Source organism: Podarcis raffonei, chromosome 3, assembly GCF_027172205.1.
Source record: "Podarcis raffonei isolate rPodRaf1 chromosome 3, rPodRaf1.pri, whole genome shotgun sequence".
Lineage (NCBI taxonomy): Eukaryota > Metazoa > Chordata > Lepidosauria > Squamata > Lacertidae > Podarcis > Podarcis raffonei.
In genome coordinates this window covers 96,283,572-96,571,929 of record NC_070604.1, presented here as the reverse complement: position 1 = coordinate 96,571,929, position 288,358 = coordinate 96,283,572, and the positions used below count along the sequence as shown (strand labels likewise).

At 40.4% G+C, this 288,358-nt stretch overlaps 2 protein-coding genes and 3 long non-coding RNA genes across 12 annotated transcripts in view; 3 read left to right on the top strand and 2 right to left on the bottom strand.

The window, feature by feature from the left end:
* Window positions 1-6,458, top strand: part of LOC128411133 (uncharacterized) — a 12,717-nt gene extending 6,259 nt beyond the window's left edge. Inside the window, exons 2-3 of the long non-coding RNA XR_008329703.1 lie at window positions 2,921-2,994; window positions 5,551-6,458. This is a non-coding gene — a long non-coding RNA (uncharacterized LOC128411133). The remainder of the gene's footprint in view (window positions 1-2,920; window positions 2,995-5,550) is intronic.
* Window positions 6,459-53,113: 46,655 nt separating this feature from the next.
* On the top strand, window positions 53,114-130,812 carry LOC128411130 (uncharacterized). Its single transcript, XR_008329699.1, has 4 exons — window positions 53,114-53,492; window positions 100,711-100,840; window positions 102,455-102,526; window positions 130,517-130,812. It is a non-coding gene; the product is annotated as an uncharacterized LOC128411130 (long non-coding RNA).
* Window positions 60,623-86,023, bottom strand: LOC128411131 (uncharacterized). Of its 2 annotated transcripts, none has more exons than XR_008329700.1 (5): window positions 85,290-86,023; window positions 82,126-82,195; window positions 74,290-74,463; window positions 63,483-63,642; window positions 60,623-61,557 (listed from the first exon to the last, which is right to left on the bottom strand). It is a non-coding gene; the product is annotated as an uncharacterized LOC128411131 (long non-coding RNA). The 2 variants fall into 2 exon arrangements; XR_008329701.1 differs by lacking the exon at window positions 60,623-61,557 and adding an exon at window positions 62,810-62,987.
* GPATCH2 (G-patch domain containing 2) lies at window positions 98,298-207,140 on the bottom strand. 6 transcript variants are annotated; one of them, XM_053383163.1, is made up of 11 exons: window positions 206,807-206,870; window positions 205,825-205,942; window positions 199,848-200,564; window positions 195,697-195,758; window positions 190,141-190,323; window positions 189,330-189,409; window positions 147,074-147,141; window positions 145,065-145,104; window positions 140,711-140,781; window positions 114,046-114,128; window positions 98,298-99,709 (listed from the first exon to the last, which is right to left on the bottom strand). In XM_053383163.1, the coding sequence occupies exons 3-11, from the start codon at window positions 200,546-200,548 to the stop codon at window positions 99,540-99,542; spliced, it is 1,458 nt and encodes a 485-aa protein (XP_053239138.1). In that variant the 5' UTR covers window positions 200,549-200,564; window positions 205,825-205,942; window positions 206,807-206,870; the 3' UTR covers window positions 98,298-99,539. The 6 variants fall into 6 exon arrangements, 5 of the variants coding, with proteins under 5 accessions (XP_053239138.1, XP_053239136.1, XP_053239137.1 ...); XM_053383161.1 differs by lacking the exon at window positions 205,825-205,942 and having other exon boundaries at window positions 206,807-207,131; XM_053383162.1 differs by lacking the exons at window positions 205,825-205,942; window positions 206,807-206,870 and adding an exon at window positions 205,243-205,350.
* An 84-nt stretch (window positions 207,141-207,224) lies between these two features.
* Window positions 207,225-281,411, top strand: SPATA17 (spermatogenesis associated 17). Of its 2 annotated transcripts, XM_053383182.1 has the most exons (10): window positions 207,228-207,366; window positions 209,243-209,332; window positions 211,772-211,853; window positions 213,850-213,900; window positions 218,950-219,053; window positions 235,336-235,459; window positions 246,208-246,405; window positions 251,153-251,301; window positions 257,892-258,024; window positions 280,925-281,411. In XM_053383182.1, the coding sequence occupies exons 1-10, from the start codon at window positions 207,299-207,301 to the stop codon at window positions 281,003-281,005; spliced, it is 1,080 nt and encodes a 359-aa protein (XP_053239157.1). In that variant the 5' UTR covers window positions 207,228-207,298; the 3' UTR covers window positions 281,006-281,411. The 2 variants fall into 2 exon arrangements, with proteins under 2 accessions (XP_053239156.1, XP_053239157.1); XM_053383181.1 differs by lacking the exon at window positions 280,925-281,411 and having other exon boundaries at window positions 207,225-207,366; window positions 257,892-258,144.
* Window positions 281,412-288,358: the final 6,947 nt, after the last annotated feature.

The following is a 288,358-nucleotide window of genomic DNA, read 5'->3' as shown; positions in this document are numbered from 1 at the left end:
CTCCATCACTTTCATTGGACTATACATCTGCTACCCCAATATGCATGTTTGCACACACCCCTTGCTCTTCCATCAAAATCTAAAACAAATAAATAAAAAGAAAGATAGAGGCCTGTCTTGGCGGGGAGAGGGAAGTAGGTAACAAAAAGTGTAGTTTATAAAGGAGCTGCATGGATTTTTCATCTGGCAATTTCTGAAAGTAATATTGGGGAGCACAGTTGCAAGCCTTCCTCCTGCAGAGGAAGAATGAGAGTATTTTGCATGGCAAAAACTGACATGGTGATAGCTTCTCATCATCTGACAATCAAAAAAGGATGTTGCAGGAAGTCAAAATATGCTCAAAACCAAAGTCATAGAGTTCAGAAAAAGATTAGAGTGACACACAGCTGGAACTTTTGATACTGAATTGAAAGCTGCTGTTAGCCATGGCTCTGTTGATATGTTATATTTACAAGATAAGAAGGCCATAAGTACACATTATGTCCCCCCCGCCCCATGAAGCAAATTAGTAAAAAGAAAAGAAAGAAGAGGTTTAATCATGCTAGTTCTATTCCCCCATTTGGGTGGAAAGATTCTACTGTAGATGCACAGCAGGCCAAAATGGCATATGGTGATGTTCCCCACTTCAACTTGCAAATGGATTCTATGTTTTAGTGTTCCACTGCTGAAACAAATTTTCTGCAGGTGGAAAACTAGCATGTCAGGGAAAGATCTAGGCTAGGATACTATTATCATTATTAATTAGATATATTAGTCACTTTTTACCAAGATCTCAGAGCAACTTATATTTAAAATCATAAACTTAAATGCAGTATACCACGAACAATTTATATAAAACATTAACATTCTCATACAACACCTACAATTCATTCTCTCTCTCTCTCTCTCTCTCTCTCTCTCTCTCTCTCTCACACACACACACACACACACACACACACAAGCAACAACAGCCAAAGGAAGCTTCGGCATCACACTAACAGCAGAACAAAATCAGCTCCATCCATGAAAACCATGAGAGGGGACTGTAAGTCTATACCTTGACTTGAAAGCATGTCAGTGAAAGGGCCAGGTGGACCTTACCGGGAAGAGAATTCCACAGATGGGGAGCCACAAATGAAAGGGCTAGTGACTGGTTAGTGAGAATGCTTCCACAGATCATTTCAAGCAGTCCAAAGTAAAAGAGTTTAGAATACTTGAACTGGTCAAGTTATGCAATGTTGATTTAATAAGAATTACGTATACGTAGTAAATAAGCCCTGTTATCTTAAACTCGGTTAGGTTTAGGCATAGATATCACAGATAATTATGTAGCTTGTTTCTTCCCAATACACTCATCAAACGTGTTTTTCTTACTCAAACCATGTTTTCTTACTCAAACATCTGATTATCTCAATATTTTTTAATGACACTGGATCATTCACAGAAGTATATTAAATAGTGATGGTGTTAGGATAATGTATTAGTGTTACATACCTGTCCTTAATCTGTGTGAGGTTCTTGATGATATACAAAATTGCTGCAAAGGAACCAAGTCAATGAATTATTTATTCATTTCATTTATTGATTGTTCTTCATTGAAGTTTCTAGCATAGTTTACACAAGAAAACAATAATATACATCAGAAGCTGATCCTGCTGAGAGTTGAGTATTACCTCTACAGTGGCAAAGGGACACCTGCCACCAAACCTGAGGGCAACAGGCTAACTTAGAGTGTACAGACAAAGCACATCTCTTGTTCCCCAACACCTCACAATCACTGCTTGCTCCCTAGGATCTGCCTCCTCAGTTGGCTGCTCCATTTGCCTAATGCTAGTGCTGGCCCTCATCTTGAGATATATCAAAAACTGGAAAAACACATATTTACTTCAGCCGAAGGTACATCAGGGTCATTCATCACTTCTGCAAGGCCAAACGTAGCCCAGGACCTCCATACACATTGCCCAGGCTTGCGCTTCGGGGAGATCACTTTGGTGTTGCGGTTTGACCTCAGCCCCAGAGGCGCACTCCACGGTCTCTCGAGACAGACGGATGCCAACAAAGACCACTTTAAAGATCATGCTAATTCTGATTTAAAAAGCAGTTTGGGATTGGGTGTGAGAGCTCTTTGAGGAAAGACATAGCTTATAATATGTGGTGGCAGCTGTTTCCTTCTGGATCATGGCCTAACTCGCTTGTGGTGACATGACTTTTTGTAGGGAACAGCCTAGCTCTTTTGGGCACCTCACCCCAAACATTTTTTTCACAGCTACACAGGGTCGGTATACAGTTGTGAAATTACTCTTCAAACTTTAAAGATCTCTTAAAATCTCAGTTAATGCCCGTCATATGAAACATGCAAATTGATAATAAACTAACTAATCTGATACAGTTTTACTGCATTTGTAAATCCTAGAACATTTTGGGGTTTTTTTTATTAAAAGTTGAATACGTAACGAGGTCCCTCACTACAAAAGAACAGAAAAGACTTTTATTCTCATTTCCCAAAAGTCCTTAATGTGACATCTGTCCCTGTACTGTCACCTGTTTTAAAGCTAACAAACGCATGCCATATAATACAAGATTTATAAAATTAAAAACCCACCCCTTTTAAGTAATATTCTTTAAATCTTACTTTCTGACAGTCCTACTATTTGCTCAGTAACTGTAATAGGCGTATTTTTCAGAAAATACTGAATAAAAACTGACAAGCTATCAGGGGAATCTGAATGCATAATTGATAGGGGCATAAATTAATATGATTAGGCCTTTATTGGGTGCCACTGCTGCCAAACCTACAAAAGGGGCATGGAATAAAACATGGCTATGTTCTCAGTGCTGATAGGCATCAATATGTAATGCATATTATCTCTAGCCTTCTCATGTAGTCTGCTTATGACAGCACTCAACCTAATTGAAATTTTTATCTTTCTGTTGCATACAGACAGTTCTGACTAGCTTCTTGCATGGTAGCAGAGAGAAAATCCAAATGACCCAAATGAAGGTTTCTCTGTGGAGGTTTGCATCCTTTCTGCAAATTACTTTGAAAAAATGCTTTTCAGTTTTCTGTGTGTTTTTTATTTTAAAGAAGGCATCTACACAAAGCTGCATTTCAGAGCATTTGGTTTGCCTTATCCTGTTAAAAGTGAGCTCAACAATACTTTCCCCATGGAAGACAGGCCCAAGGAAGAAATAAGATTTATCCATAAAGCTGTGTATATCCTATATTCCTGATTATAGTCTTGTCACCTTAACTCCAGTTGCATTGTCTTTGTGCTTATGGAGTGCTGTTATGGTGGACTAGGGATGGGGGACAAATTTGACTTGGTTTGCATTTAAAGGTGAACTTATCTAATTTACATTTTCCAAAACATGTAAAATGAAACACAGGAATATTTTAACATTTCCCCCTATCTGAATTTTGCAATGCAATTCTGCAGCCCTGTGTACATTGATGTGTACACAAACATGGGTAAAGTGTGCATATAAATGCATATATTAGGGGAAATAACATAGAAAATACATCATATATGGGGAAATTGCTTTGTAAAAATGTGTCTATTGGGGTGTGGGGGGTGTGGGAATCACACAAAAATGCTGATAAATTATCATGAGGACCTAAAAATATTTTAGCAAACTGATGCGGAAATGTGAAGAACTGATCTTAATATTGGAAAAGTGTGAAACTGAAAAACGAGAAATTTAATAAATAAGTAAATAGCTTTAGTTAAAGAGATAGCGCCATTGTTACAATTAATTAGTTCACTCTGGAAACTTTTACTATAAAACTGGCTGAGGTTTTAGATACCTATGATTAGAAATGAAAAATACATATTAAAGTATAAAAATACACAATATAAAGAGCTTACACTGGGATTGTTTGCACCAGCCTAAATAATCTTTTATCAGTTTCTATACAAGTCGAAACTCAGCAGCTGACAGCACGAGCGAATAATTAGTATGTTCCATCTAAAATTAATTCCGAAGTAGACCTCCCTATTACATGGAAGATAAATCCTTTACTGCCTCGCTTACCGTTTCTAAATGCTAACATTTGTTTTTTAAAGTCTAGTTATCTCTTTTGCTGAAGAAACATAAAATCATTTTTACAAACCCTTCAAATTCTTACCTCGTATAACAGGAACAGGAAACCTCAGGCAAGTGGGGGGGAGGGCAAATGCGGCCCTCCAAGCCTGTCTGTTTGGCCCTCGGGACTCTATCCCAGGTTGCATCACCTTGGCCACCTCACCTACTACTAACCCTGCTTCACACCTTCACTGACTGCCTTTGCCTGACTGAATGCTTCTTTGAACACTGACAAGGCCTCTTGCTTCTCTGGGTGGAAGACAGGATTAACTAGCTGACTATACAAAGGTAAAATGTACAATAGTTGTTTCACCTCTGGCCCCTCCCACCACTGGCATGTGGCCCCTGGAAGGTTGCCCAGAAGGGGAGGTGGCCCTTGTGCTGAAAAGGGTTCCCGACCCCTGCTTTGGAATAAAACTCATTTATGCATTTGTTGTGCTTGCAGGTTATTTCCTTTCTGCTAATTTACCACTTCCCAATATTCTAAGGAGCAATCCCATAATAACAAACTATAGGTTATCCATAAATATTATAAGTCCGCCTTTGTTTTCAAAATTGCTCAGAGAACAGGGGTATCTGCACCTGTAATTTTCCAGCAATTTGTATAGCTCATAATATATAAAATACTTGCATTTTACACCTGCCCTTGGCAGTTATAAAGTTAAAATATACGATAAAACACAATGGTATTTCTTTTGTGTCATAACCAAAAAGGTCAGGGCATTTTATTGTGTCTTAAACAACACGAGTGTTGATATTTTGGAGCAAGACCATGAAAACTAATGGTTCATAGAGCTTTCACTGTAACCCCTTGAAGAACTTTAAAGTTCTTTAGAGCTTTGGTGGTAAAAATATTTTTAAAAATTCAATTAAAAGCCCATGACAACCAAAATCAGTTGCCTGAGGTGGCTGCATCACTCTGCCTAATGGTAGGTCAGCCCAGTTGCTGAAGATCCATCATATATACATATACAAGGTTGTATCTAATGTAGGTAAGTTAAAGTCACTTAGCAGAATACTTGTTCTGCGGGCAAAATGATTTGCACCAGTGGAACATTGTTGTGTTACAAGCAGTTTGCTTATAATTTCATTGCACAACAGATTGTGTGGTCTGTTTCGCATTGCATTTCCATTAGTGCAACTGCTGCATTGGATCTCCTGTTGCACAACATTAAGACTCACCCATCTGCGAGTGCAAGAGTCCTTGAACTAGTAGACAAGAGAACACTGGATACAGCCCATAGTTTTTAAGGACAGTAAAGCCACAGATAGGGGGAAGTATCTGTGAGATAAAGACACATAGACAAATCTATGGACCTCACCCAGAGCTCAAGAAGATTGCCCTTTCTGCCTTGTGCCACATAATACAACCAAAGTTACCCTCCTTTGGTTAATAAACTTAAATGAGTCAAAATCTGCAACTTAAGTGCATGTCATGAAATTTTGTTCGAAAATCTCATTCTCAGTGTTAATATTTTCTCTCCATAGGGCCTGCTGGGAAATTTCAACATTGTGACAAATCCATAATATCAAAGTGAAAGATTTTACATGTTAGTAAAATACTCTGCAAGAAGCCATCCTTTTGCAAAGACCATTTATCATTTATGGAAAGTTGCTGAGTAAATCCTTTTGACTTTGCACCATCACATTCATCCTTGTTCCAACTAATGTAATTCAAACATAGTATTGATATTTCTCCCCAGCTTTTTAGACTGTGGGGGAAGGGTCCATCTAAAGCTGGTGTCACACTGTGTTTGATGCAAGTAAGTTTCATATTTGTCTCTTTATAGAAGTATGCAGAAGATGTACTTAGCCATATTGATCTTTGAGGAAATGTGGACAAGGTAGATAATGTGAAACTTTTATTGCCATTACTGACTGTTGCACAGGCTCTGGAAATTTTTCCCGTTATTTAACTAGATTTGTTGCAGTACTTTTTTGCTGTGATACTAAAAAAAAAAAAAAAGCAGCAAAGCTTCTGCAGCCATGACACCACTTCCTCTAGAGTAGCACACTGTAGTCAGTGGAATTGCTTCAAAACTAAATTAGATATTTTAGGCTGCTCTTTTTAATATCTCCGTTGGATTAATTTAACAAGAATATGGGGGTGCAATTGTGCCCTCACAATTCACTTATTTAAAATTATTTATATCCTAGCTTTGCTATCCTGCCTGGGGAGATAAGAGTGGTGTGTAATAAAGCACAATAAAATACAAACAAAGAATATAAAACAGGAAAGCGTAAAAGAAAGGTACATTTCTAAACACAAGCAGTGAAGGAGCCATGTGGCTCTCCCAGAGGAGGAATGCCACCGCCGCTTAAATGCTCACTGACCTGGAGGAATGGAGAAAAGCTGCTTTTTCTGGAAAATTCCTTTCCATAATTATTTTGGCTCCCCTTATTGATCCCAGCCGAGTCCAGTTCCTCCTGTTCACTATTCCCCTATTTTGGGGCATCCCATTGGCTTCTGCCAGAGATCTTGCTAGCAGCGCTTTCATCTGCCTGCTTGTGTGGGAGTGGGGAAGGTCAAACATTCCTCCTCGTGTCAACCAGTTCTCCCCAGCAAGTCCCCACCTTGAGCCTTGCATTAGCATTGCAAGTGTAGCACTGGATGTGGAAATTATAAGTGTTCTTCAGTCTCTTCACGCATGCCAGCCTGAGCAACCAGCTACACTCTTCAGTTGTTGACCGTCACTGTTCTCGTTCTCCCTCACAGTATGAAAGATGATGTTTTTTAATAAAAAATATATGGATAAACAGCTCTTGAACAGCTCCTACAATGTATTAAGTGTGAACAGGTTTTTCTTCAGCATGTGTTCATGTTCTATGTTCTTCACATTTATTTATTGTCAACAACCATATTTATAGTGACTATTAAAGGGCAGGGGGAACCTTCCTCCCTATAAATGTTTGGCTTCCCCTCTGTCCTTTTTATGATATTTCAGGAAAGTGATGGAGTGATCTTGTTCAATGCAGTTGTCTTGTTTTTATTTATTTTCTTCCACAGGACAGCTCGCTCCAGGGTGCTTTCAGATATCATATTGCATTTTTCAAGTGTAATGAAACTGGGCTAATTCTGGTGATCTTGATGTTTGGCTTTGATTTGCTGCTTGTTACCTGCAGAGCTGCTCTGGGTAGTCCTTCAAAGTAACAGCAATCTTTCCTCTTACTTTTTGAGAAAGGAGTCAGTGGTCATCAAGCCCAAATGGGTTCTTTCATTAGAAGCATTTAAGGAACAATAACATAAAAAGAAAGGGACGCGGATGGCGCTGTGGGTTAAACCACAGAGCCTAGGACTTGGCGATCAGAAGGTTGGCAGTTTGAATCCCTGCGACGGGGTGAGCTCCCGTTGCTCGGTCCCTGCTCCTGCCAACCTAGCAGTTCGAAAGCACGTCAAAGTGCAAGTAGATAAATAGGCGGGAAGGTGAACGGTGTTTCTGTGCACTGCTCTGGTTCCCCGGAAGCGGCTTAGTCATACTGGCCACATGACCGGGAAGCTGTACGCTGCCTCCCTCGGCCATTAAAGAGAGATGAGCGCCGCAACCCCAGAGTCAGTCACAACTGGACCTAATGGTCAGGGGTCCCTTTACCTTTAACATAAAAAGAGCTTGTTCATTAGGGCAATGGTCCATCTAGTCTAGCATCCTGCTCTCATTATGGCCAACCAGATGCCTATTGGAAGCCTGAAAGCAGAACCTGAGGACAACATTTCTCTGCCAATTTGTGATTCACAGTAACTGGCAAATCTTTGTTTCCCTTGGTTTCTATTTTTTTTTAATCTCCCCCCACCCTTTTTCTTTCTTATTCATTCATACATACATTTGTTGTTTAGTTGTTTAGCTGTTTAGTCGTGTCCGACTCTTTGTAACCCCATGCACCAGAGCATGCCAGGCACTCCTGTCTGTCTGTCTGTCTGTCTGTCTGTCTGTACGTACATACTGTGGATCCGGAACTGGCCTCCACAGTCACTTACGGGCTCATTGTTAAAACCATGTTTATGGAAGACAATCTTACTCGGCTACAAGTGATCACCAAAGAGAAGAGAAAGAGATACACACATACTTTACTGAAAGTTTAAAAGTACATAATTATATGTGCACTAAGCATGGTGAGACGTAAATAAAAGAGAGAGAAAACAAAACAGAAACAGCACCCTTGTAAAAGGGAAAGTAAAGGGGGGAGGGGGGGAAACCCCCAAACTGTATACTTTACAAAGTTGTTATTGTACCTCACCAGATCTCATCCTATTACAGTATTTGAAAGAACGGATTCCAAATATCATTGAATTTGTCCATGACAAGTCTGCATTTATATGCAAGTTGTTCATATGTTGTAAGTTTGCATAAATCTTCAATCCAATCATAGAAGGGAGCTGCATTTTTATTTTTCCAGTTCATCAGTATAAGTCTTTTGCTGTGGTAAGGGCATGGAAAGTCCACTCATATTGTCCTTTTGGAAGGTTCCATGTGCTGGGCATATAATTCAAAAGGATAATTTGCTCTGTAAATGTAAGGTTGTTCCGTATAGTTCTGTTGATAGCTTCGGTTACTTTCTGCCAAAAATCTTTCAATATAGAACAATGAAAAAACATATGTTCTAGAGAAGCATTATCCCTATTGCACCTCCAACAGTTAGATGCATTAGCTAGCTCTTTTTTAAACAAACATAATGGGGTCCAGTATATTCTAAATATTATTTTTTGTTGTATGAATCTCAATTTAAGGTCCAGAGACACCCTTGTTACAGCACTTAAAACAGTTCCCACTGTGTGGTTGAAATTGAGACCTCTAATTCTTTATTCCATTTCTCCCTCAATATCTGTATATCAAATTGGTTTGCTAGTAACCAAGATTTATATATGTTGATGGCCAGTTTTTTTGTTAATAATAATAATAATAATAATAATAATAATAATAATAATAAATTTTATTTATATCCCGCCCTCCCCAGCCAAAGCCAGGCTCAGGGCGGCTAACAACAATAAAACAATACAAAAGTACAACACAAACAACACTCTAAAATCATTCATTATAAAATGAATGTTGTTGCGTAAGAATTAATCTTTTTCCAATCTTAAATACACTTCTCCAAATTTCCACATCATTTGGCATTTTTAAAAAATGTCCTGATGAAAATTCACCAGCATTTTAATGAGAATTTATCCTAATAAGACTTGTTTTTGCGTACAATTTTGCCTAATACTGTATAGACATTTTTGCAAAGCGATTTCCCTGAATACAATGGATTCTTAACAGTTATTTTCGCTAATATATGCCTTTGTATGCTCACTTTACCCTAGTATATGCATTTTTGCACACTTTACTCAGCAATCCTCTGGTGAATGGAAGATGTGTTCTGCTGGCTAAAGGGCAACTTTGGATTCAACCCATAATATTTTCTACAGTCAGCACCACCCAGCTTACTTCTAAAGCTATCAATATTACAAGAGACAAGCATGACCTGGGATGAAAATGTATCGACCATTCAGGCTTCGCATATCATGAAAAAGTTCCTGTGAAAATAAATCCATTTTTGATGTTAAGTTCATCCCTCACTCCTTTGATTTCATAATCATGTTTCCTCTTAGGACCATGGGTGAACAAGGTTAGAATTCTCCCATTAGGGTCCCGCTCCAGCTGAAGGCTATGTATATCCACATGCACAGTCATTTCCCTTCTATATTATTCAGCTATTTATATACAGCTTAATTACCAATGATTCTGTGCTATGGTTTTCCTTGGTGAAGACCAATGGGTCTTCATGAGCCAAAAACCTCCATTTCCTGCCTTCCTAGCTTCTTCCTCTGTCCTCAAGTAAGGAGATATCCAAGTAGAAGGCGTTCTAGGATCCCTGATTCAGACAGGCAGCCTTCGGATCTTCAAACACAGGACTCAGTACAAAATTCAACTACACACCTCTCATAATATTTGCACGGATAATTTTGACTCAAACCTTTTATAACTTTTGGGGAAAGGTATTAAGAAGGTTATCACTTCAGTTATAAGACAGGTGGTGATTTATGGACCTATCTCCTATAGGGAAACTAAAGATTAAAACTGTAGCTGATTTGTGATTAGTGGTTTCCAGAAACAACAATTCTGAGGAAAATAGACTGAAGAAAAGCTGAAGGTGTTCATAGAATTTACCTGTTGCCAAAATGGGTGAAGGGTAGAAAGACAGTAGGCTGCTTTATGCTGTCTCAGACCACTGGCCCATCTAACTCAGTGCTGTCTTCACTGACTAGCAGCTGCTCCCTGGGAGAAGCCAAGGACTGAACCCGGGACCTTCTTCATGCAAGGCAGATGCTGTATCACTGAACTACAGTCCCCAGCCAGCATGGTGTGGTGGTTAAGAGTGGTGGACTCATAATCTGGTGAACCGGGTTCACTTCCCCGCTCCTCCACCTGCAGCTGCTGGGTGACCTTGGGCTAGTCACACTTCTCTGAAGTCTCTCAGCCCCACTCACCTCACAGAGTGTTTGTTGTGGGGGAGGAAGGGAAAGGAGAATGTTAGCTGCTTTGAGACTCCTTAGAGTAGTGATAAGCGGGATATCAAATCCAAACTCTTCTTCTTCCTCCTCCAGCAGAGACAAGCTACTGGGTCTATCACAAAAGTTCTGATTTTTATATTGTTAATGAGGAAACTGAAAATCCCAGAGCTGAGGTTTCTTTCAAAGTTGTAACTAGCTATGCAGTTAACAGATCTGCAGCCAAAGAGCCTCACAACTAGTTCAGTCTGGCCAATGAAGTATTGAGTTTGTGGTTCTCAATCAGCAGCTTCCAGTGTTGCATGAGAAACCTCTTTTGAAACTTAATGGAGTTTCAAAAGCAGCCTGTGGATATGAGTAAAGTCCAGCTGGCATGCCCAAGCCCTTGGATGTGCCTAAAATAGCTCAAAGCATAATTTGGACTAGTGTGATTGGCCATTCGGAAGAAAGATTCAAAAACTTGATCATAAGACTATTTACCTGGATATAGTTCCATCAAAATCAAGGAAACTTTCTTCCCAGTAAAGTCTTTTTTTTTTTTTAATGGTAGGAGTATAAAAGTCACATTTTATTCCAATGACCTATAAATGGGAAGTAGTTTCTAATAAATGCCTGTGCATCCCATTACATTTTACTACTTCTCACCTCTTCTGTGTCTTATGGACTAAGGGTATAAATGGCTTTAGCAAAATGTGATGGGGTACAAAGTTGTACATCAGTAACTGGCACACCTATTCCATGGAAGGCAATTTTCTGGGCCACAAAATTTGCAGGCATCAGTCAATAATTAGTATTCTTGGGTCATGGAAATGAGGAACATGTGAATGACAGCAAAATCTGCCATTGTATGCAGACATCTTGAATTATTAGCAGTGATCCTAAAGACATTTGAATCAAGTGAATGGCTGCAAAATATGATAGCAAGTGATGGCAAATTGCTTTGAGGGATGCTGAGGCCATCTTGCCTGATTTTCTTAGTTAATGGTCAATATTCTTGCCCAAGCTCATCTATTTTCTGCTTAACCTGACCTCTCCTTTCTCATTCTGCAGCTACTGGAGGATGTTGTCCAGGTCCAAGGTAGAGTGAGAGACGGACGGAGTGAGAAGGGTGGAGACAAGGCTACAATCAACTGTGAAATTGGTCTACATTTTTCTGGAAGGATTGCCTACATGCAGTTGAACAGTTATGTCCTTGATTTTATTTATTAATTTATGATCCACCTTCTCAAGAAAACCTCTTGAAGTGGCTTGCAAGATAGAAAAAACACAAGTCGCCAATCACAATTGCACACACACACACCAGCAATTCAAATGCTTACATAAAAAGTAGTGACAAGAAGTTGAGTTTCTCAATAGATGATGACCAATTGGTCTATTGCTAACAGCTAAAATGCTGAAGCCACAATAAAATTTACTCAGTGACTGCTTATCTGTTGTTATTTTATGTCTGAATGAAGGTGGACACATAGTTATGAGGGAGAAGGAAAAGGGGAGTGATAAAACATGCTCGGGAAAAGTACCGTGGGTTGTGGTCCAAGAAAGTTGGGTGTACCTCCTTCGACAAAATCTTTATTGACTATGAAAAAGAGGCTGCTACTTTGTGATAATTATAGTTGTAGGTAACAATGCAAAGATGTAGTTCAAAAGTTATCCAATGAAATCCAATGCACACAGTTGTATTGCTCTGCATCTGTCACATTTTGTATGGAATAATATATTTATTCAAATCCTTTTTAAAAAGTGGCAGAAAACAAAAACTGTTAATATGCAGAATTTCAACAAAAGACAGAATTTAGATAGCTGGGGTTACCAAACTGTAGTCCGTGAACCACCAGTGGTTTGTGACCTTCATCCAAGTGGTCCATGGCATGTCTCTGTGAAGATCAGTGGGAGCAACAACTATGAATGGCAGGTGCCGTGGCTGCTTCATCATTCTTGGAACCCAGTGGGTACAACCAGAAGGTGAGCAGGACAGAGTGGAAGTGACAGGGGGAGGAGGCACTTAAAATAAGTGAAGTGGATTAGCAACGAAGTTAAGTGGAGGCTAGAATGAAGAAGTTTAATCTTGATTCAATTAATAATCATACAACTTGCACCACAGTGTGTTACAACTGATAAAACATGCAGAAAAATCACGTAAGAGGTCTGAGAAGATTCTCAGCGATTTTCAAGTGGTCTGTGGGCAAAACATTTTGTGAACCATTGGATTAGAGCACTTGCAAATATTTCGGGCACGTAGCAGAGGAAATGCAGCCGAAATATAAGGTTACCATTTTTTTCAATGTATCTGGGGACACTTCAATGGATTTTGTCAGGGGACTGATTTGTAAATCCGGGGACTGTCCCCAGGAAACGGGGACGTCTGGTAACCTTACTAAAAGAGGCAAGTCAGAATACCACAAAGTAGGTACACAAGACTCAATGCTTCATTGAAATGCAGAAGATAGTCAGCAAAACACACTAACTGACTGACAGACAAGTGGAAAGTGATGTGGATTGTTATGCCTCCCAATGGCAAACTCACACAATAAGAATAATCTAATTTCCTTATATGAGAGTGGGCAGAAGGTTGATCTGAATATACTGGTAGATTTCTATGTGATCTCCATTAGACTGACAAGAATTTCTGACTCCCGATTGTTTTTACAACAGCAACAAAAACATAGACACCTCTTCCTCCCAAATTACACTGCTAAAATTAAGGAAGCTTGGGGTAACCAGGAATGGATTTTTGTGTAGAAAGACTGCTTGCTCCATTCTGTTCTGATATTCAAAAACAAATTAATGGGCTCAGAATTCTTAATAGCAGAGTCCAGTTGGTGGATCTCAAGGTTTTCAATAAAAGGCAAAGTAGATCTTGCAAGCCTGAAGTCTGCCTACCTTTGCCTTAGATAATTATGACATCATAACATTTACAAAATAAAACTACATTACCTACTTCTTTCCGGTTTAAAATGCAGTATTTATATAGCCTGGAATTCAAGATAGCTATTTCACTTGCCAAATGAAACAACTTTATTGAAGTGGAAATCTCACCCTCCAGCTATTTATTAATATAGTTTTAAAGGAATTCTCAGATTTTTGTTGGTAACTGCTCACTTAGGTTAAAATGCGATGCACTTGTTGGCTGTGCTGCCCCAGAGGGACTGCAGTAAGACAGACTTACTCAAGCTTCACTTGAACACAGAAATGAAAATCAATAAACAATTTGAACTTCTCAGAAGAGAATTTTTCTCCTCTAATGAATATACAAGCTTGGTTACAGCTTAATTTAAAGATTGAATTTAGTGTGTGTTTTTCCCTGCACTATAAGCATGACAAACACAAGCTCCAAGTGACATGTCCCAGAGGGGGACTTATTGTTAAAAAACAACAATAACTCGACAAACAAACAACCAATAAACAGAAACCCACCATAGCAGGGAAACTTAACAGCACAAAATGCATCTGTACTAGCAAAAAAAATGGTGTGGTCTGTGAGCAAAGCCCAAACTGATGAACATCTTCATTTCAATCCTCTTTCTCAGCCTCTCTGGGTGAACAAAGACTTCTGAAGTTGTATCTGTATTGAGGCATTAGTCTCGTTCACCATGTTTACCCAACCTCATCCTTTCCTTGGCCATTGTATGCTCCTTTTGCCATTTTATAATGCCATAAACCGCAAACGTAGATCTGTATCTGTAAATTTGTATCATCACATGCAGATCCAGTCCTTAGTAGGACTGAATCTCTCACAGAGAAATTATTTTAGAGCCTTTTTATTGATATAAATAATTTCACTTGTTATAGTTGATCACACAACTGGGCTTTATGTTTTGGTTTTTTTGCCAAGTACAGTATTTTTCGCTCTATAGGACGCACCGGAACTGGACCATAGGAGGGGGAGAACAGGAAAAAAAAAAATCTCCCCCTCTCTGCTCAGCGCCCCTTCAGCGAAGTGGCAGGAGAAACAGAGCCCCTTCCATTTCTCCTCCCGCTTCGCTGAAGGGGTGCTGCGCAGAGAGGGAAAACTGTGCAGCGTCTCTCCAGCGAAGCGAAGCCTGGAGAGCAAGAGGGATCACTCTCCAGGCTTCAGGCGGCTATCCGCAAGACTTCGGAGTACAGCGGGAACTCCTGCTGCGCTCCAAAGGCTTGCGGATAGCTGCCTGAAGCCCTTGGAGCGCAGCGGGAGTACTCGCTGCGCTCCGGGGGCTTCAGGCGGCTTCAGCGAAAGCAACGCGAAGCTTCCGGAGCGTGGGGGGAGCTCCCCCTCTGCGCTTCGGAGGCTTCGCGTTGCTATCGCTGAAGCCAAGGAGCCTGCATTTGCTCCATAAGACGCACACACATTTCCCCTTAATTTTTGAAGGGGGAAAAGTGTACCTTATAGAGCGAAAAATACGGTATTTCTTCTAGAAAAAATATTTCTCTATTTATCTTTGTGCTAATTAGGACCACGGTGACAAAAGTTCACAGCTAGTGATGGGGTAATAGCTCAGAATCTCATTTCTTATTCAAAAAATATTGGGATAAAGGAGTCTGTCATATCCTGAGTCAGATGATCTGCTCATGTAACTCTGTCTTTTCCACTGTGACTGGCAGTGGCTCTCAGGGGTTCTTAGAAGGGTCTTTCCCAGCCCTACTTGGAGATGCGCAGGATTGAGTCTTGGTCCATTTGCATGCAAGTCAGCAGCTCAAGCTACTGGGCATATGGAAAGTTTACAACTTATTCTGTGACCGTTAGGTTGGCCAAATAAAATATATAGTCCTAATGAGGAGTTCTTCCTTCTCCTCATGCAGAGCCTCTTTTTCTGCAGGAACTGTGCACGTGGCCCATAGACCCCTCTCCCTTCCCATCTACAGGTCCCCAGCTTCCATATAGTAGCCTGTGTGAAAGGCTGTGCAAGAGGCACTGCTGTGTCTGCAACCACAGAAGAAAGTGTGTGAAGACTTTTTTATTTTATTTAAAATATTTATATACTTTTTATTTAAAATATCTAAAGCAGTGTACAATGTAAAATTGTAAAGCACTAGATGGATAATAACTCTAATGTTGTCTTTGTCCATGGAGTTTTCTTGGCAAGGATACTGGAGTGGCTTGCCGGTTCCTCCTCCAGGTGGATCACGTTTGGTCAAAACTCTCCACTATGACCTGTTCATCTTGTGTGCCCTGCTCGGCGTAGTTCATAGCTTCTCTGAGTTCTTCAAGCCCCTTCGCCACGGCAAGGCAGTGATCCATGAAGGGGAATAACTCTAATAAATCTGTGTAAAACCATAAATCAGTATCAAACTGCAATACATGTGCAATCCAGTCTGATAGTTCTATGGTCCACCTAGTCCAGTATCCTTTCTCACTGTGGCCAATTAGATAATAATAATAATAATAATAATAATAATAATAATAATAATAATACAGTGGTACCTCGGGTTACATACGTTTCAGGTTACATATGCTTCAGGTTACAGACTCCGCTAACCCAGAAACATTACCTCAGGTTAAGAACGTTGCTTCAGGATGAGAACAGAAATCGTGCAGCGGCGGTGCAGTGGCAGCAGGAGGTCCCATTAGCTAAAGTGGTGCTTCAGGTTAAGAACAGTTTCAGGTTAAGAACAGACCTCCAGAATGAATTAAGTTCTTAACCCGAGGTACCACTGTAATAATTTATTATTTGTACCCTGCCCATCTGGCTGGGTTTCCCCAATCACTCTGGGCGGCTTCCAACAAAGATTAAAAATACATTAAAATGTCGAGTTCAGTTACTGAACTCGAAGCATGGGTACCCCCAACAAAAGTTTAAAATTTGGCTAATTATTTGGAGTGTATTAAGTATTGGTATAATTTGGTATAACTAATGTGATAAGATTGGTTTGTTAATTGGAAACTTAATAAAAATTATTTTTTAAAAAATACATTAAAATGTCACACATTTAAAAACTTCCCTTCTCATAGATGCCTATGAGAAGCACACAAACAGGACCTTAGACCAACACCACTCTCCCCTGCTGTTTTCAGCAACTTCAGAAACATATTGTCTCCAACAATGGAGGCAGAACACAGCAATTACGGTTAGAAGCCACTGAAAGCCTTGTTCTCCACAAATTTGTCTAATCCTCTTTTAAAGTTTTACAAGTTGGTGGTCACCACTGCCTCTTGTGAGAGCAAATTCCATAGTTTAACTTTTTTACTGTGTGAAAAAGCATGCCATCCGGACCAAGTGATTAATAGCAACAGCTGTCCAACAGCAACAGGGAGCATTCCTCAGTAAAAGCAAAAATATACAAGGTGGCCAAACCACACTCACTCTCATTTCACGTAAATCACATGGAAGGCACTTGCACCTTTTGCCCCATAGCTTTTTTTCTAGGAGGGCTAGAGACTTGCCTTAAAAAAAGAAAGAAAGCTTAAATCCGGGAACACCAATGAAAGCCTTCGTGGGCCCCTGGCTGGTGATTTCTGATATGATTTGAAGCAGTGCTTTTCTTCTAGGAAAAAAAGGTGCTGGTACTGCACACCCTTGAGTACCTCCAGAAAAAGCACTTGTTTCAAGAAATGTTACCTGTATATCTCCCAGCTCTATTTGGAGATGTTGGGAGAATGAACCTGCTTCTTGGACCTGGTACCTTGAGTCCAACCACCTAGGAATGCCAAACTGTGCACTCGTTATTCCACTCACACTTAGCTTTCCTTGTGTAAAGTATTTTCAAGTTCTCTGAAAACCTCTGGTTAAAGTGATAGCACAAATCACTCTTAGACAACGTACATGATAAGAGAGGACTCATTGTGCAGCCCAAGGTACTGGAACAGCGTCATTTTATAGCAGCCTTTTGTACTGGTAATGGAGATGATTCATTTGTGGAAGCCTATTCCCACAGACTGGCTTCTTTAGATCTAGAAACAGTGTATTTTTGCCAAATTGGCACTTTAGAGAAAAATTAGAGGTAAGTATAATTGGAACTAGGGCAATATTGCTCCAAAGATATCTAAAACAACCAGGAACACATCTCTGATTGCAATAAAAACTCCTAAATGCTTCTATCTAGTGCATGGGTCTCCCCCCCCCCCCCAGTTATAATCTCAACCTCACTCAAAGTGATTTCAAAAGCTTTTCATTTAAACTACTATTATTCTTTTGTCTACTGGGAGCCCAGTGCAAAGATGATGTCCTGTGTGCAAAAGGCAAGCAGGCTGAATAATAATTAATCAACCCTACTTAATATTCTGAAGAAGAGGAGCAACAATCAGTTGTGAACCTCTATGTATTAACCGGCAGATCATTGTTATTCCAGGAGGCATCATAAGGCCAAATGCAGGTTACAACTGGTTTAGAAAATCTCTTTAATTAAGATACATGAAAGTTTAAGTCTCCCATTATAAATATCTTATTGTGAATATAAAAGACATAATTAAATGGCATGGTGGTATGGCACTTTCATGTACTAAAAGGTGATGAAGCGAACTTGGGAACCATTCATCTATTTGGAAGGTGAATCCAGCAATGGAAATATTGTTTTAAAAGCATCTGCCACCTTGATAAAATAAAAATGTAGTTTAATAGGCCATTTGGTGGGCTACTTAGTTAATGCTATTCGCCAAGAAGTAGCTAAGAAACAAACACAATAAAAATATTTTATGCATGCATAGGTAAGGCCTTAGGAAAAAAGGTTTAACCAATAATAATGATGCCACCTCTCTAATTTTCTATAAATCCCTCTCAAATCCTGCCTCTTTAATGAAGTCTCTTACACCACCTATGCCCTATGATCTCTATGCCCAATAGTAGGGTGGGGAACATTTTTTGGTCTGAAGGCTACATTCCTATTTATCCAAACCTCTGGTGGCTGCATGTTAGTGACCAAGACAAAAGTGGCATGCCCAAAGTGGGTGTGGCTACCACACACACACACACACACACACACACACACACACACACACTACAGTAAACACATACATGTACGCCTCACACACATGCACACTCACATTCACAGACACCCACTCTCCCCCACTCCAGGTAATTGCCAGAAGGGCTGATTTTCCTGGAGAATGCAGTTAAGGTTCTCTCCCCAGCTGCAATCTCAAGAAAGTCGCCCCTCCATCTACCCACTGCCACAACAATTAGACTTGGAAAAAGCCTTCTGTCTGAGATAATAGGTCCCATGCAGCAACCTAATTGCAATAAGGGAGGGGTGGAGGAGAAGGAGGCACTGAGCGTCAAATACAGCCCATTCTGGTGGCTTCCCACTCCTGCATTTATGTGTAACTGGAAGAAATGCATAGGGTTGGAGCCGCAAAAATCTGTGACTTAGCTCTTTTCACAAGCCCTCGTGCTAATGGAAAAATTATATCTCCTTCCATTGGAGCCTCCAAATGTCCCTATTTTCCGGGGATGTCTGATTCAGAGAAACCGTCCCAGTTTCTGATTTGATCCTAGAATGTCCCACTTTTCCTTAGGATTTCCCTATTTTGACTGGAGAAATGTTGGAGGATCTGACCCCCGAGCCGTCTGAGGGCAATCCTGTATAGGGAAGCTTTTTAAATGTGTAATGTTTTATTTTGCTTTTATATATGTTGGAAGCTGCCCAGAGTGGCTGGGGCAACTCAGGAAGATGTGTGGGGTATAAATAGTAAAACTATCATTATGGAATGGAACTTTAGGTTGAATCTTCTTAGGGCTGAGAATTGTGAGAATACTACCAATGCATTCTGGTAGTATATAACAATAATAGCAGAAGCAGTAATACTAAATTTAGTTATTTCTCCCAATTCATATCACATAATTCATATATCACTTACTCGACAGAATGCCTGTAATGCTATTTACATTGCAATTCAAGGCATGTCTACGCAGAGGTAGACCAACAAAGCCTCCCATTGAATTCATTAGGACTTGCTCCTGAGTACTGTAAATGTGTATAGGATTGTAACATCAATAGCTATGGACAAAACAAATATTTTGGTCCCCTTAGAAATCAAACTGGAATCATTCATACAGTGCTTTAGAGGGTCACTTTCCTTAGGAGCAGAGAACACTGGACACACATTTTCTTTATATGCTTGTTTACAGCTAGTAAATAAAGAGATAAAAGAAAGAAGAGGATAATGGCTTTCAAAATTAGCAAGGGGACCAAGGGGAAAAAAGCCAAATTCTTGCACTAATTTCCATGAGGCAATCTTACTCTTTTATTACCTTGCAAATTAATTTTAAATAAAATCTTTTCTGTGCACAATCACAACAATGTACCAACACCTAATAACTCCTGAATCTTTATATATATATATATATATATATATATATATATATATATGCAGAAATTAGGCATAATGTGTAAAGAGAAATTTCAAGATGCATTTAGGCTTTTCTTTTTCAATAACGCATACCACAAAGGGAATAAAGAAATTCTTTACCCAAATTAATGGCGAATTATTTTGTCATGAGAATAGGAGTTTATATTCATTTAAATGAAAGCACACAAATTGTTCTTGACAAGAAAAACAAAGCTAGCCTAGGGCAGTATTTTCATGATAGAGAAAGGCACATGCCCATGAATATCTAGTATAATATTAACAAAAACTGTTCAATTAGCTATTCATGCACCATTGTAATGAATATTTATTTGCATTGCAACTAAGTAACACTGATACCTTTTGTTCAGGACTTCCAGAGATTCAAAATGAAATGAACAAAGCTCTGCTAGACTGTGTAGAGCTCATACCTAAGAAATGGGCAGAAGACTGTCTACTCCTTTGATCTAAGCTTCTCAGAGGAACTGATCAAACCATTGACTTTTGAGATCTCCTTCACTGCTACTCCTTTTCTTACCGAAAGCTTCTTGAGAAAAGTGGAGGGTTTCTTTTTTTGTTTTTAAATCCTACAGATTCTGATTCTTTCAGACTCAAGAAATTAAATATACATAATAGGTAACCTAAATTATATCACCTCACACAGATAACGTGCCCGTTTCCAGTATGTGTTTGGAAGGCATCAATGTTTCACAGAGTGAATTGTGCAGCAGAACCAATGTACTATACTTTAGTATAGATAAGAGCTTGGGCAGGGAAAGAATGATCCGATTAACACACTTGGTGGCCTTAGGCAGGCTGTTACCTATCTGCCATAGCTGGCTAATGATACTGATCTACCAAACGAAAAGGATTACTGAGACAATGACTGTGTTTGAGCGATCATATCTCGGCTTAAGGAGCATCCGCAAATCTTTGTCTTGCATACACCTTTGCTTCCTCACTCTCTGCAAGTGAGCAAATAATCAAACCAACCAATCAGGAAGTCTTCCAGTAAGATAGCCTAAACCTTGAAACTATGGTTGGTAGCTTAGGAACAATACAGGAGATTCAACTATGGTTTGAAGCTGGCTTTAAAAGCTGATTGGTTCCAAAGCAGAAAAAGGAAACCATAGTTAATGGTAGACTTCAGGCTTTGTTTGCCTCCTGCCACAACTGGAAGACTGAAAGGATCCCGTGCACAGCCAAATGGTTCATTAATATCTAGGCTCACTAAGGAAATATGTGTGAAATGTTTTGAGCAATTAGGAAAAGAAGTGTCTATCTGTAGGGATATTTCTGCTTTCCTAAACATTGCACGCAGTAGCTTATCATACCTTTGGGATACTTTTGTTCACACATTTATTCCCTCTGGCATCCCACCGATGAAAATAGGGTCACTATAGTTATAATATCCCTAGTCTCACACTAGAAAAGGAACACTGCCTGAGGGGGCCCCCTTCCATTATAACACATTGCTGAAGGCCATGTGCTGCCTTCAATTACTGTGCAGAAACTTGTTCTGCACTAGCTTCTGAAGTTAGGGTGTGTTAGTAAATTGACCATAATAGCTTCCTTTTGATAAAATGGAAGAGTGTTGAACAGAATGCTTAATTTCCACATTGGAACTGTCTGCATTTCAAATGAAATAACTGCAATTAAAAGCCTTCTGCAACCCTGAAGGGGGGCAGTGATGGGGAAACTAGTGCACATGTGTATATGCTAAGAAATATTCTTAAAATGGTATCCTCAAAATATTGCCAGAAAGCAAAAATAGGGGCAGTGATTCATCAGAAAATGTGCATTTGCATAAACAGGCACAGGTAAAAGTAAAGGACCCCTGGGCGGTTAAGTCCAGTCAAAGGTGGCTATGGGAGTTGGTGCTCATCTCTCTTTAGGCCGAGGGAGCCGGCATTTGTCCACAGACAGCTTTCTGGGTCTTTTGGTGCAATGGAACACCATGATGGAAGCCAGAGTGCACGGAAATGCCATTTACCCGCCTACCGCAGTGGTACCTATTTATCTACTTGCACTGGTGTGCTTTTGAATTGCTAGGCTGGCAGAAGCTGGGGAGAGCAACAGGAACTCACCCCGTCACACGGATTCAAACCGCCAACCTTCCAATCTGCAAGCCCAAGAGGGTCAGTGATTTAGTCCACAGCGCCACCCATGTCTCTAAATAGGCACAATGCATGTTTGAGAACATGCGTGCTTTGATGATATATCAGTGGTACCTTGAAATTTCCAGATTGTTTTGCATCACTTTCACACATTGCAAGCACAAGCACCCCACTCCCAGCAATTCACTAGGCTCATAAATAGTGATGTGCTTTGCTGTTAGGGCCAGTGAGTATATGCACCTTATTCAGGCCCAGCATCAAGGGGTAGCATGATCCAGCATCTGCTGAGGATCAACTCTTCAGCAGGGCTCTCTGGACCTGTCTCTCCTCTTCAGCACTGCATTGCAGTTGCTTCTTCACCTGCCTCTCCCTCTTACCCAAACAGTGGTGGGAGTAGTAGATGCCACTGCCTGCTTGCTCATTGGCCCCCTGGTTGGCAAGCAAGCAAGTGGTAGCAATGCTGAGGAAGGGAAGCAGCATATAGAAAAACATTAAACCTTTAAAAGCTTCCCTATACAGGGTTGCCTTCAGATGTCTCCTAAAAGTATATATAATTACTCATGTCCTTGACATCTGATGGGAGGGCATCCCACAGGATGGGCGCCACTACTGAGAAGGCCCTCTGCCTGGATGCATCAGCCACCATATATTTTTATAACTCTACCAACAAACAAGAATACGTATTACTTTAATGCTTCAGTTACGTAGATAGTCTTTCCAAGCAAACTGACAGTCAATCTGCAGGCTTGCATTGACCCAAAATCTGTATTCTGCCCAGTTAACTATTTCACTCCTGTTTCCTTCTCGCATTGTATTATGGTATTTTATTGGCCTGTTCTTGGCTATTTAACGGTTTTCACGTATAATGTTATGATTTATCACAGCTGTTAACCACCTTGAAAGGCAGTATAAAATGGCTTTTATTAATAAATAACTATTTAAGCCAATGAGTAGCGGCACTCGCCTAACCTGCTTTCTGGGAGGGTAGAGTGGAAAGGAGGGGGCGACGGCAAGGTTGGCATTGTGTAAACAGGAGCAACGTGGGTGATGGGAGGTTAGGTGAGTGATGCTGTCCCACCCTGCTGTCCACTGCTGAAGCCAATTTGGTTATGATCAAAGCTCTAGTTCTCATTGTTGTTTTGAAATATTAGTCTGTATAGGTTAGAAGCTCTAAGAAAACACTGCTTAATAAAATTATATGTACCAAAATAATGGCGGCTGTGTGTCCTGCTTTACAGAGAACAGTCCTCTATTTGAAGCAGTTCTCCGTTTGAATCACTGTTGAATTTTAAGCTTATAGCAGTAGCCCATCAGCACTGAACAGGAATACATGTTTCCTGGTCATAGTCCTCCCCACTATGGTGAAATGCCTTGTATGTATGTATTCTTTCTAAATGTGCATCTACACATATAAATCAGCATATGGACATTTTATGCAAATCTATATAATCTTTTCTCCTTTTTGTGTCGATGTGTTTTGGCAGTGCACAAGTGCCACCCTAGCCAAAACTATTTCCCAGGAAACAGACAGTGAATTATAATTTGTATTTGAATGGCCCCAGGATGCTCACACGGCATTGATGCTGTGGCTTGCCATTAAGTGTGAACTGGCCCCTAGAGCTACCAGTCAATAAAAATCCTATATAATTTTTAATACAAGTTTAAAAGGTCTGAGAGTTTCGTTGCATATATGTGTGGAGATAGTTTTGAATTCCAGGGTGTTTGTCGCTGTTGTTCAGACCTTGTGATGTATTGTGAGAATTTTCTCATCAATCCTGCTGCAAGCATGGATAGCCACCAGAGCAGCGTGGAGCTCCGAAAGAAGCAGCATGTGAAATCCCAGAGCCTGGCATAAGCGTGGGCACAGAGTCGAGCAGCACCCAGTTGTAAAGGAAAAGACTGCAGCTTGACAGAAAGACTAAGTATACTAATTCAGCTGCTTCAAAGGCTGAGCTCAACTGAAAGAAAACATAAATTCTAATACTTCTTTGCAGGCAATAGAGGGGGAGGGAAAGACTGGACTGAAAAAGAAAAGTTTAGAAAGGTAAGTGAGTTTTCCCATTTTGCATGTCAGATGCAGGCATGGCATGGAATGATAAAGATTTAGATGTGTGTGTTTTTGGAAAAGTCTTCTCTTAGCAATTTCTCTAAAGTTAGAGCTCCAGCTCTGAACATGCCTAAATAAGAACAATGTGATTTTCTTAAGCATTTGAGTTGTTTCTTCATTTCTGCTTAAGTATGGAGGCCACAGAGAAGAAATGTAAAGAACCCAACTTGATTTTATTTCTGGATGGTGAATTCTAGAAAGCCATTCAGGACCTCTGGATGACGGAGAGCATCTGGACCATTGAATTGGCCTATGTGATGCACCATTTTGGGTCGTTCCACAGAGAACAGGAGCATGCTCAGTCTATCCATAAGGTAAAGGTAAAGGTACCCCTGCCTGTACGGGCCAGTCGTGTCCGACTCTAGGGTTGTGCGCTCATCTCACTTAAGAGGCCGGGAGCCAGCGCTGTCCGAAGACACTTCCGGGTCACGTGGCCAGCGTGACGAAGCTGCTCTGGCGAGCCAGCACCAGCACAGCACACTGAAACGCCGTTTACCTTCCCGCTATAAAGCGGTACCTATTTATCTACTTGCCCTTAGGGGTGCTTTCGAACTGCTAGGTGGGCAGGAGCTGGGACCGAAAGATGGGAGCTCACCCTGCCGCGGGGATTCGAACCGCCGACCATACGATCGGCAAGTCCTAGGCACTGAGGATTTACCCACAGTGCCATCTGCGTCCCTCAGTCTATCCATAGCTCATGGCTATTCTGCCTATGGGCCAGCAGGTGGCAACAAAGATGAAATATTCAGAACATTACAATTTTCTACTTCATGAATTTTTCTTCAGGAATTTTCATACCCTTTTGCTGGGTATGTGCTTTAGTATCAAGTATTATAATACAAAAATACCCCAAATATCGCTGAGAATTTGGTGCTGCTAGCTGTTGTGTGAGAGACTTGTAGGGACATTAAACAGGTCTCTTCAACTACCTAATTGGAAAAGGACTTGCAATATGACTTGTGTGCAACAATTAGTAAAGCATATAGTAATGCATGCAATTATCACTTTCCAGATATGTTAATGGTCAAAAGCAACATTTGAACTTCCAAAGCAAAGATGCTGCAGTTGCTCTTCAAAATCCCTTCAAAAGATACAATGGGGGTCACTTAATCAACACAACTTTGCTGCTGACAAATGGCTTCATTATCCCTGAGAGTGGGGGAGTGAGAAACTGTGATACCAAACCATAGCTACAAATCAGGGCATTGAATTAAAATCCCACCATCTCATTGCAGCAAATGATTGAATCCAGATCAGGGCTAGCAGGAGCTCCAGGGCTCTGACCAGAAACTCAGGATGTGGCTGGTCCTGGGACCTAAGTTAGTAAACTACCAAAAATGGTGCAACCTCAGACCTTGGAACTACTGGAGGCAGAAGGGTACAGGGGTGGGCAACACCAGTCCTTATGATTGTCAGTGCACACGAGCTCTATTGATTTGCCAGGCCTGGTAAAGAAAAGGATCCCTTTATCTACTCAACAAAGCAGTGCCTTCTGCATTCTGTACTCCAGGTTTCAGATTCAGCCCCTGACCTCAGTGATCCTGACTTAGAGGACAACAGAGGACTCAGTTAGCACCCAGGAAACAGTGATCCTTCCTGTTCCTAAACTCTAAGACCTTTTAGCAATGCTGCTGCACCAGAGGGAGAAGTAGTTTCTTTACAAGTCTGTTGGAGTAAGATGAAGTGGTTTGGGGAGACAGCTGGGGGTGGGTTCCACATTACTTGTGGGCTGTTGGTTCACGGCCCCCTGCTGTCAATAGAGTGTTTAACCTAACAGCAAAGAGACCTAAAAAATCTTAACAGTTCTTTGTCCTCTCTGGACAGACTGGAACTGCAATTGTGTTCTATTACCAAAATAGAAAGAGAAATCAGGTCCAAAGATGCAGAAACTACAGGAAGTAAGTGATGCAGAAACATCATCATCTGAATGCTTGGTAAAAAGTGATTGAACAAAAGATGACAAATCTAGATAAAAAGGCCACCATGAAAACAGCCCTGAATTCACTTTAGCCTCTGATGTTTCAACACATTCAAGGGTGATATCAGAAATTTGGTCTGTAATTCTATATACTCTCACTTTATTCAGTTGCTTTTTCTTCAGAGTAACTATGCACAGGACTGCATACTGTAAAGGGAGCACAGTCAACGATCCCTGTCAAGAAATGTGGCTCTTATCCCACCCCCTTCATTTCATCCTGGCACAGGTAGCCATGCAAAAGAAGAGCAGGATTGAGTAATCAGGTTCAGAGAGCAATTTGGTGTTATGAAAATGACCCAAGACAATCAATAAAAGTTCTGAAACTCCATGGAGCTCCTTGTTTGTGGAGACGTGGACTGTTCCATCTCACTATGAAAACCTTGAGGTAACTAACATTGAATCCTGATAATGTGAGTTCCCTGTGCTCCTCTTCACAAGTTTAAGTCCTCCTCAAATAGGAATTGTACATCCTGCTTTCGAGGGAACAGCATGGTACCAGTTTCTATAGATGGTTAATGGGAGCTGGGTGGCACTGATAAATAGCTGTTTTGGCACATAGCGTGCAAAAATACTTGAAGAAACTAATTCAGTTGTCCCTGAAGAAGAGGAATCTGACTCAAAATGCATTAGACCTTAATAAACCGTTTCAAGTGCATTTCTTGACATTCCTCTTCTCTTCTTTCTGCTTTTGACTTCTCACTGAAGCTCTGCTTCCTCCCACTACATTTAGCTGCAGAACAACATTGTGTTAAAAGGCTGAATTGTTGTTTTTCCAGTAGATTTCTTTTTACCCTAAGAACCTGAATGTTCAGATGCTTCAAGCATTCAAAACAATGTAAGATAAAACCCTTAAACTGAGCCATTTTAGCTGGGCTCACCTGAAACTATTCCAGCTCTTTGAGCCTTTCATCTATTGTTTATTTATTTGGTTCTTCTCAGTAAATTGCCAGTTCATTGCAAATCTTCAAAAGTTTCCCAATCTCTTGCCAGTGCAAAAAAAAATGGAAATATATTTGCATCCTATTTGAGGGTCCAGACCTGCAGCCCATTTTATACCCTTGGAGTAGCCTGGATTATGCATCAGACACATGGGAAGGCCCGACAGGCACAGCAAGAGCCCAAAAAGCAGGACGAAAGCCAAGAGGTGATGTAGGAAGCACAAACCAATCACCCAGGCAATGGAGCAGAGATCGGGATATCCTAGAGAAAGGGAGGAGCCTCCCCTTACTGTGCTGCTTGGGAGAATATGGGAAGCTGATGGAGAAGCAGCTCTCACCTTTGATCCATCACTGGCAGGAACATAGGAAACTGTCTTGTACCAAGTAAGGCATGTGACTTGGCTGCAGGGTCCCCCAAATTCTATCCCCAACACATCCAGGCAGGGCTGGGAGAGATTCCTACTTGAAACGTCAGAGAGCCACTTCCAATCAGAGCAGACAATACTGTAGGCATGGGAGGGAAGGAGTTTTATTAAAGCAGAGTACAAAAAAGGGATGCGGGTGGCGCTGTGGGTTAAACCACAGAGCCTAGGACTTGCCGATCAGAAGGTCGGCGGTTCGAATCCCCGCGACGGGGTGAGCTCCTGTTGCTTGGTCCCTGCTCCTGCCAACCTAGCAGTTCAAAAGCATGTCAAAGTGCAAGTAGATTAACAGATACCGCTCTGGCGGGAAGGTAAACGGCGTTTCCGTGCCCTGCTCTGGTTCGCCAGAAGCGGCTTAGTCATGCTGGCCACATGCAAGATGGAGGAGCCAGGCCAGAAGCCAGGCCAGAATTCCAAAGTCCAAGATCAGGGCACACATTTCAAAACAGTACGAGAGCAGCAAAGCTATTCCAACTAGTTTTTATACCCACCCAGCAAGCTTTATAGCCAAGACAGGGCATATGCCTTACACATTAGAATTAGCCACGTGAGAATCTCTAGCCTGTGTGTGTGTGCTCTGCTGGGCAGGGTGCATCTGTTCTCATTCGCAGAGGTGTCACATAACCCTGGGAGACAACACCAGACCCGCCTTCTCCTCTGAATCCTGCTCAGTCACCCCAAGCTGTGGCTCTGAGCTCTCCCTAGCCTGTGGCAGTGCTCCGTCCTCCAAAGCTTTCCTCAGACAGGCTTTGGTGTCTCAGTCTTCCATCTCCATTGCTCCTCATCTGCCTCTTCACCTTCCTCCAGAGTCTGCCAGCCCAGGTCTTCACCTGAAGGCACTCATGGCAGGTCTAACTCAGTATAAGGCATCTCCCTAAGTTCCTGTTGACAAGGAGTGGCAGCAGCTCTGAGGGATTTCAGGCCGTCGTATTCTCCAGCCCTGTGTGGAGCCACCACAAACTGAACCTGGGACCTTTTGCAAGGAAAGCAAGTACAGTGGTGCCTCGCAAGACAAAAAGAATCCGTTCTGCGAGTCTCTTCGTCTAGCGGTTTTTTCGTCTTGCGAAGCAAGCCCATTGACGGATTAGCGGATTAGCGCTATTAGCGGCTTTTAGCGGCTTATCGGATAAGCGGATAAGTGGCTTAGCGGCTTAGAAAAAGGGGGGGAAAGGGGGAAAAACCCGCAGGAACTCGCAAGACATTTTCGTCTTGTGAAGCAAGCCCATAGGAAATTCGTTTTGCGAAGCACCTCCAAAACGGAAAACTCTTTCGTCTAGCGAGTTTTCCGTCTTGCGAGGCATTCATCTTGCGGGGCACCACTGTACTTTATCACTGAACTAATTGTTGCCCTTCCCCAAAGTGCAAGAGTGGAACTTGACCCTCTCTTTTCTCTCCACATCTGAGACCATGGGGTGAGGAGATTGGATCACAGAAGATGTTCTAACCTCATGGCTAGGGAAGGACACCACAGCAAGGTCAAGTATGCAGAGCACTGGGGTAAGGACCACACCTTCATTCTTCCATAGGGCCAGCGGAACAAACATTTGGACAACCACCATGGTCAATATTAATAAACATGAAAGTGCAACAAGCTAGTGTTATTCTACAGAAATGAATGAATGAATGAATGAATACACCATAAGCACTTTATTCTTCTCACATAATTTCTTCTCAGTGACATTATTGAACAGGCTGTTGAAAACAAACATCGTTAAATGAGAAAAGAAGACCAGGTGCCTGCTTAATTCCCCACTGCAAGGTTTTCCCAGTGACGAATGCTCCCTAAATGGATTTAGCTTTTTGAAAAGAAGTCAGAGAGAAATTTGATGTGGCCCTCTGACCCCTGGTAAGCACATGTATCTTCACCTGTCACATAGCACACTGGCACTTGCTTACTTTTCTGCAAAGACTATTGATTTTGCTTATTGGCTGCAGGCTAGTCCATAAAGAACAAATTACAAAGTCAGAGGTCTACAGTTAGCAATTGCTTGCATGATAACAGGGAACTCAGCACTATTTGTGCCATATGGTATTCACATCCTTACAAATGCAGACAGACCAAAAGCACAAGCTACCAGTGTCATGGTTTCTGTTTTATCAAAGGAGTAAATAAACTAAGTACATTGTGTTTTTGTTCTCACCCCAAGTGAGTTAGATAGATTTAGGCTTTGTATATGGCCATAGTTCAAAATGCGCTCTTTTGAATAGGGAAGATGATTGTAGAGCGCTGTTTAGACAGTTTAGTTACAAATAACATTTGTCTTCAGTGAATATAATTTTTTTTACTACTGCCGCTGTACTCACCGTTGTGTTCAGGTGTACAATACCCAGTAAATTTTATGCATTTGCTTTCAGTCAACATATGTGTAATGGGTGGCTTGCGATAATTATGTCCTTGCGCTTTAATTAGGGGTCGCCAAACTTAGTGAGCAGACTCTCATGTAACACTAAACCATGGATTAACACAATGTGCATGAAACACAGTGAGCTTGAGCAAAGGCCGAGGTTCATATGCTATCCCCACACTCTTCCTTTTGTGAGGCCTTGGAAACTTTTTTGACTTTACTTTTTGTTTCAAGGAATCTCAGATTAGTGATATGCGCAAAACAGGAACCCTTGTTTACAACGAACAATGGTTTGAACCCAGAGCTTTAAAGCATGGATGTGTGCCTGGAAAGAGCAATGCAAAATGAAGTAAGGATGAGCCCATTGGCCAGTAAACGCTATGAACCACAAGCGTGGAAGCAGATATCTACAGTTTACAGATATGTGACACCTTTAAGGGATATGTAAATAAATATATAAATCATCCTTATAGCCCCCATATTATAATTTTGAAGACAGATGTTAAAAGCATCACACATACTCTGTCTCTCCCTGTGACCCTGTTCATCAAGACAAGAAATGTTTTGAACTGCCCATTTGAAAGCAGCATTTACTGTATGCTGATTCCACTTGCAAAAGTTACTCAGACAGAGTTTGTACTTATAAGAAAGCCGTATCAATAAAGTATCAATTGATTTGTACTGGAGTTAGAATGCTTTCAGATATGTAATTCGACAACAGCAACAGAAGCATTCCATATCCTGTTTCTGAATAAGTCTCCTCATTTGTAGACACTTTAGAAATTCAAAAGAATATTCCTTTAAAAACAACAACATAAAGAACATTAATCTCTGAAGTGACATAAATGGCACTGTTACAAATCTTCTAATTGCAAAACCAGACTTTTAAAGAGTTGTCATGACCTACCTCTACAGTGGTCCTTACCCCACCCCCAGTTCCTCACAAAAATGCTGTTTGTGGAAACGCTGTTCATTAAACCTTGCAAATCCATTTCAGAGCATATCAAACAGCTTTTCTGCATTGGATTCTACCTACAACATTTCTGGAAATGCTACTTAAATGTGCAAATTGCACGTTTATGTGGACCAGGTTTTTTTACTGTGCCGGCAGAGATTAAGTCATCCTATATTTGCCAAAAAGACAGAATCCTTCTGAGCGCTGATATAGAGAAGGCAGAGGGTTGGCGAGAGATTGACTGGATGTGCCTCACAGAGCCTGCTGACTGTCTTACATGCCAGCTGGGAAAAGTCTCCGTTACTGAAGCCACTTCATTCCCCCGGTGAGTCGTTCCGCCCCCCTCCTCACTTCGCATCCAGCATGCTCCAACACGTGGCCTTTTTGTGGTGTCAAGTGGATGGAACAAGTTTGTCATCCCCCAGTACGAGGAGCAGCCACAAGCTGGAACATCTTCCACAATGATTACTGTTACTAATTCTGCTGTGAAATATGCAAAGCATCTGCATGGGGAATTCAGTGAAGTGTGGCCAAAATAGAACTTGCCTTTATGCCCAAGCTCTTGGTGTCCGGGTAAAACAGCACAAGGCAGATCATATGACCTAAGCCAATGGAAGAGATCATCACTTTTCACGGGAGAACAGCAAAGCGCTGACGCCCGAAGGTTTGTGCTAAGGGAAGACAGATAAAAATCTGCAAGCGTAACTTTAAAAACAGCATAACATCAAACAGACAGATCTAATATTTTAACAGACAGACAATTTGAAGGCCAAGATCACGCAAACATACATACAATTGCACACACACACACTGCGTATATATAATGATCAAATGTTTCTTAGCTATGCTCACATTATTGTAAAAGGTTACTCTATTGCTTAATGCAGAATAATAAAAAAGTGAGGTCTGTGAGAAATGCAGGACACACTAGTAAAAAAACGACAGAGGAGTGCAAAACCCCATATTTTCCTCCTCAGGAGAAACTGGAAGCTTTGAGTTATACATCCAGTCCTGTCTATCTTATCCTTTAGAAGATTTAACTAGCCTTTCATGAAAATAGATTGGTAACCCCGATCAATTTATGTGCATGTGATATAACTACAATCACTTTTCTCTGAAAGGCCTAGAGAAAAAACAAAACATCAAGATAATAAGAAGTTTAGATAAACATAATGATTATATTCAGATGAGGCTACTTTGGGAACGCTCAATAACTTCATGTGATAGGGCTTTAAAATAATTTAGATTTATGCAACAGGCTTTTTACCTTTATATGCTCAAAGTGTGGCTAGGTGGGCCATTAAGTTGCTGTATTTTCTCTTCCACAGAGGCAGACAAGCTTGCACTTGCAGCAGGTGTAGCTTTGCACGTTCTCAGGCAGGAAGAGAAAATGGCACAGGTGTTGCAGATCACTGGAGCAGCTTCCTCGCCAACCATGTCTCTTGGTCCTACACATACCGTGAGGCAGCACTCCAGGCCTCTGCCTCAAACTCCCCCGCTAAGCTCCCTCACAAACGCCCCTGTTTACAAGTCTTGGGTCACAAGCTCCCAGAAGCTGCAACAGAATTGCTGCTGGCTGCTAATTTGTCCCGTAGTGTAATGGAGGGGGATGCAATTGAATTCAGTTCCAGGACTTTTTTCTCAGAGCAGGAGCAATGGTGTCAACTACCAGAGTGCCTGAGAACTGGGTGGAATACATGGATATTGGGCACCTCACTCTATCCTCACAACAGTAACAACAACCTTGTGAGGTAGGTTCAGACAGTGACTGGCCAAAGGTCACCCGGTGATCTTCTATTGCTAACCAAGAATGTGAACTCAATTGTCCCAAGCCAGAGTCCATGCTAACTGCTACACCACCCGTTGCCACCTTTATTCTATGTCAGGTGATCCTTATGAATTTGGCATTATGCCATGTACATCCTTGGCGGGAGGGGGCAATGGAGTCTCTTTGAGGGCATGGCTATGAGACTGGCATGACAAGTTCCGGTACAGTTTGGAAGCCGCCTCTTCTCATGCCATCAAATATTACAAAACGCCACACGTCTCCTGTGATCTATTCACAAAAGGAATAAAAATCCTGTTAAAGTGCTGCCCATGAAACTCCACATTGCTCAGGGAAGTGGAATGTGTGTGTGTGAGAGAGAAGCTTGATTGTGTTTCTTTGGAGAGAAACTGTGAGCTGGTGTGACTGAGCCAGAATGGAGGAATGAGCAGCAGTAGTTTGAGACCAGATGGAGCTGCTGTTCCAGCAGCTTAAAAACAATCTGGAGGCTTTCTTTTCCTTAGCTTGGGAAAGAAACTACATGCGTGGTTTGAGAAATGAGATAGAAAAGGTGATATATTTTCTTTATCTTTTGCATTTGTAGATCACCCTGAAAACCCATTTTCCTGTACAAAATCCCCTAAATGTTAACAATAAAATCAATAAAACCAATTATAAACAACAGCAGAATAAAAATATAAAAATAAGCATAGACACGGCAGCTAAAGGCAATTTAAAACCAGCAGTGGAATATCTTGCTGCAGGAATATAAAAGCACCAGAAGACAATACCCTTTAAAAGGCCTGGCAGCCAAAAGACTATAGTGTGTGTGCCAGACAAGTATCTCTAGGAGCAGTATACAGTAAGCAACTTGTGCCTAAAGAGCTCCCTCCCTGGAAACTACCCCCCTAACTTCATTAGGCAGGTGAATGCTGTGAAGGGCCTCCAATGAGAATCTCAAAGACCACGCCAGTGGATGTATATGTGCCTATCTCTGTTTGTGTGTGTTTAAATGTTAAAGCCAGCACTTTGAATTGGGCCTGGAACAGAGTTGAAGGCATTGCAAACTGTGAAGCGCTGGCACGATAGGTTAATATTTACCATTCTCCACCAGGAACCTGATCACCCCTTTTTGGTCCAAATGAAGTTCCCAGAATGTTTTTGAAGGCAGATGAACACATTGCAGAATTCCAGCTGGGAGGTTACCAGAGTGTAGGTAACTGTAGCTTCAAGTAATAAAGTCACTCATTGCCCACATCATGGGTCCCCCCCCCTCCATGTGCTATTCAGAACCAACATACAGCAAGTGTCCTCATTTTTCAGGAACAGTCCCAGACTTACAGAAGCTGCCCCAGTTTCTGATTTGATCTTGGAATGTCCCGCTTTCCCTTAAGATGTTCTTATTTTCACAAGAGAAATGTTGGAGGGTATGGAGTTATGTGACCCCCGAGCCAAGGAGATAAGTTACTATGCAACCTTTGGAAGACATCTGAAGGCAGCCCTGTCTAGGGAAGTTTTTAAATGTTTAACGTTTTACTCTGTTTTTATATATGTTGAAAGCCGTCCAGAGTGGCTGGGGCAACCCAGTCAGATGGGCCGGGTATTATAATAATAATAATAATAATAATAATAATAATAATAATAATAATAATAGAATGTCTCTATTTTTATTGGAGAAATGTTGGAAGATATGATACAGCCACATGCAACAGAGCTCAAACAGTTCTTTTTTGCATTGCAAAGTATACATGGAAAGGAGCTGAGGTGTACTACTGTATACTGTTTACAACAACAAGCCTTCCATCACAAAAATAACATTCTTTCCCATGAAAGATGACCAAATACATTGTAGCATAATCCTTGCTGGACCAAAGCACAAAGAGGCCATCTCACCACCTCTGATTCGGAGCAGGCTGAAAAGTTCCCCTTATGTCCTTTGTAACTAAGTTTTGGAAAACTAATCTTTAAATAGCCATGTACACAAAGAAGTCTTGGGTTAGTGGTCATTAATAACTAGAGTGGAATTTCGTTTTATTGATCATCACTATAATGATAAAAAATTACTTTCTAAAACCAATTATCCTGTTGTTTCAGTGGGTGTTTATTTTCAACCTGGTATAGAATAATTCGTTTGATATGAAAGATTTTCATATTATTTTAGTTAAGGATTGGTGGCTGGTAGGAACTCCCACATCTTAGAAGCCAGTTAATCAGCCATGGCTCTGAAATGTCTGGCTTGAAGTCAGTCTGCCCTAGCAACATTTGTCTTCTTTATATGTTTTAGATTTGAGAAGTGCATTTGCTGTAGGAGACTGTATATGATCTTTATTAAAAGCTAATAAAATAACAGAGACAGGCACTGATTCTTGTACAATTCAATGGGAGAAGGTGCAAAATAGGAATTCTGTTTTAAGCCAAAAGCAATTCATAAATGTTGAGACATTTCTACATTTTATTCCTCTTGGGAGAAGAAAGCTTGTCCTTCCATGCATAGCCAGGTGTAAGCTATAACTTATGTTCTGGCTGAAATGCAGGTTATATAGAACATGTAATTTTGGATTTGATGTCTCTCATACTGCATTTGTGAACACTGTTTAATATCCATGGAAATGTTTTAAAATTCACATTGTCTGTGTCATATACCCTTCACACACACACACACACACACACACACACACACACACACACGACTATTTGAAACCATTTCTAATCTGTAGCAATCTGGTTGTTTGTTGATAACAGAGGAAGGTATTCAGTACTGTAAACACTTTTGTTGAAAGATAGAGTTTCACAACTAACATTAAAGCTTTACTTCCTCTAACCTTTATTTACGTCAAAAAGCTCTACACAAATATTCACCCTCCCTAATTTTCTGAGAAACATAACTGCACTTGAGGATATTATATTTTTACAGTGCAAAATTTATGTCACAGGGTGATGAACAGGGGTTTCTGATATTAGTTCTTTATAAATGTAGTGTTAACATAGGAACCACAACCCTATGCGTGTTTGCTTCAAAGTAAATTCTACTGTGTTCAATGGTGCTTTGGTATGTATTGTTTAGGACTGAAACTTTAGGCTGCAATCTTGTGCACACTTAGCTAGGGAGAACGTCCCATTAAACTCAGTGAGTCTTACTTCTGAGTAAACATGTATAGGATTGTAATTTTGGTCAGAATTAGGCCTCAATACCTCAACAGTAAAGAGCAGAAGGCTGGTTCACAGCTGCATAGTTATTTCTTGAAAACTGCAATTTTAACTTGCCTCTGGTTAAATGTCATCATTAAAATCTGGATGAAGGTGGTATATAAATTTAATAAATAAATAAAACAATAAATAAATAAATCTTGCACACAGAAAATTATCATTCAGCTCTCGTTACAATTTGCAGCAAACAGAATTCCTGTTTTGCATTTTTTTCTCCGTCTGTTACATTAAAGTGCATAAGGAACACATTCAGCCAAGATAGTTTCCCTTGTATCATCTCACAGGTTTGCCACATTCTCTTCCTCCCTAAATGGCTGCATGACACACTTGATGAATGAGAATGACCTTTTTGGAGAGGTGAGGGTCACAGGGCAGATGTTTGGTGGCCAGGACTGTCCCTGTCTTAGCCTCGATTGTTAATTTGCTTCCTGATGTACTCTGTGCATACATAAGAGGCTGCAAAACACAGGCAGATTTTGGAAGGCAACCATATTGCATTTAATAAGTCATTTGTACTTCCACTGTGGACATCTTACCCAAATAGAAATTAAAATATTACAGCTGCATTTGAGCTGCTTTCTCTTGTTTAAGGAGAATGAAATCAATGGTATTGAAACTACAGCAGATTACACTTCATTATTTTTGTTCATTACATTACTTTCCGTGGAGATGATATTTAAAGAGAAAAAAAATACTGATGATCATTTAACACAGCCAGAATTCACTTAAATGAGCTGCCAGAAGAATAGAACTCTTAAAATAATTGATTCCCCCCCACATCATATGAAAAATGTATAATACTGTACAATGAAGTCCTTTTAAACAAAAGTCATTTTGTGTCCATTAAAGGAAACATAAAACACATTGTGGTGCTTAATTAACATACTCCTGAAAGAAATGATTTCCAGTTCATAAATTTACAAAATACTGAAAAAATATGGCAAAGGGGGCTTTTTATGAAAGCTAACCTTTGTTTGAGTTTGTTACTCATTGGAACAGCACAACAATCAAACTTGATATCTGGATCTTTTAATGATAAATTAGCTACGCTTGCTCCTTCTGTAGTTTGGCGCCCATAGTGCTGCTGCATTAAATCTGCTGGATGTATGGAGTGATTTGAAAATGACAACTATCTCATGACAGGCAATAGCAGACCGACAGCCTTTGGGGGGAAAATCTATACTGACCTCACCTCCATCCAACTCCTATTGACAGTTGTCATTCAAACTGTGATATCACATAAACACTTTCCGATCTGCAGCTTAAGTTTTCATAGTAGGGCAAAATCCTGTTAACTTCTGACCCACCTCTCAGACACCAGTCTGATGCATTTATGTTTGCAAACCATTGACATATCTTCCAAGCAAAAATCTATGGCTGCTGATATACCCTCGCTCACTCAGATACTTTTAAATTCTAGGCAAACATTTATTTGTTAAAATTTAAACAAATGTAATTTCATTGTTTACAGAGAGTGCACAAAACCTCAGCTGCACATTAGAAACTAGGAAAAAACCTTGCAAAAGTTCATTTATTTCATTTATCTTTCCCACCTGGTCCCAAATCTCCTAGGTGGATTAGAATGTATTCTTCTCATTTTATGGATTAGATTGACAGAAAGCACACAACTACACATTACTATAGACATGGAACTTCCATTGAAAACATCACCTTTGTGTTGAATTCTTCTGCGCCGCTTCATCACGTGCGGTAAAACTCACCTGTGGCATGACTCCATCATACTACGTACTTCATCTACTTTCCTGCACTTTATTAGCTCCCACTAGCAAGGCAACACATAGAGTGGTGAAGTCAATTTACAGGAAAGTTATACTACTCATTATGGAGGAAGAAAATTCAATATGGAGTAGCCATTTTCAACAGGAGACCCAGGTTCATCATCGCAGTTAGCTCCACCTTAAGTGCCTTTTCCAATGCCTGAAGTCCTATGATTTTCTATTTCCTTTGCAACTTCCACCTCCTTTGCCCCTAGTATTGGAATTAAAAAGGAGTCCCAAGCCTGTGTTCTACCTATATAGAGATTTTGGGTCAATATACTGTATTGTGATGTCCTTCAAGGATCTCAAAGAGGCACCCTCCTTATGGAACGCCCTCTTCAGATATCAAGGAAATAAACAACTATCTGGCTTTTAGAATACATCTGAAGGCAGCCCTGTTTAGGGAAGTTTTTTAGGATTGTTGTTTTTATGATGTTTTTAGATAAGTTGTAAGCTACCCAGAGTGGCTGGGGAAACCCTGAAAGTTGGGTGGGGTATAATAATAATAATAATAATAATAATAATAATAATAATAATAGCATGCATGATCAGTTCTTCCTCTCCATTTTTACAACATCTCTGTGGGATAATTAGATTGAAAAACACTGACTGGTCCAAGGTCACTCGGGGAACGTTGTGTCCAAGAAGGCTTTGAACCTGGCTCTTTCTGGTCCAAAGTCCAATACTCTAGCAATTACACTACATTATCCTGGCTCTACTTTGGGTTGCTGGCCAGTCTGTTTAAAAATGGTTATTACTACGCATCCAACTGGCCCAATTACATTATGGCAGTTTGGGGGGCTGAAAATTCAGCACAGTTCAGGCTTGGCTTGGCAAAGTTTTGTTTGTTTGTTGAAAATATTTTTATGCTGCTTTCAGGGCAGGGTGGGTGGCGGGGGAGGGGACTGCACAGGCAGCCTATCCTTAAAATACAGTGCAGTACTACAACAATACAATCATTTAAAAAGCATCTGCTATTTACTGACCTATCAGATTCCACCAGTGACTTCTTATGACCTGCCAGATTCTAGATGTTGGAAGACATAGGAAGCTGCCCTATGCTGAGTCCGAGCACTGGACCATTTCACTCAGTGCTGTCCATGCTGACTGGCAGCCACTCTCCATGGTTTCAAGTGGAGGTCTCTCCTTGTGCTATCTGAAGATGGCATGGGTTGAGCCTGGGGCCTTTTGTATTCAAAGCACATGCTCCACCACTAAGCTACTGCCCTTCCCCATGTCAAAAGCCATGTCTTTTCATGAGAGTGCCAGAGAAGCTAAATTAGTAGCCACCAGATTGTTCTTCATACCTTCTGTCGCTAAAACATTTTAGTCAAACAATATGCTTATTATATTTACCCATAAGTAGGAAATAGGTCATAATGCCATAGTTTCCTCTATTCTAACCATTTTATCCTCCTCTTCCTTTTGTTGTTGTTGTTGATCATATTGGCTGTGCAAAGTGACACCACTTATCTCATTGCCACCCAATAATATAGATTGCCCAGTGAATAGCGTGAGCGACTTGTTTATTTGTCCTCTGCCCCTAAAATCTATCTCTATGGAAAGAGTTCAATAATATATTTATGGCAAGAGGCAAACAAACAGGATTCAAGGAGGGGGAAACCTAATGTAACTGTGGCACTAAAGCATAAAATAAAAGCACAGGGTTTAATTTAAGAAAGACAACCCTGGAAAAAGTGACGAAGATTGCAACCGTAATTTCATGATGGAGTTTTTGTTAGTGCCTCTAATTCACAGGAGCTGAACAAATAAGATCTGGTCTTCATGGATGTTTGGCAAATATGAACGTAGAATGAAAGGCTGTCCTTTAAAATTAGAGATAGTTTGGAGATATGGATTTATTCTTAAGGATATTTTCCTTCCTGGGTGTCAGGTGCCATTTGTCACACCCCATGTTTTGCTGTCCATCAAGATGGGGGGGGTGGTGAGGGAGAAAAAGAAGTGCTTTATATAACGCAAGAAGTTTATGCCAACAAACGTTTTACGCAGAAAGAGGCAGTCATGCACCTTTTACTAAAATAATCGTAGAAGAGGAATTAATTATTGTGGACATGCTACAATAGGGTTCAAGCAGGGCCCACTGGCAGCAGGCAGCTACAAACTATGGTTTTTAATATCCCACAATGCCCCAGGGCATCATAGGAGAGGGCCTGCTTTGCAGAAGGTCCCAGCATACTTGGAGCTAGTCTTGCTTATAGCAGATATAGCCATCCCAGAGGTTCCATAATGCTTCACAGTTGCATGGGCCACTGTTACACACTGCTTCTGTTCTCTTCTATACCTGAATAGAACTCTGAAATCCGAGCACATACAGTCCTAGTTTCACTAGGTTATACCTGGCTCAAGCCCTGGGCTCTCCAGCAATCCCAGCCTCTGCATCCTGTATTGTCCATTCTTTCTGGGCATTTGACATTAAGGCAGCTCTGAACACTAGATTTGGCTCCTATGAGATACTTACAGTTCCCCTCTGCTCAAACCTATGCATAACACACAAATAACAGAGCACAGCTTTCTAATCCACAGTTACATTCTGTGCCAATCCTGGATCTCTTTGAAGGACTGGAGAAGACTGAAGAAAAACTGGTGTTAGGTGGAAAAGGCAGCAGCAGAAATGAAGAATCCACAGACTACTGAACACGTATTCTACTTTGTCAGATCTGATCTTTGCAGTGGCACTAAAGAGATAAGCATGAAGTGACATGAAGTGTTTATTACCCAGGTAACAAGGAGACAACAGTGAAAGGATCAAGGCCCCTTCAAGAAGGATACAGCTGTCCTCAAAGCACTTAATCCCAGCCAATGGGCTTTGGCAGAAAAACAGGTTGCTTAGATAGCTTTGTTTCACTGTGCATAATTGCTTAAATCCAGGCTTAAAGGAGTTAAGCGCTCCCTTTTGGCTACTGATGGCACTTCAGTTTGATGGAGCCTTGGCAGAAGGATGGGGGAGGGCACGAAAACAAAGAGAAAACCTTATTTCACCCCTATCCAATTTCGACAATCCATTCTCCATAAGCTTTCCCAAGCTTCATGTGCTTCCACCACATGGCGTTCTCTTGTTGAAAAGAACAAACACTGTTTGCCTGAAATAATGTAATTAACTCAGGATCAGGAATAAAACACAGATAAGTTACATGATATGCCCTTTGTGTGGGTGGGTGGGGTTCGTAAATGAAACCATGATACAAATGGCAAAGACCAGCATTCCCAGTGGCTGCTAGTGACTCTGGAGTTTGTGAGAATGGGGTGGTTGTTTCTACCTAGAGAGGAAAAAGCAGATAAGAAATTCTGGTTCTGCCTAAGTGAAGAAGAATGATGTAGAATGTAGGCAGCAGCAGAAAGAGTTACCAGGATTGACTTACCCATTCTGTGGTGAGGTTACAGTGGACACTCATACATCAACCCCCCCGAAAAGGAAATGCATCACCAGAAAAGAAGCCAAAAGATCATATAGACTTGCATAGAAGTTGCACCTGCTGCTTTATATATATTAAGATGTGAATCTAGAAATAATTGCTGTAATTTAAATAGAAATTCAATGCATCTCACCATAGTGGAGAACACTTTGACCGTATGACCCATGCCCCTGCTCATTTTACACATTTCCAAAATAAAGAAAAAGGATAAAAGGAGGAATACATTCACACATAGATGTATAGATGTAAATTAACACATAACGAAGATATACATCTCACTGTAGCGAGGAAGACTGTGGCTTAGGTGACCAGTGTGGCTACTCAGTCTGTTGACCGGGTGCTGTTCATGGGCAACTTCAAGGCCTCTGCTCTTCTGTCCTCCAAAAAGTTACATCCAACTAATTCATAATCAGAATACACTCCTTAGTTATATCCTTAGTTAGTTATATCAATATACTTGTGTGGGTCTACTCCAAGTATGCAACCCTTTATCTTTAGCCAGGCTTGGACTGGACAGCTTTTGAAATGGAGAACTGTCCTCTGCAAAGCAGAACTCATGGCCACCCTAGGTGAGGTGGATCACGAAGTACCAAAGGAGTGGCAGCCTCAGAGAAAAAGAAAGAAGGAGCAGGCAGCAGGGCTGGACTCATTTCATCTAGCCCATCTTTCCTATGAGATGGGAAACTAACCTACCTTCCAAGGCTAGGCTGGTGGCTCTATCCCAGCCTTTCTCAACCTTGGGTCCCAGATGCTGTTGGACTACAAATCCCATTATCCCTCACCACTGACCATGCCGGCTAGGAATGATGAGAGCCAGTGTGGTGTAGTGGTTAAGAGCGGTAGACTCGTAATCTGGGGAACCGGGTTCGCGTCTCCGCTCCTCCACATGCAGCTGCTGGGTGACCTTGGGCTAGTCACACTTCTTTGAAGTCTCTCAGCCCCACTCACCTCACAGAGTGTTTGTTGTGGGGGAGGAAGGGAAAGGAGAATGTTAGCTGCTTTGAGACTCCTTTGGGTAGTGATAAAGCGGGATATCAAATCCAAACTCCTCCTCCTCTTCTTCTTCTTCTTCTTCTTGTAGTCCAACAACAGCTCGGAACCCAAGGTTGAGAAAGGCTGCATCCTATCCAACTAGGTTAACGTGAGAAGCTCTTCCCCATGTCAGTGTTACATATAATATAACTGTTGCTACTTAATGTGTGTCTGTGGGGGTCTGGAATCCAGCTGTGGGCCCGACTGAGCTGGTAGGCTCCTGGCAGCTTTCCAATGGAGCCAGGTGCTGATGCTCTGAACACCAGACATGGGGCTGAAACAACAGGGGAAGCCTGCTCACAGTTCCTGTTTTCTCATACCTGTTCCTGGTAAAGCGTTCCAAATTTGAGTGTGCACGTGCGCAATACAGGCTTCAGTGTGCAATACAGGCTTCAGTGCCCTCCTTCAGGTCTCTAAAAATAACATCTCAAGAAAGAGGGGTGCATCATGATTCTAGCACATGTGTGTAAATGCATATAGACAGACACAAAATGCCCACGAACTGTTGCTTTCAGTTCCCTCACAGCCGCAAAACCAGTGTCTGACTTGCAGTTTATTCTACGTATGTCATTCATTCATTCATTTTTTATTTAAAACATCACTAGCCCTCTGTTCATTACAAAAAAATGAAAACCCCAAATTACAATTGCGACGCATTAAAAACCTTATGCATAAGAACCGACAAAACCAAAACTGGCACTGTGGTAAACTGGCACATCAAGGAGAAATATTTAGCACAGGCTGCTCCTTGATTAGCTAGTTTACTGCAGAGAAACAATCTTAAAGGGAAAAACCCCCGGGGGAACATTGTAGATCATCTGAAATGGTGTTCTCTTATCTCAGTGCAGAGCACCTTTCAGTGGGAAAGTAGTGAGAAGAAGATTCTCACCTCTTTACTCCACAGAACACCCCTCCATCCCAAATGCAACTGGTGTGAATGGGTAGACTAGGAACCTGCACTGGTTCATTAAGTTTTTGCTATTCCAGCCTTTATGGCTGTGGCCTCAATGCTATCTGGATAGCTACCTTGTTCCTTTTCTTTCTCTCATGTATATATGCAGGGTTTGTATAGGAAGTGGAAGCCTGGAGTTGGGCCTTTTTCAGGAACATTTGTTAAAACTATATCTTCCAAGAAATGCATTTTTCTTTCCTGTAACACAGCAGCAGCAGCGGCAGATCAGACAGAATACACTGTGGCCTAGTGCACACAATGGGTAGTTGTAAGATAATGTCAAAATGCCAACCTAGTTGCAGGTGGTGTGCTGTCCGGTGAACTGACTGGCATGAAAAGCAATGACCCTGTTGACGTACTCTTTGTTCTACTGGGCAGTGATAGTGACATCAAGTGGATATATTAGTGAATTATATAGCTGAGCTGCTGTGATAAAAAGGAACTGCTCATGTCAACAAAAGGCTTGATTGTAACGCGGGCTGCTAAAATGGCCTGCTTCCTCGACTTCATTTTCAAGCTTTGCAAATTCAGAGAAACTTGTTGCTTTTTGTAGAAGTCATAGCTTACACCAGAGGTAGTTAACCTGTGGCCCTCCAGATGTTGTTGGATTGCATCTCCCATTCCCTGACCATTGACCATCCTGGCTAGGCTAGGATGGATGTGAGGTGGAATCCAGCAGCATCTAGAGGGCTTTATGTTAGTCACCCTTAACATTCTGTGCGCTCTGGCTTCCATCATGGTGTTCCATTGCACCAGAAGCAGTGTAGTCATGCTGGCCATATGACTCAGAAAGCTGTCTGAGGACAAACACTGCACTGGCACCCTCGGCCTGAAATGAGATGAGCGCTGCTCCCCATAATCGCCTTTGACTGGACTCAACCATCCAGGGGTCCTTTACATTTTACCTTTCTATGATTCTATAGAAGTAGTATAATAATATAATATAGTTATTAGGCAGGTGCTTTTACTGTACTGCTATTGGTGAATGCTAAAAACATATCAAAATGTTTTCTCACACCAGTGTCTCCTTGTATGTGGGGAGCTAGCATCTCTACAAAGACAAAGGCACTGTATAGCCAAGGATTTTTAGTGAGGGTGGGTAAATTCAAATAAAGGTTCCCCCCCATGTGTACCATATATTATGTCACTACTTTCTGCCACTCCCAAATGCTTAAATTAGCTCCCAGACTTGAAAGCCTAAATTTCTGGGTCTGCCTGTCTTCCCCCCATTCCGAATAAACATATCTGCACTTGCTGAGCTGTTGTACTGATACACCATATTGGGTTTTTTGTTTCATTTTTCCTTTAATCTGGGACAACTCCCTTTGACTCCCTGTCTTTTCTCCAAGGCAGATAATAGACTCAGAGTTGGAAGGGAGCCTGAGGATCATCTAGTTCAACCCCCTGCAATGCAGGAATACGCAGCTGGATCGAACCTGCGACTTTGGCGTTATCAGCACCACGCTCTAACCAACTGAGCTATCCAGTCTGTCATAAGATCAGGCTGTCAAAAACTGGGGAGATGAGAGCTCTCAGGCAGAACATATCAAAGTTACAACAACCCCAGGTTTCTACTTGCTTCTGCTTCCAGGATAGGCAGTACTAACCCAGATGGACCAATGGCCTAATCCAGCATGGCAGCTTCTTCCTATGTCATTTTTAGGAGAGGGAGTTTCAAATGTGAAGCATAAAACAACTTTCCCTCAAATTAGCTGTAATCCAAATTTTAAGCCTCCGTTGTTGAAAATGTGCATACAGGTTTCTTCCACATTAGCAACATTGACAAAACTATGGTACAAGCAGCATAAGAGAGGCCTTGTGTGAAATATTGCTCTTTTTAACCTCCTTTAAGGGCTACTGACAAAATGATCTAAGATTTGTCTAGCCTTTACATTATGCATAAAGCGAGCATGGCTGCCTGTGAGTTTTTAATTCTGGCTTTTCTTTAATCTGCATTCACCATGATCCTATTTTAAAATCCCAAGTTTCCTACCGCAGACGTGTTAGCGTTAGGACAATACAACACACACACCAGAAAAGAGCAAGCGAGAAGGAATATGTCACATACTGACTACAGGGAAACAGTGCAAAACATCTAATCACAGCAGTGCCAGCAAACTTGAACCTGTCCGAAAGGATCCCAAGCTCTCAATGTTTAATTGCTGTTGATGGCTCTTGGTCAGTCATGCATGGCAATGCGTGTGTCACGCTGCTTCCTGCCTGTGTTCATTCCTGTCAGCCTTCACTCCAGGTGATGGAGCTTTGCTTCTCTGACCATGTTCAGAAATGGGGCGGGGGAAACAGAGCTCTTGCAGACATAGAGCAATGTGGATTCACATAGCCAAAAGCAGGGCGGGGGGGGGGGGGAGGATCAGCACCAAAATCTGGACAGCCAGGGCTGGTTTTCCTGCAACTTTTTCCTTACACGAATGCTTAAAAAATAAAAGTCAAACTATGGAGTGTCTGTGACCTCCAGCATTCCAATTGGCAAGCTTCGATTCTTCTGTTGAATGCAAGCTAGAGGCTGCATGGAGCAATTTGAATTACAATTGAGGTGCAATGAACATTAGCATTTTTGGTGAACTGGAGCTTTAAAACTGCTGATTTAAACAGCTAACAAGAAAGAAAGCTAGGCAGGAGAGGAGGAGGAGGAGGAGGGAAAACAGAGATGCAACTTAAATCATCTCGAAGCTGCATAATAGCATCCTGCCTCTTTTCTGAAAGTGATTGTTTAATGGTTTATAATACGCCAGGCCTAGATTTTGCCAAGCACTTAAATATGTGGCATGCATTAGCTATGTGTGTGTGATCTCATCCCAAACAAGCAAAGCTTATGTTACATTCTTAAATTTAAGCATCCTAGATACTAATCCTGAATGCTGCCATTCCACAACTCCACTTTCATATTGCTGCAGTTTGTGATATTTCATTGGTAGTGACCTCCCAAGACATTTCAGTGCTTCAAAAATGCAACTAGCATGCCACATGTTAAAAATGTAATTGACAATTTGCTGTTTTTTTTAATGGTTCAACAAAATCTAATGCCTGAGGTGGGTTGCATCACTTTGCCTGGCTCTATAAATTGGTGGAGCAATAGATGTACAAGGCAACTATTTACCTAGTAAATACTTATCTAAACCTATGCGTAAGCTCATTACTTTGACCACTCATGACAAGAGGGAGATCTGGACAGAAAAGAACCGGTGATGCAACACACTCCTTTTACTACCTGCACTGTATGGACATGACACACCAAAACTGGATCACGTGCTATCACACTTTTCCTTAGTGCAGCACTAGTTGTGGTGGAAAAGAGCAACTGGGGGAGGTGATGCAACAATGCGAGTTTGCAGTGCTGCTCTCTAAACCTTGTTTTCACTTGTATTGTCATCACCAGGAATGTTTTTTTTTGCTTTGCCTAAAAAGTCCTGTAAGTGAAACCATTGCTGCTGTCATGACCAGACAAGTTGAGATGTCGGTCTAGTTCTTGCATCTTAATGCTTCTGGGGCTATTAACAATCTCGAATTAAAATCACCAACATATCAAATATTAGCTATTTGAACCTGAATCAAAGTTTGTATTTATGATTTAATTATTTATTCATGTACTGAGTAATGAGCTATGTGCTGTTTTATGTTCTGCATCTGTGGAAGATAGGTACCTGCCCTTATACTGGCTCAGGTCACTGGTAAGTCTAACTCAGTTATATCTGCATTTCTTATCCCAGAAATTGAACCTGGGACCTTTTGTGTGCAAAGCATGTGTTTACAAGAAAACCACATCCCTTTCCAAAATCTGTAGACTCAATTTGTCTCGCCTTCCCAAAGAAAAATGCCACCCAGACTCAAAAAAGCAGCTGGCATATAATGATGATATGAAATACCGTAGCCCCCATGAGCCTATGATCTCTCTTTCACTTTGTAACTCTTAGGATGCAGTCCCAACCACATCAGGGAGTAAGTCCTGTTGAATTCGGTGAGACTTTTGAGTAGATATACAAAGGACTGAGCAGTTGGACCTATAAAACATTGATCCCATGGTGATGACATATTCAATTTTGGGGGGATTATTATTATAGTGATCAAGTTTAATATTTGGTGAAATATGACTACAGATTCATCTTCAAACTAGTTTCTCCAATCAATTACTTTTGAGCATGATATCCTTTCTTTCTCGACATTTACTATTTTAAAAAATTAGTACAAAACTCTGCTTGTAGTGGCAAAAGAGCAATTTCATAATCAATCAGTAAGGGGTTCCATACAACCAACTAATCATTTCCATTTCCTTGGCAATTTAGAGAAAACATTGTTCATAGTACTGGAATTAAAAGCACAAGTTCACTTCCGCCAGCCGTCTAGAATAGATGTTGATGTTAATTCTTTCGGTCCTTTTTTCTTTTCTTTTTTTCTTTTTTGGTCATGGAAATAAAATGAAAGATCTCAACAAAATGATCTGGGAAAAACACAAATCTATCCAGAAGCTAAGAACGGCAGAGGCAGGCAAAATGCTACCTTCCTCCCACTGCCCTGTCATTGTAACTGCAACCTGACATGTCAGCCTTGGGGGTGTGGTTAAAAAGGACCTGCCCTCCAGGGTATGAAAGGAAACTTCAGCATCCTTGCTCATTCGGGTCTGGTATAAAAACTGACAGATGTGTCAAAGGTATGATGGGGCGGTGAATAAGTAATAGGGCTTGACAAGCTGGACCTCATCATTCCATTCAGCCCAAGGTGAGGCAACAGTCAGGGCAATTAAAAAAAAACATGCAACATTCTAGATGGGCGATTATGATATAGTTCATGTTTTTCATCTATGCTCCCTTATGTCAAAGGAAATAGATACGTATTATGAGAACACATCTAGGACCCCAGCCTATACCCTGGTATAATAATGGTTTTCACTATAGTTTAAATGTCAGCTCCTTATGTTTGTTTTTACATAAAGAGTGCCGGACTTTCAACATGGATTGCGGAAAGAGCAGGTTTAAGCAGTACACGTTTAATAATAAGGACAATGATTATCTGAATGATCATCGGGCGTTTTAGTCAATGGTGGTGTTACAGCATGGATCTCAGAGGTGAAGAGGCAATTATTTGTCTGCTGAACCACCCTAATCCCTAGACATCCATAGGTCAACTTCCAGCGAAGGATCCAATTCAGATATCTTTGCTTGCAAAACATACACGCTCAAATTCCTTCTCAAAGTATCCGCTTTATATATGACACATGGATGGCAAAGTGCTGCCTAACTACGAAAAAATACACTTTCTTTAAAGAAGAGAGAGAGAGAACCAACAAAACGCTCTATTTTTCTAGGTATCTTCTAAAGACAAAAGCCCCCAACTGTACACATTTATTTTATGTGTTTAATATCATTTTTCCAGAGCAACCTTACAAAACACCCACCAGCAGAACTGAATCCCCCTCCCTTTGATGTCTTTTTGGGGCCAGCTGACAACCTTTTTAGAAATGCCCATGCCTTCTAATTTAACCTTTTGATTTGTTTTTATGATAGATTTTTTTATCTGCTTCATTGAAATTGCATTGACAAATTATTATTAGTTAAGCTTTTAGCCCCCCTTTACTCTGTAAACTGCTCGAAAAGTTTCCAGACTGAAGAGTGGGATATAAATATTTGGGATACATATACAAATAAAGACTGCAATGACAAGGGCATGGCTAACTGTGAGTATCCAAACACAGGAGGGATGCCAAAAGGATTTATGGGCTTGGCATACAATACATTGGACGTTTTCCTCCAGTTGCAAAAGAGGACAGAAATATGAATGAAATTTGCCTTCGCCTTGTGCCACATGCAAATTTGTATCCTCTTTTGCAGCTGGAGTAAAGAGTTCAATATATAGGGTCACACACAAGTAATAAGATGTCTGACAGACAGAATGTCAACAATTGAAGTTTTCTCCATAAATGTATTTCCATTTAGCCTTCCCCTGTTGTATTTCTGCCAGCCACACAACTCTTGTTTTCCCTCAATAACAACTCTTAATCATGCAAAGAACTGAAGTGTCTTGAGTTGTAAATAAGGATGAATTTGTTCAGTTTGTAATCTAATGCAAACTTACCAGTTTCACATTTCCTGTACCAACACAAAAATCAAAATAGCTCTCTGCTCTTCCCCACAGCATTTGCAATGCAGCTCTCCAACCAAAGAATGCATACAAAAACATGTATAGTGAAAAGCGTCTTCATTCTTACCATAATCAGTAAAAACTATAAAAAATGAATTATATTAGGGGGGAATTGCTTGCAAAAATGCATATGCTAGGTAAAATTCCATATAAAAATTAATGTATAGTGGTACCTCAGGTTACAGACGCTTCAGGTTACAGACTCCGCTAACCCAGAAATAGTACCTCAGGTTAAGAACTTTGCTTCAGGATGAGAAGAGAAATCGTGTGGTGGCAGTGCAGCGGCAGCTGGAGGCCCTATTAGCTAAAGTGGTACCTCAGGTTAAGAACAGTTTCAGGTTAAGAACGGACCTCCAGAATGAATTAAGTTCTTAACCCGAGGTACCACTGTATTAGGAGCAAATACAAATTTTCACATGGATTTTTGTTTTGTTTTTAATCATAAATGTATGCAGAAATAGGGCAACCCAAACTTAAGCTTGGAAAATGAAAAACTGAGAGAAACTTACATTAAAAGATTTGTCCATTCCTAGCTGTAAGCCTAGTAGCTGTAAATTTAAATTTTTGAAAGGGTCAAGATTACAGGGGTTAGGACTACTATCAATTTATCTTTGGTTCTCAGTATGACATTCACTGCAAGACCAAGCGTGGTATTTCAGATGGCGGGGGGCTGGGGTAAAAGACATTTAAGATTTACAACGATTTAGGTTCAGATGCCCATGGTTGGATAAATTCAAGTTTGAATTGCTTAAAATCCAGCTGTGTAACAAGCAGGCAGGAGTCAAACCCTTCTCTCTCCCCCCCCAAAAAGCATTTGAGTCTTAGATATGTATATACTCACTTCAATGTTTATACCAAAAGCAATAACCCACCTCCAAGAATCATCCTATCTTTCTCTCAGGGGTGAAGCTGCTTTCCTAAAGATCAGTCACTGCCTTGATCTCATGCCTTGTCTAAAAACGCTAACGCTACACCTGGTTACACATTGTGGGAGCCCAGGTTCAGACATAATGTTAAGCCAAAGCATGCCTCAGCTTTGGGCAGTGTGGCGGCAGCAGGACTGGGGAGGAACAAAATGCCCATGATTTTAGCCCCATGCACCAGTGTGTTCACCTTTAAACCATAGCTAAGCTTAATGCGAAGGGATGTGGGTGGCGCTGTGGGTTAAACCACAGAGCCTAGGACTTGCCGATCAGAAGGTTAATGGTTCGAATCCCCGCGACGGAGTGAGCTCCCGTTGCTCAGTCCCAGATCCTGCCAACCTAGCAGTTCGAAAGCATGTCAAAGTGCAAGTAGATAAATAGGTACCGCTCTGGCAGTAAGGTAAACGGTGTTTCCATGCGCTGCTCTGGTTCGCCAGAAGCAGCTTAGTCATGCTGGCCACATGACCCGGAAGCTGTACGCCGGCTCCCTCAGTCAATAAAGCGAGATGAGCGCCGCAACCCCAGAGTCAGCCACGACGGGACCTAATGGTCAGGGATCCCTTTACCTTCACCTTTAAGCTTAATGCTGGTTGAAAGTAATGTGTGAACCAGGCCAGAGTATAAGACAGGTCCCTGAAATAGGGTTGTTTCAGTTGCATGAGCTTAGGCTTGGTATGGGGATTAGAGGGCTGTGCCAAAGGCTTGAAGGTAATCAAAATAATCACTGTTTGAATTGCAGGTGCCAGAGCATTTTACTTAAAGTGAAATTCAAGGTCAATTTGGAAGGTCTGAAGGATGTTGAAATGTTATTTCTCAGGAGGGTTTTGCACATCTCCATTAGAGACTGAATCCAGGTCAAAGTAGTCAACAGATTAGCATATTTCTAAGACTGCCTCTGTCACCCTAGTACTTTTTTAAAAAAGCAGAATTTTTCAGTTAGGAAAGTGACAGGAATGAACAAATGATTAACAGGAAGACTTGTAAACAACTCACAAGGAAATAGCAGAATGGTTGCATATTGTCACATAACCATCATGTAAACAGATCAAAGTGAATGCTCAAAAAGGTATTACCATGTATTTTTAAATTAGCTATATCTTTTAATTGGTTTTATACTTTAGCCTTTTTATTTTGCTATGGGCTTTTACTTATATGTGAACTGCCTTGACATTTCTTCTTGAAATGAAAGGTGGTATATAAATTATTTTAATCTTATAAAAATAATAATAAAGACACACATATAGCCAAACCACCAGATAAGCTTTTCACAAAAAAATCAGGCTATGTGCTGAATAAAAAGGTTGTCTGGAGAAGCCCCACTGTTCACATTCCTTCTTTCTTTTACGCTTTCTTTCTTCTGACATTTCCTTTCCTGGCTTGATTCTGCTCTTAGCAAGCTTTGTGTTTTAAGAGAGTGCCAGGCATGCACACTTTTAATACTTCCACCCTGATGCTGTCATCCTTGTCAAATATCTGGAAGCTTCTTTGCCAGAGTGCTGCTGACATAAACTCTGGCAGAGTCCAGGGAAAAACTGTGCTTTCCCTACAGGGCTAGAAGAAGGAACTGAGAAGCTGATTGCCACCCATCAAAGTGTCTGCAAGGAATCCTTAGGAATGACCCACATGTCACTTTCCAACTTGCAGTCTGCTAAGATATGTTGGAAAAGTGCCCCAAACATGCTTGAAAAGTGTAATAATATGGCTATGGCCAGAGTAAACTTAAGCTTGTGTACTCAAAAGTAAGTCCTATTGAGTTCAATGAGACTTATTCCAGCATTAGCATGCATAGGATTACAGCCTATAAATTGTGTGTGGCAAAGATCATCCTCTACTAGGGCCTCAGACTTTTTACTGTACATGCTCTTTCTGGCTTTACAGAGGCATGTGGCTGCAAGTGTTTTTAGCTTCTTCCACACATGAGATTTTGAATACAAGAAGGAAAAAAGCAAAGAGAGAGGGAGAGAAATACTGCAAGCAGGTGCCAGCGATTTTAATTTTATCCATTTATTTTGCTTTCTCAAGGCCTATTCATAACACCACATTGACACAACAACAGAGTAGGCCATGAGTCAGATCTAGTTCAGGGGAAGTGGATAATGTGACTTCCTGATCACAAACAAAACTCAACTTGTATTTAGCTGGAATACAAACAGGGCACATTTATGCTTCTTGGGCAGCTGTTTCATTTCTCCATTATCACTTTAAACAAAGCACACCCAGGGACAGACATACCTTGTATGTGTGTTCAGGCAATTAGTGACCTACATGATGGCGGCTGGAGAAGGAGGAGAGGACAGAGGGTGAAGAAAGAGCTGTGAGTGGAGGGTGGCTCTTTCCCCATCCTTTGGACCCCCTGGAGAACTCCACAAACCTGGATCAGGGTGTGGAGAGTACAGCTGAATGGGGCACAGCTGTGTGCAGCCTGAGGAAGTACCATTCACCTTGGGCCTGCCCATAAAAAAGCAAGTCTATACAGTGAGATATTAGGGTGATGCCTGCTGTTTTCCAGGAACTCCTCTTGTGAGACATTTGTGGGTGAGTTGAGAGTTTGTTTGGACCCTGGGTGAGAAGCCGCAGGCTGAGAGGGAGGGAGTACCAGAAGGAAAATGAATTAATACTGATTTGCATATATTAGTAACTTTGCATTAATATAACATTTTTATATGTAGCTGTGTATCTTTGTAATATTTCATTTAAGTTGTCTGTTGGCGCTTCCGTTTTTTTGTATACCACTTAGAGGTGTTTAAAAAATATTAAGCAGTATAGAAATTCATAAATCATCAATCAATCACTATATGGGGCTCTTCCGATGGCAGCAAATACTGTACTTGCCTACCCCCCCCCCGGGTGGAAAGAAGTGTGTCTTGACACTCTGTGTAGCTGCCCCCTGTTTCTGGGACCAATGTTGATTTACTTCAGAACATGTTAAGAAAGAATTGCATTCCTTTGAGTTTAGCCAGAGGGGAGAGTCAATTGCTGTGATGGGCCTGAAGATGAGGAAGTGGAAAATAAATGAAGGTTTAGGGAGGATGGGTTATTTTTAAAAAACAACAACAGGAAAGACAATTTGGATTTGGGAACCACATTTGTATCACATCCTACCTGATCTCAGGGTCCAGGTAACTTCATATGGAGAGAGGTGGTCCTTGAGGTATTGTGGTCAACTCTGAACTTGGTGCCAGAAAGAGGGTGAGATGTTGTTCAGCTCCAGCGTTTTGGGAGGCAGTAGTTGAGAATCCCTGAATGGGTACGCTGTAACTCTTACATCTTCCTAGAGATATGAACTTCTGAAGTAGCTAAAAACTACAAACAAATGTTCCCACTGCCCATTTTCCTGCCCTCTCCCTGTAGGCCCAAGGTGTCCAGAAACAAGTGCAAGAGGTGTGAAGGAAGCAGCTTAGTCTCTAAGGCTCAGAGAAGGCAGCAAGGAAGAGCAGCAGTAGGCCTCAAAGGTTTGAGAGTAGGCCCCTTGCAGGAAAGTGGGGCTCACCAGAAATGCCTACCCTTGACGGCCCTGAAATTTTGAGGGCAGCCAAATGAGGACGCAGTAAAAACTGCCAGTGCCAGAAGTCTAATGTGTGGTGAGTTTTTGACCATATCTTAAGCAGACCTGCCAGGCTATGTCCACTTCCCCTCACCTTGGGAAGAACTAGGTAATGGAGCCTATTGTTCCAACCCGCAGTCTATATGTGAATTTCTGTGTGTGAGGAGCTCTGAGGTGCACCATCTAACCTCTCTTCGGTTCCTATACCAACAATCTAGGAACTTTTACCACTTTATAACTAACCTAAGTTTTATTGCCTGTGCAACTTCTGTGAAGCACTTGAACCTGACCTTTGAAGGGTTTGTAAGCAAACCATTTTTTTAACTTAACCAAAAGTGTGTTCTTGTGCTGGGGGAAAAGGGAAACTTTGGGGGGAAACCTTTTTAAGGGGACACTTTTGAACTTAATTAAAGGGACTTATTTTAAAGGTCTAATGGTCTGTATCTCCATGCTTTCCTTTGCTGTATATTTTATGAATTTAAATCTCTGCTGGGTTTCTCTCACCAAGGAGTACTTGCCCCAAGCTTTGATCTTGGCATCCAGGAATTCTCCTTTATATATTTTTTCCTGCACCAACAACACTAGCCATCGATTTGGAAGGCATATCTCACACAATATGGAATTTAAGAATTTGTGAAGTTCTTCAACTGGGGTTCCCAATATGACATCCTTCTAGGTGCTACAAAAGTTCCCTTAGAGGGATGTCATATTGGGGACCCCCTAAAAGTGCCTGTTTATTATGGGGCATGGGGAGGGTGTCTCCTTTTTTGCCTGGTTATTTTTTGTCATTTCATTTATTACGGCCATAGGCCCATACGGGTAAAAAACAACACATAAGTGACAGCTTGTGCCGTAGGGGAAAAAAAAAACAATCGCTAAAACACCACTATAACAATAAAATACTATAAGATGGAAAGGCATACTACGCCTTAATTAGCTTGTAGTGCTCCTTGGCGTCGCTTTTGAGAAAGGACAGCGACCAGGAACCTAGCCACCTTCAGGGTCGTGTGGGTATCCTTGTCCTGCAAGATTTGGGCAAGGTGGAATTTTGGTGGGGTACCCTCTAATTTCTGAATGATTGATCCCAACAAATTTGCCCGTGGCACATTGAACAAGGGGCAAATGAACATAATGTGCTGGAGCGACTCCGGCGTCACCTTATCACATTCGCACACGGCGGGGGCTTGGCCCTTTGAGAATCTATGTCTCAGGACATTGGAGGGAAAAACGTTAAACCTCGCTTTGGTGAAGGCCAGTCTGTGGGCAATAGTCGAAAGGGAGGAGAGGTATGATGGAACGCAGTAAGTTAAAGTGATACCAATGTTCTGGGGCGAGCAAACACCTCCCCCCAGCGTATAATTTCGCTGTAAGTCGATGTCATCCAGTCTTTGGCGGATCAATCTTTGAGCAGTGATTTGGTCTAGTTTTAGGGAATCTGAGGGAGAGATTCCATAACTCAGGAGTTTGGCATGAATTCTACTAGTCCAAAGGCTAGAGAATTCATCTCGCCATAAGCATTGAACAAGGTAATGGTTTGGTAATCTATGCCACAATGATAACCAGTAATTGAAGACTTGCTTCCACAGACAAGTTTCTAAGGATGCGATCTTCAATTCTAGTCGCATGGCTGCATTGCTTACGCACAGGGGGAGCATTAGGAGCCGACGTAGGAATTGGCTTTGCAGAGTCCCAAGGGGAGCAAGATCTGTCATCACGGCCCAGAGCGGGGCAGCATACGCAAGCACGGCAACCACTTTTGCCTTGAACACCTTTAGGGCCGAGGGAACATGCAAAGCTCCGTCTGAAAAGAAGAATCGGAGGAGCGCATATGACAAGGTTTTGGCCTTGTTAAGTAGGTGTTGAATTTGAGCTTTCCACCCCAAATTGTATTGAAAAATAACTCCTAGGTATTGAAATTTTAGGACTTGCTCTATTTTTGCTCCACCAAGCTTCCATTTGTATAATCTCCGGCTTCTGGAGAAAATCAGAATCTTTGCCTGGTTATTTGTTTTGGAGAGGTATTTTGCATGGGGTGTTGGCATGGGGTGTTCTGAGCATTGCCATTTCTAACTTTGTGGAAAGCGTATTTTGTGATTTCTATTAGCATTTCTTATATTTCCAAATGTGCTCTTTCACGTTGCTGTAAGTAAAGTTACTTCATGAAAGTAACATCTTCAAATGAGAACTATTGGTAGGAGCAGAGGGCAGGAAAGAAGCTATTTTTTATTCTGTTTTGCATGTGATATAGAAACCTGTATTGGGGGCGGGGGAATCCAAAACATCTCATTTCTGTAGTACAGAAAAGCATCCCATTATCCAAGTGCACTGGAGCTCTTTTTAAACACCTGGCTCAGGGCTCTTCTTTTAATAAAAGAAAAAATTGCTTTGAGCAAATACTGTAGAATTTTTTTTGAAAGTGAGAAATAATGTTAATGTGGAGAAGCTACCAACATAAGCCTGAATATGATAAACCAATTCATTCATCTTTAAGGAACAGTTTTATTTAACACAATTAATGCTGAAACAAATATTTAGAGTGAACTTTGGATTTGATCAGTTCTGTGTATTTACATGATATGAATTTGATTTGGGGTGTTTATCCAAGTGACACAAGTCCAACTATAGTTATCTAAGCAGCTTGGGCAACGTGCAAAATGCTCAGATAATGTGAGGACTGCTGATATGCTGATCTATGGCTCCATGGATGTCACACAGGACACATAATGAGCCTATGAGTAATGAGAATATCCTATCTGCAAAGATTAAAAGAGAGATATTAATGATCACAGTCTGTGGGCTGGTGGAAATATTATTCACCCTATGTGCAGGGCACAGAAATGTCCTTACAGTGGTGATAAACACAGGGGAAATAATGTTTTGAATTCACAGTATTAGGATAGATTGAAGCTGCATAGCAGCAGCACTGCTGCTTGAGGTATGCAACACAGAATAACAGCACATCTTAAGAAGGGCCGGCCCAACCATTGGGAAGTGTGAGGTGGCTGATTTTGGATGTCAGGAAAGGGCAAGTTTGTTGATTAATTAACCTTGTTATTGCAGTAGGCACCAGTAAGCACCTATGTGATTTTTCTGTGGGGTATTCTGCACCCTGATTTGGGGGCAGGGGTGACATTTCCTATTCTGTCTCTGGCAGAAAAATGTCTTTGACTGCTTCTGATCATAAGAGTCACATAAATGTGATTCTTCCCAGGTTTTCTGAGATGGAGAGGGAAAAACTATGTATGCTATCCTAACCTCTTGAAGGAAGTGTCTGACTAAAATACATTTTAAGATGCTAACCAACCAGTTATGCTTATACAGCTGATCAAGATGGAGTGTGGCCTGAAACTTGCCGTTATTTTACAAATGTAATATGTTCTGATTTTCCAGTGTGGATCACTTTCCATACCCAAGACAAATTGATCCACTGTTTTAGTTGCTTCTTTTATAATCTAGGTGATTTCCTTTTGTATCTCCTTTTTCCCTTGAACCTCTGCCTGTTTGTCCAATATATCAGGCAAACAGATTCTGCTTGATCCGCCCCTTTTGTCAGACACAATACCATCAAAGGCAGTGATTTGTGAGCTTGAGAGAGCAGAGACAATGTGTGCCTGGGTCACTGGTAATTAAGGAATGTCAGTGGTCAAGAAGGGCGAAAATCAGTTCAAGCCAAACTGAAGCATTTAGGTATTTTAGTGCTGCATCCTTTTAGGTCTCTCTCAGCTTATAAATATTAATTTAAAGACTACCAACAAGGACAGTAAACGGATTTAGGCATAAAACTTCCTGTCAGGAGTGATTTATGCCCAATAAAAGGAGAGCTGGATAGAGAAAGCCTGCTTCGCTAAGTTTATGATAGACAGTGAAACAGTGCCATCAAAATAAAAAGGATTCCACCATGTAGCTTGCTGTATGGGGTGCCTCCGTTCTTAATCAGCATCATGCGGGTGATGTTTTCTTATTTATTGTATTGTTTTCTTTCATAAAGACATCTGATGTGATATGGTTAAAGGTCTGGGGCAGTGTAAAGAATATAAGTGAGCTCTTATTTTTGTGTTCTTATTACCACAAACAGGGCAATGCTAACTTATCCATTTTGCTGTTTTCTTTTCTTCCTAGCTGAGTGTTTACATTGAATGTGAGCACGTCAGCATAATTTTTGGAGAAGTGCTTTGTCATAAAGTCAGCACCACCCAAAAAGGTGTCACTTAGGAACATAGGAAACCACATAGCAAGTCAGGCCACTGCTCCATCTCTAGCTCAATATTGTCAATATTGGCAACAGATCTCCAGGGTTTCAGAGAGAGGATGTTCACAGCCCTACCTGGAGGTGCTGTAGATTGAACCTGAGGCCTTTTTGCAGGCAAAGCAGATGCTCTACCACTGAGCTTGAGACTCCCTACCAAATACCATTTGCAAAAGCACAAAGATAGACAGGTCAGGTAGATATGAAAAATTACTTTTATTATAAGTTATCAGGTGAGTAGAGACACGGGGCTGATTATTTTGCATGACTGCATCGCTCTCAAGTGTGACTGCTTTGCTGTTAGAGGGAATGGTTTTAAGGCCTGGTTTATAAGTGTCAGGAGCCACCCTGCTATGGTAGCTATTTGTGCTATGGATGATGGGGCCAATAAAAACGTAATTATTGCCCTGCTGGATCAGACCAATGACTTGTCTAGCCTAGTATCTTGTTCCCCTTTATAGCCAACCTGATGTCCACAAACCAAACATGAGAGCAGGAATCCTCCCACAGCTACTCTGAAACAATGAATACAGTGGTACCTCAGGTTAAGAACTTAATTCGTTCCGGAGGTCCTTTCTTAACCTGAAACTGTTCTTAACCTAAGGTACCACTTTAGCTAATGGGGCCGCCCGCTGCTGCCGCACCACCGCTGCGCGATTTCTGTTCTCATCCTGAAGCAAAGTTCTTAACCCAAGGTATTATTTCTGGGTTAGCAGAGTCTGTAACCTGAAGTGTCTGGAACCCGAGGTACCACTGTATTTAGAGGCATAGTGCCATAGGTCTTGGAGGTAGCATATACAGTAGCTACCATGACTAGTACCAATGAATAGGCCTATCCAGTCTTGGTTCAATCTCCTTTTAAAGCTGGTGACCATCGCTACATCTTGTGGCAGTGAATTCCATAGGTTAACTATGGCCCCATGTTGTTTGACAGATTAAGTGTGTTTTAAACTGTTGGCTGCTTTGATAACATTTTTTGGTAGGGGAAAAAGTGGTATATGATGCAAATAAAAAAATAAAAGGCTAACACTCTGCTTTTCCATAGTTTGTCTTGCTGAGACTTGAAATTCTCAGGACTCCTCCCAAAGATCTGCTTATCAGCATTCTTGTTCCCAGTTGCCACCCACTATGCAGCTAGACATATGAATCAAGCCTAACCCTTCTTTCTTTTTTTGCGGAATGTATGTTGAATCAAGAGGGACAAAATTTACAAGTGTTTCTGCAATGCAACTTTCACATTCATTCCAATAAGGCTTTTTACAAGTGGCACAAATAAGCTTTGCCAAAATGAATGAAAACTGTGTAGCAGCAGAGTTTTCACCCTAAATCAGGGCTGCAGCATTATTCTTGGCCTCTGACTGCAGAACGATTTCTGGGCTTATTGTGCCGCAGAATTTATTAACCTTGATAATCAAATTCACTCCCCTGGGGTGTTGCTTTGTTGAATGAAGTCACTTGTTCTTGCGTTATGGGAACAACAGTGAAGTCAATGAAATCTGACCACAAACCGACTTATTATGAAATTTCCTGACAACTGATTTAATGGCTTGGTCAGAAAGCAAAGTTATATGGCCCTAATTCCCTTGAAAAAGTAATTTTGTTTACAGCAGGTTCACCAAGGCTGTTTATTTTTAGAAGACATGTGGGACTGGCAACAAAACATTGCAGTGTATTCTTGCTGCCAGCCAGTCAATGGCCCAGCCTTCCTCTAAGGTGCCCCATTCTATCCATCCTCCTTCTAGTGTTCCAGTTTTCTTTTCCAAGTGATTCTCAATGTTCTGTGGCTACCAAGCATGTTCAGTCTTCCTTTGGCTGTGTGTAGGCTTGCAGGGGTGGGGGTAGTTCCCTTAAGACTACTACTACTACTACTACTACTACTACTACTACTATTATTATTATTATTATTATTATTATTAATTTATTTTGTTGTTGTTTTAAATAATTTTTATTGATTTTCTTTCTTGCAACAAATATCCATCATCATTACTAAACTTTCATTTTCCAATTTCTCCTCTTCCTGTTGACTTCCCTCAACCTCCATTTCTGCTTTGTTACATCAAATGGTACAATCTACTGTTTATATAAGATACTATGTTTTCCCATTGTTATATTTCTTTGTTCTCTGTAAATAAAATTGTAAATGTTTATTTAAATCCTGCCAGTGAGTCCATTTTTTTTGTTTGTTTCTGCAAATATGTTGTAAAGGGTTCCCATTCTTTTTCAAAGACACTATTGTCCTTTTCACGCAACTTGTCCGTTAATTTTGCTAACTCTGCATAGTTCAACTTTTCTTGCCACTGTTCTTTGGATGCTACTTCTCCGGTCTTCCAGTTTTGTGCTATTAACATTCTTGCTGCTGTTGTAGCATACATAAATAATGTCAGTTTTTATTTTGGCAGCTCTTGTCCCAAAATACCCAACAGAAAACTTCTGGTTTTTAAACAAATGTTATTTTAAACATTTTTCTCAATTCATTGTATACCATTTCCCTTTTTAAAAAAATAATAATCTTGCAATCCCACCACATATGGTAAAATGTACCTTCCCCTTCTTTATATCTCCAACAGTTCTTTTGTTCTGTTTTATACATTTTTGCCAATTTTACTGGTGTGGTATACCACCTATACATCATTTTCACACACTTCTCTTTCAACAATATGCAATCTGTGAATTTCAAATTCACTCTCCACAACCTTACGCAATCCTCAAATTGTATATTATGACCTATGTCCTGTGCCCACTTAATCATTACAGATTTAACTTCTTCATCTTTAATTTCCCATTCTAACAGTATATTATACGCCTTCTTTAATAGTTTAGAATTGTCGTCTATAATATCTTTTGGAATTTGGAAACTGTGTAAGTAAATCCTCTCTTGATGTTCATCTTGTTTCTCAACAGCCCCACGTTGGCTCCAATACTGTTGGCACTCAGTACCTGCATTTGCTATTAGAAGGAGTGGTGACAGATATTAAAATTGTAGCTTAGGACCAGTTTGCACTGGAAACTCATTTGAACCAGTTCCTTGGTGTAGGGTAGCCTTCAGCCAGCTGTTACTACTTATTACAGCCAGCTGAAGTATTCTGTGTCTTTGCTACAGTGCTCTTGTTTCTCTTCTCTGCTGCTTGAAGCCCCATACTTAAGAGGTTGAGATTGTGCCACCCTCCTTAGATGATGGGTGTTGGCAAGGGCAGTGCTATTGAGAGGCTTAGTATGGGGCCTTCTGGCTAGCTGTAGCGCCTATTGGTAGCTGTAATAGTCAGTTGGAGACTTTTGTACATGCAGAGGCAGGTTCACAAACTTCCTTGCAAACCAGCTGTTAGGATGTATAAAATTGGCACAAGGAAAGGATGAGACTTGAGTGGGATCAATACAAATAACCCCGAAAACTATCCTCCATTTCTAGCATTGAACTGGACGAATAGACCCCTGTTAGAACATTCTGTTGGTGTGTCATAGTCGTGTGAAATCAGAAAGATCCCCCATCAAATGCCCTATGTGTCGCTTGTGGAAATGTCCTGCAACTACTTCAAATCTGTGTTTTTGTGCATGTGTTTGCTAAAACAGCGTTTCTTACTCCACTGAAAAATACAGGAACTGATATAATTGCAGGTATTACACTGCTGAAATATCAGCCTTTATGACTTTATTGCATGCTAGAATTCACTGCTATAAAATGGGTCTTCATAAAAGCTATATGAAGGGAGGAGGAGCAGGAGAATATATAGAGAAAGGAGAATGGAGTCATATATTTGGGGATATACCTTTTTTTGGCAGGGGGAAGCCCCACACTATATCAGAGATACGCTTTGTGGTCGGAATAAATGTGAAGCCAAGGTCCTTAGAGAGGATCGCTCTGAAAAGAAATGAAAAATGCATAAAACTTTGTTTAATTTATGGAATTTATATGCTGCTGACCAGTAAGTATAAAGTTCTGTTCCCTTGGTCCTCACTATCACTCATGTATTACTTGTCAGTAAATGTGGTGCACTCAGAACTTAACAGCTACGGCAATATTTCTGTTCCCACTGCAGCTTTACTACACCCATGAAACCCTGTAATCTTTAAATTCCCTCACTGTTAACATCTGCTGAAACATTATTGGTCCCAGCATAGCCAAGCTGCTCTGAAATTACATTTAGCAAAGTAGTTAATGCTAACAGTATAATTTTAGAAGCAACCATGTTTAAAAAAGGCTTTATAACTGGTGTGGCAACTGCATTTCCTTCAGATTGTATGCCTTTTTCCTGCTTCTGGTTTACACCATTATCTCATTTGTATGCCACTAGCCTTGCTTACAGAAGAATTTTCTGGTATTTATTTATTTTTAGATCAATATAGTCTCATTCTTTCCCTTTTCTTTGCATGTGTGTCTGTCTGCTCCAAATCCTCTGGACTATTTAAAATACCTGCCCCATTTGTGTGTGTGTGTGTGTGTGTGTGTGTGTGTGTACCAAAAAGATTTCCGCCACAGGATCAGATTATGTAAGTTTTTAGAAGGTTGAGGTTGGAAATTAATCAGGTTTTAATAAGATGAATATATTTTGTCATCCAGCCAGGGTGTCTTGCATGTTTGAAATTCAAATTGTCTTGCATATGAACAAAATAAGCAGGTTACCGCACTGTCACTCTTAACAAGGGTACATTTGTGTGCCATTATAAAGGAATGGCTGCACAGAGAACATTCAGCCTAAACTATCCAAGTGCTAACTATTATAAAGCACAACAAGGAAAGCATTCTTTAGATTTCCCTGTGTTGCTCTAAAACTACAACCTAAATGCACTGTGGTTTAATATGCCTCATTATCCATCAAGTACTGTCTGGCCTTGGCTGGATTTGGATGTAACACTAAAACATATTTTAATACTATGAGAATGAGCCTTGGGCTTATGCGCTTCCCACTTCCTTCTGCTGTGAGGAAATTGGAAGTATTCATTTAAATTTTCAGCTAACCACAGTTTATTGTGGCATCCAAAGTGGGACAAACATGGGATAGATTTATTTTTTTTAAGGCCAGTAACAACTGTGGTTTCTGACACTATGCATAAAACATTGCAATTCCCAGTTTGGACAAAACAACAAAGTGCAGTTAATTGAAAATAGAAGTGAGTATCTGTGCTTTCATTCTACAAATAATTTCAACCATGGTTTGCATTCCATAGCCCTCACAGATCCCACAGTTTGGTTTAAACCCAGGGAAGACAGGGTCCTCTAGTATAGCTGAAGTTCAGAGGGTATAGACATGGAAGATGCCTCAGAGTCCTCCATAAGCAACTTGTAGTTCTCTGAAGAACAGGATATAAGTACAAGAAAGAAACAAATACAGTCAAGCCCATGACTACCAGATTTAATCTCTTCATAATTATTCAGCCCAGACACTGAGGTCCAGCGCCCTCCCTGTGGAACACCCTCCCACTAGATGTCAAAGAGAAAAACAATTACCAGACTTTTAGAAGACATCTGAAGACAGCTCTGTTTAGGGAAGCTTTTAATGTTTGACAGACTATTGTATTCTAATATTTTGTTGGAAGCCCCCAGAGCATCTGGGGAAACCCAGCCAGATGGGCGGGGTATAAATAAATTATTATTATTATTATTATTATTATTATTATTATTATTATTATTATTTCAATAATATAACTTACTAGGGTTTGAACCTATAGTAAAAAGAAAGACCAGCCATGTAATTCAACCACTATAACACCTTAAGAATGTTTATCTTTATTACTTATCTTTTCTTAAGAATATATGCCAAGTTAACTATCTCAAATAAATCTTACCAATGCTTGAATCATGAACAGCAGTAAATGACATCTGTGCCAGATGGCAGTCAGCATTCATGCTTGTTTCCACTTTGGCTTGTATCTCTTTCCACATCTTGCTTTAGTCTTTGTTAATTTCCATTGCAAAAATGGCAGTGCCTGTGTAGGTTGTAGCCACCTGAAAGGATCGTTAGGTTAGTTAACCATTGTTACAAAGCAGCCCATGTTAGCTTATAACCCATGATTACTCAAAGTTCTCCATCCTGCCTGCCTCTGCTGTCTTGTAGAGAAACGTGACTTTAATGGGAATGCAGGAATGTCGTTCTTTTCTTATTGTTGATAATCCCTGTCTTATGGGCCTTGCTCTAACTGGTACAATAAAATGTTATAGATGAGAATTACTAAAGCTGATGTATTGCCACATATAAATTATTAGTTTCAGTAGTACAAAGCCATGCCCACCAAAGACTCAAGAAATGTAATATATCTGCACACACAAAAAGACAGACAGACACAAATAGATGGATCAAATTTCTAGCTCAGTAAATCTGATAACCAAAACTAGGATTATTGTTGTTGTTAACTCAATGTATTGCTCTCTCTTCAATATTAGGTCCCAGGGCAGGTTACAACAATTTAAAACTTAATATTAAAAATAGTTAAAGCAAATTAGTCATAGTCAGGTGAGCCGTGAAAACACATATCTTAGGTGTTGAAAGCAAGGGTACAGAGGTTTGGTTAGTTATAGTACAACAGAAAATATATAATGAAGGTGACAGATATATCTTTTTTGGGGAGGTAATTCTGCAGCCTAGGAGCTGCTGCAGAGAACGCCCTCTCTCGGACTGCTTCCCCCAACTTCTGAGGGTGGTGAAATTACCAAGAGGGTCATCTCTGCTGTTTTTAACACTTGAGAGGGTTTGTAAGGAAGGCGGTTGTCTGTCAGATTATGGTAGGTGAGGGCTATAGTCCTATATATAGGTATATGGAGTAAGCACCATTGAATGCAGAACTTTTTCTGAATAGATTGCACTGCTATAGTTTGCTGGTGCTAATGTTTTTTATTTGGAGGACTGGAACTCCAAAATGTAGTGAGGGGATATGAAAAATCTGTGTGGAAGTATATCCTAGTGATATTTACTCAAATCTAGATGGAAATGTGATAGAAGGAATGAACAGGGGTCAAAAAATGTTGAACAAAGGGTGTACAAAGTAGCAGTTGGCAAGGTGGGACAGGAGAGGGGTACTTCTTTGACCTCCCATCCCCACAATCGTGGTTTACTAGGGGGTGGGGACGCAGCAGTGAGACTGGGCAATGAAAACACACCTGTATTCAAAATCAATGGAGAAACAAACCTGCTTTCCCAAAAGACTGGACTTTTTGTGATAATGAAAGCAATGGGAAAATGCAGTGGGAAGTGTGGGGTAACACTTGCTTTGATACATGTTGTCTTGCTTCCCCGCAAACAAATTGGAGTGGCTGCTCATTAAATTACCTGTGTAAATGTTCAGTAAACAGGTTGTCTGGAAGTAGCCAGGAAATACCAGTTGTTGGAGAGAGCAGGCTTTTGCCTTCAAGTCCTGCTTAGTGGCTTTTTGAAACTTTCAGGTTGGCTACTGGGGAAACCAGGATGTTGAATAGATGGACTCTGGGCCAGGCCAGTCCTACCATTTGGTAGAGTGAGGCGTCTGCCTCAGCCAGCAGCTTTGGGGTGTCACAAAATGGCAGCAAACAGTTATTTAATTTGTTCTTATTGTATTTTTACTGCCAGAGAGGAGAAGAGGTGCTTATGTGATTTTTCTGTCTCAGGTGTCAAACTAATTTGGCTCACTTTGGGATATTATGCACCTTGGCTCAGTGAGGGGATGGACTCTCATTTACTGCTGCTCTGCCTTGGGTAGAGAGCAAAATGCCTTCGGCAGGTGGCTCTGCTGCTGATCTGCAGAGCTTTCCTTGTTTTAGCAACATCATCCAAAACTGGTTTCAAGAGAAGTTTGAGAATATGAGGAATATAGCAAGGAAAATAAGAAGGGGGAAAGAGAATGAGGTGGTGAGGCAATGTGGGAACAAGGAGGGGATGCGATACTTAACAGAAACAGAACAAAGATATTAATCAATTTGTGCGAGTCCGCGGGTTTTTGTAGTTTTCCAAACCAACAGTCCTGATTAGCAGATTCTAGCAGATGCCAGCAGGGGAATTATCCTCCTCCCCCATCGCAAAACATGAGCCGTTTACAGTAGTACACTTTTTTCCTTAAGTTCTTAAAAAAAAACAAAAAACCAAACAATGCAATCATTTTCTGAAATAGCTTTAGAGATAATTAGAGCTTGCTGACAGATGTCATACCCATATTTATCATTAATACTAAAAATAATGCTTAGCTCTATAAAGTACTTTAGCACATCATCCCCATCCCCCCCCGCAATGTGTTGAATAAACATTTGCGAATGATTCCATTAGTTCCTGATTATTATAATTATGGGTGGACAGTAATGGCCAATATATGCCCAATCCTTTATTTTCCTCCATCCCTGCCCCATCATTCTCTCATTCATTATATATATAAACACACTCCCACAGTTAGGCTTTTTGCAATCAAGCGGTGTATAAATTTTATGAAATAAACTCTGACTTTCACAGTTGCTTTTTTTAGACAGATAGCAGAACTCCTCCTCCTTTCAAAAGATTTCATCCCTTGGCCACGGGCTTTAACATACCACTAAGAGATCCACTGCCTATCTCATTGCTTAATTATAACGTGGCCATGGACCACAAGAAAGAGCTCTTGGCTCTCATAAGTCACACTGGAGTGCTCTGTGTTAAGAAGGTTTAAATGGAACTACTGAAGATTTTCTCCTGGTGCAGGAAATCCACCAAAAGCTTAAAGCCAGTATTACTGCCTTTATAGAGTTTTTGTTCTCCTTTCATACAAAGAAAAGATAGCATATAAACCTCAGGGCAGCCAAGGGCAGAGTTTCGGTTGTCCCAAACCATTGTCTGATTTGTTGGTTAGATTTACTTAATAATTCTTTACAAGCATTACGATAAGCTTTAGTTATTGACTGTGCCATAAATAAAGCCCCACTGGATAATGTGCTGTAATAAAAAGTGGCGAAACAATGGTGGCTCACAGAACAGGGGTGTGTGTGTGTGTGTGTGTGTGTGTGTGTGTGTGTGTCAGAATACAGTCTTGCTGCTGAATGCAGTCTGAGGGGGAAAGGGGCACAGCATCCTTACAGGTGAACATTCCTAGAAATTATTGGAAGCCCCAAAAAAGGGAGCGAGCACTACGGCTGCACTGTTCAGCCACATAACTATTGAAAGGTCAGCAGTACTCAGCACAGTTGTTGACATCATCTGCCTGTGGCGCACTGGACACCACTGGCCATTCAACAATCACATGCCCTGATGGTGCTGATGTAGCTAATCCTCAGCTACCACTCCACAGGAGTAGCCAGTCACCATGTCATGACGCCCCACAAGCCACCACTATACTGTAAAACCATATACTGTTGTTTTAGCATTAAGCTGGCCACTTGATTTGTTACTTCATGGCTATTGTACTCTTTTTCTCACTTTTCTGACTGCATCCATGTGAAACTACTTTGCAGCATCCCGTTTTATCAGAGTGTACTGTTCCCCAGCCTGATCCAGGAACGGGGATGACCATTTGTAACCCTGAAAACTAACTAGCATCTGTGCAAATCAGTTGTTCAGGATGGAGACTTGGATGAGTGCCCCCTCCCTGTGAAATAGTTGACTGGTCTGATGGCAAGTTAGAGCTATGCATACACAAGTGTGTATCACGTTCTTGAAACAAATACATGTTTCTGGTTGCATGTATCCTACAAATGTGTATCCTACAGATGAAGCCATAGTATCAGCCATAGTTGAGGATCTCTGCTGCATGTATGCATTTTGGGCAGTGCACATGCATTGGTCAACAACACATAGAACCTAATGTGGCCTTAAGTCTCAAAAAGTCACATGGTTCCAGTAGCTTATATTTTAAAGAAGTGTATTTCACGAGTGTTGTGAAAAACCTTTGAGACTAGGCAAATCTAATTGGGGGGAAAAGCACATTCAGAATAGTGTGTTAAGCGTCTGAAACCTCTGGTTTATTGTCATTCATTGCTGTTGAACGAAATGAAACAAGGAAGAGAAACCAAGGGTTCTGCAAAGTTTTTTTTCCTTAGAAAAAATACACACACACACACACACACACAAAAATTGAATTTAAAATTGCAGAGACATATTGTAACAGCTTTAAGACACTCCTGGGCATGTTTTAATGGTCCATTAATATACACCTCAGGCGGCTGAATGTGTGCGGCTGCACATCCACGACGGGTATTAATGAACCACTAAAACATGCCCCGCCGTGTGCTGGTGCTGTATGGCAATGCTGCATTATCAGTAAGGAATAAAAAGTAAGTTAAAAAGACCCTTCGAAACGCCACTGATTTTAAAGAAATCCTGATGAATTGCCTTTATGTCTCTGTGCATACGCATGCGAGTGAAGTGGATTGCTCAGATATTGAAATAAGTCCTCTCTCTTTAATAAAGAAATAAGCCAATGGCAGGAAACTATTATTCTGTCTGTTATGCCCAGGCATGCTGCAAACTATTCCACCCCAAAGGAGTTCAAGCCTTGTTGAGGGTTTCTGTCAATGCACTATTGACAGATAGGCAAAATGTCGGAAAAACCGAGAGGAAGAGAAATGAGTGGAAGTCAGGCAGGAGAAAAAGGAGGCGAGATTCTTATTCTAGATCAGACTAGACCCAGGGTGAAGTAGCTACTTCCCAGCCTCTGTTACTCCCATCTGTAAAATGGCAGTAATAAGAACATGAACATGCCAAACATGCCAAACTAAATAAGATATATAAAAACTTTATAAATAATAAAAAGGTGTGTTTTTGTTTTAACCACTCTGATAAATAAAAAAAGTTACAGGAAACAGAAACAGCAGACATCTAGAAGGAAAGAACCACCCTAGCTATTTGACTCTAACTTACAAAAGAGACCTTTATCTCAGGTCTTGGAAGACTAGGTCTGTGCTGTGACCCACTGTCTCATTCACAAGTAAAAATTTCCCTTATATTAGGGAATGCCCTCCCATCTGCCATACGTGAAGCAGCAACCACTAAGTTGCTTCAGACAACTGTTTTGCCCAGCCTTACACGTAACCCATTAGATAGGACCATGTTTTATGTATTTGATTCCACCAAATTCTGTTTTTTAAAAAAATCTGTTTTTATATTTCTGGGGGTTTGGCTTTAGGCTGTACTTTTGATTTAATAATATTGTTGGTTTTTACATTGTACGCTACTTAGAGATTTTAAAAAATGTTAAGTGATTTATAAATGCTTTAAAACAAATAAATAGAACTTGGTTTAATTTTTTATGCATTTTATCTTGCTCACAAAATTGCAAAGCTAGCTTTCATAATGCCATCGTTAGGAAAATGCAACTAGTAACTAATTGCTCTTGCGCCTTTGAGAGAGGCCACTGCTTTTGACTAGCCCCCTCCAGGCCAGTCCATCAAAGTGTGTGTGCAATTGCATCCAGCTACAGAAGACAAGGATTGTTTACGTGCAGGTGATTCCATAGAAAAGGGGAGACCTGAGGTACATTTGGCCACTTGTCTGTAGGCATTGTGTGTATTGATTAGAGAATGAAAATTGTAAGCTGGCCAATATTGCCCAATGGACAAATCTCCAATTTTGCTCTCTGGGGCCAGTCCTACTGTTATGCAGAGGAAACAACTGATTTGAGGTATCATGAAAAGGCAACAAATCGATAGTTACTTAATTTATTACTGCATTTCATGTTTTAATTGTTGTCAGAAGGGAGAAGAGTTGCTTGTGGGATTTTCTGCCTCAGGTGTCAAAATACATTGTCTGGCTTTGGGCACTAAGAACTTTGACTTGTTGTGGGTGGTGATAACATTATTTGCAGCTCAACCTCAGGCAGCAAACTGCCTTGAACTGGCATGGGTGTCTCTGCTGCTGAGCAAAGTCAGTGATTAATGAACAGCTACTGGAATGAAAACGCTGCTCTATCATGAACTAGCGGACAGCTCCCCCCCCCCCCCCCGGATTTGAAGAAGGGACAGGAAAGGGAGGAGTGATGCAATGAGAAAACTGTAATAATAATAGAGGGAGAGAGAGGGTGATATAAACTCCATTTGGCCAAACCTCCCTCACTTAATGCTTCTCTAGTGGAGTAATAAGATACCTTCAGCGTTATAAATAGTAGCACAGATGTTGACAGAAAAATGCTCCCTTAATTACCATACAACTGCTTTACTTGAGTGAACCGTTTAAAGCGGCCTCCAAAGGAAGCTCACTCAAGCAATTCCGCAGATTACAGCTAATGAACAATATTTCCTCGCTCCTATTTACTGCTCATTAAAATGTAAAAGTCTTTCATTTTCAACAGGCACACAATAAATAATTTCTCCCCCTTCTCTCTAGTCTGAGGAACAAGGCTAAAGGAAGGAGGGAAAGAGGTTACGAAGTGGGATTGGGAGCTGAGGGGCCAGATATGTGCACTGGAAAGCAGTGATCCATTAATTGAGGACTCCTCCCCACCCTTAATGTTGTTGCAGTGCTGGAGATGTGGCCTGTCTGAGATTCAAGTGTGCAGGCAGTTCACAAAGCATGACTGGATAGTTAAGAGCAGGGGTCAGCAAACTTTTTCAGCAAGGGCTGGTCCACTGTCCCTTAGACCTTGTGGGGGGCTGGACTATATTTTTTTTTGGGGGGTGATGCTAGAGCACCACAAGCCCAGGTGGCTGCTTACCTGTGTCTTGCAAGCGGCAGGGGCTACAGGCGGCGGTGGAGGGATGATGAGCGGCGTGCGAAAGGGCTCTGGATACAGGCTGCTTAAAATGCAGCTGCTCGAGCGCTGCTGCTGCTGGCACACCAACAAAGCCCAGCCCCCTTCCTCCTCTAGGCAGGGCAGGGACAAGCCAGGAAGAGGGAGGGAGGAGGTGCTGCTGCCGCCGCCGCGTGAGGGAGAGGGAAAGAATGCGTACGCTGGCGATCCATGCGGCGATTCCCGGACCGTCTGCAGGCCGGATCTAGAAGGCAATTGGGCCTGATCCGGCCCGCAGACCTTAGTTTGCCTACCCATGGTTTAGAGGGCTATTCCATGTCCAGTGACTGGGGTTGCCATGTCGTCTTTTTCTGGGGTAAAATTTCTGTCCAGGTGGATTTTTTAAATTTGCCAAAATGTCTCTGGCTATACTATCAGGATGAGACATAGGCATAACTGGTGGTTGAATATTTGCTTTCCTCCTCTCCTCTGACGTCCCCTCAGCAATATAGCACAGCTTCTATAGCCTACATATAGGAGGGGTATTTAAAATGAGAGTCGTCATAGCGCCCTGAAGACTATATTCAAGGCTGTTCCCATCCACCCTCTTCACATAATTCTTAAAACAATTCTGTGAGGCAGAGGTTAGGCAGAGAAAACATGGCTGGTTCAAGACCCTCCTGCAAACATGGTGGCCAAGTAGCAATTTGAATCTACTCCTCCAAGTTCCAGCCCATCAACCCCTCACCCTTAAACGACATTCACTCTGTAATCTACTACATATTTTGGAAAGTTGTTTGTTTTATGAATGAATCTGGACTCTGCTTACAGTAGCCAAATTTCCCTCCCCTCAGTGCCTTGTACTTGCACATCTCAATTGGAATACTGCAGGGAAGCCACAATTTCAATGCATGGTGTAATTGGTTTGAGCAAGGGAAATGACTATATGATATTTGTAGGTCTACCACCCTAAAATCCATTTTTAGATGAAGGTGTTGTTTATATTTTTAGGAATAAGTAAATAAATAATGCAAGGAAAAAGATTTGCAGAGAGATATATAATCTTTACATTTGAATGTTAGCATTGCCAGCTTTCCAGCTGGTCTCTGTAGTGTCGGTTCACTTGTGCTGGTTATTAGTGAGTGATCATGCTTCTTTCTATCCTGTGGAAAAGTCACCTGCTGATCACTGCTTTTAAGGCACAGGAACAGGTCATGCCTGTTTGTTTTAACTAGGTTGACCCTAGTTAACATTGTGGTGATTGATTAACCATTTTAACTACTTTAAAAAAAATTAAGTTGCAATCATATGCTCATTTACTTCAGAGTAAATCCAACTAAACTCACTGGAGCTTATTTCCAATTAAAGACGCATAGGATCAGATAGCAGATATGTAACGCTGAATATGTGTTCACTATTTAAGTAGACCCTGAAAGAATTGGCAAGGGAAAATGCTTGAAACAAGTGCGGGGAGCTACAAACAGGTTCACCGACTGATCAGGAACTAATAGATTGGCCTGCTCTTATGCAGCCTGATAAGCAGATGTTAGGAAGTGAAGATTTTCAGAGCATGGAGGCAAACATGTCGAGAGCTTCATATCAAACTGCTCTTAAAAGAAGAGCTAGGATGACTGGATGAAAAGTTGGCAACCCTTATTGCAAAAAAATAATAATTATGGATGCTCCCAACCCTCTATTTTATTTTATTTTTATATTCCCCCTCACTTTGTGCCTTTCCCAGCTGCTTTTCCCTGCCTTTAGCCATTTTCTCACATTGTAAGAAAAATAAACGCCAGCACTGAATCTATATTGCTTATTATTACATTGACATCTCACCTTTTCTCCAAGGTGCTCAAAGTGGCGTGCACCCAACTCCCGCTTTCCATTTCACCCTCACAGCAACCCTGCAAGGTAGGGTAGACTGAAATAGTGACTGGCCCAGGGTCGCCCAATAAGTTTCGTGACTGAGTAGGAGTTTGAACCTGGACCTGGTCTCCCAGGTCCTAGTCCGGCACTCCAACCACTATACCAAACTGGCTAAAGAGCTGCACACTTTTGCTTCATAGGCCAGTTCTATAACATTCCCCTTCGCTGAAGCGTTTTCAGTGTGTGGGGGGTTTGTTTTTAGTTCCCTCTAATTCCTTCCTTGTTTAAGCAAGGCAAATCTGGTAATGCTTACTTGCTGTGCGGCATTACAGTACTGGTGTTTTCACCAGGCTGTACTTGGCTTTTAACTAAGGTCATTTGGAAATGGTCTTCAACACCCAGCTCCTTTGCTTTTTAATGCTTGCCAATTTAGCGTTGTATTCAAAGTGATTAATTAGTTTGTGGTGAAGGTTTATTAGGTAATCTTTCTGTCAATCAACATTCAGTGTGATCTCAGTGCTGAGCAGAGAACATCAAGTGATTTTATGAAGATGGGGGAAATGATGTTTTCATTGCATAGAAAAACGGAGACACATGCAGCGGTGGAGGGCGGTGGGCGAAATCACATGAAAGGCTCAGAAAGGATTTTCCTCCTTTAGAATCATGAGAAAAGGAACATTTGTTTTCTGTTTGTATTAATTTGACCTTCCACAAGATTTCATCCATCTGATTTTCAATTGGTTTATACCTACTTTGTACATGAACAGACAAATTCTAACTATAGAAAGCCAGAGTAATTTAGGCCAACATAATTTACTCCAGTGGAAGGTACCCCTATTCCAGACTTCATTCAGGACCCTCTGGGAGGGGCTGCTGCTGGCTGAGCTGGTGGGAGAGTGAGGGCCTAGGTTTTGAGGATTGGGCCCTAGGTAACATGACCAGGGGACGCGGGTGGCACTATGGGTTAAACCACAGAGCCTAGGACTTGCCGATCAGAAGGTCGGCAGTTCGAATCCCCACGACGGGGTGAGCTCCCGTTGTTCGGTCCCTGCTCCTGCCAACCTAGCAGTTCAAAAGCACATCAAAGTGCAAGTAGATAAATAGGTACCGCTCCAGCTGGAAGGTAAACGGTGTTTCCGTGTGCTGTTCTGGTTCGCCAGAAGTGGCGTAGTCATGCTGGCCACATGACCCGGAAGCTGTACTCCGTGTCAGTATATGGAAACATCACCGCTGCAGACAGCCAGATTGTTGACACCACATGATGCGCTTATCTGTGGGAAAGAATTTCCCAGGACGTTCACAGGCTGGATAAGTCTTTGTGAAGAGTGTAACTTGAAACCTTCTGTGTGCGCATGTTCAGGAAGTTTGTCAGACTTGCTGGAAGAACTGAACTGAAAGGACGTGTTTTTCTCTAGTGCTGTAATGTCAGAAATAAACATCATGTAAATAGATTTCTGACTTATTTTCTTTCCCCTGCGGAAGCAGGAGGAGGGGTTGTGCATTTTACCCACGCTTGGGAAAATGTCGCCTATCAAAATCTCCCTGGTCTGTCCGAGATATCAGCCAGAGGAGGTTACCAGTAAGCAAGCTCCGAGGACAGTGAGACGGGCTAGCCTCTATGGAGGGGGCTTGCAATCCAACACTCCGGCTCCCTTGGCCAATAAAGCGAGATGAGCGCCACAACCCCAGAGTCGGCCATGACTGGACCTAATGGTCAGGGGTCCCTTTACCTTTAACATGACCAAGGTGTACATAAGTCTCTCTCTTTCCACCCCCACCCTGCCTCCAGAACACCCCTTTGGGGGACTTAATCCCCTGTAAATTACACAAAGCTAAGTTCCACTGGCTCAGCCGAGATGAGAGACTTATGTCAGTGAATCCCCCTGCTCAAAAAAACAACAAAACTTATTTCATGTGAGACTTTTCACTTTTGAATTTTCTTCTAAGCCAGATTGACTAGTGATACTAGGAAATAATAATGATAATGATAATAATGAATAAATTTATTATTTATATGGTGCCCATCTGACTGGGTTACTGTGAGCAGTTTCCAACAAATTGAAACACAGTGATACACCAAACATTAAAAACTTCCCTACACAGGGCTGCCTTCAGTTATCTTCTAAAAGTCAGATACCTTCTGCTGTGACTCTGCTTGTTTGTTGTTTGATAATCTGGAGCTATCGATTTGTAGGCACCAGTAGTGCATCTGTGCTCCTACTGTGCTGCACTCTGGTCTAAAGGAGAAAAGTGGGGAGGGATGGTCCTATCTTTGGACATCCTTGGATGTTCTTCTAGGCAAGCAAAATCTCTGCATGAAGCAAAGAGGTGTGTCATTAGAGAAGGGCTCTTGCTTAGCCATTTTCTGACATTCTACTTTTTTCTATGTGGTGAGTTCTGAATACACACCAACACAAGAGCATTCAGTCAAGCAGCCTCCCGCCTACAGGATGGCCCAGACTCCATGTAAGCCCCAGACTGTAGACTCATAGGGTGTGTGTAAAGGACAAAACAGAAAAGGGCAGGGAACAGAAATCATGAGATCAAAATGTGTGAGAGTATTCCATAAATACTGCCCCTATATTCATGCTTATTCATGTAAAACAAGCTCCAATGCCCGGTGATACGGGTTGTAATGTTTTCTGTTTTTATTGGAACAATGAATAGATACCAACTGCAAACAAATATTAGGCAAGCATGGCAGTTCAAAGTGTTCAGCTTTTGGCTGTTTACTAAATACAATTAAAACACACAGGCTATATTAGACCACATCAGAGATTTTCTGTTGCATATCACTCTATGCAAATTGCATAGGAAAATTTCCCAAATATTTTCCAATACACATTTTTTCAGGAAAATCACTTCACTGCCAGTGCATTTAAATGCATATATAGCAGAAATTAAGTGGTGATTGTTTTCATCTTCATTCTTGCTAAATTTCTGTCTGCCATGCATAGCAGCCTTGCCAAGAGGGGAAAAAATCAGCAGTTCTAGGTATTTACAGTTAGATGACTATTACATTTATCTTTACAAAAGCTTTGCAATAAAAGAAGTGAGTTAATCCAGTGAGACACACATGCAGCTTCTAACATTGAATGGGCATATTACCAGAGCAGGAAAAAGCAGGGAAAATATAGAACTAACAGTCTTATTGCTCATATGTATTAAGACCAGGACTGATAAAAGCAAATACATTTTCCTTTTTGGATTCCTTCATAAAGATGTACCACAGACAGCATGTTGTCCCTGGGTAGGCAGGAGATGTTGCTACTCCTTGCATGCCTGTAGTAGATAGATGGTATGTATGGCAATCTAACTGCAACATCCTGCCTGAATATGAACAACAGATTTGTCAGTGTGTGACAGGCTGACAGCCCAGCTCCCAGCTGCTTGTCCACTGTTGTTAAATCAGTACCTTGTCTAAGTGTTCACCAAAGAGGCAATCTGCTTCTTCCATTCGTACAGGCAGGTTGCCAGTTAAAAACAAGTAATGGCTTTAGGCTGCAGTGCCATAATGCATTGAAAAGATGCAATCTAAACCTTTGTGTGCTCCTTAGGCAACACATAGCAGCACTGGAAGTTCAAACTTTTTTTTTCAAAACAACAAAGACAAGTCTAAATGGAATCAATGAAAGGCAACCATGAGAATTTAAAATCAGTGATTTAACTAATCGAGGAGAGAAAGTACAGTTTGATTTGGAATCAGGAAAAGAGCCATATCTAATGTCAGTAAAGGATGAATTGCATTCTTTGTGAAATGATCATTGTGTATAAAAATTAGTTCTAGTCTGGAATGTGGCATGCTAAGCTTAAACTGGGAAAAAAATGTAAAATACAAAGTGGATCATGCAGTTACATTAAATTTGGGTTGACACAAAATTACTTGCTGTTTTCTGCGAACATTTTTTTTGCAATGATATAAAGCACTTATTTTTTCTGGTGCCTTTTGGCAATCCTTGCATAAATGTTCGCTCATTTCTTGAAATTGCTTTCACTTTCAGTGTTGCTCATTTGCCTTCAGTGATGCCAGTTTGAAGCCAAATCTGATTGGCCATGATCATATTTCCCAATGCTCAGTGATGTCATTATGACATAGCAATATAACATTCTTTTGTTCTCTGATTAGGTGGGATCATTCCTGTGCTGAATCTAGGGAAATGAATGGGTGTGGACACGGGGGCGGACTTTGGTATTTCAAATTTCAGCAGAGCTCTGAGGCCAAAATTTGGCACCCAAGCACTTCTCATCTGCTCAATTCACTATTTCATAGCTGCGACGCCCTGCAGCGCCCCCTAGGCTTAGTGCCCACTGCAGCAGAATCCGTTGTGCTGCCCTAAATCAGCTTCTGGTAGGCAAGCAGCAGCTAGTGGAGAAAGCAATACAGATGAAGCAATACTCAAAGGGAACAAAAATGGAATGATCATGCAAAGTTTTACAGGAAATTCAGTACTTTCACAATTAAAGTGGGATTTCTATTCCATGCTTTAACAAGTTTTGATCCAAAAATATCCAGTGCAGCTTTTTTAAAAATGTCCTCTCTCTTTGGCCTCAAATGCCTTTAAAATTCAGAATGGAAGCATTGCTGAAACTATGCTCATGATAAATTGGGAAAATATAAGTATACAAACCAGTCTCAAAATGTGAGATGCTACTAAAATTTGTTAGACAAGACCCATTGTGACAGAACTCCATAAGTGGCTGTAGCACGTCAGTCAAAGGCAGCCACAAAGCAGCCCTTGACATAATGATCAATTATTGGAGAACCAAGAAGGATTTACACCATAGATTGCAACATCTCATTCTTAGCAGTTATGGTCCGTTGAGTCATAAATAAGATATATTTAAGAGTCGCTAAGTACACATTTTTACAACAGACCCTGTTGGCTCAGGAGGAGCCACTAAAAGCTATTGAACCAATAATCACCACAGTCTTCATTCAGGTTCACTGTAGATTGTAGGATTTACCATGGCGTTAACAGGTATCCTGGTATTAGCTCCATGTTCAGTTAGATGGGCATGGCTTAGCTTTCAGATTTGCATCTCCATCATCATTGGAACACTACAAAATACTCTCTTGTGCTACAAGAGATTTTTGATAGTCTTCAATGTAGCATCGGACAAAGGATTTTATTGCTGAATGGTAAAGATGGCCCCCTCTTTTTTAATAAATTTTCAGCTGCTATTAATAATAACTATAAAGTCTGAACTTAAGTAACTCTCACTCTTCCTTGCCCAAGATAGTACAACAATACATTCAGTATTTAAAGTTTTCTTCAAAGCTCTGGTTGTTAACAAAGTGATTTAGATGTAAACTCAAATGAAATTCATAAGGCTTCTATGCAATATTTTGCAATATAAAAAAAACTCTTGAAGTTTTCCACAGAAAGAGAACAACTAAAATGAGCATGAGGATGGAGATGCAGCATCTCTTTACTTACGTTTCGATGTAGGGAATAATTTGGCCATTCACTGTAATTAGGTGTTTGCCTTAGAATCAATGTGAATTAAAATTGATTTTGTGTTGTACTTAATTTGTACAATTTAGACCTCCAAATTGTTTCTTTTTAGCCTTTTCTTTCTCTCCACCACCACTCTGGAAATTCCTGACTTCTGTCCTCCTTCAGCATTTTGATGTAAAGTTCTGAACAGCTGGCTCCTTTTCTTGTTGCTTGGAAGTTTTATCTACTGAGCTGCTACAGCTGTCTCTGAGTCTACAGCTTGCCACTGAGTTATCCCTGTATTTGCTGTGTAAGGCAGGCATATGTGGAACAGCCTATAGTGTAGCGGAAGAGAAACACAAGAAAACACACTTCTGGCACTTTTCCCAGGGCTTTTCTAGTGTTCTTGCTAGCATGTAGAATGGGCAGCTTTCTGTTTTAAAAATTCCAGCCTTCTAGGTAGGAGAGGCACTGAGGCAGAAAAAGAAGAAAAATCTGGAGGGTCCAAGCACAGGGTTCAAAAGGTTACTGGGTTTTCATACATCAACACTGGCAGACCCGACAGAGCAGTGCTCATGACAATTCTCATGACGGGTCAAGAATAGGGGTAGGGAACCTGCGGCCTTTCAGATGCTGTTGGATCCAGCTCCCATCAGCCCCAGTCATCATGGCCAATAGTTACGGATGATGGGAGCTGAGCCTGGCAACTTATGGAAGGCCACAGGTTCCCCACTTTAGGTCAAGAAGATCCTAATAGGCTTCAGTTATGGGTGTACATGTGGCAGCGCATCAGTGTGCAAATGCTACTCTTCTTGCATAGCAGTTTCCAAATGGTTGGGCAACTCTGCACATAGAAAGCAATTTTACGTGTGGAGCTTTCCCTCCATTGAAATGATTATGGGAGCTCGTGTTACCAGAGAGATATTGGTGTGTGGTGGACTAGAACAGCCCTCCCCGACCTGATGCATTCAAAACATTGTTGGACCACAACTTCCATTATTCCTGACCATTGGCCATGCTGGTTGGGATTTTTGGGAAATGGAACTCAGAACATCTGGAGGGTACGAGGTGGGGAAAGCATGCGTATTAAAATCCCCCCCTCCAAAAAAAAAAAGTAAGTTCAGAATTCTTATCCATTTTAGTAGATTGCAATCTACAACTGTGTAACCACTTGGAAACAAGCCCCATTGAACCCAATGAAATTTCTAAGTAGATATATATATAGGATTGTACTCTTAGTTACTGAATGGTTTCACGGCACTGTAGTGGAGAAGGCACAAATATAATATTAAAAGCAAAAAATTGTTCCTGAAATGGTATTTATACCAGATGAAACTCTGATTCACTAAATAACAACTTGCTGGACAGATAATAGTATAATAAGAAATAGGAATATTTTTTCTTCTGTTTTTCTTCTCAGAAATCCTTTTTATTTTTAAGCAGATAATTTTACTTATAGCTTTACAGCAACCCAGATTTAGAGATAATTTCCTGTGAGCTTGATATTATGAATCCTATTTAAGTATGCTTAAGATCTCTCACTTAGAGTTAAGTGGCAGAAGAAAAGGCAAAATTGTCTTTGCAGATGTTGAGAAGAAATTCATTGCAGGCAATCATCATTTAATATCCAGTGCTGACTTTTTGAACAAGTGCTTTCGCTAAATGATAAATCAAATGAGTTGGCACTAACAATAATCTCTTAGAATATGAATGAGAAAAGCAAGAATATTAAAACAATAGAAACATTAACACACAAAACCCAGCCATTAGGAAAGGAATGGCATTGGGAAAATTAGCTGTTTCTTTTAGTGCATCTTTCTGCAACAATGCCTGGAGCACACACATTCTTAGTGGGATTCTTAGCATGCGCATTCATGCATGTAAATGAGTGATGTCTGTACAACTCCCCAACTGGCCAACCCAATCCAATAGGTGGGGCTATGTGCACTGCTTGGAGGGGTGGTGGTTCATTTTTTAAGCAAATTAGTATCTACTAATTAAGTTAGCCAGGATTGGATTCAGTCCTTGCCCCTGCCCCCAGTTCTCCTTCCTTACTAAGCAAATGATCGGTGGGGTTTCAGCATTGCTGTTGTTTTTCATAAAAAACAACAACACACATTTGTTTTCTAGCCCATATCCAAAAACCTAGTAGCACTCATTTTGAGAATCCCGCTCTTTAAGAGCAACTTGCAGAAAAATCACGTTTCCCCCGATGCAAGAGACAGCAATGTGTGTCCCCAAATGGAGGTTGGGATTGTTGGGTGTCCAACGGGGATTAGTGCACATTTCTCTGAGCTGGAATGTGCATAGACTTGCACATATGTGGGCCCCTAGTTAGATTTATGTTATATGTTGGATCCAGAACTCTCCATGTTAGGTCTGGCTGGGGCTGATGGGAGTTGTAGTCCTAAACATCTGGAGAGCACCATGTTGACTATGGTGGGCAGTGGCCCAACAAGGTTTCAAGCACGGGTGTCTCCTAGCCGCATCTGAAAATGCCAGGGTTTGAACCTGCAACCTTCTGCATAAGAAGCATATGCTGTGTCACTGAACTATGGCGTTTCCCCATGGCAGGGGTTGTGCAGCAGTTGTGCACACACTGGCATGGGTATTGGCAGGATGTGTGTGTGTGTGTGTGTGTGTGTGTGTGCGCGCAGGAGGAAAATAAAAAACTGAAGTGGGGAGCAGGCTAACTTCTCAAAAATGAGAACAGTGCCTGGACATTATGTCTCAAATCTCAGGTTTTACAAATGCTAGAAATTAATTTTTTGTTAAAGAAAGCAAGCTGGGAATCGGGGGATTATGGTTCATCTGAGGAAGGATTACCTCTTCCATTAGGTTGCCCATGCACACTGCATTGGCTTCTCAATCAGGCTTTCAGCTCCATATAAAGCACTCCCTCTCTTTCTTTCTCAATGGAAGAGCCCTGCTGAATCATCTCAAGGATCCCTCTAGTACCCCATTTGCTGTACTGGCCAGCCTGTGGTTTGTAACCTACCATCTGGCATACAATGAGATAGATGTCCTTCTGTTGGGTTGGGTGGATTGGCTAAGGTGTGAACAAAACTAGCCTCCCAAAATCTTCTCTCCAAATTGCAGGAGGTGAAATTTGGGTGGTTAGGTAGATTCACCAGATATTCTCTGGTGGGATGTGGGCAGAGTTCTCCAAAAGTTTTTAGATGGTTGAAAAACAAAACTCACAGGAAATTTCTCAGAGAATTCCTTTCCAATGTATTTTGATTAGTTGTGCCAAACATTCTTCCACTTAGTGAAACAGTTTGTGTGTGTGTTCACTAAATATTTTCTCTGTCTCTCTCTGTGTTTGTGCATGTGTGTGTGTAATCGAACACTTGGAAAAGAGTCTGAAAAAGAAAAGAAAAAAACCCCCAGATTTGTCACGTAATGTTCAAATCTTTTATTTAAAAGCCCCCAAAACACCTTGCCCTGAGAAGGGCTTATCCTCTTCTTCTTCCTCCTCCTCCTCCTCCTTAAATTTATTTACACTCTGCCTTTCCGCCTGGGCCCTTTCTCAGTGCCTAGGCAAGCTAGCAGGGAAGTGGAGGTAGGCAACTAAACGGATAGGAACTGAGCTTATTCCAAGCTGTCTCCATACACCATCACCCAGCCACCAGGGCCTCCAGCTAATGCCGGTTGAAATAGTCATCTACCAATCCCGTCAGCTTCGGTACATGGTATTGGATGACTGTATCACTTTGTCCTTAATCTCTGGCAGCAAGCTTTTTGGGACCAGCCCTGCTTTCACTGAATAATAATGCAAAATAATCTACTTGCCACCATGTGGTAGTTTTCCCCAGAAAGAGGAAATGAGCCTAGACAACAGCATGGAGGTGTTAAACTCACTGCACTGTTTCCTGTATGTGACAGTATAGTCTAGGCCAGGCCTCAAGAAAAGCCATGTATTGATTTGGTTGTCCAATTCAGGAGGGGGAGCAAGGTTACCTCATTAGCCACACACCGCTTTGGATAAAAGATTTAAAATGATACCAGTCATTTATAATATTCACCTGCATCAACCTCAGGCTTATTATAACTATAATCTAACCTGTAATACCTGACCTAAAACTGTAAATCTTTAAGTGATTACATGGTCAGGGAAGTTCAGGCAGATATAATTTAATCATTTCAGAGCAGATTTAGCTGTAGGCTGGTTGCTTAGGCTGCTGGCACCTAGTCATATTTATGACACATTTAAATAAGAATAGCCAAAAAATGAATCAGACTTGACTTTGATGCAGGTAAGCATTTAGCAACTGCCTAATTGTATTTATCCGTGACAGAATCACAATAGAATGTCTTTATTAGATCTCAGTTCCAGAACATGGTGTACTTCTGCATCTCTCCTGGACCCTGAGCAGACCTGCAGGAATGCTGATGAATTTTGTTGCCACTAGAGTTTAGAATAATAATAAAACATACTTAATCTGGTGTGGATTTTGCTGAACATGCTCTAAAATAAACCAAATGGGTGGCCATGCTTAATTCAGATGGTCTAAAAATAATAATGCAGGAAGTACCTTGACCCTGTCCTCTGGTTCCACATTTCACGAAAATGACTTTTCTCATTGCAGTTGCTGTCCTGGGTTTCTTTGAGAGGAAGGGTGGGTTGTAAATTTAATAATAAATAAAAAAGGAATATTTTACTTTATTTTATTTAAGATTCTTATATTTGTTAAGATTTATTCTATTTTATACGTTAAGATTCTAATGTGTTCCATTAAAAATGACTCCAAAGCAGTTTCTGTACAATAATTCAAAAAATATATATAGCAAAATATAAGATACAGTTAAAACATCAACAATAGGCCAACAACAAAAGTTAAAAGGATACAGTTAATATGATGCAGATAGAGACTAATTCGGACAATCCAAAATATTGATAAATCAGGAAAGGCAAGATCCTATCAATGTTGTGCCATTTTGTGCCCTTTAAGCACAGGATAGGGAGCTCCACATCTGGGGTGCCACTACAGATAAGGCCCTACAGGTCTCTCCACATGTTGGTGAGACAATGAGCAGAGTCCCTCTCCCAGCCACAGAGCATGGCCTGGCTGATGTGGAGAAATGTAGTGCAGATTCTGCTGGACAGGTGTTACCTGTCAATGCATGGAAGTGACAATCCTCTTGTGGCTGCATTCTGTACTAGCGTTTCCAGACCGTCTTCAAGGGCAGCTCAATGTAGAGTGGCTTACAGTAGTCTAAATGGAAAGTGGTAGTTTAGAGATCCCTAGGCTAATATAGCTCAGGTGGTAAAGTATGGGACTCTTAATCCCAGGGTCGTGGGTTTGAACCCCACACTGGGCAAAATATTATTGCATTTCATGGGTTTGGACTAGATGACTTTCATGGTTCCTTCCAACTCTCAGTGAAGTATACTGTGTGAGGTGTTCATTTGTTTTTTTAAAAGTGTGGTGACATTTTTGCTGGTGCGATCTATCGCCACTCCCCCTCCTTCCGTTAACAGAGTGCTCCTCTGTGAGCTTCTAGTGGGGCTGGGCACCACAAAAACACACACATGTAAACCTGCCGTTTTGTGAGAGTCTGTTATGCCAGAAAACATGTATCTCAAAAACACTAGCCATGTTGGCTGTGCTTTATCTTCACAGCTGGAGGCAGCCAGGTTGCCAAATACCAGGTGCTGGAACACAGGAGGAGAGACTGCTATGGTTGGCCTGACTGCACTGGCTGCCAATTAGTTTCCATTGTCTGAAACACTTCTTCGTGTGCCCTCTCAGAGGGTGGCAACTCGAGAACTCAAGGCCTATTCCGTGGTGGCTCCCAGTTTGCGGAATGCTCTCCCCAGGGAGGCTAATCTGGCACCTTCATTACATATCTTTAAGTGCCAGGCAAAAACTTTTCTCTATATAATTAGGCCTTTGGCTGATCAAACATTCTATGGCCTTTTACATGAGTTTGTGGGTGAGAGGTTATTGGGTTTTGTTTTGTTTTTACTATGTATTTTCATTTTGTATGCTTTTGTTGTGACCCGCCCTGTGATCTTCAGATGAAGAGCGATATTGTACAAATGTAATAAATAAAAAATTAAATCATAATAATAACAATAGAGGAAAAAGCCACCGTCTCCAGCATGGATGCTTTCTGGGAGCAATAGGTGCTGTTGTCCCAGGACAGACCATGAAGACTATCTAGTGCATGACAAATCAACTAAGAGCCAGCATGGAATTATTTTGAATCCCATTGTGGTGACCCCTTATTTTATATTATTTCACTCTCACACTATATTTGTGAGACATCCATCATCCAGTAAGCTTCGTGATAAAGCAGAAACTTAAACGTGGGTCTAGTCGCAACTCTAAAGAAATAGAACTATTAACACTGGGTCTCTGGAGGATAGATTCTACGTTTGTAAAGTGATGCTTGTCAGTTAAGAAAATACTTATTTGAAAAGGCTTGTGAGTAACGTTAGTGCCGATGTGTATTATTTAACCACATGCAATGGTCACCATCCACTGGAGATTCGTTTCAGCAACTGCATGCCCAACTATTTATATTCCTTTAAAGCGGGCATGTGCAGATGTTCCTGGTGGATGGTGCTCCTTATTTATCACCAACAGAAGAGACAGCCCAATATTTCATCTGATGAGCTATTATGGCTTTAGTGAACCATCTCTTAACCAGAAGCCTTTAACACTGTCTGGGGTTGTCTTTAATGCTTTTCACACATTTTCTGAGTTTTAGCATCTGACTTAAGTCTTCTGTTCAAAAGACTGGGCATAAAAACTGGTATAATGGAACCACTATTTTTTTTTATCACCACCGCCTTTGTTATTGGAGATCTAATGACAACAGCTCTGTCTGCATCTCAAGTGCCCGACTTGCGGAGGGGACAGAGGCTCTTTCTGTGAGCCTTTAATGTCAAATGTTGAGCTGCTTCCAGAAATAATGCACTTTTAGCAATGGTAAGCCCGGTATTTTTAAGAGGGCCACAGGAACATTATTGCTTAAAACATTATTTTAGGAGACTGGGAGAGGGTGGGTGGAATCCCTACTCCCCCCCCCAATCCCCTTTGTTTTAAATACCTTCCTTGTTACAAATTTGCTAGTTATGAAAAAGAGTGAGGAAAAATGCTATTTGCTTTTGGTAATCGGATTCAGTGGCATCTAATCCTATATCGTATTTATGGCTGTGCTAGCTATTCAAAATTAAAATGAACCTTTCATCCATGTGTATCATAAATGGGCATTTATCAGGATTATATGATTTTGCAATCCATCTGAATATGTAACCGGAATTTGTTTTCTTTCCGTTTCACTATGTAATTACCATGCGACAATAACAAAAGTGACATGTTTGAAGAACAGATAAAATGCTGTAAATTGGCCAGTAATGGTGATATTTCCTCATCTTCTGAAAAACCCATTTATTCTCTCTCTCGACAAATCAAGGCATTGTCAGCCCGCACTCATCTTGTGGCCGGAGGGGCCCTACCAATTTCTAGATGTAAGTGAATACTGGAATGCAGATGAGGCCTACTAACTAAGGCTTTCAACTCAGGCAGCTGGTCTTAGCTTGCCTCAATTTCTAAATCATCCATAATGGGGCCAGGACCTCCGAAGCACTAAAAAGAGCGAGCTGACATGCTGGACAAACTGTTAATTTTTTTTCCTGAAGAAGCTGCTATATTGCACATCTGTCACTGCTATGCAGACAATTACTCACAGAGTGGAAAAAAATCTGCTGCTTGTTTCTAGTGTAGTTGTTAACTGACATAATGGCGAAATACAATGGTTTAGGAGAGGCATAGAGAGGGTTTCCCTCCTCCCTTTTAAAAAATTCTCCTCAGTTGTTTTTTTCCCCATTTTGAATGCTTCTGTATTCTGGAACATTCCACATATGTAAAAGCCCAACACCAAGGCTATGAAACAATAGTCACAGAGCTGGTTAGAAACATTTGGGGTTATCAACCTCAGCTTTCCCTCTCTCCTCTAAACATTCACATCATGCATTAGTCATTATTGGCGGTTTTTAAAATAACTGTATAGTTTATAAAAGGCATTTCCACATACAAAGCTTTGAAATTCCAATTGACAGAGGGTATTTACTGTAAAAGACATCTTTTGTCAATAATCTCCTTAATTTGAGATAATTGCTAAATCTTTATTACATAAGTGGATATTTTTATTGTACTTAAAAATAGGTTAGTATTAAAAAAATTGAACAGGGTAATAAATAATCTAGCCATGTTATTCCTCCACCCCACCCACATAGCTAATGGGGAGAGATTAGGGTTTGAATAGTCCTGTACACATGGGAGAGATGAACTTATAGGAGATAATATGGCAATTTGAATGTGAGATAACTGGGGGATCTTCCATTCAGTTGTTCACTGCTTTCAACAAGAAGGAAGGTGGGGAAGAACTGATGGTGCCAAGAGATGGGGAGAAAGCCTTTCCTCCTCCCAGGAGGGGAGGGGTTGTGAGCGGGAGATGATTCCCGCGTCATGCAGGGGGCACTCCGCCCCCTGCTTCAACTCCAGGGATGGTGCCACGCCCCTCCCCAGTTGGGCACCCAATAGGGAAGCTCAGCGGGGGCGTGGCTTGCTGCTCAAACGCAGCCTCGCCAGCCATTCCCACCATTGCACACACATTTTCTTCGAGTCACCCACCCTCCACTCCCTTTAGATTAGCTGTTCCTGAGACTTTGCTAAGGACCTCTGGTTGGTCGCCCTGTTTAGCCAGGGGGCCTGGTAGGAGTTTTTTCAAATTGGCTAAATTGGCCCGGCCTCTTGGTTTTTCCCGCCTACCTCATAGCAACCGTCACAACTTTTGTGGTATTTGGCGGTTAGGCATTGGAGTGTGTTGTTGGTGTTTCGGGGGGCAAGGTGTAGCCATCGCCTTCCCCAACAATTTTGGGTATTCCACTAAAGGAATCCGGCGGTCGTGGATCCTGTCCGATGCCCGTGTGGCGGAGGTCCATGGCACGACCCTCGGTGACATCAGGAAGAGAGCCTATAGTTGTATTAGCATCAACAGGCTTCCCCTACTGGTGGTTAACCCCTCCTCAGACTCACCCCTCTACGAGTGGGTGGAGTCTAATGTTCCGTGGTCCAATGCCTAAGCCAATACCTTCTCACATGCTGTGATCAATAAAGTTGCGGCCTTTACCTTACCCATTAACCTTACATTCTGTGTCCACGTGTCTTTATTCCCCAAGCGGGGATCGGGTCCTCAAATCACAATCCCCTGTTCCTGTTCCTGATCTGTCCCTGAAGTTAATCACAAGGAAATGGGCTAAAAGGCCAGAAACACTGGAAAGATGTGCTATATTCATTGGTAGGGAAACGAGTCAAAACATTCCAATTGCAAGCCAAAGCATAGCACTTTAAAGAAATCATGCACACTCTGAGTTTCATTGAAGCTTTTATTATAAGCATCCTGACTGGGACACCCAAGTTAAAATAACCACTCAGCCCTAATGCCTGCCCCGCCCCCGCCCCGAAAAAAGCCTACTTCACAGGATTATGGTGAGTCAGGGATAACTTTGTATGTTTCTCTGAGCTCTCAGTGGAGGAAGGGAAGATAAAAATGTAATGGTGTATAACATCTATGTGTGATGTCTGCACGTTCGTTTTGCAATTAAAAATTAGAACATTGTGCAGCTGGAAGCAAAGCCCTGCCTGACAAAAGCCAGCACAGCTGTAAAGGTCTTGCTCCATTTGGACTGAAATCAGAATTTCACTCTGGTTCTCATTCTGAGTTAAGTGGGAAGTTAAAGTGCCTAATGCCGCCGCCGATGTGTTATCAGTTAGGTACAGTGCGGGTATTTCACAGATATGGGGAAACTGTTCCCCCCAGTGTTGTCGGACTGCATCTCCCATTGGCCCATCCCTAATGACTGGCCACTCTGGCTGGAACTGAGAGGAAATGGATTCAAGCGAAAACTGGAGGGCTACAGGTTACCCAACCCTGCTTTTAAGGGGTGTTGGGCAAAGGTGGGCAGCCAGATGTTGTTGGAGTAGAATGACCACCATCCTTGACCAATGACCATGTTAGCTTGAGGCTTGTGGGAGTTGCAGTCTGACAACAACTGGAGGGCACCACATTGGCTACTCCTGGTGTAAGGGGATGGAACATATGGCTCCACAGACTACTACCAAGCAACTCATGGTTAACCATGGCAATCCATAGTAAAGCAATCAGCCTTTGGCATCAGCCCAGCTCTTGTCAAACTTATAAAGAACTGAAGGCTATTCTTGTAAGCTACCCTGTGTACTATTGCAGCACTGCCTATCTGTCGAGTCAGAGCTCAGCTTGGGAAGTCACATGATTAATAATAGAAAGTTAACCAAGCCAAACAAGTTCAACCAAGATAGGAATGATAGAGAAATATCCCCTAGTACAGGCATCCCCAACCTTCGGCCCTCCAGATGTTTTGGACTACAATTCCCATCATCCCTGATCACTGGTCCTTTTAGCTAGGGATCATGGGAGTTGTAGACCAAAACATCTGGAGAGCTGCAGGTTGGGGGTGCCTGCCTTAGTTAATAACCAGAATGTAATAGGGGGAATCAGTGCTTTTTTTCTTAAAAAAATGTTTAGGGGTACTCTCATTTTCCTACTCATATTGAAATACTGCCCCTCAATGAGGCCAAACTTAGATTCACAAAATGTTTAGGGGTATGTGTACCCCTGCGTCCCCCCCAGAAAAAAAAGCACTGGGGAGAATGTTGGTGTATTGGTTCTGTGTTACCTTTGCCCTATAAGCCAACTGTAGCACTCATTAAGAATTACTCAGAATTACTCATTAAGAATTACTTATGCTTTCAGAGATCCTGCCAGTTTTCATTTACTATGTATTAATGTGGCTCATGATTAGCCTCTTGGTGAGTTGCTGCTCTTACGACATAGCCTAAGATGAGAAACAGGAAAACAGTTTAGAAATGGCTCACCTGTTGATTTAGGCAAGGGTTGAATGTAGGAGGGAAGAGATCAGTGTGATTCCTTCTTATATCCACAGCTACAGTTTTCTAACCAGAATGCACAGGCAAAAATGCACCTACGTTTGTTCCAACTACAACGAAACACAAACATTTCCCTGAAAAAGTTGACAAGGAATCGAGTCTCATTGTTCCGCTGCAAATGCAGCGATGTCTGAATCAGGGGGATGATTTATGCTGTCTGACAATTCAAAGACAGGAGACAACTCTAATGTACAGATAAAACCAAAAGTGGCAATAGTAGATCATCACACTGACAGTTAATGGGACTGACTCGCTGGAGAGAAATCTGGATCTACTTAAAATGTCAGGTGTGTAAAGTAATGAGTCTGTGCTTAGTAGGAGACCTCCAGAAGGAGCCTTCATGGTCCACTCGTCAGTTGAATATATATTACGGCAAACCTGTTAAATCAATGAGTATTTAATACCTAATGACTTGGGGTTTTTTTCTTTGAAAAAGACTCATTCTTACCCCTAAGGCAACTTGTGTGATTCTAACAGATCAAAAATTTCTTAGAATGCAATCAATGTTATTGGAAGGATTAATATAACAACAAAAACTATAGTCAGATTTCATCTATTTGAAATAAGTCAGTGGATAAAGAAATGAATGACCAATTGCCAAATGCTGCAACCTTTTTCAAATTGTATTTTTTTAAAAAAAATATTTATTGAAATTTTACAGACAAAAGAGAATTACAGAATAAGAAAAGAAAAAGAAAAAGAAAAAAGATACAAAAATGCAAAGAAAAATACAAAATACATGAATAAAAAACAATTAAAAAAACAAATCAATCTTTTCGTATCTTATATTTCAATTACTTGTTTCCTGACCTCCTCACACCTCCCTTTTTTGTATTCCAATTCACATAGTTAATTCAGCAAATCCTTTCCCTCTTTGTATTTATCTTAATTCTATATCTTAACATATTATAACTTTATATTTTCATCTAATTATCAGTCCATTTTTACATATTCATTTTAACCTTATTGCTAAAGCCACTTCATTTCAATCCAACATCATTTTAGCATTCATTAATTTTACAATGTTTCTGCAAGTAGTCTTTAAACTTCTTCCAATCTTCTTCCACCAACTCTTCTCCCTGGTCTCGGATTCTGCCAGTCATTTCCGCCAATTCCATATAGTCTATCACTTTCATCTGCCATTCTTCCAAGGTGGGTAGATCTTGTGTCTTCCAATACTTTGTGATGAGAATTCTTGCTGCTGTTGTTGCATACATAAAGAAAGTTCTGTCCTTCTTTGGCACCAATTGGCTGACCATGCCCAGGAGAAAGGCCTCTGGTTTCTTCAGAAAGGTATATTTAAATACCTTTTTCATTTCATTATAGATCATCTCCCAGAAAGCCTTAATCCTTGGGCACGTCCACCAAAGGTGAAAGAATGTACCTTCATTTTCTTTACATTTCCAACACTTATTATCAGGCAAATGATATATTTTTGCAAGCTTGACTGGTGTCATGTACCACCTATATATCATTTTCATAATATTCTCTCTTAAGGCATTACATGCCGTAAATTTCATACCGGTGGTCCACAACTGTTCCCAGTCAGCAAACATAATGTTATGACCAATATCTTGTGCCCATTTAATCATTGCAGATTTAACCGTTTCATCTTGCGTGTTCCATTTTAACAGCAAGTTATACATTCTTGAAAGTATCTTAGTTTTGGGATCTAACAGTTCTGTTTCCAATTTTGATTTTTCCACCTGGAAGCCAATTTTTTTGTCCAAATTATAGGCCTCTCTTATTTGATAATAATGAAGCCAGTCTCGCACTTTATCTTTTAATTTCTCAAAACTCTGCAATTTCAATTTCTCTCCTTCTTGTTCCAATATTTCCCAATATTTCGGCCATTTGGCCTCCATATTGAGCTTTTTCTGAGCCTTCGCTTCCATTGGTGACAACCACCTTGGGGTTTTATTTTCCAATAAGTCTTTGTATCTTATCCAGACATTGAACAATGCTTTCCTGACAATATGGTTTTTAAATGCTTTATGTGCTTTATTTAACCTTGTCGTACCACAAATATGCATGCCAACCAAAAACATTATGAAAACCTTCCAAATCCAAAATGTCTGTGTTCTCAAGAAGCAGCCAGTCTTTCAACCAGCAGAATGCTGCTGATTCATAGTAAAGTTTAAGGTCTGGCAGGGCAAATCCGCCTCTTTCCTTTGCATCAGTTAATATTTTAAATTTTATTCTGGGCTTCTTGGCCTGCCAGACAAATCTAGAAATGTCTCTCTGCCACTTCTTGAAACAGTCCATCTTGTCCAAAATTTGCAATGATTGAAACAGAAATAACATTTTTGGCAATACATTCATCTTTATAGCTGCAATTCGACCCAACAAGGAAAGCTTCAAATTTGACCATATTTCTAAATCTTTTTTCACTTCTGTCCAACATTTCTCATAGTTATCTTTAAATAAATTTAAGTTCTTAGCAGTCATATTAACCCCCAGATATTTTACTTTCTTAACTAATGTTAAACCTGTCTCCTTCTGAAACCTCTTTCTCAATCGGTGTTAAATTTTTCTCAAGAACTTTAGTTTTTGACTTGTTCAGCTTAAATCCTGCCACATGACCAAATTCTTGAATCAGTTCTAATACTCTTTTCGTACTAGATTCTGGCTCCTGTAACGTCAAAACTAGGTCATCTGCAAAAGCTTTCAATTTGTATTGTTTGGCTCCGACCTGGATACCATTAATCAGACGGTCCCTTCTAATTATATTTAGCAAAACCTCCAGGACTGAAATAAAAAGCAATGGGGAAATTGGGCAGCCTTGTCGTGTACCTTTCTCTATCTTAAATTCCTCTGTCATCACATTATTGACTATTAGCTTAGCCTTTTGTTCTGAGTAAATTGCACTTATACCATTTTCAAACCCTTGACCCACCCCCATCCCCTGGAGATTTTTCTTCATAAAATTCCAAGAAATATTATCAAAGGCTTTCTCCGCATCTATGAAAATTAAAACTGCTTTAGTATTAATATTCACTTGCAACTTCTCCAAAATGTTGATTATGTTCCTCGTGTTGTCAGACAAGTGCCTACCTGGGAGAAAGCCAGCTTGGTCCTTATGTATCTCTTCCACTAATACTTTTTTTAATCTATTAGCCAAAATATCAGCAAATATTTTGTAATCCACATTGAGCAGGGATATGGGGCGGTAGTTCTTAAGTTGTGTCTTTTCCGACTCAGTTTTCGGTATAAGTGTAATATAAGCTTCCTTCCACGACTCTGGCGCTTTTCCCCCCTCCAAAATTTTGTTACAAACCTCCTTTAGTGGCTGAATTAACCAATCCTTCAAAGATCTATAATATTTTGAGGTTAAACCATCCAGCCCTGGAGATTTACCCAACTGCATATTCTGAATGGCACCTTCTACCTCCTGTTCTGTAATTTTATGGTTCAGCATTATCTTGTTTTCCTGAGAGATTTTTGTAATCCATTTGTTTTTAAAAATTGGTCTATATCAAACTCTTTCTGTGGCCCTTGTGTATATAACTGTTTAAAATACCTCTGGAAGCATTTTCTAATCTCCACTGGATTCTGAATGTTCTTTCCTTCCACTTCCAAATTAGTGATAGTATTGAGCTTTTGTCTTTTTTTCATTTGCCAAGCTAACAATTTTCCACATTTATTAGCCGATTCAAATGTCTTTTGTCTCATTTGTTTAATTTTCCATTCAATTTCCTGGTTCATCATCTTCATATATTGCACTTGATATAACTTTATATCTCTCAGAATCTCTTGTGACTTTGGTTTCGCTCTTAGTTTCTTCTCACCCTCTTTTATTTTTTCCAAAATTTTATCTTTTTTTTCATTTTGGGCTCTCTTCTTTATTGTATTCTGTTGGATCAGAAACTCCCTCATAACTGCTTTACTTGCGTCCCAGATTATTCTTTTTTCAATACTAGTATTCAAATTTATCTCAAAATAGTCTCTCAAGGTTTTTTGGGCCTTCTTAACAACCTCTTTATCTCTAAATAAGGTGTCATTCATCCTCCATCTGAAGGAACCGATTGGTGTTAGTTTCATCTCCATTTTCACAGCATTATGGTCGGAGCACGTTTTTGGGCAAATTTCCACTTTTCGAGTCTTAGGTGCCAGTCCTCTAGTTATCCATATTTGGTCAATTCTAGTCCATGTCATTTTGGCTTCAGAGAAGAATGTTCCCTCTCTTCCTAAGGGGTTCTTAATTCTCCAAATATCAATCAAGTCCATATTGTCAGTCAGTTCAAAAAAGGTTTTTGGTAGTCTGCCATCTTTAGTTACAATCTGTCTCTGTGACTTGTCCATATTTGTAGATACCACTCCATTCATATCTCCCATCATAATGTTGTAATCCATGTAGTCTAACAATGTCTCATGCAATTTCTTAAAAAATTCAGATTTCCCCTCATTTGGTGCATAAACTCCTACTATTAAAAATTTTTCTCCTTGAGATTGAATTTCGATTGCCACAAATCTTCCTTGATCATCTTTTAAAACAAATTTCGGTGATAGGCTCTCTTTGGCATAAATTACAACTCCTCTCTTTTTGACCTTATCCGATGAAATAAACTCTTGACCCAATCTTTTATTAATCAATACTTTCCTGTGTAGCCTTATCACATGTGTTTCCTGTAAACAAATTAAGTCCAACTGTTCCTTTTTCAATTAATGAAAAACTTTCCTCCTCTTCTCCGGGGAGTTAAATCCATGAATGTTCCAATTTAGCAACTGTAGAGACATTGTGTAATTATTCTACTTTCCTCCAACTGCTCCCAGTAATTCCTCTTGTTCTGACGGCGGTATCACTTTTGCTGGTTTGTCCAATCCCAAAGATGGTGGTGCTATGTCTAATACTCCTGGTTTTAAGGCTCTTAACTCTTCTAAAGCTTCTTTCTGCAGGTCTTCTTCGTGGTCTCTCAGAAATTTTCCCTTGTCTTCCACTGATCTTATTTTAAATTTTTCCCCCTTTAAATGTAAAGGATAGGCCCTGGGGGAATTCCCACCTAAAAACAATTCTCCGTAGTTAGTTCTAAGATCCAGTAAATATTTTGGAATATCCTTAAAAATCTCCACTCTTGAATCGTTTATTTCCAAGCTTTTCTGGTAGTGCAGACTCAGTATTTTATCTCTCTCTTCTTTCGTTCGGAGGGTGACCAAACAGTCTCTCACCCTGTTCTTTCTCCCTCCTCTTCCAAGTCTGAAAGCACTCACTATCTTGAAGTCTTGATTAGCATCCAGATTCCAAAATTTTGCAAATTCCTGCTCAAGGTAGTCACATAGGTTATCTTTTTCAAATTCCGGTACCGCCCTGATCCTCAAATTAGTCTGTTTCTCCCTCAGTTCAATCAGACAGAAGCGACTGATGGTCCCCAAGCTGTTTGCGCATCGGTTTTATTTCTTCCTCTACTGCCGCTGCTTTTTCTTTTGCTTCCTCAGCTGTCTTTCAATTAGAGGCAGATTCTTGCAACAATTTTTCAATAGATTCTGTATTGGAATTCACCTTCTGTCCCAAGCTATTAATGCTAACAGTATTCTGGTCAATTTTAGTTGTTTGTTCAGTAACTTGTTTACTTAGGCTTTCCAATTTTTCATAAATTTTGCTTAGTACCGAAGTGAATCCCTCTTCTGAGGCCATTCCTTTTAACCCAGCTTGTGCAGTATCTTCCCCCTGTGTCACAGGAGGGCCAGGAACAGATGATCTACGCTGCTGGGATGCTGCACTAGGCTGCTGCACTCTAACCTTGCCGGATCTTGTTGTTTTTTCATTCATCACCCTTTGTCTATGAGTCAAGGTCAATCCCACGGTAAAAGCTTGCAATGGAAATTCCCCAGAGTTAAAAGTTAAGAGTGGAAAAATCCCCCAGCTGGGTGTATAGTTCCAATGTTCCTCTAGGGGGACACTGTAGCAGTCATTAATGTTACAATAAAATGTCTTTTCCAGCTTTCCAAAGTCCCCCAGCAAAGCAGGCAACAGTTTCAAATCCAGAGAAGACCTTTAACAAATATCTCCTTTGCAGAGTTAACCATTAAAAAGTTACATTGTCCATAACTCTCAGTTATGGACAACTCCATAGGAGTTGCAACTCTCAGTGCAACAGTTCTAACGATCCTTGCAGTCCGTTCCCAGGAATTAGGTGGTGGTCTCTATTCCCTTTTCCTTTCTTTTGCAGGCAAAAAAAGTCACTTTCCCCTCCCCCCCCTCCTGCAACCTGGGGAGGGAGTTCTTTTACTTTGATGTTCAGATTTGGAGCTTTGAAGCACCGCTCTCCAGGTATTAGCTCAGAGAGTCTTTGCTTTGATCTGTATACAGAAAGGAAGGCGGACTTCCTGTTTACACCTTCCCGCTTCAGTGCCGAATCAATCCCTTTTTTCTCCTTTTAGTCCCAGATCTTAAGCTTCACCTACTCACGGGTAGTTGTTTAGCAGCCGAATTGTCACAGGAAAAAGGTCAGCGCTCTCCGGCAACAGCTGTGCGGCTTCACCCCACGGAAAGAGCAATTGACTCTCAGCACCGCGCCAAGCTCCCGTTACGCTCCGGAGCCCCTTGCGGGGTTCCTTCGCAAATCCGGGGGGCGCTAAAGGTGCCCACCGAGTCCCACGTTCACAGGCTTCTCCTGCCCGTGATTTTCGAAAGGGTCTCCGCTTCGCCGTAGCGGACAGACCCAATTTCCACGGAGCTTCTCCCTCCAGACTAGGAGACCGCCATTGCCGTTGGCGCCGCCTCCGGAAGCCCTTTTTCAAATTGTAGGAACTCTGCATGGGAGTATTTTTAAATGACAGGAACTCTAGGTGAGAAAACTAGTGAGATTCTTGGGACTAGTCAATGCATTCTTATTACATGCGGATGCACTTGAATCAGTCATCGAAGGGTGCCCAACCACCACCAGAAATAGGTCATATTGCTGGCATGAAACCTCCCCCTTCCACACGGAAGAAGCATGTGGTACTGAACATTATGGTAACACAGAGGATGCTTCAAGCATTCTCTCATGGGATAAAAATAATGCACAGCCAAGGTTTTAGTTGCACACCCCAGTCTTCACCACAATTCTCAGAGGAATAACATACATCATGGGTTTCCAAACTAGTGGCCTGTGGCATGTCTGTGAAGAACATTTATAATTTTAATTCTATGGAATTCGAATTGCAATGCAGTTAAATACGTAGAAAAGAAGCTATAAAAATGCAATTAAAATGATGCAGTAACTAGCATAACACCTTAGAATTGCTATGACAGGCAGAGAAATTGTTAAGTGGCCCACCATGAGCCTCGGCACTTTTCAAGTGATTCGTGAAAAACAAGTTTGGGAACTGCTGGCATAAACTAAAACATTGGCTACTGATGGCTATAACCCTAAAATGTAATAGTGTGGATTTTAACTTTTTCTAAGCCACCTGGAGACCCACTTCTGATTCAGCTACATTACGGTAGTCGAAAAACAGCATTTTAAATGTGTTATACAGATGCAGCACCAGATGGTGCTATAGAGCACAAAACCTTTCTATGCGATTTCCCCCTTTTGTTATAACGATTTAATTTGTGACTTATAGCATTTCCCCCCCCCCTTTGTGTAGATCCACCCCTATATGTTGACTTTACCCTTTAACATTTAAGGCATTTTGTTTTGTGGGGACCCCCCCCCCCCGTAGAATTTATAATGTTCTTTTCTGGCTGGTCACAGTTTTGAAACTTTAATTTCAGTGTGGATGTCAAGTCACTTTCTGCTAATTCAACTTCAGGTTTTTTAAAATAAAAAACACATACTGAATTTTAAAAGGCAAAATAGAAGGGCAAATGGTAGAAAACAAGCTTATTACACAATGATCCCTCTACAGCAGAACGTGTTTGTACGCCTATAGTTTTTCATTTTAATCACAAAGTGGAGATACAGTGCTACATGCACAAAAAAAGTCAGGTTGATTATATATTAAATGCACATACAGTACTTTCATCAAAGCTGCATGTATGTACAGTAGTCTAGTATTACTTGGATAACAAATTAATCAAGTCTACTATATGCCTAAATTATTACCCATCAGCCACCAGGGCTCCAGAGGATGTCAATTTATTACTCTACCAAAGAGAAAACGCCTGCTTAACTCTTCCATGTGGAAGCATCAAAAATACCGATGCTAGCATTTTAACACTGAACATTGCAGCTTTGAATCAAAGGTAGGTATTTGCCTTGCAATAAATTATTCTAAAATCTAAATTACAACCCAGCTCATAATTCTTGAGGTTTTATGACTAAATCTCTAAACCACTCTCCTTTCCTCAGTTACACTGCAATGGTTGATCCCTAGATCTACTTACCTAAAATCACATTGCAAAAGGAAGCACAATTTGTTTGGGAGGGAAGCTACAAATTGTAGCACACTCTAGGGACATTTTTATAGTAGGATCACCATGTTACAGAATTCACTTTATGAATTACTGTGGCAAAGGCCATATTCCGGTAGCAGACAGAGCCAGACACCCACTCAGAGCGATTTATTTCTTAATAACTGCACTCATATTTACCTTCCATTTTATTCACATAACTTTTTAAAATAAATATACATATTTATAAAAAGCTCTCCAACTCCCTTTCTTTATTTTGCCTGTGCAGAAGGCAAAACTCAGTAATACCAGAAGAATGCAAACAAGGTTCAATAAATAGCTGAACAATAATTCCTTCTTTTCAGCTATTTGAAGTCTCAAGCTTCAAAATGTATTTGCACTCTCAAAATCATATGCATTTTTGCATACTTTTTGCATATTTGCAAGGAACAGAAAAGGGGAAGGACCTGAACATCAAAGCCTTTCTCACCTCACTGAGCAGCTGATCGTCGGAAGGGGACCAGGAAGTTGGATGAAATTTGGTTCATGCCCGGGGTTCCCAACCTGAATTCGATCAAAGAGCAGTTGGTGACAAAAGTCTTTGCCTGAGACAATGAGCAACCAATCAGAATAGATAATTCCGACCTTAGCAAACAAATACTGTCACATGAATCCTATATATTTTCCCTTAACTCCTGCTTCTTCCTCTTAGTTACTTGGGACCTTTGTCTTTGGCCACTGCCTCATCGTAACCCTTGCCATAACTGCTTCCTCCCTTTCCTTCCTTTCTACTGAAAACCAGTTAATTGCCCATTCATATGATGACCAGGTGCAATGCAGTAGCAACTAATATATTACTGATACCACAGTGCCCAGGCAATGGCAGTTTTCAGGTTACAGTTTGTTACTAACTTGAAGCCATTGAGAATTGAGTATTCCCCTATTCCTTATGTTTTGAGCATGGCAAAAAAGAAAAGGGGGAAAAAAGCAGAATTCAGAAACTGGATTTTATTATTTAAGAGTACCTCTTTTTTTCAGTCACAAAAGCTGGTGTTATCTCTGCTGATTTTCTCCCCCCGCCCCCCGGCACATCCCATTCTGGGAGATCCTTTGAAACTCAAGAGTGGCTTTTTGAGGGCAAAGTGGGTGGCAATGGGAATCGAGGAGCAGGAAAACCCAATGGTGTAAGTGGAACTCTGCTTGCAGTTCTCTGGATCTCACCCATTGTGTCTGGTAGGGAATGTTATTATGCCAATGATAGCAGGTGGTGGGAAGTGTGACATCTGAATACAGCCTTATGCTGGCAGCAGTATATGAATTTTGAAGTGATTACTTTAGGGTACAGGTATGATTAAGCCAAGCTAACACACTCATTGAAATAAACCTCCAGTCCAGTGATAGAAGGACTCTTTAATGAGATTGGTGTCAGCACAGAAGCAAGCCAAAATATTAAGTGTGAAATTATGGCTGTTGATAAAATTAAAGCACTTCCTGTTAGACTGTTTCAAATCCTTTCACCTTCTTTCAAGAATATGTGCCTGAGAAGCCTCCACCCTGGCCCACCTTTGTCACCACCGTGTTTTGTTTTTCCCCAGTTAAGAAATATCTCCCAAATGATAACTATAATTCAGAGACTCTAATGTCCCATTTTAAATCCACTTAGCTAACAACGGGTCGGGATACACATTCACAGTGATTGGATAAATGACAGCAGTACAATTGGTTTAAAAACTTTGCTTTTAAAATGACACCACCTAAGATGCAACAACCAATTAAAATTGTACTCAAAAGGTGTGTGTATTAGGGTGAGAGAGAGGAGGGTGGAGTTACATGCAGCAACTCCTGGAATAATAAAGCTTGCCGTTTGTCATGCGTTTGTCATGCAAAATTGCATGCTGGGAAGCAAGATGTGCTTTATGTTGGCTCATCTGCAAATATTGTATATCAAATTAAATATAAAATTAAACTGGCCTGAAATGAGGCAGAGTCATGAGCAGCCCTGCCCATGAAGGCTGTATCTGGCTGCCACTGAGGCAGAGATGCAAACTTTTAGAAAGGTGAACTCTGTCACTCCTTCTTTCCTCACTAGAGTACTGTTAAAGCAGCTCCGCATCTATGCTGCCTTGATGAACAATCTACCAAGACCTTTTTGGAATGGAAGGGAGATGTGCAGCAATGTCAAATACTATACTGCATCTGCACCATCTTATTAAGTAACACAGCAGCTTTCCATTATAACTGAAACGAGCAAAAGTGGCCTGTTCTATGAAAGGGTTGAGAAAGAAAAACTCAGGTGCACCTGTGCAGTTGGCAAGTCTTTAAAGGGGGGGGGGGGACGGGACGAATCCAATCAGTTCTTGGGAATTTTGACAATATAAATGGTCAAGACCACAGAAAATAAAAAAGTACAATTAAAAAGATTAGCACCATTACAGAGTTAGGGTTCAAACATCAGGACTGCCCTAATGGCTGGTCCCTTGCAGCTTTTAATAGAAAACATTGAGGCTTCTGTATTCAAAAGTGACGGTAAGAATCACTGGATGTTTCTGAGAACAGCTGAATGTTTTTAGTTATTTCAAAGTTGAAAGGTTGGTCGTCGTCTTGTCTGAACAGCAGCTGGAGTGCCTTTCGGTTAGCTGAATCCAAGTCCAAGTCCTTTTGGCCTCTGGATTGCTCGGATTGGTTCGGCTATCCCTTTGCCTTCTGGTCCAAGGCCTGTGCCAGGTGTCCAGCCCATACTTTGGAGCATCCTATTGCCAATGTTGCTATCTGAGATCGGTTGAGCATTTTCACCTACAAACCCTGAGATTAAAAGAAATACACAGCATTAATCAGGATGGCCATATGCAGAAGAGCAGGATAATCTCCCCGTAAGCCTTAAACCTTCTTATTCTCCTAATTTATCTAATAGGTTGCTAGAACAGGATGTCTTTGTGCACATCGACCTCAAGGTTGCATGTTGATCTGAGAATGTTACAGGCTAATTTTCCTTATTTGAAAGAGAAAAAGAATTATATAAATGCTTAACACCATGCATAATAACGTGTGTTGGAAATTACATTTCAGCATGACTCAAAGGTGGCAAGAACCATAGAAATGAAAACAGGGGAACCTGGTTGCATTAATCGTTGTTAAAGTATTGTTCAGCTCCCTTAAACTGCACATTTGTCACTAAAATCTTTGCAGTCTATATAATATTAAGTATTATGTGGTGATGCTATTGGAGAGGCCACCGTCATAAAAATCTAATCTATGCTAACTGCCAGCTACTTCAGCCTGTGTCACACCCGTCTGTGGCTATGGGGGCACATGAGAGAACCCAGCTCACGGTGGCACTGGAGTCCGGCTGCCATGTAGATATTTGGATTAGGGTTCTCTCTTTTTGTCCTTTCCCACTTTCTGTGAGTCGTGCTGAGGTGTTGGAGGACAGAGCTGTGCATGTGCCATATGGCCTTGTCCTGAATATTCTAAGATACCTCAGGTGCAATTGAGGACACTGTCCTTTTTGTCTGATTTGAAATAAGGTGCAAATGCCAGTCCGCTCAGCTCCTGTATAAGAAAAGTGGGTTGCTGGTATCTTGTCCTGTGCCTCAGGCAGCAAATTGTTCTGGGCTGGTCCTGGGCAGAATGGAAATAGGTGAGGAAGCCTAACAAGCTCAGCTTAACAAAGCTGTTGTGGGTCTCAGGTGCTAGTCTCTCTTCGCTGAAAGTTGGATACAGATGTATAACAATGAATACAAGAGAGTTAAAACAAGGGACTGGAAAAGTGAAAGTCTTAAAATTGTTCTTTTTAACATTAACAGAAACCAGCATTCTATAAGGAATTGAGAGCTGAACACCCTGTTCTTCAAAATGTGCAACTTTATATAGTGGTGTTACTATTCTTGATGCCAGCCCCTCAGTGGAAAGTACGCAATTTTCTGTGACTGACAGGTAATTGGAAGAGTTTTGTTTTTAACTGATACTTAAGTACTTTAATATACAATATAATGAAAATTTCCTCCTCAACATAGGATATAATTATCAGAATTTGAAACTCCATGCATTTTATTCCATTCAGCACCTATAAATATACAAGCCAAAAAGCAGCTTTGCTAATTGCATGCCAAGACTACTTACTGTTGCTCCTACCGTACTGCAAGCCCACCTGATCAAGTGCTGGATTTTTATGTGGATTCGCACTTGCTTTAACCCTAGCCTCAGCTATTAGAGCTCACTGAATGGTTTTCAACAAGCCACCCACCCTCACAGCATAACCTTCCTTACACAATTGTTTTAAACACAAAATGAGATATGCTAGGGATATAAAAGCGTATGCCACAGTGCAAAGGGTTACAGAAAGAAAACAGGTTGGTGGGAGGTATCCAATTGTGTGCGTCCACTGGGAGAGCCACGTTCTGCTCAGGCAACAGGCTTTTCTCTTCCTCTCCTAGCTCCTGCAGCCCCCACTCTCATTACATCTGCTTTGGAGGGTTGGGACATATTTGTGAGCAGGGGGTGGGGACAAAAGACAGGAGAGGAAGAGGAAATCCATTTGTGCAACACTGGGTATCATTCAATGTTTTTAATGATAACATGTTTAAAGGCAGGCGCTGCAACTCTCCAACACTTTGACTTTGTTTCTTGAGACTGACAGAGGCCAATTACAGTTCAAAAGCACTTTTCAGTGGATCAAAGTCTGCTGTCATTGCATACTTACTAAAGGATAAGAAAACTAGTTCATTTTTTTTTTTTTGATTTGCTATCCCGCTTTATCACTACCCGAAGGAGTCTCAAATCGGCTAACATTCTCCTTTCCCTTCCTCCCCCACAACAAACACTCTGTGAGGTGAGTGGGGCTGAGAGAATTCAAAGAAGTGTGACTAGCCCAAGGTCACCCAGCAGCTGCATGTGGAGGAGCAGGGATTACGAGTCCACCGCTCTTAACCACTACACCACACTTAACCACTGCCACCCCTTGTAGCACAAGTGCAGAGGGAATGTTGCCTTATTGTTTGGTATTCACTGTTTGGTGTTTGGGAGCATCGCATGGGCTCATGTGCTCCACTTCGCTCATGTGGGCATTCCCACTTCAGTTTTGGTCAGTGCACTATGTCTGACGGCACCAAATCATTGTTAGCACCAGATCATTTTGTAACTGATGGTCACAAACAGGTTTGCAAACTATGGTTTGACACAATGGTTACCAAAAAATATCACTGCAGTTTGGACATAATGCTGTGTCAACATTTAAAAGGAAGGAGACAAATGTTTAAGTGAGAGAAGGGACTTGGAGAAGCACCTTGTACTTGGTGTGTTGTTCATAATCACCAAACTATGTTCTGGTGATAGGGCAGAATTGCATCTGCACTAGGCCTTTTTAAGTTTGCCTTTTTTTAAAAAAAGGCAAGCTGTATGCAATATTTCATTGTTTGTGGAAAACTCTGAAGCCTCAGTTTGAGAATGACTTTCTGTAGTGATTTAGCAAATTGCAGGCGTTCTAATTGGCTTATTTTGAACATTGCCTTCTATTTGAGGCAACAATTACTGTAACCTTATTTCTTGCAGTTTTTCCCGTGTTACCTAAAACAGAGAGAGAACAACCACATGCAAAATTTATTGGTGCTCATTGGTTGAAAGGTAAGGAACTAAAAACTACTTTTACTGTACTTTATATTTATCGACTAATTAAAGCAACTACTTGGAACATCACAATTAAAAGAATTAACTTCCCAAGGGGCTGTTTCTAGCAAGTGGCCCCAGAAACAATTGGGGGCAACTTTCTAACCATGTTAAGGATTATAAATACAGTAGCAGTTTTTTCCCATCTATAAGAAAAGTAGCTATGCAAACAGCTTGAGAAAGGCAGAGAATCTCCAACTGTTTCAGCAGGAAAGACTTCGTGACAATCTCTGCAACACCAGAGTTAATACTGCTCATTAATAATAGGCTGCTGCACCAATGGCACAATGCTTTTTCTGCTGTTTAAGGACTGCAATGTCTGATTGCTACCAGAACAAACAGTGTCAGTGGGCAGCTCACTGCAGTTGTTGCCACAAACACAGTAAACGGAACACACTTGCTTGGCCGGTGACTTTCATTGGTAGAGCAAAAGCTTCAGAATTTCCCGGGGAATCACAGTAAGCCAAAATGTACAGTCTTGTAGTTCTACCAGTGCATATTTTCACAATTCCTGGAGATAGTCCTTATGCATGTAAATGTTTTAGAGACTTCATATAAAGCCCATAAAAGAAAAAGGGCAATAAAGTTTGTATATAGTAAATCAAGGCACTCCTTTGGAAAAAAAAGAGAGAGAAAAAACAAACCTTGCAATTAAATTTTTATTTCAAAATAATATTTATGATGTCATTAAAGGTAGATTTCTATGAAAATTAAGCCATGTAATTTTTCTCAACAGCTGTTGGAACAGGTACATTCTGGTTAAGCAGAGCACTAGCATTCAGTGCCATACCCTTGATTTTACAGGGATTGCCATGAATTAATTTAATTCCATCTGTAAGCTAAAAATCAGATCAGAGGTCTAATGCTGCTGCAGGCTTCACATCTGTTTAATCATTTTGGGATACAACAGCTTGCCGAAGTTCAGGTTTTACGTTTGCTTAAGAATTTCAGTAGGGCTCTCAAAACACAAAAGAACCGCAGAAACTTTGCCTATATTTTAACATGCACATCTTGCAGCTTTTGCTTTGGTACCTTTTGAACTTTATTTTTATAGAGGTTTTTTTTAAAAAAACCCAAAAACAATACCAGAAGTGGCCTTGATTAAATAAACAATTTCTTGCGTAATCTGTGTGAACATTAATTGCTAGCACTGTGACTGAAACACATTATTTCCTGTTCAGGCTCATAAGAAAACTGATGTCACTTCCCCTTTAACACGAGTCTAATGTTGCAAATCCAGGTATACTTACCAAGATGTAAGTCCCAGTGAACTCTGTTGGAATGTGCTGCTTTTGATAAGCCAAAAAACAGCAGCTATGTTAACAGAAACCGAGAAGCACACTACTTAGAAAAAAATGCCACACAGGATACGTTTAAGATACATAGACATGGGCAAAATGCCGTTCTCATGGAGCACAAATACTGATTGAGACTAGAGCATCTTTTAGGGGGAGGAAATCAGATCTCTTTATTTATGCAGATGCTTAGTGGTGGAAGCTTTATCTGTGGTTGACCTGTACATTCTATTTTTAACATTATATTTTTTGTGGGGGAGGTCTATCTATTGATGTACGAACTCTTGTTTGATTAATATAATACATTCATTTATTTTAAATCACTGAATGCATTAAATCTGAATAAAATGATACATGAATAAAACAATTAGTTGTAGAAGAAAAATGTTCTCTTTTTAGATGATGCCTGTATGTGTCAAAGCAGGCATATTAGAAGTGTTCCCTCCTGTGTGAGAGAGAGAAGAGATTGTCTGTTCTCATATGACAATTAAAATCTACACTTTTTGAAGTACTTAAAAATATTAAGTACTAAAAGTATTAATAATAAATTACCATTTTAAAATAAATTATTTCCAATTAACTAGGAGCATTTTAGTCTCTTAAAAACCAGTTTATTCTTAATCTTACCTTACAGTCAGTCTCACTGAACTCAGTGAAACTTACTTCTGAGCAGATATTCACAGGATTGTACCATCATAGAGCAATCCTTTGGATGTCTACTCAGAAGTAAATCCCATTGTGCTCAATGGTGCTATTCAGTATGCATAGGACTGCAGCCTAAACAGTGCAGCACTAAATTTTGGGCCTGGAATCACCACGTATGAAACACGAAAGCTCATACCAAGGTATCTGAAGAAGTGTGCATGCACACGAAAGCTCATACCAAGGTATCTGAAGAAGTGTGCATGCACACGAAAGCTCATACCAAGAACTAACTTAGTTGGTCTTTAAGGTGCTACTGGAAGAAAAAAAATTTTTTTTTTGTTTTCACGTATGAAACGTAAGTGGTTTAGAAATAAAACATGACATGGAAATGTATGTGCGTAGGACTCTCCAAATAGTTCCAATTAAATGATTTTGGATTAAACACAATGTAATATCTGCATGTAAAAGTGGAGCAGTCTGATCATTTCCTAAGAAGGCACTATTTCATATTGAAGATATATATATATATATATAGCTAAAACTGAGGCCGTCTTGGTTCTCTCTTCCCTTTTATAAGATTAACACATGTGAATTTAACAAGTTTGCTGCAGCAGGACACCCCACAACTATTATTTTCTTTTCCAGCACTCCTGGTAGCCCTAAATCCTTTAAGTCCTTTCCAAGAAGGATCTCTTTTTTGCTTGGGCAATTTTTACACTACGTGGCCTGATAACCCTGACCCCCTATCCTGGATCTCACTATCGCAGCAGAGTGAGTCTTTTCTACCTTAAATTCCCAAGGAGCACCGTGGATGGTAATTCACTTGAGTAATTGGCTCAAGAGATGAAAATCTTGTATCTGCCTCTCTTAGCCACTAATCTATCCAGCTGACTGCAAGCCTAATTGGCAGCTTGTTTAGTAATTTGGCTCCTAAAGTGTTGTATTGATGTTGGATAAACAGCCAATGGAAAACAGGGAGATACATGCTGCTTCGCTTTATAACCTAGTGCACCTTTCCCCCTGTTCTCTGAAGGCATTTAATATTCAGAGTATTCCTTTCACTTCTCTATTTGCGGCTGCTAAACCAGCCTGCAAAATGTAAAGGTCTGAAACCGCTTGATGCAGGAAAGATGTGCTGTAACAGTGCTGCTCTCGAAACCACAAGCCGTCTTGATCCATGATTTTTTCCTAGCGGTTCCCCTAGAGCAAATAAATCAGTGAGAATAATTCTTTTTTTAAAAAAAAAAAAAGCTAATGTTTATATAGATACAAAAATCACTACCAGTAACCAAACCAAACCAAAGTCATCCAGTTAACTATGCTGAACTTGCACAGTATTGAGGAATAATGCAGCTCAATGCTTTCGAGTTGACACAAATGGCCTCTTTCGCGGTATTCAGATTGTTGGTATACAAAGACGCTCACATGCCTGCTGGGATGGTTTCCACAGGTGTGAAGCCTTTTGCTCAGTGAAACTTCAGTCAGGGAGAGTAAGGCCCATGAGGCTTGAAGTGGGCAACATGCAATCACACCAACGCTGCTATATGCACTGTATGCTCTGCTTCGCCATCTGCACTCCTAGAAAGTGAATGCTGAGACCTTTTGTTTGAATGCTAGTCTATATGTTTCAATGCAAAGTCAATGGTAAGACCTAAATAGCACCTTTAAGCACAAGCAAGGGTTTGCATCCGGTTCTCCTCAGGGTATGGCCACAATTCAAGTGGCAGAGCACATACTTCGTAAGCAGAAACCCCCCTGCAAAGATCAGGTAGTAAAGCTGGAAAAAACCTCTGCCTGAGATATCCGAGATGCAGTCAACACTGGGCCAGATAAAACAATGGCCTGACTTGCTATAAGGCACCTTTATGCATTCACTCCCTTTATCTTCTGCTAGCATCTTCTCAATCCTCTCTAAAGAGCATTTCTGACTTCCTCCCATGAGCAGCTTTTAAGAAGCACTTTGGGAAGAGTGGGGTTTACAAGGCTGGTGCTGCATATTCATGATACATCACTGTGTACTGGGGCTTATCGTAGAATTGTGGAGTTGGAAGGGACTACAAGGATCATCTAGTCCAACTCCCTGCAATGCAGAAATCTCTGTGCCCAACATGAGGCTTGAACCCACAACACTGAGATTAAGAGTCTCATGTTTAGCTACTGAGCTATTGAACCCACCTTTTCACCTGACAAGACTAGAGGCAGCTTACAGATAAAAACAGCAGCTAAGCCTGTTCATCTTTATGGTCCAGCTCTCAAAGATGAGAGCTGGACCATAAAGAAGGCTGATCGCTGAAGAATTGATGCTTTTGAATTATAGTGCTGGAGGAGACTCTTGAGAGTCCTGTGGACTGCAAGAAGATCGAACCTATCCATTCTGAAGGAAATCAGCCCTGAGTGCTCCCTGGAAGGACAGATCCTGAAGTTGAGGCTCCAACACTTTGGCCACCTCATGAGAATAGAAGACTCCCTGGAAAAGACCCTGATGTTGGGAAAGATGGAGGGCACAAGGAGAAGGGGACGACAGGACGAGATGGTTGGACAGTGTTCTCGAAGCTACCAGCATGAGTTTGACCAAACTGTGGGAGGCAGTGGAAGACAGGAGTGCTTGGTGTGCTCTGGTCCATGGGGTCACGAAGAGTCGGGCGCGACTGAACGACTAAACAACAACAACAACAACAACAAGCCTGTTCAGGATACCATATTTCTGAAGTACATAGGAAGAGCCTACTGGATAAGGCAAAGGCCCATCTAGTCCAACAGCCTGTTCTCACAGCGGCCGACCAGATGCCCATTGGAAACCTCCAAGCAGAAACTAAGCACAACAGCCCTTTCCCCACATGTGATTACCAGCAACTGATTTTGGGAAGCACACTGCCTCTGCTAGTGAAGGTATTATAATTATTATTTATTAAATGTGTATACCGCTCTTCATCTGCAAATCTCAGGGCGGTTCACAACATAAAATTGCAATACTACTTGCCACTGATAAGTCTTATCCTCCACAAATTCGTCTAATCCTCTGTTAAAACCTCCAGGTTGGTGGTCCATAGTTTAACTATGGGCTGTGTGAAAAAGTACTGATTACAGGCATTTTTGCTGGTTGTTCTCTTTGATAGAATCTTTAATTGGACCGATCATACAATGCCAGCAGAACCATTTGGTGTTAACAGGGGCAATATGCAAGCTTGTTATACAGTAGAAAAACTGGAAGCAACCTCTCATGCTCAATGCATTGGAAATTTACCCCAGCTTATCTAGCTAACCCAAATCTGTCCTTTTTCTATAAACAGATCAGAAGGTTGACCTTCACCACAAGCCAGGCCTGGGTAACCTCTGTTGGAATAGTATAATCACAGTAGTTTCAAATCATCATTTTGGCACTGCTCATATTCAAGTCTGATTTTTAATCACTGCTGCATTAGACGTCAGCAAAATAGTTTTGCTGGCAATTTTTAAGCAGAATGAAAACATTTAGCCTTTTGATTACCTTGTTAAACAGAGTCATGATGACCTTATAGCAGTACTTGATATTACATACCATAATAGAGAATCTGTCAGATTTTTCATTAAAACACATTCTTATAAAAAAATAGAGTTGATAACTCAAGTCATTCCAAAGTGCATCAGCCTGAAACACAACATGTAGCCAACTAACCCAGACAAAACATTGAAGCATTTATTTTTCATCAAAGATTATCTACTATCTTGAGCTACCGTTATATGCCAGCATTTGCTGCATTTTACATGTGAAATGTTTAAAGCAAGCCTCTGCTGTTTTTGCTTGTTCTAATTTCACTTTGTACATGTGCATGTGTGAACATCACCATGAAAACTGGTGGAGTTTCATTATTCTCCTATACAAGAATTTGCTACCTGGAATGCATGCAATGTGTGAAGTGGTTTAAAGTTATACACCAATTTAAAAAGGCAGCTCCAAAAGCAAAAGGCCAAGAAAAGCTTTCCTGTACTTTTAGTGCCAGAGCATTCTCTTCTATGTAAACCTCACATTTTTGTACTTTCTTTGTTGGGTAGGAAGAGGAGGAGATATTGCCCAAAGTTTCCACAAGTTAACAATCGAACTGTGGGGGACAGTGGAGAGAAGAAAGTACGGAAAGCCAGGGGTGTGGAGAAGGGAGAAGATGATGGATGTGTGATGAGAAAGTGCTAAACCTTTGGTGTTGTTCTGCTGAGACATAGAGGGGAAAAAAACCAGGAGATGGACACAACTGGTTTCAGTTCCAGGGAAGAACTGAAGACAGACAGTTACAGAAATCAGACTTCAAGCCTTACACCAATGGAGAACCTTCTGGGTGACTCTGCAATCTCAGAGACACAGGATTACCTGAGGGTACTGCAGTTAAGTTTTGTTCTCCAACATATCTGTAGCCTCTTTGATTGTGTTTATATAGTACGTAAAACCAGTTAAGTGCAGTAGGAGTGGAGTGTCCCTTGCCCATTGTATTGCTACCTATACTTTGCTCAGGGGGCAAAAATGACTCTATTGGATGCTGAAATTGGAAATGCTAGAGCCCTACTTTCCTAGTCACGTTCCAAGGAATCAGGAATCAACAATGAAAGCACTTGTTTTGTGAGTGTGTGCCCAGGTGCATGCATATCCACACAAACTCAAGGGCACTCTGTTTTTGCCACAAAGCTTCTTAAGGACTCATATGAAATAGTATTACAGTTCAGGTGTTTAGCAAGCCGACAAAGGCATTCAGAATGACATGCTCCCATGTCAGATATTATATTGCTTCACTAGTCATCAATTCCTTCAGGTATTTATTTCCTGAAATAAATTCATGGCTGCCCTAAGAGGAACAACATATTCCAACCATTCTTCGTCCTTTTTAAAAGGCTGTATGTAAACTGTAGGCAATATATGAGGAGAAGCATCTTTTGTTTCAGGTGGTACACCCTTCCTGGTTTCTTGCTGCAATGTTAAAAAAGGAGCTTTAGCATAGACTATAAAGTCAAACGTTTCCTCTTTCGAGAAAAAAAAATACAGATTAGGACCCTATTACTTCAGCTGTTGACTGGAATTATCTGATAGAATTCACCTTATTTTCTTCACCGCTTTAGTTCACCTTTACAGATGACATTTTTCAAACTATAAAATGCTCTCCACTGCTAAAAGTTTCTTGCTTCAACAGTTTTTCATTGCTGTAAGAGTAAATCTACATCCTTTGTTACTAATACACACGGCGCTATTGGTATGTGACTTTGTCTCAAGGCTGAGAACAGGCTATAAATTTAGAAATCAATAGCTAACTCTATCAATATTCATTTTACTTTTTCAATACAAAATACAAAGGTGAAAGAGCAGTAAATAAGCCAGAGCGCTGAAATAAATTGGGTGTTCTTGTCACAATTAATAAATGTTTAACCAATAACACTTCTAGCTACAGTAGTCTACAGCCTTGTAACGTATCTAGAAGTACGTAGCGGCACAGGTGCTGAACAGGATTCACAAATACACAAACACCTCATTCCAACTGTTTGTTAGCTCCACCATGCTATCTATCCTCCATACATGCATAAATAAGGCTGTTCAACATACTGCATACAAAGATAGGGGAAACTATTTGTCACCGGCCGACATTTATGAATGTGGCAATGGAAATCTTTTCTTCATGCACTTGCTAGGCTCGCAAGTCTATTACTGGGAGGCTGGCCTTTTTGCCAGATCTGAGCCTCTGGGGTAAGGTTGGAAAAATATCCAAATAAATAAGGCAGAAGAATTGAATTATACTTAAACACCACTGTGAGGAATATAATTCATCCAGTTACACACAAGCTAAGGCATTTTAAGTCAAGGGGAGCAACTAACTAGTTGCAGGATTGCATAGGTACCTTACTTTCACAGTTTATTTCATGGATCTTTTATTAAACTCTTAGTGGAATGCAACATTCCAGCAGAGCTTTGTAAATTAACTCAATACAAACAATTTGATGATCTTATTTGATTTCATACTTCTTTTGAAACAAAAACGGGTCCAGTCTTACTGGGCAATGCTCAGTTCCCAGGGTATTTAAGTGTAAGGTTTAATCTTAATCTTCTATGTCCTGTAGTAGACAGGGGTCTTACAGCCATGTGTATTACTTCAGCTGTGAAGCACACAATTAACATTTCTCTTCTCCCCTTGCTACTGCCATTCCATGATTTACAGCTACTTCTACATTCCTGATATGTGACAGCAAAGACAAAAGCAAGTTTGACAACTCTGATTAAAAAAAAGAAAGAAATGCGCCATTTTGCATTTTAAACTCAGATCACAGCACCATCATAACTGCAGGAATAAAATGGAGTAAACGTTCACTGCCCTGGTATTAAACACATTTAACAAAACAAGCACTATTTTGTTGTAGAAAAGCCTAACTAGACTATTGAGTGTTATTCGAAATAAGGAAGCAGTGACCGGCATCAGCCCTGGTGGGCCCAGTGCACCCATGTGCCGATGAAAGGCCTGTTTGCCGCTGTCTCCATAGTCAAGTGCTCTCTGGGTGGTCATTTGGGGGTCCTTGAGGTGTGCAGCCCTGAACTTGGGCCCCAAAGACTGTACCAGCTCTCAATCCTCAAACATCCTCAAAGCAAACGTAGAGGGAAGTTTCCCTAAGCAGATGAAGAGTGTGTTTCCCCCCTTATCAATTCAGTCCTCCATTATCATAAACATCAATTATATTTTTTACCTGCCCTTCACCATGAGGGTGAAAAGGAGAGTTATGGCCATTTAAAAATACAATATTAAAAAGTTAAATTACAGTTAAGTGAATTGGGTGGGTCCTAAACTCTGTATCTTAGGTGTCAAAGAAGTGTGTCTTCGGTGTATGACAAAAGCTACACAAGGTACCAGATACACTGCTGTTGGGAGGGAATTCCACATAGAGGGGCGATTGTTTCCAGGCTGACCTGAGCCACAACACCTCATTTTCTAGAAACTGGAACACTTAACAAAATCAGTCCCATAGATCCTGGCACTTTTTACAGCCTTGTCGCTTCAAGAATGGTTCCCTGGCGCTGTTGCTTTAGCAGTTGCCTTCTACCAGCGCAAAGGCAACATATAAAAGCACCTGTACTGTGACCCTCAGGACAGCAGGGCCCTTGACTTTACCCCACCCTGGATGTGGCCATTTGCAGGCCTTTAGGCCCACCCAGGCCACAGAGTTTGGTACAAGCATCTCATACTTCTGCCCCCTTTCACAGGATGGATTTCTTTGGCAGGAGGCAAAGCCGGATGGCTATCGCGTGCGCTGCAAGGGGAGTATGCTGAGGTAGCTGCAGTAGTGCTAGCCCACTGTTTCTGCCTCCATATTACAGGGAAAGGGGGGGGGTGAGAGGCAAGGCTTGCTGGAGTTCATGGCTGAGCTGAGATTTGAATGGGGGGCATCCAGGGCTCACCGTTTATCCTCTTAACTGCTTTGCTAATCCCTAATGTGTGGAGCCTCCGCTGTAGTTATTGAGAGGCACTTTTCTCTGTTTTTATTCCATAAGTTGGCCCTTATAGAGCAGTAGCGCTGTAAGAATCTCGAAATCCCTTCTCAGCCTTTTTTTTCTTTTCTTTTTTTTCTAATAAAACCACATCCAGTCACTTAAACATTGTAAAATTATGGCCTGCGGGGTGGGGTGGGGATCAAATTGTTTTTGTAGAAAACAGAGGGCTTTTTACACTACTGCCACCACCAGAAAGTTAAGCAAGTGTGCCAGATTTCAGTAACAGAATAAAATACTGAATAGGTTGGAAGCCTGGGATGAAAAGGTACACTAAAGTTAATTTTATGATGCTTTATACGTACATATACTTTACAAAATGACTTCCTTCTGTCACTTGCAAGTTGTGAAGCTAAAATCACCTTGTAGAAATAATTATATTATCCTCTCCTCAGCCATTAAGCATTTTCCTACTCACTACACATATGTTCAGAGTCTTAGGACTTGACCTAGACACACTCTTTTTCCATATTACTGCCACTAAGGTGCTTTAGCAATATTTTTCAGACAGTTCTCTTGGTCTGTCACTGATGCCTGAAACACCATGAAAATCAAAAGCCATTCCATTGAAATGCCAAAGTTAGATAACTTCACGGAAGAGCTCCACAGGCCAGTTCAGAATGCAAGAACTATGTTTGTGTGTGCACACTTTATATATGCCAGCAAAATGGATTGGAGCAGGCTTTACCTTCTAGGAACATAAGACTTCTTCTGACCGTGAAATGCATTTGGGCAATTCCTTGATCCCCATGCAATCCCAGAGCCATTGCCTACACTATTTCAGGGGGTCCTACAACCCTCCAGAATAGTGTGGGAAGTGGCACTGGGGCTGCAGGGGTAGAGGGTAACTGGCAAGCATTGCTTCCTCCTGCTACTGGGTGGATCCATGCTCAAAGGATGCTTCCATTAGCAGGAGTCAACCCATAAATTATATTTCCTTGTTGACAAGGGTGCAGTACGGTGACATTCAAGCACATACAGAAAAAGACAATTAACACAAGTTGATTTTATCACTTCTCATGTACACTGTAGATACAGGGTGCCTTCTGAAATATTCCCATAATTGTTTTAGGAAAATGTAGCCTCTTTTGTATGCAACATGCGGATTTTAAATAGTGTGCTCAGTACTGATATTAAACACTTAGCAAACAATACAAAGCAGAATACAGAACTCCTACTTGGCATGGGCTCCGACAGAAGGCTTACGATCTCAGCGACGCAGAAGATGGATTTAGATACCTTTTCCACAACACGTGCTGATTTTTCCAGTCACCATGTGCTGTTTTGGTAATTGTGCAAGACTAGTTTGTCAGGAGGGAATGGGGGCAAAGAGAAGGTTCAGTGCACAAAGGAGGTCAGTTAGTGCTCTGTGAAAACCACTCCATGCATTAGCTGTGGAGTCTGTTCTCCACTGAACTTATTTAAACAAACAAGTTCCACTAACAACATAGTAAATGAAAAAGGCAATACATGTAGTCAGAGAAAAACTGGTCATCTAAATTAATCCGGACAATATACTGCTGAAGAGTGAAGGGATCCGGACAATATACTGCTGAAGAGTGAAAGGCTACTGCAGTAAATGCAAGGCAAGGTTCTGATTGGGCTGCCTTGACTGTGGTTCTTCTCTGAACTGGGCCATCCCATGCTTGCTGTTTGCAATGGGAGGGACGCTTCCGTTGATGTCAGTAAGGTAGTCTTTTCCCTTATGAATAAACCAGGCAGTGGCAAACGGATTGGGGCCAATCAGTGAAAGAAAAGGGATGAGCTGCATTCTTTTAAGTGTTAAGTTGCAACAGCTCTTTTCTACATATGCTCTTGGGCTGTAATCCCATGCATGTTTAGTCAGATGCAAATCAACTGAAGCCAGTGGCACTTGCTCCCTAGTAAGTGGGTTTAGGATTGCTGCCTGAAAATGCTCCTTTGTCAAACCACCCCAAGGCCAGTTTTGTGCAGGTAAGCCCCAACCAGTTTCTGGGTTCTCTCCCGCCCTCCATGCTGTTTTACAGACTTAAGACATCTGGATGTGTCGTCATGGTGAATCTGCTTACCGGTGGGTCCTGGCAGTGGCGCGGCTTTTCTCCTTCGTTTGATATCACCCATACATAAGGATCCCAAATGCACACTTGTCTGTCTGTAAGCAATTACCAGAGAGAAGTATTAATAACTGGTAGGAAAGATAACAACTCTGCAGAAGACTCTGTATCACAGAATCTGCTTCCTAGTCAAAATAGTTTAAATAAACATAGAGCTACACGTTGGAATCTTTCAGATACTATTTGTATTTCTAGTGCTTAGAGTGATGTTACTTATGTAGCCAAAAGGGCATTGGCCATACACTAGAGGGAGGTATCAAAAAGACTTGGAGAAAGTCCAATGTTTGCAGTAATACAAAACATTTTTTTTGGGGGGGGGGAATCTAAGAGCGAGGACTGAGCATGCTCACTTGGCACAGAATACTACTGGGCAAAACAATAAAAATAAATTTAAAAACTGGTTGGGATAGAGAAAGGAATGTTATGTCTAGAATTCAGATCAGAAATACTCCACACTGCAATATTTTGTTGCAGGTTCCACATCCTGAAAATGAATTATGTTTATTGACAAGCAGTCAGTATTTAGAAACAATCTAAATCACTGCTGGAATAAATAAATTCTAAAAGAAATACTTTCAGGTTTTCAAAACTGACAATCTTTCTGAGTCAACATAAAATGAATACTGATGCTACTGACAAAGCAATAGGTAAACATACTTAAATGATCACAATATGATTGACTATCAGTTGTCTACTAATATCTGCTGTCAGAATAACATATATATATTTAAAAAATCAGTTAACAAGCATCTTTTCACAGGTGATAAACAAGTGGGGAACAAAACATTATTTTTAAATAGAACATTCTGTTGGCTTTATAATAAATAAAAAATGGCATTGATCAAATTCAACAAAACCTGTAATGTGTAACATATATACATTGCAAAATATTCTCTTTAATGTCTTTTTTAATTTAAAATGAGAAACACAACTGTTGATCACAACTTATCACATCTTCTAATTAAAAAATCCATGTTAATCATGCATTATGTGGAGCACTTTTATTTGCCTGTCCTGAAAATACTTCCATTTCATTGAATGATCCAGAGTTCTGGAACTGAAGAAGAGAGGCGGAATTTTTTCATAATCTGGTTTCCACATTGTTCATAACTTTATAAGCCTCTTCTGACTGACATCGTTCTGAGAGGTTTTGACTCCTCTTCTTACCTTGGCACCCCAGAGATCATGGATAAACCTTGATTAGAGGGGGGTCTCATTACTCCAGCTTTACCAGTGGGACTAAATCCTCCCTATCACAAAGTACAACAAGGTAGTCCTGCCATGTACTGGATTATTGGGTGGTAAGGAAACTAAACAACTATGCTCCAATTCAGAGATCTATCTGGGATACAGTGTACACTTCTATTTCTGACTCCTAGGGTTATAGTACTGTTGTTTGGCTGAAAGGACAAAGACATTAACTTCAGGTAAGACAAGGCTATGAGAATCACCGCAGTTCAGAACTTAACCAAGAGATTCATTTCTTTATTTCTTTTTTTCAGAGACAAAAAACAATAAAAAGTTGCAGCCAAAGAACAAAATACCCCCAAATTAACACTTTCCCTAGCAAACATTAGGTAGGCAGTTTACACCTGACTTCATTAACAGATATCAAGAAGGAGGAGAAGTTTCTGATGTTTGTTTCTTACATCCTCTCTGAATCTTTGGCAGAAGTTTGGAAGTGCAGGAATGCAGCTTTTGCTCACTCCAAGCTGAAGATAATTACAATGACTTTGGTTGTAACATGCCTTCTATATTCAACCTATAGTGTGTGTGTGTTTGCTTTATGAAGCCTAGTGCAAGAGAAAGGTATCAGCAAACCTGGAGGAAACTTGATGTCTGTGGAAATTCCTAACATCTGAAAAGCCCCTCTCAAATTTAGCACACACAAAAAGGTACCTGAAGTGTACACATGTGTAAAAGGCATACATGCCTTGCTCTAATTCATGATGCTTGCAACTTGCTATGAACTGGGTTTGTGCAGGGCGGGGGCATGAATTTGCTAATTTGTCATTAAACAAACAGGCTGAGGAGGGAGACACAGGACATGTGGAGGTGAAGGCAATGGAAAGATTCTTCCTCTCCTCTACATGAACAAGAAGGGAGGGGCCACTGTGTGTTTGTGTCTGTTTCCTGAACGAGAGAGTCAGGTATCTGTCTGCTCATAGAGTCACCGTACAACCGTTTGGACTGGGGACCACAGTGTTTCCTTAATAATAAGCCAGCTGTCTTCTATCACAAGTCACGGTCTGAAGATGTCTAAACTGAAATATAAATTAGGCCAAGCTTTAAAAATAGGACCTTGTAGATGTCTCAAGTTGGTCCAAAAGTGACTGCAGACCAGTAGATGAAGAATATATGAAATCTAATATAACTTACATAAAGAAACATTAAGCCTCCCTCTCCTCTGTTCATAATATTATTGCAGGGTCACTGACAGCAAGGGACTTTGGGGCACAGCTCGTTCTATAATAGATTGCAGTGTTTGTCAGGGCTGTTATAATGAAGGGAGGCTGAGAAGCAATGGAAAGGAGGGAAACAAGAATTCAAGCAGGATGAAAGATAAAAATTAATAAAGTCAGCCAATTGAACCTGGAGACCCTAGCTCCAGGAATAACAGCTAGCTGTGCTTGAGTAATTCTGCTCACATTGATTATCTGTTACACTGCATTGAGATATCTAGATTATTGATCAGTTAGATTATGGAACTTGGATCCCCCCTCCCCGCTTCTCCTGTGGCACATGCAATGGAGTTGCAACAAATAACACTAAGTAAGGACTACTTTGTTATTGTTGTCACCCTTTGTGTAGAACATAGCAGTTACTTTTTAATTTAAAATCAATGAATGTCTGAAAGGCAGCTGTGTTTCTTCAGCATAAATGAATCATTTGTCTTTGCAAAGCTCAACAATCTGATCACTAGCCAAGGTGAGGTTTGTTTGTTTGTTTGTTTGTTTGTTTGCTTGCTACTGTTCTGAGGAAAAAAACTTAAGTTTTATCAACATTCTGAAAACAAGCATTATTATAAAGAATTAAAAAGCAATCACTATTATAAAAATATACATATATTCCATATGCTCTCAAAACAAGATAATCAGATTTGGTCAAGTTCAGAGTTTTAGCATTTAACTGTAGCTGCATTTAACACATCTTGAAAAGTGGATGAATAAAAAGATTAGCAGTTCTACTTTTTCATGCATAGCAAAAATTGTGGGAAAACGAACTTGTTATGCACACTGTGAGGCAGTGCCTCCGAATCGGAAGATCTCAAAGTTGGGATTTGAGAATCCCAACATGAGGTGGAAAGCAGAAGGGTGAGCTCATTCACATATCCAGTTGATCAGAGTCGAATGAATTCTATGAGGCAGACTGCTTCATTTTCAAGCAGCATTATTTTATTTATTTAACAAAATTTGTATACCACTTGATTGTAAAAAGCCTCTAAGCAGTCTACAAAACTATAAAATCAAAACATTAAAATTATGATGGAAGCATAGAACTGTAGAGCTGGAAGAGACCTCCAAGGGAAATCTAATACAACCCCCTGCAATTCAGGAATCACAACTCTCAGGAACCCCTGATAGATGGCGATGCAATCTGTTTTTAAACCTCCAATAGCGGAGAGACCACTCCCCAAGACAGTCTGTTCTACTGTCAAACAGCCTGTACCATCTCAAATTATTCCTAATATTTAGTCAAAATCCTGTAATTTGCATCCACTGGTTTGGGCCCTACCCTCCGGAGCAAAAGAAAACAAGCTTGCTCCATCATCCATGTGACAACCCTTCAAATATCTGAAGATGGCTATTGTATCATCTCTACGTTTTCCCTTCTCCATGCTAAACATACTCAACCCCCTCAACAGTTCCTCTTCAGACTTGGTTTCCAGACCCTATATCACCTTGGTCACCTCCCTCTGCACACATTTCAGCTTGTCAGTATCCTGGTGCCCACAAACTGTGATTCCCACCCAGTACTCCTGGTGTGGCCTGACCAAGGCAACATAGATCTGGACACTATACTTCTGTTGATGCGGCCTGGAAATGCATTCACCTTTTTGCTGCTGCATCACACTGTTGACTCATAGAATCATGGAATTGCAGAGTTGGAAGGGACCACGGGGATCGACTTCTAAGTCCAACCCCCTGCCATGCAGAAATCTTTCACCTAACATGGGGCTCAAACCCATGACCCTGACATGAAAAGTCTCATGCTCTACCAACTGAGCTATACCTTGTGTTAAGCATGTGGTCTACTAAAAACACCTAGAGCCTTTTTACATGTACAGCTCTGAAGCCACGTGTCTTATATTTGTGCATCTAATTAGAACTTTACATCTGTCCCTGCCTGAAATCCTGGAGATCTGCCGCCAGTCAGTTTCAACAATACTGGGCTAGACAGGCCTATAGCCTGACTATGCGGCATAAAGCTGCTTCCTACGCGGCCATCACTGTTGCCTCTTTAAAAAACTTATTTGATACCAGTTAAATGATATACTGATGTCCTTCTTGATCTCATGAAAGCTGCTATGGGACCCTTACTGGTGGAAAAGCAAGGTAAAATGCTTAAAATGCATACATATTGGGAAAGAAGCTAAGCAAAATTAAGTATTTCTGTTTCTCTTGATTTATTTAATAAATGTTTCAATTTCCAAGCAGCAGGACAAGGCAAAACGGAAGAGACTGCGCTGCCCTGCCTTGGACGTTCCTTAGCTGCAGACTTGGAAGATTGCAAATAGCTAATTCCCCTGATTCTTCTCCACTTATCCATAGCTTGCTGCGAGCTATCATTTATAAATAGCGTTTTGGCAGGAAGCTAGGCATGCTCTATGGCAGGGGCGATAGGAATTGTTAAGACCACCTTGCCTGAAAACTTGGCTGCTGACGTGCTGGTGACAGGGACTCGAGCAAGCCGTGTCAAAGGGAATAATTTTAAAGGAAAGACAACAGAAACTTGTCGCCTCATTGTATGCATTTACAAACAGGGCTTTCCAGAGTATTAGGCCTAGTTAAAGCTGCCCCCTGGATAAAAAGTGTTCCCGAGCAGCCTCAGACGAGCTTGGGAGACAAACAGATGTGACTATGGTCCCTGGCATTTGGCAAGAACACTCACTGTCACGAAGAAAGATATAAGCCTGGACAGGGCATCAGCTGCACAACAGTGGAGCAGGCCTGCAAGTGTCACGGCAGCGGCAAAGTTGTGGCAGAAGGAAATAAAAGGGCTGGAAAAGCCAGACTAGTGTGAACTTACACTAGTAGGCCAAATATATATTTGTTATTGTCATGCCTTCTGACATTAAATGAACAAACAACAGAAGACGGGGGAAACTGTGGCCAATTCTTAATTTTCTCTCTCTTTTGTATACAATATTTAAGCATGTCTTTTCTTGATGCAAGTAATTACAAGAACTGGAGGAATAAGAGAGTCTATTTTGAGACACTGGGAAGGCGGCAGTGGCAGCGGGGGGCTGCAGGAAAGAATTTGATGATGATATAAATGGAAATGTATTATTGCCATTAACAGCTATTACCATGTCATCAGGCAATTTTTAAAGCAGATTTACCAATATACAGCAGCTGCTATTTGATGGCAACATTTCCCTTGCTTTCTTCCCTCTGTTGAAGTTCTCTGTCCCTTACAATTCAATTTCACACCTTATTATGTTGCATGGCAAATTAATATTTCCTGTAACTTAACCATACAACTGTTGCCATCATTGTGCCCTAAAAGATTAAGGAAATACTCCGTTACGTGAAAGACAGCATAAGGGTACTGCTGTCCTTTTCAGGGTCAAAAAATTATAGAGCTGTAGAGTTGGAAGGGACCCTGAGGAACATCCAGTCCAAACCCCTGCAATGAAACAATCTCAACCTAAACATCCATGGCAGATGGCCACCCAACCTCTGTGTAAAAACCTCCAAGGAAGGAGAGTCCACCATCTCATGGGAGTCTGCTCCACTGTCAAAAACGTCTTATCATCAGAAAGTTCTTCATGGTGTTTAGTCGCAAACCCCTTCCTTGTAACTTGAATCCATTGGTTTGGGTTGGTCGCCCTCCTGTGCACACATTGCAGCTTGTCAATGTTCATCTTAAATTGTGGAGCCCAGAACTGGACACAGTATACCAGGTGTGGTCTGACCAAGGCAGAATAGAGTGGTTCTATTACTTCCCTTGATCTGGACACTAGACTTCTGTTGATGCAGACTAACAGCATTAACTTTTTAGCTCATGAATCACACTGTGTACCCATGTAAAGCTTGTAGTCTACTAAGACCCCTAGATCCTCTTCACATATGCTACTGTCAGGCCAGGTGTCCCTCCACTTATATTTGTGCAGCTGGTTCTTCCTGCCTAAGTGCAGAACCTTACATTTGGCCCTGTTCTCCAATCTGTTAAGGTCATACTGAAATTCTGTCCCTTGTGGCATTAGCTGCCCTCCCAGCTTGGTGTCATCTTCAGATCTGATGAGCATCCCCTCAATTCCTTCCTCCAAGTTGTTTATAAAGACAGTGAACAACAACAGGCACAGGACAGAACCCTGTGGCACCCCACTTGTCACTTTTTTCCAGGATGATGAGGAACTATTAGTGAGCACTCTTTGGGTTCAGTCAGTCAACCAGTTACAAATCCAGCCCATATTTTACTAGCTTCTCTGCTTTACTTTCTTTTCCCATTACGTATGAAAAAAGGAGAGCAGGTTTCATCAATGGTATTTTCCTTTACAGCTGCATTTGCAACTCTTCTAAACCCAGTTAGTTGTTCTGAACTAGATATCCAAAATATTATTGAACCATGTCTCAAGAGGTAGCTCCACTTGGGATTTCCAGTGATACACTATCACTAGACATGCAGCTACCAGTGGAAAAAAAATTAAATCTTAATGCTGGATAGCTTTAGTGCACAAAACCACTTCCCTATTTATATGTTCTCTAGTAACTAAATACTCCTACTTCAAGTTGAAGCCAATGCAAGGTTTCTTTTAAATTCATTGAGAAAGATAGCGTCTTTTTGAACAATTTATACCTAAGATAGTTGTTTATTTCTTTTACACTTCACCTAGGTAGAATATCCTTATTAAAAACGGCAAATGGAAGATTAGTTCCCTTTATGACTTCATTGAAGTTCCACAGGTGCAGCTTCTTTCATCATAGGGAAAAACCACACCTGCAGAGCGCTGCCCTGGTTTGGAACTCAAAGCCTCAGAAGCCTTTTTCCTCCAGCATATAGACTCCCTAACATAACCTGAATTTCAGAAGGAACTATTTCTGAATGGAACAATGATTAGCTCATCTGTGGAAAAAGAATACATGTGCCACTGATTCAGAAAGCTTTCACGGCATTGCATCTTTCTAAACCTGTTTAAACACTCTCTTATTTCATTCTTTCAAGCCGTGAGCTGATTTCATTCTGTACTTCAGTTTTAGGCTGCTGTTAACAAGCCTTTAACCCAATTAAAATCATGAAATTCTGTAGAAACAGTCACAGAATACTGGCACAGTATCAGTGAGCTCCTGCAGATGGCTGTAGAACCCTTTGGTTTATGCCTTTTGGATGCCGTTAGGTCATACATAGGCTTGGAAAAGAGCGAGTCTGAGGTGGTCTCAGAAGGATAATGTAAAGTGGCTAGAGTTAAGTTCTTTTCATCTTAAGAATGACAGAAGAGCATTTTGGTAAGTGAGGGATTTATTTCGTTTTATAAGGTGCTATAATGCTACTAATTCAGAGCACAAAAATCCCTTTAGGCATTTTAAAGGATGGCCACAAGTTGCAACATTTATGAAGGGCAATTACGTTGAACTGAAGGGAACTTCAGCACAGGTAAGTCTAGGACTGCACTGCAAGTATACTAAATGTGCAGCCTCCCTGAATCCCTGCAAGGGGCATAAAATATGCAGAATTGCATTTGGAATCGCAGACTGATGGTGTGTCTAATTTTGTAAAGTTGCCATGGGAGAATTTATACATGGTGTATAGATGTCTTACATAAATCAGTATGTATGCTCACTATTTAATACTAACTTTATGGGGGATAACAATTTGCACCCACATTCACCACTGATAATAACTGAGCATGGGAGGGGCACATAATTCCATGCCCACTGTACTTGTTTTTTTGGGGGGGGCGGGGATTTGACAAATGTGTTAATAGGCCCTTGGTATTACATAATTATGTCTACATCATGAAAGTCAAATAATAGCATTCAATACAAAGTACCTTACAATGGAAGCGAAACTCTTGCTAACGGTATAATACATCTTAGTAGCAGTTTGCATTACTAAAGATGCTGTTTCATTTTCATTAATTCCAAGCCGTTAAATCTTTACAGAACACAAAGGCAGGTTAAGCAGTGGAGTGTATTCTTGCCTTGCTCTCCATTCTCTTCCCTACACCTCCACTGTTTCCCTGTGTTTAGATCGTGCTTATATTGCTACCCCTTTAGCACTTTCACAAAAGACATTCTGTAAAGTTAGGAAGGTGTAGCAACTCATGCTTTCTTAAGTCGTGCAAAGGGAGATAAACCTAGCTACCCTACTGTTTTTAAACGACCAACCAGAAAACCTCCGGAAATGCGCAAGCTGAAGATAGCCATCTCCTTTCACATGCTCCGAGGATCTGTTAATATAGTGGTAATATTGCTTATTATGGTAAATAGCTTGTGAACAACGAGCAATTCTAGGAATTTTGGCAAATGAAGATTTTGAGATGCTGCACCTGTGGAAATTCCGCCTCCTCCACAATCCGTTATTAAAGGACTCTCTCCTTCATTAAATGAGGGTTCCCCAGGAAGCCAAGATGGGTAAGTCCCTGCTGTACATTTCATCAGCAGCCATGTCTGAATGTGGTGCAAGCAGGCTCTGCTCTAGTTTGAGCTTGAGGGCTGTTGTTCTGCCAGCATTCAAGTCTATGGTTCACACAGCTCAGCAGCAGCCCCTAGTGTTTTCGTCAATACATCTTCTAAAGCATCTCTGTAAATTAGGGAACAAGAAAGGTCAGGGACCATCATGTGTTGGCTCTAAGGCCTCAATACAAAACGTTAGCTTTGTCTAGGAAGCACAATGAAGGAATTAAGGTCTCAGGAGTTGACACAGGCCTTACGTTCGTGAAAACTGCTGCTGTTGCTGCTATCAGCATGGGTGATGTGGATCTGTGGTTGGACAGTAGCTACTGGTATGAAATGAGATAGATTCTGAAAGCCCTCAGAAAATCTAAGTTTCATTTTCTTTTTAAAAATGTTCTTGAAAAAGAGGGATAGCTCAGTCAGTAGAGCAGAAGACTCTTCATCTCACGGTCATGGTTTCAAGTCTCTTGTTGCGTGAAAGTTTCCTGCATTGCAGAGGGTTGGACTAGATGATCCTCGTGGTCCCTTCCAACTTGTGGTCCCTTCCAACTGCTCTTCAGTGCTATGGGAGAAACTTTCCATGACCCGAGGAAATTCAGGGACAATTCATACTTCATGCACACAGCAACAGATTAAAAAACAAACAAACCACAATCTAACACGGCAACCAATATATAATCCATTTGAAAACAGCAGCAGAACTGAACACTGAAAGCCTGCTGAAGCAAAAAAGCTTTTTCATTTTGTCTAAAAGATGAGGGAACCAGCTATTTCCACCTGCAGTGCCACCACTGAGAAGGCTCTGTCCCTTGTTCTCATCTATATCACAGCCCTAGATAAAAACATAACAATCTGATATATTGTAACCCTCGGACAGGATATGTGAAACAGATAATCCCTGAGATAATGAGTACTTTAAAGGGCCAAACCAGCACTTTAAATAGATACTGCAAATGAATGGCTAACCAATGCAGCTGAAACAAGACTAGCACACAAAGTACCTGTCTGGTCAGTGCTACTTGAAATTTCTGAGGTTTCTGTTTTGTTTTTTTTAACAGGCAGCCCTCACAGAGAGCCCTGCAAAACCAATCTGGAAGTAACTAAACCAGGGTAAACTGATGCTAGCTCTTCTTTCTTTCGGGAAATCAGTCTTCAGGCAACCAGGAAATCAGTCATAGTTGATAAAAGACACTCCTGGCAATCACTGTCATTTGGATATCCAGGGACAGCATTAGATCCAGGTGAACCCTGAAGCTACATATGCCATTCATGTTAGGTATCGAGTTAGTCTCCAAAACCTCCAGAATTTCCAACTAACAGCACTTAATCTGGTACAGGTTAAGTTTTACTTTGCTTAGCACTCCCAGCCCCCCACCTATATTCACCGCTGAACTGATACAAGACACTGATCTATCACTTCCATTGCCTTCCAGGGTTTTGATAACAGACACAAGAAGTGTTTCATCTGCTTATTGGGATGTGTCCAATGGTTGCATCAAGGGAAGCTAGCTTATGCAACCAACCTCTCTCTTCCCTTCCTTCCCCTGCTGATGCAAGCTCCTTAAGACCAATTTCCCTCTCCCATTACAGCCTCATATATCACAGCCCCCACTATTCAGGAGTTCCCCCTTCCCTACTGGGTGTACAAGGGGAAGAGGGGAAAGAAATTAGCTGTGCATAGCCCAAATCACTGGAAAACCTTTTGCAGATCTTTCATATAGATCAGGGGGGGGGGGGGAGCCCTAGCTGATGGGAGCTGCAGACTGACAATACCTTGTAGGGAAACAGGTTCCCCATCCCTGATGTACATGATGTACACAGGGGAAGCTTGTGGCAGCCTACAGACAAAAGGCCCCAGAGGGGTGGGGGCAGAACAGCCATCTTCCAGCAGTCTTCTGGGGCTGGCTAACCATTGTAGAACAGTACAGTGGTACCTCGCAAGACGAATGCCTCGCAAGACGGAAAACTCGCAAGAAGAAAGAGTTTTCCATTTTTCGAGGTGCTTCGCCAGACGAATTTCCCTATGGGCTTGCTTCGCAAGAAGAAAGCCCATAGGGAAATCTCCGGGGACCTCTTTTAAAATGCTGGCGGTCGGGAGCAAAGACTTTCGCCCACCGCCGGCCTTCAGAAGAGGTCCTGGACCTCTTCTGAAGGCTGGCGGGGGGCAAAAGTCTTTGCTCCCGACCGCCTGCCTTCCCGGGATAGCGGAGAAGCGCAGCGCGTTTCTCTGCTATCCCGGACGGCTTTTGAAGGCAGGCGGGGGGGGGGGGAGCAAAGACTTTCGCCCACCGCCGGCCTTCAGAAGAGGTCCTGGACCTCTTCTGAAGGCCGGCGGGGGGCAAAAGTCTTTGCTCCCCCCCCGCCTGCCTTCCCAGGACAGCGGAGACTTCTCCGCTGTCCCGGGGCAATCTTAAAATGCTGGTGGGCGGCAGCGAAGGGTTCGCTGCCGACCCCCAGCATTTTAAAAGCCCCCAGGACAGCGGAGACTTCTCCGCTGTCCCGGGCGATCTTAAAATGATGGAAGGCTTTGCTGCCGACCCCCAGCATTTTAAAATCGCCCCGGGACAGCAGAGGCTTCGCTGCCGCCTGCCAGCATTTTAAAATCGCCCCGGGACAGCAGAGAAGTCTCCACTGTCCCGGGGGCTTTTAAAATGCTGGTGGTCGGCAGCAAAGGCTTCGCTGCCGCCCGCCAGCATTTTAAAATCGCCCCGGGACAGCGGAGAAGTCTCCGCTGTCCCGGGGGCTTTTAAAATGCTGGCGGTCGGCAGCAAAGCCCTCCTGTCCCCGGAGCTTGCGGGGCGGGAGGTGGGGAGAAGGGCTTTTCTTCCCACCGCCAGCCTTCAGAACAGCCTTCTGAAGGCTGGCGGTGGGAAGAAAAGCCCTTGTCCCCCCCCCCCAGCCTTCAGAAGAGGTCGGGGGACAGACTGTCCCCGGACCTGGTCTGAAGGCGGTTTCCATAGGAACGCATTGATTGATTTTCAATGCATTCCTATGGGAAACCGTGCTTTGGAAGACAAAAAACTCGCAAGAAGAAAAAACTCGCGGAACGAATTAATTTCATCTTGCGAGGTACCACTGTATTTTGCAAACCTTGCAGGCAGCCCAGAAGGATACTATGGTTGAAATGTTACTGTATGTGTGGTAAACATATGCCATATGAAATTTGATTTTGGCTCGTTGGCCAAATTTTTGCATAATACAATGCTCCTTAGAATTTGCTCAGAACTAAGGTTTTATTCGTTCTAAGGCTAAACGTGAATTTGTTCTCAGGAAGTCACCAGATGGCTTTGCCTGTTTGGAAATGGTGGAAGAATGAAAAGGGGACAGGAGAGGACTGTTGATCCTATGACCAAGTGGGAGTTCCCTCCACAACTTCTATTTTAAAAAGAAAATGAATTGCTTCAAGTATGGCTGAGTATTTTTCTATGTTTTGATTTTTAAAAATTGGAAGAAATGTATATAAAAATAACTACTCGAGCTTGTCTCAGGATAATGTTTCTGAAGTCTCAATACTTAGGTACCTAAACACTTCTAACTTTAACTTTGGTCTTCAAAAAAGTCTTAGTATTCACTGATGGTTAAAAACAGCCTCTTCGCGAAATTTCACATTGCTCTATTTTATATAGATCCTATAAAATATATGCATATCTTGTGACCTATTACTCTTTCTTTTCAAGATAGCAGTCTACTTTTAAATTGAGTTTTAAAACCCATTATGAAGGTTTGAACACACAATTTAAAAGCAGACGACTATCTTGAAAAGAAAGAGTGGTAATAGATCACAAGATATGTATTTCTCTTTTTCCTTCTGCCACATTATAGTTTCACCTATTTAGGTCACCTGAATCAAGAATAATGTGAAAAACACAAAACAAAAGGGGGGGAAATCAAGGAAAGAAGGTATAAAACCATGACAGCAGTGAAGATTTGTTATTCACAGGTGCAAAAACATGGAAAGGAAATTAAAATGGTTAAAACTGGAGATGGCTGATATAGAACAAGTTCCTTGAAATGCAGCATTGGCTAGTTATATTATCCTATAATTCTAAAATTACTGATGCAAAAATAGACAGTCTTCCACATGTTATATGTGTGCAGCCCATAGGATGATATACTGTGCCCTTCTACTGCCATTCACATAATGGATTTCTGTTCACAGAATAACTCGGAGGCAGCCACCACAACTGCTCCAATTGAAAGGTAGAAAATACACAATTTATTCTAAGGATCTAACTAGACCACAGCTTTCTGCATTCCTTGTTAGGTGCTATATTACAAAACTAGGAATAGGGGAAGCATTTTCGGAATGACAGGTAACTTTTAGCTAGGGGACACCATAATACTTAAAATGGTAACTTGAAACCAACCCTGTGCAGATCTGATGTCCACACTGGTTCTTTATCAGTTCCTTGCTAGAAATATAAACCAACTGGGCTGCAGTGATCCAAGCAGCACACACTGTTCCTAAAATGAGAGCTGCCAGGATATGCTTACTGCTCTCTGCTTCACACGCCAAACCTATTTTTCATTGCAAGGAAAGGTACCTCGTCCTATCATGGCCAAGACATTCCTGTGTTCCTTCATACTGTGGCCTATGGTTTTCCTTGCGTGTGTGTTCCTTTCCCAATTGTGCTTATTCCCACAACTGTACCAGCTATGCTATCAGCAGAATTTTCCTCTGAAACAATATTCAGGATGGCTAATCTACAAGGCATTTTAAAGCAGTCTTGGGCTCCTGATTTCTTTCAAAATCTTTATATTTTTATTCTTTTAGAAAAATTAAGGGAACATGTCTGCTGCTTCTAAAAGATCGGAAAATATAAGAATCTCCAATGTTGAAATTTCATCTATTATTTGCTTGGCTGTTCAGCAAAGCTGAATGTCAGAAAACCTATGTATCTTTCATAGCAAAGTTTTGGGGAATTGTTGTCTGGCAGTAGTTTGAGCAGTCAGTGGCAACACAGAATGCTAGTTTCATTTCTAATGTCTACAGATGTAATTCTGACAGCTGCTATCTTGGCAAACTGTACATAATTTTCTACTTTGGGGGCTGGAAAGTGGAGGGAGCATGAAATTCCTTATTCAGGCTGCATTCTAGGAGCAAATGCTTTGCCCTGTAAAAAAATACATCCAAACCTACTTAGCAAGGAATGACAGCAGCTAGTTGCCTTACATTCACACATTTTATAGAAGCAACAAAGACTTCAAGTAACCTCTGAAGGGGATGTGTACGGAAATGCTGAAATACACTCATTACAGTTATCAGTTATTAGAATAATGGATACAATGGGACAATTGATTTTAGTGGCCTAAGCATTCTGTAACTGCCTCTCAGACATGCCCGTAAGACATACAAAACAGTAAATTTCATATAATCAAAAGATTTCCTTCTACATGGCCCCAGGAAATTCAATGCAATTTGTATGTTATTAAAACTTCCAGCAGTTACAAAAGAATGCCAACAGTCCTCACTTGGGCTACTTGCAAATCATTTTAAATCTGTTTAAAATAATATTTGCAGTGGGTTTTTTTTAAAAGGGGGTACTCGAGGGTACTCCTGCCCACCTAGCAGTTTGAAAGCACATCAAGTGCAAGTAGATAAATAGGTGCCGCTCAGGTGGGAAGGTAAACAGCATTTCTGTGTGCTGCTCTGGTTCGCCAGAAATGGCTTAGTCATGCTGGCCACATGACCCGGAAGCTGTCTGCGGACAAACGCCGGCTCCCTTGGCCTATAGAGTGAGATGAGTGCGCAACCCCAGAGTTGTCCGCGACTGGACCTAACGGTCAGGGGTACCTTTACCATTACTCAAGGGTACGCAGTACCAGCATCTCTTTTGTTGTTTTTACAAAATGTAGCACTTACTGTAACAACTTCACGGGGAGTACCAGCACCTATTTTTCTAGAAAAAACCACTAGCTCGCAGTATAGTATATAAGTGAGCAACCCAGAATGGAATCACATCTTGCCACGAGGCTCACTGGGTCACCCTGGGCCTAACCTGCCCCACTGGGCAGCTGAGAGATTAAAATGCTACCCTGAGCTCTAAAGTGGAACTGTGGGCTAAAAAATATAAACACTCTTATCAATAAATGGCTCACCGGTCAATTTCTCAGTTGTTTGTATGTAAAAAGAGGCTTTCAGTCTTGCTTTCCCCCGCTTACAGCTCTCACCAGGAACATGCAGAATAACCTATGCTGGGTGACAGGCGCTGTAAAATCTTTTAAACACAGTTTCTAAAACCGATGCAGTTGAGTCTTATTTTGCACCGGGCAGGTGTAATTGGAATTTCACACCGAATCCAGCTATTGGCTTGCCTCGCTCTGAAACCTTTCCTTAGGCTTAGCTATAACAATGACATCACCAGCTCAACACCCATTGCAACATCTGCTTTCACACTACTAAGAATGCCATTGTATTAACCAACAAGAGCTATGACCATTCCCTTTTCTTTTCCTTTCTTTTTTCTTTTTTGGTTAAATGTTAAACAGATGTGATGGAACAATTCAGCTCTGTCAAACTCCTTTTATACAATGCCAGTATGCTGAGATTGGGGCTTTAATGGTGACACATTTGTTTTATATGGAATAGTAACATAATGTGACTATGAAACGTGAGGGGGGGGGATTCTCTTGCCAATAAATTCTTATCTCCGTGCACAGTACTCTAACACCTCCTAGCTGTTCCAAACCTTATTCAAAGTCAGAGGCTGTCATAGATTTACCTGCAATAAGCAGGTTGCATTTTTAAAAGAAAACCTGGCAGGAAATAAAGTCCAATTGTACTGTTATTCTTAATGCTCTGCACCACCACGCCTCCAGAGACTCATGAACTTTATGCCAAGCAAAAAAGACTTTAAAATATCTGTATTAGAGTCTTACTGTCCTTAGAAAGGATAATGCATTGTTTTTACTTGCTTCTAATTAGTAATTTAAGCATATGTTCAGCATTTAACTCTAAATGTTTGCCTTTTCCCCAAGCTCTGAGACAGCTGTCCAAGATGTGAATGCCAGAAAGCATTTAAATATCAACATCTGTTGAATTATGTTAATGCAATGTAATATAATTGGGCATGAGTTGGAATTGATCAAAAGTGTGTGAATTAGACAAAGGCAAATCTAAACCAATATTTCATTTCACAAACAAGTCAAAGGTAACAAAACTGTGTTTGTTACTAAACCAACATGATTAGAGCACAATGTTCAGGACACCCAGGTCCAAAAACGATATAAAAACATGAAAAGGCAATTGTAAAAGAAATCAAATATAAAATATTATTGCAGAAATAATCTACCACTAGTATTTTGGCCTAGGATTTCATACACATTTTAAGAAACAGCTTGTCTTACAAAACACCAATTAAAAACAGGCTTTATTTTATGGTAAGGAACAACACTGAACAGTTGTTCTCAGAGTAATAAACCACAGTTTAATAAAACATGGTTTTGCGTTTTGTGTGAACCCTGCCCAGCAGCTTAAGAATGATTTGTTTACTGCTAAAATACATTAGTTTTAACTATGGCTTGGTATTACATGTGAACACAGCGCCATTCTTTAACCATGTTGCTTTTTATCCACCTCACCACAGAATATTGTCAGGCTACAAAGGCAAGAGCAGCTGGAAAACACACCAGACTTGGGAGAATCAAGAATTATTTTTGGCTGTGGGAAAATTTGTGCATCCTTTTGTGAGACACATTATGTAAGAACCATCTCTGTGAGTACAAACTGAACCGGGGTATACCCCAATGCAGAAAAAGGAACTGTGCTTAAATTAAAATGTCTAAATTCTTAGTTGTTTTTGCAGGCATGCTTATACGGAGGCCTGAATTTTTGTTTCTGCTTGCAATGTCTCCTTGAAGGAGAAACAACCTTGGTTGGTGTATTTTATTTTTTTTTTATAATATTTTTTATTACGTTTCTTTCCAAATTTTATACATTACAAACAAATAAAGAGTTTACAAGAAACCATTTTTTTTTTTTTAACAAAAATCCCAACTTGGACTTCCCCACCCCTTCCGATTCTGCGTTCTTTATATTAACAATGTCAGCAATTTGTTACCTTATGTCATACCTTATTGTAACTTTTACATGTTATGTATCTATATTCAATGTATTATGTCACAATTTTTATACCTTTAAAATAAACGTAACATGTTCAATTTCATATTATCTCCTTTTCTCTTTTATCACTTAGTTTACTATTTACTTAATCATAATTGCTAAAGCGTATCATCTCCAAATCATGCACCGTCTTAAGATTCATACAGTTTGTAATACTTTTGCAAGTAGTCTTTAAACTTTTTCCAGTCCACCTCAATTGTTTCTACATCCAAATCTCGGATTCTGCCGGTCAGTTCAGCTATCTCCATGTAGTCCATCAACTGCATCTGCCATTCCTCCAGCGTGGGTAAATCTTGTGTCTTCCAGTTCTTTGCGATGAGTATTCTTGCTGCTGTACTAGCATACATAAACAAAGTTCTGTCCTTCTTTAACACTTTCTGGTCTACCATGCCCAACAGGAAGGCCTCTGGTTTCTTGGGAAAGGTATACCTAAATACCTTTTTCAACTCATTGTAAATCATTTCCCAGAAAGCCTTAACCTTTGGGCATGTCCACCAGAGGTGAAAGAAAGTCCCCTCTGCTTCCTTACACTTCCAACATTTATTGTCAGACAGGTGATGTATCTTAGCTAACTTGACTGGGGTCATGTACCACCGGTATATCATTTTCATAATGTTTTCCTTCAAGGCCGTACTGGCCGTGAATTTCATTCCGGTGTTCCATAACCTTTCCCAGTCTTCAAACATAATGTTGTGTCCAACATCCTGTGCCCATTTAATCATAGCAGATTTAACTGTCTCATCCTGTAAATTCCACATAAGCAGCAAGTTATACATTCTAGATAACAGCTTTGTCTTTGGTTCTAACAATTCTGTCTCTAGTTTCGACTTTTCCACCTGGAAACCAACTTTTTTGTCCATTTTGAAAACCTCTTGAATTTGAGCATAATGTAGCCAATCTCGCACCTTATTTTTTAGTTTGTCCTGGCTCTGCAACTTCCAATTGTCTCCAATTTTTTCAGTCAATTCCCAATATTTCGGCCAATAGGCCTCCATATTGGGTCTTTTTCGGGCCTTGGCCTCCACTGGTGATAGCCACCTCGGAGTTTTACTCTCTAGTAAGTCTTTATATTTCATCCAGACTGCAAAAATTGCTTTTCTGACAATGTGGCTTTTAAACAATTTATGTGCTTTAACCTTGTCGTACCATAGGTATGCGTGCCATCCAAAAGCATTATTAAAACCTTCCAGATCTAGGACATCGGTGTTTTCCAACAAAAACCAATCTTTCAGCCAGCAGAAGGCTGCAGCTTCATAATACAACCTCAAGTCCGGCAGGGCAAACCCCCCTCTTTCTTTCGAATCTGTTAATATTTTAAACTTTATTCGGGGCTTTTTGCCCTGCCAGATAAATCTAGATATATCCTTCTGCCATTTTCCAAAGCAATCCACTCTGTCCACGATCTGTAAGGTTTGAAACAAAAATAACATTTTCGGCAACACATTCATTTTTATAGCTGCAATTCTTCCCAACAAGGAAAGTTTCAATCTTGACCAAATTTCTAAATCCTTTTTAACTTCCAACCAACATTTCTCATAATTATCCTTAAATAAATTCAAATTCTTGGAGGACAAATAGATCCCAAGGTATTTCACTTTTTTAACCACATTCAGTTCTGTTTCTCTCTGAAACCCCTCTGTTTCTGTAATTGTTAAATTTTTGGTCAGAACCTTAGTTTTTTGTTTATTCAACCTAAATCCCGCCACCCGACCAAATTCAGATATAAGTTCGAGAACTCTTTTTGTACTGGATTCTGGCTCCTGCAGTGTCAAAACTAGGTCATCTGCAAAAGCTTTCAGTTTATATTGTTTCACTCCGACCTCTATCCCTTGTACCAACCGGTCCTCTCTGATCATATTCAATAGCACCTCCAGGACTGAAATAAATAACAGAGGGGATAGAGGGCACCCTTGTCGTGTCCCTTTTTCAATTTTAAATTCCTCCGTCACCACATTGTTCACTATTAATTTAGCTTTTTGTTCTGAATAGATTGCATGTAATCCATTCTCAAACCCCCGTCCCACTCCCATCCCTTCCAAGTTCTTCTTCATAAACATCCAAGATATGTTGTCAAATGCTTTCTCCGCATCAATAAAGATTAACACCGCCCTTGTGTTCCTGTTAGTCTGCAAAAGTTCTAAAATGTCAATGATGTTTCTAGTGTTCTCATATAAATGTCTACCAGGGAGAAAGCCAGCTTGGTCTTTATGAATTACTTCATTTAAGACTTTTTTAAGTCTATTTGCCAAAATGTCTGCAAATATTTTGTAATCCACATTTAGGAGTGAGATGGGACGGTAGTTTTTAAGCTGAGTCTTTTCAGATTCTGACTTAGGTATCAATGTGATGAAGGCTTCTTTCCACGTTTCTGGTGCCCTCTTCCCATCCATAATCTGGTTACATACCTCCAACAAAGGTTGTATCAAATAGTCCTTCAGAACCTTGTAATATTTGGAGGTAAGTCCATCCGGGCCTGGAGATTTGCCTAGTTGCATATTCTGAATGGCACCTTCAATTTCCTGTGAGGTTATTGTAGAGTTCAAGATTGATCTTTTATCTTGAGTTATTTTTGATAGTCCATTTATCTTTAAAAATTGATCTATCTCTGATTCTTTCTGGGGCCCCTGTGCATACAGTTCTTTGAAGTATCTGTGGAAGCACCTCCTAATTTCTTCTGGTTTCTGTACGATCCTTCCATCAATCTCTAGATTTGTTATCGTGTTTAGCTTTTGTCTTTTTTTCAGCTGCCAAGCTAGCAGCTTTCCACATTTATTTGCTGATTCAAAAGATCTTTGCTTCATCTGTTTTATTTTCCATTCAATCTCCTGATTAATCAATTTTGAGTATTCTGCTTGGTGGAATTTAATTTCTCTCAGCACCTCCTTGGACTTTGGTTTGGTTCTCAGTTTTTTTTCTCCTTGGTGTATTTTCTCCAATATTTTGTCCTTCTTTCCGTTCCAGAGTTTTTTCTTGATTGAATTCTGTTGTATCAGAAACCCTCTCATAAGAGCTTTGCTTGCGTCCCAGATCGTTCTTTTTTCAACTGTAGTATTCAGATTTATCTCAAAATAGTCCTTTAATGTTTTTTGGGCCTTTTTCACAATCTCTTGATCTCTTAGTAGTGTGTCATTCATTCTCCATCTGAAGGAACCGGGTTGAGTTAATCTAAGTTCTATTTTCAAGGCGTTGTGGTCGGAGCATGTTTTTGGGCAGATTTCCACCTTTTTAGTCTTGGGTGCCAGCCCCCTGGAGGTCCAGATTTGGTCGATCCTTGACCAAGACAGGTGGGCCTCAGAGAAAAAAGTTCCTTCTTTACCTAGGGGGTTCTTTGTCCTCCATATGTCGATCAAATCCAGATTGTCAGTCAGTTCGAAAAAAGTTTTGGGCAGTCTGCCGTCTGATGTTAAGTTTTGGTTGTAAGACTTATCCATATGTGTAGACACCACTCCATTCATATCTCCCATCATTATGATGTTAGCATAATCCAGATAGTCCAGCAACGTCTCATGCAGCTTCTTGAAAAATTCTGATTTCCCGTCATTTGGGGCATAAATTCCTAATATCAATATTTTTTCTCCTTGGGTTTGAATTTCAATTGCCAAAATTCTTCCTTGTTCATCCTTAAATAGAAATTTGGGTATCAGGCTCTCCTTAGCGTAGATCACCACTCCTCTTTTCTTTACTTTGTCAGACGAAATAAATTCTTGGCCTAATCTTTTATTTACCAAAACCTTCCTGTGGAGCCTGGTCACATGGGTTTCTTGTAGGCAAATAATGTCCAATTGTTCTTTCTTCAATATGTGAAATAACCTCCTTCTTTTCTCCGGGGAATTTCCGCCATTTATATTCCAACTGAGTAGCCGCAGAGACATCCTGAACTATTCTGCTACACCTAAAGCGGTGTATCTTCTTTCTCCTCTGGTTCCGAAGGTGCAGGTATTGCTCCACCTGGGTTGGGTATAGGCCAATTAGCTGCTGCTTCTTTTTGGAGGTCTTCTCCGTGATCGTGCTGGAACTTTTGTAAGTCCTCTGATGATCTTATTTTAACCTTCTTCTGTTTGTAAGTGAATGATAGCCCTTGTGGGAACTCCCACCTGTAAGGAATTGTGTTGAGTCTCAGCAACTTAGCCAAATCTGAGTAGGTGGCTCTCAAGTCCAATAACTGTTTAGGAATATCTCGGTAAATTTCCACCCTTTTCTCTTGTATCACAATTGAGTTTTTGAAGTGTAGGCCTAGTATTTTGTCTCTCTCCTCCCTTGATCTCAAAGCTATTAAGCAGTCTCTGGATCTATCTTTTCTTACTAATCTTCCCAACCGAAAAGCCGATACAATTTTGAAATCAATTTCTTCTTTTAAGTCCCAGAACTTTGTAAACTCTGTTGTCAAAAGTCCTTTCAAATCTTCTTGTTCAATTTCTGGGACTGCCCTTAGTCTGAGGTTGGTCTCGCGATTTTTCAATTCCACCAACGAGAGATAGGTTTGTTGGTCCCCTATCTGTTTATGAAGAGGCTTGACTTCCGCTTTAACTTCCTCGACTTCTTTTTTAGCTGATGTTGCAATTTGAACGGCTTCCCCTGCCAGTTTACGATTCTCTTCTGTTGCTCCTTGCAATTTTTCAATTGCTTGGGTATGTTGGGAAACCTGATCTGTCAATTTCTGGATCGAGGATGTTGCTTGGTCAATTTTTGTTGATTGGTTATCAATTTTTTGATTTATTGCTGACAATTGTTCCAAAACTTGTTTCAGTACTGCCTCAGCTCCTCCTGCTGCCATATCTTCCTCTTCAGATTTTTCAGGCTTTTCGGTTTCTACTTTTTGTGTCGCAAGCACAGCTGGAACTGATAATCTACGTCCCTGAGTTAAAGTTGTTTGCAAAAGCTGTGCTTGCTTTTTTGCTTTCTCTTTCTCCTTAGCTTCCTTAGCTTTGGCTGCTCTTGTCTTTCCTGTGCCACTCATCAGTCAACGTTCAAGGTCAAGTGTTGTAATCCCATGGGAAAGGCAAGTCCAGAATTAAAAACAGTCTATTGAGAGAAGGTAAACAGAGAAACTTTCCCAGGCCTCTATATTCCCAATGTCCTCTAGGGGGAGTGCCACCAAAGTTTTAGTAAGAAGAAGGTAACTTTCCGCAATTAAAGTCTCTTTGTTCCAACTTTAAAAACAATTTTAAAAGCAAATTAGTTCCAGCACGCTAAAAGAAAGGTCCTGCAGAGCCCTTTTAAACATGTAACAAAGTTCCAGCAAGGTGCCTGCAATTGTATCCACTTCAGCTAGGTGAGCTCAAAATTACACTATCCAGTTACAAAAGTATCTGGAAGCTTGCAACAGTTCCGCAGTTTAAACAACTTTACCCGGCCACCCGGGAATTTGGGGTTAGAGTCTTCCCTTGCCCTTGGGGTGTCCGCTCCAGGTCAATTTTATGCTGTATTTATTCTTTAAAAGTAAAATTCAAATGTGCACGAAAGTCCCGATTTAAAGCTTCAAAGCTTCCCTGTTCACAGCGCTTTCCGCTCTTTAGACCGTCTGCTTTGATCTTGAAAGCAGTGTCGGAAGACGGACTTCCTCTTTCTCGTCTCCCGTTTTTAGCCAAATTTTCCGATTTGATTTGTAGAATCTTAGGTCCTTACTCACGGGTTTGATGTTTCAGCCCGATGTTTCTTGGAAGAAAGGTCAGCGCTCATCCGTGACAGCCGCGCGGCTTCGCCTCCGCAGAAAGAGCGATGAACCCACAGCACCGCTCCCCCTCCTTCACTCCGGAGCCCCTTACGGGGTTCCTTTTGTGATTTCGGGGTCGCTCCAGGTGCCCGCCGGGTCCCACGGCCACGGACTCACTCTGCCCGTGGTTTATCTTGATGGGTTGCCGCTGCGCCGTCGCGAGCAACCCTTTTCTGCGGTGCCCCTCTTCAGAGCTCGAAGAGGTCCGCCATCACGGTTTTGCGCCGCCTCCGGAAGTTTAAACTATGTGCATTTAAGGTTGATCTTTTTTTAAAAAAATAATAATTAAAAATATATTATTAGGATTCAAAAATATATATATTCATCATTCTCTGGAAAGCTGTTTTTTCTTTTAAAAAAACCATTTCAGATTTGCAGCAAGCTGTTATTCAACTGAGCATTGTTGTGTTTTTAGTTAACGGCAGCAACGTATAGGAAAGGAAAAGTCTGCAAACCTTTGCATCCCACTTGTGCAAAAGGCTCAACTTCACACTGACTTTACAAGGGGTGGGGAATGCACTTGGGATGTTGATCAAGCCTGCTGCATAACTCAATGAAAAAACCTGCCTTTCAATGAAAAAACATTCTTGTCAGTGACATGCTACTATGATAAAGTTCTGCACACGTTCTTAATTGGCCGAGTGCTATAGAAGTGTTAATTCTCTGTGCTTTCTTGCTCAATCACCCTCTCCTCTTTCCAACAGTTTTAACCAACCTAACTTAATAAATGCACCACTATTAAAAAACAACAACAATTAAGGTGGTAAGCCTGCGTGAAGCATTTGGGTTAATATTGTTACCAGTGGATCTTATCTCACAGCAGCTTAAGCATGAATACTAGGACTGTTAATAGGCTTGGTAGGAACTTGAAACATATCAGATTACATCCAGAGAATAAGTGACAGTAGAAGGTGACTTTTCCAGCCACTTCCTGGTTCTCTGGCAGCCTCCCCAAAACCCATTTCAAAGGGTCAGGTTGGGCCCTTTGGGCTGTGACATGGTGGTGGTGGGCAGGCACTCCTGAAAATCAGGTGGGGACATCTTGTGTGAGGAGAGCTTTTGCTCACAGAAGGTGCCTCTGTGTGATTTTTTGCAACCCCCTCCTCCCTCAGCCCACCCTATTCAGGAGCCCCCCAATGCTTAGGGGGTTGATGTGGGGAGAACTGGGAGAGGAAATCAATTTCTGCCTTCCTCTTTTGCCTGCCCCAAACTGGACACAAACCATTGATTCCCAAGAATTTAGTTTTCAGTGTGCCAGTTGCTGCTAGAATCCTGAAACTTTTGATTTTTACTGCTTTTAAAAACAAAACAAAGCACTTAATTGATGCAGGTAAGGCAGGAATGAACAGGAAGCCTTCTAGCCTGTATGTTGTTGTTTCTTGTGGTTGAGCTACTCATGGTTATAGAATGAAAGGTGAAAAGGGCGGCACTGTCCCAGCATTATTCATTATTTCTTTAATGAAATTATTAATCTCCTGCTCTTCAGTCAAAACAGCTTACAGTTCCTTTCAAAACATTACATTGCCTGCTTTTAGGCTTATAGTCTAAAAGGGCATGACTCAAAAGGAAAAAGGACTGGGAGGAAGAAATAAAGAAACTCAGATGCAAGATCTTAATTACAAGTTGCACTTTTTTCTGGGGGGGACGCAGGGGTACGCGATTTCCCTAAACATTTTGTGAATTTTTGTACTTTTGTCCATTTACTGCATTTATTTTTCCCAATTTGAACTATAAAATGGTGGTATTCTTGAGTCCATTCTTAAGGAAATCAGCCCTGAGTGCTCACTGGAAGGACAGATCATGAAGCTGAGGCTCCAATACTTTGGCCACCTCATGAGAAGACTCCCTGGATAAGACCCTGATGTTGGGAAAGATGGAGGGCACAAGGAGAAGGGGACGACAGAGGACAAGATGGTTGGACAGTGTTCTCAAAGCTACCAGCATGAGTTTGACTAAACTGCGGGAGGCAGTGGAAGACAGAAGTGCCTGGCGTGCTCTGGTCCAGGGGGTCACGAAGAGTTGGACACGACTAAACGACTAAACAACAACAATTCTTGAGTCCAAATGAGAGTACCCCTAAACATTTTTTTTAGAAGAAATGCACAGGTTACAAGTTATTCTAACTAGCCGCTGAGGTAGAAACGTTGAAGGAAAGAAGGAGTCAAAAACTGTTGGTGTCTCAGTGGTGCCAGTGAAGTGGCCTGGTACCTCTTCTCTGGCTTCCTCTATTGCAGCCGGTTGTACCTGCTGCTGCCTGGTGATTGTGGCAGAGGGAGAAGCCTGGCTTCTTAGTAGGGTTGGTGGTGGCCCTACATCCCTTTTCTTCCCTCTTCTGCTACAGGGTGATGCAGTATCTGCTAGCAGGTGACAGCTGCTGGCTTTGGCATTGGCTTCCTTCACTCTCTCAGTCTGCCTGCTTCCTAACTCACCTGCCTACTTCTACCCTGCATTCCAGTCCCCTTCAGTTGAGAGCTCAGGTCACCTGAAATTATCCTGCCTTTGGGTTGACCCTTCTGTGAGCAGGAAGAACAAATAGCTGTGTTTCTTCCTTAAACACACACACACACACACACACACTGAGCAAGAAAAACATTACTGCATTTTGCCATTAAAGTATGATGCTCACTTTGTATACAATGTTTCCACCTTTTTGGGGCTGTCATTATTTCCCACAAAAGCTACATCAAACAATTATAGTTCTGGTAATTAACCAGTAAGTGTAATGTACAGTTTTCCTACCCCAATCTATTAACAGCTGCTCAAAAAATGTGGTAATTAATGGTTTCATTTATTTTTGGCAAACCTGCAACACAACAAATAATTTTCTATCTACTGCAAATTAGGACTCCTTCCCAAACAACAGATGACGTGGTGGGGGAAAGGGAGCAGGCGTAACACTTGCACATCTTTGCCTCTTTAGAAGATCAAATAAAGAGCAGCTGTAATTCTATTTGTCACATCTGTGTAACAAAATATAGTCATCTGTATCATCAGAAGAAAATGAACAAGCTCCGTTCAGATGGAAAGGGATTTCCCACCAACCTAATGGGAAAAGGCTTGCTATAGAGGCATAATGGAACTTCTTGTTCTCAGGTTCCCCACCAGTGTCCCTGACCCCCCCCCTTTACATAACCTGTAGTTATTAATACCAGAATTAAAGACAACATAAATATGCATCTATAATTTAGTCCAGATATCATCACAATAGTCCCAAGATCAACTAAGCTAGCTGTGTTAAAAAGAAAATGAGAAGGCACAAGATGTATTTAAATAAAACCCTGCAAAAGATTACATTTCAAATGAATCCCTCATTTCCTTCAATACTAACTCAACCTACTCCCTGTAAGAGTTTTCAGATTCTTCAGAGAACATTTTTCTTATAAAAACAAACAAACAAACAAACAAACAAACCGCAATGCTGTTATTTTGGTAAGTAGATGCACTGGAAGCCAAGAGATCCATTTCTTAATTTTTCCATCAGTCTCTCTCATTTTTTAATATTGTGAAAAACAAAACAAAAGGGAACACTTGAAATGCTTTTGGGGAGAAAGAAGAGACAAGCAGATACATTGCTTTTTTTTAATTTGGGAGACTGCAAGTTTTCATTTTAAACTCAAGTTCATGATGCGTACAGATTACAGACAACTTCTCCAAGTGGGAAAATCATATCCACATCATGATGAATGGAATCTAAGCAGTATAGCATACATACCACCCCCTTTCAATACAGGTATTTCCAACACAACTATATACACGGATATCTGCGTCCAATTGATTAACACTTTTTGGACCCCTTTTAAGAGCTTCTGTGGCAGACAGATAGCAGCTGACCAGACATAGAAATCATCTCTTTTTCCGTCTCTATATCAGCAGTTTGGGTACTAGCTAAAAATATTGGCTAGGGATCTTACTTAAACTGTAAACTGCATTGCATATTTAGCTCACCTGCTAGCTGTTTTCACTGAACTGTTTTTCTTGTGTCCTCTCTCTGATCGGTTGTCCCGCAGGAGTTGAAGCTACACGGAAAGTTCAGAAGACATATAAAAACTATGCAATGATGCTTGCATTTTTAGAAATAAGTCCTACTAAGCCTTGTCATGTTTTTGTACTACGTTGTTTCAGCAAAGGGCCTGACAGCCCTGACGTACTTTATCCAAAGTGCATCTACTGAAATGGCAATACGATATCGCCTACATTTTAATTCAGATCCTCTCTCATTTATTCCTATGTGCCTTCTTCTACAGCGACAGTCTTGTATTATAGTAAAGTTTCATGTCAAGATGCCTAATTAGTAATTCAGAGCGTACTATGCCATTACAATATGTTTAGCTTTAAGATATATCACAGTAATATTGTAACTTCACCATCTCCTTTAATTTGAAATGAGCAACAACAGAGCTTTGTACTTAGAGGAACCGATTTTAGAGGCTCACATTCAAATCTCTGAAATTACTGTTTTATAAACTCTCTAAAAATGAGACTAATAATGACCTGACAGAGCTGTTGTAAGAATGAATAATGATTATAGATGCTAAAATTCTACATTATTAGTAATAGATAAAAGTAGCACCTCATAATTACTGTTGTCATATCAATCCCACTGCTTTGCCATTATTTCTGGATTGAGAATTATAATGAAGTTCAGTAAGATTTTAGTAATGGGTTGGGTTGGCATCCCCGTCTGCCTTCAGAGACAATGGAGTACGCCTCCAGGGGTGAAGTCAAACTGCTGTGTTAGCAGCACCGAAGTGACCTCCCCGAGGCATAAGACTGGGCGGTGTGTATGGAGGTCCTGGGCTGCCCAGACAACAAGACCCTTTGCCTCTCAGCTTTGCTGGTGTGGTCCAAAGGAAAGCAGAGCAAAAAACATTCTCCCACCCATCTTCATTCTGACATTAATTTCAATAGGGGCTTTTGAAATTAGTATAAGCTTCATAACTAATTCACACAACAATCCTAATCTTAACTTTTTTTGGTGGTGGGGAGGAAGGATTCTACAACACATCTACTGTCAAATCCCAAGCCCTGCTGGTTCACAGTGATTATGATGGGAGGTGGGGGGGCAGAACATTTTCCATCCTGCCTTCCCTAGAATGCCCCCCTCCCATTGATTTGGGGGGGGGGAGGGAGAATTAATAAATTATTTCAAGGGCTGGACCACCTCAGGGCTATTTTAGGTGGTGTGTTTAGCAAATGAGGGGCCTTAGAATTATATGGATCTATGATAACCTTCAACATCCTCCCACCATTTCCCCACTATTTGGGACCCAACAGCCCTTTGGCTGCTCTCACCAAGATCTTAGGTTTGTTTCCTCATTGTTCAAACTTCGCAACACAATTTTATGCAACAGTAAGAAGTCCCCCCCCCCTAAGGTTAAACCACATCATTAGTTATTATTAAAAACCTATGTTTAGAAGACTGACACTTGTAAATAATGAGCACAGCAAAAATAGCTGTATGTACTCACTAGCACGAAAACAAACCTCAAAAGGGCACTTAAGATTATTGCTTTAATGGAAATAAAGTTGAATAAAATTCAATAACCAAATGAGATAAGCAAATCATTGTACCTGTACTTGAGAGGTCTTTGTGATGGATTTTTGTAAACAAATCATTGGAGGAACTAGGGATTTCAGTTTGCCACTTCAGTTACAAGAAAATGATGCTAGACTGGAAAAAAAGCCCTCTAATGAGCTTAAAACCTAAATCTTATGCTTGAAGACTGCCCAACTCCAGTATCAAATGCATTTCTAAGAAGATGAATGCGGGTGTACCTGCAGGACCTCACCAATATCACATGGAGCTCCAGGTGAGGAGCATATTCAGGGCCCCTCTCCATTTGTTAAACTGTTGAATATGTTGCTTCTATTGTGCCTGCAGCCCATTTTGTGTCTTTGCTGCACAATTTGCACACATGATTTATCCATTTCATACGAAGACAATGTTCATTTTCCAGTGAATACAAAATCCTTAACTTCAATGGAACCCTGGCCACACAGTTCAGCACTGGCAGCTTTAGACGTGAAGGTGAACTTTTTGTGCTGTTTTGGTGTGGAGCACAGTCAGGCAGATGGAAGCCTGGTAACCAAGTCAGTTTTCTGCCCCTAAATATGGCCCTGGGAACTTAATACAGTGGTACCTCGGGTTAAGAACTTAATTCGTTCTGGAGGTCTGTTCTTAGCCTGAAACTGTTCTTAACCTGAAGCACCACTTTAGCTAATGGGGCCTCCTGCTGCCGCTGCGCCGCCACTGCACGATTTCTGTTCTCATCCTGAAGCAAAGTTCTTAACCCGAGGTACTATTTCTGGGTTAGCGGAATCTGTAACCTGAAGTGTATGTAATCCGAGGTACCACTGTATATTGTGAGTTCCTAGTATCACTCATTTTAAAATGCTTGTCAGAGACTTTATTTTTGCTTACATCTCTGCTTTATAGTTGAACTATCACATCTATATGGCAGAGATTCCTTTATTCATTATCTTGGAATTCTTGTTTCATTAAACTATAAACAATGCTTATTAGCAAGCATTGTAATTTATCTGCTTATAAGGTAAAAGGTAAAGGGACTCCTGACCATTAGGTCCAGTCGTGGCCGACTCTGGGGTTGTGGCGCTCATCTCGCTTTATTGGCCGAGGGAGCCGGCGTACAGTTTCCGGTTCATGTGGCCAGCATGACTAAGGCGCTTCTGGCGAACCAGAGCAGCGCACGGAAACGCTGTTTACCTTCCCGCCGGAGCGGTACCTATTTATCTACTTGCACTTTGACGTGCTTTTGAACTGCTAGGTTGGCAGGAGCAAGCAGCAATTAGAGCATGGCCTAAAAACACATGCTGAACTTAAATAGGTGCTAGGTCTGGTCAGTGTGTCTATATATGCAACTGGAGATCCATGAAGGAAAAGCAGACTATAACTTCAATTACTGTATTTTTCGCTCTATAAGACGCACCAGACCACAAGATGCACCTAGTTTTTGGAGGAGGAAAACAAGAAAAAAATATTCTGAATCTCAAAAGCCAGAACAGCAAGACGGATCGCTGCGCAGTGAAAGCAGCAATTCATCTTGCTGTTCTGGCCTCTGTGATAGCTGTGCAGCCTGCATTCGCTCCATAAGACGCACACACATTTCCCCTTACTTTTTAGGAGGGAAAAAGTGAGTCTTATAGAGCAAAAAAATACGGTAACTCCGGTGCTCGCTTCGGCAGCACATATACAAAAAATACGGTAACTCCAAATGCCACTCTAAACCTCTTTAGAGTTTTAGAGCACTGAGTTTTGGTGGACAATGATAAGTGCACAAGATAGTGGGCTCCTCCTCCCTTTTTTAATGTCAAAAGGTGGCAGCTTTCATGGTTAAGAGAAGGTGAAGCAGAGCTATAAGTACCACAAAAGGGTATATAAGGGCAGAACAACCTTCTTGATGCCAGTGGGCCATAGCGGAATAGAATGGGTTCCTAAGAACCTGAATGTGAGTGTAGCTGCAGGACCTTGCCTAGATCAAATGGAGCCCCAGACGAGGCTTCTCAGAATAGAAATGTAAAGGGTTTTTCATGAACGTGGTTTTCCTGCTATAACTGTGACTTTGACTGTCCCTTTCAGAAACAACCAAAAAGCTAAAACTGTGCCACCCAATTCTTTTGCTAGCTTACAAATAATACCTTTAGAGTTGGTCAGTCAACTACAGCGGGTGTCACTTTCCACTCTTATTCTTCCCTGCCATTGCTGCTTATGTCCACTTTGCGGGCTCCATTTTTGTTATAGCCCTGAAAGATCTTTACAGTGATTTGCTAATACAGGTGTTTGTCATGCATCCAATATATGTGAAATGAAAGTATTATCAAGGCCTCTTTTACACCAGCTAGCGGAATATCTATATTTTCATGATCTAGTGTTCTGGTTCTATGAAGACTCTGCTCTCCTCAAAAGATTATCAGTAGTTCAGAGAGGCGATTTAACAAAGCAAAGACCCCTGGAAATGTTCTCAGCCCAATTCTAAAGACTATGCTGTGCACACATGGGGGCTCTGATGTGTACACACGCTGCTGCACACAAGACTCTCCTAATTCACTGAAATATCCTCAAGAGTGAATTGGAATGCTGATAATTACTGGGCCTACACCCACAACCCTTTTGTGGTAAGCTATTTGTTGTTAAAGTATTTTCAGATGTTTTCAGTAAAAAAAAAAGTGATTTATTTTGCTCCTTATTTCAGAAATTGGTGCTCCTGTTGTTCCGGACAAGCGACAGTTAAAAACCTTCAAATATATGAAATAAACTGTTCTTGATCAAAGTGGTTCTTACCTGGCTATGTTCCTTCCTAGCCCCAGGGCTAAACCAATGGCTGAGGGAGGGAAGAAAAAAAAAGGTTTAGTAGCATAGCTAACTGAAGCACGAGCTGTCATATGACCAGCCTATGCGTGCTCTCGGGTATTTTATTGTCCACCAGAAAAATGTAGCCTTTGGCTATGATTTATTTAAATGGGATATTTTACAGAACTCTCAAGGTCTATAGCAGTTTTCACAGGAATATAAGAATGTATCTCATTCTGTGGATTTATCCTGCTTGGGCAAGTGGATATATACTAAATCATATTGAGTTTCATGCCACAGATTCTGAAATTCTTTATATATTACATCATTTAATAATATTTTCTCTGTGTGGGTGCTGCTAAAATCTAACGTTCTTATTACTTAGAGTAACGGAAATCTTAAAAAGTGTTTACAACTATTGGAAGCATGCTTATTAATTTTGAGGGTTTGTGTTTAATGCCTACACACTGCTACTACTGTTGCTACACAAACACACACACGGTGTGCATAGGTCTGCTGACTTAATATCTCTAAAATGCAACCCAGTGTGGAATTATGTGTTCTGTTTCCATTTGAGTAAGTAGGAGGGACTGATAGAACAGCACTCTATCTCTCCAAGTGTCTGAACAGTTTTTCCTCTTAGTTTATGGGGTGAGTTGAACTGTTCACCAGACTTCGGATTATGCTGCCCTAGCAGGATTCAAACACTAAGGGGCAATTGTAGAGTTAATATCATCGTTTAGCCTTTTTATCTCACTACCAGTGTTTATTAGCTCACCAACACCAAGAGGTTTGTTTTATCATCAACAATGCTTTGTGAATAATCACCATAACAATCTTACATACATTCACATTTTTAATGCAATTGTCACAGTTGGTGTTATGTACATTTCATTTCTCTCTGACCTCAATGCTTACTTAACTGCTGACTATTCCCTCTCCAACTATGTGTGTATAAATACTTGCCAAGTTAGGATAGCACTTCATACATAAAAAGTTGCTCTAGTCCACTAAATAAGTTTTCTGGGTGTTTTCTTTTAGTTTTTAGGTTGCTACAAGACTATTTAAAGGGCCATGTGCAAATCTCTCTTCTCCGTGTACCAACCTACCCACCCCCTCTCGTGTGCTTACTGTGGAAACACAGGGACAAAAAGCAGCTGTTTTTGTTTTATTTTAAAATACATATACACTGCTGTTCCAGGAAAGCCAGTCCAAAGTGCCTTACAACAACTTCAATGGAAATAAGAATACAGTGGATGCTCGGGTTGTGAACGTGGTCCATGCAGGAGGCATATTCGCAACCTGCAGCATTCGCAACCCGCAGCGGTCTGCGCACACACGGGTTGCGATTCGGCGCTTCTGCGCATAGTGCGATTTAGTGCTTCTGCGAAGGCGGGAGCGCCGAAACCCGGAAGTAATCCGTTCCGGCACTTCTGGGTTTGGCGCGGTGCACAACCCGAAAACATGCAACCTGAAGCGTCTGTAACCCGAGGTATGACTGTAATAATAAAAAAGCAATGCTACAGAAAAATATAAAACAGATTCAAAACTTCCATAAATATAATATTCCAGGTTCCATCCAGCAAGTGGGACAATATGCACAGAGGCGGCCAATCAAAACAAGTAGTTCTGATGAAAATCCTGGACTGCATCCATCTGCCACAGCTCTACTGGAAAGGATGCTATAGAAGACCCAAGAAAGATATCGTGCTTCTTTTTCTTCTAGCTACACCTCTGGTTTTGCAAGCGAGAATGCAAGAGATGTTATGCACACACAGGAACAGTATAGCAAGAACTGTGGGGGCGGGGAGGGGGGTTAATCCACAGACATCTTTCCAGACAACAGTACTGGGAACTGCACATGTTCTCCAGAGCATGATCAGAATTCTAAACAGTCTTGATAGACTGGACAATTAGGGTAAAATTCAAGATGTAATTAAAACAGGGACAAATCTAAAGTAAGCAGTTGAAATAATGATAAACCTGACATGGATACTTACTCATGGTGATGAGACTCCTGGGACAAATGTGCAGCTTTCTTGTTGACGCATGAGCCTGGAGCAGTATTCTAAAGGAGGCATAAATAAGTTTTATAAGTTGCATACAGGAATTTAAGAACACACAGTACTCACTGCATGCAGGAAATAAATGGAAGAAAACAAAAGTCAGCCACCAATACCATTAATAAGATGCATGTAATGAACAAGTCAATTATCAGTTGATTCCTATATTATATAAATGTAAAAAGCTTTGAGTGACGTTTTCCATTTTTTTCAATGCTGGTCATCAGGGTTTTGGGGAGCAGTGATCCGAAAGAGGTATTGGAAAGAGCCCCAAGACACACTGTTACTTTGGAATCATAGAACTGAAAGGGATCCTGACGATCATCTAATCCAACCCCCCAGGAATACGCAGGTAGGCAAGTGTGTGTGTCCTTACCTCTTTTATTCATAGTGTAGGCACCCAGTTCATAATACTACCCCAGCCATGCCTCTCCCCTACCCATCTCTGGAAGTTTCTAATTGCTACCAAAGTTTAAATCACTTAAGATAGTGAGTTTGAAAAAGGTGTTCATAGTGGTGCAATTGGTAACTGCATCACCTTCATGCATAATTATGGGAAGAGTAACACACAGCACAGCAGTCATCACTCCTAAAGCGTTGAAATGCACATCATCAAGACAGGGCGACATATGACCAGGATGAACACTGGATGATCGGTAGATACTACTGCAATGTTTAATCCTCTAAAGAGCTTTTACTTAGAAATCTACATATACCTATGATTTCTGCCACAGACTACAGATGGGCCACATGTAGCCTGCTTACTGTAGTGTCTGCCACCTAATCTCTTCAGAAAACTGGACTAGGAGTAGATTTAAGCCATGCATGTGCAACAGCAGTCTTTGATCTTTTCAATCTACAGGATCACGTTGATACACTACAGCACTTTTGAAAAAAAGAAAGTATTTATTTATTACAAACATGTCACAGCCAGTCTTTGTAATACAAATGTATTTGTCAAGGATGCTTATGGAAATGTCACCAAAATTGGTTTTAGGACAGCCAAAGCATTTATATGGCCCGGTGGTTTTGAGCGCAGGCATCCTTACATAGTGTAAGGGCATGTTCACACAGTGGGCGTTAAAAATTGCTGTTACTCTCTGAAATACATCTGCATTAAGTTTCACTGGATAGGAGGTAAAATTATGGGATTTTCTTCATTAGCCTAAACATAGAAGACAAATAAAACTTTTATTTTCATAGCTGACTTGACTTACAAGTTGGAAAACAAGCACCCTCTCTCCAGACAGGTGTGTGGGCTTTGAAATTCTAAGGATTTTGAAAATAAAAATACTTGTATGACCTACTGATTATAACATTAACAACTCAATAGTTACTTTAATGCTGGAGGTAAACATTTGGCTCAGCTCTCCAGTTGCATCCTGTATTAATCTCAAAATGAGGTTTTCATGCTATTCCAGTGGGTATCCCTGGAATATAGTAATCCATTTTCTACACTGTGGCTATAAGAAAAGCCGACTGTGCCTATGTCATGCTTTGTTAGAGGTTCATGATCACATTATCTCATGGTGGACCTGACACTTTTATTCAGTTTACAGTATGTTCTGTGTACAGGCAACTTATTTCCTTTGCCAGGGCTGCTGACAACCTTTTCCACACTATATTAATCTTGTTTACTGACTTTATCTTGGTACAAATATCAGAAAACTGAACTTTTTATCTCAGGGAGAAAATAAACAACGTGTTGACAGAAGCAGAAGCTATTTTCTGGGCTAAAATTGGTTGTTTACCTCCAGCCATACTTATGGAAAATGTTTTAAAGTCTTCCAGTCTGTGCAAAATGCATAATCCATAATTTAATAAATGCAGGCATCCCATGGAAAGTCACCGAGATACATCGGAAGGGATAAAGGAAGTATGACCACTGAACGAAATACAATTTGTAGGTAATTTGCACATAAATATGAGCATGTTTTATCTAGTCAACAACTGACCAGAGCTTAGATTTCTTCTACATACTGGGGGAGGGGGGGGTTCATCAATGTAATTTGCTCATGTAAGCCACCTCTTAGCATCCTATGAGTGATGAAGGTAAGAAAACCTTAGGGAGGTAGAGAATCAAGTTGAAACACTTCCTATGGTTAAGCTAACTCCTAGTAGTCCCCCTCTAGCTCAGTGAGGGTGCCTGCGCAACCTCTGCTGGTCAAGATGCTTTGGAGGGTGGCGGCGTCTGAGGGATTTACTTTTGTGGGGGGGAGTACATAGTTTGACATGTGTCTGGTCTCTGTGAAAGCACCTCAGCATATTCAAATTACTAGGAGAGGAAATTTTACAACAGCCATCAAGAAAACAATTTACATACAGAGTAGGTTAAATATATAAATATATAGTAAAGGGACCCCTGACCATTAGGTCCAGTCGTGGGTGACTCTGGGGTTGCAGCGCTCATCTCGCTTCATTGGCCGAGGGAGCCAGCGTTCAGCTTCCGGGTCATGTGGCCAGCATGACTAAGCCGCTTCTGGTGAGCAGAATCCGAAACCAGGGAAGAGAAGCAGCGCAAGAAGAATGGAAAAAGTTCAAGGACTATTTAAAGAAATATTATAAAATTAATGAAAGTTAGAATGATGTTGGATTGGAAAGCAAATGGTTACTATTAGCAATGGTTAAGACAAGGAGAATAAGGAAAATTAGTTTAAATTTTAATTAAAATAAGGGAAGATTTGCTGAGTAATTGATAAGAACTTGGAATACAGAAAAGGGAGGCATGAGGAAGTCGGGGAAGTAAGGTATAAGAAACTAAGATACGAAATGGTACATGTTTTTTGTTCTGTTTTTGTTTTTGTTTTTTGTTTGGTTATGTATTTGTTATATGTTTGTGCTGTTATAAAAATCTGTAATAAAAATTATTTAAATAAAAATAAAAATAAGCCGCTTCTGGTGAACCAGAGCAGCGCACGGAAATGCCATTTACCTTCCTGCTGGAGCGGTACCTATTTATCTACTTGCACTTCATGCTTTCGAACTGCTAGGTTGGCAGGAGCTGGGACAGAGCAACGGAAGCTCACCCCATCGCGGGGATTTGAACCGCCGACCTTCTGATCGGCAAGCCCTAGGCTATGTGGTTTAACCCACTGCACCACCCGCGTCCCATATAAATATATAACTTTTAGTTAAAAAGTTAAAATGTCCACTTGGAAATGGCGGGGGGGGGGAGGGGATGCGACGCAGGAAAACGTGAGATGGATGTACTTTTGATTAACACACACGCACACACACGACTTTAAAATCTGTATAGCAGGTTTACTTTCAGACAGTCACTCAACTATTCTTATGATTTGGAAAAAAGGAAGACAAAATGTGTATTTTCTAAATGAAATTTACTGAAGAAATTTCTAAACATTCCTAAAAAGGGCCTCCAGGGAAAGAGAGGACGTGAGAGTTGTCATTAAACACATTTGTTTCATCCATCTCCGTTTTAAGGTTCAGTCAGGGTAAAAAGAAACATATGCGCTGAAGTACAGAGAAAATGGGAAGTTAAAAAACAACTGTTGGCACGGCTAGACCAGATAATTGTGCTTTGTTTAGAGTATACACAAACCTAAAGAAGGAAAAAGACTTTGTCAAATTAGTGTCCAGCTTTATGTAGCACGCTGTGAGTGGCCTCTACTGGCTGACCAAGGGCTACATAAGTCACCTTGTCATCTATTATTATGATGGTATTTTCACAATGGCTGAACCTTTATACGAAGCTTTTCGCTTATCAACATACAAAGTTTACACGTTCCAAAAGAGATAACTCATGCAGCAACTGTAATCCATTTTTGTAATTCTAAGAAATGCGCAAGGTTAAATAGAAATTAAACAGAAATAAATATAAGGAGGACATGCAAGTCTTCAAAACAGACACATTCAAATGAGGATGAATGGTAGCTGAGTGAATGAGTAAGGTAGCAGTGAGTAAAGTATTCAAATTTTACTTTCCTAAATACTCACTCGCAATTACAATAAAAATTCAACTTCTCCTAAAACTCCTCTTTCTAGTCTATTATTAATTTCAAGAAGCTAACCAAAGAAATTTTTTAAAGCTTCTACCCAGAAGCCACTGAAACCAACAGTTTGTTTTAGTGGTTGGGGATAGTGCTGAACCTACTCTGTTTGGAAAACACCTAGTTGTACCAAGAAAAATTGAATCCTGTGATGCCATTAAATCATATCTGCACATAGATATCTAATTGCGTTCTATCTCCGTATGTGTGTGTCCTCCATCCCTTTACTACTGTTGACTTTGTCTGGTGAGACGTGTTTTCAGAAATGCCTAAAAAACAGGTAGAACCAATTCTGATGCTAGATAATGGCATGAAATCAGTCAGCTCCTTAAAAATGAAGGCTGTTATTGTTTTCAGAACCCTCTAGGAGGGCTCTCATGGAGCCCAACAACTGCTACATGGATTACCTGCTGACTTTGGAAACAGGAGCAGGCCTTGGGGATAATAATACTGTTCCCTAAGTAGCCTTTCTTTCATCTCAGCATCACAACTCTCCCTGGTTTACAGAACAAAGGCTGGTAAATTTGTACTAAATCTGACTGAACGTTTGGAGCTGGCTATGTGTACAGAAAGTCACCTAGTGGTTCTGATTTTGGTACGATATCCTGCTTTGAAAGCTGCACTCAAAACAAGTTTCACTATTCACATGTCACAGAAAACAACTGTACCAAACCCAATTATCTCCCGCAAAGCTTGGCACATGAGGGCAAGAGAGAAGGCTCATGCACATTCCAATAAACTGTGGCCTGTTGGATAGAGATTGTTACATTTGAGCTGAGCTTGTTACAAGCAACAGCAAAAAAAGCATTTGATATCTAAGCCAGACTTGTAAAAGTCCACGATACCATTTACAACGTGGTAAAAGAAGGTAATCAGTAACTTACCAATTTATATATTTAATAGTTATTAGAGGACTAAATTAATCTATTATAATGCAAAGTAATTTACCAAATAGATGGTTATCCAGGGGGTCACACACTGAACAATTATATAGATGTGGTCTCACTGGTTTCACTGGGAATATATAACTGTAAACTATCAGTGAATTACACTGTGGCATTTTAAGTTTATGAACAGTCACCTGGCATGATGTACTTGTATTACAATACTACTGCAAATACTGATCCAAAATACATTTACTCTCAAATAAGTTCCTTTGCTTTAAATGAAAATTATTTTAAAGTAAAGCACCCTTAAAACTGTTGGCTTGCTCTCTTGTTCAGTATGGGATTATGCACTTGATTCTATTATTCCCTTAATTGCACCTTATTAAGGAGAATGTTGTCAGACCTAAATGACTAATGATGCCAAAAGGTGACTGCAGTTGTAAGAAATATTATTTTGCCGACACATAGCTTGGTACTCTGGGATATTTCTAGCCTTATTTCAGAATTCTACTTTGCTTCAGAATTCAGTCCCATTATCTTGACTGCTCAAAATTGTTCACAGGGTTATCTAGCTGACATATAAGATAACCCTCCATCTCACTAGACACCACTGGGATATGACATGCTGACCCACAGTAAGCCTTGATTATTAGCCTGAAATATATACCACACAAAAAGGGAGCTCTAGCTAAAGAATAGCTGAACAAAAATTCTATCGTATATACCGTAGGTTTTTTTTATACAAAAAACCCCCAACAATGTAAGATATACTGTATTTGATTTATCAGAGAATTTTAAAACATGAAATAATATTACATATTTAAACCCTGAACCTTACCATTTTTACTGGGAAGCAAGGCCCAGTGGTTTGAATGGAATAGACTTCAAAATAAGTTTGTTATCAGAACCTTAGATATTTTACCAAGTGGCACACAAAAGCCCCTTTCAATAGAAAGCAGCAGCAATATATTTCATTTATTCATACAATTTAGTCCCCAGTTATTTTTTCATTTGTGGTCTATATACTCTTGGGGAAAGACAAATGGTACTGATATTTTAACACCAAGGAACAGGGAGCAAGAGTGCAACCAACGTGTTTTCGTCTATTGATATCCGCGATATCCATATTTTGATGCCTTACAAAAATGAAATAAAACCTTATATCCGTTTCAATTTACACCATTACTCAGTCAGAAACACTTTGTGCTTAACTTTGTGAGTCAACAACAATAAAATACTTCAGTGAGCACTATTCAGTTCCCAAAATAAGTAACCACTGTCGCATTCTAAATCTCTTTGCAGGTCCTTGGGGTGGAGTGCAGCTCAGCTTTGCTACTAAAACCTGTCCATCTTGCCAGCTGTTGAAAGTGGCTTGACAGTTCCAAATCACTGTAAACCATGCGACAAGGCAAGCTTATTTCACACCAGAAATCAGATTCGGATTCCACCTGCCTCTCCTTTTCATTAAATTGCTTATGGACAGAGCAGCATGACAGAATACCCAGCAAACATGTTGTCATGCCAAGTGCTAGTACCTCACTGTTGACAGACATCTGACCTGACACATCTACAAACATCGAGAAGTGTGTGTGTGTATGTGATGTTTTATTCAAAGCCTTTCCATTTCACGCAAATTGGAGTTGGGGAAGAAGAGCAAATGCAGAATAGGAAACCAGATCCTAGCAAAACCAGTTTTGGTTTCTGCATCATTGAGTTATTGGGGGGTTGTTTGGGAGATTTCCCCCACCCTTAACACCCCCCATCCTCAGATTTTTTTTGTACTTGTGTGTAACTCAGGGTTACTGTGAGCCAACTGGTAGTTTTCCCTTATGTGGTGGTGGTGCAGCTTTGGGTTTATAAGCAGGAGCAGAGGAAGACTCAAATCAGTATCAGTATGTAGATTACCTGTTAAGAACTATTGCTCATTAAGAAGGGCAGCTTTAAATAAAGTTTGCCTTTAGAATTTTGGGGAAAAAATCATTACACTCTCCGCCTTTCCAAATAGATACATTTAACTTTTTTGATTTTACCACTGTACCCTCAGATCTCCCAAATCCTAAGAAGAAAGAGATGACTCTCCTTTTTGGAGGAAAGGAGTAAGGAAAATAAGGTCTCATTCATAGTTCTGGCAGCATCAGTATCAGTCCCTGCACAAACGAATACATGAAGCTGAGGGATAGTGTCCATGTATTTGGCCAGTTTATAGAACCGGCATTTATATCTGAGTTACTGGGAACAAACTACAGGACCACATTATCAGCATGGAGTTTAAACATATGCCCATGCACAATTCAATAAAAACGGAAACATTTGCAGGCAGTAATTCAGGCATAGGCAAACTCCGACCCTCCAGATGTTTGGGACTACAACTCCCATCATCCCTAGCTAACAGGTCCAGTGGTCAGGGATTGTGGGAATTGTAGTCCCAAACATCTGGAGGGCCAGAGTTTGCCTATGCCTACAGTAATCTAAACTGTGGTAATCTTACAGGCATCAAAATTACAACCCAGTTTCTACAAAATGGTTAGTTGGCTACTAGCTATTTTCTGGATCTAATTTAAGATGCTCACATGAGTGTTTTAAGTCATAAACAATTTAGGCCCCAAATATTCAAGAGGATTTACAAGGCGAGGGGGAGCTCTTAGCACTTCCTCCCAAGTTTGGGGGTTGGTGGCCCAGGAAATGGTAATCTCTGTGGCAGCTCCTTGGTTGAGGAATTCCCACCCCAAACAGGTGTATCTGGCATCTTCATTAAATAGTTTCTGCTGTATACTGAAGATGCACCTTTGATACATGTTGATACATGTTCACCTGTATACTGAAGATACACCTGGGATACATGTTCCACTCTATTCCTGTGACTGTAATTTGTTTTTACTCTTTTTAATGTTGAATTTTAAATTGCTATAACCTGTCCTGGGATCTAATGGTGGAGTAGGTAATAAATTGAATAAATACGTAAATAACAATTAAATGTGTAAAAAATTATAATCTCTATAATTAACATGTTATACATAGCCCACTATGTTGGATGGCAACACCTTATAGAAATAAAGCTATTTTTAAAAGGGGGGGCTGCAAGCAGCACACACAGTGCGATATTAGGACCAATCCATCAATTCTGCTTATATTGAAAGATGAAATATGTAGTATGCATAATATTTGTTTAAAATATTTTAAACCGCCCTTCACCAACATTAGGGCAGTATAAAGAGGCATAAACAAAAAGAACATACCAAAAATATGTCAATTGATCTTAGCCAAAAGGCCAGTTTATGCAGCGTGCTTATGATAAGAGACATTTGCCTGAAACAAGTATTATTGCTCCTAACACTTTGCAGCACTGGTTATCTTTTCCCCATGTTTTTGAGCTGTAACCTTCATATTGCTTCATTTCGCACTGAAAGAGACTCATTGATTTTAAAACTAATAGTGGTTTACATGTTGAAAACGGTGTGTGTGTAACTATTAATATCTTCTGTCTCCATCTGCAACACTGAAACAGATTGACCACTAGATGTTTTGAAAAGGGCAACTGCCACATTGTTCCCTTGGCACACCAGAATGGCAGGTCAAACTTTTGTTCCTCTTGTCCTACAAACAATTTTCAAGCCAACGCTCAATAAATAAATTTGGTCTCCGCACTCCCAATCAGGACTGCACAATCCCCTCAGTAGCAGACCTATGATAAATGGACTTATTTTCCCAAATCAAACACTTGAATTTAAATTCAGATGAGTTAATGCAAAGGTCAACATTGTAATCAGTTCTTTTGATCTTTATAGAATTTCTGGAGTAATACATAATAAATCTGAAACAAGGCAATTTGCAGCTCTGTATGGGTGGCTGGTAATAAAAATCTTAACGATTAGAGCCTTTATGTACTTAGGGAACATTTTATAGTAATAGCTATAGTGAGAACCTCAATGCATGGGGAAAGATGACAATAGATAACACAGAAAGACATGATTGCTTGATTGTTTGTGGTTTATACAGTATGTGCTCATATGAACTATAAACAAATTAAATCACACATCTGCTGATGAATTAACACTGCTTGGTTCTTTGCTCACTAGGCAGTCTGTAACCTTACAACGCAATCCTATGTATGTTTTCTGAGAAGTAAGCCCCACTATGCTCAAAGAAGCTGAATGCAAGGTAAGTAAGTGTGGCTAGAAATGGTGTCTTAGTCATGTTTATTTACTTGGAAACTCTTGATAAAAAGCATGGAGGGCATTCAAGATCATATTTATTTTAGAAAGCAAAACTTTCTCTCAACTTTAGCAGAGAAGTAGAAATTATTGAAAAATCTACAGTGTTTGTATGTGCTGTAATGTATGGCATTATTTTTTAAACAAATGCTTGCTGTTTAACAAAATTAGTTTTAGACCTACAGGACACAGGACACCATTTGTGTTAAAAGTTAAGCCTTCTTTACTAATGAGCTGTGGTCAGAGCAATACGCTCCTCCAAAATTCACATGCATTCCATGCTTGCAAGCAAGAAACTCCCTCCAGATTGTGTCCTATGTTCACAAGCTTGTTGTTGTTAGGAAATATTTCCACTTAAGTGGTGAAACTCAGATTTTACAAGCATTTCTATCTTTGCAAAATTTGCTCCCTTCTGTTAATGATGAGGGTAGGTGCTAGGAAAAGGGAAGTAAACAATTGTCAGGACAACTGAACCAATATTCTTTCACTCATCTCTTCCTGCAGTTAACTAGTTGCAAAGGGTTATGTGCATTTGGGTTCACATATAATTACACACTACTGAAAATGAAGTTTGTGAATGGATGACATAAAATCCTAGAACTGTAGAGTGGAAGGGACCCAAGGGTCATCTAGCCCAACCCCCGGTGATGCAGGAATCTTTTGCCCAGCATAGGGCTCAAACCCATGAGCAGGAGGTCTGCATGTACACATCCATTCAAATGCACATTCCCTTTCACATCCTTCCTGAATTACTCATAAGAATCTATGGACAATTGGATCAATGGGGATGGGATGACTTGCCAACCAGCACTGGAAGAGGAACACACAAAAAAGGAAGAAAACACTTGTCAAAGCAATGGAGTGGGAAGGGTAGGGTTCACATACACATAGTCACATCACACAGATAACCGTGCACTGAAGAGAAAGGTCTTTTAAGTAATAACATGATTTTAAATAAAAAACAGAAGTATACTGGAGAAACAACTGCTGTGAATTTGTGTGAAGAAATGTGCACAGATAGGTAGAGCTGTGGATGTACTGTCGCACTTCGGGTTACAAACACTTTGGGTTACAAACACCTCGGGTTACAAACACTTCGGGTTACAGACTCTGCTAACCCGGAAGTAGTACCTCGGATTAAGAACTTTACCTCAGGAAGAGAACAGAAATCGCACGGCGGGGGTGCAGTGGCAGTGGGAGGCCCCATTAGCTAAAGTGGTACCTCAGGTTAAGACAGGTTTCAGGTTAAGAATGGACCTCCGGAACTGATTAAGTTTGTAACCAGAGGTACCACAGTTTTTGGAGACTCTTCTTAGTCCACTCTTCACCCTCAAAAGAGATTTATAAAAACCTGAACACCACAAAAATCAGCTCACCATCCATTTAGAATTGTGCTTTGTTTCACACAGTTTCAAAGACATGATGCCCATTTAGAACAACTGTATACATGATCTATGAGCACAGGTCATTCATTGGTGGGTAGAAGAAGCAAATGTACTGCCCCAGAGGTGAACGCCTCCGCAAATGAGACCTTGAGCAGTGATGCATAGGATGGACAAGCATCCACTTACTGATGCTGATGTAAATGTGCATTTCCCACTTAGAATTGTAACGGCCTGCAAAAAGCCCTTTTGTTTTAGGCAACTCTAGATTAGGGCCTCTGTTAGTACTACTAGACGTGAGGTAGGTAATAAATAAATATGAAATACGAACTGTTCCATTGAACAGTTCAGCTCAGTACTATAAATTATAATGTTTGTGCAGCAGTTTTAGTCCAATGTTGCAAAGTCCTAAAGTAAGTATTGTACTCTTAATATATTTTACTGTGCCACATATTCAAAAGAACAAGCCAGCAATTTTAACTGACAATGTGATCCGATTTAACAAGTGAAAGCAACCTCCGCTTATGTATTTTAAGAGCTCTCATTCCATGTTGAACACATTCACAAATACTACTTCCATATAAACTACTCAAATGTGTCTTCTTAGAGAACATGTGGCAGTGGAGGGGGAAGGGGCAATGTCCACATCCAAGCGGATTTCAGCTGGACAATGATGAAAAGTCCATATGTTCCAATGCCATCATAAATTATGTTGGAACATTCGGTCAGGCCAAGAGGGACTCCAAAAATAGGCTGGAAACAGCTCTTTGACTGAAAACAAATTGCCTAAATTCCAAAATGAAGAAAACAGTGATCTTGACATATATTTTCTTGTGGCCACTGCAGTTTGAAGCTAGGTCTGCAGAGATGAAATACAATATGCTGCAGTTTTAAATTTGGAAATTATTATTCCATCTAGACACAAAAATGCAGAGAAATCTGCATGGGTCCAGTGCCTCTGGGCTCAAAGATTTATTAGGAAATAAAGGAAAAATGAATGATGATATGTCAGCTGGCTTGGACCCCAGCTATGAACCAGCATTTGGAAGGACAGAAATCTCAAATGATTTTCCTTTTAATCATCCAACACATTAAAATATGTTTGTAAACCAATTATTGCAGATGAAGCCAAATGTCCAAAAATGGAAAGTGTTAAGAAAGCCACAAATTAATAGGAGAATTACTCCACTGGGCAGCATGTCCTTAAAGGAAAATGCCATCTGCTAAGTATAAAATACTTATTATTATTATTATTATTATTATTATTATTATTATTATTATTTGGGGGGGGAGGGGGACGACAAATTAGCCTCTAACTTAACTGCCTATAAAATAGTTGTTCACATCATTTTAACATTTCAATACCAAGAAAGTGTAAACCTTTAGCAACAACATTTTATATACCTGATGAAACCACTTCTGCAAGGTATACTACATGAGTGTTCTGCAGCCTAATTACACTGTTTTTGCAACTTAACATTCAATAAACATATTTTTCTCAATGGTAAGGAAACTACTACACTTCCAAAGAGGAGAGGGAGACAGAGGAGAACCAATCTGATAAATGTGTTTGCTAATTAATCCTATGATCTCACCAAAATGCCTAAGATCAAATAGAGTATTGTATTAATTGCCATGCTAAAACTACACAATTGTCAGTTATTCTGAAAGGTGCAACTGATAAACATATTTTACAGCTACCTGCACAACATAAACCCAACATAACTGTTTTCTGGCACACAGCTCCAATGCACTAAAACAATTGGAACGCACACTCCTTAATCCTGCACACATTTTGGCTGCTTAAATCCTATTTCAGGTTAATAAAATTAAAGTAGCCTAATAGTGTGCAGTGTTGGAACCAAAAACATTACATGATTGCTAGAGGCCTAATCAACTTAAAAGTGGCATTTCTGATGTCTGTTGCGTTTAGGGAAATCTCCAGATGATCCAAAGTAGTCTTGAGGAAAATGTCTTCCTCGTGAAATGTTTCAATAATGTTAATAATGGTAATAAAATAGGCAAGATTTAGACCGCAGCCTAAAATATTATGTCATTACAATGTTTTGAGTTAAATTCATTTATTAAATATTTATGTGCAAACGCCTACATGTTTTGCCTGGAGTAAAAAAAACCAACAAAACAGAAGTGAGCAAAATATTTAGTTATTTTAATTACCAGTGCAGTATCAAACAACAAAGCCATATTGTCCCACAGCATGAAGTGATCAGATATCTGCCCAAAATGATGGACAGCTCTGGCCCATTGAACAGGCAAAAAAAGAGAAAAACCCATTTACTCTCTGCCAGATGGGACCTACTGGACGCTTCAGCGCAAACAACTCATCCTTCTTCAAACCTTCTTGTCCAGCTCTAGAGCCAGCTCCAGCTGATAATGATGGATATCAGGGCTACAGTAAAGTGGGTGACAAAAGCAGCCTTGTTATAGCTGCCAGTCTTTCGGTCTTGTCATTATTACACATTGAAGATTTATTTGAGTTTATTGTTGTGCACTGGGTCTAGCCATTTGCAATTCATCACCTAGTACAGAAGGTTCAAGATAGTGGCCATAGCTATAATTGCCACCTCCACCTGCTTCTTGAAATTATGAGGTCAGCAGCTAGGGCAGCCCACTGTTCACAGAGCTCTCTACACGTCAGGAGAGACGTCTGCTGTAAAATACCAGGGCTGCTCATCTCTACATAAAAAGGTGGTGCCAACCTTGTGGAAATTCTGCGTCGCATTTTTAGTTTACGCCAAGCAAATCTATGCACGGTCTTGAAAGACCGGAGATTTCTGAAAGGTTAAAAAACAAACACACCTCTTCTGAAACTTTAGAGCTGCTGCTGTTTTACTTCAAGAAGAACGTTCATCAACTGTTGGTTTTCTTCCTAGCAAATTATATTAACACTGTTAAAAAATAATCCTATTTAAAAATAATTATGTATTCTTCTATGCAGTTTAAAATTTTCTAAAATAAGCAACGTGACACTTTAGCCTGCCTAAGCATGATGTAATTCCTTCTCTCTAATGCTCCTGGGTGCATGTGAGGCTAGCTGTTACCCCAGTTAATAAGAAATGCACTCTGTGTATGCTCAGAGGCAAAAACATCTTCATTATTTTACATACTAGACGACAGAATCGGAAATCAGTATTCAGTAACAGGTTGCAGTGTGCTGTATAACCAACACGCTAATGATAATTCAAAATATTTTCATACCACTCTTCATTTGAAAGAATTTCAAGGTGGTATAAAAATATTAATACCAAACCATAAAATGGCGACGGCCACCCATCCCTGCATCTTTCTTGGCCTGGCTGGGCAAGAGCTCCACACAAGCACAAGGAGCTCAATGGGAAGTAATGCTTTCTTTGCCTCCTTCTCCTCCTCTAGGGGCAGATAGCAGAGTGAGCCTTGAAGCTTCCTTGCCATGGGAGGAGAGGGCTGCTGCTTCCTGGAGTCTCCCTGCCACCTCCCAGCATATGCCGCCTGAGGCGGTTGCCTCACTCAGCCTAATGGTGGAACTGGCCAATACGGTAGAACTGGGATGTATTGTGCTTTCTTTTTTGTATTTTCATAGCTTAAATCGTTGTTCTATCATATTTTGTAGTCAGCTCCCTTCAAGTCTTTAGATTAAGGCTGGGAGGCAAGTAATGTTAATATGTAAATAACAATAGATTGTAAACTAGATTAGGAAATGTAAGTCAGGTATCCAGAAGTGAAGAAAAAGGTGTAAAATATATTTATTTATTTACTAACTAATCTACTCTGTCCAATTAAATTTCTGGCCTCTTGGCCCCTCAAGTGAAACCTTCACATAATTCAGACTTCAAAATATTTTCTAATATAAGAAAGCATTGACACAAGCAGAAGGAAAACAGCATTCATTCAACCAGATCCTGTGCATGGCTATCTTGGAAGTAATTTCCACTGTGTTTAAAGGGGCTTCCTCCTAAGGGTGCAAAGGATCACAGCTTTATTTTTGCAATCTACATAACCACTGAAGGTGGTGCTTCTGTTACTCAGGTAGAAGTTAGCAGTAGCAAGAAGCCTTATGTTTTTCATACATTTTGATAGTGGGGAGTCAAATAATGAGGCAGCACACACTGCCTACAAGCTGAGAAGGCTGTATAAAACAGTAGCAGACCCACCTTGGCTGGATCAAAGTCAGGATAGTCTCTGGGTTAGCAGGCTGTGGTTGGCCCCTACTTCACTCCCAACTCTGAAGTTGCATATATGACATTTGGTGCTCACATATGTATAGTCAAAGAAAACTATACAGTGGTACCTCAGGTTAAGTACTTAATTCGTTCTGGAGGTCCGTTCTTAACCTGAAACTGTTCATAACCTGAAGCACCACTTTAGCTAATGGGGCCTCCTGCTGCTGCCGTGCCACCGGAGCACGATTTCTGTTCTCATCCTGAAGCAAAGTTCTTAACTATTTAGGTACTATTTCTGGGTTAGCGGAGTCTGTAACCTGAAGCATATGTAACCTGAGGTACCACTGTATTAATACACAACAAGGGGGGATATTGCATATCTTAGTGGTACATAAACTTCCATGCTTTCCTGGAAGCAAAAGACTCTAAAGCTCCCTTCATGGGTTAATCAATTGAAATATCTCCTTCACATCACAGGGCTTCCCCAGCCATGTTCTAGTATTCGCACAATGAGGATTATGTGGCTCTCCAGGTGTTGCTGCACATCCTGATGGGAGTTTGAGTGCAACAATACCTGGAAGGCCACAAAATCCTCATCCCTGATCTCAAGTAAACTGCCTGGGCAGTTGATAACAGTCGCTCATGCCATTGCTGGTCATTCCTTTTCTCTGCCAATCCTTTTCACAGGTCAAATGCTCACTGCACTGCAGCAATGAGAGGGGATCTTGAATAGTGCCAGATTCTAACATGTTGCCTGTCAAACAATCATTCAAACTTTTATTGTAAGGTATTAGCATAAACAACATATCAAAAAGTCTCCTCTAAAACTGATTTGAGCTGACAGTGTCTTTGGTTATGAATGCAAAGACCATAATAGGTGAGATGTGAGTAGAGAAACCCTTTTAAGCTCATTTACATTTTTTTAAAATGTTAATTTTTCAAGCATAAATTATTCAAATATGCTAAAAGTATTGCACCCATACTATTGTTGCAATCCTATTCCTTGCAGTGACTTTAACAGAATACCAGTTCCAAACAGCTGTATTTGGATAGTTACAAATACAAAATAGGTGCCATTATTGGCTTCTTTATGTATTTTATGAAAGGCAGGACAAATGAATGAAACAGATGAATCCTAAATATTTGAATAATTAACAACTGATTAATTTTCTGCGTCTTCAGAGTTAATATACTGATGGCTATGAAACTGCAGTAAACATACTAAAGAGAGAACCAAAAGTTTACCACCTCTAATTTGACAAGTGATATAAAAATAATCTCTTAAGAAAGATAACATTATTTGCAAATTGAGCAAGAGGACCCCAATGATAGCCATATATAATCAGTTGTCACCTTGCAGCTCAATTAGCCCTCATGTAAAAACGAGGCATGTAAGGAGAAATGAGGTTTTGACATTATCTCTGCCAGCAAGATAATTACACAGCCTTCATTTAACAGTAGGGCAACACTACTGTAGCAACAAATTAACTCAGCTCCATTTGCAATTCATGGTGTGTTTTCTCATTTAACACCATTTGTCTTACTCCAGTGAATGTTTCCATTAGTTTTCTTCAGCAAAGCAAAAATATTCCTTGTTTTGATTTCAACATTACGTCACCAAATCACTATGTATCTTTTCCAGTAACTTTAAGTAAGCCAATATAAATCTGATTTAAGGCCCTTTTTCTGCAATTTTAACTAAAATCTTTGCATTTTGGTTCACAGCCAAATAAAAGTGGAACAAGTGCTTTTGAATTTAATGGATACAGAAATTTGTTTCACTTTGCATTCATTCCATTTCACTGGGAGCCCAAATTGTCATTTTATTAATAATGACGAAAGGCATGTACTAGATTAAATTGCCAGTAAAACCAACAAATCCTTAAATTTAGTACTACAGGGCATATGAATGATGCAATGCTCACTCACTGCAAACCAGTTTTCAAGTCAGGAGACAGCGTCATAAAAGTATACTCCACCCTGCTCCCCTACCCAGATCAAACTCCTGCTTCCTTCCTTTACCTGTATGTTTCACATGTACAACCACACTAAACGTGGTTAAAAAATCACCCTGGTTCCCTCTTAATTAAGATTTGCAAACACTCTTCAAACTCTGTTTCTAGTGGTTCACCTGTCAGGGTAAGCCAGGGTATGTCTGTGTGAACATGATGGCTCCTACTGATGAGCTGGTACCCACTTTGCTCCCCCCTGAACCTTTTAGGTCAGTGTGGGATGGCAGCTAAACCATGGTTTGGTTCAGTATATTATCCAAATCCAGGCTTATGGTTAAAGTATCTCCTCCCTAACCATGATCTGTAACCGTAGGACAACCTTTGGCTACAGATTGCGGTTAAAAGGGAGAAACCTTAACCATGACTCTGGGTTTGGATGACACACTTACCCAAACCTTGACTTAGCTGCCATCCCACACTGACCTAGACAAGCTGGAGAGAAGTAGAATGCCTGCAATCTCCACCTTGGGAGCCAGAGTGTTTGCACTAAGCCATGGTTTGGCTTAGCATGATATATGAATGTGGCTTAAGAATGGAATTCTGCTTAGCATGAACAAACACTTGGAACATGTCAATAAAACACCTGGAGCATCTCAAAGCATTTATATTAATAGTGCAAGGTGTGAGAAATTGCTGAATCCTGCCACTAGCTACTCAACAGAACTACAAAGGCAACAAAGGTCAACAGGTGATATAGCCAGCACAACGAACAGTTTCCACAAAATTGATATTAACAAAATGCAGAAAATACAGACAACAGGGGTCAGGAAATACGATAAAAACACACACACACCAAGCAACACACCAAACATGCAAAGTGATGGACCATTATGTTCCAATGTGTTCACCTATAGGTGTGGCTCACAGCATTTATGTCCTGCACTTCCTGCAGGGAGTTCAATGCAGCATATGTTGTTCTTACCTCCTCCCACATCTATTTTATTCTTACAACAACTCTAAGCTAAGAAGGCTAAGAAGGGATCAGAACTCTTGTCTCCCAGATCCTATTTTAGTTACAGAACAAACATCAGTCATAGAAGAAACTGAATTTCTAGAAGTCTTCGTGTGGTCAAGAATTTATGAATGAATCAAAATCAAAGTAATGATTCTACCAGTACAACAGCAGGACATTTTAGAAAATACTCACCAAGTTCACGGGGGCACTACAAAATGAAGACATACAGACCTTACAAATTTGTGCTTAGCACCGGCTGGTTCCAGTAGAGCCCTGTATCACAATGGAATTACTGGAGCTTCCATAACAAATATTGGTAGCTAATCTGCTTACCAGGAAAGGCTTGATTAATCTTGTTGTCACTGATTGCTATTCCTAATACTTGGAGATAGCAAATCTACACGGCACAGACATGGGAAGAGTGATCACTGTACTAACGAGTGTATTTGCTCACCATGGCATGCCTCCATTTTGAGGATAGATAATAGGCTTCAATTATCTGGCATTGCTTTCAAATGCTTCGCAGTAGACTCAGCAATTTTCAACATATCCTCAGTGGACCACACTGTCTTCAGAGCAGTGGGGTAAAAGAACAGGTTGTTTGGACACTAGAAAACCTGCTCTTAAAAAATTAGAGGATACATATACAGCTCTTCTGATTTAGAGCAGGCAGAACTGTTCATGAGTAGACAACTGTGTACAACTCTACTAACCACTGCAGGAGCATCAAGACTTCCATCAGAAAGCTAAATTGATAAAAGTCAGCCAGAGGCACCATTTTATTATCAGACCTGCAAGCAGAAATGTCCCAACTCCTTTCATATAACAGGAACTTTGAATTCTAGATACTTTGAATTCCAGAGTTCAAGGAATTGTCCAGACTAGTGGAAAATCTTCACTCATCTCTAAGTAATTAGGCGGATACTTCAATTCCACAATAAGTTTTATAGAAAACCTACTTATTAAAGACTCAATCCTGAGAAAGTGGAGAAAGAAAAAGTTAAGCAAAATTTTAAGAAAATTACCCATTTCCGGAGAAATGGGGATGTAGTAGACAGAGTTAACTTTGTTGCAGCTAGATGATGTCATCAAGAAATACAGCTTTCAGTGGTGTTAGTTGTAACAAAGCACTGGAGCAAGTCAGGCTGTCTCAGCTCTCTCAGTATAGCTAAGACATGGTAACGGGAAAGTTCGTTTCAGTGTGGACAGGGAGAGAATCTGCTGCTGCCTAAGCAGGCAACATCATTGCAAGAGCTCACGCCTTTTGTCTTATTTTTGTATTCATCACTCCAATCAGCAGGTGACATAGGTGATTTGTTAATGTAACATCTCCCTCTTCAAGCTCAATGAAAAGAGACCTCTGGGTATAGGGTGGTATATAAATTCAACATAATAATAATAATAATAATAATAATAATAATAATAATAATACCTTTTAAAGCTATCAGCTGATGGACGATTTATACAAGGAGATAGTAAGGAGATTACGACAATGAAGGTGTGTCACAAACACAAGCATCAACACAAACGGTGCCTGGGAACTAAAACTGCTACATGTTGTCATATGAATTCCGACACCTTTCCTTGATATAGTTATGCACCAGGTACTTTCTGTTGTTGTTGTTGTTGTTGTTGTTGTTGTTGTTGTTGTTGTTGTTGTTGTTGTTGTTAACTGAATTTATATACCGCCCTATACCCGGAGGTCTCAGGGCGGTTCACATGGGTTTCTACTCACAAATGCCTAACTTTTTTAAATAAATAAATGTGTGCCTTTAGAAACAAACAAACTGTAGGCTAGCGGCTGCCTTTTGTACCACTGGCAGCTCTATCATTGCTCACATCAAACAGAAAGCTTATCTAAGAGATGCCCTCTTCTTACCCTCTGACAGCTCTTTGTGCTCTCAGCATTAGCCTACTAACACAAGGCATCTCTGTATTAACCAGTATGATCTATATGGAAAGGTCTTTACTATAAAGTAAGACTAGTTGTATTAGAAGAATTCACATAATTGTGGTCACCTGCAAAGCTGCTACAACAAACTACAGAGCCAGCATTTTATGACAGAAGCTCATGCAACAGCTAATTAAAGGAACCGAAAACATTAGGGGCAGTCTTTTGAAGCTTTTCTATATTTAAACGTTATGTTGAATGTCACCCTTTTCTACTTAGAATGAATAACCTCTGATAATAATCTGACCCTCTTTAAAAGAGAGGAAAAATAAACCTAATATCCTTGCATTATTTAACACGCATGCACTTTGAGTGTGTGTCAAAGGAAAGCAACAACTTCCTGGATTAATTAAAAAGAACAACAAATGCAACAGACAAACAGCTGATCTGTCTAAACTCAACTTCATAAGATCTATCTACCCTATAGTCAAAGAAAGGGTGTCACTTTCTGTTATGTGATTCCAAGGTGACTGCTTATATTTTGAACTGCTAGGCTAATTCTAGCCTGAGCAAAAATCTGTCTTTTATTTCATAATTAATTCTCAGTGTCAACACTGGTAGATGTTCTTTTAGTAACAACCTACTGTGGCTTTTGACTACAAACAAAAACAAAGTATGATTTAACATTATTAGTTGCCTGACATACAGAATACATGAAAAAAGTACAGTAAAGCTTAGGCAAAATTATTGATAATATGTATTCCTTAACTATTTGTTTTTTCAAAGCAGGCCAACACAGTATTATTGAATTTCTGCAATTTTACTAGCATACATTTCAATACTGTGACAACACATGGTGAAATCAAACGTCTACAACTTATCAGATGAACGACCAGGATGATACTCCTAATACTATTCTTAAAGTAAGCATTTGAATAATACCAACCAGAACAGTCTTTTGAGCTAGACCCTTATGTACTAAATGGGCCATATATGACATGAAAATTTGGTAGGAAATATCACATTTATTGATGTGTGAGAGAAAGCAAGCCCCAAAACTGCCCCCCAAAGCAAAGAGTATATGCTTACTTTCCAGCACAATGTTACATCAATCTATATATACAGTGGTACCTCGGTTTAAGTACTTAATTCGTTCCGGAGGTCCGATCTTAACCTGAAACTGTTCTTAACCTGAAGCACTACTTTAGCTAATGGGGCCTCCCACTGCCGCTGCACTGCTGGAGCACGATTTCTGTTCTCATCCTGAAGCAAAGTTCTTAACCTGAAGCACTATTTCTGGGTTAGAGGAGTCAGTAACCTGAAGCGTATGTAACCTGAAGCATATGTAACCTGAGGTACCACTGTATAAGGATGTTTGAAATTGGAAATATTTAAGTATAAGGAAATTATAGACATGTACAACATAAAATAATACAAAAGAACTGGGGGAGGGAATGGAGGCAAGTCAAGGGATTGGGGAATCCCAAAGTATGGATTTAATATGGTATGAAAATGTTTTATTTTCTGTTTTTGTTTTAATTGTATTGGTTTATTAAAGTATGTGAAGAAAATGTTTGATTGTGAAAAATAATTAAAAAATATAAAATAAGAAAATTGGGATAAAACTTTCAGTTACTACTTATAGGAAGCCTAGTCATCAAACATGATAATACACAAAGAATAGGCCCAAGGTTAAGATGAGGATTCAGTCTGTCATCTGATGGTTGTTCTGCCTTAAAGTCCCATGTTTATGCTTCCCAACATCTATTTATGTGCAGAGACAGTGGAGGGGAAGGGAAGAGTTTCCCAAGCATGAGGGGGAAATGTCTTTTGTCTCCATTTGCCTGTTCTTTGTTCCCAGGATACTGTCCTAGCAAGAGTGTTCTAGAATGTCAGAAACCTTCATCCAAGTTCTGTGGTAAATTTTAAACATCCACTTGATGCCATTACCTCTTATATCCAAAGCCTACTTAATCAGATTAGCTATCTTCTAATTCACTTACCCTTTGACATATTTTAAACAATCCTAGCATATCCCCTGTTTGGGGTGCATGCTAATCATTATTTGTTTATTGCATTTGTTTCTCACTTTTCCTCAAAGCAGCTCAAGGTGGCATACATGGTTCTTTGCCTCCCCATTGTATCTTCACAATGACGCTGTGAGGAAGGTTGAGACTGTAATTGGCTCAAGGTCACACAGTGAATATCATGGCTGAGTAGGGATTTAAACCCAGGTTTCCCAGGTCCTAGTCAGTGCTTTAACCACTACACCATACTGGCTCTCAATGTCAGTTTTGTATCACCTCAGTTGGAAAGTACTGAATTTGAGGAGGCTCACATATTTACAGCATGTGTCATAAGAAAAGGCTAAGTCTACAAGTGACAAAATATGGCATGAAGTGCTTCCAAGTGTGAAGAAGCCCTAAGTTGCATTTCCCCTAAACTAACAAGCAGATACAGCAAATAATTAAAGAACAAACACTTGCATGTAAAGGAAATGTTGTACGACTGTTCACACATAAGGGTTTCGATTCAGGGTAGCGCCGAGATTAAAAACGACATGTGCTCAATCGCTGTAAGAAGCGGTGACGAGAATGTTCAGTGCTAATATAGTCAGATTGGCAGTGTAAACAAGATAAAAGAGATGCATCACATCACATTCAAATTTTGAAACAAATGTTAGGAGACATACTTGTAAGAGGAGTGTTACATTTTATTTTGCTGCAGCTAAGCAACCGATGATGTCCGAAAGCAACACATTATGCCTAACACTGTGACCACATTAAGGCATAGATCCCAATAAAATATAGACAGCAATGCTTGTGTCTACACGTATTAGTGGCCATGGCAATCACATCAAAAATGGCAATGTACTCCCGGAAAAGAGCAATAGCACATTACTCTTGCTGCTTTTTTGAACAGTTTAATAGTGTGTGTATATGTGTGCCCATGATGCTGGGCGGGGGGGGGGGGGGAGAGAATCTTAACCCTTTTCCTCAGTGTGCCATTTTCCTAAAGGAAAGCACCTCCATGAATGCTATTTCTCTCCTGGAGTAACACAGGCAAGTGAAATAGCAGCTTTAGCAGGGGTGGAATTTTTTGTGTTTCTTCAATGTCATGTCTTATTTAACCCTGAAACCATGGTTAGAAGTGGACTAGGGAAGCTGCATTTAAATACCAGGGTATATAATTGCAACAAAAGTGTAACGTACAGTGCAAACCACTAAGGCTGCAATTCCAAGCGTTCTTACTTACAGGTAAATCTCATGGAAATCCATGGTTCCTCTTTCTGAGTAAACATTCAGATTGGCTGCTTTTGCTGTTCCTGAGCCAGCAACAATGAAATTAACAGGACAGCACAGAAGTGATTGGTGGATTAGGCACCTAGTACAGAAAGCTCAGGTGAGTGAATTTCTGCATTGATTGGCAATGGTTTGATGAGAGCTCAATCAGCACTTAAGCAGGTACCAGGGGATCCCCTGACAAAGAATTTGATGGCAAGTGGTAAGTAGTCAACCTACCAGGCAAAGTTCAGAAAATCCAAAAGGCACAAACAATGTATATTGGAACAAATATGTAAATAAAGAGTTCTGCCATTCAGGCTGAAAGATATCAAGAATTCAGAATGGATGTTCCCAGGTTTATTTTTATTGAACTGCAGTGATCCAAATACATTCACATCATGAACTAATTCCTTTTGAATTAAATGAATTCTATTATAATGGAATGACTGAAAGACTTGAAAGAATTGCTTACAAATGCACATAGAAAGGGGGGGGCAAGATAGCTAAGTCTAAATTAAGATGTTGGCTATGAAGTTTCCAATAGGACCTTGACATGACTGTTGACCTACTCATGACATGATCACACCAGTAAGGATTTGGAATTCTATTAGTATTACCAGAGGAAAAAAGTCAAGGAGTCATCAGGAAAACAAATCTATATCTGCTACTCCATCAGCCAATTACTGTTGTTAAAGTGGAATTAGATGGGTATTGACAATGCGAAGGGGATAAGGATTAAACAGATGACTGAGTATACAGCAATGTTGCTGTGCATTTTGCTGCTTAAAGTTTCAAAGAAAAACAGTCTGGGAAAGGAAAATAATTGTCATATAATATTATGACTCTGAAAAAATATATTGGAAGGGAAACAGGTATTTAGATTACATATTTCAGCTAGTCACAAAAATTTCCCTCTGGCCGAGGCACTAAATAACAGCACTCAACTGGAGTGCACTAACAGAATATTATTATGCTATTAACTTGGCAACACAGTTCAACCACGATTATCTCAATGCCATGGGGGACTCTGAATAATTTTAAATAATTACCTTTTTATAAAAAAAATAATAATCAAGGGATTTCTTTCAATTGAGTTAACAGATGTCTTGGGGACATGAACCTGATAGTGGTGAATGGAGTTTGTAATAGAGAGGATGGACTGCAATATAAAGACACACAGAGAATAATGTGGTATGTTTGTTGGATATATTAACTAAGTAAACAACCAGCATTATTCCTGACAGGTGGCCATCAGCCCTCTGCTTAAAAACCTCCAAAGAAGGAGAGTCCACCACCTTCTGAGAGAGTCTGTTCCACTGTCAAATAGCTCTTACTGCCAGAAAGTTATCCCTGATGTTTAGCTAGAATCTCATTCTTGTCGTTTGAATCCATTGGTTCGGGTCATGCCCTCTGGAGCTGCAGAAAACAAGCTTGCTCCATCTTTCATATGACAGCCTTTTGGGTATTTGGAGATGGCTGCCCTGCTACCTTTCAGTCTTCTCTCCAGGCTAAACATACCCAGCTCCCTTAACTGGATTTGTCTGCCCCAAATCTCATTTGCTTCACAATGTACCAAATCTGCCACAAACATCAGATGATGTCCTACAACAAGGCCAAGAGTAGATTCATCACACAGTCAATGACAAACCTCCGCTTTGCTTTTCCCACTTTAAATACACTGATATAAATATGTGGGATATGGTTGCAAGTAGCCGGGAGTGGAAGGGGCATTTATGCATACTGGGAAGCCACTCAGTAGGGCTGGCCTACCAGGCAACACAGTTTGGGTGGTGGTCAGATATGATGCAAAGAAGAGGCGGTGAACCAGGAGGTCTGTGTGTCTCATGCAGGAGTTGGGCTATTGGTCAATCCAATGCCTCTCTCAGCAACGTCGGGCAGAAACTTTCCCAGTGTTCATTTTTCCACAGACAGTTTTCCATTTCAGCTTGTCAGACAGAACAGCTCCTCTCTCCTTCCTCCATGCACTGTTCTGGGGGTTCTCTTGACACTCCATCGCCAATATGATGGCACAGAAGTACAGCAGGGAGAACCCCATGTGCCAGCAGAACTTCCCCATGTGCTGCGAACTTCCACTAGGGCGCTGAAGAAACACTAGGAAGACGCGATAATTTCTGGGTTTTTAGCCGAGCTTAAACCTAAGCTAAATTAGATCACTCTAGGGCAAACGAAGCTTTTCTAGAAACCCCATCACTCTTCCTCCCAAATGGCTGAAGTGTTCCTGAGTGCGGGGATTCCCTTTCCCCTTTCCCAGTGTGTATTTGCATTGAACCAGGGGACCTCCAACTGTTCAAACATACATGGTTCTACCAGACTGGAGGTCTTCCTGCAGACCCTGCGCTCCTGGCATCTACTGGGTTCTCAGAGTAAAAAGTAAAGGGACCCCTGACCATTAGGTCCAGTCGCAGATGACTCTGGGGTTGTGGTGCTCATCTCGCTTTACTGGCCGAGGGAGCCAGCGTTTGACCACAGACAGCTTCCGGATCATGTGGCCAGCATGACTAAGCTGCTTCTGGAGAACCAGAGCAGCGCACAGAAACGCCATTTACCTTCCCGCCGGAGTGGTACCTATTTATCTACTTGCACTTTGAAGTGCTTTCGAACTGCTAGGTTGGCAGCAGCTGGGACCGAACAACGGGAGCTCACCCCATCACAGGGATTCGAACTGCCGACCTTCTGATCGGCAAGCCCTAGGCTCTGTGGTTTAACCCACAGCGCCACCCGTGTCCCAATGGTCCTCAGAGTGGAGGCAGACAAATCATACCCCCCAATCATACCCCCCCAACTTTATCATGTTAACTGATTCTTATTCACATTGTATTGAGTTTATTGTATGTGCCTTAGAGACTAGTGTAATTAAGATGTATATAAAATCACAGAATCTTAGAGTTGGAAGGGATCCCAAGGGTCATCTAGTCCAACCCACTTCAATGCAGAAATCTCAGCTAAAGCACCATATCTTTTCTTGCAACTTAAAGCATTCCCTCAATTCCTTCATCCAAGTCATTTATAAAGATGTTAAACAACAAGCCCAGGACAGAACCCTGCGGCACCCCACTTGTCACTTTTCCCCCAGGATGACCCTGTAGGGTTCCCAGAGACTGGCAGTACTCCTGGGTTGCTGCTGTCTGTGCCACTGGACCGCAAGCGGTGGGAGCACTGTGTCATTATCTCGCGCACTGTGTGTACAGTGATACAGGTGTGCCTGAGTGGAGGGTATGTGGCACCATTGGAAGCTGAGAATCCAAACCAAGCCACTGTTAACTTCTGGTCACATCTTCACAGAAATTTCAGTAAGTCAAATCGAAGACTTACATCATTAGTTTCTTTGGGAATTCAGAAACATAATAATGACATACACCCTTCTAGAGATAGCTACTGTTATTAAAACCCGACTGACATGTAAGGGACAAAAATAGAGGATCAATTTTATGATCCTCATTAATGGAAATTAATGTTCTATTCAAGATCCTGAAGTGGGAAGAGAAAACTTTCAGAAATACAGCTTGCTGTCCCTAGTATAAAGTCTCTCTTTTGGCACTTCCGTAAAGTAATAAAACACAATGTAATTTTGGGAAGGGGGGTTATTAGGATTGTAGCATGCCATTTAGCCAGAGGTATTCCCATTGGTTGAAACAAGATTACGACGGTGTAAGTGATGAGAGACTTCTACAAACTTTATACTCATTCCCACAATGTTTTCTATAATGAACTACTAGCACAATTAAAAGCTTAATGAATCCTCAGATGAGCTACTGCAGTGGTAAGCACTGCCAAAAAAGAAATTTATTCCAGAGCCAATCATGTTTCAGCGCTTCCTTTCAAAGGTATTCAAAATGCAAACTGAAACTTGCTCAATACATTTCCCTACCCCTCACCCATATTTTTTCCTTGCATTGGTTTGATATATTGAAGCATTACAGGACTAAAAGAGATCTTATGTTCTCGTGACTTATTATAGCCTACTCTGATTAACATTATCTAGTGTGTTATAGAACCTATTTTTTATCTTGAGAACCTAGGCAAATTTCATATTTACTTTATGTATTAATAGACACTCACTGGCCTCACTTGGCTAACCAAGAGTGCTGCCGTGTGACTTTTAAGGGTGAGAGAACAGCAACAATGTTTGCTTCATACTACACACACTCTTGATTAGCCAAGGGAAACTGCAGGCCACTACAACTTAAACATTTGATACAATTGTATTTTGAGAATAATTTTCACATGAACAAAACTTCTTGTACAAAGACTACAAATCAGTCTGTACACTGAGAGTGGTAGAAGTTATAATAGTTTAGTTATAAAACTAAATGCGTGCACACACACACACACATATGGTGGTCCTCTGATATGTATTCATAAATTTTGGAATTTATAGCACATGCTTCTTGTTATCGGTTCCAGGGTGCCTTACAATATTGTTATATGGTATTAAAACCGAGCAGTAAAAACACAGTAGAAGCAGAATGAAAAACAGGAGTAAGAACCTCTCATCCTCAAATAAGTCCACCACCTGTTTATGCCTGAGTTACCATCATGGATGGGCCTTCTGTATGCAAACACATTAAATGACATAGTCATATTCATTCGCCTTTCCTTTAATAAAGGATCAAACCCAAGGCGTTTAAAAAAAACCCTCAAGGGGGCTAACGACAATTAAAATTCCAAAAATCTAAAAACAACAGTGGAATGAAAGCCAAGCACCATTAAAACAATTCTGAACCAATGTAGGTTAAAGCACAATCACAAGGAGTGCAAGAGGTTAAAACCATGCATATCCTAAAAGCTTTCCTAAGAAGAATGCTTTTGCCACCTTATGGAAGGCCATTAAAGATGGTGGCAAGAGGCTGTTCCTCAGAAGTTCCAAGGCCTGGGCATGACCACTGAAAAGGCCCTCTCAGTGGTGTCACCTTGGCCAAATGTGCTGTCTCCAGAAATGGGTGTCGTTGGTGTGCCACCCTCAACTTGCCAAAGTCACTCCTGGTTACAGCAGTCATGGGGTAATAAAGGTCAAGGCTATGTCTTTAGAACTTCAAATTTTCAAAGAGAGTGTCAACCCATCTCCAAATCACATCTACTGTCCAGGAGCACCTGTGTCTTCTATGGATTAAGTTTCCGTTTCTTTGCCCAAATCCGATCCATTGCCACCTCCAGGCTGTATCCAATACAGAAATGCAGCAGAATAACCTGTCTGTTCCTGGTGTCTTGGGATTTTGCTTCCGCTTATAGCCAGGTTGCAATCCCATTCAGTGTGTGTTTTTTCTCCACATGAAAATTGTGTTTTTTATATCGTTGACAAAATAAAAAGGATAACAAGCTAAAAAGCTTATCATCCATAAAATTAAAAAAGTCCACTGGTGTATAGAGAAGGAAGGAAGGAGAGGAAAAGTTGTTTTTAAAAAAGTGGTTAAATTGATAGTGAATGGCGCAAAAAAAGCAGGTTCTGAGTTTTAACTGAAGAATTCAAAATTTAAAAGCAATGTGCAATCTGCACAATTCACTTGAGTAATTTATCTACTCTTCAAAGATTATAATTCCATCTAGGTCAGAAAAAAACTGTGACCCAGTAAGCTCCCTTACATTTCTCAACTGGAATTATGAATATTTAAACTGGCTAAGATCTACAATCAGTTACTTGACAAGGCAATATTTTCATTACTGAAAAGGCCTTCATCTGGGTTTGGATTAGCAGACATTTCAAAACTCTAACACTGATTAAGAATAAAGGGCAGAAAAGTGAAAATGTTTAGTACAGACACAAATATAAATTTAAAGCAATCCACTCAATGTAACCTGCCTTGCCAGATCTTTTTAACTTATTGGGAAAGTCACTCGACTTAATATTGACACAAAGATGTGTAAATCAATACATTCAGAATGAGTGATATATTTTAATTTAAAAATGCTCAAACTATAGCAGTAAATCTATTCACTTAGCACATACAAATCATCCAAACTGTATGCTTCTTGGGATTTAATATCAAGATACCACAGAAGTCTGGGATGCGTACCTCACACTGCGAATTTAAACCCTATGATCTCCCTACTCCCCCTGAACACAGCTATAAGTGGGTTGCATTGTGTAGCTGCTGTAAAGAGAGGGAAGGTGCACTTCTGCAGGGAGTTAGGATGCTTAAATCCCGGAGGTTAATGGCCCAAGACTACAGCTTGGGTTGAACTGGTATACCAAGGTTATTTTACCTATGTATACTTTGTAATTCTTTAACTTTTGTATGGCATTTTGCAACTTCTGCCAAATCAACTTATTGTATATGTTCAGAATATTTTTTCGATTTAGTATAAAAAAAATCTAGTAAAATGAAAGTGAAGAAATTTAAGCAGGAAAGCCTGACAGAACAAGGCAATATCAGACTCAAGAGCAGAACCCACTGAAATCAATGGGCCTTTTCCAAGCATGACTAAGAGACATTAATTACTCTACCTCTTCCCAATATATTTATTTAAAATTATATAACCCACCCAATGTAAGCTGCTTGGAATAAGCAACAATTAAAGTCACAGTGTCTGTGTACACAGGAAGCTACCTTTTATAGCAAGTCTGATGTCCAGTACTGTATATTCTGACTAGCAATGGCTCCCCAGAATTTAAAGAAAAAGTATTTCCTATTATCTCCTACCTGATCTATTTTAACTGAGATGCCAGAGGCTGAACCTAGAACCTATATGGATCTATATGTGAAACTATGCCCCCTCCTAATACCACTTTTTAAAATAATTTGTAAGCAATAACTATTTAATAAACTACTAAAGTGTGTGACAGCATCTTAAAAAGCAGAGACATCACCTTGCCGACAAAGATCCATATTGTTAAAGCTATGGTTTTCCCAGTAGTGATGTATGGAAGTGAGAGCTGGACCATAAAGAAGGCTGATCGCTGAAGAATTGATGCTTTTGAATTATGGTGCTGGAGGAGACTCTTGAGAGTCCCATGGACTGCAAGAAGACCAAACCTATCCATTCTTAATGAAATCAGCCCTCAGTGCTCACTGGAAGGACAGATCCTGAAGCTGAGGCTCCAATACTTTGGCCACCTCATGAGAAGACAAGACTCCCTGGAAAAGACCCTGATGTTGGGAAAGATTGAGGGCACAAGGAGAAGGGGACGACAGAGGATGAGATGGTTGGACAGTGTTCTCGAAGCTACAAACATGAGTCTGACCAAGCTGCGGGAGGCAGTGGAAGACAGGAGTGCCTGGCGAGCTCTGGTCCATGGGGTCACGAAGAGTCAGACACGACTAAATGACTAAACAACAACAACAAAATGTGTGAAGTGCTGTACAAATTAACAAACAACTCCCTCCCAACTCTACAATTCTGTGATTCTATGATCCCTGCTAATGGCTCACAGTGTCAGTGCCACCCATCAAAGGCATGTCAAAACACAGAAAAGGCACTACAGTATCCTAACTTTGTCCAACTCCTCATGAACTTCCAGGAGAAGTGATTTTTATAGATGCAGAACAAGCAGCACCTCCCTAAGTAAGTAAGAAGAGTCTGCCAGATCAGGCAATCGTGGGAGACATTATCACAGCATCACACACAGGTACCTTAATCTTTTCTGGATTTAATTTCGACTTGGCACACAGCACAATATTTGGGGTAGAAACTGCCAATGTCAAAAGAAGTAGAGCAGAGTGAAATGCCACCAACATACTGAAGCTCAGAATGATCTCATTTAGTGGTATCTTACTGGCATTGATCATTGGGGGAGAGGACAGGAAGGCATGAACAGCCACAAGAAAGTATCCCAAGATAACTGGAAGCCATCCACCATGGGACTCTGTACCAGGAACAAGTAGAAGCATTCAAGAGCCAACTGATCGACATCTACTAGCTGGCAAACTTTCACTGTGAAAGCATTTAAAGGCTGCATTCCCATGTAATGCATAGCCATAAACTTCGGCTTATCGTACCTTATCATGCACAAACTGTGTCTGAGAATTCCTACTTTGATCCTACCGTTGCACAAGCAGGTAAACAGCTCAGGCACACTGTGGTTTAGTTAAGCCAAGGGTTAACTATGTGTGAACATAGGAACCAACTCCTAGGGACTGTGGGGATTTCGGCCCCCACAATAAAATATTTGAGGGGGCCACCTCCCGCAAAGTTGATAGGCATTGCCATTCAAATGGTGTGTATGTGTTTGTGTGCACTGTGTCACGTGATTGATTATGCAGGGTGGGACTGACCTGGGCCCATACAATTTCTTATTCAAGTTGGCACCCCTGTGTGTGAACACTGCCAGTGTGTTATTTAAAGTTTGATATATTTTTTTAACTATTCAGGTAACGTTAAGGATGGTAAGCCTACACCGAGCAGTGGATCCTCACAGTTCTCAAAAAGGATAAAGATCAGATAACCCAGACAAGAAACATATCATTTCCTGAAAATTAGTTACTTAAAAGACCTCTGTGCTAAGGGGTGCATAAAAAAGCTTTAAAGAATCGGCTCCAAGTGAATCTGTGCCAGGCGTTTTGCCAAGAGACAGACCATTAAAGGCTTCAATGATCTCTTCCTCCGAGATGGACCTGCCAAGACGAATCCTCTCAGATATACTAGGGAGGTTAAGTGAGGTCATGAAGTCCCTCCTCTCCCCAGCTGTGGGTACTTTACCGGTTTGAACATTTTGCTAGGGAAATAAATGAATGCTTTAGGAGTTTATCTTTAATTAGGCTGGTGCCAACAGAGTTTCTCTGAGCTGGTACTGTGCTTGGGCTTTTGTCTGACTTGATTAACTTAGCTGAACAGCAAACTGGTTCTGGCACTCTACTAGAGTAATCTGTTTTGTGAAAGTCAAGGCCGTTTGACACCTCTGGGCTACATGCAGATCTACAGAAGAGTTGGCCACTTCCAGTTCCTCCAGCAAAGCAGAATAAAGCAAGGCACAGAAATACCTCATCCTCAACCATTATTTTTACATTTCTGCGGAGATCAAGAGTTTACCTATTCATTTCAAGACAGCAAATACTCATTTCCAGTAGCTATAAATTTCTGGAGTAAGTGGAAAGCAAACCATGTTTAACTAACCATTGTTGGTTGTAAGGATACCTGACTTGCACATGATGTTTTCATCTTGTAAATGAATGCGGCAGAAGTCCTTCTAGAACCATGGCAGTATTCTTTTGCGGGGGGGAGCACGAGTTCAGTGCTTTGATGCAGTGTTGTTTTTCTAGAAAAAGAGCTGCCAGAACGCACCATGAAAGCTTTGTTTGTTCTCTTATAATGGCAATGGTGCCCACCTGAGAGGTGCTGGAATTAAGTTCTGTGTGGTTCCGGCTGAAAACCCCCCTCTGCTTTGATGGGTGCTTTTCACCCATGCAGTGCAGGGAAAACCAGCCCTGAGACTTTGTGGTTGAGATGAAATTTGAACTGGGCTCATACCTGAAATGGCTCATACCTGACACTCAGCCAAAGCACTGTATCAGCTCCCAGTATAAAACATAGGATAACTAACATGCTCTAGCTCAGGCTTCCTCAAACTCGGCCCTCCAGATGTTTTGAAACTACAATTCCATCATCCTTGACCACTGGTCCTGCTAGCTAGGGATCATGAGAGCTGTAGGCCAAAAACATCTGGAGGGCCGAGTTTGAGGAAGCCTGTTCTAGCTGGACATGCGAATGGTTCATATGTACTTTCATGAATCCTTGTAGGCAGGAAAATACCACCACCTTAGGGAAGTTCATGCAAAAAGTCCTGAAGGTGGTGTAAAGTTATCCATGCTTCCTTTAAAGTTTGTAGAATGTTTATTTTGAAATGTAAAATGGAAAACTTAATAAAACAATATTATTTTTTAAAAAGTTCTTCACACTGAAAGACTGTAGTTTTGAAAATTCAATGTAATTCTAACTAAATCTTTTTGCCTTTACCAGCTTTAAGCAACTTATTCTAACTAATAGCATGTGACATGGCTGGTAAACTAACCATGTGATACATCCAACCTGTCAGGACACAAAAACTCAATAAGCACACCTTGCTGCTAGCATATTTGACTCATATACCAGAATCTGTAAGCACTACCCAGGAATACTAAGAAGCTGGCAATTTTACCCCAAAACTCACTTCTGATTTTTCACTGAAAATACCTAGTAAGCGATTGCCAATAGTACTCTTGGTTTCTAAGCCTACAATACGGAATTTACATTCAGCCACAAATTGAAAATATGAACATTCCATTATCTTACATGGGTTATACTTTTAACATTCTCCTTTGGGTCTATTAATCTGGAAGAGGCTTTGTAGAACAGAACCTTTCCTTATATTTCTTGCTGGATTTAAGATTTCTTCCACACACAATTGTAAAACAATGAAGAGACTGATTTTGTGGATTAAAAGATGGGTATTCTAAATCTAAAAATCTTTTGAGACACTACCAAAAGACTACTATATTCTCTTTTTCTTTTGGTGAACATAATTTTATTTAAAATTGCTTTATTAATGAGGTCTTGGCAACTTCATAATGGCATAAGCCTTTCTACAAAAATCAACAATTTAAAGAGAGAAAACTGAACATATTGACACTATTTTTAGATGAACAGGTAAGACCTGTAATTAATGCCTGCTCTTTAGTGAAGAAAACAGATGCTTTCTTCACTATGTAATTAGTGAAATTAATGAATTCTAATGCTTCCATGCAAATGATTTATTTACCTCAGAAATCAATCATTTCAACACTCAAGATGTTATCAACTTAACAGATTCACTAATGTGCCATGTCTTGATCTACTGTATTTATTAAGTCATTATTTTCTTCCCAGTTGTCTTTGAAGTGTTTTCTAACATTCTCCAAGTCTGTCAACATTCTGGCGTCTATGGTGTAAACAAAACATGATTAGGTATTATGACATTTGTATAATGGGCCATAATTATACAGAATGCCAATCACTGAATCTACAAGTCTTATCAGAACTATCACCTGCAGTAGAATTTGGTGGTCAGAGTTCTGAGATGGCACACTGGATTATGCTACTTTGGATGACAACTGGGGGGAGAGTAATGACATTTTTGAATGCTGACCCACACTGAAAACAAAGGGAGAACTGAGTGATAACTGCTAGGTTTCTATTTGGAGGAAAGGTATGCAGGGGGTGTTTTTTGTTTGTTTTGCAACATCTAGCAATAATAAAAATAGTATAGCAAATCAGTTATTCCGAAGTGATATGGCCCATCTCGTTACCTTAGGATGTAGCTACATAATTCTGCTGTATATACTGATCTGATCTGCCAATGTGTGCAAAGAGTTGAAGTTGACAAGAGATTTCAAATCTATGCTCCACTTCAGACACAAACCTGTAAGGAGAAAACAAGTATGCAGGAAGAGGGGATGAACAAAAACCTCTCTTGCTGATATGCTACCTTATTTGTAAGGCATCTCCCACCTGTAGTCTGATGTTGTACAATCACTTGGTCATTTAATTCCTTTGAATTCCTAAAACCAAGCTATAGATACACTGGATGGCTATGTGCAATCCCCTCCTTTCAGACTCAGTTGTTTATGTAGATGCCATGATACCAAGGTTATTTTGAGGACTGCACACAGTGATTTGCACCAATTAAGTACTATAATGAATAACAGTCCATCCCCACAACTCAGCATATACTAACATGAGCAAGACTTCCAAGACTCATTTCAGTTGTAAGAGTAGATCTGAATATGGCGGGGTCAGCAAACTTTTTCAGCAGGGGGCCAGTCCATTGTCCCTCAGACCTTGTGGGGGGCTGGACTATATTTTGAAGAGAGAAAAAATGAACGAATTCCTATGCCCCACAAATAACCCAGAGATGCATTTTAAATAAAAGGACACATTCTACTCATGTAAAAACACGCTGATTCCTGGACTGTCCGTGGGCCAGATTTAGAAGGCAATTGGGCCGGATCTGGCCCCCGGGCCCTAGTTTGCCTACCCATGGAATAAGCATTCCTTTGTGTGTACAGACAAGCACTGAATTGTATATGGAGTCCTATAGGTCCTAGGTATGAAAAGTGATCTGAAGTGAAAGGAAATACCGTTTTGCAGAAAAGCAGGGTGTCTTTTGGTTTATAGCCAGTTTTCCTTGCTTTTTTATTATTAAAAAGATAGAGCTCCCCCCATTTATTTTTCCAGAAAAGTTTATCAGAAGGGAAAAGAGAAAAATAATCTGAGCAATTATATGATCAACTACTGAAGGATTCATTATTTTTATACAAGCAATGGTTACATTGCTACTTTTGAAACAGTTTTGTCATACTGGAAATAATTGACATCTTGGAAAATTAAGCATGAATTTTTAAAAAGATAATAGAAAAAATGTATCTGAGCATATCAATGCATGCATGCGCCGTTATGTGTAAATGCTTTGAAATAATTATTGGCTATGTCTGGATAAGCCTTTGGCTATGCACAGAACTATCAAGCCAATTTCGATATTAAGCCAACTTCAAATAACAATTTAATATCCTGGCTTGTTCTGAAGCAGTTAACCAGTTTTCTAGTTTGGACAAAAGGGGAAACTGGTTTGTTTGCCAGGTTGTACAGAGGAAGGAACAAAGGGGCTATAAGACTGTCTGAACACTGCCAAAGTTTTAAAAGATGACAAAGGGATGCTTGTTATCTCACTGATTGAGTACAAATGCAAATAGGATATTTCTTCTTGCATATGTTCAATTAAACTAAAGTGTACTCAGTACTACACTTATTCACCTGCTTTAATTCTTTCATTAGTCTTATGCAATCAAAATCGATGATACAAGTTTCTCAACTAGTTGCTTCACTAGCTAATCCCTTTTCAACAAGTTACAAGTCTTTTAATCAGTTTATGATCAAAATTTTATAGGACTGCAACAAAGTTCAAGGGTATTAAAATGTGTAAAGGTCATAAAAAGGAAAAAGGTTGGGTTATAGATTTTGACTTCTTAACTAGAAAATTGACTCAAAATAGATTTTCTAATTTACAATGAATCAAAAGAAAAAAAACATTAGACCATAGCAAAAGTGGCGCAAATGTATCAAGCAGCAAATGAATAAACATTTGAGAAGATTTATTATTAGAAATTGCAATAAATTTTCAAAAGATAAATTGATTTTAGTTAAAAGGTATAACTGACAATTTATTGGGCGGGAAGATGCATTATTTTCCAATTGTTATCCATCTACAGTAAAACTGATTTGTGTCCTATTGTATTTTATGGAAAAGGAGAGAGCAACTTTCAGTGATTTAGATTAAATGTATTAATCATAACCAGACACTGTGAACTATATATCTACTATTAAAGAAGATTTTTGACATTTAATTCTGTAGCAATATTTTGACTCTGTACCTCTCTTCCTAAATCTAATTCCTGCTGCAGTTGGCCGATTTCTTCCTCTAAATTTTATGAGACTTAAAGTAGCATTTTAACCACCCATGCGGTAAATAATGCAGGATTAGAAATATTTAGTGTTTTGTTTCCCTTTGAAGAGTACAAATCCATCAAACCCAAAGGGTTTTCTTTAAAAAAAAAACAGGAAAAGAAGAAAGGAAGAAAAGAAAGAAATTGTACTGTTTCAGCAATAGTCGATATCAGGTACAGTAAAATCTGTACAGTAAAGAATGCATAGATCAAAAATCAAACTATTCAGTTCTGTTATCTATGAACTGGCAGCTCGATAGGTCAGAAATGTATGAAGTTGAATAAAAATGTAAATATTAAAATATTGTATAATTTTAAAAATGTGTAGCTGACACAAGTAGTTTACATTAGAAAGACATCGTGAATGAGAAGCAACTACCTGTGCTACTGGAACAGGCTTCTCTATAAAGAACACCTTGCTAGATGCACTTCATAGGCAAAACAGTGGAGTGAAAAACTTCATATTTCACTTAGGGATACACATATGGACTTGCTGTACTAGGTTCATGCATGATCAGCCTTGAAAACATTTCTAACTTACTTTGGAGTTACTTTCCTTGCTCCCAGAAGTTTACTGGAGCAGTAGGAGATAACTATCCTCTGTTCAGCAAGTAAACATATGGATCATTGTATACAACAGCATGCAACTGAGGCTTCCTAACAGAAATGTCTGGTCCTAGTCTTGATAATCTCTTAAACAGGAAGGTACTGTTGGGATACCTTTATTTCCTGAAATCCCCCCACTTCTCCCTTCAAAAATAGATCAATACACCATCCAAACCACTCTTCAAACACTTTTTCTTTGGCTGAACGAGGCATTTTTGAAACAGAAATCCAAACTTACAAAAAAGGTCCTTCCTAATGAACCTGTGCAGTGTGAAGTTCCTCAGAGTTCAATTTTATCCCCTGTGCTGACGACACACAGCTCTACTTTCCCTTTACATCTCAAGGTGTGGCAGTGGATGTGCAGGACCATTGCTTTGCCTCGGAAATGGACTGGATGAAAGCCAACAAACTAATGCCCGGTCCAGATAATGCAGAGTTAGTGGGCGGTTCCCTAGACCAGATGGATGGGAGGTGGCCTGCTCTTGATGGGGTTACACTCCCTTTAAAAGAAAGAGTATGCAGCTTGGAGGTACTTCTGGATCCTTTGTTGTAACTTGAGGCTCAGGTGGACTCAGTGGCATGGAGTACATTCCATCAGCTGAGCTCGTGGCTCAGCTGTGCCCCTATCTGGATAGGGTTAGCCTAACCAGATGCTCTGGTAACCTCTAGCTTAGATTACTGTGATGTGTTATACCTAGGGCTGTTTCTGAAGATGGCTGGGAAACTTCAGCTAGAGCACAATTTGGTGGCCAGGATGCTCACTGGGACAAGAAGGTTTGAGCATATTACACGAATCCTGGCCTGACTGCACTGGCTGCTAATTAGTTTCCAGGCCCAATTCAAAGTGCTGATTTTGACTTATAAACCCTTAAACACCTCAGAACTGCAATACCTCAAGGACCATACCTATTTCCATACCTCTTTCCATACGAGTTTACCCAGACCCTGAGATCACCATCTGAGGCCCTTCTTAGGGTGGTCCTTCGCTTCTGGCAACAGGAGAACAGGTCTTTCCTACTGTGGCTCTGTGTTTCTGGAATGCTCTCCCCAGGGAGGTTCATTATATACCTCTAGGTGCCAGGCGAAAACATTCCTCTTCAACCAGGCCTTTGGCTGATTAATATCTTACACCCCTTCTAAATGTTTGTTGAAGGAGACGGGCCGTTTATTGGTTTTTTTTAGTCCTTGTTTTTATTATGTATTATGTATTTAAGGGACACGGGTGGTGTGTGGTCTAAACCACCAAGCCTTTTGGGCTTGCTGATCGTAAGGTTGGAGGTTCGAATCTGTGCAACAGGGTTAGCTCCCATTGCTCTGTCCCAGCTCCTGCCAACCTAGCAGTTCGAAAGCATACCAGTGCAAGTAAATAAATAGGTACCGCTGCGGCGGGAAGGTAAACAGGGTTTCCATGTACTCTGGCTTCTGCAACGGTGTTCATGCTGGCAACATGACCCAAAAAAGTTGTCTGCAGACAAACACCGGTTCCCTCAGTCTGAAAGCCGAGATGAGCACCGCACCCCATAGTTGAATTTGACTCGTCTTAACCATCTAGGAGTCCTTTACCTTTTACCTTTATATTGTATTTATATGTTGTGAACTATATAACAACAACAACAACAACAACAACAACAACAGACTTTATCACACCGGCTTGACCAGAAATATTAATTACAGTCGGTTTTCTACCACTTTCTGGAAGATATATATAGGCAACAATAATTTTATGCACATTCAATGTGTGCCTGCACACATCGCCGCAACCGAGAAGTGGTCAGAAAGGAGGCCTTAACAGGCCGTAACAGGGCATAAGTGTTAACATTTTCCCCTTTACTTGATGTATGAGACTAATGCCACAGTTGAATGGTATTATTATAATATGGAAAGGGCATCAGGGACAGTGGAGAAATGTCGCAAATATAATACCAGATGCCTGCTTCAGTTGGACTCTCCCAAATTGTTCTATGGAGAAAGAACAAGGGGGTGAAAGAGAAATGTAAAGAACACCCTCATCAGTGTTTGCTCCAGTTAGACCACTCCTGGGGCAGGGGCAGGCTTTAGTCTTTCAGATTTCAGCAGTGCCCTGTGTAAGGCCAAAATACCTCCCCACCTCTTGCTTTCCATTCTGCTAAATTCACAACATCATGGTTGCGACGCCTGCAGCTTCCCCTAGGCTCAGTGCCCCGTGTGGTGGAACCAGTCACATTGCTCTAAATCTGCCTCTGCCAGGGGTAACTAGAACAAACTACTCAGTGGGGAAGATTCTGATAAACTGTTCCATTGATACTCTCTTATTCTGATTTCAATTTTACTTATAAGCCTCCTTCAAAGGATTTGGTATCTCTAAAGGTTGAATAACAGTCATTTAAATGAATGATAGAACTTGGGAAAGAATACATCTAGGAAAACCAAGAGCCAAAGCAGTGGCTTAGTTAAGGAAAGGGTCTTGATGCCAAACCAAAGCAGATCTTTTAGGTGTTCTGCAGTCAGAATTGACAGAAATAGCTTATCTACAGCAGGGTTTCCCAACCTTGGGTCTTCAGCTGTTTCTGGACTACAATTCCCATCACCCCTGACCACTGGTCCTGCTAGCTAGGGATGATGGAAGTTGTAGTCCAAAGCAGCTGGAGGCCCAAGGTTTTTGGACTACAACTCTCAAGTATCCCTGACAGGAACCAGTCTAACTTTTCCTCATACTAGGTAGGAGATCTGATTGCCATGGAATCTCCTCCAGCTGCACCCCTCCACAACACTTACCATGCCATTTCCCAACCTACAGAAGTGGCTTTTTGGGATGTGCAAGTGAGTGTACCAGGCTGCTATCCTGCATCACCTCATCTAGGAGCAAGTTCCCTTGAAATCAATGAGACTTAGTTTTGAGTAAGCAGGCATAGGATTGCCTTGCAACTTAAAATTTTCTGCTCCTATCTGAAAGTTACTGTGAAATATTTTTTTATGCTAGATTTTATCTTGTTTTAACTGTGTGGATATTTTTGCAAGTTACCTTGTATTGCTTAGTAGTAGCAGCAGCAGCAGCAGCAGTAATAGTAATAACAACAATAATGAATTTATGTCTAACAGCTTTGTTACAATTCAAATCATCCAATTCTATCAGAAACCAAAATGATCATTATTCAGCCACAGCTTTTCCAGTTTATTGCAGTTAGCCTATTGTACATAGTTTAAAATATCTCTGAGAGTACAATTTTATTAAGCAATATGGATACCATAAGCTGGGCAGAACTGTACAATCAGGTATGCATGTGCAATGCATATACATCTTGCAACCTGGCATGGCACTCAGATTATGCCTCACCAGAAAGTGTGTCCTTTCCCTCCTTTATTCCCTTCATAGGTATTGAGCAAGCGTTCCTGTACAGACATCACAAACTCATCTACGTTAAAAGTGAAAGAATTAGGTCATCATCCCAATTCTGTTCAATGAGTTGCTTTTGCAGTATTCTCCTTTGCTCTGGAAATTAATCTCTCTAAAAGCACTTTTGCTTTCAGTGTAACATTCTAATAGTAGTAATTACTTCTTGTTCTGCATTACCAGATGTCATAGGTATTCCATTTTTTCCCTTCCTTTTTTTGTCATTGGATTTCAGCAATTTAGAGATTGCTTTTGAAAATTCCTCATTGATAACAAATAAGCATATGTGTTCTCTCTTGACAGGCCAAGGCAAATGTGTGAATGCAAGGAGGTGGGTGAGGGAATGGAATATTAGGCTGCATGTGAATCAGGAATATGGTACTCAATACTGTTGTGTATTATTGCCCAATAATATAGGTGTATCCATTTCATCTTTCCTATATGCCGTATTTTCCGTGTATAAGACTACTTCTGGGAACCCCACATTTAGAAAATGGGCATATGCACTATCCGTGTATAAGACGCCCCCAGATTTTTAACCTTATTTTAAAGTAAAAAAACCCCTAGTCTTATACATGGAAAAGTACGGTAATCATTGTATTTGCAGCAATCCAAACACTTGTAACATCAAGCAACAAATACATTTACACACACACACACTAAGAAGAGTATTCTATGTGATTGGCTTTCCTCTGCAAAGTCTGTATTTGATATAAAGATAATTGTCAAGTAAATCTTTTCTCTACAAATTTTTCAGAGAGAATAATAAAAGCACATCACCAACACAAAAATATTTACATTCACAAACCGAATCAGCAGTAAAAGCAAAAAACAAAAAGACACCATGGCTGGTGTCTTCGACAAGCATTTCGCAACACAAACATACCCAGCTTTCTGGGAATTGTTTAACACCAAAATATTTCTCTCTCTAAAGCACAATTTTATAACATCCACAGGGGTTTCTAACAACTGAGATATTGCGCCAGAAAACAACTCTCATTATATGTACACACAGAGATACAGTATATCTCCATCAATTGAAACTTAATCATCTTTTTACAATTTAGAGGGGGAAGGCAGTTTTTAGCATGGTTAAGCCATGTATCATCAATACCATGAAGTTAACCTATCAGTTGTAATAGCTTCTATAAAATACCAGAGTGAGATTGCAATAAGCCTAGAAAATGGGCTACAAATCCCAGATATGCTCAAGCAAGCAGTGAACCAAAAACAAAAATTGGGAGATCTGAAACCAGCAACTAGATACCATTCATCTGATTCATTACCTCTAAAGGCAAAGTTCACAGGCCAAGGTTTTAAAGCAGATTATTCAGCTTAGAACTGCTATTTCTGAACAAAGAATTTTAAGATTTCTCTCTGCTATCCACAATGGTTTCCATAGTTCCCTTCTTTTCTTTTTTTACACATTTGTACATTTATTAAGCAAGCAAGCAGGTAGAGATCCAGGATTATCAGGTATTAGTTATATCCTAAAATTTCAAATGAATGTGGTAAGGTTAAATGTCATGTATTCTGTTTCTGGCTTACATTACCACCTTCTGAGAAGGATTCTCAGATCCCAGTACAACAGAGTTATTTTATTAACAATGGCACTACAGGATATCAAGTTGCTCTAAGTTTATCTATTGATCTAGTAATCCAGGCACTGTATAAACTTCTTAAACCAATTTCTACATATTATATCAATAATGACTTTGAGGTAAAATATTTAAGGAAGTGTTTCCAGAATTAAAAGATAAGCAGATCAGTTTAACACAGAGAGCTTCTCTAGACTATACTTAATGCTGTCAGTTTGACCTTCAAGTTGTGTTCAACAAACTGATACCGTTCTGAAAGGAGAGCCCAACTATTAAAAACGGCAGAAGAACGAAGTCTCACCCCTTGATTTGCACCCTGTAAGAAAATGATTTTCACATATGCACAACCAGTAGTTATTTTTAAAATGTTGCAATTTATTGAGGAAATGCAGTTCATTGTAAAGGATGGGAACCAGCCTACCATTGTGGTCAGATTCCCAGCAGCCTTTTTGATGTTCCTTGCTGGCATTCCATGAAGGTGACTAAACCTTGTCTGGAAATCTACAAAACAAAATTTCAGCTCAGCTTAAATGTGCACAACACTAATACATTTGCAATTGTCAAGGGAGAATCCAAGAAATGAAGATCCTCTCTTCTTGTCTGAGATATTTTAATGGCTGTTTGTTGGTATTACACCTGATATCCTTTACACTCACAGAGTACTGAATAAGTCACTACAATTTTTTATTTTATTAAAATGTATGTATTTTGCAGGTAAAGGGCAGGATGCAAATGATGGCATCCAACAGATACACACAAAAAAGTAACTCCAAAATATGAAAAGATCATACTGTTAATTGTATTGTTTGGAGTGTTTTTAGTTTCCCCCCATTACGGAGAGCATCAAAATCTGCAAAACTATTATGGAACACCATGATGAGGAAAAATAGAGACAGAACATGAGCAATGTAGTTCGCACCACCTACGAATCTTGGGAAAGCTAGCATTCATACAGCCATAGATAATTTTTATGATCACCAAAATGCCTTTAAAACGATACATTTGTGAGTTATCCTGAAAATTACAAAGAAGCTACTCAGCGGGAATGGCCACTTTTCCAGCAATTACAATCCTCCAGGTAGAAATTAATCTTTAAAGCTTTAGGGTGCATAAAAACAAACACACAGGTAAGACATTCTGACACAACCCCTAGTGCCCTTAACGATCCAGTGTCATCTCTTAAGGGTAACAATTTCAAAATGTATAATTTGATCACTTAAAACGTTGCTGACCTCTCTTGCCTGAGTGGGACATCAGAGGGAAACTGCCTGTTAAGATACTTTCAAAGACTGGATCAGGCAACTCTTTTTCCAGTTCTGTAGAGTCTTCTTTTTCCCACCAGGGAATGATCCCAGTGATCCCACAGGCACCTCCAGGTTCACTTTCATGGAACCAGTCACTCTGCTCATCGTCACCTGTAATAACAAACACCTTACATTAAGAAAAAAGAGATTGAGGTTTATTATCCAAAGAAGCCCAATCCTAATGAGAATCAGGATCTCCTTTATTGCTATGCTATAGTTCAGGCTTCCTCAGTGGTCAGGGATGATGGGAATTGTAGTCTCAAAACATCTGGAGGGCCGAGGTTGAGGAAGCCTGCTATAGTTGTTACTGTAGTGCTTAGAACATGGCATTTACTAGCATGACAAGTACTGACACCCATAAAAGGGTATAAAATGCAATGTTTTAGAAGCAATTCAGAAATGTGAAAAATAATAAACTAGCTAATCTTTTGGTGATAACGGCAGGGAAATCCATTTAAGTTACTGCATTCCCAACACTAACAAAAACAAGCCTTAATCTCCTGCAGGGAATTAAAGAGAATAAAACTGTGAAAACAGTTCTTTGCAGTTGATAATGGTATATAATTAGCTTAATTTCATGATTTGTATGGTATATAAATGGGGGAAACAATCATGAACAGATGTGACCAAATCAAATTAATCTGATTAAGTTCATTAAGAAATAAGTTTTGAAAAAGTTGTTTTTAAATGAAAGATGACAGTACCACAGGAAACATCAAGAGTCCAGGGATATTTTAATGACTCTTAGAAACTAAAAAAATCAAAAGTAAAACAAAATTATGCACTTTGCTAAATCAACATCTGAAACTCTTGTATGCATCTATGCTCATGTCACTTTGATTTTATCCAGAGTCATGCTTTACTTTCTGTATAGGAATGATGGCTGCTGAAGTACAACTCGTTTGTGATGTCAGAAAAGACATTATGGATCTGCAGCCTACTGTAGAGTGGCTAAGTTACCTGGATGATGGCAACAGGTTGTCCTCAGGTCACTGTGATAGAAAGGAGTGTTAGCCTGTCTATCGTGATTAAAGGGATGTCCTATAGAACTTGAAAGTCTTGTGACGCTCTTTTTTTAAAAAAATGTTTATTAACGTTTGAGAAAATCAATCAAATGGAAACAAATATATATGTGACTGTGAACTTAGGTGATGGAAGGAAACATGCACACAACATGTGAGAAGGATGCACACAAGAGGAGGGACGCAGCTGCCCAGGCAAGATACCTCCACAAGCTTTGCTCAAGCACACCAAGAGAAGAGAACAGTAATTCAGGTGCACTCTGATCCTCTTCCTTTAAATCTAAGCCATGGTGTAAGGTAGGTTTCACATAGATAAAGATATCAGTGCTTGCATTTGATATCTCAAGGAAGTGAAGCAAGCTGAGGATGAATTGTCCTGCATTATGAACAGTTTTGAACTGTTAAATACTTAGGCACCAAATAAAGGAGATGGCACAGCAATCAGCAAATTGTTGGTACTAGACTAGCCTTCCCACCTGGTGCTCTCCAGATGTGTTGGACTACAATTCCCATTTGCCTCAGCTGGTACCAGCTGGGCCTCATGGGGGCTGTAGTCCAAAACACCTGGAGGGCACCATTTTGATGGAGGCTGAACTAGGCATTTATTACACAAACTTTTAAGAATGATTAGCAGAAATCGGCTGATAGCATTGTTTCATAAGTTGGAAATATTCTCACGCTTGAAAATTGTTCACGCTGCCTTTCAAATAAGGAGTGTAATCCAAATAATTTGACGGTTAGGTAGATAATCCAGAGCAACAGAGTATACTAATGAATACTGTACTGTTTAGACTAAGACTAATACATGCTAGCAAAGGCAACCCAAAGCCCCAATACTATTCTGAGCAAAGGTCAGAATTAAACTGTAGTATTTACCTTAGTCTGACCCAGCCTTGCCCTTGAGATTGTCTGCAGTGATTCCAAGACTTAGTCCTCCAGACTTAATTCTAGGTAAAGATCCCCATGACCCTAGCCTTTAACAAATCACCAGAAGAGAGAACAGTAGTGTACAACAGTCTATACACCAACAGCAAACTCATTCTCCAAGTGTTATTTCTTATGTAGAACAAACAGCACCTTACACACATGAGAGGGAGGTATCAGCTGGGGTGGAAGTACCAAAAAGAAAGAAAACCATTTAGATAAAAAAAGATTTTAAAAGGAGGAGGGGTCCAAAGCAGTCTAGAAACCACAATAGGGGAAAGAGCTCTTGTGATCGAATCCTGCTTGCTGTTGGGGGAGGGGGACACAAGAAAAACAGAGAAGTGGGGAAATGGAGAACATAGGGAATGGCTGGCTGGAACAGTGTGATTTGGAGCACTCCAAATCCGTTGCCCCTCCATGTACTATTGAAGGTTAAACAGTGAATTACTGATAGAAGGGTACATTTGATCAACCAGATATGTAACAGAAGAGCAGAGCAGGAAGTTTCCCCATTAGGGATATTCAAACCCTGTTTAAGCATCTGTAAACGGGGGGGGGGAATCAAATGTACCCCAACAACACTGTAGAAATACAGAACCTTTGTCTTCCACCACTATGCTTTAGGTATTACTCAACCTTGAACAGGCATGAATTTCCATGTGGTGTTTCAGCCCCATTCTGCACTACATATAGCAACAAAATTATGTTTTCCTTTCTACTGCTCTGTGGGTAGGCAATTCTCTCTATTGGGTTGATTCAGAAAACTGGAAAGCCATACACATAACAAGCTACAGATTGTAGTACCCCACAAAATGGTGTTTAAATTCTTTAATTACTCTTCATGTTCTATAGATGTTTAGCCAACAACTTGCTCCTTCCATTTCTTGTGAAAAAAGGAGCACAAACAACAAAACAAACTGAGTGGTATGCAACTTATCTATGTTCATTGATTTCAATGGGTCTACTCTGAGCAAAACTTATTATGTAGTATTTAACAATGTTCATAATAAACTACTCACTTTCCTGTATATTAGAAGTTTATAGAAGGCCTTTACGAACCTGAGTTTTCTAAATCTGTTTTTTTATTTAAATAAACAACTATAGCTATCACTTAATGCAGTATACACTACTAATTCAACGTTTGGGGTCACCAAAGGTTGCATCCAACCAAGTCATATGAAATCAATGGACTAACTAACTTAAGCCAATTGATTTCAATGGGTCTACTTTGAGTACAACACAAAACTCTGGGTCCCTACTGCATATGCAAATGTTAGCAAACAGCCTGAATCCTAATCAACAGGTGGCAAGACATAATAGCAATTTTCAATCAAGGACCTTCAGATGATCACTTTTTCCTTTTCACAGAAAGGTATTTGCTGAATGTGCTGATGAGAATAACCCAAAAACACTTTACATCCAAGCAACTTAGAGCTGACTTTTGCTGGAAAAGGAAAGTTCTCAATCAAGGCATGATTTATTTATTTTTTGCTTGCAAGTGGTGTCATGGTTTTCAGCAGTTACTTTATTCGCATAGCTTTCCAGCATCTGACCCCAAACTTGAACTGATTCACTCCATTTTCTAATGATCAAGGGTTAAGAGGAAATAGTGGTTAACATTCACACTCAAGAACGGAAAAGAGGGGATCGGAAAGGGAACTCACAGTCTCTTAACCACAGTTCAATAGACTGACCAATACTACGTCTTCACTGACCCTAACTAAAGACACAAATCCCAATTACTTACTTCAGCATAGTATTCCCAGATCAAGGAGACCACACTTGGGATTTGGCCCTTTAGCCCATGGGAAATAAATAGTTTAAGATGCGGACATATCCTGTATTCTGTTGTGTGAAATAAGAGAGCTGCTGCATTTCAACTGCTAAGTAAGGCTTTTTAAACTGGACTAACAAATTCCCAAATGCTTCTATAAAAATAGAATGCAAGATTTATATCAGGCCTGTAGTTCAGAAACAGTTTTTTATGTAATGTCGCTCATTCCCCAAATCACACTTTTCAAAGATATGAAATCATATTTTTTATACATTCTGAAAGAATTTTGCATGGAATGTTTATTACAGGAAACAATGCAAATGTTTACTGTGTTCCGTTTCAAGAACATTCAAAAGGTCTACTGTATCAACTTCCTGAAAACAATAGGTTTAACCATTTTGCCTTATTGTGGCAAAAAGAATGGTTTACCCTATGCCAGTGCAAGTGGCACCCTATACATGCTAGGATTGGGACACTAACTGATCAGTCAAGTATCTCATGAACCCAAGAATGCCCTTCATTCAGTCAGTAATTTCAGTTGAAATATAACGTTTTCAAACAGGAAAAGCAAGAATAAGGGCTCTGCTCCTTACTTCTGCAATGTGTCTGCGAAACCATGAGTACATTTAGGGCAGGCATAGGCAAACTCGGCCCTCCAGATGTTTTCGGACTACAACTCCCATAATCCCTAGCTAACAGGACCAGTGGTCAGGGATGATGGGAGTTGTAGTCCCAAAACATCTGGAGGGCTGAGTTTGCCTATGCCTGATTTAGGGGAAGGTACCCCATTATGCTGAATGACAATATTTAAAAACCAGCTTGTTAAATAATTACTATATACATTTTTAAAATTTAATTTCACTTTGAGCAAAATTTGGAATTATTTGGAATTGTTTGGCCTGTACTTGGGAGTCCAAATAAAAGCCCCGAAGAACAGCTTGATTTCTTGACTATTGGTGACACACAATTGAACATATGAAGTTGCCTACCTAGCCTCATTCTGCCTACTCTGATGAAGGGGAACTGATTCCTGATACCTGAGTTTCTTAGCCAGAGATGGAGAGCATAGAACCTGGAACCTTCTGCATGACGACCAAATTATGACCTCTCCCAAATTGATTGGAATATTTTACTTCAGAAGAGTTAATCAACACATTTATTATTATTATTAACGTACTTCACCCTCTCAACAGTTTTAACAAATTCATGATTTAAAATGTTTGACAATTCTTTGTCCAGTCAAAATGACTAGCCCTAAATACATGGGGCTCACTAGCTCCTTATGTAGTGGTGACACATATGACAGTTGAAAGTTGTACGTGCAGTAGCACCAGCTTCAGCAGCTGTGATGGTGGTGCACCTAGGACCAATCCCCAATAACAGAGGATCAATCATGTCCTTATACAGGCATTTGAACCCTTATCCTGAACTGTGTATGCTGCCATAGCAACGTGCCTAAGAGAATAAGAAAGCAGTACATAACAATTGTTATAAGATGCCTCAAAAAAGTCACGTTTCCACAAAATGTGATAAGAAAATTACAGTTCATTCACAAGATCAATGTCTAAAATTAGAGAGATTGCACTATTAAATTGATAAATAGTTTTACGTTTTTAAAATCTGCAAGAACTAAACCCCAAACTTCCTACATGAAGATTAAAAATACTGGAATATAAACCAACCAATTGTGAAATAGCGTTCAGTGTTTTACAGAACTGAATCTGATCCAATTTCAAAAACAAAAAAATTGCACTGTTTCAGTACCTTGTCTTCCCTCATCATTGGTAAACAAACCAGCATCACTACTGCTCAGGCTGCTGGATTCACTGTAATAACAGAGAGAAAGAAACAGATCAAAAGTGCAATTGATATCTCAGTCATAAAATTTTAAAGAGACAAGATTGCACTCAGATGAAACTTAAGCCTTCACAAAATCTAAAAGAAAATAAGACTGGTTTTTTTAATAATAAAAAAAAATCAAACTGCAAATATCCCAGTTCCATTAACTACAGAACATTATTTTTGGCACATAAAACCACAGGAATCTAATGGGACCCTGACAGTAAGCCAGATGTGACTGCAATGAGGTGCTGACACAATTGATGCATTTTATTATCTGTTTCCATCAAATGCTCACTGCTCCTTTCTTATGCTGTGCAATTCAGCTTGATCCCAAATACCGCTGCTCAGTTAAAAAATAAAATAAAAGCGGTGGTGGTGGGATCTCAGGCAAAACCATTCTGATCTGTTCTTCAACACATGAAACACAAGGGGCAAGACTTTTTTCAACATTTACAAATATTCTGAAAGATGCACTGCATAAAGAGATTCACCAGAATTCTATTATTTAGAGGGAGAACAAACGTTTACACTACAACAACCTATTAAAATAAAGTAAATGTCACCCTGAAGACCCCCCCCCCGCCCCCGGGATCAATGGGATTCTAATGGCAAAAAGAAATGTTAACTTCCCGTTAACTTCCAGCTGACAGCTGTTTCATATGCGTCATTCAAACGTCTTGTCTATCCATGTTAAAAAATGTTTATGCACAGATGTGTATAAGCATCATGGAAGAAGCCATGTAAAAATTTGCTGTGAAGGCAGTTTTCAAACATTTTCAACTTGCAATTAGGTGGCAGCTGTGAGCAGCTATGAATCGTGGTTTCTTCCAGTCTACTGACTTCACTCATATGCAGAAAAGGACTAACCCCACGCCACTTTCATAATCCTCGAGGACTGACCACTGCAATGTTCTCTATTTGTGGTTGTCCTTGAGCAATTAAAAGCTTCACGGAGGCAAATACAACAGTTTTCCTTGTTAAGCATAGGGCGATGGGATCACATGACCCATGTTGTAACAGTGAAACTGACTCTCTGCTTTCTGTGTGTAATTGAGGCAGCAGATGTTAACCTATAGCCGAATCTAGATAAGACAAAGATTCTGTAGTTGAATGGATCCCAGATATGGAATTTGGCGATCATCCAGATCTGGATGGGGCTGCCCTCTCCTTGAAAAAGCAGGTTTGTAGGGTTTTTCTGGTTTTTGTTTTGTTTTTAAAGAGTTGGTGGTGCTCTTATAACCATCACTGTCATTTTAGACCCAGGTGTACTCAGTGGCTAGGAATGCTGACATTTTTCTAAACAGGGTTAGACTAGCTATAGTTATCCATGCTCTGGTAACTTCCAGGATAGGCTACTGTAATGTGCTTTGCATGGGGCTGCCTTTAAAGATGATCCAGAAGTAATGAAGAATGTGGCAGCCAGGGAATTAATAGAGGCAGCATGCTGGTTGCATATAACTCCTATTCTAAAACAGCTGCATTGGTTTGACAGTCATCTTCGAGGCCCAATTCAAAGTTCTTATGCTGACATTTAGAACCATGAATAGTCTGGGACCCAGACAGAAGACAGAACACCTGCCATATTAACATGGATGTGCATTAAGATCAAAGAGGTTCTTCTGGTGAATAGTGGGTGGTGAATAGTGGGGGAGGGGGCTGAGGAAAAGTCTTTTTGGTGGTGGCTCTGTGTCTGTGGAATAAGCTCTCCAATGAAGTGAGGCTTGTCCCAACTTTTTAGTCTTTTAGATGCCAGGCAAAAACGCACCTTTTTTTGTCAAGCTTTTAGAAGCTGATGGGCTAAGTTATATTTATGATACTGCTATTTATGTTATTTATTAATTTAACATTGTTGCTTATTGTGTTTTATATTATTTTTATGTAAACCACTCTAAGAGTATAGAAATCTCTTAACAAATAAATAAAACCAGCTACTCAATGAGAAAGCCCTGCTTCAAAAACATTCAGTTAACACTGCAACATCTAGCAGAATTTGGTAATACTTTCTCCATTAAATACATTGAATCGGACAGGTCTGTGCTCTCTGTATAAACATTAAGCAGGGCAAACTAGCAGTTGAAGGGAAGGGGGCTATAATGTATATCAAGTGTTAATATACTGAGAACATATAAAGAGTCCTGCTGGTTGAGACCTAGACCCATCTAGTCCTTGTTCGTTCAATCTCACAGTGGTCATATAGTGGGCCTATGGGAAGCCCACTAGCAGGATTTAAGGGCAAAGGCACTTTCCTGCTTGTGTTCTTCAACAACTGGTACTGATACTGATGCTGGAGGCAATAGGCAGGTTAACAAGAAATATGAAACAAAAATGTAAAATACAAATGGTAAATTATAACATTTAGATTTTATCATGCCACCCAGCGGCTTGTCCCTAAGGGAAGTCAGCTACCATTAAGTGTAGACAAATTATAACGTTTCCGAGCACAATTCAAAGTGTTGGTGCTGACCTTTAAAGCCCTAAACGGCCTCAGTCCTGTATACCTGAAGGAGCGTCTCCACCACCATCGTTCAGCCCGGACACTGAGATCCAGTGCCGAGGGCCTTCTGGCAGTTCCCTCATTGCGAGAAGTGAGGTTACAGGGAACCAGACAGAGGGCCTTCTCGGTAGTGGCACCCACCCTGTGAAACACCCTCCCTTCAGATGTGAAGGAAATAAGCAGCTTTCCTATCTTTAAAAGACATCTGAAGGCAGCCCTGTTCAGGGAAGTTTTTAATATTTAACGCTGTACTGTTTTAAACACTTGATTGGGAGCCGCCCAGAGTGGCTGGGGAGGCTCAGCCAGATGGGCGGGGTATAAATAAATTATTACTATTATTATTATTATTATTATTATTATTATTATTATTGACCTACTTCCTTGACAATATTTGACCATTGCATGACTCTCTGTTCTCCAGACTGTAATTCATATTTATTGAGTACCAATAATGTACTAAACCCCATTCCCTGCCTCATCATCAAACAATTAGTTTACTGAAATTCCAGCAAATACAAAAGCTCCTGAAAATGTAGGCTTCTTGGACAACTTATGGCCTCCTAGAAGAAAGGGAAAAACAGCACCCTACAGTATCTTCACCTAGGAGCCTACAGTCTCTTTACCTAGGAGCAGAGTGGTAGCATGTATGGATGGGTACTAAGATTACTCATTTTGTCTTAACCAAGCGTAACCAGGAATGCAGAATGGAGTTAGTGCTTACAAAGGGGACAGAGTAGAAGGGCAAAATAAACCACCACAAAAACAAAACACACGACCTAGAACATGCCATCCAATGTTGTGTAAGTGGAAATTAGAAGGGAAGAACATTTCAACATGTTTCCCAAGACCTTGTGGCACCAAGGGATCAAATTAGTTTTAAAGTACTTCCCTAGATTCTAAATGTTTATCTGATTCCCCAAAAGGTCCTATCTGAGAGGAAAAAAGAGGGTTTTGTGTTTAAAATTAACAAAATCAAAATTGTGCAAAAAGTGTTCTGCAAAAGGAAAAAACTTAATTTTTATCCGTGTACAATTTTTACAATGTACCTTATTTATCTAAATTTGCATATTTTCCCTGTAATTATTATTTGCTCATTCTAACTACTGAAAATATGAGTGTTCACTTTTAATATGAGTGTTCACAACTCATGAAACACAGTAAAAAAAATATCATAATGACTGAAGTTAGTAAGGCTAGCAAGCCTATGCACACACTTGTTTGAGAGCAACTATCCCTGAACTCTGATTTACTTATGAGTAAATGTGCACAGCATTGCACTGCCCTTGACCTTCAGAGCACCCATATATTTATAGATAAAATGCAACAGTTATGCATATGGTGGTATGAATAAAAATACTTGGAACTGTAAAACTATTCCATAATTAGAATTCTGACAATAAGAGCTCTAATATAGTACAGTAGCAGGAAGTCTTGAAACTATTTTAAACTGTACACACTTTCGTAGTATGCTACATTATGTTTTAATCATGAAACACAGAAAAAATACTAAGCGATAAACATGTATCAAATGCCAAATTGAAAAAAAAAACTTGCAATAAACTGAAATGGTAAAAGTAACCTGTCACTCATGTTTTCATCTGAGCCCTTTTGCTCCTCATATTCCATCTTATCCTTGCTTGTCTGGTTGATTTCATCATTCTCAATGACCACTCCTTCATCCAAAATGTCTGGTCCTTGCCGACTTGCTGCTAGTTTCCTTTTTTTAACTTTGCTCTTGGTTAGTTCTTGATGTTGGCAAGATCTGTTGTCATTGTCCATTTCCTGATCCTTAATGTTATCCTGCTGCTGCGGTAAGGTCAGCGTGTTTGTTACTTCTGAAGGTAGATCCACCGCCATTCGTTTCACCTTTCGCCTCCTCCGCAGAGTCCTATTTCCTAGATTGTCAACTGCTAAATCAGGTTCATGCCATAGAGGCCTTTTGCCCCTGAGGTTATTTAAATTTGACGTCGGCCTGCGTTTTGCAAGTAACAACTGGTCATCAGAGTCGCTATGGTCTTTCTTGTTATTGGCATGGTTTTCTCTATAATCCTTGTTTGGTTCCTCAAGGCTGGAATCAGAGCCTTCACTTAAACAGTGGCCTGTCTCCCAGGGGTGATGGGTGTTAAATGAACGTCTTTTCCTCCCCCTTCGCTTTCGGGCCTGGCGTTTTAGAAGACAAGAGACACTGCGAGAATGGTCTCCTGTATCTGCAAAGCCTCCTCTTGCCTGCTCCGAACTTTCCTCCAGTGCAGAGACCAGATCATGAACTAGTTCCTCCATAGTCTTGCTGAACTGCCTGAAAAAACAATTCAAATTAATTGAAGAAAGCTCTTCTACTAGAACCACTACCACCTAAAAGGCATAGCTTTCATTTCACATTCAAGTGCCACTTATCAAACTTACATAGAGAAACAGGATCCAAAAGCAAGATGTGGAAATTATCTTATTGTTCTGCCATCTTTCATTTCACCCGTCCTAGTGCCTAGGGCCAGTTAAAACATTTAATTTCTGTCTGTAATTACTGCCATTTCCCATGCAGTTGATCCATGAAACAGGACTTTTAAGTATCTTGTGTGTGCTGTTCTAAATACAGGGAACATCCTTATTCTAGTTTGCCTTCGACGTGGGCTCACTGACTGTGGTATGCAGGTACAATCATTTAAACAAGCACACATAAGTATCACCTATACTGCCAATATATTGATTAAATTTGCTTACTGACTAATTGGAATCTAAGGAGGAAAACTTTCTACTTCATGACTCACTATGAAAATGACACTATGAGAAATTCTGAAGTGACACATCTGGAAGGTGACAGCTGCAGCTGTTTTGACCCAAAGAGCTTGGAAATCAAAGCTATGCTGATTTTCCCACTTTTTCAATGACTGCATTATTGTGGTTTCTTATGAAAACAATGCTCATGTGCGCATCCCATTGACACCTTCTTGGCTCCTTCCCTGGTATGAATAAGAAACGACCGGGTTACCCACAATGAAGCTTGGCTTCCCATGATGTTGGAAGCCAGGATCCTAGTTTGTTAAAGGATAGATAGGCTAATAATAACAATAATAATAATAATTCAAATTATATACCACCCTTTATCAAAATATCTCAAGGAAACGTACATTAGAAATATATTACAAAACATGAATGATAAAAACATAGTAAAAAGCATACTGACAAGAGCCCCTATTAGTAAAATAATCATCATAATAACAGTCCTATACCCACAATAACATGCCATAGTTTAAGGGAGCAACGAACCAGGATTCCTGATTCAGACATCAGAGGAAGTCAAGCTTAACTGCAGCTTCCTTGCTGGTTTATTGTGAATGAACAGTATGTTGATACATGTGGTCCATTTATTTCTGCTTTAATCCTCCCCTGGTGCAAGCAGGAGAAACAATCAGGCAATATGCATTAGTACATTGTTTATTCACAGTAAACCACAGGGAAGCCACAATTAAGGTTGATGCTGGTGGCACTGTGGGTTAAACCAGAGCCTAGGACTTGCTGATCAGAAGGTCGGTGGTTCGAATCCCCGTGACGCAGTGAGCTCCCGTTGCTCGGTCCCTGCTCCTGCTAACCTAGCAGTTCGAAAGCATGTCAAAGTGCAAGTAGATAAATAGGTACCGCTCCGGCGGGAAGGTAATCGGCGTTTCCGTGTGCTGCTCTGGTTCGCCAGAAGCGGCTTAGTCATGCTGGCCACATGACCTGGGAGCTGTACGCCGGCTCCCTCAGCCAATAAAGCGAGATGAGCGCCGCAACCCCAGAGTCGGTCATGACTGGACCTAATGGACAGGGGTCCCTTTACCTTTACCTCCTGTGTTGTCTGAACCTGCAATCCTGGTGTAATAGGGAGCAACAAATCAGGATCCCAGGTTCAGAAAGCACAAGAAGCCAATCTCAATGGTGGCTTCCTGGTTTGTTTCTCCTACTCACACAAGGGGAGAATTGAAAGAGGGAGAAATCAGGCAACATGAATCAGCACAATATTTATTCACAATGAACCTGCAAAAGCACCCTAAAATTTGAGGACTGGACAAATTACCAGCATTTCAATCCCCATAGAAACTTTAGTAAGTGAGGTGGGAAGAGATTCATGATACTGTCTACTGCACAAGTTGCCCAATTGAAGAAAAGCTTTTTTGGCATCAGGAAACAGTGGCTAACATCTAAGCCAATAGTCTAATGTTTTGCAGAATTACTGCTCAGTATCTGAGTGGTGTAACCAAGAAAAACTGAAGAGCAGCATGGTTGAGTTACAATTTAGAAATATCAGCATACTGAATTAAGTTATGTATCTATGATGGAAAATCTGTATGAATTGAAAATTGAAAAATATTTTCAGGTAATGCAATACTAGGATTGAAGTATAGCCTTATTCATCAGTTCTAATATATACCTCCAAGAATCTGAATGCAATGACAGCATTTTATTTTAAAGTGAGGCACATGGATCTTAAAGATAGGACAAGAAGCAAATTATTCCATCCCATATTGTTCTTTCCAGTCTATCTCTGAAGATAGTCTTTTAAGGTGCCCCCCTAGAAAACATTTTATTGTAGGTACAGGAACCATTTAGATTGCCTTCTCCCCCTGTTCAAGAAGAAGCAACTTATACCACACTAACATTGTGCAGTCAAAAGAAAAACATCATAAGGATGCAGATTTGCAAAGGAGAGTGATATCTGAAGAAACTGTTACTGAAAGTAGTTATGAAGACACTTGGAAACATTCACCAGAGACTAAGTTTTCAGTTCCTTTACTTGCTCTTTTCCTAAAATGTAGAACAAAGCAAGTACATCTCCACTGTATTTTCCCACTAAGCCACCTTAAGTAGGTATCTATTCGCCTTATTTCAGAAATTATGATATATTTAAACAGAAAATTAAACCCATGCAAGCAGCATTCAAAAATTGCAACTTGTATTATTAGCAAAACAAATATTTAAGTCTTATGACAGTATGAGTTGTACCTACTGAACTTCTCTCAAGCATTTAATATCTCACATTCAGTGTTTTACATCGCATAGCAAAGACAATTACAGCAACGCCCCTCAGCTAGTGATAAAATCTACTTCTTGTTTCAAAGAAGACATTAAGCTAAAGAAATTGTAGTTTGCCTGCAGTGACCTTTACATTCAGCTATAACAATAAAGTTTACTAAATGCTGACCTCTCTACGCACTACTAGAAGCAATATAGTTTGAAGCAATCACACTGCAACGCTGTTTAAGGTTGTAATCTTAAACCCAGTTACCGTATTGGCCTGAATAAAAGCCTCACTTTCCCCCCAAAATTCCGACTGTAAAAAGTTAAAGTGTGGCTTATATTTGCGACCTTACGGTATGCGGCCAGAAGCGTGGGGCAAACAGCGCCAGAAGCGCAGCAAAGTGGTGCCCACCCCGTGCGTAGTCCCTGTCCTCTCCCCCAAGGCCGAGAAGGGAGAGAGCAGGAAGGGGAAAGGCCGCTGGCAACGCAGTGTGCCCTCCCCATATACAGCCAAGAGCAGCGAGGAATGGAGCGGCTTATATTCAGGTATTTTTTCTTTTTTTCTCCTCCAATTTTAAAGGTGTGGCTTATATTCAAGTGCAGCTTATATTCAGGCCAATACAGTATGTACGCTTAAATCTTCTTGAATCTGGTGGGGTTACTGTGCATAGAACTGAAGACTGGCAATCCAGGGCAAATAACAGCCAAAGATTTTTTTTTAAAGTAAATACCGTATTTCTGTTTGTATAAGACTATATTTTTTCCTAAATTTTTGAAGTTTAAAATAAGGGTTCATCTTATACACAGAAAGTGCATGGTGCATTTTCTTACCAGTAATTTTGGGTCAATAAAATTAGGGGTCATCTTATACATTGAAAAATCACGTCTGCGCTGATGCCGGAAATCACGTCTGTGCAGATGCCGAAAATTGCGGGTGCGGGCGCTCACGCATGCACACAATCCAGCCTACAGAGGGATCTCCGCTGGAGTGAACCGGCCCAGGCAAGGTAAACCTTGCCAACCCCTGCACTAGAATATGTTTAGTTCTCAAGTTACAAACATGTATTACTCTACTACTCAAAACATAATAGACAGTTACTTTACTTTACATATCTCAATACTATTTTGCCCAGTATCACAAGCCTTTGTTTATGGAAAGTTCAATCCCGTGCATGTTTACGCAACTTGATCATAACAATGAGAAGCCAATCTCACTTTGGTCAAATGGACTTGACTTTCAAAATGTGTGCATGGGCATTCTTAGTCATCAAGTGATGTTGCTTGTATGTGTATCGAGAGCCAAACAGAAAGCTCTCTCTTCTTTTTTGGAAAATGCCTGTGGGTGGCATGAACAAAGGATTTAGATTTTACTTCTAGGTTGTACAATTGCACTATTAGGTGCAAAGCAATATACAGTAATGTATATTATCAACCAATAAATATGATTTCTTGTTCAGAAAATATATACATTTTCTCCATATGAAGTGCTGGAGTGGCAGATGGTACAAAAGGCATCTTCACGTAAGAGGAGACTGCTGGATCAGGCCAATGACCCATCTAGGCCAGCATCCTAAGTGGCCAGCCAGATAGCTGTAGGATGCTGCAAGCTGGACATCCCCTCGAGTGTAACTGTACTATGCTCCCAGTAACTGGTATTCAGAGGCATTCAGAGGCATTCAGAATCCCAGTAACTGGTATTCAGAGGCATGATACCTCTGACAGTGGCGGTAAAACATTGCCATTGTGGCTGGTAGCCATTGATAGCTTTGTCCTCTATTGCTTCCTATTTTAAAACTTCAAATTGGTAGTGAATACCTCCTCCTGTGCGAGTAAGTCCGTAGGTAACTATGCTGAATGAAGAGGTCCTTTATTTTATCTGTCCTGAAGCTTCATTGCATGTCCACAAGTTTAAGTGTTATGAGAGAGGAAGACAACTGTATTAATTTTCTCGACGCCATGCATGATTTATAAACTTTACTCACCATTTAAGCTGTTTAAAATGTGTCCCTGTCCTTAACATCTGTGCCCTCAACCCTTATAGCCATGAGAAAAGGAAGCACTGTTATTTCCTATAATACTGATGTGAGAGACAGCTTGCTAGAGGATGGAGGTGGCTTTATCCTCTTCCAATAGGTACAAATGTCCATTCATTTTCATATTAGCTATTTAGACGGGAGGCGGCTAGGGTTAAATTGGCACATGGCAATGACCAATTTTTATTAGCCGCTTCACTCCAGAACCAAGTGCTTCTTCATGTAAACATCATACTGTCATTGTTGGCTCCATATACTGTACCTGCTGCTTCCCTCCCTCCACCCTTCTGCATATTTCTGCCTCCACAATACTAGGCCATAAGCTCTCATTCCTTGGTTCTATTTACCATGGACTACATGAAAGCAAGCTTTCTTTCAGTGGCTTACAAGCATTCTCAGCTATTGACAAATGTGACATGAATTTCTGTGCTGTTTCTTATTTTTATAGTGATTGTATATATTGTAACTGTATATATTGTATATATATTATTACTTCATACTACTTTTTAAACTTTATTTTTGTACCTTTACAGGGAATTAATACAAATGTAATTCTCAGTTCGCAGTGCAGTTCTCAGAAGTTACATCTTTACAAGTATCATCCTGGGAATCATCATCCCTGTTGTGGACAACATTCTGGCCAACTCAGCTATATAGGAAAATGAAAAAGTCACTCTGTAGCTCCATTAATATCTTCTTGATAGCCCAAGTGTCAATACCCCAGTCTGCTCTAGATGGCTTGCCTCCTTATTCTCACTACCATTGCACTTTATGGAGACTGTGTGCTAGAGCAGCACTTTCCCAACTCCACCAGCGATCTGTGAGCTTCACCTGGATAGCCCACGTTGTGTGCCTGTGGCTTTGCTGTTGAAGACTGGAGATGGCACATCCATTGTGTTAAACATACTGATTTTATTTTATTGCCTCTTTAGAGTTCTTCAAATTGCATCTGTCATTGCCATATGCCAATTTATTTATTTCAGTTTGAATTCTACTGTGTCGTGAAACAAATGCAACACACAGGCCATAAAGGAAGCAATAAAAACACAATTAAAAATCATATAGCGCCCGGCACAACGCATTACCAATTATTACAGCAAGTAGGAAACCGTGTGTATGTGTGCATTACGTGGTCCACCCAGACCCTCAGCAACGTTCAAGTGGTTCGTGGGGAGGAAAGTTTGGGAGCCGCTCCATTTCTTTTCCAATCCAAAACCTGCACCCCGTTGGCAAACGTATCACAGCCAGGGGTTGCTAACCTTCAGCGAACCCCCCTGCAGCCAGCAGGTCACTACAGGGGCGTCCATGCTGCAGCTACTTCACCTGCCTGTTTCTGAAGGCGGAGATGCTGCTCAAAGCCCAGCAGCGGAGCGGAGCAACCCCCCAGCCAGCCACCCCCGTTCAGCTGACAGGGCCGCCTGCCCCCCACCTGCTCGCCTCCCTCCCTAGAGCCAGGCCTCACCCTCCACCTCCTTCCTCCACCCCTTCCTCCTGCCCCAGCCCTGCCCCTCACCAGCTCTTCCTGGCGGCCGGAGGTCTGCTCGGGTTGGGCTCAGCCCCCCGGAACATGTACCCGGCGCCCGCCGTCGGCCGCTCCCTGGGGAGGCGGGTGCCGCTTCGCAGAGACTCGGGGGAAGGTGGCCGTCCACCGGGCCAGCTCTGGGACTGCTGCGCTTCCTCAGTCCCCCATGATGGAATCCCGGAAGCAGCCGCGGCGCTGGGAGGAAACCGGGCCCGACCATTCCTCCCTTGGCAGGGGTCGCCGAAGCAGCAGCAGCAGCAGGAACGGCGGCGGCAGCAGTAGCAGCGGGGCGTCTTCGTCCTCGCCGCGACCACCGCTTGACCCGCTTCGTCCTGCCTTCCTCTACGCCCTCCCCGCCGTCAGGCTTAAAGCGCCTTCCCTCTGGTCCCTTTCCCCACCCCCACCCCGTCTCAGGTGGTACGTCCCGGTTGCCATGCCGACTCCTTGTACACCATCAATGGGAGCTGGCTGGGAGGGGGGAAGATGGCCACTCTGGCCAGGCTGCAAGAGAGGCTGCCGCTCTTCAAGGGGGAGTATTACTCTAGGAACAGGTAAAGCTTCCTCTCGCCCTCACGCTCGCGCCGCACTCCCCAGCCTGACCGCGGAGCAGCCACTCCCTCCCCCCCCGGAAAGTTCCCAGGTTTGCTGCGGGGGGGGGGAGAGGGGGGAGAGATAATTTCTTCTTTTGTTTTGACCTCGGAGCAGCAGCAGAAGCTGCCCTTTCCCTCTCTTCCTCTGCTCCCAGTAGCATAAAATCCACAGGTGAACAAGTGGATTGCGCAAAAAAAAATCGAAAGGGGAGACCTTCCCCCCCCCACTTCATTTCTGGGAGGGGGAGCAGGGGCATGGGGTGGGCAAAAGAAAAGTGAGGGGTTTGGTTTGCTGCTGCACCTTTAGCAACTGCTTAGATTAAGATTTTGGGAGGGGCAGTTCAGGCTTGTTGAAATCTCTCCCTATTAAAGGTGTGGGAGACCTATCCACGTTGCACCTGGCCATCCAAACTAGCATGGTAAAAAAGGTAAAGGACTCCTGGATGGTTAAGTCCAGTCAAGGGGGCTCACACCACTGCCCTGTCACTAGTGGAATACTCTTACAGTGCTTCCCTTTGCTTGCAAGGCTTCCTAGAAAGATGGTCCTAGAAAGATGCCAAGTTATGGTTTGAAGGTAACAAGTGGCCATCTTGGCAAAACTAAGCTGATCTAGGGCTGGTCAGTGCCTCCAGTGAGCGACTTCCTTGGAACCACATCTATGTTGTGCCTTGATTTCAATGATTGGAGAAAGGTGGGATATAAATGTTTAAAAAACGAATAAATAAATAAAATGTCCCCCCTACCCAGGATATCAAGAGGCATGGATATCTCTCAAAGAAATAGAATACAGTGGTATCTCGGGTTACACATGCTTCAGGTTACATACGCTTCAGGTTACAGACTCCGCTAACCCAGAAATAGTACTTCGGGTTAAGAACTTTGCTTCAGGATGAAAACAGAAATTGTGCTCCGGTGGCGCAGCGGCAGTGGGAGGCCCCATTAGCTAAAGTGGTGCTTCAGGTTAAGAACAGTTTCAGGTTAAGAATGGACCTCCGGAATGAATTAAGTTCTTAACCTGAGGTACCACTGTAAATAGACAAACAAGCCCAAGTAGACCTGGCATCTCAGAAACTTGTATTTAGGACTACCCTTGGGTTGATTATGAGTTGTAGATGTGGCATCCAGACATCCTTCCACTCACCACTGAAACTCTCTGTTTGTTCCCACACTCTCTTCTTTCCCTCTTAATTAATTGCACTACTACCACAGTCAACTTCAGAGTCTATCACCCCACTGCATTTCCCTCAAAAACAAAACAAAACCCAAAGCAATCCACCAGGTTGATAACTTTCCTAGGTTGTCATATACTATTCAAACTCTTTCCTTTTCCGGCAAAAAAAGTTATAGCTACACTGGGCTACTTTGCATGGCTAACATAACACACACACACACACACACACACACACACACACACAGTCCCACCCACCCCATCTTGTCCAATATGGATTCAATAATGATTGGCATTAGAGTAATTTTAAAAATAATTATGATCCAGGGAATAACCCCACCCCAATTCCTGTCTTTTCTGCTTTTTTTGTTTTTGAGTTCACATAATATACCATAATTACAGCTACGCTAACATTGTTTTCTGTGAGGCAGCAATCATTTCTCCATCAGGAAAGACTGCAAGGATGTTGGACACCACACTTTATTTACTGCCTATCAGTTATAAGACAAAATTGTTTTACTAGGTTTAATAAAAGAATGTGATCTTACTCAGATAATATATTGTTTGTTTATTCTGTTCTTGAATAATAATATTTGTTTATTTATATGTCACTTAATTGTATGGCTGACCAAAATGCAAATTGTGAAAAACCATTTCTTGTGTTTTCAGATGCGTAGATGAATATAGAAAAACAGAATATTATGCTGCTGTAAAAATTCAGAGTTGGTTTCGAGGATGCAAAGTCCGAGCGTATATCCGGTAATTTGATCTGCATCCAAATTGTAGACATGCATACTTGGAAGTCACTCCCACTGATATCATAAGCCTTTATTTAAAATGATTTTAGGTTACACCTTTATTTAAAATGATTTTAGGTTACACCCTTAATCTGTATGTTATTTACCACTTTGCCAAGTCTCTCTGAAGTTAAGAACTTGCTTTGCATATCATAGAATCATAGAATCATAGAATCATAGAGTTGGAAGAGACCACAAGGGCCATCGAGTCCAACCCCCTGCCAAGCAGGAAACACCATCAGAGCACTCCTGACATATGGTTGTCAAGCCTCTGCTTAAAGACCTCCAAAGAAGGAGACTCCACCACACTCCTTGGCAGCAAATTCCACTGTCGAACAGCTCTTACTGTCAGGAAGTTCTTCCTAATGTTTAGGTGGAATCTTCTTTCTTGTAGTTTGGATCCATTGCTCCGTGTCCGCTTCTCTGGAGCAGCAGAAAACAACCTTTCTCCCTCCTCTATGTGACATCCTTTTATATATTTGAACATGGCTATCATATCACCCCTTAGCCTCCTCTTCTTCAGGCTAAACATGCCCAGCTCCCTTAGGCGTTCCTCATAAGGCATCGTTTCCAGGCCTTTGACCATTTTGGTTGCCCAAACCCCCCTTATCGAACCCCCTTATTTTTCAAATGAAAAAAATTAATAGCTTTCGGCTATTTTGAAATTTTCTTCTTATTTTCTTCTTTATTTTATTTAAAATTGCTAGGCTAAATAAGCAGGAGGAAATAATTTAAATCCCTTTAGTCATTTATTTATGAATGTCAGTCATGTGACATTCACTTGACAAGATGTCTCTGAAAAGTACTCTGTTTGAAGAGATAAGTTTTTAACACCTGGCTTCTCTAGACTTTTGCAAAGTATCTAAATAGACAAAAGACTGCACATATAGTTCAGTTGGTAGAGACCCTTAATCTCAGAGTCATGAGTTCAGCCCTCACATTGGGCAAAAGATTCCTGCATTGCAGGAGTTGGACTAGTTGACCCTCGTGATCCCATCCAACTCTACAATTCTGTGATCATATCTGTTGTATCTGTGGGATGCAGTGTGGAGCTCGTGGTAATACCAGACTGCATCCTGGAAATGTCCCCTTTACTTAAAAATCTGTTGCTGAATCTGGCAGCTGCAGTTTCTCCTGCCTGCTTTTCTTCTCTAATCTGCTCCTCCCTGTTTGTTGTGACGACATACTTCTCATTATAGTAGGCTGGGTGAAGATGGCAGAAACAGCTTGTAAGAGATGGTAGAAACCACCATCTCCAAATGCAGCTGCAGACTTTAAAGCTAAGAAGTTTTCCAGGTTACAACCTGGCAATCACTAATAGTTGGGGCTTCGTGTAGAGAAGCATGTGGGTTTGCCAACCTTTCTATACCCTGTGCAGCAGGCTTGTGCATTGAGGAATATGTGCAGAGAACTTAATGTTGCTGACTTTATAGACAGTAAATTACCATATTTTTTGCTCTATAAGACTCACTTTTTCCCTCCTAAAAAGTTAGGGGAAATGTGTGTGCGTCTTACGGAGCTGTGCAGCCATCCCTCTTGCTGTTCTGGCTTCTGGGATTCAGAATATTTTTTTTCTTGTTTTCCTCCTCCAACAACTAGGTGTGTCTTACGGTCTGGTGCATCTTATAGAGCGAAAAATATGGTATTAAGTCAAAAACAACCACTGGGGCAGTGCTTTCCACTGTCATCCATCCCCACCCCCCTTCTCCTCCTGCATGCCAGCTTCAGACAAACCAAAGCTTACCATTATGTCTGGAACAGGAAACTGTGGCTTAATGTGGCTGTTAACCAAGATCTGAAAACAGACCAAGCAGTTCTTTGTTTTGGATGTAATAGGATCTGGTGCAGAAGCTGGTGTACAAGTGGAAGAAGGATGGAGAGGAACAAAGAGGAAGAGTGTGGGCCCATCGCTTGCTCCCACTTGGATAAACTATGGTTTATTAAGCCAACAATGTTATGTCCAAACCAGCCTAGTGAAATTTGGTACTATTCTTCTAAGGCTCAAAGTTCAGACAAGCCTAAAGTGGAAAGCAGCCAGAGATGATTATATTTTTGCCAGCTTATCCTTGTCAGAAGCTGACACTGACTTAAAACTGTTAACGCTTCACATCCTCTTCCCTATTCCTTTTGTGGCTCCATAAGAAGTTACATTGGAAAGGGTCCATGATTCAGGCAAGACTTTAGTGCTTTTAATCCCAAATTGATACCATGTATTCCAAAAATTTGGATGAAAGCATCAAGATTTAAGCTGCCACCTCAAATTTAGGATGCATATTGATATAAAAAGTCTCCAAATTTTAATTGTCAAGCTAGACTGCTGCATGCACTGGATTTTTTAAAAATGGTTCAACTTTTCACTATTTCCAGGGGGAAAAAATCTTACCAAGGTATTTTGTTTCAGGTATCTGAACAAAATGATGGTTTTTATTCAGAAATGGTGGCGGGGTTATCAAGGAAGACAAAAATTCAGAGAAATGGTGGAGGTAAAAACTAAATTTGTAATTAAAAATTATTGTAAGCTTTCCATAAGACTGTACGCAAATACAAAGTAGGTGAAATCTCTTACGTTTGGCGCCAAGTACTTGCTAGCTTTTAAATTCACATGCTGTTGATCGGGTATAAATGTTTCAGGATTAAAGAGGGGGAAATAAATTACCGGCAGGTCTTGTTAACTTTTCTAGGCTGGTTGTAGACTCACAGGTTCTGTTGCTCTTAGAAAAAGAATAGAGTATTAAAGATCTGAATTCAAGGGAAGAATGAGAGGGAATATCCTTGACTTCATTGGCCTTATCTCTACCAGATGGGGCTGCACTCCTACTAAAGTTGGCATGGGGAACCTCTGATTTGCAAGCCAGATTAGGCCTGCCAAGGGGCCTAATTTGACTTGCAAGGACATTTCCCCACAACTGGCCACCTGCCCCACATCTGAGACATCAAGTGTGGGGCAGATAAAGCCACAGTTAGGAAGGGGCAACTGGGAGCCTTGGTGCGCACACACCTTTCCAGTTGTTCCTCTGCAAGCAGAGCTTGCATTCAGTGCCTTTTAAATTTGGTGCTTAACGCAAGCCTCATTGAGAGTAGTCCTACTCAGGAGTTCTCAAAAGGAGAGTGAATCCTACCCGCAACCTAATAAGCTGTTCCAAGGCTTTAAAACAACAGATTTTCAGTTTTTTTGGTTTTTAAAAAGCTATCCCTTCCCTGTGATAATTTTTTGCTATATTAGAAAGGAAGTAATATAATATTAAAGCCAGCATTTTAAGACCTCCTTTAATTAAATGAAAGGAATTATGCCTGGCCTAATGTAATGAAGAAAGCGAATTTTAAAATGAAGTAGCATCATTGTGTTCATTTGTAAATAACATATTGCAGCCAACTGTTTCTTAATTGCCCAGACTGTTGATAAATAATCCAGTCCTGCTGCTCTCCACAGACAATTTGCTTTGGATCAGACTAGGCAATTCAAATAACACTAATTACAGTGAAACCCTTTTACGGTGAATTCTTCTTTGCCAGGGAGGGTGAGGGGAGTAGTGAGAGAAAAGGAAACCACATATCACTTTTCCCTCTGATTTGTAGTCCCCCTCCCCTCCAAGTCTGCAACTTATGCTGAATAAAGGACATCTTCTGCCTTGAAAGTACTTATTTTACTTTTTATGATGCAGTTGTGAATTATGTTCATTTTGCATTTGTAATTAGAGGGCGGAACAGATGTGAAAGCTTAGTGTAAAGTGATGTATCCATTAAAATAACCTATCCTGCCAAGTGAGTGTTTGCTATAACAGGGGATTCTTTCACTCAGAGTGGGATTCGCCTTTATTGGAAGGGAACCAGGAAATGTTTTCTATATCAGGGGATTCACTGTAACATGTTATCATTGTATTTATGATTTTATGATGTTGGAATGAATATTAAATGAAACAAAATTCCCAAGAATTACTCAGGAGGCAACTAAGTACATAACATTTAGTACAGATGGTTGGAAGGCACAATTTTGCTCCATCACTGCATCCATATCCTTGAACGATTTCGACTGAAGACAGCATTTCTTTGAATTTTTCATTAAACCAGACGTCTTGAAATATGAATTCCTTTTATGTTTCTGTGAGTTTTGGTTAAAAGAACCCCAGTGAATAAATCATACAATACTACGTGTCACCAGCACTTGTGAATATTTCTGCTTTGTTATTCTACTCTCAGTAGAGCACCATTGATTATCAAACTCAGCGGAGAGCATTTTATGATCATATATCTCCATTAGCTGCTAGTTTGACTACCATAGATTTTTCTGGTTAAGCCTGCATTATGTATTAGGAAGCCTATCTCTTCAATACAAAGTTTGATTTTATTCTCTCTAAGCCTAGAACTCTTATTATGTATTATGTATAAAGATTCTTATCTTTTATATGTAAAAATAGGAGTACTGTCTTTGTGTAACTGAAATGTATGCCATCTTTCCCCCCACCCCTCCTTGATTCACAGACAGCATATTTTATTATGAAGATGAATTTCTACAATGAAATGGCTGTCAGGGTAAATATTTCTTCACTTGTTAAACAAATGAAAAGTCAATTGTGCTCTGAATTTGCTTTTAATAAAATGAGCAACCCAGAATAATATACACTTGATTGATATGCTGATGGTAAAGTGAGGAAATGGTACATAGTTACAAATTTAAAGTTACACTAAGTAATCTAAGTTGCATTTTTGAAAATTTCTGTTTGATTTAAGATATTGATGTGTGAATTCTTCTCTATTCCAAATGTTGAGGCGCTTGTCATAGCTATTAAAATATTATTCATTTATATATGTGTACACCCACCCACCCACCAATTTTCTTCTATCATGGACTCAAAGCAGCTTACACAGAGTTCACTGGTAACCTCCCATTCAGACACTGCTCAGACCCAGACCTGCTTACCTTCAGCTTACCTTGCTGTATCATGTGACTCAGACCAGAAGTGAAACCTGTTTAATTTCTGCCCTAGTTCTGCTAGGATCAAACATGTACACAGGCAGTTTTCATCCATGGTAATGGTTGATGCATGTATAGTTTTCAGTTGTGCAAAGTGTGGTGTAGTGGTTAAGAGCAGTAGACTCGTAATCTGGTGAACTGGGTTCTTGTCTCCACTCCTCCACATGCAGCTGCTGGGTGACCTTGGGCTAGTCACACTTCTCTGAAGTCTCTCAGCCCCACTCACCTCACAGAGTGTTTGTTGTGGGGGAGGAAGGGAAAGGAGAATGTTAGCCGCTTTGAGACTCCTTTGGGTAGTGATAAAGAGGGATATCAAATCCAAACTCCTCCTCCTCCTCCTCTTCTTCTTCTTCTTCCAGCAGCTTGGGTGTATGTGCATTGTCCTTACAAGATTTAAATAATCTGTGGTTGTGGTTGTTTTTTTAAAAAATTGAATAATATCATTGGATACCACACTGATCATTGTTCAAGAGGTGGGAACAGAGAACAGGTGCAGCCCCCCTCCCCCCCACCCCCCCCGATCAGTGCTATTTCTGAGGAAGTGCATGTGCAACCCTGCATTGTTGTGTTGAAGCCTTTGCTATCTATGATTGAGTGCATTTTCTCCACCTTTCCTCTTAGGGCGGTCTACATGATTCTTTTCATTCCCCCTTTATCTTCACAACAGTCCTATGAGGTAGGTTAGATTAAATGAGAATGACTGGTTCAGAGTCATGACTGGATTTGAACCCATGTCTCTCTTGTATGACACCATAATCACACTGGCCCTGACCATGTGGAAGTACACACATGCACCCAGTCCCTCTTTTGCAGACATTCTTCCTGTATTTCACATGCACACCTTCTGTCAGCCTCAGCTTACTTGTGCAGAGTACTAAGGATGAAAATCAAAGTATGACTTCTTCTGCCCATCCCTTAGAAACCATGTATCTGGATTACCTGAGATGACATTCTGGGTAATCTAGATCAGTGACGGTATAGATACTCTGTAGGAAGCCTAGTGTCAAGCTAAGGGGTGGGGGATACCTAGGTCTCAACATTCCAGACTCTGAAATCCATAGGATTGGATCTAAAGTTGCATGGAGTGGAACTCCGCAAACTGGATGCTCTCACCTGCAGAAGAGGCTAGGCAATTTTTGCCGATTCCCCATACCCCCGTGGTTGAAATATGTTTCAGGGAGTTGAGAGACCCTCTGGAACAGAATGGGAGATGGCACCGGAGGTTGCAGAAGGGAGAGGAGATCTGTGGAAATTGCCTTCCCTCCTTCCTGATGTGGCAACATCCCGTTTGCTGAATGGAAGCCTCTTCTGCATTTGACTCACTTCTACAAATGGGAGGCAGTCTTCCGTTTTCATAACAGCGTATCTTGATTCAACCCTTAAACCTCCCAATTTTAATGCATTTAGCAATGTTTCTTTAATTTAAGTGAGATTGTGCTTGGTGTTCAGCAGAGGAGGGCCACCATAATTGTCGTGATGCTTGCGTTTATATTACCACAAACCCTGTAAAATCATTGGCATAAATATTGGCATAAAACTGGAGCGTAATACCTGAAAATTAATCCGCTGGTGTAAAGACAGGAAATAAAAAGTTGTACGCTGTATCCAGCCTATCAGTGTTTTCCTTTTCCTTATGCAGTCCCATGCTGCTAAATTGCTGAATCTTGCCCATAGGCTAATGCCTTCAGGTGAAAAGGGAGAGAAAAAAATGCTGTGTGTGTGTTAAGTAAAAAATAAAAAATAAAAGCCTTGGGCAGCCTTGGGCAGCCTGATACGGCTTCATTGTACCAGTGCAGCATATCTTCCGTTTTGAAAAACAGTTTTAAAATTAGATTCGGGCAGAAAGGCAAAACACCTGGTTGGTGTAATGGCTTTTGTGTCACTGTGCATTCTTTAAAGCTGTCCCTTAATTATATCTAACCCACTACTGTCAAACTCTCACCTTTAGAACAAGAAAAAGCACAAAGAAAGCAATTATTATAATGCATAATTTTCCATGAATCAGATTTACTTTTAGTATAGTGGGTTGTTATATATTCATCCTTTTCATTTGGAAGATTTAAGGGTTGCTGTGAATTTTCAACAACAAAAGTAATCCATGTTTTTTAAAGGAACAATCTTTGTGTGAGCAGATGGCTTTTGATATATCAAGGTTTTGCCATTTGTTTTAGTGCTTAAAATAAACATTATTTATAAGACCACTTACATTTTGATGTTACTTAATGAGGAATATGCATCATTGATTTGACTAGCTTAAGAGGTCATTTAGAACTTGCCCGTTAACAAGCTGTAATCTGCTGAGCACACAATGACTTTGTTTAAAATTATCTGTTTGGTACTGATCAATGACAATAATTGTTTGGTACCAATCACCATTGAAACTTGCTAATTACTTTGAAGGGCATACACACTCGCCTTTTGTAGGAGTGTGTAAATATTCACCTTGGAATTGTAAGATACGGTGGTGGAAGTATTACATTTTTTAACCAATTCAGCAAAGTCAGGTAGGTAGTTGTGTGTCCTGCACTATGTTGGGAAACACCAGAAAAAAGCTCTGGCATATGGAGAGACTAAAATGGCTAGGACTCTTCAGCTCAGACAATAGATGATAGGGAATGTAGAGTATATAAAACTATGACTGTACCGGAAAAGCTATTGATGACAATGTGTGTGCCATTTGGGATAGTACTAGTACTGGAAAACATCCAATGAGATGTAAGGATTAAAAATGTGTAGGGTGTTGCATACACAGGTGTCTCAAAAGATGCATGCTGTCCACTTAAGATTTCAACAACAGTTGACCCATAAAGCTAAATGTGGTTTGCGAGTCTTGTACTGTATAGCATTCCATAAGTTCAGTTAACCTCCCGAGTTTGCTGCCTGCCTGGGGCTGCCAGAACAGAGGGTTTGTCAAGCACGTCTCATGACACAACACAGGGCTGTATCCATCTTTGTGGATCACTATTTGTTCAGGCCTGCTCTATGTCCTGTTCAAGACTTAGACCTGAAAGGGAAGCCCAGTGAAGCCCAGCAGGAGTCCAGCCAGAGTATGATTGGCACATAAAGCATAAAATCACCTGACTTTATAATAATATTTCATTTTTTTACTGCTGTGTAATAAAGAGCTATCTGCTTGTTTTCTTCATAGCTAAAGGCAATTCAGAACCATCACTGTATGTGTGTTTTAAGTCTTATCTGACACCACTACATGACTTTACTCCGAATGTCAACTGCTTCTTTCTTGGCCTACCACCCAGTTAGCCTTCTGGAATACTTTTAGAACCTCCTAGAATGCTTCAGAGTTCACTTTGATACATCAAACCCACTGCTGTGCTCTGCAAGGTTTTTCACCCCTCCTCTATATAGTTTATGTTTAAGAGTGCCAGTCATGATACACTGATTTTACTTCAGGTGGATTGCCAAAAAATAAATAAATAGAAAGCGGGCAGGAGACAGTTTCTTACCAGGCTTTGGAGGCCATTTCAAGATTTTGCAGGGCTGTCTGAGATCTCATGGGAACCTCCAGAGCCCTCACACTGCCAACCCAGAACTGAAGAGAAGGGTGGAGGGCTTAAAAGCTCTTTCCGCAAAGTGTTTTCCCACCCTTGAAAGTGCTTTTAAGCCCTCTGCCTTGCTTACCGGGCTCTGGGAAGGCCCTACACAGGCTCTGGAACTCTTCACAAGACCTCAGGTGATAAAAGAGTCTAGATAAATTGATGGATGATACGCCATCAGTGGCTAGTAGTCATGATGGCTGTGTACTATCTCCAGTATTGGAGTCAGTGTGCCTCTGAATACCTGATGCTGGGCAACTGAGTGGAAGTTATCTGTTGCTCTCATGTTTTGCTTGTGGGCTTCTCTTTGGCTGGCCATTGTGGAAACAGTATGCTGGACAAAATGGATCTTTTGTTTGATCCTTCAGAGCTTTCTTTTGAAATAGCCACAGCTTATCTTTCCTGCATTGCCCCATCCCACCTGGCAGGAAAGTTTAACCCTCTGGGAGATAATACAGCAGCACCTCCTTCCTTGTGAATATGGCTCAGCAATCACTTCCTTCGGCATTCAGAATCATGTGTTTTGTGGCCAAGCATCTCCACCTAGCATTCCTTAGTTGTAGGGAAAGAGCCTTTAAAGTTCTAAACAGACAGAGACAGATAGCCTTCTATGTGATAAAATACAGACCAATTCTTAAGGTAATAGCTTTAGTGAAATTTGAAATGTAGAGAAGCTAGATGTTAATTTACATGATACTCTGTAATTAACTTAAATGTGGCTAACTGCTTTGATTTGAATATAATACATTTCTTTTGGTACTGCTTTGAAAAGCAGGTGAATGGATTTCATTCCAAAGGCCCTCAAAATTCGTTGGAATATGCAAAATATCTTACACAACAATTGTAAGCTCATGTTCACTTTAGCATTCTTTGATCAATAAGTTCTATTTCAATATATTACTTTTTCCTCATACCTGTAATTATGTATACATGCATGCTTGGTGTTAAAGCGTTATCATCTCTCATAAAACTAGATTTTTAATATATATTGACAATGTGATCTCTCTTGCAAAAAAAGTATTGAAGCAAATATATGTGCTTTTTCTCCACTAGATTCAGAAAAGATGGCGAGGCTATTACGTGCGAAAATATATCCATAATTATTATGCACTGAAGAAGTACCTGGAAGCTATTGCTTTGAATAATGAGCTGGTCAGGTAAAGATAAAAATACTGAGTAGTGAAACTTTAAATTTCTTTTTATATATATTTCTAAATAGTTTATGGTGCTAATTAAATTATTTCTTCATGGAAAGAATTGCCTCCATTATCCAATATATAAAGTAGTCTTCTTCTTTCTCTTACCTAAGCATGTGGTCCAAATTATGATCTCGTTTATACAAGTATGTATGCAGCTATGATTCTACTGAATCCACTGGAGTGAGCCCAAAGCTGAAATGCATACAACACAGAATTTATCTCTTTCCATCTGCTCAGGAGAAAAATACTCTGGACTTTCTATATTAACAAGTCTGTAGAATAATGAAGTAGTGCTAGAGGCTTAAGACCCCAATTGCAACATGTATGTGGGCCCTAATTCTGGTGGATGGGTGCTGAGACAAGGCACATGCTGCTAGGCCATGATAGTTTTCCAGTGCCTTTACCAGATATGGCTCTCAGGGGTCAAGGAGCTGGAGATGGTTAAGAAGAGAATATTGCCACTACTGTCCACCATGTGCACTGAGAGTGTTTATAGAGTAATCCAGCCCTGAGTTGGACTCAACTCCATCACTCAGTCGTGTAGTGAACATTCTGTCCCTTGGGCCTCACTGGTTCCTTAAGGTCTGTAGGTCAAGACACCAAGTGAGTGTCACTATCCCTTTAAAATAGGTGTGGGGAACCTGGGATTCTCCAGATGGTACTGGAATACAACTTCTCCCAGGCTTGTGCCCCAGGGAGGACACTTCAGTCCTGCTAACTCAGTGGCTTGACTTCACTCCCAGAGGCACACTCCACTGTCTCTCGAGACAGACTGATGCCAACAACAGCAGCTTCCATCATCCCTGACCATTGGGCATTTTAAATGGGGCTGATGGGAGGTGGTATCAAAAACATCCGCAAGGCTGCAGATTCCCTGGTCTGAGAATTGCTCACAAACGACAATTTCACTTGATGTGATTTTTGCCATCATGGGTCTTCTCCCATCGTTTCAGCCCTGTTTGGCAGATTGTTTCATTTTTAGCAACTCAGAAAGGGAAATCATAATCTTCTTAGTCTACTGGAACTATCCTCTCTGTGGGAAAAATAATTACTTCATGTTACAGCTTCAATCAAGATGCATCAATCCTTAGATCTTATAAATTTACAGAAAAAAGGCATTTGTGCATGTTTTAGTTATTCTTGTAAACACAAATACTGTAGAAAAAATGCAGCAGAATTTTTTAAAAAATTAATTTGTATATTACCCTTCATATGAAGACTACAGGGTGGTTTACAGTATAAAAACAAAATACATAACATAAAAACAAAACAATAACACCCCATCAAGGAGTACTTGGAAACAGAAATCTTCTATGAGTGGTATTCAGCTAAGCTTTACTCAGAGGCAACCCATTGAAATTAATAAATCTACCCTAGTTGTGCTTATTAATTTTAGTGAATCTACATGGAGTAAAGCTTAGCTGAATACCACCGTATGTGTCTGGGTAGCCCCTTTTGTCATTATGTTTATATAACATATATGTAAGATTACATTTTCACAGCCTGCCTCTTACAAAGATAAATTGGTTTGATTAATTTAAAGACTGAGTATGCATTTTCTAGATGTGTCCACTTATAACCTATAGCCCCATATGCAAAAACTGCCCTAGGTTATGAACAAGAAAATGATATCATGAAATTAAAAACTAGCCTCAGGGATACAGATTGGCAGCGTTAATAAAAATCATAATGCTGTTAATGGTGAAACTTACAATACACTGAGTTTCTCTTCTAATTTTAGTTTCAGATATACATTGACTTTATCTGTTACTTAATGTTTTGCAGCATTAAAGGTGGGATGCAATCAACTGAGAAAATGAGCTAATTTCAGGAATAGATTGAATTCATTAGAACTGTTATCCACAAGCCCTTTGCTATTGCTTATGGCTTTAAGCTTCATTTGAAATAGGTTTAACTGGCGGCCCTTTGGCTTGAACTGCAAGCTATGAGACAAATGTGGGATCCCCATGTTTGCCTTGTAACACTAAAGCAAGAAAGAGTTAGGCAGGATAGGGCGCCTAAGCCATTCTTCCTTCCAAATCCACCCTGGCCATTTTAACCCTACATTTCTCAGCCAAGCTCTGAGATTCGAATAAGCACAATTGGGGGATAAAGAGCTGGAGGGTACATCTTCAGGGGAGAATCAATGGAATAGGGGGAGCCAAGCATCTTAATCCCACCAGCTGTTTCTGTGCTACAAACGCAGCCCCAGCCTTTATAGGAATCTGGCAGAGATGGTGTTGGGAACCTGTGTTTGCCTGTGTAATAAATGCATTGTTCTTCAGTTTTCTGATCCTAAAGGAGGTAGTTTGGACAGGTTTGGACAGAGACAGATCACTGTCCCGTCTCAAATTTAGGAGATGTTGTAGAGCTATAATGGGTATAAAAATAGCCCATTTTTAAACCCAAGAGCCTGGGTTAAATGTTCATTTCAAATCCAAACGGGAACTTAACTACTCAGATTTAGTATTCCACCAAATGTTTAATAATGCCTCCAGTAAGGACAGTTGGTTTGTCCAGCTTGGGAACAAAACCGAGTGTTTCAGTAGGTCTGACCAGCATATCGCAGCATTGTAAACAAATATTGCCCAATGCCCTTGTAGATGTCTTTATTTTATTTTGACCATTTATATCCTATCTTTATTAGTAAGTAAATTCAGGGTGACTCACAAAAAAGTTATTGCAAAAGCCTGTTTCCCCCTTCATATGACATAATGATATCATGTGATTGACAGGTGGGGGTCCTGCCCATCTGCCAGATTTGGCCCCTTGATGCAGATCCTAATAAGGATCTGTCCCGTGGAGCCAAAAAGTCACCCTATTCTGTTCCTCAGGAGGACTCTGGAAACTGAGCACAAACAGTATGAGTAGTTCACTAGACTACCCAAAGGAAACCTGTCGGCTCTTAGGACTAGGCAGTTTTAATGGAGCAAGAGGAGTTGGAACAGAAAAATGTTCTGCTGAAAGCAAGTAATTTGAAACTGTGTGTGTGTGATTCATAGGATGGGTGAATTCCCATGTATAATAGGGAAACAATTTGCTGAGTAGGATCAAAGGCGGATCAAGGGGAACACAACTGGTGCAGCTGCACTGGACACGGAGCTTCTGAGGCACCGCAACTATGACATCCAACGGAAGGCGAGAGGTTGAGGGGACACCCACCCACCCACCAGATTTTGGTGTCAAACAGGGCACCACTGAAAGTTGAGACACCAAGGTCTGCTGCTAGCAGAATCTAGCTTTTCCTTGACAGTTAGCGAGTCCAAAATACACATGGGAATTCTCTGTATCTGATCAAGATCTGATACCATAATTAGTCTTTCTTAACATGAACATTAGTTAATTGTGCAAACTCTCTGTGTGACTACTTTTGAGCACTGTTTGGAGATTTCCTTTGGGGAGAAGATGGTGTCCTACCTCTTAACAGGATTAGGTAAATGGCAGCATATTACATTGATATGGCTGCCCATTACCTGCCAGGAAAAAATTAAAGTGTTGGCCAAATTTGAATCTGTTTCTTCAAAAACTTGGCAACTAATTTCATTGTACCACTTTTTTTAATTGAACAATTCACCGTAGAGCCGGGATGAAACTTAAAGCTGTTCCAAAGCAGTGATAAAGCAATTATGGGACATTTTGGCTGCTGAACTACCTTTATTAAGGTTACTTATGGACTTTAGTATCTTCTGTAGATTGATTCTGCTGTTAAAACCTGAGCCGCAGTGTGTATCACACACTTTTATATAGTCTCAACTGCAACAGATTTCACAGTCTCCTATTTTATCTAAAGTGGGATCTTAACTGTAAAGTAAGTAGAAAAGAAGGAAAAGGTGCAATTTCATTAAGCTCTAACATATCATTGGCTGTCAGGCTGGCCTTGTTATGCTGTCCATCCTCATTTAACTATCCCACAAGATCTCTTAATGAAGTTAAGCCCCAAGTTCACTCCAATAATTCTGTGGCAAGAGTTTGTGCAATGTAACAATTCATCACTTGTCAGGAAGGCACTTTTAGTTTATACATTTAATAAGGGCATCCTCTAGCTTGGTTAATTAGAAGTGAACAGTTTGCATATTTACTAAATGTGGAGTGTCATTGCCACCACGGCCTATTGCCTACATGAATTATTTCTCTATCTGCAATAAACAGCTGGGTAATTATTACTGCCATAATCAGATAAATTCCCTCTGTAAGGCTTTTCTTACATGGCAATTCTTTGAACTCATCCAAAGCTGAACAAAATTTATGAACTCCAGTAGCTGGGCCACTTTTTCATAGTATACTGTCCCTATTTCAAGGACACATATAGCATTATAAATATTCCATAAATTAGGAGGGTAAATATGATTACCTAAAGATTATATATTAATAAATGAGATTTTTGAAAACACAATTCTCGGGTAGTAATTGATTAAATTATATCACTCCTGCTCTATGCAGTTGTAGGCATCTGACAGGGTATCTGCGGTTCAGGGTAAAAGAGCCAGGCACCAAGATTCGAAGTAAAATTATCTGGGAGAGAAACACCAGAGGAGAGGGGTGTTTGCTCTGTTCATGTTAATAGACTTGTAACTCTTCTTTCATATGCATGAAATGTTAGGTGGGATTTTAGATGGGGGGAATGTAGTGGGCCATTAAAACAGTACCTTATCTTGCTTTTTAATCATTGTGTTATAATTATTCTTTCTAGAGACAAACTGAATTTACTGGTGACTAATTGACTGATATGGTTAACAGGGATAGCCAATGTGGTGCCCTCCCGATGTTGTGATCTACAATTGCCAGCAGCCCCAGACAGCATGGTCAGTAGTCAGGGATGTTGGGAATTGTAGTCCAAAACATCTGGAGGACCCCACACTTTCAGCTCTGTGGCTAGTTGTACCCACACATTTTTGTTTGTCCCCAGGACATGTTATCTGTTTTTTTCTGGCTTGGTTTTAGTTTTTTTATAGGGTTTGGACTATGAGACTTCACTGGACCCTTCTAAAAGGGAAAAGGCATTAAGTGAAGAAGGGAAAGTGTAAGAACAGGAACAGTTTGCAAGGAGCTAGCTCTCTAAACTGGGTGAATGGGCATTAAATGTGATTCAGTGCAATCAAGTGTAAAGTTACACACATTGGGTTAAGTAATTCTAACTTTTTATGGGGGCTGATGGGAGTTGTAGTTCAGCAACATCCTGAGGGCCAAGGGTTCTTCACGCCTGACTTAAAAAGAATATGGCCATAGTATAGTGTTGCCATACATCCAGAAATTCCCAGGCATAGCTGGAATACTGCAGTTGGAAGCAGTGTCTGACGGAAATTGCTGAAATGTCCAGAAAAATCCGGACATGTGGCAACCTATGTTGGTAGTGTTGTTTTTGGCGATTTTCCTTAAAAATAGCTCAATTTTTGTGTGTGTGGTCCTTTTGGCAATTTTGCCAAACAAGCTCAACAATTCTGGCCCATATTTTGAAACATAGCAACCCTACCATAGTGTTATTTCTCACAAAGCTTATACATGCTCTCCTTGTTACATTTTGGGAGGTTCTCAGAGTGAGTAAGTAGAAAACTACTGTATCTTTCTGCAGTAAAACTCCTGAAGCCTCATTTAATTGTAACTCCACTCCCTCCCTCATCTTAAATGTACATATAACTTCTTGGTGGTTTTTGGTAGACTCCTGTGTCTCATCTCCTCTCTACTTAGCATAGCTCTGCTAGTGAAAGTAAATATTGGGGCAGGAAGGCAGTAATCAGAGGAATCATTGCTGATGCACTACTGACTGTGATCCCCAGAAATTGATGTAGTGCCAATTCATGTTGAAAGCTCTTTTATCGACTTTGAGGCTCAGAGAGCTGATGTAAGTGTATCTCTATCTTTTTAAAAATACTTTTACATAAATAAATGCTTACTACATGTGTTGTAAAAAAACTTTTACTGAAGATTATTGGTACAATCAAATAACCAATTGATAGCCAGAAACAAATTTTACACTTCATTGGCCAGGTGGAGACATCATGGTAATCATAAACCATAGTTTACCATGCAAGAGTGTGTTGTGTCCATTTCACGCTTCCCTACCACTGCTTGGGAAAAACAAAGTGCAATCCTTGGCTTAACATCATGGCTGCGTTGGGGATTGTGATTCGTTTTGGTGAAACCAGGATTGCTAAACCCAGAACAAAGCTTAGATTTGCCTACAAGCTAGGATACTTCATTTGAACGCAGCAATAATTTTATAGGAAAGGAAGAAGCAATGACTTAGATCCCAAATCATAAAGACCAGCAATAGATTATCTTGGCATGAAATATGTAAACCTCTATCATTTTTACCTTTCTAGTAGATCTAAAGAATAGAGCAGGCATAGGCAAACTCCAGCCTTCCAGATGTTTGGGACTACAATTCCCATCATCCCTAGCTAACAGGACCAGTGGTCAGGGATGGTGGGAATTGTAGTCCCAAACATCTGGAGGGCCGGAGTTTTCCTATGCCTGGAATAGAGAGTTGGAAATGTGGTCATGAGATCAACAGACTAGTTTGATACTGTATCCCTCCTGATATGATGACTCCATCAGAGTAAACCTCAGTTTTATTTTGTTTTTATTAATGTTTTACTGTGAATATGCCCTATCTTGACTGTTCTCTCTACCCTTTCCTATACAAATTATACTATTTTGATTTGTCTGAAATGCCCTTTGCTTTCCTTAATGCTACATATTTATAGTTATACAGTCACAAGATCACAAACTTCTTATTAAAATGCAAAACAAAATGCAATATTTTGATAAAGTTCAATGAAAGTATGTTAGTATAAATCTGCAAGATCTTATGTTGAGTGCATCACCATTACGGTCTGAATACTGCTGTAATCATCATTTAAAGACATCTACTAAAGTGCTAGGAAAACATTATATATGTATTTTTAACATTTATAGAAACAGAAGGAGCACTGTCAACCAAATTTGCATCTCATAGCTGGAACCAACACCACTGCACACTGCATAAATGAAAACTCAGAATAACAATAAGTTACCTTGGCACATGAATGAGTTTTATTTTTAATACCTAACCAAAAGTGAAAAATTCACAGTCTCAGACATTTGTTGCATATAATCTTAGTTGAATCATGATGACAAGTGTTCCTAAGTGCATTACTTCTAAAATATGAATGCATTTAACTAGTGAAAGGATTTAAATTATTATGGCATTTTACCATAAAAAGATTCTATTCCTTTTTCTCCAACTTTCCCAAAGCTTTATTAGGCCTTCGTTCTCGCTTTCGCTGACTTTTACTATTTTGTAGGGCATTTGGGGGCAGAATGTCAGGCACAGGTTCACATATTCATTTTCCTTTGTAACTTCACTAATATCCTATGCATAGGGTAGGAGCATAAGAAGAGCCAAGCCAAGTTTATATAGGATTACATGACAGGCAACATCTTAGAAGAGGAATTCCTAGTTCACCCTCGTGCTGAAGGGTTTTTCTAAGATGGTGCCGTCCAAAACCAAAAAGTATGCCACGTTTTTCTAACCAATTTTTATTCATATGTAGATTTACATAATTCAATCAATTAATTTAGCAATTATGAATTATAACTCATAGGAGAAAGGAATATTCATTTATTTGAGTTGTCAAAAAAATGTAACATCCTTAATCTGAATGGTCAAATTATGGGGCCCTGATTCCCCCTTCAGATTCAACTGATGTTTTGCTGCATTGTGATTTCAAGAGGGTGATATACTGGTACCTCTGGTTATGAACTTCATTCGTTCCAGAGGTCCGTTCTTAAGCTGAAACCGTTCTTATCCTGAGGTGCACTTTCGCTAATGGGGCCTCCCGCTGTGCGCGTGTCTTTGGTGCGCTATTTCCATTCGCATCCTGGAGCAAAGTTCGTAACCGGGAGCAGCTACTTCCGGGTTAGCAGAGCTTGTAACCTGAAGCGTTTGTAACCAGAAACATTTGTAACCAGAGGTACCACTGTACTGAAGTCTAGGAGAAAGATTCAATTAAAGGGTCCCACTAATGGAAGCCCACACAAGGACTTTTCCTTGCTCAGTGGGGCTAATATTGTATGATTTCATCAGCATCATGTTTAATTTTCTTTGTAATTGTTTCTCTTTCAAAGGGTTCCCTTTATTGTTCTTATTATGCAATGCATGTTAATGGCTATATATTTTAAAGTGGTTTGGGGTTCTTATTAATTTTTTTGTATTTTTAAAACTATTTAATTTAAAAGTTTTCAGGAAAAGTAGAGGGAAATGTGCATGTGCTTTCACCTGGGGTGATCATTTTGTTCCTTCAGGACCTAACCTTTGGTAGAGACTCTCTCCCTTTTTGCCTTCCCTCACCTTTGAGTCCCAAGCATGTCTGCCCATGAGAGACCCACTGCAGAAACATATACAGTGGTACCTCGGGTTACAGACACTTCAGGTTACAGACGCTTAAGGTTACAGACTACGCTAACCCAGAAATAGTACCTCGGGTTAAGAACTTAGCTTCAGGATGAGAACAGAAATCACGTGGCGGTGCAGCAGTGGCAGCGGGAGGCCCCATTAGCTAAGATGGTACCTCAGGTTAAGAATAGTTTCAGGTTAAGAATGGACCTTCAGAACAAATTAATTTCTTAACCTGAGGTACCACTGTATAGTGATTGTATTTTGGCACATAGCACAATACTAGATGCACTGAATTGGAATATTCAGTGCCCTCTAATTTGCTTGCACAGGTTTAGGATGAAGCTTAATTCCTATCAAATATTGCTACCTGGGAACATACAGTTATTTTCTGATATCATTGGACTTCCCATAAGAATCTGCAGACACTTGGGGGGTGCCTTCTGCTTGGGAATTGGTACCACTCTAGAAGCACTGTTATAGTAGGGCATAACATATACTTCTTTCTTAAAATAGTTCCTTGTTTTTAGGCTCCCTATTCAGTCTTAGATTCCTACTTATATGCCTCTTTGAATCACTGCTTACTCATACGTAGGACTCTGTGTGAACCCATTTGAGGAAGAAATGTTGTTGCTGTAACTATTGTCCTTAAAAATGTTCTCATTCATCACATTCCTGCACTCATCCCAACTCAAACCCTGTTTTTCCTTCTATGGGTGTGTGCTAGAGAGCTTAGAACTCTTGCAGAAGGGGGAGATCACTGTTTCTTCCCACCTATTCATTGTTCTAGATCACTAGCCACCTAGTGTTGAACTAGGGTCTAACAACCACATCATGTTTTTATACTTGTAATGCATTCTTAGTCATAAATTATAGTGTTTCCATTAAACATTACATAAGATACAAGTTCAACAAAAGGTACCATCTTACAATTTCAACAAAATATACCACCTTAGCTTTTTCTCTGTTGCCAGTTTAGCATTAATATATATTGTGAAGAAAATGAGCTCTAAAAATGTAGACTGCTTGTTCACATAAAAAAGAATTATATCTGCTCTTCAATTCTGTGAGTGGTATTCAACTAAGTTTTACTTAGAGTAGACCTATTGAAATGACTGAACATGACTAAACTAGGTCCATTAATTGCAGCGGGTCTAGTCTGAATAAAATATAGTTGAATACCATCCTATAACTCCCAGGGCGGTTTTTGGACTAGCATTGGAGATTAAAGAAGAAAAGAAATACTTGTTACTGATATAGCCTTTATGCTGCAGTGACTGTTCATAATAAAATTATTTGCTGCCAAGTTCTGCATTTTTTGACAAATGTCATTTAATTTTACCAAATTCCTACAGTGAATAGTGAATCATCCATTCAAAATAATAATAGTCAACTTTCATTGATGAAACAAAATTATTTTAGCTATCATTATAATTAAATTGAATATATATTTGTATATAAAGGCTTTTCTTCTGTGTTGTCCAGCACTTACTCGTTTTTGGACAATGCGAGCTTTTACCATTGTTGACAAGAAGTTGGATGGAAATGAAGAACTTGTAAATATTCATTCGTAGGCATTTTATTCTCTGCGGTTCATAGACACTGAGGCTGACCAGACAAATCTGCAACGAAAAAAAGAGTAATTACTAAATAGGAAACATATGTACCAACGTTGACAGGTGTTATTGCTTTTAAAAATCCGAGAATGTATGTTTATTTATTTTTATTAATGCTATTGTAAAAAATGCTTATTTACTCACATTTCTCGGCTCTGAGATCTGTTCTTTGAGGACAAAGAAAGGTCACCAGTCTCTCCAAGTCCTAGTTCTTTGTCAAAAGTGGACACAGTTAATGAGGTTGGTTTGGTACGGCACAAATTCTCAGACACAGATAGAGATCCTTTCAATGGAAACAAATTTGTTTGGCTTTACCAGGTTACTTAGCGATTAATAATAGCCTTGAGATGCAGGTCAGAAAGGTCAGTGTACCCGCTTGCCAATACAATCTAAAATGTACAGCAAGTCCAGGTCTCCAGGCTTGGAGGCCTCCACACACTATGCATAAAGTAAAACAGGCTATTTTCCAACTTCTTTTTTCATATTAATAAGCAATTTTCAAGAGAAGTGTGGCAAAATGGGGGCCATGCCACTCTAAGTAATTCATTTATTTTGCAATTTAATCTTATGTTGGGAAAAAATTACACTGCTGCAAAAGCATAGCATGGTGATTTTTAAACGTCAGTATGTTTCATAAGTAACCTTGTATGAAATATTGTATTAGAAGCCTTTAACAGTAAAAGGCAACAAAAAGAAAAAAGAAAACATTCCAGGGATTGAAACAGAATAATACATCTTCTCCTATCTTTAATTTATTTCTGTTTTGTTCTACTTTTGCCTTGTACATTTGAAAGAAAAACATGTGTGATTTACTTAATATTTTACTCTACATGTTATGGATTAATATTTTGATGGAAAAGTAAAAAATGACATAGCATATAGATTTTTATAACAGAGTTTTCTATATCTATGGTAAAAATATTGCCAGATTGCATGTTTTAAAAAGTTATGACCCATTATACTGAAAATATTATTTATTTGTTTTGTATCCTGCCATTCATCAACAAGCAATCTCAGCATGGGTTACATCATAAAAAAGGGGAAAAATACATCCATTGTAATAAAATGCAGTAGCATTACAAACAACATCAAAACGTTCCATATCTACATATTTATAGATAGCGAGAAACTGAAAATATCTATAATTGTAATGGAGTGAAAATGCTCTGGTTTTGTGATGGACAGAGTCAACTGATTGTTGCATGATCATCATAGTTTTCCGAATAGCTCTGTAATGCAATGAAATCCACAGTCCTACACTTCACACAGGTTTAACTCTGATTATTTTTCAAAGCAAACCTTTAAAGTGTTTCTTGCGTTCAGCCTTTATTTCAGGAGACTCCCACTGTGCCAAGACCACAGTACTGTAGTAAGTAACTGATGATGTAAAAGAGAACTTATAATTCTGGAGGTGAATTCTAGGGGTAGGAAGCCTGAAGAAACCTAGTTTTCAGTTCATGTCCTAGCTGGGAAGCTTGAGGGCCCATAGCAAATTAGATGAAACTCCAATATTGGATAAGGAAACTCTGCTGATAAAAGTGGTTCCACACCACATGGACATCTTCAGGAGAAGAAAAAGCTAAGGAATGAACCCTACACAAATCTGGAGTGGAGTCTCTAAGGTAGTTGAATGGTGTCTTGTGGGCCATCATTGACCATGGGCTAAAAATGATCAGCATTGACCTTGCTGCTCTACAGGAGACCAAACTTGCTTCAAATGACAGCCTCCAAGAGATGAACGACACCTTTTTCTGGCAAGGAGGGCATCCAGAAGAACCACATACTCATGGTGTAGGCTTCACAGTGTGGAACCCTCTTCTGTCTGCAATAGAACCGCTGACCAAGGGCTCAGAATGCTTGCTTTGCCTCACCTTTCAACCACCTCCAGTCCAGTTAACATATTGAATGTCTACACTCCCACTAGACCAGGCTGTCGGGAGGGTCCCAGCCTGCAAACACCTGGGAGATTTCAATGCTAGAGTTGGAGATGATCATCACACGTGGGGCAACTTCATAGGCCCCTTTAGTATTGGCAGCATGAACAAGAATGGGCAACAGCTGCTAGATCTGTGTTCATATCACAGCCTCTGAACCATGAACAGGTTCTTCTCTACCAAGGCAAAACAGCAAGTGTCATGGAAATGTCCAAGGTTAGGGCACTGGCACCGGCACCGGCTGCACTTGATTGTCACCAGGTGATTGGCACTGAACTGTGATCATGTCACATGGAGCTACCACAGTGCCAACTGTGACACAGATCACTCACTAGTGATGAGCAAGATCTTTCTCCGATTCTGTCAAAGAAGCTCTACTGAACTGCCCCAGAGACAGCGTCAAAGCAAAGTGGAACTACCTACAACACAGCTATGACCTCCTTTGGCAAAAGAGAGCAGCAGATCCCTGACTGAGCCCGGCATTAAGAACATGGAGCCTCTTTGGCATATTCTTCTCCTTGTTGCTCTCCTGTGTCTTCAGCTCGACTGAAGATGGTGTCTACATCCATTCAAGGAGTGGCGGGGGACTATTTAACCTGACACGTCTGCACACCAAGACAAAAGTGTGGTGGGTCCATATCTGAGAGAGGTTCTTTGCAGATGAGGCAGCCTTGATTGTGCACTCCAAGGAAGCTCTAGAGTCTCAGCAACCAATTTGCCCAAACCTGTATGGGATTCGGCTTTGCCATCAGCCTGACAAAGACCAACATCCTGGGTCAGGACGTTGCCTGGGTGTGTCTAAGTGCAACCAGCTCCTCTTTGAGAACATGTGCAAGGTCCTTCACATATGTATTGGGGATTTTTTCATATGTATTGAAGCTTTCCATTGATAGGTAGGCAATCGGTGTACCCCTTGAATGCATGCAAAAGTGCCCTGCATGTGCCCTTTGTATCTGCACGGGGCTCTTTGAATTAATTGTAATATTTAATTACATGCATCCAAACCAGTGCCATTAAAATCAATGGGAGTTTTGCTATTAACTTTACTGTGCTGTGGACTGCACTCCCTGATATTTAATTGATATGGAATATGTTGAAGTATTATAAATATTTACCCTACAGGAACTGAATTATTTTCAATGCTGTATTTTACATAAGATGCCCAGAAAAAGGTCAGAACTTACCTAATTAACATTTATTAAATCTACATACATCGCTGAACAAAATTTATGTCTTTCACACACAAGGTTAATTTGAATTAGTGTTTCTTAATACCAATAACAACAAATGTTAATCAAGCTAACTTCTACTCTGGGTATATGTTAGTGAGGGTGATACTGTAATGCGTTGTTATAAATATATTATGCAATCACATTTTATCTATGAAATGTTTTAAGGGTTCAATAATTGGCAATAGGATTAGTAATTTATTAGAAAAATCATAGAAACAAAATCACAGGGTAGAAAATTCCTGCAAGAGTTCTCTTAACTAATTACTTAATCTTCTGTGTCTTAATACTGAATCAGACCATTTGTTCATGTAACCCAACACTATCTACTCAGACTAGAAGCAGAAGTCGAAGGCAGAAGGATAATGGTCTGGGGTTGTGTGGAGGTCAAATACACATTACTATTTCTGAAGCAGGGTCCCCCCAGTATACTTGCCTCCAGCATCCTGGAGCCGACCAGTCAGCATAAAAGGGGAGATTTTAACCAAAAAGTATTTTCTCCCTTTCTGTTGATTTGAGCCAATCCGAGTTGAAGGAGGTGAGTCAACCACTGCGGACTGACTTCTAGGGACACTCTGGAGTCAGATGCGCAAGAACAACACCGATGAGTTGTTCTGTGTATTCCATATAAAAACACAAGCTGCTTCAGTTTCAAGAAACTGATGTTGAAGTTCTGCTACGGACAGTGGAACTTCAGGGGAAACACAACTCAAGTCACTCCAAAATAATATATTGGAGCACTCCAAATCATATACCCATGTACATGCACAGAAAATAGTAGATCTAGCTGAAAGGCAACACATAGAGAACTTCACTAATTGTTGCAATGCGTCCCTAATTATTACAGTGGTGCCTCGCAAGACGAACGCCTCGCAAAACGAAAAACTCGCAAGACGAAAGTTTTCCGTTTTGGAGGTGCTTCGCAAAACGAATTTCCCTATGGGCTTGCTTCGCAAGAAGAAAGCCCATAGGGAAATCTCCGCCGGCCTTCAGAAGAGGTCCTGGACCTCTTCTGAAGGCCAGCGGGGGGCAAAAGTCTTTGCTCCCCCCCGCCTGCCTTCCCGGGATAGCGGAGAAGCGCAGCGCGTTTCTCTGCTATCCCAACGGCTTTTGAAGGCAGGCGGGGGGGGGGGAGCAAAGACTTTGGCCCCCCGCCGGCCTTCAGAAGAGGTCCTGGACCTCTTCTGAAGGCCGGTGGGGGGCAAAAGTCTTTGCTCCCCCCGCCTGCCTTCCCGGGACAGCGGAGATTTCTCCGCTGTCCCGGGCGATCTGAAAATGCTGGTGGGCGGCAGCGAACGCTTCGCTGCCGCCCGCCAGCATTTTAAAAGCCCCCGGGACAGCGGAGACGTCTCTGCTGTCCTGGGGCGATCTGAAAATGCTGGCGGGTGGCAGCGAACGCTTCGCTGCCACCCGCCAGCATTTTAAAAGCCCCCGGGACAGCGGAGACTTCTCTGCTGTCCCGGGCGATCTGAAAATGCTGGCGGGCGGCAGCGAACGCTTCGCTGCCGCCCGCCAGCATTTTAAAAGCCCCCGGGACAGCGGAGACTTCTCTGCTGTCCCGGGGCGATCTGAAAATGCTGGCAGGCGGCAGCGAAAGCTTCGCTGCCGCCCGCCAGCATTTTCAGATCGCCCCAGGACAGCGGAGAAGTCTCCGCTGTCCTGGGGGCTTTTAAAATGCTGGCAATCGGGAGGAAAGCCCTCCTGTCCCCGGAGCTTGCGGGGTGGGAGGTGGGGAGAAGGGCTTTTCTTCCCACCGCCAGCCTTCAGAACAGCCTTCTGAAGGCTGGCGGTGGGAAGAAAAGCCCTTGTCCCCCCCCCAGCCTTCAGAAGAGGTCGGGGGACAGACTGTCCCCGGACCTGGTCTGAAGGCGGTTTCCATAGGAACGCATTGATTGATTTTCAATGCATTCCTATGGGAAACCGTGCTTCGCAAGACGAAAAACTCGCAAGAAGAAAAAACTTGCGGAACGAATTAATTTCGTCTTGCGAGGCACCACTGTACTGTATAATCTTACAAGGTTGTATAAACTTGGAAAGGGACATGGCTGTGAGGAGATCAGGTTGTGAGGAGGCATAGCTGTGACTATTATGCAGGCACCCTGCATTTCTGAATTTGCTAGTATATTCCTGGTCCCTGGTCCATTGGGGAGGAGTTTCCACTTCTGTTACCTGAAATCTACCACTGGTGCATGGCCCCTCTCCCAATAAATATGCAATAATGAGCAATCTCTATAGGACCCTCTCTGCTAGTCTCTTTATACCTGTAACCTTGTGACTCAGAAAGGGAGACACATGCTTATTCAACAGCAAAAACAGACAGAGGGTAGTTCCTTATTTACAACTTCCCCATACTTACTGAGCTCTGTTAGTAAGCAGAATTTTGAACTTAGAAAGACGATTGGTCTAAGCATGGCACTACACAGTCATCCATAAATATCTATTTTAGGGAGGCTACAAATTTTCATGATGCATCTAACTCACATAACCAACTACATGTTTCCTTCATGCTCTGGTACTAACTATATGGAGAAGTTTATTCATTTATCTTTAACTCCTGCCCCAACATTAAAATATCATGCCGTGTTTAGGGAAGCTTAAGTTTCACAGCTCTGTACTGGGAAGCTTTTGATGTCTGATGTATTTTGGTTTTTTTATATTCTGTTGGAAGCCTCCCAAAGTGGCTGGGGCAACCCAGTCAGATGCATGGGGTACAAATAATCCTTTTATTGTTATTAAAACTAAAACCAGTCATTTCTAAACAATTTGTAAGCTGATTTTGTTCTAAATCATAGATACAAGGATACATCATAATTTACCTATGACTCTTTAAACTCTTGTTTACATGAAGCTGGATCTCCCAGAATGGTTAAGAATCTTGGTGCATTGGCTGAATGTCTCTTGAATTCCTTTGTTCTAACAGTACTAGCCAGGCATTGCTGAATGTAGCCAATCCTGGTGTTGTCGATTTCAGTAAACAGTGGACGATGCCAGCATATCATCACTAGGGAAGATGGGCTGGGAAAGACGTTTTAAAGCACTGATGCCTTTTTACATTGGCCCAGTAATCATTTAAATGTTTTCATGCAGGAAAGAACTGGAAGAGTTTGCGGAGATGAAGGAGAAAGAGGAACAGAAAAAAGCCCTCGAAAGAGAAAAAAGGAAAAAGGATTACCTCGCCCAAAAGATGCATTACCTCCTTAGCACTGTGCAGGTTGGTGTACCTGTCCCTGACAGCTCATGCAAACCACTGAGGCCCCGAGCTTGACAGAGATAAACTAGCAGGCTGAATGGGACATGACTTGTTGAAAAGATATCACAAAGACACTACTTCGAGTTCAATTTAGTGCATTTCTATAGGCGAGAGCAGGTACCATGACTGCTGCGTGACACGACAGCGGCTTCATAGAGGCGGCATCAGCGCGGCTGGCAGAAAGAGTCCAAGTCAGCAGTTTGATCTGCCATTGTGATAACACAACACAAAGGGCATAACCTCACTTTAAAAACTCATTTTGACTGGCTTATTGTTGTGGTTGTTTCACTTGTCAAGGACTAACCAGTTATTAAGCTGAGGAGGGGTTTCATATTTTTTCTGTTTTAATTGAGCTAATGCTTTGATCAGAATTACATTGCTCCACTATGTTTCAAAATAGGTGGTTAAGAATGCATTATCTGTAAAAAAAAAACTTTCCAGAGTGATCTTCTTGGGTCAGCAAATTTACCTTGATTACGTTCTTGTAGACAGTACTCTTGAATATATTCCAACAGATCTATTTACTCTTCTTAGAAGATTTGCTGGAATTCTGAAGAGCTATTTGGTATGACAGATGTTCCCCTCTTTAATCCCTGCTTAAGTTCATCAGTGCAAATAAGTCTTTTCCTGCCTGTGATAAGTGCTTATTTATATGAACATCCATACTGGAAATGCAAGCACAATTGTTTCAGTCTTAAACGGGTATCTGTTATTGATGATTAGACTTTTTATTTAGTCATGCTCACTTTTTGCTTAACAAGTGTCATTCTTCCAATCAGGGATCAAAGACAACAGCATAAGATTTTGCCATAGAAAATTTAGCTCCCTTCTTTTGTGTCACATCAATCATGAATAAGCAATGTTGGAGTTTGTTTACCTAAGCTGCATAGCAATTAATTATGGGAAAGTGAACTGATTAGTGGAAATTAGTTATTTTAATTGTAAATTTAGTGAAATCAAGGTTTGTTTGTGAAGAAACAGAAGAAAGGACTAATTAGTAAATCAATATTATTAAAAATGAATTATTCATCTGCTCCTTGAAAGAAAAAAATCTCTCTGGGAAAGGACTTTTCATTGTTTAAAACTTTAATTTAGATATATAAATACATCCAAATATTTCAAAGAGTGGACAACCCGCATCTCAATGAAGACAGTGCGTATTTATGGTTAATTTGGAAATTTAAGATTTCTCATCCTCATAATTTCAAGACAATCTACAAACATGCTAATCAAATGGTGCAATATGTAGCAACATGTGAAAATCACACTCGTCTCTGAAGTGTAATTCACATTGAAATATTACTTAACAATTTAAGAACTAGCACTTCAGGTCCTAGCCCCAAAATGCGCCAATGTCATTGCAGAATTGCAGTGTATCTTACATTCCCTGTGATCCGATATGCAGCAGGTTAATGCAAATATGCAAATTACACACACACACACACATTAAAATATACAGATTTGTTGCATCCTTATATATTACCTTCTCAGGGTGTCTAATGCTGGTATAAACTTAGCATACAAAGAAGTTAAAAATAGAATTGGAATTGTATTTTGATTAAAACTGAGGTTGCTAGAAGACAATGCCTGGAGAAATAAATGACAAGCTCTAAAACTTTATCCTTATGAAATATTGAGCTTTTAATCAACGTTCTTCGTTTATTGGTGGTTTCAATAACTAGTCAAGTAACACCTAACACATCTAAGCCTTCCTTTGTTTGAAGAAAATTCTTTCTTCATCATCCCTATAATTATGAAGAAACTTGCCATAGAATCTATGCCAGTGTTTTCAAGTCATAAATTATGTTATCTGCTCCACCTACTGGTTGCCTTGTGGAAGAGATCCAACTGCGTACTACAGTTAGAAATACACTGAGATAGTGTTAAGATCTATCCAATTTTCGTATTCATAACATTTCTGTTGAGACTGAGATTTTAAAGGGGGAATTTTGAGTTTGTTTTTCAGAGAAAGCCATGGAATCCTTATTTTATTTCTTTAAATGGTGCCTGCTTTTCTTCGCGTTATTCTTTCTCAGGTTTGTAGTGCCAGCACAAAGCTTTTACAAAGACCGAACAACATCATTTTAGTTTTTTAGGCTGAACATCTTTTCTATCTGTAAGACAAATCACTAAGAGCAGAGCAGGAAACTTTTATCATCATTTAATATTTGTAAGACACACTACAATTGACAGTGGTTAATTTTTATAATAACAATTCTACATTGTAACCCTTCCCAGAGTGGCTTAAAATATGAACATAAGCAATGCGTGTCTCCTTGTGTATGTATTTTTAAAATGTAATTTTGTCGCTCAACTTCAGCAAGAAAAAGAAGAATGTGCCGAAACAGTGAAAGCCAACCAAATTATTACATATATTGTTCCTGTGTTTTGGAAGATTTTGAATCTTCAAGTGACAAGAACTATAAATATACCTGTTTTCTGCCTCTCATATTATTGCACCAAAATAGCTACTAACATCCTCTTCCTCCTCTTAAAAGCGACTTGCTATGACAGAGCTTGCATTCATCAGTAATTTGGCTAAAACAACAAATGGTAGCATTAAAATCAGTAGTGGAATTATAAAATTAATTTTTTTAGTTAGTATGCCATGGTAAATGGCTTCTATTGCAGCTTGACCTGCTGTCTCTGGTGTTTTGGTTTGTAAAGCGATGATATTTGCAGTATTATTAATTTGCATGTGTTTATTTCTATTTTGGCTCGGCATGTAATGCCTCAGGCTTATATTATTGATTCAAAAAGAGCTAAGTAGTCCGTTGTAGCAGTGTTGGCTGCTGTGGCTTTTCGGGATCTGCAGACAAAGATGATGTGCCCACACTGTTTTCCGCTTTTTAAACAACTCAATAAAAATAATGATGACATTGTCCTTGAAATGCAACTTGGTGGTACAGTTTTATGGTATGAAGCAAAATCTTACCAATTTTGAAGATAGCTGTAAATCTTGTGCTATAGCATATTTCCTTCAGATAAATAAATTCTCTGGAGGATTTGAGAGAAAATGGCGAGTAGCGGTCCCTGATCTGGCTTTAGCTGTCCATATTGTGTGAGGTGTTAGTTTTTAATAATAGCCAAACAGAACGTAGAAAAAAATTACTTTCATCATAGTCAGATATAAGATAAAGGAAAGAAGTCCACTGCATGGAGAAGATCCATTTAAAACATAATACTTTACATTAAAGATTGCTCAAAATCTTGGTTTTGTGTCATGATCAGAGTCTGTTGAAGTGCAGTTTTCAGGCAATGTCCTCCAGGGAAGAAACACTTGCTTGGGGGGGGGGGGACATGGCTAGCACTGTGGGTTAAACCACAGATCCTAGGGCTTGCTGATCAGAAGGTCGGCGGTTTGAATCCCCGCGCAGGGGTGAGCTCCCATTGTTCGGTCCCTGCTCCTGCCAACCTAGCAGTTCGAAAGCATGTCAAAGTGCAAGTAGATAAATAGGGAACCGCTCCGGCGGGAAGGTAAACGGCATTTCTGTGTGCTGCTCTGGTTCGCCAGAAGCAGCTTAGTCACGCTGGCCACATGACCCGGAAGCTGTACGCCGGCTCCCTCAGCCAGTAAAGCGAGATGAGCACCGCAACCCCAGAGTCGTCCACGACTGGACCTAATGGTCAGGGGTCCCTTTACCTTTACCTGGCCAGATGACACAGCCCTGCCGCCATAACTCTTTTTCAGATGATTTATTTATTTTGTTTGTAAAATTTATTTCCTACCTCTCATCACCAAACAATTCCAGGGTGGATCACAATAATAAAAATATACCACAAATACAGCATAAAGTCAGATTTAAAAATTCCCTATTAACACTAGCATGACAATAGGCAGCTCACGTCATGTGTTCTATTTTAGACAATCCAGGTCTCTCTGGATGCCTGCATGCATCACACACTATCCCCAAAGTCTTGGTGAAAAAGATAGGTTTGCAGCTGGCACTAAAAACTGTAAATGTCAGCACCAGCCACATTATGGGGGAAGGGTATTTCCACAGTTGGGGTGCCATCATTGAGAAAGCCTGATCTTTGCAGGATTCTTAAATCAAAGGACCAACAATACAGAGAGGGGTACTCCTTGAGATAACTTGGTCCTAAGATATTAATGGCTGAGCCCCCTGGAAGACCACGATCTGCAAAATAAGAGGACCACCCAGCCAGCTCTTTCAGAGAGATGGCACCTACCACAAACCAACTCTAGTTAGCCTACATGAGGCTTCAGTTGGCTATAAGTCCCTTTAGAGACAACAACTTCTGCAGTTGTCTTGACAACTCTTAGAGCTGTCCAAAGGCCTGGTCCAATCTGCTTTGACTGAATACTACCCAATTGTCCTGTTAGCATCAAGCTCCCATAAAATTGGGTATCTTGAAAGCACCGTTATTCTCTTTTGGTAGAAAGAACAACTGGTGAGTCCATAAAGTAAGGGGAAATCCCAGAGCAAGGAGTCCAGTGAATGAGTCATATTAAAGGCTTAGTTTAATAATTTAAAATGAATACTGCTAAATTAGTTATTAAAGAAATGGAGATATATAAATGACCTAGCCAAAATGGAGGTACTTTAGGAATAATGCTGGACCTCAGTTACAGCATTTCATCAATGGATAAGTAAAACATCACTGATACTGTATACAGACCTGCCGAGTATAGGTTAGCATTTCCTGCCTCTTGTTCAAGCAAAATTATTATTAAATTCAAGAGGACTTTTCACACTGCAAGATTCTTGCACATAAGAAATCAGTTTTCCATGTACATCCCAACCCAGTTAAGCCAAACCTTTGAATTTAAGATGTTGACACACCACAATTCTAAGACAACTCACTAGGGACTTAGGTCCAAGTGCACGAATTGAGCGTGTGATTTAGAAATCTGATGCAGGTGTCAGCCTTCCTTGCAACTCACAGCTACACTGAAGTTGTTCAGATGGTTGTCATTTGTTTAAGTTCTAGAAGGCAAAATCTTAACAAAAGGCTCTCTTTTGTGGGTTGTTTAAATCTTTGAATAATATTTAGAAATTCTACAGTGAAGTATGAACTTTTTTCTTTGAGGCTAATCTCTAATAGATCCTTGGTTTTGCTGTTCCAAAATGCATATATAAATCTGATTGTAGTTAAAGAAATTGGTATTATTTTTAACAAAGAGATTACACTGTATGGAATCATTCACTTTATTTTTGCAATATTTTCAAAGTATGTGTATGCGTATTTAAATTTCCAAATCATTCTTTCACTTCTTGACAGAGAGAGAGGCCACCAGAGCTCTCCCCTCCATCTGGACATTACCAGGAATGTTCACTGGAATTCTTATGGAAGCATGAACGGCAGTACCTGGAAAAATATCATGTTTCTTTTCAGTTCCCCACAAGAGTAATTGAATGTTGAATATCTTACTAAATGCTGGACTGTGACAGTGTGTTAACACTCTTGACTATCTCCTAACAGCAGGGCAATTATTTGCTGAGTGGGATTTTTATAAATCCCCTGGCAGTAGTATGTCCTGATAATTATGATGAAGTGCACTGGTCAGTGTTGATTCAGCAATTCCGTTTCCAGCAAATATTTCTTTCACACCTCTCCTTCATGCTTCTACATTTATGGTTTCTTTTTTCAAGAAATGCTCTCTCTGTTTCTGCGTCTCTGTGTGTGTTTCACAAAGAAAGTAGAATAGATTACATGCACACAAAAAGTTTTAAGGAACGAGCTAGAGCTTTGCAAGGGAAAGGATCTAGGGATCAGGCTGTCATGCAATGTCGTTGACAACTTACCCATTTTGGACAGAGTAATATTGTTTGCATTTGGGGGCTACCTGTGTGCCCAACACTGATCTTGAATCGCAGGTTGAACTCTGTCTTGGAATGCTTTCTTCCAGATTCACTATATATACCAACTGCACCCTTCCTGGATTTGTGAGATCTAACCACGGGTGGTGCTGTGGGTTAAACCACAGAGCCTACGACTTGCTGATCAGAATAGAATCATAGAATCATAGAATCATAGAGTTGGAAGAGACCACAAGGGCCATCGAGTCCAACCCCCTGCCAAGCAGGAAACACCATCAGAGCACTCCTGACATATGGTTGTCAAGCCTCTGCTTAAAGACCTCCAAAGAAGGAGACTCCACCACACTCCTTGGCAGCAAATTCCACTGTCGAACAGCTCTTACTGTCAGGAAGTTCTTCCTAATGTTTAGGTGGAATCTTCTTTCTTGTAGTTTGGAACCATTGCTCCGTGTCCGCTTCTCTGGAAGGTCGGCGGTTCAAATCCCCGCGATGGGGTGAGCTCCCGTTGCTCTGTCCCTGCTCCTGCCAACCTAGCAGTTCGAAAGCACGTCAAAGTGCAAGTAGATAAATAGGTACCACTCCAGTGGGAAGGTAAACGGCGTTTCTGTGTGCTGCTCTGGTTCGCCAGAAGCGGCTTAGTCATGCTGGCCACATGCTGGCGAGATGAGCGCCACAACCCCAGAGTCGGTCACGACTGGGCCTAATGGTCAGGGGTCCCTTTACCCTTACCTAACCACCATTATACATTCCTTGGTAAGTTCTCAACTAGATTTTATCAGTGCATTGTATGTGCAACTACTCTTCAACATAGTTGAGAAAATAAGGTGGGTCCAGAATGCAGCTGCGGAGCTATTGGCAGGAGTTAATCTACAGGGAGCATTTTAATTTGGGGATTGATTTCAAAAGCATTGGAAAAGGATTACTTGTAGTTTGGAAAGCTGTTTTAGGTGGGTGCCTGATACCATTTGTAGATGGTGTATCTGACAGCAGGAATGTGTAAAAAAAAATAAAAATGCAACAGTAGCAATGCACCTTAAGTGATGACACTGAATTATTATCAAAAGAAAATTAGAAGAGTGTGGGTGACTGCTCAATGTAGAAAAAAATACCAGGTTTTTTAAAAAATGTGATATTTATATAATTCACGAACTTGATCCTTCCTGGCAAAACCTTTCTCTTTGCCCTCTGCATGCCATTCTCAATTACCAAGATTAAAAATTATATGAAGAAAGCAAAATGATACATTGTTAGAAATGAAAATGATTCAAAATATTAATGTAATGCTAAGGGTGGCTGGGTAACAAATGGCACATGCACTCCTATGCTTGGGATCTGGCAAAATTAATAATACTTCTGGGTCATGCATGGGTTTCCCTGGTGGAAGGCCTGATGAAGAAAAGAATTCCAGGGCAAGAGAGCAGAGAGAGTTTGTGGAGCTCAGTTTTCCTTTTTACAGCGAGTCAGAATCATAGCCTTAAAACACACACACACACACACACACACACACACACACACAGCTTTCACACCTCATTTGCCATATTCACCACTGGGCCACTATTCAGCAGAAGGGCGTATTGCAAGGAGGTCAGTAAGAAGCTATTAGCAGAGTCTCCCCCAGAGGTTTCTTTGGTCTTATTGAGTTGGAAGTTAGCATGACAGTACTGCAAATAACTCAGTTGTAGGTTTTTTAACAGTTAGCACAGATTTCCCTATAGTGTTTGTCACTTCAGAAAATTGTTCCTGAAAATGAAGTCCCAGAAAGCCAGCTTTGACAGAGGCCCTTGCGAGAGACGCTTGCAAAGAACATGGATACAGAAAAATGTGTCATGCTCTCCATAGACTAGATGTGATTTGAAAGGGCGTTGGGGTTGGGAATAACCTATAGTACTATTTAGAAATAAAGCTGGAAAGCACACTTTAGCGTTGGATACCCTGCTAAAGTAACACTGATGACTTTCTAACTGGTTATACTGGGTGATGAAAATGAACGAACAGGATGTTGGGAATGACCCTGGGGTTTTTGAGAGCATAAACTCTTTTTCTATATGGATGGATGGGGTTGGGGAGCAGAGATGGGCGGATGGCAAGGAAACTGGTTATGTATTGTCACCATAGGTTAAACCAAAGGGGGGATATTTATAGAGGAACTCATAGGTCTGTTCATTTATACATGTTTTTATATGTTCAGATAAAACTATTCAGTTTACTGTTCTGCAGAATAGGAGCTGAGGATGGAGCATGATGATTGCTCTGCTAATGCAGTATAAACAAGGGTAACATCCAGCTACTGTTGAGTACTTTTAAGTCTTACTGGTTTCAGCAGAATAACTCTCCCATTGAATTAAACGTGAGCAAAGGCTGCCATATTTTGGCTGGTCATGTCTCAAAACATTAACACCAGTGTTGGCAAGACACCATACCACTACTACTGTATATACCTTTGTAGCTGTGTGGGAGGTGAAAGTAAATACAGGTTAAAGCCAAGGATCACTTAGAAGAAACCAGTTTGCCTATTATCATCCTGTATTCTTGTTGCTTTTTAAAAAATATACTTATTTTTAACCCAAACCCCAACTTTTCTGTGCAGAATATGAACTGCACAATAAGATCACCGCTAAACAATTATTTAATCAGTTTTGCATAGGTAGAGGATATGAGTAGGGAAGAATCTTGTTTGGGGTGATTTTTCCCAGGGATTTCTTAGGGATGATGACCTAAGTGTTTCATGATATTCAGGTGGTGACAGGATAGAACTTGGAAATGAATGTACAGAAATAGAAATATAAAGCTAGGTTTCTTAAATATAGAAGAACAAGCTTTGCTGATGAAGAATGAGCATGGCTTTTGCAAAGGAAATCCCTGCCTCATAAACCTTCTGGAGTTCTTTGAGAATTTCACTTAGCATTTAGTGATAGAGATTGTCCGATTGACACTTTTACTCAGTCTTCTAAATACCTTTTGACAATGCCACTAACCAGAGTCTGCTGAGCAACGTTAACAGTCATTATATATGAGGATTGGCACTTTGATGGATTGGCAGTTAGTTAAAGAACAGAAAATAGATTAAATAGACAGACTAGGATTAAATAGACAGTTTTTCACAGTGGTGCAAAGTAAACAGAAGAATCTGTAGTGGGACTGGCACTGTTTAAATTATTAGTTTATTATCTGGAGTCAAGTGTGAACAATGAGATATCCACAACTGCCAGATGATGGTGGAAACCCAAGAAGGGCTCCAAAAGGACTTCTCTAAACTTCATGAATGGACAATAAAATGGGAAATTAGGTTGAGTGTAAGCAAACCAATGCACATTGAGACAAAATACTCCTGATTTAGTATATACATTGATGGTGTGTCAACTGGTAATGACTAACCCAAGAAGAAAGTACTTTATGTCATTATAGACAGTTCAATGAAAGCATCAGTGCAGTTTGTGGCAGCAGTAAAGAAGGCAAATTCCTTGCTATATCTAGGTTATTAGGAAATGGATTGAAAATAAAATGGCCAGAATTATAGTGACTATATACAAATCTACAACTATTTTTAGAATGTAGCATAGAGTTCTGGTCAGCCAATCGCAAAAAGGATATCATAGGACTCAAAAAGAGGCAGGAAAAGACAAAATGATCCAAAAGTTGGAGCATTTCCCCCCTTAATTAAAAGCTAATGAATTTATGTCCTTACCATTCAATAAACAGCCAATCTTCCGGTCCAATTATCTCTCTGCATATAGGAGTCTTCTATACATTTGAACAGCAATATATAGATATAGATAAATAAAAGCTTGCTTAACTTTTTGACACTAAGAGTTTGAATTTTCCTGTGGGACACACTAATGAAAAATGCATTACAGCTAATTGAGGAGCACTCAATCCTCTCACTCCCAAGAGGTTAATACATTATGAGAAGCTGGACTCTTAAGTTTCCCTAGGAGCCAGAAATCAGCAGCAGATGCAACAATATAAACATAGACTCTACATCTGCTTCAGCTCAGTTCGAACGCTTTCTTCATTTCTCTTATTCAACAGTGCTTAACAGTTAAAAAGATAATTATGCTACCTGCATAAATCTTGTTTCAACAGGCCGATACGCTTGTTCTAAAATGGCTCTTTGGGAACAACATATCAATAATCCTTTTAAAAAATTTTCTTTGCGCTGATTAGATGACTTACACATCCCACAGCTCTCCCAACCCATTGAGGTGGCATGTGTAGATGCAGGTTTTTGGGTGTGCTTGTAGTGCCATATGAAGAACCACATGGAAGCAGCATCCCCCGCTGTATTGAAAACTGAATGTACAGAAGCAGTGTTGTGCATGCAGTTCCTGGGACGGCATCCAGCATTCAGGATATATTTGTGGTTCTGTGTCAATAATTCAGAGCATACAACAGTTGGTGTACCAATGAGTGATATCCAACTAAGTCAAATTCAGGCTAGTACTCTTACTCAATGAAACCTGAGTCAATTATGTCCATCGATTTCAGTGGGTCTATTCTAACACTGGATATCACCCAAGGATGTCTGGTTTGAATCTACAACGCATTTCTTCCAGGGGTTCTATGGCAAATAACATGGGAAAGGTTCTCTGCAGGAAGAAATTTGAACATCAAACAAAACACTTTACATACACATACACAAAATCCCCAAGTGATTTATTTATTTATAACAGTAATTCTATACCACCATCATGTAAAATATGAGTGCAGTGTACAACAATATATGAACAATAAAAGAAATATTAAAAGAAGTATGTATAATATGTATTATTCTTCCATAATCTTCAGCTGTCTTGGTGAGCTTGTCTTCTGAAAGCATGTAATAACTAATTTATAATAAATAATATAAATAAATGATACATTGTTTGATTTGCTATCTAAACTAGAGAAATTTTGAAGCAATGCACATAAATGGTGGTGTGTCTTTAGATTGCAGGAATATACAACTCGCCCTACAGGAAATCACCGGATCCAATGGAATTGGAATTAAGGAAAGCAAAACCTTTGAGGCCCAAGAAGAAAAAGGTCAAGAAGGATGCTGTCAATCTCCACTGGAATGCTTATTCTGATTTGTTTGGCTTCCAACGAGAGCCAGCTCTTCCTCCTATTGGGAGACAAAAACCTCAGGTATTGTGTATCAATAACTCCCAATAACAGCCACAGCTACAGAGTGTTAAGTATGATTAATCTCATTGATTTCATTGTTCTTGACCGTTATTCTAGGACAAACATTCATGAAATGACTGAACGGTTTTGGTTTCCATCTTTATGAGAGACCATGTGTTTTAAATGGCCACATAAAATGAAAGATGTTAGCCATACCGTGTACAGTGGTACCTCGGGTTACAGACGCTTCAGGTCACAGACGCTTCAGGTCACAGACTCCGCTAACCTGAGAACAGAAATCGTGCAGTGGCGGCGCGGCAGCGGGATACCCCATTAGCTAAAGTGCTACCTCAGGTTAAGAACAGTTTCAAGTTAAGAACGGACCTCCAGAACGAATTAAGTTCTTAACCTGAGGTACCACTGTATATAATAGCTCTCAGGCTGCAATTGTTGTTTTATTCAGGAGATCTGGTTTAATCAACCTTAATGGGAATGGAACTTTACATTCATTTCATTGTGGGAGAAAGTTCCACATACTTAAACCACAGAACTTTCCCAAGCATTGAAGAGAATGGACTATCCCTGTCCCTGCTCACAGAGATGGCTGTGAGTACAGTGGAATCTTGGTTCTTGAACTTAATCCGTTCCAGGAGTCCGTTCGACTCCTGAAACTGTTCAAAAACCAAGGCACGGCTTCCGATTGGCTGCAGGAGCTTCCTGCACTCAATCGGAAGCCGCATCGGACGTTTGGCTTCTGAAAAACATTTGCAAACTGGAACACTCACTTCTGGGTTTGCGGCGTTCGGGAGCCAATTTGTTCAGGAGCCAAGCCATTCGGGAACCAAGGTACCACTGTACATTCTTCGGTGGGGCATTCCATAGCACAGAAGAGAATAAGACAGTCCCTTCATACCCTGAGCTCTGCATGCCCTGTGAAGGTCTCACAAAACGTTGAGTTATCTCCAGTACCTAGAAGGAGTCCCATCAGTGTTTCAAATTGTTTTTGCCCTGTACCATTTTCAATCTCAGAATCAAAATAACAGAAGTGATGACAATTTCATCTTTCTTTATTTCCTCCCGCTCACACAATGTTCACTTAGAATGTCATTTGCTGCTGATCCAACTGAGTTGCAATGTTAATTTCCCTGACTGAAAGATCAATTTACCAGGGGCAGAAGAATGAACAGGCAACATAAATTTCTAAGGAGTACATCTCTCCCTATATTGTGTAAAGATCTCTTTAATATTTTAAAATCAAAGTGGAAATCCTACTGTTTCTGGAACTACTTTCTGCTGCAAACTTGAACTCACTGAAATTGGTTATAACAGTTAATGGCCATTTAAAATCAATTAGGCTCTTCCCTAGAGTAGATGGGAGTATCTCCACTAGCCTCCAATTTGCCAAAATACAGTTATACTACGTGTTGATTTGCTAAGTTTCTCTTGTTTAGGCTACTTTGGAGCATTTCCCCCCCAGTTTAGAGACAGACAAAGAAACTTACACAAGAAAGCCTTTCAGAACAAAGAGAAGACTTCTACTTATTTCCCTGCACATTGAAGAGGGAATTTACTGTATAATACTTTAATCCTTTCAGTGCCCTGGGATGTACACTGTGGAGTAAATTTTCAAAGTACAGTGCATGGATTTAACTGTGCGACTCTCATTGATGTTAATGGGAGTCACACGGCTAAATCCCTGGACAACACAATTTAGAGGTGTATGTTTGGGAAAGGACATTGGTCTGAGCTGATGAAACAGCTGGAATGAAAATCCAACAGAATGCACTGTTCTTAAAGTGGTCTGGTGGTGTGACAATGAGGGATTTATAATTGCTAGCCATCCTTGTGACTTAGTACTCCGTGACAGCAGCATTTGACATTAAACTTGTGTACCTTACACATTAGGCCCCATGTGAGTGTTAAGATACCAAAATGTGCTCAAGGAGAGTGTTAAAACAAGAGATTGTATTCATGTCAAATTTTCAGACTAAACATTTAACTATCGATTGGCTTTCTCAGGCATTATATGGGGAAATATTGTGTGTGTGTGTTACACATATATTCATATTTTTGATATATATATATTCTGTCAGATCTCTGACTTTTATCACAGCATTAACTAGAATTACAGAACACTGGAAACAAAGATAGTAAAATTAGTTGTCACTTTATTAAAGGTAATTAAGAACATCTACATTGCTTTATTTTCTCTCTCCTTTCCCCCTTATGGCCTGCTATGCAAGGCAAACAGGATAGGATCAGATGCTAAGATTCTTGCATCATCTGAGTTATCATCCATAAATGCAGTGAAACATTCAGGATAGTACACTCATCTGGTGTGCAAGAAGTTGTATGAATCTGATACTGTTGTTAGACCTCAGGCTGAGTTACCAAAATTGGCCTCCAAACCATAATCAGAGCCTTTCTGGATCAAACCATATTCCAAAATCCTGTTCATACAGTGACCAATAGCGAGTAGCCATTGATTGTCTTATCTTCTAAGTCAGCCTTTCTCAACCTGTGGGTCCCCAGTTGTTGTTGAATTAGAACTCCCATCACCCCTAGCTAGCAAAGCCAGAGCTCAGGGATGATGGGAGTTGTAGTCCAACAACATCTGGGGACCCACAGGTTGAGAACCGCTGCTCTAGGTCAATGGTTCCCAATTGGTAGTGTTATGAGAGGTGGAGAAAAACCTTTCTCTACCTACTTTCTCCACACCATGAAAAATCATTCAGAACATTATTGATAATTTTGGTTACTCTTTTCTGAAACTTTACCTTATCTGTTTTGAGGTGAGGCAACCACAACTGTACACAGCACTCCACATATGGTTACATCATAGCTTCGGGTAATGGCATTATGATATTACCTGTTTTTTTTAATGACCCCCAAAGTCAGATTTCACAGCTGTAGGGTTGACATCATCATGCTATCAACTATGATCCCAAAGTCCCATCCTTTCCATCCAATGCATGTGTGGAGGCAAATTGCTTTAAAGTGGAATGCCACTGTATGCAACATTTACACCATGTAAATTGTATGCAACTTTTACACATCAAAAGCTACTGTAAGCATGGACTTCCCTATTCATTCCGGTGGAGACCACTCTGCATTCTTTTTCTGTGTATAGAGCTTCCCTTTTTCATAATATTAAGGGGAAAGAACTTACAGGTTCGTGTACATCAGATCCCTGACTCATAAGGAGATGGCTGTATTTTGATGACAGAATGCAATTCCGCATGCACTTAAATGCCTCTGCAGTAAAGCATGGTCTTATCTATGTTGGCATGTGCCCATAACAGCAAAAGATAGCAGGGGTGCAAGATGGTAGGAATTAAGTGAGAACTTTGAAATGAAAAACAATGTAGGTCTTCTAACACCTAGATAAGATCATGGTTAATTCTTTTCCCCATTTTATGTTTTTAACTGCAAATTTCTAGATAACATAAGCAAATAATGTGCATTATTTTGAGTCAATTACTTGATTGCACTCATTACTCCCGTGAAACCTAATAAACTTTTTAATTTCTTTTTCACACCTTTAAAAGCTCTGTAGTGGTCCCAATAAAATAAATTTATTCTTGGCATAACCCTTCTGGAAGTGAAGGAGGGGGTTTCTGGCACAATGAATAACTGCTATGATCACTTGCTTCCTTCTTTTCAGGAGACCTGGCAATTGGGGCGCTGTGCCTTTAAAAAGTAAAGTTCCAATAAAAATCCATTAACAACTTTCAAATATAGCAATCCTTCTGTCCAGCTGTGAAAAGTACTAGATGATACTTATTTGCCATTTGTGTTATTTACGGTCCGTGACTTTTATGGTAACTGGTTCCTATTATTGGTTTCTATTAATGTAAAACATAAGTGAACATAAATGAGGCGTGAATCATTTCTTTTTATTAGCCCTGCAGTCTTCACTCAGTTCTTGCAGTAACTCCAGCTGTGGCTTGTTAGTGATAACCTATTTAAAGAAAGAGATCCTTCAGAATAAGAGGCATGATTAGGAGTGTTGCCCCCATCTCCTTTTCTTGGGTGAGATTGTTTCACTACTTCAGTGTTAGAACAACAGTGGTAAAAAGGAAAACAAGCTGTAATTGGCAACTCAGCAATAGTCAGCTGCCTGTAAATTGTATTGAGTTACAGTGCTAATGATATTTACGGTATGTTCATACTTACTACCTAAAGGCAAGAGGTGTTGTAACCCTTTTAAAAAACACTGGATAGATTTTTCCTTGCCAAATATCTATTGTCTGGGTTCCCACAAACATAGTGTTAGCTTGTCAACATTTCTATGTCTGGAGCACTTCAGACTGTTGATGGCAGATCATACAGCAAATTCTGTCCACCCAGCACCCAAATTATTTATCCACATAGAAAACTAACATAGAAAAGGCTCTTCTCCCTCACATGATTGTGTGTGTTTGTTATAATTTGGAGACATATTCAATCATATAAGCCCCTGCTAAGTCTAGATTGGTATAGTTCAGATATGATTCATCACTTCTTCCACCGTTTGTGATAACTCAGCAAATCTGTAATTATATTAATATAATTACAGCCTGATAAAAGCTCACTTATTCATCTATAGAAAATTATCACAAGATTAGGTAAGGACCCAAAACTATTAAATTTAGCTTTTCACCAAGATTCGAGAAAGAAACAAGTCTACTCTTAGATTCAGAGACATCAGTGCTAGGCTGCTAATAAAAATCAAAGCAAAGAAGAACAGCCCCAGTGCAGAACGCATATCTTCTCCTGTACCTTTCAGGGCCCATTTCGTGATCCTGTTGAAGTGTTGCAGCAACGCTATAAGCCTTTGGAACCGTCTGTGCAGGTGGCAGCTTCAAACGTTTCACTGGAGCTTGCCAGAGAAAAAATTAAACAAGAAGAGTGGAGAAACCGTGTACATGATGAAGTGTAAGTTGCTTGCTTTCCCCTCCTGTTTTCGCTTCACTATGCCTCTTCTTTTTATATCTTTTACTGTTGCTCGATAGACTCAAAAAAGCTGTTGATTCTGAAAAGTTGAAAAGCAACCATTAAGCATAAGTCTATCTAAGCATCATATTTTGTGGACCAAGATTTTCAAATGTCTTAGGCCCTGATCTATTCACCCAGGAAAGCTGAAATACTTGGATTTAAGCTTGTTTAGCTGAGTTGAGGTCAATGGGGCTAAATCGGTTTAAAACCAAGTCCATTTCATCTTGATTGATTTGTGGATTGGGCTATTATTCTGTAATAATCCCACTTAAGTAGTTAGGTTAGCCGCTTCAGATGACAAGCCACTGAACAGCCCTGATCTTAGTCAAGCAAATCAGACACTCCTGACCAGAAGAGAACTCCACTGCTTCGTACTTCTTCACCAAATACGTGCAAGCTTTCACTGCAGGCTGTACCTCACCCAACCCCATCCCAGCATGGTTCAATAATAATGGTTCCTTGCTGTTGCTGTACCTCACCCAACCCCATCCCAGCATGGTTCAATAATAGCTTCCTTGCTGTGGCTGCGTCTGAGAAATAATTAAGGTAATTCCACACCACCTGGAACATTGAAACTTGGTATGCTTGTAGGCCAAGGCAACTTGCCTATTTGAAAAGTACTTGAAAACTGGAATGTTTTCCTTTAACTGACTAAACTCTGAATGTAAAGATTATCTGATAAGATTGGGCTGAGGGCGTTTAATAGACCCTTCATATACTCACGTCAGCATGGATGGCCGAGACTTCCAACAACAGTTTTGCAAGCACAGATGCAAGTTTCATTTACTAAACTGAAATAAACATGCATTAGTAACTTAAACAGGAGCTGTGCAGGCAAAGTACCAGGCTTGGAAGTGCGGGAATTTAACTTTGCATCATTCTCTCTTTTATGACTATATGGTAATGGAAGAACTGTAAGGTTTTACAGCGCCCAAATTGCTTGATAGGTGACCTACCCACATACAGATTCATGTGTGTGCTCAGCAACTCAAAATATTATTGACACTGTTACTTTTGATAATACGGTTGATCTCAAGGTGTAGGAAACCTAAATCTACCCATGGGGCTTTCTTGACCTGGATTTCATCCACCAGCCCTCCAGAACAGGAAATCAGTGTTGTCAAATGACTGTGCCAGTGACTTCTAACCCAGTGTAGGGAACTATATACATCCAGTTCTGGGAATCATATGCACTGAACCCCTTTACCTGCACTGTGCCCAATACAGTAAAAGATGCATTTATGGAAACTAGCTTCTGGTTATGTGTTGCCCTCACTTAATCAGGGTGTTTGAGGTTTGGAATGTTCATTTACAAGTTTGAAGAGCACTGGCAGTTATGAAAACAGGCACTGAATGTTATTCCTTGCAAATCTAACACATCTAAAACTTTTTTCAAGTTATGTCTAGTTTGTCAGATGCTTTGCAACTTTAGCAATTTGCATATTTTCTGGACTATTATTGTATTATGATAAACAGGGATTATCATATATTTTCAGATAATGTTTTCTTAACAATTCAACTTCTATTTGTAACTCTTCCATTTATTTTAATTACTAGCACAGTGTGCAACATTTATTAATCAGCAGAGCCTTTTTAAGTTAAAATACTAAATTAGCTAACCCCATTAACACAGAATACTCCAAACAAGCAGTAATAGGAGAGGTAGTTACTGTGCAAATCGTATTATACATGCGGGTGCTCTAGGGCACAGTTAAGCATGATTACCCTCTTTTGATCCAGTATTCCTCTGCCTCTTCTAGCTAATTTCCAGTGGAAATTTACAAAGTGGTGCCTTCATTTTTCCAGCTTAATTTTTCTAATGAAGTTCTGGTACTTTATAACACTGGGGATATAGATAATAAGTCTGTATATAATTAAGAAGTTCTAGAATGTGTCCGCAAAGAAGAGGTCTCATTACTTTTGCTTTATACGAGAAGTGGGCTAGCATTTGTCTGCTGCTTTTACTTCTACTGCAGACTGGGATTAAGACCAAAACAGCCCAATGATTATTCGTGTTATATCAGAAAACATAATGCAGGCAGCGCAAAAACAACCCTTGTAATGGAAATATCGCCAATGTAAGACTATGTAAAATTTTTAAATAATAATTCTTAAAGATATGACTTTTTGAGAGGCACTTTAAGCACAACCTAACTCATTTTCTCTTTTCTTTTTTTAGCCTTCAGTTGTTACACATAAAATTATATCTAGCACAGGGGAGTTGACTGAAAACAACTATTGACTTAGACCTGTTGTCTTGGAAGGGATGGGAATTAAATAACGTTTAATACATGCTTTCATAAATCAGACACTTTTTATAGTTTAGTGCATGTGCTGCTGCAGCTAATGCAATACCATTTCATTAATGTGCTCTTATCTTGTGCTCTTCTTAAAAGATTTGCAGGGCTCAACACAGTTCCTTCTAGCATTGGTTGCAAAACTTTCAACCCATGGAATGAATACAGGTCCATGGGCCATACTTAGCAGCCTACCAGGGTGCTCAGCAAGAACATTTGATTCTTCTACCCCTTGGGGTGACAGTTTGCCTTCTGGTCAAGTGTTGAAGAATACCTGATACTCAAATGACTGCATGTAATAAACCTAACAGGCATACAAGCCAAATAGCAGAGAAAACACATAACATTGCACAGTGCATGCTTCACTCTGGACTGTTAATGTGCTCATTCATTGTACATATGTATATATCGGCCAGTAGTGGGTGGGCCTTGGTGTTGTCCTCATGCCCCCTAAGGAACATCCTTCAGGTGAGGACAATGGTCCCATCAGTAAATGAGTGTCATTAATCCAGACAAAGAAATTATTTATCAGAATGCTAGGTCTTAGCTTCTAAACCAGCCTTTCTTAACTTGGGTCTCCAGCTGTCATTGGACTACAACTCCCATCATCCCTGACCACTGACCATGTTGGCTAGGAATGATGGGAGTTATAGTCCAATAACATGTTGGAGACCCAAGGTTGAGAAGGGCTGTTCCAAACAGTTGGGTTCTGGGACCCAGGAGAATTTGGCTGTCAATCCAAGTGGGTCAGAAGCAGAGAGGCAGTCCAAAGCAGGTGGTGGTTCATGGGCCAAACTAGGGGACTGACCGTTAGGCAGAATCTTCACACAGTGAGACAAGTTGTCAAACTAACCAGCAAGCTTTGTGACTCTGGCTTTATAGGGCCTGATGGACAAGAATTGACTTTTTGGGTCAGCTGGTGGTACTCAGGCCTTGGCTTGTACATCCACCAAGTTCAGTCTTCCAGTCTTGCACTGGAAAGAGAGCACTGGTAGAGCAGCAGGTATAATGCTGGAGTCTCACTTGCTCTCATACACAAAACTGAACTGCTCTCTTTGAGGGCCACTAAGTAAAACCTATAACCTGCCATCTTAGCTTGTTTCCTTGAGGTCCATCTTATTATGACCACAAAACACACTGCTAGGCCGCAAATGACGCTGTACACCCTCACCAGAATTGTTTATATTTGATTTCTCTTGTGTTGCAATTTTCAAGCAGTTTTGTTTCTAAAATGACAGGAGCTCACTGTGTCCTACCTTGAGAACTTGAGGTTGTCACAAATCTTCTACAGGAAGGTCTGAATTCTTTATGATAGTCTAAAGCCTAGTTTGGGTTAATGACTTTATCTCAAAATTTAAATACAGTTCCTGAGCTATTTTGCTCTGGCAATCCAATATTAAGACCCTAGTACATCTGCCAAGATGGAAGCCATTTCATTATATATTTTAATGCAAGTCACAATATATAATTAGATCATGAAATCCTTCACTTTCTGTAAACATTTGTGTTTTGAATCGGGGCTATTCTCAATGTCTTTTATTATCAGGATGCAAGGCTTTCCTGGGTTATAAAATTAAGAATTTCTACTAATAAATGCCAAATGAAAGAATCCTATAAACAAAGGAATCTGCATATATTTCTATTATAAACCAGGCATATTGTCTTTGATGTTTTACAGCACTTAACAATGTATTCCTTATTACAGAAAGTTATTTTTACATACACCTTGTTCTGAGCATTAAGACTACCCTAAATTCCATGCATTCGTGGGCAAATTCCTTTGCTACTAGCCTTGTCTTTCAGTCATCATCCAATCCCTGGAGAGAGCCAATTTTCTTTCATGTCTGAACAAAAGAAAAATGTACTATTAAAATGCAATTCAGAAGTGATAAAAACTGTAAGTGGAGCAGCCGGCTTCTAGCAACTCCTATGTATACTCAGGGACATTGGGGCCACATTAATTTTTTGTGTGTGTGATGTCCATCCCATGTGCAAATTAGCCCTAGAAGTGCTATAATCTGTCTTATATGAAAGCCACCTGCCCCATGAGTATATACATGCTTCTGTAGCTTTGTATAATTTAAAGCTCTGCTACTTCTGTGCTTTTGTTTTGTTAATTTTCAAGAGCCCTTGGTTTTGAATTCTTTATGGGCAATTTGACTGGCCAGATGCTAATAAAGACCAATTTGTTTCCCCACAAGGAAGGTTTATTGATATAATTTACTGTTGATGAAATATTAAATCCTTTCAGTAAAGGATTTAAAAATAGAATTCAGCAGTTAAAATAAGAAAATTGGTTGTTTTTTCAGATGGCATCGCAAAAAGTAGTACGCAACCATTAAAAACTTTCTATTGGAAGCTTTTCAAAAAGAAAAAGAAAATAAATGTTTCCTATCTTTTTTAAAGGGCCTCTTCTTTTTTCATTTTACACTGTTCAGTATAGCATCTGGGGGAAATGACAGCTTGATTTAGCCTTCTGATATCTGGGAACAATAAAATTTTGCCTTGTGGTACAGACAGTGATCTAATAATTTAGGGTATGATCCACAGAGTCTTTTTCATAAGTGCCTTTACTCTCAGGGAGCACCGTAATTACCCTTTCTTACTACCAGGGGTGCCAACTTGAATAAATTATTTTGAAGGCCCAGGTAAGCCCTGCCCCGCATAACCGATCACATGACACAATGCGTAATTGATCACATGACACAGTCCCACATATACCATTTGAATGGAAATGCCTGTCAACTTTGTGGGGGCCCTGCCCCATCTAATATTTTATTGTGGGGGCCAAAGCCCCCACAGCCCCTGGGAGTTGGCTTCTATTCTCACTACAGTATTATGGTATCCTATTTGATGCCCCACCTAATGAGCAAACAACCAACTTTTCCCCCTTAGCAAGAACTTCTCTTGATGTCAAATTACTTTCCTGCACCTCCGCACCTGAAGAGAAGGGGTAGTTACATTGCTTACCACTGTTGTTTTATTGGAGTTTGATACAAAATGAATTCTGTTCATGTCTCCAGAACCCATAGATGAGGTACGGGAGAAATCCCCACCAAGACTAGTTCCTAGTGAAGGAAATGGGGAGATGCGTGGGGGCCTGTTGCTTTGGATCAGTATTGTCTACACTGACTGGCTCTCCAAGGTTTCAGGCAGGAGTCCTATCCAGCAGTGCCAGGGATTGAACCTGTGACCTTCTGCATCCTAAGCCACTGAGTTGCATCCCTTCTCAGCCAGCTCACCCTCCCCACCTCCATTCTGCCTCTGATGCACTCAGGAACAGTGTGCAGGATTCATAATACAATGGCACCTTGGTTCCCAAACGGCTTAGTTGTCAAACAAATCAGCTCCCAAGCGCCACAAACCTGGAAGTATGTGTCCAGTTTGCGAACATTATTTGGAAGCCAAATGTCTTCTGCGGCTTCTACAGCTTCCGATTGAGTGCAGGAAGCTCCTGCAGCCAATCGGAAGCCGTGCCTTGGTTTTTGAATGGTTTCGGGAGTTGAAGAGCCAAGGTACCACTGTAGTCATCATCATCATCAGAATTTCGGCAGCAGCATTTTGAACCAGCTGAAGTTGGGAACACTTTCCAAGGGCTGGCTCATGACCAGCATAGTGCAGTAGTCCAAACCAGAAGTAACTGAAGCACATGGCGCATAGCCAAATCAGCTCTCTGTAGTGATTGATCTGAAGCTTTAGAAAACGAAATACCTGAAGCTGTCCCTAAGTTTGCAAAGGGTGATATTTTAATCCCGGTCTCTCTTTTAATTGTTGAAGAATTATTTGGCCCCAGAATAGGCTGTACAGGCAAATGGCTGATTTACACACATCGTGGTGACCCGGAAGCGGCCATAAAAGGGAGCAGAATGGGGGTGGGGCAGAGCAGGCTTATGCGCACTCTACTGGCACACGTGGGAGTCAGGAGTGTAATCCCTGCACAAATCGGTCATTGCCTGTACTGCCATCATTTCTGTTGAGATGGTGAAGTTTTTATAAAGCAGCTCCTGTGTAATTTACTTTCAGCTGTACTATGCAAAATGAAAGGCATAGGGGAGAGGTAAAGGGGGGCATTCATTAACTATGTAACAGCAATGATAGACTATGGCTGTATAAAATGGTTGTGCACTGAAACAAATGCTTTCCACATTGTACAGTTCCCTTGTGATTTATATGACCTGTACTAGTAGAATGAGAAAATATATTAAATAAACACATATGTGTTTCACCTTTCAGGTTTTTGCCATTTTCAGGCCACAGAGTTGATAAGTATGTCCCATCAATCCAAACAGCTAGTAAATATGGTCAATCGAGTTACGGGCTCAAACACTTCCGGGAAGAACACCCAGAGAAATGGATAACAAATAAGGTGAGTTATGTTGGGAAACCAAAGCAAAGTTACAGCTTTGTAGACTTCTTAAAAATATCAGAATCAATCAGATCCACTCCACTAAATCAATTTCTACTGAAATGACATAAAAGCTCACTGAATTGGGAAACTATACAGTGCTTTCATGAGAATAAAATATGAACCGAAACTCCTCTGCTGTATATCGAAGAAAAAGGAAAAAATGGAAATTGTTAAAAAGAATAAGCTTTTACTTTTTAAAAAATCAGGTAAATATGAAGCTATAGAAATATTGCCCTAATTATTGAAATCTGATGCTTAAAAATTACTCTTCCTCCTCCTCCTCAAGGCAATAAGGAACATAATAAGTGCAGGAATTGTACACAATAATTAAGAACATCACAACACACACACACACACACGGTGGTTTGGCATAATGAAATTAAAACTTTCACTTACCAATAATGTATTTTTAAAAGTATTATTCTTAGGGCTGCATTTTGTAAGACGGGTAGTTTCCCTTTTCTGCACTGAAGAACATTCAAAGATGAGGGTGCTCAATGCTTTACACCAGTTCTTGAGATTGTACCAAAAGGATTAACATTTCACTGCATTGAAATGAACAGGGAAGTCTAGCAAAAGAAGGACCTCAATGCGCGCATGCACAGCATAAGTGATTACTGGATAAAAGTCCAGTTCCCCAAATTATATGCAACAACCTTACCCTGGTTTTTGTTGTGTGTTTTTGTATTTCTATTAAGAGTTTCAAACATATTTTGTTAATACATTAAAGAAAACAGGCATAGGGCAACCACAGTTGTTGGTAATGTTGCCATACTATTATATAAAGGATCAGTGTGATTAAGTCGACAAGAAGTTGGGGGTCAGATGAAGAGGAGAATTATGGTTGTGTTTCTTTCTGGCTGAGGTGAGAAAGGAAGTAGAGGTGGAGATATTAGGGTTTTTTGTGTGTGTTGTTCTTGATTACATTCATGGTTAGAAGAACCCACCTCCTCAAATGGCAGCAAAGTTCAACACACACACCTGAAAAAATGGTGAACTCACACCTCTGTTTGGGGACCTAAATTTGCTTCCTTTCCCTGTGAGGATCACATAAAATAGGGTGACCTTTCCCCCCAACCCTGTTTGTATTGCAAAGAAGGAGAAAATAATGGTGGAATCTTTCAATAACAACAAGAGAAGAAAATAGTTTGTCTGTTACTTTCTCTTTCCTGACTAAACATGACTGGAAATGTATTGCTGTTTTCAGACATTTCCAGAATTGTCTGATTTGCTAAAATCTCATTTCAGAATTTCCTGCTACAGGCCTCGATGTTTCTCAAAACTTTTAACATTGTATAAATAGCTGTTCAGTGGAAGGAATTCAATATGGGATAGGATGTCAAAAGTTTAAAAACGGAACTAATATAGATCATCAGTCACAAAGCATGAAATGGAAAGAAAACAATTGAACAATTGCTTCTCGGCTGCTTTTCTGAGTTCTTGTCAGTTTGGGGAAGCAAAAAAATTCTGATTTTATGTAAGCTCCCTGTAGACTCAAGTTAAAAGAGACTACATAGAAACTGCTCTGCACACTTGGGTTCTGCTACCTTGACACATGATTTTCTCTGCAGCATCCTGGGGTGGGGATTACACCCTACTAGATACGCTAACAGTTTACAGTGTCAGATAAATTCAAATAATTGCTGCCCAAGATACTGACCTTTTGACCCACTCTAGTTCATAGCTGCATTAGTCTATAGCAGCAAAATACATATTTGGGCTCCAGTTCTGCAACTCAAATCCCATAGAAATCAATGTGATTTAAGCAACCTTAATGTGAACTGAACTGCAGCTTTTGTTACCTAATTGATAGTGGCTTCATTCAGATACCATGCTAAATCATGGTTTGATGCTATAGGAAAGAGCAGCGGCTACACGCTCCCTCCCCACCATGCATATGCTGTACTTCAGTTGTAATTTGGCTTGAACAAACCATATTTTGATGTTTCACTGGTAAAACTGTTTTGTACTTGCCCTCCAAACTAAAATTGCAAACATGGTTTGAAGCTGAAGCTGTTTTGCAGTCTTGGTTTGGAGGGCATGTGTAACCCATGTTTTGTCAGTTTGACATAAAAGCAACCTATGCTTTGATCATATTAGGAAATAACTAATTGAAGAGGAGCTTGTGGGACCAGGAGAGAGGAAAGGGGCATGCACACACACAGACACAGGACTCATTCCTACAGTGTCAAACCATAATTTGAGAACCAACACAATAATAATTGTAGCCAAAGGATTAAGTTAATTTTATAAGAACATTGGTTTTGGAAAACTGTTAAAATGATATACATTGAAATTCAACCAGGAGGATACGGGGAAGTCACTTAACAATGTTACTAAGATTAGTTTAAATAGGCTGAGATTTATGTTTGTTTGTGTATTTGTTTGTTTGTTTTAAAAAAATTGAAAAATTAATTTAAAAATTTCAAAAAATAAATAAATAATAATTGTAGCCTAAGAAGACATTAAGCACACTTTGGTTCAGTTCAGACATAACAGATACCATGGTTTCCTGCCGTGCTGACACCTGTACTCCCCCCTCTCCCTTATTTCCACCTACAATGAGAAAATTGAAAGCCACTTTTGCGCTTAAGCTAGCCATGGTTCCCCATTTTGTCCAGACTTGGAGAACTGTGGTTTGTTTAAACCAGGAGCAGGGAACCTTTGGCCCTCTGGATGTTGCTGAACTACAACTCCCATCAGCTCCAGCAAGCATGGTCAATGGCTAGGGATGATGGGCAACATCTGATAGGCCAAAAGTTCCCCACGCCTGTGGTTCTGACATAATGGGAAATTGTGATTAAGTTAAAAGCTATAGCTTTATATTTCTTTTTCAATTTTTTAATATAGCATTGTGAGCTTCTTTGTGAACCCAAGCAGAAATTTTAAAGTAGGATGTGAGCCTGAGTCACAGGTCTGATTTAGGATAGAAATGATCTACCAAATCCATGTTCGCAACTTTGTCTATTGAACCAAAATGAACATAGAGCCACAATGTCTTTAAAAATGGAGGCAATGGAGGCTTTTATTTCTCTATCACCAGTTGAGTACCTGGTGCACATGCAGAGAGCAACTAGCGGTACGACCATACTAGTGGTTGCTGCTAAGGTGGTGGCAGTTCTAGGTTCAGTATTTGTTGTCTATTTTGGCATAGTTCAGATGGAGGGGATAGTATTGCTGTGTCCATGCAGTGAAGTTGATAGCAGACCACTGGCAAAGATCATATATTCATATTTCCAAGGCACTAGCAGAATTATTACATGGTAGATTACAAAAATCACCATAAATCAACTTAAAACTTAGATGAACCAACAACTTTATATATCTATATATCTGAAAGATTTAAGGTAAAATAATGTGCTTTGTTCAGACGTTACACTTGACGAAAGTATTTTCCTTGGTTCAAAGCTTGGTTCAAATGACTAATACTGCCTTTACAACTGCGAAGTTTCAGGATTCAGAAACCACTAGATGCCATGAATTTAATCAACACTGATAGATCCTATGAAACTGGACAGACAAGTGATCAGATATACTAACTAATCTTTCAGTTGTCAGAACACTTGCACTCTCTCAATATTCACTGAAGCAGAAATTATAGCCTACAGCCTTTAATCTGAAGTGGAATTAGTTTTCGTATGCGTTTTAAGACATCTGGCTTTTAATGGCAGTAATTTTTGGTATGTCCTTGTTTTTGCAAACAAGGAAGTGGCATTCTTTGTAGAGCTTTCTGCAGTTTGCCTTATTATAGGTGACTTACAACACAGATGCGTGCCTCTTTCCTTATTTGTGCATGCATATTTGGCCCTAAATAGAATTTTATTATCTACAAAGCATAAAAATAGCCAGCACTCCAAAGAATTGATTTAGAGAACCTAAGCATATTGCATAGAACATAAAGTTGACCTTTACCGTCTGCAGCTTTTGAAATGGAGTGGGATGTGGAACACATCATAGGCTTAATGTGGCACAACGCTGTCTGCAGAAACTTGGGTGGGACTGTTACTGCCTGCCCATTGCACCCGATGATTGAATCTGCTGTCACCAGCATCCTGATAATAATGAACATTCAGCTTAACGACCGTGATTATGATTATCATAATTGATGTGTGAGTGCAGTGTGTGGGGATCATTACAGCTAAACTGTACGGCAGAGAAACATGGCTTAGTTATGGATAATTTTACTTTTGCACACTGATTGGGATAAAATATGCTTTTCAAGCTCAACAGTCCATCCTACTGCAATTTCAGGAAGAAGTCTGTATATGTGAATTGATGATCCAAGCACGCTGCAAAACAGCCAGTCTAGCTGTTTGTTTAAAATGGTTTCATTTCATTAATATTGGCAATTAATTAGGTATCAAGAAAGGGGAAACCTCTTCTGAGTTGCCAGTTGCATTAATCAGATACCAAGTTCCTTGCATAGGCTGAAAAGAAAAATATTTAGCTATGCACAACCGGTGCAATTCCATTGATAATGGCAAAGACATTTTACCTTTGTATTGTCAGTGCCAAACTAAAATAACATTTATCTGTTTTCCTAATGTCTTGGGAAAACTGGCGGAAAATATTATAAAGATAAAACTGCCAAGCACATAGAAGAACAAGCCTGGCTGAAGCATAACCAGCATGGCTTCTGCGAGGGTAAGTCCTGTCTCAACAGGCTTTGGGAACTAACTGCCTTTAATGAAAGGACTGGTGCCATGCTGTTTTTATTGTAATTATTTGGATGGTTTTAGTAGATTGTTTATGCATACATATATATAGTTTTAATTCTATCAGTGTTTAATTGTTTTTAATGATCCTCTTGTGGATCAGGAACTGGTTAAGTAATGGGAAATAGAGAGCAGGGATAAATGGACAATTCTCCCAATGGAGGGCTGCAGAAATGGAAGTTCCCCAAGGATCGGTATTGGGACCTGTGTGTTTCAACTTGTTCATAAGCAATTTAGAGTAAGGAGTGACGTGGCCAAGTTTGCAGATGATCCTTAACTGTTCAGGGTTGTTAAAACGGGATTGTGAAGAGGTCCAAAGGGACTTCTCCAAACTGAGTCATTGGGTGGTAAAATGGCAGATGCAATTCAGTATAAACAAGTATAAAGTGATGCATGTTGGCAGGATGGAATCTCAATTTCACACATATGCTCATGGGGCCTAAACTGGTGGTCACTTAGAAGGAACAAGACCTTGGGGTCATAGTGGCTAGCCTGATAAAGTTGCAGACCCAGTGTGCATCAGCTGTGAAGAATGCAGCTTCCATGGTAGGGATCATCAGGAAAGAAATGGAAAATCAAACTGCCAGTATCATAATCTGTGGTAAAACTGCATTTGGAATGCTGTGTACAGTTCTTGTCACCTCACTTTGGAAAAGATACTGTAGAGTTGGAACAGGTGGTTGTAGGTTAAATCCTCGTATGGGAGAGCTGCATATGCCTGCATTGCAGGGGGTAGGACTATATGATACTCAGGGTCTCTTCCAACTCTACAATTCTACAATTATTGTTCCCTGAGCCACTGAAAAGCATTTCAAGAGGGTTGGGAGACCCTTTGTATTGGGATGGGATGTGTCACAGTGGATTTATAAAGCTGCAAGGGAGAATCAACAAACATCATACACATTTTATTATACTGCTTGGGTAAACCTTGAACGTAGGGCAATTAATTCATTCTGAAATAAAATAAGTACACACCTGCCGATAAAAGCAGAAGTGCCTTTCACATGTGCAGTGGCACCTTTGGATTCCTGTCTGTGTGAACGGATGCGGGGGCAACAAGAACATTGTAATAATACTCCTTTGAAGGTGGCTCAGAGAAAATAATTCAGAAGGAATGATTTCAAGTAGTGACTAGAAAAAATTTGAGCCATTCAGTAAAGTTATTTGCATGAGAAAAGGCACTGTCAGCACTTTCTAATGTATTTGAATACAGATTGTCAAGCAACCAGTTCTATATTTTATAAAACCTTATTTTTAGTTCTATTATTTCTCAGTGGGAAAATGCCATGCTTTGATAATGTTATTGGACTTTGAAGAATAAATATAGTCTGAAGAGAAAAATTAGATGGCACTTATTAAACTGTCTAACTAGCAATCCTGTGTCGTTCGTCTGTTGCATGATAAATGTCTTGTGTTACCTATCTTCTATGTTTAATCAGGCAAATAGCTTGTTTCGGCAGGGGAAGAAAATCTACCTTTTAATAACTGCTAAGTGAAGTCAAAGAGTCTGCAGATTTTCCACACAATTCTTTACTGAGATTACAGGATAGCAGAGTTTTTATGTATAGTTAACAAGACTGATGCTCTGTTAACAAACAAGAAATTTTTGGGAGACCTCCCAAAAGAGAGAGACTGCAAACTCTTTCTCACCTCTTCCCAAAGTTATTCAGATTTGTTTTGAGTGCTGCTGGTTGCACCAGAATGTGCTAAAAAGCTTGTTGTCATCTGTGAACAATCAGGATACAAGTTAACCAGAAAGAGGAAAACCTATAGTTGCTTAGGGGGGAAATGCGGTTTTAGCCAGCAAAGCTTTGACCCATCCTTCTAGCTATGGTCTCCAGCCAGTTTTGCCCCAGGGTAGCTGCCCATGAACTACTATGCAGTTGTGCTTGTTGTAGGTAGAAAGATATCCGTCACCATTTCTTTGAATGCTACAAAAAGTGCACTGTGCTAAAATTAATTTGATCTAATAGCTTCAAATATGTGATTGTCAATGAATGAAGGATTTGTAATTTACAGCTTACAGAAGTAGCAAGATTCAATATAAAAGCGATATACAAAAAGAACAGGCACCAACAAAGAGCAGCGATAAAACATTTTAAAAATAACCACTGTAAGAGGCACCATGAACTATAATAAAAACAAAAGGCAGAATAAAAACAAAGTAAAAACACAAAGAGGGAGATCATAAATAATTATGGCTGGCAAGCATTAACATCTATCTGCTGGAGACCAATGTCCAGGAAGGTTTTAATGCTAAGTCAGAAGGCCAGCAAGAAGGGACAAGATGAACCCTCCCCAGTGAAGAAGGTCCACATTCTGGCCCCAGCAACAGTGAAGAGAGACATGACTGGGTGTGTTGTGGTCTGGATTGTAGGGCTAGTAGCAGTTACTACTATTGTTTGCTCTAAATAATAGGTAGAAAATGGCAATTACATATATTCTTTAACCCTGCTGGTTAAAGGCAGGTTCACTGAAGTGGGTGGTGCTTCCAAGCTATGCAGAAAGGATAGCTCATCACCAAGGCTGAGTTAATAATAGCTCCAGACTTCAACTTAGATGGTACCTTTTAGGTTCATGCTCCACAAAAAGCCAGACAAGCGATCAAATTTGAACGGTCAAAATAAAGTACCCAAATTTCTGTCAAGTCTTTGTGACTTTCCAGAATGCAAAGGCGTGCAAAATCGAGTCAGTTAATGAACGTTTGCATCTGTGAAGATGGCTTTGTGCTACGTGAGAAAGGATTATCCTAGCATAAATTGCTTGCCCCGCTCTGTATAAAATACTACATTTTTCCAGGACTGGAGATTATATTTTTGTCATTTTACGCCGAGCAGGACAAGTAAAGTGAAGCTTTGTGATATATTAATAAGGAACGGGGTGTGTGTGTGTGTGTGTGTGTGTGTGTGTGTGTGTACTGTAATGGAATAATGATGTCCTGAGTATTATACCTGCCCTGCATGCCACTGTATAACCTGCTGTTCTGTTGGTACAATATAGTTGGTGACAGAGCTCGGGACCTGGAGAAGTAGAGAACAAGTCAATCAAACAATACAAGACCATGCATATTAAAACAGACTTGGTGCCCTGATGTGAAGCTGCTTGATTGAGCAGCGCAGTGTCAACCATGTCTTTCTTCTAATGCTAAAAGTAATGTACATAGACAGAGTGACAATCAGAGTACAGCCTCCCATCAGCTGTAATTAATCTTTTCGTTAACAGAAAGACTAGAAAGCCTCTCATCAGCCACTTCTGAAGTCGGCGAGACCCTGCTTTTTGATGTTTGTATTCTGAGTAAAATTGTCCCCACCAGTTCTAACAAATTGAAACACCAGGCTAATTATGGCAGCTAATGAAGTGTGTGGAATGGTCACAGCTTGTCGTGAAACTGTTCCTTCAGCTCAGATTAGAGTTTCATCAATCACTTTTTTAAACTGATCCAGAATTGCTTCTGCCCGGTGCTTGGCATTTTTAATGCTGTTTCTGTAATTGGTTTTTTCCCCAAAGCTTAGGCTGTTTTTTGAAATATTACATTCTTAAGATAGAACACACAAATGCAGACTCCAGTCTGTGTGGATATGTGTGTTTGTGTGTATGTGTGCGTGTTTATTATTGCCTCTATCAGCTGATCAAGTGGTAAGAAGCTAATAAAAGGAGCACAACTGTAAAATTTGATATACTGCTTTTAATCCCGCTAAAGGTAGCAATAAAGCATATACACATATATGGATATGAATCGTTATTACTGGGGTTTGATGTATACTGGCATAATCACATGAGATACAGTGTGTGCGGATGGATGTCTTAAATCTCACCAGAGGTTTTAAATTAAATGAATGATTCGGATTGTATTCCTCTGTATATCATTCAGCAAAATTGGGTGTAATTTGTTGTTTCTGCAAATGTCAAACCTCCTGGCAATGGAAGTTCAAAATATATTAGTAGCCCAAGAATAGAAACATTTCAGCTTGAATCCCAAGCCCTTGGGAATTTTCTCACGTTGGGAATTTCTCATGTTGGGAATTTTCACGGTGCCTCTTATTTCCTTAAGGTGGAAAGGTGCACAATTGTTAAAATCCCAAGTTCTTGCTAATTTACAGGCTCTACTGGTATTCTGCTATATGATGATTCTTTAGAAGTTCTGCATGAGTATTGACAAATACACTGTCAAATTCATTCCTTCAAAGTATTACTTAAATAACACAGGGCTGAAACTAAATATATTTCCCTCATTTCTCTGCTTGTTACTTTACATGTGAAGAACTATCTCCTGTTTCATGGATTTCAGGACGTGTTAGCACATTTGCAGTATTTTGATCCTGTTATTCTAAATTCCACTCCCCCCCTCCTTTGCCCTTATTTTCCCATGCCCTTAGTTTCCTGTTCGCTGTGGTACCCCCTTGATTTTGTCAATGATTATACTGCATTGGTGACATCACAGAGAGCTTCGTGGGATTCAACTAACGATTTGAACTAATAACAAAGTGTATTGCTTGTTATACACCCTTTGTTTAGTTCTGCTAGTTGTATGATAGTGGAATGTGTATGATTGAAGGATTTAAAAATACCTGCATATTTATATTGCATTTCTTCACTTTTGAGGAAATAGCTTAAATGAAATATATTTTATTTGTGCACAGAATATATTAAGCCTAATCCCACTTCAGGTAGACTTGTTTTTTCATAAAAATATTTATTAGACATTTGCAAATGTTCATATTTGACAAATGACATTTATTAATCGTGAATGGATGAAGATGAAGCTTTTGACCATCTATTCCCTTTATAAGGAATACTTTTGGAAATTGCCCTGCACTAAACTAAGGCTTGAATTACAATAGCCAATAAGTTCCAAATACCAATCCAACAATTTCATCTGCACGTTTGTTTTTTAGCTCTGATTCAGTAAAGTTCAAGGGTATCCAAGTATGAAATAGCTTGTGAGGAAATTCACATCACTGTCTTAATTTAATTTAGCTGTAATAAAGACTGCATTAGTTCCAAAAATAGAATATTATCTTTGGCAATTTTGGTTCAGATATAGATATTAGATATGTCCAAAACAAAATAAGGCAGCTAGTGCCATTTCCTCTGGTGTATGATATAAGAGAAATGGCTGAAATGCAATGTTTTGAAACTTATGGCCACATTTTCACGGAAATGTATACCCCACCCCATTTTACAGGCTCTTGGAAAGTAACACTAAATATAAAAGAGAATGTGAAAACATATTATAATATCCTACCAACGCAAAACAAAATTCATTCAGACATCTCTTCATCCACTATAACCTTAACTCTTGCCCTGCCAAATCTAACATAAATATGTAGGCTTGTTCTTAGGCTGTGGAAGACAGGAGTGCCTGGCATGCTCTGGTCCATGGGGTCACAAAGAGTTGGACACGACTAAACAACAACAACAACAACGTGCTTAGGTTAGGATGGAAGAATCACTAAGGAAGAGGTGTTGTATAACTATGACCAGTGCTTTTTTTCTAGGGGTACTCTCATTTTCCTACTCATATTGAAATACTGCCCCTCGATGAGGCCAAACTTAGATTCACAAAATGTTTAGGGGTATGTGTACCCCTGCATCCCCCCAGAAAAAAAACACTGACTGTGACCAAGAATGGCTCTCTCTCTCTCTACATCCTTGGCAGCTGATTCAAAAATAGATTTCATGGTTTAGGAAGTGCCCTGGGTTGATCACATAATGGGGAGGGGTGGCTGTTTCTAAGGTACGTTGGACCTATGCAAATTAGAAGATGGATACATAGGGATATTTGTCCATTATTCAGATAAGACAGTTCACACATATAGCCATCAGTCAGAGTTGGGTAACCAAGCAGTGATAAATCAAGTGATGCATGTGTGAACCAGCTCTACATTTACTGTGTTGGACACTTTCCACTATTACTGAATAAACCTGAGTGCAATCTATCTTACTCTTTTTTTAATCAAGCAACTGTATGATATAAAAAATTGGCAATGCCAGAAATTTCTCCAGAATTTTTTTGGGAGGAGCAGCGTAGATTTGGGTTGCAATCCCATACACACTTGCATAGGAATACATCCCATTGAATTCAGTAGGGCTTTACTTTTGAATGCTTTACCTTGCGCATCACAATCTTCCCAAACAGTAACAAGTCGATATTTCATATTGTGCAGCAGCTGTGAAAAAGGTAAATTTCACACTAGCGATAATTAGGAAAGGAATTGAAGATAAAACTGCCAAATATACAAATCTGAGGTGGTGGTGCAGTTGGAGTAATATGTATAGTTCTGGTTGCCTCACCTCCAAAAATATGTTTTACAGTTGGAAATGTAACCACATTGATCAAGGGGGTGGAGCAACTATGAAGGAAAGGCCATAGCTTAAAAGGCCTATAACATTTAGGCCTTTTAAGCTTAATTAAGGAAAAGGCAAGTAAGAAGCAATAAAATTATGCATGGGGTTGAAGAAGTGGGTAGGGGAAAGTTTTTCTCCCTCTCTCCCAACACTGGAATTCTTGGACATCCAGCGAAGCTGAATGCTGGAAGACTCAGGACAGACAAAAGAAAGCACTTCTTGTTAAACTATGGAATTCGCTGCTTCCAAAAGTAGTGATGGCCACCAACTAGGGTGGCTTTAAAAGAGGATTAGACAAATTCATGGATAAGACTATCATGGATTATTAACTATGGTGAGCATCTTCTGTCTCCACTCTTTGGGGTGCACACTTCTGAATAACAGTTGCTGGAAACCACAGCAGGAGAGAGTACTGCCATGCTAAGCTCCTGGTTGGCCGCTGTGAGAATAGGAAGTTGGACTGGATGGGCATTGATCCAGCAGAAGGCTCTTAGATTATTAATCTTGATTGTGTGTGTGTGTGTGTGTGTGTGTGTGTGTGTGTGTGTGTGTAGAAGCAAGCCTCCAGGATTCCACTTGGAGTTATGCCCAAAAATGACTGTTATATGGTAGAAGTGGACTTTCCCTCGTTAGTTTCCAGACTTGTCACAAATCCATGATGGAGAAAGCTGCAAGGTTTGACTGTTCTGCGTGTTGAGCCTCTCTGATACCATGTAATAAATAACACGCTGCTTGATTTCATTTGACTCACCTGGGATTTGTTCTCTGCTCTACTGTTCTGTACTTCACAACCTCTAACCCCCAGTGGACCTCCTATTGACAGCCTGTTTCAAGCTGTCCCAGTTGTGTGCAGGTGTGTACTATAGTGTTAGTGTTGGATTATGACCTGGGAGGCCAGGGTTTGAATCCCCACTCAGCCGTGAAGCTTACTGACCTTGGGTCAGTCACCATCCCTTAGCCTGCCCTACATCACAGGGTTGTGAGGATGACATTTGCGGGAGGAGAACCACCTTGAGCTCCTTGGAAGAAAAGGGAGGCATATAAATGTAGTGATAAATGAATGCTTCCTTTTAAAGAGGACAGAAAGTGGTGGCTCTTTAAAAGGGAGGAATTAAGCCCATCATGGCTGCTATTTTGATTGTTCCACCTCTGCCGTGCTTGTTGTGGCAGCTTCTGGTTCATATATGTATGGCAGGCAATTATTTGGATGTGCTTCTCCTTACCTCCCTGGTCATCCTGTGAGCATCAGAAGCAAGTGCCATCAGAACTAGTACTTGTAAAAGCTGCAACAACAGTTATCCTGGGGAGAATTTTATGCCAACATCGCTCTATTTTAAAATCTGGATCTCATCCCCTTCTGCATTGCAAGTGTGCATATGACCAATGCAGCAGAGGATGGTTTTCATGTGCATTGTGTGGGTTTGATGTGTATCTGAAGCCAAACCAACCCCTTCTCCCAAAAATGCTTGTGGAGGTAAACTCCAAGGTAAGCTTTACTGTTTCTCTTTGGGACATCTCAAGGGACAGACTAACAAGAGTCTTAATTTGGACCACTTGTAAAGAGACAATCAGATAAGTAATTATTCAAACTCAGAAGCAGTAATTACAAGTCTTTTATAATTTCTCACAAGACTGTTTGATTTTAGTTCCTCGATTTACAACACTGAGAGAAGTATGTATAATATACTATTTCTTAAGAGGCTTGGTCAAAATTTAAGTAACATTATAATGAAATGTTTGTTGCATATATTAAGCTGCAATTAATATGTTTTCTGCCTCTGTCTCAAAGATAAGATATTAAAATAATGTTGTTAGCGGGCTTCCCACTGTGCAAATAATTTCCTGATATTTGTACAGCATATTATCATATGCTCTCTGTCAATAACCAAATAGACTATCAAACAGAGAAAATAGTATGATGAAAGTATCATGCAGAAGGACATAACATTGTTTCATGATGACTAGCCAGTATCATTTTGTATTTTAAAAATGAATGATAAGTTGATTCAAAGCATACTTATAAAGTCATTAAAGCAAGTTGAAAATTGCCCTCCATTTTAGTCAGCTAGCCTTTTTAAGTCAGAGGGGTTTTTTTTAAAATCAGCTTTGCTTGCATTTTAAGGAGGCAATTAGACATTGGGTTTGACATATTGGCCTGGTTACCATGTAATGCTAAGTCAAACCATGGCCAAGTGTGGACACACACAATAAAATCACAGGAGCTTCACTCTTCTCTAGATCTTGCTGCTGTGCTACCTAGAGTTAAGCCATGACTTGGCTTAATGCCACATCTGAACACATGCTCATAGTTTGCCCTGCTACATCATAAACTGCAGCCACAGTTTCTTTTTGTTTTACAGTTCACACTTAGCCATGGTTTATTTCATATGGTTTGGCGTAGCGTCATGTACAGACTATTCAGAGGTAATCCTCAAGTTCAAATGAAATACATTAAATCCCTATGCAGAAAAAACTTTTCCCAAGATTTCATTTAGCTAAGGTACTCATGTGCAAATGAATTGGTAGACTATGTTATAACTATCTGAGTGTTTGTTATAACTGGACAAGACATTGGTAACTAGTGGGTGTTTTCATTCATGAATCTATGTTCTATTTGATAGTTTGCAGAATGATTAGAACAATCCTTTCTTTGGTTGGTTGGTTGGTTGGTTGGTTGGTAAAGACTTCACTTGGTGATTTCTACTAGAGCCAGTGTGGTGTAGTGGTTAAGAGCGGTGGACTCGTAATCTGGTGAACTGGGTTCGCTTCCCCGCTCCTCCACATGCAACTGCTGGGTGACCTTGGGCCAGTCACACTTCTCTGAAGTCTCTCAGCCCCACTCACCTCACAGAGTGTTTGTTGTGGGGGAGGAAGGGAAAGGAGAATGTTAGCTGCTTTGAGACTCCTTCGGGTAGTGATAAAGCGGGATATCAAATCCATACTCTCTTAATAACAATGGGAGGCCTTTTACCACCTCCAAATATTTAGGTTACACAGATTCCTATCTATAAAGCAATTAAGTTGAACTACTTGAATTAAAATAGTGTATTCTCATTGACTTCAGTGAGGCTAAAATAAATCTCAGTCTTGCTGCTAAAAATCACTAAATCACTAAAATCACTGTCCAATATAAGGAAATCCTTATCCAAACATTCTAAATATTTGGAGTAAAGGTCAAAGCAGCAAGGAAGTGGTATATTTCCAAGATAGCATGTTAAGAAATCTCCCCCTCCCCCAAAAAAGATCATGGAATTAGTAATTCGTGTTAACAAATGGAAAGTGGTTAAAGTGCCCCTAGGTAGTTGAAATCTCAGGGGTCCTCTTGCAAATTATCCCCTAATACGTTTTTTATTTTAGTGGGATAACATTGAACTAAGAAAACTTGATTGTAATTTTCTTTTAAGATCAAATCAATATTACTTTTATATTTTATTGTGGGGCCCCTAAAAGGCTTCAGGGTCATAGACCTTTGCCTATTCTGCCTGTTTGGTAATCTGGCACTTGAGTGGTTGTGTCTCATATGGTATCAGATACTGTTACCTCAATCCACATGCCCATTTGTTCTCAGGTGTGCACATAGATATCTTGCTCATATATGATAGAGGAAATTAATTCCTTTATGTGTGCAGATCACAGTTCCTTCAGTGAGGGAGCATTTGCAAGCAGAGAGTTTTTCAGCTCGCATCAGAGTTTATATGGCTGTAAGTAATTGTGAATCTAACTATAGTCTTCATAAAAACAAGGCTACTTTTCAGGGAACAAAATGCACCATGAAAATTCCAAGCAAGGAAACCAAGTGGCTGGCAGGATTGTAGTGTGACATTGCAGGTGGTTTACCTGTGATTTGTGGGTGTTTGTTGACACAAAACCCACAACTGACAGTGTTTGCCTGCTCTGTAAAAAATAAACACCCAACATTCTGGATTATTATTTTAATAGGGTTATACATAAGAATTAGATTCCTTTGGCCACAGGAAGTAATTGTTAGTCATGATTAATATCCCATCTAATCTCTCAATAGTTTTTGTGAGCAATGCTACTTAAGGTGTCTAAATGTACTAGTGGGAATTGAAAATTATAGTGTAGGCCTCTTTCACTAGCTGAAATATTTTAAACCTTATTTCACTGAGGCCAGGAGTGGTGTCAATGTACTTTGTGTGAAAAGTGCAATAGAAGCATTAGTATTTGACAGCCCTTGTTGAAATAAGTGAAATTAATGGAGCTCTTTTCATATACGACAAGGCCATGGCACCCCTTTCATGCTGCTTACAGACAGAGAAAAGTCAATACTTTTTTATTACTTGACGCTGACCTACATTCTGCACTACAAGTGCCAGGCCCACTAATTGGTTTCAGTTGTGAGGAAAGTTTGCCCCAAAGAAACATTGGAGCAGATAAATCAATCTTTTTAGGGTAGCTTAGTGGTTTTGAGCACTTGAAATGACATTTGTGTTGTATTGACAGAAGGGGCTGTTATACTCATTTTGTCATGTCAGAAGCCCTTGTACTAGTTGGAAGTGTTAACCAGTACTAATATATTTAGGCGGGAAGCCCCTCTTTGCTAGATCAACATTTTGCCCTAATAGCAGATTGCCGTGTTTGCTTCTCTCCCTCTCTCTGTTAAATAGCACTGCATGGCCATTAAAAGGTCACAGAATGTCTTGCGGCTTCTCAGTTCAAAGCTCTAATTTTGCCATTACAGGCATTAGGATTGCAGGGAAAACTTGGGCGAGGACCCCTAGAGTTAAATGGAGGGAGCCATATTTGTACCATTGATTTGTAAACAGAACTTCCTACTGTGTCTTTCTCAAATATCTGTGCCATGAAGTGCTCCCGGGTGGTTTATTCAAAATAAAAACGTTGTTAGGATAGCAAAGGATCGTCTCTTAAAAGAATACACATCTTCCTATTAGCATCTAAGAATATGGCAGGCGAGTAGAAAACAAAGTCTACCAATTGCATGGTTTTAAATAACAGCGTCCCAATGATAAATGTAGAAATGATCTATAATTATTTCACGGATAAAATAAGGATTGTACAAACTTTGATTTGAAGTGACATGCATCATTCCCCCCCCCCCCGGCAAGCTTGAAGGTTTGTTATTTTAGACTTGCAGGATTTAACCTCCTTTCGCCGGGCCTGTAAGACGGAGCTAATTCAGCCAGCTAGCCCTGGTGACTATCTAATGTTTATTGGATGGATTTCCCCCAAATTGATTTTTGAACTTTGAACTTTATTGTTATTCATGCTTTTATACTGTATTTTATGCTGCTTCTATGTTGTATTACAATTAAGTGTTTTAAATTTATTGTTAGCCGCCCTGAGCCCGGTTTTCTGAATTGGGAAGGGCGGGGTAAAAATGTATTATTATTATTATTTATTAAAACTGAGAATCCTGTCTAAGGCTGGATCTAGACACGTCAAAGAAGTGTTTCAGTTTAAATTGTAAATTTAAACCGGAAAACAGGTAAGAGAAAAACAGGACTCCACATCGCCATCAGGTGGTATAATGTCTGGTGGCATAATATCACACATACAACACGTATAAATCGCTTTTTCTTTACCAGTCTACTATCTTGCTGGGTTAGCAAGAAAGCTTGCTACTGTTCCTCACTAAAAGGAGTATGGCAAGGTGACATTATGACAAAATTCATCACTAGGAAACTAGTCTGTACAATTTATGCAAACTCTCCTTAAAACTCTCCTTAAAATCATTATTTATCTCACAAGATTTATATACTGCTTGATTGTAATAAAACCCCAAAGCACTTTACAAAAAGGTACTAAATAACAATATATATTTTTACAAGTGGCCCTTTAGTTAGGAGGTATTGCCTTCTATCTAATGTTTTGCTTCTTTTTTCTCTAAAGTATATGGCACTTACATTTTTATGCTGTTTCTCACAATGATACATGAATTGATTGTAACTGGCTGGTTTTTCTTTAAATAGATTGCTAAGCTCTGTTCCCACACAAATATGACGTCAGATTTTTTTTTTTAAAAAATGTTAAATGTCTTCAGTTCATGTATATGCAGCTTTTGTGTGTATAAATCACCTGCTCATTCAATATGTGTACCATTTGCTAAATTTTGACACAAATGTAATGAAATAATGCATGTACAAAAGTTCATTTTTCAAAAACATGGGTCCTGCTGTTAAACCCATCTATGCATGCATCCACTCAATTGCAAACCTCAGATATTATTGAAATATATTGAAGTCCCTAATTTAAATCAAGATATAGGAACATGCCTGTATAGGCCCTGGTTCAGAGAACTCTTTGAGCTGCAGAAATGCTACATACACATGGCTGTACTGGCTGATAACTGGTGCCCAATGACCAATCTTTTGCAAAGGTAATCACATGACATGACATATTGCTTAATCTATAGGTTATGTATGCATTTTCCAGATTGCTGGATACAACCAGTCTCTCATGCAATAGCCTTTTCAGCATTCAGCTGGGGCTATTCACATATTTAAGGGACGTGGGTGGCACTGTGGGTTAAACCACAGAGCCTAGGACTTGCCGATCAGAAGGTCAGCAGTTCAAATCCCCACGACAGGGTTAGCTCCCATTGCTTGGTCCCTGCTCCTGCCAACCTAGCAGTTCGAAAGCACGTCAAAGTGCAAGTAGATAAATAGGTACCACTCCGGTGGGAAGGTAAATGGCGTTTCCGTGTGCTGCTCTGGTTCGCAGAAGCGGCTTAGTCATGCTGGCCACATGACCCGGAAGCTGTATGCTGGCTCCCTCAGCCAATAAAGCTGTCGTCCGTGACTGGACCTAATGGTCAGGGGTCCCTTTACCTTTACGCACATATATAGCCTTAAATCTTAATTGCACTGATCATCTCTTTAACAGGAAGACAGGAGAGCAATTTGGGAGGTGCTAAATCCGGCCTACTCCTCCCAAACAGTGAGTGAGTGAGTGTGACTATTGGCATCCATCTGTCTCAAGAGACAATGGAAGAGTGCATCATTGGGGATAAGGTCAAACTGTTGGAGAGTTACAGCAGTGTCAGTGGAAAGGTTGCTGGTAATGGTGGAGCCCAGGTAGACAAAATTGTCTACTTGGTCACCAGTGCTGATACGTGGAGTGTTGGTGACTCCTGACCCAAGACGTTGGTATTTGCCAGGCTGATGGTGTGGCTGAACTCAAGCAGGCTTGGGCAGAATGGTTGATGGGTCACTATAGAGCTTCCTTGGAGTGTGCTGTCAAGGCTGCATCATCTGCAAACAACATCTTGCAAATAAAAAAGCCATCATATTTTTTCTTGGCATGGAGATGTGCCAGGTTGAATAGACCACTGTCATTCCTTGAATGAATATACACACACTGTCTTTCGTCAAGCTGAAGGCATATGAGCGCAACAGGGAGGAGAATATGCCAAAAAGAGAGTTGGGGGGAGAACAGCTTACTTAAAAAGCAAGTGAATTTTCGCTGCTGGATCAGGCTGGAGAACTGTTAATGCAGTAGTTGTTTGCATTCATGATTCCCCACCCAAAATTGGAATATTCAATCATAAACCTGCCTTCATGAACTGAGGTCACCTACCTGGATTGGAGCATCAGATTGTATTTGTTGGACTGGGCCAATAGTCTATAAACTGTTGTTCCCTGTCATCATTTTCTTTGCTGCATTCTTTTGAATTGTGTGTATGGGATAATTAGCCTACATGGCAGTCAAATTGTCAATACAGTGGTGCCCCGCAAGACGAATGCCTCGCAAGACAGAAAACCCGCTAGACGAAAGGGTTTTCCGTTTTGGAGGTGCTCTGCAAAACAAATTTCCTATGGGCTTGCTTCGCAAGACGAAAATGTCTTGCGAGTTCCTGCGGGTTTTTTCCCCTCCCCCCCCTTTTCCCCAAGCCGCTAAGCCACTTATCAGCTGATCCGCTAAGCCGCTTATCAGCTGATCCGCTAAGCCGCTTAACAGCTGAGCCGCTAAGCCGCTAAACAGCTGATCGCTAAGCCGCTTATCAACTGATCCGCTAAGCCGCTTAACAACTGATCCGCTAAGCCGCTAAGCCGCTTATCAGCTGATCCGCTAAGCCGCTTATCAGCTGATCCGCTAAGCCCGCTAAGCCGCTAATAGCGCTAAGCCGCTAAGCCGCTAATGGGCTCGCTTCACAAGACGAAAAAACCGCAAGACGAAGAGACTTGCGGAACGGATTCTTTTCGTCTTGCGAGGCACCACTGTACATTGAAAAGGTTCCTAGGTCTAGTTAAATCTTGTCAGTATAACTGTAGTAGACTATAATCCCTTGGAAGATAATGGGATCAGAAAATGAAAATGCTTAAAAAAAGGATTCAGAATTTTATCATTCAGCTTTGGGTTTCTTTGGGCATGTTTATCCTGGCTGTAATTTATTTGGCCTTCTATTATAGCAATATTTTAAATAGCACAGGCAAGTTCATTCCTGGATATAATACAGGTACACCACAGTATAAGGAGGAAACTTTCTCTCATCGTCTCTTGCCGTTAGGCTTACCTCAAGGAAAAGCTTGAGAGTCCAAGGATGTGGGGAATCCTGAACGCTTTTGCACAGTCTGGTGAGACTTTATCTCATATGCTACTGATTCAGAAATACCAACTTCCTTGTCACCCCATGTTTAGAAATATGGTTGTCTTGAAAAAAAAATGATACGATGAATGTTTTGCAATAATGTGACATTTTGAAATAGCTCCACTCTGTTTTCCCCCCCTTTTGATGATTTTCCTTTTATGTATGGTACTTTCTAAAAAAAATTCAACAAATTTGAAACTGAAAAAAAGAAAAGGAAAAGGTTAGCGATTTAGACTAATGGATGACTTTTTTTTCTGGGATAAATCAAGAAAGGTACGCAGAGTGACTTCATTGTCAGATTGCATTGTATGCCCCAGGGTTTTACATTTCATTTCCACAGAGAACGCTGCAGATACTTACTAACCATGGGAAAATAGTATGGTGGGTTAATGTCATGTTACAAACTATGCATGTTGTTTAATTAATATCACCAACTGAAATATTAAGTGGGCCTAGGCCTGAGTATTCTGTTGTGAAAGCTATTACTGCCGACATTGCTAGCGCTATTGGCACTGACTCTTCCTCAGGGCTTGCCCAAAATATTTTGCTTCTTGGGGCAGAGAATAAATGGTGCACCTTCCCAAGTCAAAGTGCATAGTATCCAAAGCTGATCAAGTTATTTTGGCATATGAGGCAGAAAAGTCCACAAACACCTCTCCCCCTTCATGCAGTAAAAATACTAATAAAATAATAAGAATTTACTTCCCTTTCATGACATTTAAAATCATAAAATTGTAGAGTTGGTAATCTAGTCCAGTGGTAGAAGAGGCCACCTCACTCAGCCTTAGGGGTGAGGTGCCAACCACTGACTCTGCTGGCTAGGGTTGATGAAAACTGGAATCCAACATCTAGACCAGTGTTTTCCAAACTTGGGTCTCCAGCTGTATTTGGGCTACAGTTCCCATCATCCCTGACCACTGGTGCTGCTAGCTTGAGATGATGGGAGTTGTAGTCCAAAAACAGCTGGAGACCCAAATTTGGAAAACCCTGATCTAGAGGACCACAGGTTTCCCACCCTGCTCTACCTAATGGTAGGGCCAGCCCTGTTAGAATTCCTTCTTTTCCTGCTGCTGATCACTACTGCCACTACAGTTACCAGTAGGAAGAAAACAGTAGGAATATATAATCAGCAACTTCTGTCCCCATGATCAGATCCAGTTGTTTAAATACTCAGCTGTGAGTGTGTAGCGCAATAGCCTTTAAACAAGATAAGCAGTAAGCTGCCAACATAAAGTAATCTTACGCTGAGGGAATGAATGGCGCAGTGGACTTCCTTTTTGTCATTTTGACTTGGATTTGAAGCCGGGCGTGGGCTTAGTTCCAGCTCAAAAAGCCATTCACTTCAAAGGCACCTAAATTGTCCCAAGGAGCTAATTCTGGCAGTCGGTTGTTATTGTCTGGCAAGTCATCCTAATAGCAAAAGCCGTCTGCTCTCTCCAATCAGTGCTTATTTTGGGGATCAGAAATGACTGGACCTTGTTTTATGCAGACGAGAGTGGTAGGAGCAGAGGTACACTCTGAGAGGAATGCTGACAGCTGTTTTTCTGCTCATATTTTATTCTGATTTCCTAATAAGTTAATTATGATGGGATGTTCCTCTCATACCCTCAATAGAGCCCATGATTCTTATCAGGAACACAGAGCGGCTGACAAGTGTTGTTTTCATTGAGTACAGGATAAAGAGAAATGTGTATATTCTCTGGGTCTGTCACATTAATGGAATCTGGCACAACTCCCCTCCCGTCCCCTGAACATCTGTATTTTAAAAAGAAGAAGTTTCTAGCTCTCATGGTAAATATATTGTAAAGAATCAGAAGCCAAAGGGGTGCTAGTCTGTTTATTGAATGGACATTATTCTGCCTCTCTGGCTATCGCCCACGTAGCCCCTGTCCATCCCCCATCACTTGATATGCAAAACAGCACATTAAATACAAGACAATCTGGGAGGGTGTGATATAACATGAACATAGATAGCCCATACAGAATCAGAGCCAAAATTCAATATTTTGCCGGAGGGCAAGAGCCAGAAGTTCTAGTCTGAAGCACTGCCAAGTCTACGGACTGATTCAAAGCTGGAATTTTAATCACATTTGAGGCAAAAGAGCCAGGAAAGAGTTTTGGTTCCCTCCCTTAAGTGCTCACTGGTGTACTCAGGAATGTGACAGATCATTGGATCCTGATTTTTATTAAGAAATGTTAAAAAGAGAGAGTATGTGGATACTGTAAACATTTACAAGATGTAACTGAAACTATATTGTTTGATAAATGCAGACAATTAAAGATTCAAATTAAATCAACCGTAAGTAATTGATAACACTGAAACTGTTAGGTGACGAGGAACATTATTTTGGTTCATTCTACATTTTCTCTTCAATCTGCAATGTGTATGTGTCGGACTGTTATAATGAGTTGAATGTGTGTTTCCTTTTAAAAATAAACTGTATAATCTACAACTGTATAATCTACATGTTAAACTAAGATACTGGAAAATTCAAAAGTGTGTGTGTTTGTGTGTGTGTGTGTGTGTGTGTGTGAGAGAGAGAGAGAGAGAGAGAGAGAGAGAGAGCGAGCGAGAGAGAGAGCTCAGTCGGCATAGCATGAGACCCCCAGGGTTTGAGCTCCACATTGGGCAAAAGATTCCTGCTTTCCAGGGGGTTGGACTAGATGACTCTCATGTTCCCTTCCATCTCTGTGATTCTATGATTCTATGGACAATTTATTCATGCAGTGTTTATACTATAGATCTCTTCAAACTGAATTGAAGTGAAAAACAAACCAGCCATGATATAAAATACACACGCCATTAAAAAAACCCAGCAGATTAGATTGCCCATCTTCTTCCCATGAACAAGGTGGAAACAGAATCCTGCCTTCCAGCTCCATCCACCCGGCATGCCTATTCCACCAGATGTTTACATGCAGTCATAATAAGTTTGAATAGAATGCCCATGTGAAAAATCCAACCTATGTAGGCTCATATTACACAGCCTTTGGGGCTTGTTGGAGTCAATCAACTGCACTTTTTAGACCTATGTACGTTTAACTTTTTATGCACGCGTTCATGTGAGGATGTTCAGGTGCAGCCAGTAAGTGGTATGAGAAAGTGTAGTATTGTTACACTGTCACGCACTGGGAGATTATCAGGGAGAAAGTTCCATTCAGTCTGGGCTGCAGTCAATATAACATGAAATGCTCCAATTTAATTTTTCCTTTTTGTTTTCTCTAGGACTTCTTAACGGTGCTACCATCGATTCCTCTGTTTGCAAAGTTTGGCCAAGCCTATTCCAGAGCCGGAGCAGTAGTGTAATTTCTCTACCAACCCAGTCTATGATTTTTTAAACACTTGAAATAAAGGGGTTTTTTTGTTTTGAAAATGTGAAGCAAAGCAATTACTTATGATTGCCATGTACTACCTGCAGACAATCCTCATATACAACCTAGTTTGGGAATTCTGAAATAATGGTTCTAAGCAACCAGCAAGTTACCGTACATCATGCCGTATTTTTTGTGTGAAGGACATCCATAGAGACAGATCTCCATCTTCAGAAATTCCTAACTATAGGTATTTCTAGTCTGTTTTCTCTGTTAGCAAGACTGCAGATCAAAGTAACTGGTGGAATAAGCTCAACAATCTGAAGAATTAGATCAATTTACTTACTCAGGTAAGAGATGTAGTCCTTTTTTCTGTGAGGAAAATAAATGAATAAAAAATGCTTACTCTGTTAATAATGCATTATCATCTCCCTGTGATTGAAATGATCAGTTGATAATGTGATGTAATACTCATATTGGCAAAGCACCATGAAGTGAATATATATGCACCCCAGTCCTAAATATACTTGCTAGTGAGTAAGTCCCTTTTAATTTCATTGAAAATGTCAGTGCTACCAAGGGAAGCAGTCATGTTGTCCACCCGGCTCCTCACATGGTTCTCAGTTCCTGATGTTACTCTTATAGTCTCTTGCACTCTTTCTCTTTCTCTATTGCTGATCCTTGTCTCTTTTTTATCATGGGTACAAAAGGCATTCGGGGTTTATGTCAGCAGTTTAGCGTCAATATAGAATTTTCTTGTTCCCCTGGTCTACTTCTTAGGTATTCCTAGTACATAGAACTGGGATGAAGAGCCCTCACAGAAGTTGTCCACACACAGGCAAATTCTTAAATGCTAGGGTAGACTCAGCCATATTATTTTACAAACTTCCACAGTTATCAGGCAACATCAGATAACATCAGCTCAGACACAAAGAACAGAGAAATCAAGCTCTCAGGGGCAGGTGCAACACATATATCATTTTCTAAATGACAGCAGTACAAATCAAATATGTCAGGCATCTTTTTCCCAAGCATATTTGGCTGTCTTTTTGTACTTTTGAGTAGCTGATCAAATTCAAACTTTTGAAAGTTTTGTATTTATGTCCTGCAACGGGAAGCGAAGGTCCTTTAATTCTGGTAAGTGAGGGACACAACCCGAGCAAGTTAATTTTGCCAAATAAATCGGAGTGCTTTTGTTCTTTGTTCAGGGGGCTGAACAGAAGACACTCGCACAAAGGTGTTGATGAATAAGGGATGCCATAGTAATTTTTAGATGTGAGGGCTATCTCTTTGATTGCTCCAGCTTCAAGGTAGTTCATCTCTTCATGATAATTCACCCTGTGTTGTTACTTATCTTTCTACCACATTTTCCCATCAGTCCGATTAGAACTGGCAATGCCTTTATCAGATTAATCTTTCTTTCTTGGTTTCTTTTAAATATCTCTGACCCCAAGATAAACATAACCTATGCCAAGCAAGCCATCACTGAAGCTGCTGGAGTTTTCAGTTGCTGATGATACTCTGCATATATTAAGGTTAAAAAGAGTACTTCCAATTCACTCTAATCCACTCACTCATCTATTGTGTAGCCTTTATTCAATCTCTTTTCTTTTCTTCCTTCCAAACAGGGCAATTTTAATAATCCTTTCCATGTGCAAACATATGCCTGCGATTTTTATGAGACAGACTTAGGAGATGACTACACTATACCCATTTTTCATTAATGTAATTTTGTAGGAAAGAGTGCACTTAAAAGCAATGGATATGGATGTTATTTATTTCAGAAATTCATGCCCATGTCTACCTCCAGGCATATCTTACTACAACTCCCGCTTTGCAAGTTGAAGGCTGGAATCCTTCCTCTAACTGCTCGGCTAGGAGTTGTTAAACCACAACTGAGGCAATTAAATAGCTTAAAAGAAGAAGAATGGAAAAGGGCCCTTAGTGTCACTTCCACTTCCTTCTGATTAAAGAGCAGTATTAGTTCTTAACTTGGCAATTCAGTTATTTATTTAAAATGCTTTTATTCTCTTATTCTGGTATTTGGCCCCCATCTCACTACTGATTATGCTACCAGGAAAACAACAGTGTCTGAATTTTGGAAACAGGTTCAGGGGAGAGAAAAAAAACTCTTCCAATTTGGGGATTGTGGAATAGCTCAGTTTACCCAAATCAACCAGGGTAGGTTCACCCTAGACCAGTTTTAACTGTGAACTGGACAAAATTATGATGGACATTATATTATGACTGACACCTGAGCAATAGAGGGGCTAGCCAAGTCATTGTCACAAGTACACAACATTTTAAAATGTCAGCAAAAGCATCTTTGGGGCACCATGGTATAAAACAAAACTACTTGTCCTGCCCATTATTCAACCTCTACCTTTCGTTATAATTATGGTTTATGGTGACAACTGATATATGAATCAATATATGGCACCATGGCAGTTTCAAGGTCCCATCGTTTACACATTTCCTGGTAATACGAGTCATGGCAAAATCGCATCCATTGCAGAACAGCCTTCTCTCATTCTAAGTAAATCAGAAACTTTGTGACCTTTTGAGTCTTTACCAAGATGCTGGCAAGGTAAGAAAATTTGCATAATGTGGATGCCTGCAAGGATATAAAATGTATTCCAGAACAACTCTCACAAGCTTGAAAAATCATTGTTGACACAATTCGTCCATCTGAGAAAGTGGACCCTAGTTTGCAAAAGCTTGCCTGGTAGCTTTTAAATGCTTGGACTACGTTTCCCATCTGGCTGGGGCTGGTGTGACTTGTAGTCCAAAACACCTGGAGCACTAGACTGGCAAATGCTGCCTTATCCCTAAATAAATTTGCTAAACTTTAAAGTGCCGTGGGAGTTTTTTAATACATGAAAACTAAATCAGACAGTGGTCAATTTTGCCCAGTATTGTCACTCTGGCATGATTGCAGATAGTAATATTTCTAGCCCAGCTACCTGCAATACTAGGGCTTGAATCTGAGACCTTCTACACACACACACACACACACACACACACACACACACACACTTTCTGCTTTCTAACCAAAAATTATGCCTTAGTGAAGAATAACAGACCAACCACTGGCACATTAAATTTTTGTGGCATCTTCACTCTGTATTCACCAGAGTTACAAACTAGTACCCTAAACCTAGTTTTATCAGTGAGACAGCACAAGGCAACTTCTCCAACCCATTCACCGTAGAAAGGGGGAATTAAAGTGACCGCCCCAAGACAGAAGCCAGTAACTGCAGTGGAATCACCAAATACTGTACTTTTCCGTGTATAAGACTTTTTTTTTTTGCTCTCGTGTTCAAAATCTGGGCTCGACGACTTACATATATTACTCGATACCCTGCTCTGTTTTCCAGTCTGTGGCACAAAAAAGCAAGACTACCACCACATAAAAAAATCCAACTTACAACACTCTCCCCTCCCCAAACCAAAGTAACGTCTTTTTTTTAAAAAAATGCACAATTTATTCCAATGATGATATAGACGGGTTGTTAAATTTCATTACTACCTCAGTATTCCAGAGCTCCTGATTATAAGGAAGCAATGTTGAATGCAAGTAAAGCAAATAAGTAAAGCAAAGTAAGTGTGTGTGTGTGTGTGTGTGTGTGTGGTCTTACCGAACGCTTAAAAAAAAAGGATGCTGGATTTTATCAATGTAATAAAGGAGGAACTCTAGAGAGAGCCAATTTTATTTCATCTACTATATTGGTGAAATCCCACTTCAGGTTTACCCTCGTGTAATACCACACAAGAATCTCAGAAACAGATGGAAGCTGTTTTACCCAGGAACTTATCCTAGTGAGGTGGAGAGGGCCAGATGGCCCAGCTCTCCAAATAAAATCTTTCAGAGTATTTAAAGTAAGTAAAGATTTTATTAATATTGATGGTTGGACATAGTGTAATACACAAGGAAGATTAATTACAAACCCTAATTAAATGTAGCAGAGTGGAAGAAGCAAAGCACAGTTTGGCACAGAGCAACTTTTCTGTTCTCGCTCAGGCCAGGCAGCTGCATTGTGAGAACGCTCAAAAGAGTAGACCCAGGAAAGCAAAGGTGGACCCTTTAAGGTCACCTGGAGGATTCCAAGTGCATTCATTAACCCAGTTGTGTTGCTTTGGAATGTAAAAACCTACCTTCAGAATTCTAAGCTTTTTATTTGAACTAAACAAAACAAGCCATACATTTCTATATGCATTCTAATATTTAGTTCAAAGTAAGCCATGATTGACTTTTGCCCGCAAGAGAGCCCAACCCAGTCCCAGAGCAGTTGCTGCTGGTGAATTGGGGGTATTCCCAGACTACCTGTTTGTTCAGGGGTGTACAAGCCCACCCAGAACAGGCCTTCAACCTGAAGCAAAGTTTTTAACCTGAGATACTATTTCTGTGTTAGCAGAGTCTGTAACCTGAAGCATCTGTAACCTGAATATAACAACAACAACAACAATTTATTATTTATACCCCGCACATCTGGCTGAGTTTCCCCAGCCACTCTGAGCAGCTCCCAATCAAGTGTTAAAAACAATACCGCATTAAATATTAAAAACTTCCCTAAACATGGCTGCCTTCAGATGTCTTTTAAAAATAAGATAGCTGCTTATTTCCTTGACATCTGATGGCAGGGCATTCCACAGGGCGGGCGCCACTACCGAGAAGGCCCTCTGTCTGGTTCCCTGTAACCTCACTTCTCGCAATGAGGGAACTGCCAGAAGGCCCTCGGTGCTGGATCTCAGTGTCTGTAACCCGAGGTACCACTTTACTGTAATTCTGTACTTGGGAACTACTGGCCCATAGCATCTCTGTCTTGTCAGGATTCAGCTTTAGTTTATTAGTAGCAATCTGGCAGGGAAGAGTGAAACCACTGTAATGCAGTGCTTTCAATTCCCAACCCTCTGAGTTGTTCCTTAAGAACACCATGGCACTAGGAACCAGCCCTACTATAGGCAGAATGAGGAAGTCACCTCAGACAGCAGATACTGGGAGGCAGCACTGGTCATTCCTCCTAAGCCCTTGGACTGTTGGTGATTAAAGCAGTGTGTGATAAACAGCCTGTGACACACCCCTGCCTCTATATATATATATATATATATATATATATATATATATATATATAGACCAGCCCAGTCAAAGGGCAAGATCACACACAATTCCAGATTCAAAAGCTCAGGCAACAAAATGTATTGGACCACCCCTGTGATGATCATGTAACTTGAAGCAGTTACCAGCTGAGTTCGTTGCACAAGGACTTTAGACACCAAAACGTCAGGTTTGCAGTGATTAAGCATGAGCTAGAGGTGACTGCAGATACCTGTAACATTTGCATCAGCGCTTGTTTGAGTCAAGGTTCACCACAGGCGAAGATGTGAATGGCCTAAGCTAAATATATCTAGGAATCAACATAGTAACGGAAATTCATACAAGTCTAAAGATCGGCAAAATTCCCCACTTTGGCAGTTATAAAAACAATGTGCATGGGTGGCTGTGGATGACACTTGTAAGCGGAGTCCCAGATAACCCCTTAGCATTCATCCACAAACACATATTTCTTTGATTTTTACATGGTTTACCAATATTCTTTTCCTTAAGCTTTGTACAGATTCACTAGGAAAGAGGCTCAGATGTAAAAGAAAGAGGCTCAAGTGTAAGCAGATGTCACAGCTATGCATGAATGCCCAATTGCACAGTTCCTCTTAGAGGTTTCGAATAGGGAGCTTGAGAGAATAATGGAAACCAAATGTTTGCCACACGTTTCTGGTAAAAGCGCCTCCCATATTTTGGGAGTTATGATATAATGCTCAAAGCATATGCTCAGATACAGAGGCTCTAGAGTGGCCACTTGCTTATCACCAAGAAAGAGGACTAATGTGCTATATTATACACATAGATGCAAATGTGGGCATTATTAGTACAATTTAACAGAAGTACATGTCATGTCAGTAGGGGGAAGGCAGTGACTAGCTAACCTATGTATCTGCTCAGTATGATGTTCAACTGCTAACTGTTGATGGGCAACTTTGACTGACCCCTAATCCCCATTCTTATGGTTCTTCATATTTAGACAGTGCCTCTGTAAAGTAGGATGCACCTTAAAAGGTCCTCTGATCAGTGCAAACCAACAGTGTACCACAGAGAGAGGTGCCATTAAGAGGTGGCCTCTGTTTAAGGAGAAGCCTGGGTAGTTTCGTGTTGTACTTGCTCTTATAAAGAAGTTGTGATTCAAGGACCCACCACCCGCTTGAGGATAAGAAAGACACATGGACACGGTATATTAGGTTAATGGGCTAAAAAAGGCCACAACTTTAGTGATTACAGAATGTGAGAGGTATTGGCTTAGGCATTGGATAAAACAACAGAGTGTGACTCCACCCCCTCAGGGAGGGGTGAGTCTATCAAGAGTTAACCACCAGTGGGAGGAGCCTGTTGATGCAAATACAACTGAAAGCTCCCCCTGATGTCACCGGGGGTTGTGCCATCCGACAAGAAGCAGCAGCACAATGGCTAAGAAACGCTGCCGGGCCATGTTTGAGCGGCTAAACCCCGCCCCAAGCCTCCAGCCGATTGGCTGGCCACCTGGGGGCGTGGCACGGCAGCCAGAGCAGTTGGGCAGGGGGTGGAACACCCTCTGCCAAAGCAGAAATGGCTCCGACTCACAATTCCTCCCCTCCCTGAGGAGGAGAGGCTTTATAGCATATTGCAGAGCAGGAGCAGTTGGCAAAGTGAAGTAGCTTTTTTTTTAACAGACAAATCTGGGGTGACTGGTCTAGGACACACACAAGAACCTTTGGCATAACAGTAGGTGACCAATGCAGATAATCAGATAATAATAATTTTGTAACAAACTGTGACAAAGTGGAGGGCCTGGGGAAAATTTCTTGGATCATGGCATCATGGGAGGGACCCATGGGAATGGTCAATAAACTTAAACACACAACAGAAACATAGGAAGTTCTTCAGGGAGGGGACCCGAAAACGTTTTGGAAGGCAGGACCCTGGGCTGTTGGTTAGGAACCATCAGGTTAGGGAAGGTGGCACTTGATAGGGTCAGATTTTGAGCCGTCTCAGTGATGGCTCTAGAATACCCTGCAAGTTGAGATTTAGCTGGCTCAAAATGTACATGGATATTAGAATGTTTTCATTTCAACAGGCTTTAGATCTGAAATTATGCTGCTGTTTTTAAACTAATTCTCATAAAATTGCATTGTTTTAACTGGTATTGTTTTATCATTTTATAAGTCATTTTACATTCGGTTTTAAACAGATGCAAGGTGCTCTGTGAGCAGAATGGTGGGATATAAATCTATTCAATCATCATAATATTTTGCCCAAATA

Excerpts from the sequence above, each read along its gene's own strand:
- GPATCH2 (XM_053383161.1), bottom strand. The coding sequence starts at position 206,862 with ATGTTCCGGGGGGCTGAGCCCAACCCGAGCAGACCTCCGGCCGCCAGG. Across the intron at positions 147,142-189,329 it reads CTGGGAATCTGACCACAATG|AATACTGCTCCAGGCTCATG; the intron begins GTAGGCTGGTTC and ends TGCCTCCTTTAG. Across the intron at positions 99,710-114,045 it reads GCCACTGCCAGGACCCACCG|GGTTTGTAGGTGAAAATGCT; the intron begins GTAAGCAGATTC and ends TTTTAATCTCAG.
- SPATA17 (XM_053383181.1), top strand. The coding sequence starts at position 207,299 with ATGGCCACTCTGGCCAGGCTGCAAGAGAGGCTGCCGCTCTTCAAGGGG. Across the intron at positions 219,054-235,335 it reads TTGAATAATGAGCTGGTCAG|GAAAGAACTGGAAGAGTTTG; the intron begins GTAAAGATAAAA and ends GTTTTCATGCAG. Across the intron at positions 251,302-257,891 it reads AACCGTGTACATGATGAAGT|GTTTTTGCCATTTTCAGGCC; the intron begins GTAAGTTGCTTG and ends TTCACCTTTCAG.